At 37.8% G+C, this 274,140-nt stretch overlaps 2 protein-coding genes across 5 annotated transcripts; both read left to right on the forward strand.

Annotated features, from left to right (window-relative positions):
* Positions 1-7,945: 7,945 nt before the first annotated feature.
* On the forward strand, positions 7,946-205,418 carry LOC149847908 (vacuolar protein sorting-associated protein, putative (DUF1162)). 3 transcript variants are annotated; one of them, XM_090008160.1, is made up of 36 exons: positions 7,946-8,415; positions 8,545-8,623; positions 9,372-11,746; positions 12,612-12,726; positions 45,776-46,687; positions 67,546-67,885; positions 67,978-68,450; positions 71,423-71,549; positions 71,666-71,790; positions 84,626-85,278; positions 85,391-85,499; positions 85,597-85,713; positions 104,723-104,814; positions 132,991-133,139; positions 140,818-140,873; positions 140,983-141,196; positions 142,018-142,443; positions 142,527-142,804; positions 142,964-143,049; positions 143,125-143,211; positions 143,516-143,780; positions 143,884-144,309; positions 144,407-144,503; positions 144,614-144,951; positions 158,785-158,901; positions 159,247-159,414; positions 159,578-159,706; positions 159,841-159,930; positions 160,292-160,398; positions 160,487-160,635; positions 199,945-200,027; positions 200,118-200,213; positions 200,370-200,492; positions 200,772-200,855; positions 201,551-201,694; positions 205,001-205,418. In XM_090008160.1, the coding sequence occupies exons 1-36, from the start codon at positions 8,135-8,137 to the stop codon at positions 205,322-205,324; spliced, it is 9,834 nt and encodes a 3,277-aa protein (XP_089864286.1). In that variant the 5' UTR covers positions 7,946-8,134; the 3' UTR covers positions 205,325-205,418. The 3 variants fall into 3 exon arrangements, with proteins under 3 accessions (XP_089864286.1, XP_089864322.1, XP_089864370.1); XM_090008196.1 differs by lacking the exon at positions 159,247-159,414; XM_090008244.1 differs by lacking the exon at positions 8,545-8,623 and having other exon boundaries at positions 8,283-8,415.
* Positions 205,419-248,900: 43,482 nt separating this feature from the next.
* Positions 248,901-252,726, forward strand: LOC149847909 (wall-associated receptor kinase-like 14). 2 transcript variants are annotated; one of them, XM_090008311.1, is made up of 4 exons: positions 248,901-249,042; positions 249,336-250,401; positions 250,534-250,611; positions 251,379-252,726. In XM_090008311.1, exons 2-4 carry the CDS (start codon positions 249,672-249,674, stop codon positions 252,611-252,613), a joined length of 2,043 nt encoding a protein of 680 aa, XP_089864437.1. In that variant the 5' UTR covers positions 248,901-249,042; positions 249,336-249,671; the 3' UTR covers positions 252,614-252,726. The 2 variants fall into 2 exon arrangements, with proteins under 2 accessions (XP_089864437.1, XP_089864481.1); XM_090008355.1 differs by having other exon boundaries at positions 248,903-249,042; positions 249,382-250,401.
* The last annotated feature ends 21,414 nt before the right edge of the window (positions 252,727-274,140 follow it).

Below are 274,140 nucleotides of genomic sequence, written 5' to 3' on the forward strand. Positions count from 1 at the left end.
GAATGAGTAAATCCGCATATATTTTATGAAAGGATGAGGAAGTCCACATATATTTTGTCGGAGAATAAGGAAGTTCGCATATGTTTTATGCGAAGATGAGAAAGTTCGCTTATATTTTTGTGAGGGTGAGGAAGTTTACATATATTTTATAAAAAATGATCGTGTTGTACGACAAATATAGCACATTTTTTGAAAACCTCCACTATTTCACTATTCTCCCTATGTCCAAAATCACAAATATTTGGTTTTAGAAATTCCTTTTTACCCTTCGTATATGTGATTTTTGAAATATATGTGAACTTTTTCTCAAAAATGTGATTATTTTTTTTAAAATAGTCCCTATTCTTAGATCTATATCTCTATGATCAGTCGTTGGAAAGCTAAGAACCGGCAACCCCTCTAGGGTTCCCATTTCTGCATTCTAAAGCCAAAATAGAAGCATGCTCTGCAGACTGAAACTAGCGCGGCTACACCTTTTTTGTCTGTTCTATGCAAATTTTCAATTACACATGCTGGAATTTTAGAAAAATAAAAAAAGAACATAAATAGATCATGACGTTAGCTTTCCAACACCACAACGATCACCTTGATCTGACGAGTGGTTGGGGAGAAATGTCATTTGAAAGATAGATTGTTTAGTTGTTTCAGTCTGCAAAGCTTGCTTCTATTCCGGTTTTGGAGCTAAAAAATGATTACTTTAGAGGGGTTTTCAGCTCGAACTCAAAACAAAAAAGTTATAGGCCTATGTCTCAACTTTCCAACGATTATAAAAACACAAGTTTTTGATGTTGGAGTTGAGAGATACATACTTAAGAACAAAGATTATTCTACAAAATATATATATATATATATATATATATTTGCATATATTTTTTATGATTTTCTCTTAAATATATGTGAAGTTCATTCTATATATGTGATTTCCTTCTAAATATATGTGAATTTTCTCTTAACATGTGATTTCTTTCTAAATATATGTTGTTTTTCTCCTATATATGTGATTTTTTCTCTTTTATATGTTATTTTCTCTCAAATATGTGATTTTTCTCCTAAATATATATGATTTTCATGAATAAAAAATTGCATATATAGGAGAAACTCCGCATATATTTAGGAAGAAATCACATATATTTAGAAGAAAATCTCATATATAAGAGAAAAATAACATATATTTAAAAGAAAATAAAAAAATCACATGTTTAGGAGGAAAATCGCATATATAAGAGGAAAATCTCATATGTGCTTGGTTTCATTAATTTATTATGTTATTAAGGTTTTCCTTTTTCTTAAATGTTTCTTAATTTTTTTCTGATTCGGTTTCTGATTTTTTTTTCTAATCGTTTTCCATTTTCTATTACACATATGCACCTAAAAAAAACTTGTTCCTCAAGACATTTCTTCTCTCTCTCACAAACCTTGATTAGTTTGATTCGGCTAAGCTTTCTTATTCATACAAATTCAGGAAAAAAATATAGTTTGTCTAAATGTAGGTTTAACGGAGTTTTTAACACATGGGTTTTGCTTAGTCAAGGTGGTCAGGGTTAAATTCCCATGAGCATCAGCCCTTTACTCAGTCTAAGCTTGGTGACTATAAGGCTTAGCCAACACGATTAGGTCTCTGATCCAAAAGTGGGTTTTTCTCATTGTTCATTAAAAAAAAAAGTTTTCAAACTATGCATGTGAGGGGAATATCAAGAGATACTTCAGATAATGTGGTCATTGATTAAGAATAGCATATGAGAGTGAACACAGGATCAGTGTAGCGGCCGAAAAAGGGTTTGGATATGGGTTGGCTATCCAAGTGAACCAAGCCCATGACATGGAGCTTCATCATGAGAACCATACAGACAACCAATGCAGATTCCAGCAGCGTAGCCGTGATAGGCGGCAACTCATTGACTAAATTACCTGTGAATCGCGATCAGGAAGAGAGGCGATTTGGCGACACTGTTTTTCAAGTAAAATATTGTTAACATGCCGATAAATCTTGGTGAAGATTCGCTGTTCTATTGGGAGGGATGATGTCTTGTGTGTCACAAATTAAAATCTTGGAAAAGATAATGTGAAAGCTAAAAATGAATATAAAAATAAAATTAATAGTATTTTATGTGCACTTTAAATATGTAAACAAACTTTAATAATATAAGTTTATAATTCATGGTATTTACACTAAAAAATATTAAATCTAATAAATTTAACAATACATTTAAAGCTAACTCTTGTTAGAATTAAGTATATTATATATTTGCTTTAAATTTTGTTATTTCATCATTTTTCTATCATAGTTTATACATATTGGTTTTTTGTTTTCAATTGGCATATATTTAAAAATAGGATAGTTTTGACACAATATTGTTATATAATTAAAATACCAACATGCCAGCTTAAAAAAAAAATGTTCATATTTTAAATATAACTGTTTATAACTTTTAATGTGATATTCTGATTAATCATTATTTTTTTATTTTGTCGATTAATCACGATTTGATGAGGAATTTGCATGCTGAGGTGAACTGATTTTTCTCCCGATTAATCACGATTTTCCGGGAGGGTTTCCGGGAGGGTAAGGTCGGAGGAATTGCCAAGGACGAGCTTGACTACTATAGATTCTGGAATGGATGTCATAATGTAGCATCCTACTACCCGTTACAAAAAGACCAAGCTTGACTTTGCCATATAATTTGTAATCGGACTTGGGTTCAGGTTTGTTGGATCAAGAAAATAAAATTCCAAACCTAGGTCCATATAATTAATCTGCTTACTTCACTAAAATACATATAAAATGCTCCAACCAAGTTGGGTTGGTCGTATATCTCACAAAAATCATAACCCAAACCCGACTTGCATATTACTAAAGTTGGGTTCAGGTCAGGTTGGCCCAAGTAATTCTTGGGTTGGCAGTTTATGTCCAAGTATTTGGGATCGAATCAGGTCAGGTACCCGATACAAACATGACCCATTGAGTGTCCTGCCTAGGATTGTTCTTCCCAATAGGTGTCTTTGGACTGGTGCATGTCTATGTGGCAGGACCAGGTCAAGGCCTCTCCAAGTGGTTAAAACTGGGCCCAGATTAATGGGGTCAAATTCCTGTCTATTTTCTTCTTCTTTAATAAGAATGCATGTGTGGTTTTGCTGGATCTTAATCAGAACTCGAATCAGACACAGGTCTGGTCTCTGAACGCCGAGTCTTTTCCAGCTTGTTCAACTAAGGAGACGTTTTTGGCCTCACCTACCAGAACAACAGCAAGCCTATGTGGCAGAGGGATTCGATCCTGGGCCTTCAGCTTGACACAGGACCCGGCTTACCACATGGGATACCACCTCGTTGAATAAAACGATGATAAGTGACCGTTAGTTTCTTACGAGAAATTGAGTTTTTTTTTTATATTTCTTGCATTTGATCGGATAATATGGAAAATTTAATATATTTAAAATTGATGAAATGTGTAACATAAATCAGAATGAAATATGTCTAAGAAATAATAAATGTTGTTTTTATCCTGAAATATTGCCAATAAAAATTTGAACATAACAATAAAAATTGCAAAATTTCCAAAAAAAAAAATCACAATCTTTTGAAAGTTTTGTGATTGTTTGGTCGTTTAAAATAGCCGACATAAGGAGGTTATTGAGGTGTTGGTGGAATGAATTGACTATGTGCAGCTTTGTGATGCACGGTGATTGAAGCTAGAAAAACTCTTAAAATAAGGGGAAACATGAGAAAAGTAAGTGAGAGAGTTAAATAGGGAGAGTGAGAGAGAAGGTGATTGGCCATGCATGGTTTGTCACTCACAAGTACTTAATAAAATCAAGTATTATATCACAATTTTTTTTCAGCATAAACACACTCATGCATAGTTTCTAACACAAATTCATCTACATACTAACATGCCTCTAGGGGTTCATGGAGTAAAGGGATTGATTAGCATAAGAAAACTAAAGAATCCACCCAAGTACGAGCTATGAGCACCCAGCAACAACTCCCAGATGGTTGATGAATCTCCCCAAAACTTGCCGGCTAGGACCACCAAACCCGATTACGAAGGATGCAACCTCTCCTCCTTAGCTAGAGCATGTAAGATGCCAGGGGAATGAGGTGAAATTAGAGAGAGAGAGAGAGAGAGTGTGTGTGTGTATAGGGTAGTGGGTGAACAGGGAAAGTGACGGTGGGTGGTTAAGGGAAGGGGAGATCATACGATAGTGAGAGGGGTTAAAAAAGGCAAACTAGAGAGAGAGAGAGAGCACGAATGTAGGTTTAAGTAAACCCATTTAACCCAATTAATCACAGGTTAATACATGTCAAAACCAAACATATGGGTGGCGGTTGAGTTGTGCATTTAATGACAACTGCCCCAGCCTAAATTACTTAAAAGCCCTTACAACTTGGTTTATTTCCAAATATGTTCTTACTCTATCAATTTTACTCTTAGTTCTTAAGCTATTTACCAAGCTGCCATTCTTCATCAAAACCAAGAGCTTTTAACAAATTCTTAATCTATCCTTTGAAAAGGTTGCCCTTTACCTTTTTTAGAATTTTTTGGCTCATCCCTTACCCAAAATTATAATTTGGTCCCTAGATCAAATCCCGTTCAATCCAAACTCGATTTCAACGATTTCAGAGCTCACCCTGTCAGATAATCTAATATTATTTAATATTAACTAACAATTGCACATAAAAGCTCATATGATTATATTAAAATATAAAAACTACGGGTTTTAGAAAGTCAAGGTGTTACACAGTTACTCAGCACACCTTGACTTGTATAAGATCATTAGAAATTAAAAGAGTATACTTTAGGTGTTTACACGTATTTTTTTTGTAATCTTGTTTCTTTCAGCTCCAAAACAATGTATTTTTTCTATAAACAAATCAGCTCGAACTTGGCTTGTTTAACTTGGACTCATTACTAGCACGAACTCAGTTTGGCTCACCACAAGAACGCGCCAGGAAAACATCAAAGCTCTGTTCATTCAGCTCGTTTACCGTCCTTAGATAGGATGATGCATATTGCCTAAGCGTCAAGCTCTTATTGATCTGCTGCCCACGTCAACGAAAAAAAACATTTTGGATAATACAAAAATGAAAAGATGAGTAGTGATCGAACACAAAGTTGTCAGTATCGCCCGATACATATCGTATTGCCAAAAAATCGATATGATAATGACCTGAATCAGGTGTTTTTAACAAATGCAAAAACAGTGTAAAATTATTTTTTTAGTATTATTTTAATACATATTACGTTCCGATTGACTTAGAATATTTTTTAGTTATTTTTTGGCCGATTCAGAATGATACACTTGAGTATACGGGTTCGATTATGATACTGACAACATTGGTCGAATCGAAATAGCTGGATGGTGAGATATACCACTATTGTAATCAATGATTTTGGTTTTGAATCACATTAAGGTTATCCTCCAGACTGCATATATGAAAAAAGAAGAGGGAGATTGAGAGTTTTGCCCTTCATCATTGCCTTGATCCCCATATAGTTTTTGATTTTAACCTCCATCTTTGGCCCATCCCTGTTTCATGTCCTTCATCCCTGGTTCAAACGGGGTGATTTCTCTGATCCTTTTGCAAGGAGAGGAGAAAAAATGGGAGCTCACACGACTTGTTAGAGAAAGGAGAAGAAGAAAATATGAGAGAGATTCGAGGAAAAGAGTTTACGTTAGGGTTAGAAATATACGCGTATATATATATATATGTGATTTTATAATATGTATAAGGGTATACAAGTAATTTCTTTAACGAGGATCGGGGATGGAGGTGGAGGCAAGAGTAAGTCCATCCCCGAATGGGTTTTGATTTTAACATTCACTCTCGTTTCATGTCCTCCATCCTCGGTCCAAACGGGGCGAGCCGGGATGGGGACCCGTTTTCCCCGGGTCCATCCCAACTATCAAGCGTAGGGAGTGTCAGCGGGTCAGGTTTTGTTTGGATTTAGGTAAAGCCAGATGTAGATCAGATTTTTGGGTATGATATCGGGTCTGTACCTGGGTCTAATCAGATTCACCATAAGAAAAAACTAATAAGAACTACATGAACCAAACTTGGTAAAACCATATTTTTATCATTTTTACATTGAAATTTTGTGGGTCTTAATCGGAACTTGGGTCAGTCCGGGTCTGGTATAAAATTTCACAAACTATACCCGGGTCCATGTATTAATAGGACCTCCGGGTTCAGACCCGAGTCTTCCTATTTATCACCATACCTGGACCCTATAGGGTTTTGTACGTTTGGGTAAACTAGGCCCGTTGACACCCCTAATCAAGTGTCAGACTGGTAGGCTGAATTGCCTTTATAAAGGTTGCTTCGTAAAGCAAAGACTAATATGCTTAAAGAGGCTGGAAGGCCACTTCATCTTGGTGCATGGTTCTGTTCATGAAGGGTGGTGTTGGTTCAGAGTAGGGGTGGACAACTGGCCTGGCTGCCCGATGGGCCAAGCTGGCCCGACCAGCCATGGGCTGGGTTGGGGCCATGATTTTAGGCCCGGACCCGTTAGGTACCATTCTGAAACCCGACCCGTTATATACGTGGCTGGCTCGCGGGCTACCGGGCTAGTTCGATGGGCCTGAGTTATTTATTAATTTTTTAATAATATAAAAAATTCTATTACATAGTAACTTGGATAACTATTATTATTTACCTAATTAGTAGCATGGATACTTGCTATTTATTAGTTATTACTATTTAGCTAATTAGTTGCATGAAAACTTATTATTCTCTTATTAACCCATAATTTCAGTTAAGCATTTATGCATTTTAAGATTGCACCTGGCCGGGGCAGAACCCGGTCAACATCCAGGTCAGCTCGATCCATTAGTGGGCCAGGCCAACTTGATGCCCACCCCTAGTTCAGAGTGTCGTCCGTGCTGAGAGAGGCTGGCCATGAGGTGAGCCCATTGGATTGGAACATGTTCGGTATTGATCCGGCAACACAGGACCCGGTGCTCAACTTTGGGGACTATAGCCAGCCCTACTAGAGTCCATCCCGGCAGACGGAAGGGCCGTGCTGGTAGGCCATAGCTTAGGTGGCCTCAGCATCGCCCTTGCTGCAGACAAGGTTTTAGACACGGTCTCTGCTGCCGTCTTTGTTGCTGCTTTGATGCCCAGCCCGTCTATTCCACCTTGCCAACCCCTGCACAACGTGATACTCTCTCTCACACACATATTTCATTTAGTTTTTTTTGCAAATTGGTGTCCGCCTTTTTAGCAAATTAGCTCTTGCCTTAAGCTATTTTGCAAATCAATCCTTGTTTTCAAACTGTTATTACAAACTGCCGTTCATCGAATAATTGATAATGCATTTGATTTTTTGCAAATTAGTCCTTACGTTATTAAGATTTTTTAAATTGGTCCGCTTTGAAGGAGGCAGAACAGGGATGGCAGTGGACCAAGGCGGAGACCCGGGACAAGGTCTTAACCCCTGTTTCATTTCAAAATTTTGCACTTTATTCCTGCCTCTTTTTCTGCAAGGGTTTTGATTTTGACTTCTATCATCGGTTTATTTTTAGTTTCATGTCCTCCATCTTCAATCCAAATGGAGTGAGGTGAGGCGGAAACTCAAATTTTCGGTCCTTCTTCTCTTAGAGGAAGAAGTAAAAAAAGAAAAAAAAATGAGAGCGCGAAGAAAGATTAGAAAAAAGGTTTTATGGTAGGATTAAATATATATATATATATATAAAAGATTTTGTAACATGTATAAGTGTATAATAATATTTTTTTTAATGTGGTTCAAGGTCGAGGCTAAGCGAGGGCAAAAGTAAGCCCATTTCCTTCTTCATCCTAACACTGATTTGGATTTTAGCCTCCGGTCCGATTCCATTTCCGTTACAAAACTCGTACCCGAAATCCACTTGGCAGCACAGTTTTCTGCAGAACTCGGAGAGATATAAAGACCCGGCCAAGCCACGTCCTCCTCCGTCTCGACTGACTTGATCTGAGTCCTCTCGAACCGACCTTCTCGCTCCTCTTGAAACGCGTGGGTGGCTTCCATCGCAAGCAAAGAAATGGCGCCATCTCTCCATTCGCTTCGCCTTCGAAGTTCCTCCCCTCTCCCTGCGACTCCGTGAACCGATCGCCGCGCGATTCTAACCCTGAATCTCTCCCTCTCCTTGCGTTCCAGGCATGTTCTTGCATGCTGCCATCCTAGCCAGGGTAGCTTCGTCCCTGCGTCCATGGCTGGAAGAAGAAGCAAGCCTCGACCTCAAATTAGGGCTTCTGCGTTCCCGCTTAACCGCTCGCGGCGTCCTTCTGAAGGCGTCGTTGCTGAATTCTCTTCTTCAAGAATCTTCTCCATTGCGCTTTGAGTCCGCGAGAATCGATCGAATTATCGTCGATTTCTCGCTGTTTGCGTTTCAGATTCTCAAGATTGAGGCTCACGGAGCTCATTTTGACCTAAAATTCAGGTTTCTTGGCTCATTCTTTACTGTTTTTTTTTTTCGCTTTTTCTTTATTTTCGCGCTTTCTTGTTTGGAAGAGGTGTTTGTAGTTTTAGTGGCTTTGCCTGTTAATTTCGGAGTTTGGTGGAATTCAAGGGAAAATGATCGGTTACAGAGATCTGGTTACTCGTCCGCGGAGAGGAAGAAGGAAAGGATTGCGTTGCTTGATCCGGAGGTGTGTTGAAATTTGATTTTGTTAGATTTTTGGGGTGTCTGTGTGGTGTTGTCGATTGTAGATCGTTATGCGTTGTTTCTTTAGCTAATCACCGATTCGATTGCTTTCTCTTTCTTTAGTAATAGGGCTGGATGTGGTCCGGTGTGCACGTACCGTTCGTAATTGTTTTCGCTGCAGTAGTTCTCTCTGTTTAAAGAAACGAAACAACGCTCGACAATCTTCACGTGTTACTGTGGGATTCAGAGAATTTGTGTTTTGGAGAGATGCAAGACCCTTGGTGGTTTTCTTTTTCCTATGTTTTCTTCCTTTTTTTGTTGGGATATTGGGGTGGGTCAGTTGGGAATTCCCTGCACCCGTTGTTTTCCTGGGAAGCTCCGTCGCTTGGTGGAATACCGTTCACTGTTTTTCTTTTTGACGATATTATAGGAAACATGATTGCTTTGTTCTTTTTTCTTCCGTTTCTTCTTCTCTCTTTCTTTTCCTTGCCAATTGTTCGTCATGTTATTATTGGGATTGCTTTTTTCCCTCGAGCTGTTTGGGGTCAAACAGTTCATGCTTCAAGCTTGTAGTCTTATTCCTTTTTTTTAAATATTATTTTTGATAAGCCTTACTGTTTTTGTTTTTGTTGATTTTGAATAAACTATGACATGGTGGGAATCTCTTTCGTTGTTTATCATGCCTTTCTTTCAATAATTCAATAAAGTGAAGCCGGAAAACTCATAAGAAGGTTTCTCTGTGTAAATTACAGGGATTTTCATTGCATAATGCTCTTGAAAATATATTGGGAGCAAGGCAACCTGGAAGGAGGGTGATGGATTCATTCATTAACGTAATTCTTGGTCATTGCCAAGTGTGCATTAGCGATATAGTTTTCCAGATACAGATTCCCGTCAATTATGGACAACCTATGGGAAGTAATGCTTGGAACGAACTTCATTCTCTTTGCATAAGCATTAGCGACTTCAGTGTAAAGGGTCAGCTTAGTGGGTACTGCAAACTGCTTAAGAGCATTGTTGAGTTGCTTATCATGGGTAGAGATGTGACCCATTTGGTTTTCAGTTTCAAAGATTTGTATGTTAAGTTGAAAGCAAGAGACCAGAGTCACCATGCCAACTGTATTTTTTCAATCGAAGGTCTATCACTATCTGTTGGAATGAAAAAACTTCAGCCTTTACACTTTGAGGTTGATATCCCAGAAGTTGATATCGGGCTTTCACATGTAGGCCTTTCTGTCATTATTCTTGTGCATGCAATGCTAAATACAGAGAGCAGCATAATGCTGCCGTTAGATTATGGTGGACTTCTATCTGAAGATGTTAAAGCTGCTAGAAGTGGTAAGGTGTTGTGGAAGAGGGCTGCACACCAGATGTGTAATCTACTTCCAAGGTTCTCCCTTCGCAGATTAGTCAATTTAGTTATACTATGGCACCGGTATGTACAAGCTTATGAATCATTGCTTCAGCAAGTAAGATATCCTGCTCCAGATCTTTTCTCTACAACTAGATTGAGATTATCCAAGGATACCAGATTTTCTAATCACATCAAACATTTGTGGAAGGAAGCATCTGAAATGGAAAATGAGTTGCCTCCAGAAGCTGTCGCACTTGCAAGACGTGTAGCCCGCCATAGATCAACTGTTTCTTCTCGTGTTAATTCAGAGTCATCAGATGTTTGGATTACATGCTTCCTGCTTGTCCTTGCATTTATCCCTGCCTTGTTGAAAGGAATTGTCTCCGTACTTCGTTTGGTTGTCTTTGCCATGCATAAATTGATTTCTACCTTTTACTGCCTATATAGATTCATACAAAATAGTGTTTTAGGGTGGAATTTGGAAAATGAAGTGCACCACATGTTCTCAGAAGGTTCAGTCCATGCCATTAAGAAGCATGAATTGGTTGAGGGTAACCGGCGGATTTTGCTCAATCTTTTGAAACTGCTTATTAACATATCACCAGGAAATTTGGCACATGCCAATATTGGAGAAAGTTCGTCAAAGACTTTTCCAATGGATTTATTAACATTCTGCATTGTACTTGATGAACTGAGGTTGGATTTTGCAGCAGATGATAATATGCAAAACTTGACATTTGCTTGTGGAGAACTTGTAGCTCATTCCTCTTCTTCTTTGTTGAGAGCCCAGCAGGTGGGAGATTTGAAAATTGAAAAAGCTAACTCTATCAAGCGATATGGAGTGGAGAAAGTGCCGGGCCATGATTGTTCCTCCACACTTTTGTCCAGTTCCCCTGCTGTGCAAATTCCTCTGGCAGAACTGGACTTTGGTCCTGTGTGCAAGGGATTTTTAAAAAATCATATTGATGAAATGTGGTTAGATTGGAAGAATAGCCATTCTTTCTTAAAATCAAAACATATTTATCCTCTGGAAAGGCCATTCATCCTTTGTGAGTTAAAAAACTTTGTCATCAATCCATACCTTAGTGCTCAAAACTTTGGGCTTTTGAAGTTTGGAATATCAATGGGAAAGTTAACTTGCAACTTGGAATTTTCACTGCTTACGATGATTTATTCGCAATTCGTACAGCTATTTGATCATGCTTCTTGTATTGGAACTGATGTGAGCTATGATGCTGTCTCTCCTTTCTCTCACAAGCTGCAAACTGGACTTGATTTTAAGCATAATGATTTTTATGCTAATGAAGTGAAGATGAAAGTGTCTAGGATAGTTCCCTATAAACACATACAAATTGGGGTATTTGTAGTTGGTCCTAAGATCCAAATATCATTTCCAGCTGAAGACTCCATCATCTCTGAAAAACAGGAGATTGATCATGTCACTGCTCCAGGCCATAGATGTGTAACTGTTGCAGTTGATTTGAAAGGCATCCATGCTGCAGTTTGGCCAGCGTCAAGTTCTGTTTCAATAGCACCTCAAAAACAACATGTAATTAAGAGTGCAACAAATGAATACGCTTGGTTGAATGAGCCTCCAGTAGTGGATATTCCTAGAGCAGCTGCTAATGAAAGTTTTATCATCCAAGGGAAGATTGGACATAATCTTTCTCTGAGATTTGATGGCCTATGCTTTTTCGTGGAGTCTACTACAGAAAATCAGCAGCAATACATTTTGATGCCTGTGTCAGTAACTATCCATTCATCAAGCTGCAGGTGGGTGTTTGATACATAATTTACTTGACAAAAAAAGTCAGGATGGTGTGGAAGCGTGAAATATATTTCATATCTTGGTCTAGAATGAAAAATCTAATTTATTTCAAGCACTCACTAAATCACACATTAAATAACAAACATGATTTCAGATATGGCATACGCTTCCTTTTCCCTTTACCATTTTCATCACCGTTGTCCCTGGGGAAAATTGGGATACTTTTACGTCTCTCTAATACTGATAAACATGTGAATGTGCATGTCTGCGTATTACTGTCCATTGTTTCAGAAGATGTTTCCAGAAATTCAGATCTTGTTTCCAAAGTAACTGACGAAATGTTTACGCTCGAGTTTTATTTATATTATAAAATGTTCTCTTTATCTTCAAAACATCCCTTCTTTGAATGTTTAAATTAGCTTCATATGACATTTAATAATGTTAACCCCTACTTTATGATTCAGGTCCTGGCCCTCGGCCTGTTTTTCCGTGTTTGACAAACTCTTCTTTTTCACTATATTTTTGTACTGAACTCCCCTTGAAATGCCATTTCCAAATATCAACCTTCCTTCAGAAGCATGGAAATTTCTTTGCCATCAGGAGGGAAGTGCTGATGCAAACTTCTGAGTGAGAGATTTGGAATGAGTGATATCTAAATGGACTGTGTCATCATTGTGCATTAATGGGAAGGATCATAAACAGAAAAGCATTCATGGGAAGAATTGCTATAAATGAATTGAAGCAGACAGTGCAGTATTTTGGCTTTAAGATTATATTGTTTGCAGGAAAATACCTTTGGAAAGAATGGAGAAGGTATCTCCACTTTCTTCTTTTTTCTTGCACTCATAGAAATTAATGATTGCATTGCAGGGAATATATTCATTCTCTAACTACAGCTGCAACTGTCTTATCAATGACTCTGAGTTGTATGGCAACTCATCTAACAATTTCAGCTTGCATGGATGAATTAGAAGAAGTATTCCAGGTAAATTAGTGGCACTCTCTGTGTTTCATGATTGGTTGATTGGCTGCATTGCATATATGGTGCTAAAATCAAGTGAAACTTTTCATATTCTTGAGATAAGGAGATTGATGACTCTGGATATACAACTATATTGGGTTTATTGTTAATGGAAATATCAATGTTGTAGATATTGGAGCTGTGGAATAATCATGATTTGCTAATAATATTTTAATTAGGAAATGAGTTCTGTTTTGTAAGTAAAATAACCTGATGTGAGAAAGAGAATCCTCATTAATGAATTAGAGATTTTCCCTAATTTTGTATAATAACAATTAAAAAGTAAATGTACTTTTATCCCTATATATCTAGATAGCAAAAATAAAAAAAACACAGCTAAGTTTTAAATTGTTAAAATCAGACCTAAATTTATGTTTAGATAATTAAACCCTCATTTCCATCCATTTAACTTGAGTTATCAATGACCTAAGTTGAATTTTGAGGGAAAATTTACTAACTTGCCCTCAAATTTTTATTTTTTACTTTGTTAGACTTTGCCATATCCATTCTTCCCCACATCCACAACTCTATTCAGGATGAATCAGAAACCTTTGTTCTTCACCAAGGATCTCTCTCTCTCTCTCTCTCTCTCACTCCCTTGCATTGTGTAACGACGCCAAATTATTCTCGTGAAAAGTGATTTTTTTTAACAATTGTGGAAACCAAATCCAAGGATACGCCGTCTTACATATTTAATAATCACCAAACCACAAGAGATAGTGCATTGAATCAACAAAGAAAATAACCAACTTTATTAACCAATAAAATTAATGTTATAAAAACAAGAATAAATAGATAGTCTTTAGCATAGAGTCACTCTGTGAAGAACATCAGAATCATGTCCTGTAAACTCGCAGGCTTCATGTAGCAAGACACCCCATTACTGAGCTCCCGGTCCTGAATTTTTTTTTTAAAATACAGGGTAAGAACTAGAGTTTTGGGTATGAATTCTTCTAAAAACCCAAACAGAAAGGAAAGCGCACAAACCAAATTCATGCATAAATTCAGAAAAATATAACAACAATTTCATATTCAATTTACCATTCAGGCATTTAAACAAGTACCATGCAATAACAATTTTCATACGACACAGAATAAGTATGAATGCATGAACTAATGAAGAACAGTAAAGATGCATGATTAAATACACATGTATGAATAACTTAAGTTATTATCAGAGTTTCTTTTGTATGCATGTCCCTATTAAATTCATATAATTTTAGTTTTATTTTTCATTAAACCCACAGATACTCAAAACAAGCATATCAATTTTCGAAGTCCAAATTAGGTTCTTAGTTGTAACTTAACATATAATTTATAATTTATTATTGGGTTCCACACTTGTTTCTCGACCGGTATCAGGAATCAGTACCATCTATCGGAATATTAGAAATCAACATTTAATGTCGGGACATCAGGGCAATTAGAATCCACTGACGCCACTTTCTTGGTATACCAATAAAAACAGTTGTGTCAACACTACCCTCAGGCAAAGTGGCTTAAATCTTCTTAAAATCGTGGCCATGGGGTGAACCACCACATCGGGTTTAGGGGCACAATCACACACAAAGTTTTATTATTCTCACGGTTTTCCCAAAACAGCTATACAAGATTCCCACACCAAGGAAGGGACACGTAGGAAGAAAATTAATTACATTGTTTGTCTCTTTTAACTTTTTATCAAATTCAAGTTTTTACACAAGAACCATTTTGCAAATCAACATGCAAATCCCAACTCAGGCCCTGAGCCACTACCATTTTTAACAATCCAATTAAATTAGAAAGCCACTAATTCAAAAACAAATTTTGCAATGCATAAAAACAAATTTTGGAGCAACACATGCACTGGGCCTATATAGCCTGCAATGGTTCACACCTGACCACATAAGCATTTCAAGAGACATATGCATCTTGTGCAAATTTCTAAGTGAATATGCACACATTTGTTTAAAACATGTTTACATTGCTCATTCAATCACATAACCAGAATGCACATATAAAACGGTTTGCATACGCATGCGAACGAATGCTTGCAACATTCATTAACATGATCCAATTCATGCATAAGCTTTCAAACATGCAAATGATCATATTCATGAAAACATCAAAATGAATTTCAGAATTTTCAATGCATATGACATGAACAATAGCAAGTCAAACAAATTCAAATCATGTTTATGTATCATTTCAGAAAATGCATATATCAATTTCAAACATGATCATATTCGTGCATGAATTCAATTGTGCAGGAATTACTAATCGAGCCAACCACAAGCGAAATTGAATTCACAATTCAAACAATCACCTCCTTAATAGTTTTGGACCAGATTTGCGTATACAAGAGACTTGGCAAGTCAAACAAATCCAAATCATGTTTATCAGTTTATGTATCATTTCAGAAAATGCATACTTTAATTTCAAACGTGATCATATTCGTGCATGGATTCAATTGTGCAGGAATTACTAATCGAGCCAACCACAAGGCTGATTGAATTCACAATTCAAATAATCATCTTTTTAATAGATATGGACCAGATTTGCGTATACAAGAGACTTGGCAAGTCTGACCAGATTTACAAATACCAAAACAATGTGAATCTCATAAGGTTTGCACTCATTGGGAGTCGGCAAAACTGATCGGGTTTGCATTCAAGCAAAGCACCGCAATCTGATCAGGTTTGCACTCAAGCAATGCATTGCAAATATGATTAGATTTGCAATCACTGGGAATCGGCAAACTGATCAGGTTTGCACACAAAAATCAATTTGATATCGGTCCCTTAAATGTCCAATTTGAAATATGATAACGGTAGTCCAATGACGGTATATTTAAATCTAATGACAACTATCAAATAAAGGATATTGTTAGATCTAATGTCATACATCAAATTAACATGTTAAATCTGAAAACAATCATCAAATTAACATAAGGTAGAACTAATAAGCATCAAGAATAACATATATCGACAAGTCTAAAGCAACATAACAAAAAGAAAATTTTCTGAAGCAGGTCTGGTTAGACTAAAATCAATTTAATAACAGTCCATCGTATGGTTTCACCCTGCTGATTTTCGGTCATAAAAATAACTATAATAACAGTCCACATATAAGTGTCAAAATTGATTTTTATGACATGAAATCGAGCTAACGACAATCGACCAACAATCAGCCACTAACATGACCAGAAATATGCTCTACACAATCATCAAGATCAACTTAAAAAGAGGTTGATATCTACTTAAAAAAAAAACAGAATTTCAGCAGGCTTAATTCGGCCGACACTAACGCTGCATGTGGGTTGGCAGATCTGGACCAAATCTGTCGACACAAACAGTCGGTAGACCTGTCCAGATTTGTCAACACATGTTGTTGACAGATCTGACCAGATCTAGCCACATACACAACTCGACATGCACAAGGCTGCTAACACAGCTGGGTACATATTTTTTTTCAACATGAAGAATAGAAACAGGCCTATGCCAAAATCGGCAAGGCCAAAGCTTTTATATATATATATATATACATATTCAACAAAAACACACTCGGTAACAATAGATTACAAGCATATTATCATGAATAAAAATATCAAAACATATCTACATGCTTCCTTTATTATTTTTTTCATGTAAAAATTAAGACTCATAGGTATTGACAAGTCTGAAAATATATTTACATATATTTTCAGATTTGCGCACATAGGGAAATCGATACATATATGAAAAATGATACGACTACATTAATCTATTAAAATAAACAATACATATACCTAAATATATATTGTTTCGAAACCAGATTCCTTCTTTTTCCTCAAACCCATATATGAATCAAGTTTTTACCTATTCCTTCTCGTGAAAACTTAGAGAGAAACCCGTACCTTAGATTAGAAAAGAAAATCAGCCAGAAAATCGTCGGATGTCGGGCGAAAGGGATGGATCTGCCACCTTTCCTCTCCTCCTTCTTCCTTCCTCTCTTTCTTTCTTTTTTCTCTCTCTTCTTTCTTGTCCCTTTTTCCTTCTCTCCCCCCCCCTCTCTCTCTCTAGAAAATGAAATCTAGACAGAGAGACGAGTTAGACCCTTATATAATTTTTTTTTGGTCTTCTAGAGAGAGGGTGACGTCCCCTCTAGAGTGCTCTATCCTTTAGAGTTCTACCAAATGTAGAACTCTATCTCTTTCTAACTTCTCCTGTTTATCCTCTAATTATCTTATATATATATTTTTAATTAATTAGAGATCTATCTAGATCATCTATCTAGGTAGAGTTATACTCCATGTAGAACTCTACCTTATCCAATAAATACAATTTTAAAATTAAATTAATTAATATTTTTATTAATTAATTAATATTTAATTATTAAATAATTATTTTTAGAATATTTTAGAGGGTGTCGCACCCCTCTGGAAGTCCTCTCATAGCATAATTCTTTCTTAATTTAACCTTTAAATTGATTTTAAAACTTTAATTTGGTTATTCTTGGATTTCAGATTCAGATCCAAGATCCAAATCCATATCCAAAATTCATATGGATCCCAAACTGGACCAGATTTTAGTTAATATAGATCTTGGACTAGGTTCGATCTATATCCACTCGAATCAAATGAATCAGATCCGATCCGATTCGATCCAAAAAATGGTAAAAATAGATGCGGGTTATTTTTGAAAAACGCGATTTTTGGGCCAACCGTAACCCGATTTCAGAAAAATGAAATATCAATGTTCTCAGAATTATGAGATGCATCTAACGGTATACTTACCCGTTTTTTGTCTCCAAAATTTGTCTGAGTTTAACTTGAATTTTGCTTGATTTTTGGTTGATTTTAAAGGTTACAAACAAAAAGTTTTTCAAATATTATTTGCCTTGTTTTGGTCTTGTCAGTGGGCCACGCCCAAACCCAGCTGATGTCACCTATAATTGAGGATATTTTCTATGATTTTTATCAACTTTATAAAACACTTAGCCAAAATTTCAAAAATTCAGAATTTAAAACTATGAAAACACACACGATGTTACACATTGTGCTGTAAATAACCATATCACAAAATGGCACAAAACTCGACACACAAGAAACTAAACATAACAACATAGATAAAATACAAATGCATTATAAAGATGCATTTGGCTTGATACAATAAGCCATGCAAATACAAGAGAAGAAACAATATATAAAAAGTTAAATATTTTATTGATCTGAAATAAACACAAAACATATACAAGAAAAACCTCACTACAACACTCATGCACGCACACTCAATATACATCAATCCTCTCTCACTTAAACACACACATGCACACCTTTTATATAAGGGAGTGAGAGATAGAAAAGGAGAGGACTAGCCTAACGACTAGTTGGATAGTCCTAACGGCTAACTTGGTCAAAACAATATGGCAAAAAATAAAAATTATAAAAATATTAATCATTAAATAATGACTAAAAAATAAACATACAAAAACAAATTAAAAATACATATTCTAACCTTACAAGTATACATTTAAGAATATTTAACCTAGATACTAAATACCTAATAGGTATACCAAAGGTATACCCAGAAAACAAAAAGTATACAAAGAATAACAAATACAAAGGAAGCACTGATAAATATACCTAAGTATACCTTAGTAACTAAACCACGGTCCCCACTATTACATTTATCTTAACACCCTCCCTCAAACTTATGGTGGAAAACTGAAAGTTTGCAAAAACAATATAAGAAAAGCTCTTCAAATACCTACATAAATAATCTTCAAGATGAGATCTTCAAGTTTCAGGGCTTCTTTAAACTTTAATAATCATTAGAATTCCAAGCACTTTAATCTTCAAATCTCCATGGTACTTTGGCTCAATCTGCGACTTCCCTTAGTTCCTACAATGAGAAAGCAACACAAAAAAACTACAACAAAGAGATTATAACACAATGTGTGTATATATATATATTAAAATAAAATAAATAATTATAATATTATATATATATATATATATTTATACAAATGGATAGCGGATAGTTAAACATGTCAAAACACAAGAAAATTCAATAATCATTTAAATCACGTAGAGCAAAACTCTACAAGCTGATACTATGAAGTAACATATGGTAGTTGAATGATGCCCCTCGAAGACTTGTCCCGAACATAATGGTAGTCCATTTAAATGTGCCTTGTTCGTTCATGAAAAGTATGGTTGCTGGCAATGTAGATTGCACTTTTGTTGTCGCAACACAACTTAAAAAAAATAGAGATAAAGGCTATCATATCTTTGGGCTGACTTCTTAATGAGACAATTTCAGTTATAGTTGTGGCCATTGCCTTATACTCGGCTTTCGTGGAAGGTAGTGATACCTTTTGTTGTTTCCTAAGTTTCCAAGAAATCAATGATTCTCCAAGAAAAACATAATAACCTGTGCTAGAAATACGATCATTGGGGTTACCACCCCAATCAGATTAAGTATAAACAATTAAATTTGGAAATGGAGAAGATAAAAATAGTCCTTTTGTTATTGTTTCCTTCAGATATCTGATAATTCACATGACAAAAGGAGTTCCATCATTGACTATCATCTTAGCATTTATTACTTCTGGAGTACCTATCTTCTTTTCGTCAGTTAATTCAGACATGACAATATTAAATGCAAACTGTTAAGATTAATATAATATAAGTATATATATATATATATACATATATATTGTTTAATATATATATATATATGTATATATAAGGATTAGACATAGGATAGATCCTAGAATTAAGTGGTGGGCACTGAAAGGAGCTAAACAAGATATGTTTATAGAGCAAGTAGTTAAGGAAGCTGATTGGTGTCTCTAGGAGGATTCAGAATCAATGTGGAATAAGATAGCGGGTGGCATGAGAAAGGTGGTTAAGGAGGTATTGGGTGAGTCTAAAGGCAGTGCACTGCTAGGTAAGGATACATCATGGTGGAACAAGGATGTCAAATTAGCTATTAAGGTTAAAAGAGAGTGTTATAGAAATCTAAGTAAGAGTCGTGATAATGAGAATTTGAAGAAGTATATGATAGCTGTTGAAGGTAAGGTGAGAAGCGCAGATACCGAGGTAGAGAGAGAGAGAGAGAGAGAGAGAGAGAGAGAGAGAGAGAGATGGCTGCACAATAAGAGAACTCATTAATTTGAATTAGGGCTAATCTCTAAATTAAATAGAGATAGTCCAAGGAACAAACTTACACCCAGGTCCCTCATTAAATAATAAGATACAAATAACCTCTAGTTTAGAAAAACTTATTTACTAAACACCTCTTAGTCTCAACACTTCCCCTCAAGCTGGAGCATAGATATCAATCATGCTCAGCTTGTCACAACACTTTGAGAAATTTGGTCTCGCCAGAGCTTTGGTAAAAACATCAGCTACTTGATCTTCGGAAGTTACATGATCGGTGCAGATATACCCAGCCTGAACCAAGTCGCGAACATAGTGACAGTCAACTTCAATATGTTTAGTCCTTTCATGAAACACTGGGTTGCTGACAATATATGTAGCAGCCCTATTGTCACACATCATCAACATAGGTAGAGATACTTTCTCCTGAAGCTCGGTCAAGACTGATTTTACCCACATAATCTCAGCTGCAGTCTGGGCCATTGCTCGGTATTCAGATTCAGCACTCGACCTGGCTACAACGGTTTGTTTCTTACTCCTCCAGGTAACCATATTTCCTCCCATAAACACACAAAATCCAAATATTGACTTCCTATCTTCAACAAATCCTGCATAATCTGCGTCAGTGTAGGCAACAACGTCCAAAGATGGATTTCGTTTAAACAACAGACCTTTACCAGGAGATGCCTTTAAGTACCGAAGAACCATCATAGCTGCATCCCAGTGGACTTTTGTAGGTTTGTCCATGAACTGACTGATTTTACTCACAGCTAATGAAATGTCAGGTCTAGTAACAGTCACATATAGCAACTTACCCACCAAGGATCTAAAGCTGACATTGTCCACATACTCAGACTTCTCATCGAACATGTGAGTTTTGGGATCCATTGGAATATTAGCTGGCTTAGCTCCTAGCATTCCTGTCTTTTTTAATAAGTCCAACACATACTTTCTTTGAGACAACACTAAGCCCTCTTTGTTTCTTGCAACTTCGATACCCAGAAAATATCGAAGGTGACCAAGATCTTTAGTAACAAAGTGTTTCTAAAGATGATCTTTTGTGGCAGAAATATCTTGGGCACTGCTCCCTGTTAATATGATGTCATCGACATATACCACCATAACAACAATTCCAACGCTGGTTTTCTTGATAAACAAGGAGTGATCTGAAGCTGACCTGACAAAGCCAAAACTTGACATTACCTCAAATAATTTGTGAAACCATGCCCTTGGACTCTGCTTCAGGCCATAAATAGCCTTCTTCAACTTGCACACCTTCTTACACTCCCCCTGAACCTCGAAGCCTGGGGGTTGTTGCATGTAGACAGTTTCATGCAAATCCCCATACAAAAAGGCATTCTTGACATCCAACTGACATAGAGGCCATCCATGGTGCACAACAACAGAAAGAACAAGACGAATAGTGCCAAGGCGAGCAACTGGGGAGAAAGTTTCAAAAAAGTCAACACCATAAGTCTGAGTATACTCTTTTGCAACCAACCGGGCTTTGTACCGTTCAATTGACCCATCCGAGTTATATTTAATGGTATATACCCATTTGCAACCAACAATATCTGCATCAGTTGGAGGATCAACCAAGTCCCAAGTGCCCCTAGAACATAGGGCATCCATCTCATCCTGCATAGCTTGCATCCATTTGGGGTCGAATAGAGCCTGACTGTGATGAAGCGGAACAGAGGAGGCGGACAAAGCCGAGATAAAATTCTTCATAGAAGCCCCAAGATTAACTTCAGAAACAAACTGAGAAATGGGATGAAGGGTGCACTGTCTTTTCCCTTTTCGCAGAGCAATAGGAAGATCCTCATCAAGAGCAGAAACTTCAGTATGCTTAGAAATACTTGCCTCAGGAGAAGGAGATAATTGGGGCATGGAGGTAGGTGGTAACCTGTGAGTATACACTATAGGAGAGTTTCTGTATCGAGACTCCCCAGAGGATGGAGCCATAGGCTTTGGAGTGAACGACTCTAAAGGAAAAGGGGGAATTGGTAGAGGAAAGACATCACCCTGACTCTCCTGTAACCTTGGAGTAGTACTCGAAAAATAAGAAATAGACTCAAAGAAGGTAACGTCCGCACTGATATACTCTTTATGAGATATAGGGTCATAGCAACGATATCCTTTTTGGTTCTTAGGACACCTAAGGAAAACACATTTAATAGACTACGCAACAAGTTTATCTCGATCAGGACCCAACTTATGCACAAAACACACACACATCCAAAAACTTTAGGGGGGATAGGAAAGAGAGGAGCCTCTGGATGGAGAATTTGAATTGGGATCTGGTCTTCTACAGAGCTTGATGGCATGCGATTTATAAGAAACCCGACTGTCAAAACCGCATCGCCCCAGTATGTAGCAGGCATATTGGATTGAATCATAAGGCACCGAGCAACATTAAATATTTGTCTATGTTTCCTCTCAGACACCCCATTTTGCTGGGAGGTATGGGGACATGTAAATTGAGGGTGAATCCCATTAACAGAGTAGAATTGAAGTAAGTCTTTGGATTTGAACTCAAGAGCATTATCAATGCGAACTATTTTAACACATATGTCAAATTGAGTTTTTATCTCTGCAATTAAAGATTTAAGAATGACTGGACCTTGAGACCGATCTTTTAACAGGAACACCCACGATAGCCTCAAGAAGTCATCAACAATAACTAGATAATAACGACACTGAGACCTATTCGGAATCCTACTCGGACCTCACACATCTACATGAAGAAGATCAAACAATCCTTGACTTGACGGACTTTGACTGGAGGGAAAAGAGCTTCGACAATGTTTTCCCAATTGACATGTTTCACACTGAAAAGAAACTAAGGGAGGTATATGAGGAATGACACGATGAAGTTTTGTCACTGGAAGGTGACCCAAACGATGATGCCACAATAGAGGACTTGAGGATGATGTAACAGCAGAATAGGCCGAAACCTCTGGTTGGTGTAGGTAATACTGACCACCTTCCTCATAGCCGCCACCAATCCTTCTCCCCGTCAGCAAGTCTTGAAAGGTGCATCCCATAAGATAAAAAATCACTCTACAATTCAAATCTTTTGTCATTCGACTGACGGATAATAAATTCTGTGGAAACGAAGGAGCATGAAGAACATGCGACAATTGAAGAGTAGGGGTAATAGACATGTTTCCCTGCCCTACAATTGGGGAAGAGCTACCATCAGTAAGACATGCCCCTTTTTGACCTGTCACAGGTTTTAAACTCAAAAAATGGCTCGAATTTTCGCACAAGTGACCCGAGGCTCCAGAATCAATGATCCACCTACCACCTTGACCAGATAGGCCATCACCTGCCGAGCACACAACCTCCGCAACAGAAGACTTTTAATTGGATGATCGTAAAGCAAGAAGTTCGTCATATTCAGCCCTGCTAAGAGTTACATAATCATTGGAGGAATCTGATTTAACCACTTGAGCCATAATATAAACTAATGAGCTTGATTCACAATATGCAGGAGCACCCACACGCGCATACCCACAATCAACTACGAGCCCGACTATATCTAGTTTTGACTTCACCAATGAAATCTGAGAAACACAAGCTTCGACTCTTCAGATCCAAACTTCAAATATAATTTTAAAGAAACTTGACCAAAACCTTCCTCCTCAACCAAGGATGGCTATGGGTTGCAAATCAAGATCACACATCCAACACGACTTAGCGTGTGTTGCCATCACCCATCAGCCACTACGACAGCCAGTAGCAGTTCTCAACACAGGATCCCACGACAAAAGACAAGATTCCCACAAACAGAATATTTTTTTCAACACAGCAGGGAATCACACCTGCTGATTAAAAAAAAACTATATTAACATGCTGCTTTCGAGCTAGCTGAGTCAAAAAGATCACGACACAACACCCAGCAGCTTGCTGAGTCAAAAAGATCACGACACCGCAACCAGATGCTCGACCAACAATACTATGAGCGTGCAGAGACTGCTTTCAAGCTTGCTGAGTTAAAAAGATCACGACACAACACCCAACTGCAAAAAAAAATCACGACACAACACCCAGATGCACGACCAACAATACTATGAGCACGCCGAGACTAGAAATCACGACAGCAGCTCACCAAATAAAATCTGAGCACAACCAGCGATAACATGAGCACAAAAAAAATCACGACATCCACTTCCAGCCATATACATCATGACAACCATTACAAAATTAATTTCACGACTTCTGCACAACACTTGTACTTATCAACATGGGTAAAGGAATCCACGACAGCTGCTCCCAGCAATATAAATCACGACAGCCAAAATAACATCAGTTTCACGACTTTTGCACAACACTCGTACTTATCAACATGGATATAGATATTCACCATGACCATTAGATCTAATTACAGATCCGAGTCATGACATTTGTCAGATCTCAGATCTGTTATCAGATCTGTATCACTTATTTCGAAACAAAGATCGATCACACCTTTTCGTAATCACTCGAACTTGGCGCAGGGCCTGAGATCACGCTCCCATGGTCGACTGCTCTGATACCATGTTGAAGGTAAGGTGAGAAGCGTAGATACCGAGAGAGAGAGAGAGAGAGAGAGAGAGAGAGAGATGTCTGCACAATAAGAGAACTCGTTAATTTGAATTAGGGCTAATCTCTAAATTAAATAGAGATAGTCCAAGGAACAAACTTACACCCAGGTCCCTCATTAAATAATAAGATTCAAATAACCTCTAGTTTAGAAAAACTTATTTACTAAACACCTCTTAGTCTCAACAATAGCAAAGAAGGAAGCTAAAAAAGTAGTTCAAAACGCGAGGGATAAGGTATATAAGGAGGTTTATGACAAGTTGGATACCAAAGAGGGCGGGAAGGATATTTATAGGCTTGCAAAGATGACAGATAGAAAATCGGGGGATCTGGGTATGGTTAGATGTATCAAAGATTAAACACAAAGGGTTTTAATCAAAGATGAGGAGATTAAGGAGAGATGGAAAGATTATTTTGATAAGCTATTTAATGAAAGTCATGCTCAGGATCTGGGAGACTTCTCCATTCCTTTTCATGAGATGAATCATGACTTCATGCGCAAGATTCAAAAGAAAGAAATTGCAGAGGCTTTAAAGAAAATGAAATCAAGAAGGGCAGTTGGCTCATATGGTATACCTATCGAGACTTGGAAATGCTTGGGAGAGAAAGGTTTAGAATGGTTGACAAATCTTTTTAACAAGATTTGGCGGACAAATAAGATGCCTAATGAGTGAAGGAAGAGTACTTTGGTGCCTCTATATAAGAATAAGGGTGATATACAAGATTGCACAAACTTGAAATGAAATGGGGATCTTCGAAACACGAGCTTTGATTAACAAGAGCAAGTGTCAAGAATGACACTAAAGCATAACCCTTAAAAAGGGTATAACTGGAAACAAAATAAAAATAAAAAATGTATTCTTTATTGATATGAAAAACCAATTGCTTAAGAAGCATTGGAGTAAAATACAAGAGGGGCTGCACCCCTTTATATACACAGCTGAAAGAGGACTCAATAGAGCTGTTGGGCACAGTCCAACAGCTCTATTGCTAGTCAAGTCTGGACAGGACTTGACTAGCAACAGTCATTCTAGTTCAAACTGAACTAGATGACATAAAAACAAAAAATAAAAATAAAGGAAAAAAAATACAGAAAAGAAAGAAATTAAAAATGTATTTATATATATATATATAATAATATAATATTATTATATATACATATATGTACAGTTTTACATTTTAACACTCCCCCTCAAACTTACGGTACAATGAGCGAAAGTTTGTCTAAGAGAAAGTGAAATCGGGGAGCAGCGAGAGGCTTTGTAAAGAAGTCTGCTAACTGATATTCTGAAGTGACATATGGCAGATCAATTATCCCGTGTAGATATTCCTCTCTGACGTAGTGACAATCCATTTCGATGTGTTTGGTGCGTTCGTGGAATGTTCTGTTACTGGCAATGTAGATCGCACTTTTGTTGTCACAACACATTTGTGAAGCCTTTGTTGCTTCAACTCCCATGTCAGCAAGCAGTCGTCGGAGCCAAACTACTTCCATGGTCGTGGTTGCCATGGCTCTGTATTCAGCTTCGGTGGATGAGAGAGATACCTTCTGCTGCTTTTTACACCTCCACGAGATTAATGATTCCCCTAAAAAGACACAAAAGCCAGTGGTTGAGTGTCTGTTATTGGGATCACCTCCCCAATCAGCATCAGTATATGCAATTAAATCAAGAGAAGAGGAGGAAGATAAGAAAAGTCCTCGTGAAAGAGAGGACTTGATGTATCTGATAATACGCATGACTGCTCCCATATGAACAGAAGTAGGAGCATGTTGAAATTGACTTGCTGTATGAACAGCATGTGCTATATCTGGTCTGGTAATGGATAGATAGGAAAGTGCCCCGACAAGCTGTCTGTAAGGAGTAGGGTCTGCAAGAAGTTCTCCATCATCAATCTTCATTTTAACATTAACAACTTCTGGAGTGTCAACTTTCTTATCATCAGTAATACCAGACCTGAAAACAATATCAAAAGCAAATTTAGTCTGAGATAATAAATATCCTCTAGGAGAATAAGCAACTTCAATGCCTAAAAAATATCTCAACAAGCCCAAATCAGTCATTTCAAAATGAGATTTAAGAAGTGTTTTGATTGTTGCAACTCCCTGTTTATCGCTTCCGGTGATGATCATATCATCCACATAGAGAAGAAGCACAATGATCCCTGCATCAGAATTCTTAATAAACAAAGCAGTGTCAGTTAAACAGAATTGAAAACCAATATCAATCATAACACGACTAAACCTATCATACCAAGCTTTTGGTGCTTGTTTAAGTCCATAAAGAGCTTTTTCTAAGCGAAGGACTTTACCCTTAGGAATACTTAGACCAGGAGGGGGTTCCATATATACTTCTTCAACTAGCTTTCCATTTAAAAAAGCATTTTTGACATCCATTTGAAAAATAGACCATTTTTTGATAGAAGCTAAGGCAATTAAGGTTCGGACAGTAGTCATACGAGCCACCGGAGCAAAGGTTTCTTCATAATCAATCCCATATTCTTGGGCATAACCTTTGGCTACTAAACGGACTTTATATCTTTCAAGAGTACCATCACTCTTGGTTTTAATTTTATAAACCCATCGACATCCTATAGTTTTCTTCCCTGGAGGAAGATCTTGAATATTCCATGTAGAAGCCTTTTCAAGTGCATCTAATTCAGCTTTCATGGCTTCTATCCATTTGATATCATTTTTTGCTTGAAAATATGTGGATGGTTCTTCATATGAGTGAATTAATGCAATAACTGCCCTATATGTGGGTGAGAAAGACTCGTATGATACAAACTTTTCTGGAGGCCTCGAGATTCGGGATGATTGTCTAGTTGGAATGTTAGAATATTTCTCAAGTGCACATGGAGTATTAGACTCTTGTCGCCTGGAATATTGAATACTAGTATCTCTATGAACTTCTTCATTTTCAACATTAAGATCAATAATTCTGTGATCATCATCAAAGTTACAATCAAGGTCATATTCATCAGATGTTGATGTTAGATCTAGCAAAAAGGAGTACTCAGTGACGTCTTTTAATTTTCTAAAATCAAAGAAGCTCTCCTTTTCAAGAAAGGAAACATTTCTAGACACATATAGTTTATTATTTTTGAAGTCAAAACATCTATAACCTTTCTGGTTTTCAGCATATCCTAAAAAGGCACAGGGAATCGCACGAGGGGAAAGTTTATCATTTTTGTCAGTAAATATGAAACATTTGCACCCAAATATTCTTAATCTAGAGTAGTCTGGAGAAATGTTCATAAGTTTTTCAATGGGAGTGATATTTTGTAACGAAGAAGATGGCATCCTATTAATGAGATAGGTGGCAGTTAAGGCAGCTTCTGCCCAAAAGTCTTTAGGGACTTGATTTGCTATTAATAAAGTTCTAGTGGTTTCTATAATATGGCGATGTTTTCGTTCTGCCAGTCCATTTTGTTGAGGTGTATAAGGACAAGATCTTTGATGTGTGATGCCATGCAATTTAAGATAATTTTGAAAATCTGTGGATAAAAACTCTCCCCCTGAATCTGTGCGAAAAATAGTAATATCATTTTGAAACTTGTTTTTAACCATATTATGAAAAGTTTGAAAGTATGAAAATACTTCAGACTTATGTTTGAGAAAGTACATCCACGTATGTCGGGAGAAATCATCGACAAAAATAACATAGTAAACAAATCCTCCTTTAGAAATTACTGGTGCAGGACCCCAAACATCCGAGTGTATTAATTCAAGTGGTCTTGAAGAGAAAAAGGTTCTGTTCTGAAATGGTAATTTTTTCATTTTGCCGAGAATACAATCTTTACAATCAAATGATTCAGAGTTACAAAATTTCCCTAGATTTGGAAAATGTTGGATTTTGGCTATATGTGGGTGACCAAGTCTCTTATGCCACAGTTCCAACTCTATTTTTTGAATATTATAACAAAAAGCTTTCTTCGGCATTTCCAAAAAATCCATGTAATAGAGCCCTCCTTCTCTATGGCCTTCCCCAATCAGCTTGCCTGACTGGCGATCCTGTACCCAACAACCATGAGAAGAAAAAGAAATATTACACCCATAATCAGAAATTTGAGATACAGATAAAAGATTTAAATTTAATTTGGGAACATGTCTAATTTCTGGAATAAAAAAATTTTTTGTTTTATAAATTTTTTCAAAATTTCCTATTCCTTCTATTTCAAGAGAAGTCCCATCAGCAGTAAAGACCTTTGACACACTTGTTTTATTTTTAACACATTTGGATAGACTTTGATTATTTGGGGTCATATGAAAAGATGCACCAGAGTCAAGAAGCCAAGAAATTTTACCTAAATCAGAAAAAGATGAGGCTGCTGCGCCGGTTGAAGCTTCAGATGAGGAAGAGGCACCTTTGATGAGAGGCTGAAGAATCTCCATTAGTTGGGCCAGGGAAACTGGTGCATCCTGATCTTTAGGCTCCGATCCAGCAATTGCAGCTCTTTTTTCTCTCAGTTCCTTAAGTTTGGGACATTGTGGCCTGTAGTGTCCCGGTTCATGACAGTGATGACAAATAACTTTCTTCTTATCATAGTCACCATTTTGTCGGTTAAAGTGAGGAGGCCTATATGATCGAACATGATTCCCTGGTCTAGACACGGCTAAAACAGAATCATCTTCAATTTTTAAAGAACCTTTCCGGAGACGATTTTCTTCCATTGTTAACTCTTCAATAGTTTCAACAATAGAAGGAATTTTTCCCCTGTGAAGTAGGGCCGATTTAGTGGTTTCAAATTCCGGCCTTAATCCAGTGATAAACTGGTAAAAATGTTCAGCATCGAGTTGTTTCTGACGAAGCTCGATGTCTTCGGCACAATGCCACTTTGGTTCTAAAAGGGAAAGTTCTTCCCAAAGTTCGAACAACCCATTGTAATATTCACGAATAGTTTTGTCTCCTTGTGTCATCATTCGAACTTTTTCTTGGAGGTTGCACACGTGTGCAATATCTTTAAGGGAATACATATTCTTAAGGTATTCCCATGCCTTATCGGCATGATCAAATTTGGCAAGACTTGAGCATTTTTTAATGTCAACGCTATTGATAAGCCATGACATTATCTTCGCATGAGATATTCTCCATTCTTTCCATTTCTTCTCGTATGAGGCAATAGCCTTGATTTTCTCTTCTTCCGATAGAGGGACCTCTTTATCTCCCTCCTTTTTAGTAAGAGATAGCTTAGGTTCCGAATCGGAACCATCCACAATCCCCCATAAGCCTTTTCCCCATATATGGTGCTTCATGATTGAAGCCCATGTTACATAGTTCGTATCGCTTAGTTTCATAGGCATGATGGTGACTTTATCATTGTCATCCATCGATTACAAGGAGAGAAAGAATAGGGATAGAAGAGAAACAAGAAGAAAAATGAGAAAGAAAGAAAAAAAAAAAAACAATACAACAAGATGTGAAATCTTCTCCAATGAAGTGATAAAACACTTCTCTTCAAGTGGCGAACACTTTTGCAAACGGGCACGGAAACCGAGGCAGCTTTTCCTCAAGATTTAGTACTTCCGCGGCTCTGATACCATGAAATGAAATGGGGATCTTCGAAACACGAGCTTTGATTAACAAGAGCAAGTGTCAAGAATGACACTAAAGCATAACCCTTAAAAAGGGTATAACTGGAAACAAAATAAAAATAAAAAATGTATTCTTTATTGATATGAAAAACCAATTGCTTAAGAAGCATTGGAGTAAAATACAAGAGGGGCTGCACCCCTTTATATACACAGCTGAAAGAGGACTCAATAGAGCTGTTGGGCACAGTCCAACAGCTCTATTGCTAGTCAAGTCTGGACAGGACTTGACTAGCAACAGTCATTCTAGTTCAAACTGAACTAGATGACATAAAAACAAAAAATAAAAATAAAGGAAAAAAAATACAGAAAAGAAAGAAATTAAAAATGTATTTATATATATATATAATAATATAATATTATTATATATACATATATGTACAGTTTTACATTTTAACAAAACTATCGTGGTATAAAACTCATGAGTCATACTATGAAACTTTGGGAGAGGGTGATTGAGTCTAGGTTGAGGAAGGTTGTCATGATATCAGAGAATCAATTTGGTTTTATGCCTGGAAGATCAACTATGGAAGCTATACATCTTCTTAGACAACTTATTGAGAGAAATATAGAGAGGAACAAAGATTTGCTTATGGTTTTTATTGATTTGGAGAAGGCATACGATGGAGTACCTAGGGACATTCTCTGGTGGACAATGATGAAAAAAGGTGTTTCTCTCAAGTACATTAGTATAATTAAAGATATGTATGAAGGAGTAGTAACCAATGTCCACACTTGTGGAGGGGTGACAACCAATTTTCCTATAATGGTTGGGTTACATCAAGGATTTGCTTTAAGCCCTTTCCTATTTGCTATAGCGATGGATGGGCTTACGAGATCAATTCAAGAAAATGTGCCGTGGTGTATGTTGTTTGCTGACGATATTATTTTGATTGATGAGTCTAGAGCTGGGGTTAATGCTAAGTTAAAATTATGGAGACAAACATTGGAAGCAAGAGGTTTTAAGTTGAGTAAGAGTAAGACAAAATATATGGAATGTCGGTTTAGTAAGCAACGAAGTAGTGATGGGAGTGTAGTGAAGCTTGGTGAGCAAGAAATACCAGTGGATGATTGTTTCAAATATTTGAGATCTATCATTCAAAAGTATGGAGAAATTGATGGAGATGTAAATCATAGGATAAAGGTTGGGCGAATGAAATGGAAAAGTGCAACTGGAGTGTTGTGCGATCGTAGAATGCCATTGCGGTTGAAGGGAAAGTTTTATAGGACGACTATTAGACCCGCTTTATTATATGGTACGGAATGTTGGGCTGTCAAGAGACATCATATTCAAAAAATGAGTGTAGCTGAGATGCGTATCCTTAGATGGATGTGTGGAAATACAATAAAAGATAAGATTCAGAACGAGGAGATGCGTAAGAAGGTAGGCATTGCACCCATTGAAAATAAGATGAGAGAGAATCGTTTACGGTGGTTTGGACATATTCGGCGTAGGCCTAATGTTGCTCCAGTTAGAAGGATGGAGAAATGGGAAAATATATTAGTTAAAAGAGGTCGGGGTAGGCTTAGGAAGACATGGATGGAGATGATAGGAAAGGATATGAATGCTTTGAATCTCACCGAGGACATGGCATTAGATAGAAATGATTGGAGAAGAAGGATTCATGTGGAAGACCCAGAATGATTTTCTTTTTTGGTTCATATCGCCGACCCCAATTGTTTTGGGATGAAGGCGTAGTTGTTGTTATAATGTATATATTGTAATAATATATATTATATAATTATAAATATATATAATATATATAAGAGTCAAGTCAAAGCTAGTTTGACTAGCTCCCAACGGCTAGAATTCTAGCCCTTGGAAACTCTCTCTCATTCTTTAATGAGAGAGGACTTCCCCTCTCGATTCCACTTCTTCTCTTCTTCTCTCCTTTACTTTTCTCTACAAATATGGGTGGGTGGGTGCCTTTGTAAGATGAGAGGGTGATGGATAGTTTTAGATATTTTTGACAATTCTTGAGTGCATTTTGTAGTGAGACTCTTATGTATTTTATTGCTCATTATAAATGAAATCATTTATTTACAAAACTTGTATTAGTTTGTCTTGTTAGTATTCAAATGTATTTCGATTTGGCATTTGTATTATGATTTGGAATGCCTTGGATTCTGCCCCATTTCATGACATGGTATCAGAGTAAGGTGTCTTGGTCTTGGTATCTTGTTCCTGTTTGTGCTTCGAAAGAAAGATTTGAATTGATTAACGGCTTGGATTCAAGTCTCTTATATTCCGGTATGTATTTTCTTTTGATTCTCTACTTTAAATATTTATGGTATATATTAAAAAAAATGTGTTTGAAATATAGTAGATATTTATTAATATGTTAAAAATGAATATGTTTTCAAGTTAATTAAAATTAGAACTTGTGAAAAATTATTGACTTTTGATATATGTTTTTGTGTATGTTTACTTGAAATATATGTTTTGATTATGAATATGTATATTTTTTGAAAAATGTCATCATGAAAACTATATTTTACAAGAGTGGTTTTCTTTAAAATACTAAATACTATGCTTATATATTTTTTATGTTGTTTGCAAAATACTAGTTTTTTTGTTGTATGTATTTTGTTTTATCGTAATGATCATTGGTGCCCTTAAGCATGTGTCAAAGCATGATTATTAGGTATATTATGTAAATTTTATATTAAAAATGTGTTCCTTAAGAAATTTAGATTTTTGTATAATGTATATCTTGAGTCATCATAATTTTAATTCTTTGGTAATACCATGAATATTTTGTATGCTCTCATATAGACATGCTCATGTCCCATATTTTTATGTGGCTTCAATGATTGACTTTAAGATATTGCTCTCATTATGCTAAATTAATTCTTTGAAAAACATTTTCGATGGATTATGCTTGAGAATGATCTTGGATATTTTTATATATGACTTGTGTTCATTTGTCTTAGTCATTCGTATTACGCATTGGATGCTTTGTTCACATATACTTGAATGCATTTTGTATGTCATAATGTTAACTTGTTTTCTCATTATAGAGTGTATTTTGCCCCTTAGTAGGTTCTTGTGCTTGTGCCCCTTAGAAGGTTTATGTTTGATGCATTGTGAATGATATTTAGTATGGAGTATTAGAATTCATAGCTTTTGTATAACCTATGTGGCTATAAGTTATTAGATTATCTTATTGCTTTGAGTATTCATGATTAGTCATAATTATATATGCTTTTAGGTTTATAAATGGTTCCTTGAGAATCTGTATGTGTTATTTCCTTAATATTACATGACATTGTTGTCTCATAGTAGACTTATGATTTAAATCTAAAGGCTTCTTTTTAAGATCATATGTATTGATCTTGTCTTCTCTTTGAGAGTTATTGGATCCTTTGTATCTGATGTGCCTTAGTGCACTTATTTTTTAATTAGTGAATTTATGAATTCATTTATGAAGAATTGCTTATATTAAGCATGATTTTTGTTTGTTTATCAAAGATTGTAAAAATTGACATGAGACATATTGTTGGGCATATGATTGCACTACATTCATTCTAAGATTTCATCTTCTTTATTGTATTTTTAATTTGAAACTGTCTTTTCAAATCAGTTCCTTTTATGAACTCACCTATTTGAAAAAGGATTTTCGTGAGTATTTACTGCTTTCTTATGGCATTGATTTTGTCCATTACAAAATTTTATATATGATGCATCATCTCTCTTGGCCTTGTTGTTGGGATAGAGTTAGCCGTTGAGGTGACTTATGTGTTCACCTCCTGTCATCCTATCAATCTAGATTCTCAAGGGTTATGAGTGACTTGTTGCCATTTGTCTTGGGTTTGATTGATGGTTGATTGACCTCTTAACTCATTATTGTTGTTATTCAGAGTTAGCCGTTGAGGTGAGTTATGTGTGCACCTTAAATCATTTAATCAATCTGCAATTATCAAAGTTTATGAGTGTCGTGTTGACACTAGTCTTGGGTCTGATTGATAGTTGATTGGCCTCTGGATCCATATATGTTTTCGTTGATTCAGAGATGTTTTGTAATATCATGTATTTTTTCATGATTTTTAAATTTAAAAAATATGAATTTTAAATTATATTTAATGTAGTTGATAAAAATTGAAGAAAATATCTTATTTTATAGGTGACGTCAGCTGGGTTTGGGCGTGGCCCAGAGCCCACTGATAGGACCTAGTTGAGCCAATTGTTATTTGAGAGAATTTTCGTTTTTAACCTTTAAATTTGAGCAAAATTTAAGCGAAGTGCAAGCGAAATTTAGAGGCAAAAATCAGGTATGTATACCGTTAGATACGCTTAATTTTGAGCACGTTGGTGACCTATTTTTTGAAATCGGGTTACTGTTAGACTGAAAATCACGTTTTTCAAAAATGATCCACCTTTATTTTTGCCTTTTTCTGGATTGGATCGGACTGGATCCGCTCCATTTGATCCAAGCTAATAGGGATTTGGACCCGGTCCATAACTCATATTAACTAGAATTTGGTCCAAGTAGGATCCATATGGATTTTGGATATGAATTTGGATCTTGAATCTAGATTTGAAATCCATATATGACCAATTTAAAACTTTAAAATCAATTTAAAATTTAAATTGGATAGGTAGAGTTCTACCTGGAGTAGAACTCTATTCTAGGAAGAATTCCACAGGGGGGGACACCTTCTGAAATTTTCCCAGAATATTAAATTAATAAATTAAATAATTAAATAATAAAATAATAAATAATTAAATAAAATTTGAATTTATCTAATAGATAATGTAGAATTTTACGTGAACTAGAACTCTACCTAATTGAGTATTCTAGAGGGGATGCCACCCTCTAGATAAATCTAAGTTAAAGTAAATAATATAATAATATAAATAAGCGGATAATAATATATAAAAAAGGGTTTGACTCCTCTCTCTCTAGAAATCGTGATTCTAGAGAGAGGGAGAGAGTGAGAGTCCCAAAATCATGAGAGGGAGAGAGAAAGAAAGAAATGAGAGAAAAGAAAGAAAAGAGAAAAAAAGGGAAGAGGGAAGAGAAGAGAGAAAGGAAGAAAAGAAGATAGAGTAGAAAAAAAATCTGTTTTCTATACATCCATCATCTTCCTCCAATCTCTTTCTACGTTTTGAATAAGGTACGAGTTTTTCTCTAAGTCTTTATAGGAAGGAATAGGTAAAAATTTGATTCATGTATAGGTTTGAAGAAAGAATGGAAATATGGTTAAAAAATATGCGTATATACTTTTATAAAGTGACGTTTTTCATGCATATATACATATATGAGATTATTTCTTGAGGTTTTGATTTTCCTAGAATATTACGTTATGAATATCATTTTGTGTTCATAAATATCAATATTTTTTCTTGATTTGATATGAGCTTGCCATCGATTTTTCCCTGTTTAAGCATGTGTTCAACTTTTGTTGACTTTGGATATACATACAGTGTGTGATACATGCTGTCAATTTCTTTTTATAGTCAAGTATGATGAATATATATATATATATATATATATATATTCCCCTGGTCGACCTTGATATTTGATGATTCCTTTTATGTTTTGAAAAAAAAATATTGATTGGATCAGATTTGATCTGATCAAATTTTGCCGATTTTAGCATATTAGCAGACCTGATCAAATCTGCCAATATGCTATCTGCCGATATGTGTTGGATGCAGCCTGATCAGATCTACCGATATGTTATTTTTTGTTGCTGTTAGCAAATCTGCAAATATGTTGTTAGTAGATCTACAAATATGTTATTTTTGATGTTGTTAGCAGATCTGCAAATATGTTGTTTTGATGCTGTTAGCAGATTTGCAAATATGTTGTTTTGATGTTATGAGATCTACAAAATATGATATCTTTGATGTTGTAATTTGATTTGTAAATATATTATTTTTTCGATCTTGTGATCAGACCTGCACTATATTGTATGTGTGCAGTCTGATCAGATTTGCACTATGTTGTTTGAGTGCAATCTTATTAGATCTGAACTATGTTGCGTGTGTGCAATCAGATCAGATCTGCCACCATGTTGACTGTGTACAATCTAATCAGATCTTCATTATGTTGCGTGTGTGCAATCTGATCATATTTGCACTGTGTTGTATGTGCGCGAGCTGATCAGATCTACCACCGTATTTTGCATGTGCATTCTGATTAGACTGCCGATGTGTGTGTATGTGCATTCTGACCAGATTTGCCAATGTTTTGTATTTATGTGCAATCTGATCAGAGTTGCCAATGTGAGTTGTGTTTGCAATCTGATCAGATTTGCTAGTGTGTTGGGTTTGCAATCTGATCAAATTTGGCAGATGTGTTGTATGTTGCATTCTGATCAGAATTTTCGATGGACTTAGTGTTTGCAATCTGATTAGATTTGCTAATGTGCTATGTATGTGCGAATCTGATCGGATCTGCTAAGTCCAAGATACATGTAAAGTTGACTAGAATTGCTAAGTTTCATGCTATGTAAATCTGAACAGCTTTGCTGTGTTCAAGTTCACATTTATGATGGCTGCAGTATTATGTATCCGATTATATGTTTTGATTGATTATACTTATGCATTCAAATACCATGTTGCAAACATGCATATTATACACATGAATCTGAAGTTTATTTTGATATTTGCATAAATATGATCATATGCATGTTTGGGTGTTTATGCATAGAATTGATCGTGATAATGTGTATTGCAAGCATCTGTTCGCATGCGTATAAGTTTGACTTTATGTGCATTCATGTTGTATGTTTGAATGTGCATTGGGAACATGTTTTGAAACAAGGTGTGTGTTGCATGTTCATTAAAATTTTGCAAAAGATGCATAAATGACTTTTGAGATGTTGTGGTGGTCAGATGTGAACCACTGCGGGCCGTGTAGGCCAGAAGCATGTGTTGCTCTACTTTTTGATTTTGGTTATGCATTGCAAAATTTATTTCTGAATTTTTTTGGTTTTTTCAAAAATTAATTGCTATGTTAAAATGTGGTGGGCAAGGGCCCGAAAGTGGTTTTGCATGTTGATTTGCAAACCGGTTCTTGTGTAAAGAACTTAAGATTGTTTAAAAAGGTAAAAGAGACCAAACAATATAATTAATCTCTTCCTAGATGTCTCTTCCACAATATGAGAATCTTGGATAGCGGTTTTTGGGGAACCGTGAACCCGATATGGTGGTTCACCTCCCGGCCACAGTTTAGAGAGATTTCAACCATTTTCTTGGGGGTGTTGTTGTTGACTCAAATGTAGGTTATTGGTATACAAAGAAATTGGCGTCAGTGGATGTTGATTTCCCTGATGTCCCAACATTAGATGCTGATTTCTAATGTTCCGATTATCGATCGAGGAACAAGTCTGAAACCCAATATTAAAATACAAATTGTGTGTTAAGCTACTACTAGAAACCTAACTTGGACTTCGAGAATTAGTGTCCGTTTTGATTATCTGCTGGTTTAAGGAAAAGTGAAAATTAAATTTGTGTGTATTTAATATCGACATGCATACAAAAACAACTTTGATAAATAACTTAATAAGTTATTCATGCATGTGCATTGAATTATGCATATTTATTGTTCTGCATTAGTTCATGCATTCATGCTTATTTTGTTTCGCATGATGTTTATTATTGCATGATATTTTGTTAAATGCTTGAATGATAAGTTGATTATGGTGAATTGATATTGTGATATTTTACTGTTTCGATTTTTGGAGGAGTTCGTACAAATGACCTTGGTTTTTACCCGTTTTTATAAAATTGTTTTACAGGTCCGAATGCTCATTGATGGTTTGACTTGCTAGCTGAAGACTACGAGCCTTGCATGACTAGTTCTGGGTTCTCCGACAGAGTGACTCCTATGTGATAAACGATTTTTGTTCTGAGTCTATTTGACATTTTCATTGATTAATAAAGTTTGGTTCATTCTTCATTAATTCAATGCATAGTCTGATTGTGATTTGGTATATTAAATATGTGAGACCCCGGATCCTTGGGTTTGTTTTTGTCATTGTTTAATTTTTTTTTCACTATTTTTACGAGGATTAGTTGGGGTGAGTTGTGTGCACCTCATGTCAGTTTAGATTGTCAACTTATGGTTTGGCTCTAACTGACAGTTGTTTGATCTTTGGATCAGAGTGTGTTGTATCACTCATTTGTTGTATGACCATTGTTGTTATGGATGATTGTAACTCTGTTTATCTGTGATGACTATCTATTTTTCAAACCATGGTGTTTTGAAAGATGGTTAAAATTGATAATTTTATTGACAACATTAATGTGTTTTCATTACAAACTTTCTGACCTTTTTGCGTTTCCTCTTATTGTGCCTCTTATCTAAGTGTCATTACATGTAGACAGAGATATTTATTCACACCTTCGTATATGATTTTAGCCCATTGTTGGTTTTATACTCTGAGTATAGTTGTTGATACACTTGATTTTTGAGTGTCATTATACATTGACAAGAGATGTTTTTTCACACCTTCGTGTGTGATTTTAGCACATTGTTGGCATTATACTTTTGATCTAGTCGTTGATACACTTGATTTTTGAGTGTCATTATATGTAGACAAGAGATATTTATTCACACCTTCGTGTGCGTCTTTGGCCCTTTAGTGACATAATGTTTATGCTCTTGTTCTAGCCGCTGATACACTTGATGTTTGAGGTTTAGAGGCCTAGAAGGTGATTGCTTGTGGTGGTCAAACTGGTGTTCTAATTTGCAAAATTCATTCGTTATGGTGTATTAGACTTTTTAATCTCTTCAAAACTTTTTCTAAACTCATTTGCTCTTTTATGAGAAATGGTTGTTGAAATATTTTCATGCATTTTGCATTATGCTTTAGTTGCATAAGTTATTCCATGATTGATTGTCTTGCATAATTTGTATAAGTTTATGTTTTTTCAAGCATATATTTATTAAAAAATATAATTTTTACTTGTTTGTGTTGCCCTTCGTTGGCTCTTTGTGTTGTCCTTTCGTGGACTTGTGCTTTTGCACTTTTGTGCTTATATTATGCATTCATGCCTTTGTATTGTTTACTCTTGGACTTATATGTGCTTTTGCACTTTGTTTTTGTAATTTTGCATACTCCGTTACATGCTTTTCTAAGTATTTCATTAGTATATTCATAGTGACTATTATGTGCATCTGATTGCTCCGGAGATTAATCTCACTTTGTATTACTTTTTGATAAAACTTGTACTTGGGCACTCCTATTGTATTTGTGTGGATACTCATTGAGATACTTCTTTTTTACTTATTTTGATGCCTGTTTTCTTGAAAGATTGTTTATTGTTATTGGTCCATATGAGACTTCTTCATTGGTTCTAAATTATTGCATGGTGCATTCATATATGCATTAGTTGTTGGTTTAAATATTGCTTTTAATTTGTTATTGAGTTATTTCTTCATAGTATTAATAATGATGAAAATATATGATTGTTATACATTAATATGTATTTTGTGATAAATATATGTGTGCATGATTATCATAAATAACTTTATTATTGTTTGTGTCTCTCTTAATATTATTCTATTATTGTCGAGTTTGTCAATGACTATCATGTATGTAGTTAATGATTGTTCAAAATCAATTCTTACTTTAAATGATTTTGAAAAATGTTAAATTGACTTATTAAATATTTTGTACTTATCTTATGTTCTTGTGCTTGACCATCCTCTCTGTATAATATATATATATATATATATATATATATATATATATATATATATATATATATGCTATATATATAGCATAGTTATTTCTTGTTAGATTGCTCTTGTTTTGCTCTCTTTACAGGTTTTCAAAATAATGGCGGTATGGATGATTCTAAAGACATTTCGAGAATATCAAAAATTGATGATATTGACGATCCTTTATGTAATTGAGCATATGATTTAGCACTCCGTGAAGAGTCACCAAATGGAAGAAGACATTTTGTGTAATGAGTTTCTTCTTTTGTAATTTCAAACTTACAATGAGACACTGTAAGTTTGAGGGAGGTGTTAAAATTAATGTAATATAAGTGTATATATACATATATATATATATTGTTTAACATATATTATGTTTATATTGTAATAATATATATATATATATATATATAATATTTATTATAATATATATTATATATATTATAAATGTATATAATATATATGGGAGTCAAGTCAAAGCTAGTTTGACTTGCTCCCAACGGGTAGAACTCTAGCCATTGGGAGTTCTCTCTCATTCTTGAGAGAGGACTTCCCCTCTCCATTCCTCTTCTTCTCTTCTTTTCTCCTCTACTTTTCTCTATAAATATGGGTGGATGTGCCTTTGTAAGATGAGAGAGTGGTGGGTAGTTCTAGATATTTTAGAGTGTTCTTGAGTGCATTTTGTAGTGAGGTTTTTATGTATTTTATTGTTCATTAGGAATGTCATTATTTACTCACAAAACTTGTATTAGTTTGTGTCTTGTTGGTATTCAAATGCATTTCGATTTGGCATTTAGATTACGATTTGGAATGTTTGAGTTTCCCGCAATTTCGTGACACACTTTATTTGAGAAAGAACATATCCTCTAGGAGAATATGCAACTTCAATTAAAATCCAAGTTCATGCATATCAAAATTATTTTTAAGAACATTTTTAATAAATTCAATATCTCTTATTATTCTTAGTGATGATCATATAAGAACAAAATAGGTATGTTGACCCATGCATTATTAACAAAAAGAGCAATATTAGTATAAAAAAAGCAAATCCATTATCAAGAAAAACTTTTCTAAAGCGGTCATACCAAGCTTTTAGGTCTTGTTTAAGACCATAAAGAGCTTTATTAAGTTTAAGGGTTTTCCTTTTTTCTATCTCAAGACCTGACAGGAAATCTATATAGACTTTTTCACAAAGATCTCTATTTAAAAAGGCATTTTTGACATCCAATTGGTAGATAGGCCATTGTTTAATGGTTGCTAAGGTTATTAAAGTTCTTACATTTGTTGTCTCCATCTCTTTTTGGTTTTTCATTTGTATTGCTTGGGTTATCTCCGGCGGAAGCCACTTTTATTTTAAGCTTAGGACAATCGGGTTTGATATGTCTCGATTCATTACAAAAATGACACAAATTTTCTCCCTCAACAATTGTTGTGATAGTTATTTTTCTACAAATGAGGCGGTTTATATGTCCTCATATTGTTGCTCAGTTTAGATATCGCATGAACTTCATCAACTTCCTTTTTTATGGTCAAGCGAGTTTCTTCTTGGCATAGATCGACAAGAACTTCACTAAGAAGAGTTGAGGTCCTATGAAGCAGGGATTCTCTTAGTTGCTCAAATTTGGGTCTAAGCCGATGAATGAATTGAAAAAATCTCTCTCTTTTTCCATTTTCTCTTACCTCATGGCGATAGCACTTCCTTTCCATTGAGGTTCAAGAAGAGTAAGTTCATCCCATAGACGAGATAAAGTAATAGAGTAATCTCTAATACTTGTATCCCGTTTTTTGGTGCCTCTTTCTTTTTCTTGCAAAAAGAAATGCCTAGCAAGGTCTCTTTGAGTATACATATCTTTCGTGAAGAACCTTTCATGAAGAACCATGTTTCATTTGCCCTTTTAAATTTGACTAGATTAGAAAAAATTTTGAGATCCACATTATTCATGAACCATGTCAATATTTTAGCATATTCACTTTTCCAATCTTCAACTTTGAATTGGTTTTCTTTAATGATCTTAGCTTTTTTTTCGTCTCCTTCTTGGTGAACTTTAATTGAGGTTTGGGAACCGTGCCACATACGTATCCCCAAAGTTTCTTGCTTTTGAGGTTGTTTTTTTATAGCGGCTGCTCACATTCTATATTTGGTCCCATTCAATTTGAATGAGAGATCAATCTTTGTATCTTTATCGGCCATTACGTAAGAGAGGACAAAGATAAGAAAAGAACAAGTATGCAAAACTCAAGCACCCTAAAAAAACAATACAAAAGTGAGTTTCAAGAGTGTCAAACACCTAGGGGCTTTGATACCATGCTATGTCACATGGGTACAAGTACGAGTACAGAGAGTCGACATGACAATTTCAAAAAATGCAGGTACGGGGACATAACTATATATATAATTATATATATTATGGGTCCAATGTAAGATCCATATAATAGTTTATAGATCCAATGCAATTTTTAGTAAAAAAAGAAGAATTTTTAGTAAACAATTAATTTTATTGATGTTTTTAATAAATGTGAGGCGCGTACTGATATTTTTTGACAAAGAAAAGGGTTAACTGATATTTTCAATAAAAAAGTAAAAAGGTATAATATTGAAAAATTAAAATGAAACGTGGGTATAAAAAAAAAGAGGGAGAGGGGCATTTGTCCCACTGCCTCTCTCTTTGGAGGTCTGAAACCATAGAACAAGGGAGAATTGAGTTCGAAGGAGGAGAAAAAGAAAAATGCGGAAGAGGTATGCATCTCTCTCACTTTCTTCTTTCTCTCCTCCTCTTCTTCTTCTCTCACCTTCTTCCTTATTTCTTTCTCTTTCCTCCTCTTCTCTCTCTCAACGAGATAGAGAGAGAGAAAGGGGGAAACAAGATGGGGAGAGACGAGATAGAGAGAGAGAAAGGGGGTAAACGAGAGGGGGTTAGGGCACAGGGAGAGAGTTGAGGGAGAGGGTTTTCATTGGGCCAGGTAAAAAAAGACTTGAACGGGTCGGGTCCTCGACCCAACACAGTGTGGGACCCGGCGTACCCGCACTGCGCTCTGTGGCGGTACCTATGTCGACATGGGTACGACACCCTTTTAGGCGTGTCTATGTTACATAGATTGATAGATACCATGTAATGAAACACTAGTGCCAAGAACAATGTCACAAAGGATTACAAAGAAGGCATAAACACATAAACAAGATACCACTAATGGACACAATACAATAAGCTACAAAGGGCAAATAACCAAACACCTACAATATGAGAAGAGTGAGAACTAAAAATATAACAAATAATGTATTAAAATGCTTAAAGAATCATTGAGAAATGGGGAGGCTAAAGACCCCTATTTATACAACTATGGGGACCAAGTGGGGCTCCCATAGAGTCGTTGGGAGCATCCGATGACTCTAAAGGGGTTGACCCTTTTGCCCTTGGTCAATAAGGAAAAATAAAAGAAAGAAAAAATTAAATAAAACCCAAAAATGTCCCTAGTGGATATGACTATTTACACAAGTACAAAAGGCTAAATTGCCCCTATTGGGCATTACAAAAGACAGAAATAAAAGTATATATCAATATACATATATATATATATATATGTGTGTGTGAAATATATATGTACTATAGATATATATTACAAAAACATTTTATATATATATATATATATATATATATATATATTAACAATGGCTTCATTGGACCTGCCATCTTCATGTATAGTGGAGCCCCAAGTACATTGTTTATTATCATGTGGAATGCTAGGTCTTTTATTATGAATGTTGTCCTCATTTGTGTTTTGGATAGACTTCTGCATCTTGTATTCCTTTTTTTGACATTCCAAGTCTTTTTCTCCTAGGTTTTCTTCCACAGTTATAACTTGTTTCATCCTTCTTATTTGATGAACTAATAATAATTATCTGCAACCAACATACATCATGATAGCTCCTCCTCTATGTTTAGTATCAGCTTGCTTAGAAACATGGATGGTAGGATTTAACCTTATTTAATCCAACGATTCCAACCCTAGTTCTGGATGCATACATCTTTTTGCTCATTTTTCTAGCACTAGTTTCCACCACAACATACATGATTTGCATGATCTCGATTTTTAATTTGAATATTTTAGTTATTAGGTCCAAAAGAGAGGTCAAACAATTCTTAGTAGTAGGATGGATGACTGAGATTGTTTGCTTACCAAGGAGCTATGTCGACGTGATGCAACGCGGGCGCAGTAAAAAACCCCTCGGTGCGGTCAACCTGCACCCAGGGTCATTTCTGTTCAATTTAAAAAAATATCAGCCCTTTTTTTACTTTCTTTTTTATGTCGGTGAAAGGTAGGGAGGAGAAGAAAAAGAAGAGATAAACAAAGAGAAAGAGAAGAAAAAGAGGAACGAAGAGAGAAAGATATACCTTCTTCTTCTTCTCTTACTCGCCGAGCGGGCGACGATGGTGGGGCTGAGGGTTACGAAGAGAGAGAATAAGAGAGGGAGAGAGGGCCGGTGGGTAAGGGTTACGAAGAGAGAGAGAGAGAGAGAGAGAGAGAGAGAGAGAGAGAGAGAGAGAGAGAGAGAGAGAGAGAGAGAGAGAGAGACGTGGGGGTTACAAAGAGGAGGAGAGAGAGGCGGTGGGGTGAGGTTAGAGAGAGAGAGAGAGAGAGAGAGAGAGAGAGAGAGAGAGAGAGAGAGAGGTGGGGGTTACAAAGAGAGGGAGGGAGAGAGTTGGTGGGGTGATAAATAGGGGTGTCAACGGGTCAGGTTTACCTCGGACCCGACCTAGACCAAATCCTATAGTGTCTGGGTATGGTGACAAATAAGATCTGATTAAGACCCTGGTCTGGACCCAAAGGTCCGATTAATACATGGACTCACGTATAGTTTGTGAAATTTTATACCAGACTCGATCCGAGTTTCGATTAAGACCCACAATTTTTCAATGTAAAAATGATAAAAATTATTATTTTACCGGGTATGGTTCATGTAGTTTTTATCGGGTCTGGGTATGGTTTATCTTATAGTAGACCCAATTAGACTTGGATCCGGATTCGATGTCATACTCGAAAATTTGGTCCAAGTTTGGTTCCACCTGGCTGAGTCCGAACCAAACCCGACCCGTTGACACCCCTAGGTGGAGTTAATAAGAGAGAGAAAAGAGGGGTTTGGGTATGAATCTAGATCCATATTTGATCTAGACCCAAACTATCTTTCTCTTTCTATATATATATATATATATAACCCTCCCGCACCCCCACACCCAAGTGTTTTTAACGTGCCGCATCGTCTCACCCGCCCCCGCCCCTATGCAACATAGCCAAGGAGAGTGTATAACAGGAATGCTTCTTTTCTATGTTAATCGGGTGTATGGGCTTGTTAGTCTAGAGAAGGGAAATAGTTTTATCATGCTACTTACAAAAAAAGTGACTAGTTCTATCATGCCGCTTACTGTTGGTGGACTTTTTTGTCTCCAGATTTGTTTAGGTGTATTGTCATCTATCTTCAATTAATGAAATCATTGCTCCAAACTTGCCATCCTTTTTTAACCCTTAGGGGGCTGTCTGTTTCATTCCCATGGAACTGACGGGTCTTTCATGGGAAAGGGCACAGAAATTTTAAAAGTCCTGCCAGCTCAGCTTTCCCATAAAAGTTCTTTCATATGGGCCGAGGTATGAACAAATTTACACATGAAAAGAGGAAGGTGGTGGGAAAAGCTGGGGCCCATTTGTGCCAGCATGGCACTTTTCCTCCATGATGCTTGGCTGTTTGTCTCACCCATGGTGAGAAAGGGATGCCAGCTCAGCATTTTCCTGTGAAAGTTACATAAAACAAAAGAGCCCTTAGTGGTTTATGCACTAGAATCCTGATATAATTATTTTAATCTAGTACTTTTTGATATCTTACCAAGTTGCCTCAGGTGAGAGCTCTAGCCTGCAAAGAATACCCACTGGGAAAGTTGAACACTTCTTAGCTCTAAGTAAATGCCTCCGGTTACATGCTGGAATTCTGTTGCTACATGCAGCTTTGCAGGATCTTCTACTCAATTGATCATTTTCCGATTTCAGGTACTTGGTAGCAGCCTTAGTGCAGTACCACATTTTTCTTCTCCAGGCCTTCTATCTAATAGAGATGATCCTTCTCATGGAATTTTGCCGCTCAGGAACCTGTTGACCAAGCCAAGCAAAAGTGCTGCAGGGGAATCTGATTTTTTTTTTGATTCCTTTACTATTAATGGTACAAAATTCGTGATTGACATAAACCTTGACTTTCAGACACTGGATATCACTCTAAACAACTGTAAGAACTTTATCAGGCATAATGCTGCACTCAATGCCTCAGTTTCTGCACCAGTCACAAAACCAAGGGAGCAGATGCTATTTTTTCCAGATACATGTGCCAAATTCTGTGTTAAAAAATCTAGCTTAAGCTTGTTCTGGGATGAACAGGGTGCATTCAGCTTGCTTTTTGATCTAGCTGGAACTCAATCTCTCATTTTCAGATTCCAAAGTCAAATTGCAAAATCAAGTGAAATGATCAAAATGAAAGACGACTATTCTAATGATGTTTTATGTGAACTAAGTCTCTCTAGCGGCAGATTTTGTTTGCAATCAGGCGGAAATGGTTATGCTTCATTTTCTGGAGTGGCGACTGAAGGAAACATTGCTTCTGCATCGAGCTTGAGTTGTAAAAATTTACGTGCAGGCCAGAGTCCTCATTTTACAGCTTCAGCTAACAATCGCTCGATGGATGAATCTTATGCATCTGACTTGAATCTGGATTCCTCTCTGATACTTAGTGGGTTGCCATCTTCAACTACTTGGTTTTATATATATATTAAACTTAGTGAGATTTTCATGGTAGAGAATTCTACAAAGATTATAGATCTGATTCCAACAGGCAGTTCATCGAACTTCAATAAGCTCGAAGCCTTATTTGCTGTTAGTAAAGAAAATCATACAGTTAGTTCTGAAGTCCAGGTCTCCATTCAAACTCTTTTTATATATGTTCTGATTTGGTGTGTATTTATGAAAAGCTTGAGGTGTCTGGTTGGTCTCACTTGGTCAGAGCGGATAGTGTGTGTACAGTTCTGACATTTTCTGCTTCTTGCTAGCTGCTTCTGTTTTTCCCCGTTCTGCATTTTTTATATTGTATTTATTTCAAATTGTGATTGCTATAGTATATATGTATGATGGTTCTCATTATTTACTAGTATAAACAAGGTAATAATGTACCTGTCAGTCTGTTGACTCAATTTGTCAAAGCTGATAGTATATGTATAACTCTGACAGTTTCTTCTTCTTGCTAGCTACTGTGTTCTTCCCTATTTTTGCATTTTTCTATTTACTTATTTCGAATTTTGATTGCTATTAATGATGGTTGCTCTCATTTTTTAGTACTGCAAATAAGGTAGTAATACGTCTGCCAGGCAATTGATGAAGACTCCTTTCATTAATGATCTGTTTTCTTCATTCAAGATTTTGATGATTGGCTGTTTTGTCAATTCCAGCAATAATTGAAATGATTCTTTCATTTGCAGAGGCTAGACCTACATTTCTTCCAACTCTGATGTGCATCTTACTTTAGCTCTAGCCTGCTGTGCTTCCCTTATTGCCTCTATTTAGCATGATATGGATCCTGGAATTATGTATGACATATCCATATGATTTTAGGAGGAACATCGGAGCATGGGTGCACATGTGTGTATATGTCCTTATATTAGTTGCCAAGTATCACAAATATTTCAATATGTTTTGTTACTGAATCCCTTTTCCTTCAAAATCCAAAAAAGACAAGTGCCACAAGAAATAAGGATCACGAATTGCAATGTGGGGAACATATTATATTTTGCACTCATTTTAAAAAAAATTCAAAATTCTCAGAGTTGTTTTTTATTTTTTCCTTGCTTGTGTGTTGGTATATTCTTGTTAACAATTGTGAGAGTGATACTCTTGGTGAGTAGTGTGTTTCTTGGGGAGAAGTATGGGTGGACATCTGGCTGGCCAAATCTGACCAGTCCTGACCTAGTGTGCCCCAACAGATTGGGACCTATCTCCTACTTGTCAAGTACCTGAACCTTATGGGGCTTAGGTAGGAATTTGTGCTTGTTACCAGCCTTATTAACCCAAGCTGGGTGGTCTGATCGGCTGATTTTCCTAATTAGGTTCAGGAAAAAGGAATGGAGGCAAGAGGGGTGTTTTTGTGTGTGTGTGAGAGAGAGAGGCTAGGGTTTTTTGTTTGGTGACTTTTGTTCATCTTCCCTTTCCCCTTTTCTCCCACATAAAGCCTATGTGGCTATATTGACCATTCTGTGCGACCGCCTTGTCAACTAATCTTGGTTGGGTTTGGCTTGAAACTAACCAGTCTTGGGGCTAAAGTATGTGCACAAGCCATTCAACCCTTTTGGGATACATTTTATAGTGATTCCCAACTGAAACCAAGGAAAAAATGAGAGATTTTATAAGTGCAACGGAGAATCAGATAGAAGAGAAAAGTGGAAGAGGGAAAAGAGAGAGAGAGTATTGGCGCATGATAGTTATTTATTCTCATTTCATTCTTCATCTGCCATATTACAAGTATAATCATTTTGAATAAAAATACCCTCATAAAAACTAACCAATGACAAAAAAGTATAGTGAGACAAAAGAATATAAAGAGGAAAATCACTAGAATGCCTTTTATGTCACCTCTAACACTTCCCCTCAAGTTGGGGAAAAGATATCGATCATTCTCAACTTGCCCATAATTTTTTGAAGTCTGGATCTATTCACAACTTCAGTGAAGATGTCTGCAAGCTGGAGGGATGATATCACATGAGTTACTCGAAATAATTTAGCTTCTCTTTAATGAAGTGACAACCCTATGGTCTATACCCACACGGTTTGTCCTCTCATGATAAATTAATCACATGCAATCTGAATTGCTACCTGTTATCATTGAGCAATGTAATGGGTGATTTTGTCTATATCCCAACTTTGTAAGTATAAACAATAATCATAGGCCTTCACAGATTCCATTTGCCATTGCTCGATATTTAGCCTACGTAGTAGATCTACAGACAACTGTCTGGTTTTTACTTTTCCATGATACAAAGTTTCCTCTTACTAGAACACAATAGCTTGAGGTGGATCTTCGATCTTCTAAAGAGCCTGTCCAATCAACATCTGTAAATGATGGTCTGTACATAATATCCCATTCTCTAGATCTTGCTTCAAGTACCTCAATGCCCGAGTCATTGCCATCATATGAGCAACTTATTGACTAATCACACTGACTGCATAAGATATATTAGGTCTGGTGATAGTTAAGTAAATTAGCTTACCCACTAGCCTCTAGTACCTTCCTACATCTTCTGACTTTTCACCCTTACAGTATCTCAACTTATGATTTTGCTTAATTGGGCTATTGATGTTCTTACACCCCATAATAAGTGTTTCCTTCAACGAGTCTAGCACGTACTTCCTCTGTGATAGAAGAGTTCCTTTCTTTGATTTAAGAACTTCTATAGTGAAGATGACCTAGATCTATTATATCAAAGACTTCATAAAGATACTTCTTTAACATTGTAATCTTATTAGCATTTGATACACATTCACCTTTAGGACAAGGTGAAATTGAAGCTGGGGAGAATGATATGCACCACAAAGAGGCTAGGTGAGTGGGATGGTGAGCATTAGCCTTGGCTTTTGGAGGACTTCTCCTCCTCGAAAGAAAACTTCATCTTTATGCCTGTCCCTCTCGCTCATCACCCCCACCGCACACACTGTAACGCCCCAAAATTTCAAGCTTGTAAACCTTTCAGAAAAAACAGACAAGAGACTAAAAAGAAATCTCTTTATCTCAGAGATGGTTTATGAAATCAGCGGAAGACTATTCTTTTGTTAATTTCAGAAAGGCAAGTTGACAACTTTGGGCGCGTTAGCTAAAAGAACCAAAGCGCACAATCCATGCTACTTGCAAACACTTGGAAAAGCCACTTTCATTTAAGAAGTTCTCCAAATAGTACAAAATTCGGATATCCCAAGAAAATCCGTTACAAAACCCCAAACGTCCAGGCCGTGAGCTAAGAGCAGGAAGAAGAAAGTCTTGGAGCCATCTTGCCGTCACGCCATCGCCCATGGTGTACCTACTCATCACCTGTATCCATAAAATGCGTTAGCTTCACAAAAAACTAGTAGATGCACAAGAGAGACTACATGAAACTGAATTATGTATAGGTTACACACTTTAAAGCAGATATGCAGTTAAATAGGTAAGCAATGTAAGCGGATGAATAGTGCAAACACGTAAGTAGTACAAGCGAGTAAGTAGTGCAAGCGGATAAGTAGTGCAAGTGAATCAGTAGTGCAAGGGAGTCAGTAGTGCAAACGAGTCTCACGACCCAACAACCAGTGTGAACAAACTTTATGTTTCGATATTACTGGCCTGCGGGTACGCGCAGGCAAAACGTAGAAACAACTGAGACTAGTTTGGACGTCTGTTATTCTATGTATTTTGAATAACCCGAATAGCTAGTTGAGTCCGCTTCTAAAGGGACAGATTTAGCCGAGAAAGGATTCCCCAAAGGCTGAAAAACAGTGTCACGGATGCATGTAACTTCTGCAGAAGTGTTGAGCTAACTATTGTAGCCCCTTTCCCCTAACTCCAATGACTGAGAAGGCCGATCATTGCCCGTAGGATGATTGTTAACAACCTGTCCATTGGAGTTTTGTACCGCTCTGTCCTCTCCCTTGACAGACAACAAAAAGCGAATGGGTGCGTTAGGGGTTGTTTAACTAACGACCCATTCTATGCTGTGGTCTTTAAGCCACTCGAGCATCTTGCCTGTGAAGGCGAATGTGAGGTCATTTTATGTGATTACAACATTGTGCATTTAGCACTGTTCGAGGTCGCACGACCGTCTCATCCGATCATCGCAGTACTAGATGTGTCGTGCACGACTACAAGTACTCTAGGATGAAGGGGGTATAGCTCCTCAATAGAAGCCTCAACAGGAGTGTTTCACAAAGATGTAATGTTTATCAACTTTACTTTTGACATTCTTTATCTTTTGAAACAGCAGTACCGTGTGCCAACATTATGCATGCAATTTTCTACAATCTCATCCGTTATCGGGGTATCTACATGCCTCGCATGACTCGATACCGGCCTCGATAGACGGGATACAGGTTTCTCAACAGAACCTCTGCTAAGTAGTTCGCTCGAACCCAAACTCGTCTGCAGGACTGCATACTCGAAGAGTCAGGATCCTTGCAAGGTATCCCTCTCCTTAGACGAGGATGTAATGCTGACTCCCAACTCAACTCTCGTCGCAAGAGAGAGAGTGGTAAATGACCCTTGCATCCTCCACGAGGATGCCTTTAAGGCATACATAAAGAGCAAGAACCTGCACGTCATCTGCAATAGCAAGGCAATACCAACACATACAAAAGCAAGAGCTTAGGCGCAAAACGCGACGGCAAGGTAAAGACAGTAAGCAGAAGTGCAACGCAAAACCTCGGCACAATGCACAACGACAAGTAAAAACTGTAAGCAGGAGTGCAACGCAAAACCTCGACGCGATGCGCGACGGCAAGTAAAGACTGATAAAAGGTAAAGGGAAAGGATCACGAAACCGTGTCCTTGAGTTAAGTGCATACTCGTATAAATATATATATATTTGTATATATATATATTTATTTATTTAATAATCGTTTTTAGTTTAATTGAACTTAATTCAATTCTCCAAGTCTTCTGTGTAAACTTTCCCTACCTCAGAGAGTTGCAATCTTGCTGGCGTCTGCGGGTGTACACGATTGACGGCTCGGGTCGCGAAGCGCGAGCGGGATCCGTCGTAGCTACAAATATGCGATATTAACATGCAACCAAGACAAAAGCAAAAATAAGGAGAAGACTTAACTTCTCCAATACATAGGGCTGGGGCAGGGCCGAACGACTCTTGCCGCCAAAGAACAGGTGCAGCGGCCATCGGCCCCCGCTGGTTATTTTAAAAAAGACAGAGGCCTTCGAGCCCTGTTGGAAATCTTAAAAGAAAAAAGAAAAGCAGGGGGCCATCGGCCTTTGCTGGAAAAGTACAAAGGGCAGGGGCGGATGGCACCTGTTGGAAAAGTACAAAGGGCAGGGGGCCGATGGCCTCTGCTAGAACAACAAAAAGGGCAGGGGCCGATGGCCCCTATTGGAACAGTAAAAGGGGCAAGGGCCTTCGGCCTCTGCTGGAATAGCAATAAAAAAAGGGCAGGGGCCGATGGCCCCTACCAGGAAAATGAGCAACGAGAGAGAGACATAGGGGCCAATAGCCCCCCTGCGACTTTTGGGAGAGGAGGCAGGGGCCAAAGGCTTCTTGTCGATTTGCTTAACAGGAAACGAGACAGGGACCAAAGGTCCCTGTCGGTTCCTTAGAGGAACATGAGGCAGGGAAGGGTCTCGACCTATGTCACAGGGATTCGGCTAGCAGGGTGCCGCACCCGCGTCGATGCGACTCGACGCGGGTGCGGTCAACCCGATCCTGGGTGCGTTGACCGCACCCAGGATCATTTAGGTCCTTTTTTTTGGATTTTTTTTTTAAAAAAATTTTGCCCTATGAAATAGGTTGCGGAATTTAAAAAGAAAAATCTGCTGACAGTTGCTGCTGCTCCTACCTTTTCAATCCTGATCCTTCTTTTTCGTAAAGGATTTTCTCTCTCCATAATAAATGATAATGATGGTGGTAGCCTTGCTGATCTTCTTTTTCGTAAAGGCTTTTCTCTCTCCATAATAAATGATAATGATGGTGGTAGCCTTGCTGGCTATTAGTATTCATTGTTCTCCTGATGAGATGGGTGCGCTATGCAGTTGTATATAAAATGAAATTTGAAAAAACCCGCGTCGGGTTAGTAATCACTGTTCTCTTGACGAGATGGGTGCGCTATGCAGCTGTATATAAAATGAAATTTGAAAAAACCCGTGTCGGGTTAGTATTCACTGTTCTCCTGACGAGATGGGTGCGCTATGCAGTTGTATATAAAATGAAATTTGAAAAACCCCGGGGGAACCCCGGACCCCCTTATATATATATTTATTTATTTTTTTTACATTTTTGCCCCTGCCTCACCCCCGCACCCAGTTTTTTTGGAAGTGCCGAATCCCCGCACCCGCACCCATGTGACATAGGTCTCGACCCTCCCTGGTAGAGTCAAAAGGGCAGGCAGGGGCCCCAAAACCCCCTACCAGAACCCTCCTCGCAGTCGGCAACAGGTGGGGCTAAAACCCCTGTCGCACGACCCTCCTCCGTCGTAAACAATCGACGGGAAAGTGCTTTTGCCCCCGTCTGTCGATGACAGGGAGAAGAAGAGAAAAGAGGGAGAAGAGGCGGCGAAAGGGAAGAGAAAAGGGGGAGAAAGGCGTACCTGGTGGTCGCCGGAGGGAAGCTCGCTGGAAGGAAGGGGGGTCGCCGATGTCGGTGGCGGCGGGCTGTCGGGGGTCGTCGACGTCAGTGACAGTGGACAAGCGAGAGGGTAAGGGAGAGAGACGAGAGAGCAGAGGGGAAAGGCGGTGAGGGGGGTTTCGTAACCCTCCTCCTGCTTGCCTCGTTGTCTTTAATGACAGCGAGAGGAGGTGGTTCGGGTCGGGTCCGGATCCGGCCCGAATCAAAACAATTTTTTTTTGTGTTGTTACATCCTACCCTCCTTAAAATAATTTCGTCTGCGAAATTTCTATTGCATATATTGGTCAAAATACAAGTCAGGGTATTTTTCCCTGATATCAGACTCTGGCTCTTTATTCCATGGTGTTGCCAATGTATTTTTATAAGAGAAATCGTCTTCGATCTAAGCACTTGGTCTCGACGATCAACGATTGCCACTGGCCTTTCCTCGAACGTCAAGTCTTTTTTGGATATCCACATCATCATAATGAATGATGTGTGATGGGTCGTGAACGTATCTTCTCAACATAGATACGTGGAAGACGTCGTGGATCTGAGCGTACTAAGGAGGCAACGCAACACGGTAAGCCGCCTCACCGATCCGATCCAGGATCTCAAAAGGTCCGACGAATCGGGGACTCCGCTTTCCTTTCTTCCCGAAACGAAAAACGCTCTTGGTAAGAGATACCTTAACAAAAACCATATCTCCTGTTGAGAACACGAGCTCTCTACGTTGACGATCGGCGTAACACTTCTGCCGACTCTGCGCGGTACGCAGACGTTCCCTGATCATCTGCACTAGCTAAGTATAGTGCTGTCGCACTATAGGTGAATCTAGCATCCGTTCACCAACCTCATCCCAGTAAACAGGTGATCGACAAGGCTTCCCGTACAAGGGTTCGTACGGGACCATACCGATACTTGCATGATAACTATTATTGTATGCGAGTTCTGCCAACCCGGTATGAGAGTCCCACTCTCCCTTCCAGTCTATCATGCACGCTCGCTGCATGTCCTCCAAAGTCTGAATCGTGCGTTCAGATTGTCCGTCGGTCTGAGGGTGGAAGGCGGTGCTGAATTTCAGTTTCGTGCCCAAGGCCAACTGCAACTGCCCCCAGAACTTGGAGGTGAATCTCGGGTCACGATCAAAGATGATTGACACAGGAATGCCGTGCAATCTCACAATCTCCCTGACATAGAGGTCTGTCAAGCTGTCCAGTGGATGACTGAGCCATATAGGGAGGAAATGCACCGATTTAGTGAGTCAATCCATGATCACCCAAATCGCATCGTGTTTCCTCTGCGTCCTCGGCAAACTGACGATGAAGTCCATCGGGATGTCCTCCCACTTCCATTGCGGAATCTCCACCTGCTGCAACACCGCACCTGGTCGCTGGTGCTCGATCTTAACCTGTTGACAAGTCAAGCACTTTGAAACGTACTCGGCTACGTCTCGCTTCATTCCACTCCACCAATACCTGCGCTGCAAATCTTTGAACATCTTCGTGCCGCCCGGGTGAATCGTGTACTTGGACTTGCGGGCTTCAGCGAGAATCTCATCTCTCAAAATAGGATCTTATGGCACCTAGAGACGATCCTTATGCCATACACCTCCTTCCTCACTCAGACGGAAGTGGGTATCGGGCCGCTGCGCTAGAGCCTTCAGCTTTTTGTACTGCGCATCGATCTTCTGACTGACAAAGATCTTTGACTATAGCTCAGGTTGAGCTACCATGCTGGAAAGACTGATCGAATCTTGAGTGATCGCAAATGGTTCCCACCATATCAGATCCTCGATCAGTTTCCACCCCGCGAATAACAAATTAACGGAAACGTTGGGAGACTTGCGGCTCAGAGCGTCGGCCACGGCGTTCACTTTTTCTGGGTGGTAGGACAAGGTAAAGTTGTAATCCTTGAGTTATTCCAGCCAACGCCGCTGCCTCATATTCAGCTCCTTCTACGAGAACAAGTATTTTAGGCTCTTATGATCTGTAAAAGCCTCGAACCGCTCCCCGTACAAATAGTGCCGCCATATCTTCAATGCAAAGACCACCACTGCTAACTCCAAATCATGAGTCGGATAATTCTTCTCATGTATTTTAAGTTGGCGCAATGCATAGACGATCACTCTATCATTCTGCATTAAGACGCAACCCAAGCCTGACCCGAAAGCGTCGGTGTAAATCACAAAACCTCCTTGACCCGAAGGTAGGGCCAAAATAGGAGCAGTCGTAGGACGTTCCTTCAACATCTGAAAACTGTTCTCGCACATGTTGTCCCACACGAATTTAGCTTCTTTCTTCAGGAGCTTCGTCAAGGGTAGAGAGATCTTAGAAAAGTCCTGGATAAATCTTCGGTAATACCTAACTAATTCAAGAAAACTTTGAATGTCACGAACATTCCTCGGTTGCTGCCAACTGAGTACTACCTTGACCTTCGCGGGATCCACGGACACACCTTCCTTGGAGATGACATGTCATAGAAACATGATCTTCTCAAGCCAAAACTCGCACTTAGAGTACTTAGCGAACAAACGCTCCTTTCGCAATGTTTCGAGAATAACTCTCAAGTGCTCACGATGTTGCTCCCAGCTATTGGAATACACCAGGATGTCGTTGATGAACACGATCACGAACGTGTCCAAGAAAGGTTTGAACACCCTGTTCATGAGATCCATAAACGCTGCAGGAGCGTTAGTGAGTCCGAAGGGCATGACCATAAATTCGTAATGCCCATATCTGGTCCGAAAGGCTGTCTTGGAGATATCATCTCTCTTAATTCTGAGTTGATGGTACTCAGATTTAAGGTCAATCTTTGAGAAGATCTTGGCCCTCTGCAACTGGTCGAACAGATCCTTGATGCGTGGCAATGAGTACTTATTCTTTATTGTCGCCTGGTTAAGCATCCGATAATCGATGCACAACCGCAATGATCCGTCATTCTTTTTCACGAACAAGACAGGAGCTCCTCAGGGCGAGACACTGGGGCGGATGAATCCCTGATCCATCAACTCCTGCAACTGCTTTATGAGCTCTTTGAGCTCAGTTGGTGCCATCCGATATGGAGCCTTAGAAATTGATGCAGTACCCAGCAACAACTCGATGCTGAACTGCACCTCGCGAGGTGGAGGAAGGCCTGACAATTCCTCTGGGAAGACGTCTGGAAAATCTCGAACAACCTCTAAGTCTCCCATCGGGACTCACGTCGGCTCGGATTGAAGTCACAGTTTGCGTTGAGTAGTGAGATAACTAATGCTCATATCATCCACTTATAGCTTCCTGTAGTTTATTTGGCATTAAATTCCTTGGCTTGTCACATCTATGAAAATTAGTCATTTGTCTTTGCTTCCTTGTGTTTGCTTAACTGAAGATCAATATGTCACATTCGTAGGAGTTATTTTATTTCGTATGCATGTTAAACTCCAGAACATGGTTATGTACTTGTGTTTAACTTCTAATGCATGTCATAAATGAAAGGCTTTGGAGTATTGAATTGATGTAATGTGCTTAATCAAGGGAATATATAGTTGACCCCTATACATGTGCCAAATTTAATGAATGTGTTATGCATGAATGTAACTACATGAAAATTTTGTGAGCTTGTGTATGATTTGAAATTCTAGATTGCATATGCATTAGTTGCCCAAGGGGTCACATGTTTAAAGAGATCCCTGAATGTGAGCTTGACATGCTGTTTTGCGAGCTTATGGTTGCATGTTGATTTGCAAATGTAAAAGAGATACACAATTCTTTGTTGCCACGGGTGGTAGACCGTGAATAGCTGCTCATGCTGATTTGCGAGCTTATGTTTGCATGTCGATTTGCCAGCCTATGTTATTCATTCTGCATGCTGATTTGCAAATGAAAATAAATGAATTAATAACAAGATAAAAGAAAATGAAGAACAATGTAATTTATGTTTCCTTGATGTCCCTTCTTTAGTGTGGGAATCTTGGAGGTTGCGGTTTGAGGGAAACTATGAGGATACAAAAACTCCGTGTGCGTTGTTGTTACTCCTCAACCCGATATTGAGGTTATTCTCCTGACCATGATTTTAGGGAGAGTCCGCCACTTTGCCTGGGGGTGGTGTGTTTTGACACAACTGTTGTTGTTTTGGTATACCAAGAAAGTGACGCCAGTGGATGCTGTTTTCTCTGGTGTCCCCGACATTGGATGCTGTTTTCCAATGTTCCGATGGATGGTGCTGTTTCCTGATATCGGTCGAGGGCTAAGTTTGGAACCCGGTAATCAAATACAATTTGTGTGCTAAGTTATCCCGAGAACCCTACTTGACCTCGGAGACTGTACCCGTTTGGTGTATCCGCGGGCAATGATAATTAAAAGGAGGAACTTAAAGTTGTGTGCATTTAATAGGACATACATATGGAAAAAGGGAAGTTTAAATGAAAGATAATAAAGGGTTCATGCATTGCACATAAATGATGCATATTCCTGCTATGCATTAGATCATGCATGTTTACTTATTCTCTTGGTTGTTATATGTTGATCAATGCATGATGTTGTTCTCTCTTGCATTTAAATGCTCTTATTGAATAAATTATGATCCATGTTACTTACTATGTGTTCCCTCATGCTTAATATTTATTTTTGCATGAATGGTTAATTATCTTATGAATTGGTTATAATTATATCTCTCTAAAATATTACCTGGATCTTATTTATGTTTTTTATTCTTATTTGATTCACTAGAGGGACCTGTACGCAGGATTCTTTGGATTCTGATACCCTACTTTATTGGTTTTTTGCATGGTCGGGTGATCAGTGAAGTAGACTCGCTTCTGAGAGGTTACGAGAGCCACATTTGTTTCAGACTGCTTTATTTACGGGCAGAGTGACTCTACTTTTGTTTTTTTAGTTCTTATTTCCTGCAGTTGTTATTTCACTTTTGACTTGAGTATGAGACTCTTATTGATTCATTAATAAAAGAGTTTAGTTGGTTGGTTATGGATGATAAATGTAAGTTTGTTTGTGGTGTGTGGTTATCCAACTGAAATTGAAAATGTAAGGACCCCGGGTCTCTGAGAAGTTTTCTGCAACTCTTAGAATTTTTTTTTTTCGCATTTTTCAAAGGTATGAGTTGGGGTCGTTACAGTCAGAATCCAAAAAATCTTGCGTACAGGTCCCTCTAATGAATCAAATAAGAACAAAGAACATAAATAAGATTCACGCAATATTTTAGAGGGACATAAATATAACACATTCATAATTCAACTAATCATTCATGCAATAAAAAACAATTATTAAGCATGAGGGAATAATGCAATAACAACAAAGATCACAGTTTAAGCATTAAAGACGTTTAACATGCATTTAGGAACAACATTATGCATTCTCCAATATATCACAGTTAAGGGAATAAGTAAATATGCATGATTTAATGCATACCAAGAATATGCATGATTCAGTGCAATGCATGAATAAATTATTATATTTTATCAGAGTTTTTTTATATGCATGTCCCTATTAAATGCACACAGTTTAAGTTCTTTTTTTTAATTACCATTGTCCGTGGATACTCAAAACAGGTAAGAATTTTCGAGGTTAAGTAGGGTTACAAGGGTAACGTAACCCACAAGTATTTTATTATTGAGTTTCAAACTTAGCCCTCGATCGATATCATGAAACATCACCATCCATCGGAACATTAGAAATCAGCATCTAATGTCGGGACACTAGGGATATCAACATCCACAAGTAGAATTTTTCTTGGTATACCAAACAACAACTATGTCTACACACTACCCCCAGGAAAAGTGACAGACTCTCCCTAAAACCGTGGTCAGGAGAATAACCTCGATATCGGGTTCAGGAGCAACAACAACACACACGAAGTTTAGTATCCTCATTGTTTTCCCAAAATCGCAATATCCAAGATTCTCACACTAAAGAAGGGACATCAAGGAAACACAGATTACACTGTTCTTCAATTTCTTTTATCTTGTTATTAATTCATCTTCTTTTAAATTTTGCAATTCAACATGCAGAATCAATAACATAAGCTTGCAAATCAACATGCGAAGCTCTTCACGAGACTACAACCTATGGCAACATAGAACAATACAATAAAAACAATAATATCACATTTGATTTTTGCAATGCATAAATCAATTAAACAAAGAGCAACACATGCCCAAGGCTCACACAACCTACGATGATTCATTTTGATCATCGATGCATTATGCAAAAATCTTAAGGAACATGCCATTGCATTCTTTTCATATCACATGCCTTTCGATGCACAATCATGAATGCCAATTTAGAGTTATGCATGAAATAATAATATCCATATGCATGAGCTCACATGTTCATGCAAAATGCATGCTTTCATTCATGAATAATTTAGAATTAATACATGTGAACACTCATGCAATCGCATATCGACAAAATATATGATGCTTCCGGGATGCACATTCACACATATTACACAAGGATGCGTGTAGATAACACTTTCATATGCATGTGTTTACACGATCATGCAAACTACATGTTTCTTTTCATGAATCATCTCATACTTATCATGCGAACATTCATGCAAATATGCATATATGAAACAATATCAATTTCAGGATTTGCACATGCTCACTACATGCCTATGTAGGTAACATAGCATTAAAATATCATGATTATGCTTCAACAGTAATTCTTCTAGCCATTTCAGCAAGCCCGGGGTACCACGCACGTACCCACCGTGTTCAATCTATGCTGCCCGCACGCGAGACAACATTGGTAAGCATGAGAATATGTTCGAATGTTCCCATGATAACACATAACAGTCCGAAAATGATCATGCAAAAACCTGCATAAGTACCGTCATGTAAAACTGCATATAATGCATGCATGAGTTCATATTTTTGCATGCATAAAACCCAAACTTTTAACATGTGCAAGTCTGAAAATAACATGGCATTTATGTGTTAAAAAGTCTAGACATAACTATGTATATTTGGCATGCTAAATCTGAACCTCCTATAATCTTTCAACATATGTGAATTTAGACAAAAATTATGAGCATCTCACATGCAGTTTTCTTGAAAACGTAGATCTGAACATTCATTGCATAAAAAACTGGACATACTTAGCATTTCTTTTGTATCTTCCTTTTTTTTTATATACTTATTCAGGAATATATATATATATATATATATATATATATATATATATATATATATATATATATATATATATATATAAAGCTTACTCAGCCGAAAAGGTTGCACATCCGCCCAGTGTTGTTCCAGGGTAGGTGGGAATTATTAAATCCCCATTTCCAGCTCCCAAACATATCTTAAAGTTTGACTAAAAACTGAAAAAAAACAATACAGCAAACTTTCAATTGTATACATATTAAAGGGGTGCCCTTTTTTTTTGTTAGCAATACTTGCCAAGCCAAGGTGGCACAGGAGGGCTCTATGTATGCATTACTGCACCCTTGTTTCAGGGTGCATGAACATGACAATTTTAATGTTAATCACACAGTCCAGTACGAGTGTGAAATGATGGAACATCCTCTCCTGCACGATACCACTGTATGCATGTCTGAGTTCATTTGGTTGGGGACAAGACAATCAACCGAAATGGATTGATGGAAAACAGTCTGATAGCAAAACACATTGCAAAACATGGAACCTATGAATGACAATCTCTAACCCTTGCATTATATATATATATATATATATATATATATATATATATATATTCTAACTGCATTGCCGAGCCGATCTGACAGGCTGTTGGCTGCCCAGCCGACAGTCGGTGGGGCCTGCCAGCCTTTGGGCTGCCCAGCCGACCAAACATAAAAAAAAACTTTTTATATTGTTTTTTTTCGTTATGACAGCGTGCCAGCCCCAGCCGACCTGTGGGCTGGGACTGGACTGTTCCAGATTCAGTCTAGCCGACTTAATCGGCTCGAGCCATATATATATATATATATATATATATATATATGTGTGTGTGTGTGTGTGTGTTATAATATTTTCTACATCAACAGTGGTCCAGCACGAATTTGGACAGTTCTTTGGGACTGGACAACATATTCTCCTGTCCCAGCCAACTGTCCGGGCTGGGACTGGACAACTGTCCGTCTTGTCCCGAACCAAAACCTCCATAAATTCAAAATTTTCACATTAACTTAATATACACATTTTTTTTATAGATCTGGTTTCGTTTTAAGAACCACATCCCATGTCCTCCTGTCCATAAATATACACATGTTTAGGGGACAGATCTGTCCAGAACGGACAGCATGAACAAGGTTTCAAATTTGGCCAGATCTGCCCATCTTCATGATGGTCAGATCTGTCCAGATCAACCCACTAAAAACATGGGACAAATCTGTCCAGACCTTACCAAAGTGTCCATGCAAGGTAAAAACATATATATATATATATATATATATATATATATTGGGGAAAACATAAAAACATGCAGAAAAAATCGTAGGAATATAAATCTCACATAATCTAACATTCCTACATCGATTCCCATGGATTAAACCATGAAAGATCAAGATAGAATCCATGGTTCCTCATAAAAAATATTGCCTAAAGCTTATTTAGGTTTTTTTTCTCATACGAGACAAGAGAAAAACCCGTACTGTAACGACCCCCACTCATACCTCTTGGAAAATGCGGATTTTTTTTTTGAGAGTTGTGAAAAACTTTCTAGAGACCCGGGGTCCTTACAGTTCCAATTTCAGCTGGATAACTACACACTAGAAACGAACTTACATTTATCATCCATAACCAACCAATAAAACTCTTTTGTTAATGAATTCATAATAGTCTCATACTCAAGTCAAAAGTAAAGTAACAACTGCAGGAAATAAAAAGAACTAAAAGAAACAAAGGTAGAGCCACTCTGTCCGTAAGTGAAGCAGTCTGAAGTAAATGTGACCCTCGTATACTCTCAGAAACTAGTCGACTTCACTGATCACATGCGGCTGCGAAAAACCATAGAAGTAGGGTGTCAGAACCGAAATCCTGAGCACAAGTATCTCTAATGAAACAAGTGAGCTAAAAAATACAGATAAGATTTCATGCAATAATTTAAAAGAATGCAATTACGACAATTTCATAATACAACTAAACATTCATGCAACATGAAACATTTATTAAGCATGAAAGAACATTAATCAACAACAAAGATTACCATTTAAGTAAGCAAGGCATTTAACATGCATCAGAAGTTAAACATCATGCACCCACCAACATGTAACAATTAAAGGAAACAAGTGAAATATGCATGTTCTAATGCATAACAGGAATATGCATGATTTATGCACAATGCATTAACACTTTATTATCTTTCCTTAATGTTTTCGATTTTCATATGCTTGCCCTAGTAAATGCATATAATTTAAGTTTCTCTTTTTAATTAATTACCTTTGCCCGCAGATACACCAAACGAGTACAAGCCCTGATGTCAAGTTAGGTTCCCAGGGTAGCTTAACACGCAATTTGTATTTTATTACTAGGTTCCAAACTTAGCCATCGACTGATATCAGTATAAACACCATCAATCAGAACATTAGACCTCCACATCAAATGTCAGAGACACCAGGGACACCCCACGCTCAAGTGCTACTTTCTTGGTACCAAAACAACAGTTGTGTCAAAACACACCACCCCCAGGTAAAGTGGCGGGCTCTCCCTAAAATCGTAGCCAGGAGAAAGAACCTCAATATCGGGATCGAGGAACAAATAAAGCACACAGAGTTTTTTGTATCCTCACAGTCTTCTCAAGACCGGATCTCTAAGATCCCCATTCTCTAGATGGGAGATCCCAAAAGTCTATTATACTGTTTTTAATTATAATCTTTTTATTTAAAAGCCAATTATTGAGTTTTGCAATTCAGCATACAAAAACAAGGCAAAAGCTCGCATCTACCTCTGCGAGAACCATCACGGGACTCCCGCCTGTGGAAACACATAAAACAGTGCAATATAGAGCAATAAAAATAAATGTGATCTTTGCGATGCATTTAAACAATTAAAGTAAAAGCAACCAAAGCTAAAGGCTCTTCAGGCCTGTGATGATTTATTTAGACCATTCATGAACCACAATGCATTACCTTTGAATGCTTCACAATGCATATTCTTGTACGCCAATTAAAGATGCACATATAACAATGATGAGCATATGCATGTGCATGAGTTCACAATTTCACATTCATAGCATGCTTCCAATTCATTCTCATTCATGTCAAGTGCATGACTTCAATTCAGTGTATTTATTCATGGCAAATGCATGCTTTGATTCACATACTTATGTCACACGCCATCTTATATTCAGGGATCTCTTTAAACATGTGACCCCTTGGACAACTAATACATATGCAATATATATCTAACATTTCAGATCTTACACATGCTCACAAAATTTCCATGTAGCTATACTCGTGCACAACACATTTATTAAATTAGGCACATGTATATGGGTCAACTATACATTACTTTGATTAAGCACATTACATCAATTGAATACCCCAAAGCCTTTCATTTATAACATGTATTAGAAGCAACACACAAGTACATAACCATGATCTGGAGTTTAACATGTGTATCCAATTGTAAAATTAACTCCTACGGATGTAACATATTGATCTTCAGTTAAGCAAACACAGGGAACCAAAGACATGATTAATTCTCGTAGATGTGACAAGCCAGGGAATTTAATGCCAAATAAACTACAAGAAGCTATAAGTGGATGATATGAGAATGAGTCATCTCACTACTCAAAGCAAACTATGACTTCAGTACATGTTTAATCCACCTCAGAAGTCAAAGATATTGCTGGTTGTCCATTCCAGGTTAATATGTATTGCACATGTTAATTCTTTGAAAGTATTTTATAATTCAATGAAACTTCTAGGGATGTAGTGATAGTGCATTAATTAAATGGTTCAAATCAGTTGAATCAGAGAGGCAGTAACAAAAGGTTGCAACTCAGTTCCTCTGGTGGCCAGGTAGCTGATCAAGTAGTTTCCTTGAAGTAAATCAAGACAACGCACTTATGAAAAAAAAATGAACAGACAAAATCCTAACATATTATATACACTAAAGAAATATATAAATATTGCCAGTGAGGTTAACATGACAGGCTAAAAATCATGATGGGTTCACGTTAAAGCTGAACCCCAAGACAATGTTACATGATCAACACAAGAGAAAAACTTGTCTTGCTAGCCGAATCCCTGTGACATAGGTAATTAATGAAAAAAATTGAGGTTATTACACGTACCATGAATCTAAGATGAAGAAAATGAATGTGGAAGGTGGATTTGATGGTTGGAGAAGGTTGAATTCCCCCCCTTCTTCTTCTTCTCTTTTTCTTTCTTTCTCTTTCTTCTTTCCCCTTTTCTTTAAATTTTTTTTTATAAAGTGAGGGAGAGGCCCCTTCTCCAGCCCTCTTTAGATGGGCTGGAGAGGGAGGGTTTCCCCCTTGGGACCCTCTCTCACCTTCCTTCTTTTCAAAATTTTCAAACTTAATTTTTTTTTTATTTTTCTAAAACTTTCCAAATATTTTTTTTGATAGTCCTTCTTAAACCCTCTTAGCTCTTTATAGGTAAGTATGAGGACCCATCTTAGGAAACCCTAATCAGCCATAATTTCAAACTCGAAATTAATAAAAATTAAATAATTAAATAATTATTTTTTGTATTTATTAATTATTAATTGTTTAAAAGCTTCCAAAAATAGTCAATTTGACTAGGAAGACTTTTTAAACTTAATTAACCCCAATTTAAAGCCCCTAACTGAATTTAAAGCTTGTAAAAACGTTGGGCATTGGATTTTGATCTGGATCTGGATAAAAAATCCAAGCCCATACCCAAAACAAAAAATGGATCAAGATCTAGATTAAATCCAGATTAAAGTAGGTCTTAAATAAGATCCAAATCCATAATAATTCGGATCATATGCATCAGATCCAACCCGATCCAACTCCGAATCCATTTCGACAAACTGCTCAATTTTTTGAAAAAATGCGATTTCTGAGCCAACCGTATTCCGAATTTAGAAAAGTAAAAGATCGTTGCGCTCAGAATTTCAAGACGCATCCAACGACATATTACACGAATATCAAATTTCGAATTTTGCTCGAAAATAACCTGAATTTCGCTTGAATTTAAAGGTAAAAAACAAAACTTTTTCTCACGCTTCGATTGGCTCGCTTCGACCTTGTCGATGAGACCTGGGTCAAGCCCAGACTCAAAGGCATCAATTTAAAAATTGAGCATCCAACAATTTTTCTACCAGACTTAGCCAAATTTTCAAAAAAATCTCAAAATGCCTAAGTGTGAAAATACGTGATATTACAATAAATCTTACTGCAACTGGAGGTCTCATATTAGGTCAATGGAAACCCCACAAAAAATAATGAAGTTTTTGGCTTTTGTGCTTTAACTATTTTCTTTTCTTTGGATGGCAAAACGGTCTTTTGTAGACTTCCCTGATGGTTTCTGTCTAGAATAGTGAGAGGATATAACAACATAGGTGTCTTTTTACCATTTTCACATCATTATAGTAAAACGACTTTTTTGTAAAGGTAGTTTTGGAATCTATAGGTAAAAAACTTAGTGCTAAATGGAAATTCCTGAGAGATTATGGAACATTTCCTTTGCTTGTTGCAAGATAAATTCGAGAATATATTACTTGTGCAAATTTATCATTGTATAACTTGCTTCTTTTCGTTCATAATTTTACAGTTTCTGGCCCAATGTTCATTGCTGCCTGATTAGGCTTATTAAAAGAGATTATTGTTTGGATTTGTGTTTCTGTTTTGCTTTAATCTATTGTAAATTAATCTAATCCTTGTTTTTTACATTAATTTTCTTTCTTTTTAACATTTAAATATTTCTCTAGGTTTGTAACTAGAAACTGAAAATTTTTAAATGTCTAGTATGAGATGCCCTTGTGACCAATTGATAACATTGGGTAAGCATTACTCTTGTGCTTCTTCCTGATCAAAGTATTATGTTAATGCCATCACGTCACTGGCTTATCATCAATATCACTGTCTTTTTTGTTATACAACTTTATCATCTCTATTTATGTTACTTCCAACATCGCAGTAGTTATCACTTTATGCCTATACAAACACCGTCATCCTCATCCTCATTGCCATCGGGAAGCTTCACCCTGTGTCATCATCATGATCGATCCTATCTATATAGATAAAATGGGTTCATTACATATGTGCACAGCATTTAACATATTTGGAATTTTATATAACTTTTTTGACTGGTTAGTATAGTTTTATACCTTTATACTGTTTTTAAAGGCTTGGAAACCTAAGTTTCTTGTGTAGGATGCAGTGCTGCATACATGCCATATTAATCATCATGTTGATGCACAAACTATAACCATTCATGGCTTTTTTATTTCCTACTTTATCATCATATTGCTTACTATAAAAGATAGAATGATTAGTTTAACTAGACCCATGTTGGAATTAGAAAAAAACCACTAAATTTCATTTGAACGTTGAAAAACTTCTGTTAGGGTTGGATAAGAATCTGAGCCACTTTCTGAGTAGCTGGGCTTTGACTGCACGTGAGTAATTTTTAGGTTCACCTTGTAAGGGTAGTAAAGTACTTGCTTGTTTAATAAAAGATTCAAGCTTGAGCATAGCATTACAGTTAGTTTACCATGATTGGAGACACTCAGATTTGTTTAGCTCATTAAAGGACTGAACTAGATATGCATAGAGTTTCAACTTTCAATATAACATTTTTAACATGAAGAGGTGATGGTGTGTTTTCATATGGAAGGTCACACGTCCTTTTGCATTTGAAAAGAATGTTATTTTTCAAAGTACGACTTGGCTTGAGTTGCTCAAGCATGAGATGCTGGAATTCAATTCAACCAAGTTCAAGCTTGAGTCTGGTGCTCGGAGTTCTAACCAAAGCTTGAACAGACCAGGCTTTGGTGTAGGTTAGGTTGTCTACACCTCTAATTTTTGTTGAAATTTAAATGCGACCAACATCTGCACTTGGAAAAGGTCTTGCCTTATTGACTTGGCTGATCTGTGAGAGCCTGAAAGCTATTAAAAGGTTGAATTAAGAACACTGGGAATTAATAAAAACAATGGTGATAACCCATTTTTCATGAATCAATTCAGTCAACCGGTATATTGTTGATTTGGTCATGTTTCCTACTAACATGCTAGCTTTTGGTCCCCGAATTCTCAAGCTACTAGCCTGTTTTTTGCTTTGTTATGGATAGATCTTGCATTTCTTTAGTTTCATATATGCAAGTCTAGGTATTATCAGGTTTCATGGAATAAATTTCAAACTATTAATTTTTTCCATGCTAAGGTTGTATTGGATTTGCATATATTATAAGCCTGCATGAACTTCATTTTTTTTATCTTCACTTGAGGTTTGTGTGAGGATCTAATTTTGATGATGTTCTACCAGGGTGGCCTTCTTTTCCTTGAAACCAAGTCTTTGGTTGTTTATATTTCATGTTTGCGGGAGTATGAATTGTTCTTCTCAAGATTATTCTCTTATATGCCATTCTGGGCAGAAGTCTCACCTGCAAAGCCATCGGTAACAATACAAAATTCCAAGTATCTGAGCCAAAGTGTAAGCATTCCAGTACAGCTTAACAGGGAGAATGTCCCAGGAGATACTACTCCCTTTGCATCATCATCACATACATTTACTGCCTTGGTTGAAGGTAGATGGCGATCCCTTGAGGCTTTGACCATAAGGCTATCACAAATTTCCATAAAGTTTGTCATAGTGGATGCATCTGGTATGCTGAATTCATTTTTCAGTTGGAATAGTTTTTGAGATGAATTCTTTTTTTTTTAACTCATTTGAAGCATTGTTTTACCTCTCCTGCAGTTGGAGCTCATGAGCTTGATGTAGAAATTGACCTCCTATTAAAATATGAAATTAAAAACTCCAGAAGGAACTTCTTCTTTGATCTTGCTGGGGTTTCCATTCTTGGCCTACATTGGCATAGAAGCAGTGATTATGTGGAAATGGGAGCTCAAGTTCCTCGTTTTCACTCCAGCATCTTGAATAATACTGAAACTATTGTTGGTTCAGGACAGCCTAGTCAGAGTTTTCAAGTTTCAGAAACCAACTTTTCTGATCGCCCACTTTCTGACAGAAAAGTCTTGGATACTGGTGAAGGTTTACATTTTTATACTTTAAACGGTCAAAATTTTATCTTGAAACACATGGCTGCTTCAATCATGGTTGACAAAGCACTACCGGGGATTGTGCTTGGTTCTATGGGACCAAAGGATGGCTGGGGTGGCAATGCTTCAGTTTCTGGTCTTGATTTGAAGATTACTATATCTGAAATTCAGGTGATGGATTTTGGCTTATCTTTAATATTTGTGAAGTTAGTATCTTGAATAATTTGAGTAACTTTATGCATTCTAATTTCTCACGGGAACCTTCTCCCTTAATCCCCAGTGGGTTGATGCATGTGTCTTGAACCTTCTCTTATTTGTCTGATCGATGTTTGGTAATTTCAGTGTATGTTTGCCAAGAGTTTGTTCTTGTCATCATCATCATCAAGCCATATCTCACCTATACGTCATTTTCTCCATTTCTTCCTATTTGAAGCTGTAATGTGGTCACACAACAATCTTTAACACATCTGCCTATTGTTTTTACCAAGTGTTTATTGGTCTGCCCTTTTTCCTAGTTACTTCATTGTGCCTTTTTTGTAATCAAATACAAGAGTGTGCACAATATAAATGCCACTATGGGTTACACACTTGTAAGAGAGCACACAAACACAAAGCCACTATGGCAATACAAAAGAGCCGCTATGGGTTACATACTTGTAAGCTATGTCACAGGGATTCGGCCAACCAGGTGCCGCACCCGCGTCGATGCGGTGCGGCACCCTGTGCAGGTGTGTCTTGGGATTTTTTTATCAGAGCAGGGAATCAGAAGAGAGATAGGCATCAAAGCCGTTATCGGCGTCATCTTTGCCGCCTCTGGTAGGTCGAAGGCGGTCAAACCCCTCGACCACAACTACCTAAAACCCAAGACAGTGCCCGACAAACCCCTGGCACCAGACCACAGTAGGATCGATGGTAGATTTAAAAAAAAAATAGAGGGGGTAAGGGTCAGAGGATAAACGAAAAAATAGAGGGGGTAAGGGTCAGAGGATAAAGGAAAAAATAGAGGGTTTTAGTCATCTTTTGCGCACCTCACACTAGCAGGAATCCGATCGGTGGTGGTTGGGCTGGATCGAGAGGAGAGAGGACGTCATCGGCGTTGGGTGGCGCTGCTCAGTGGTGGTAGAGGACATCATCGGCGGTGGGTGGTGCTCCTCGGTGGCGAAAACGAAGGCGGTCGCTGGCGGAAACCCTGAGGTTTAGGGTTTCAGTAAAGAGAAGGAAGAAGGGTCGAGACTCTTCTTTCGTTTTCTTAAAACAAGTTTTTTTAATATTTTTTTAAGTTGCTTTTTTCTATTAGAGTCCATTGTATTATCAATTATTACTTTTAGGACCCTATGCTATTTGTTCTTTTGAGGTTTGGTTTCTAAAATTTCATAAAAAACTGTTGTACTTTTATAAAATTACATAAAGGTGGTTATACTTTATGTTTAACTCAAAAAATTATAAAAACAAGTTTTTGTGTTTTTATTTTATTAGTGTTATTGTTGTTAAATGTTAAAACTTAAAAATTATATATATATATATTATGTATATATATTTAATTTTTTATATTTTTGCCTTCCTGCACCCCCGCACCCAAGTTTTTTTAAAGTACCGCATCCCCGCACCCGCACCCGCACCCGCACCCATGTGACTTAGCTTGTAAGAGAGCACACAAACGCAAAGCCACTTAAAGGCAATACAAAAGAGCCACTATGGGCTGATACAAGATCACAATATGCAGCATAGTCACAGCCCACTAAAAGGGCAAGAAAACACAAGTAAAAAAATATTTTATTGATTTGAATGCTTAAGAGAAGCATGTCCAAAAGATGGGCCAAAGGCCCATACATATACAAAATCAATTGAGAGAGAGAGAGAGAGAGAGAGAGAGAGAGAGAGAGAGAGAGAGAGAGAGAGAGAGAGAGAGAGAGCTGGCCGTTAGGCATTCCTAACGGCTAGCTCTCAAAAGCTAGTTCAAAATATATATATATATATATATATATATATAATATATTATATAATATATTATATAATCTACAATATATGTATATTACATAATATACAAATAAAATACAAAAAAGAACAATAAAAAGAAAATACATGTGTCCTAGAATACATTCTAAAGAATAAAAGAAAACAATATATATACACATAAGAGATGGATTTGTGATGAAATAAGCGGAAAGCAAAAATGCAATGTGCACAAGCACAAATATAAATCCACTAATGGATAATACGAAGACACTAAGGCACTACACAAGCACAAAGTGCATACAATGAGCCTAAATGTGCACAAGCACAAGTCCTCAAAGGGGCAACACACAATCCAATCAATGGCAAATACACAAGTTTACAAGAAACATTAATGAACACATGCAAAAGAACACAAAAGACATAAAATAATAATCATTTATTAATGTAGAATGCTTAGGAAAAACATTAAAAGAATTGGGGACAAGTAGCCCCTATTTATACACAAGGGGAACAAAGGCAAGAAGCCTTGAGAGCTCCCAACAGCTATAATTATAGCCGTTGGGAGCACTCCCAATGACTTTAAGGTTAAAGACCATAAAGGCCCTCAAAACCAATGCAATTACAAAAAAGTATAAAACAAAAAACAATTACAAAACTGTCCCTTTAGGACAGACCTATATACAAAAAGTAAAAAGAATAAAATGCCCCTGATGGGCATTACTTATTACAATAAAAATTATATCTATATAGATATTCATTGTATTATATATATATATATATATATATATATATATATATATATATTAACACCCCTCCTCAAACTTACGGTGTAAACACCGAAAGTTTGAAAATACAAAAAGAAACAAAGCGAAGGATCCAAGTCTTCAATGACATTGGCTTCAAAGTACAGGTGCAAATGTCTAGAAGTGTATCACTTGCATGTGTGTGTGTGTGTATATAAGCTCTATCAATCTTTTTCTTTGGATTATAGTTGCTCAGATTCTGCTCTTGCATGCATGTGGTGTGAACTATGAAAAATATACTCAGTTCTGTCGACTCATGCATGTTTATAAAAATATATGGAATAACATGAATGTTGGACTAAGCACTTCCCATTCCGTATGAGTGAATTCTTAAGGTTGTATGTTGTAGCGCATGTCTTACTTTTACTTTTTTCGTCATTGCAGTTTCTTTTATCTCTGATTGAGGATATGCACAATATTTCCTCCCAAAACTCAAATCAGGTCTCCAAAGAAGAGGCCAATAAGACAATTCAGAGAGGGGATGATATTCTAGAAGATATGACTTCCAGTGGTAATTGGATTTCTAAGTAGTCATTTTTCTAAGATATTCATTGTAACGGTTAATTACCTGTCATGTTTTGTTATTTCTGTGCGAGAAAGTAGAAAGCTGAAGTTTGATTTTGGCAGGACTAATTGTTGCCATCAAAGATCTTGATCAGCATATGTACTTGACAGTTGAGTCAATAGAAAATAAACATCACTTAGTTGGAGCAGTCCATTATTCTCTTGTTGGAGAAAGGGCTCTTTTTAGGGTATGTCTACCTCTCCTCATATGCTTTTGATGTTTTGTCTAATAAGTAGTTGTACATGTATCTTACAATATTCAAGTGAGCGTCTCTCTCTCTCTCTCTACATATATATATATATATATATATATATATATATATATATATATATATATATATGTATATGTGTGTGTGTGTGTGTGTGTGTGAGAGAGAGAGAGAGAGAGAGAGAGAGAGAGAGAGACCTGGAGCCTCCATGATTTGTGTAATCTTGCTACTTGCAGCCTTGCCTGAGGCTTAAAAATCATCAACCACGCATGCATGCACACACCCACATTTACATATGAGACATTTGTGCTGGAGAAGGACAAAATCAATCAAGGGATGATTCTAAAATATGGCTTGAGAAGTTCTGATGGATCATTTACTGGTACCAACATCTATGCTTTGGTTATCATCTTTATTTTGATAAGGATAATTTTTTATTATAGATTGGTCAAGATCTTATTGGAAAAAGTATGGTAAGCATTCTTTTTCTTGCTAGTTGGTTTGGTCTTATATGTGAAGATTTATTGTATATGTTGCTAATTAGCAAAATAAATGGAACCCGTTAAACTATGGTGCCTTTGTGGCAACTAACTACCTATGTGATGGCATCCTCTAGAGGAAGATGAGTAGATCTATGAAGAAAGGAATATCTCACTTGCTCATATTCGGGTCGAAGACTATACAAGAATTGAAAGAATTGCTCTCTTTCAATTTGTTGGCACCTAAGCTGTACATTTCAATGACAGCCTATTTTGGCTCCAATAGTGCCAACTCATCCCATAGAGGAGATAGAAAACTAAAAAGTCATGGACACTCATGTCTCCTTCCTTGGTAGTTCTTATATTTTTTTGCAAAAAATATTGCTTTGCAAGATCTTTTTGGGTATATATACCCTTCATAAATGACCATACTTCATTGGCGTTTCTAAACTTAACAATGCTGACACATTTTTATGTCAACATTGTTCATAAACCATGCAAGAATTTTTGCATGGTTGCTCCTAATCTTTCACTTTGGATTGATACTCACTAATGACTTTGGCACGATCATTTCCTTCAAGAATTTTAATTTGTTATTCTTTCTTTCTTGGTTAGCAAAAGTTAAGGTTTGGGAATAGGGCCCATCATATATCCACAAAGCTTCTTTCCTTTAAGATTATTCTACATGGCGGAGGCCTATTGTCACGAAATGGTATGCATCCCAATGCATTTCAGAATGTGTCTCATGAGCCAACAATACAATGTAGTTAAATACACATTCATAATGAAAATACCCATTGAACACAAGACTTAAAAATAAACAATTTTATTAAGTATGAAATTCAAATAATACAAAAGAAATGAAAAATTACAAAAGAGCAGGAAGAGAGATTCCCTTCTAGCCGTTGGAGCTAGTCCAATGCCTAAAGGATTAATTACATTTTTTGGAAGCAGTATCAAACATGCAACAAGGAAAGTCATTCATGGATCAATTTTAAGAGATAATAATAAACAATGTTTCAAGAACACATGCTTAGAAACAGGTGAAAATTCAAACCAGGATTCTAACAAGGATCTACTCAAATACAATAGGAGTGCACAAACACCAGTTTTACCAAAAAGTAATACAAGGTGAAGACAATTTCAAGAGCAATTAGATGCACATAATAGCCACTATGGGCATACACATAAGAGATTTCACTAGTGAAATACTTAGAAAAGCATGTAATGAAGTATGCAGAATTAAAACAAAGTGCAAAAACACATACAAGTCCAAGCGTGGGGCAACACAAACAAGTAAAAAAATATATTATTTATTGAATATATGCTTAAAAAAGCATAAACTTATATAAATTATGCAAGACAATCAATTATGAAATAACTCATCCAACTAAAGCATAATTCAAAATGCATGAAAATATTTCAACCATTTCTGATAAAAGAGCAAATAAGTGTAGGAAAAATTATGTAGAAATTAAAAAATCTCATACATCATAATGAATGAATGTCGAAAATTAAAACACTAGTTTTGACCACCACAAGCAATCACCTCACTAGACCTCCAATCCTAAAAAATCAAGTGTATCAACGACTAAAACAAGAGCATAATCTGAATACCACTTATGGGCTAAAAACAGACACAAAAGTGAATAAAATATCTTGTGTCTACATATAATGACACTTAAAAGGAGTATCAGCTACTAGAACGAGCGTATTATCTTAATGCCACTTATGAGCTAAACAAACACATAAAAGTGTGAATAAATATTTATTGTCTACATATAATGACACTCAACATGAGTATCAACTACTAAAACAAGAGTATAATTACAATGTCACTTATGGGCTAAACAAACACACGAAAGTGTTATTATCTATCTCTTGTCTACATATGACACTCAACATGAGTATATCAACTACTAGAACAAGAGTATAATCACAATGCTACCAATGGGCTAAAAACACACACGAAGGTGTGAACAAACATCTCTTGTCTACATATAATGACACTTAGATACGAGGCATAACAAGGAGAAGACACTCGAGGTAAGAAATCTTGTAATGAAAAACACATTAATGTTATCAATAAGAATATCAATTTTAACCATCTTTCGAAACACCATGATTTCAAAAGATAGATAGCCATAACAGATAAACAGAGTTACAAGCATTCATAATAACAATGTTCATATAACAAAATACACTCGGATTCAGAGATCAAAAACTATCAGTTAGAGCTAAACCATAGACAATGTAAACTATCATAAAACGAGGTGCACACAACTCACCCCAACAAACATCTCTGAATCAACGAAAGCATATATGGATCCAGAGGCCAATCAACTATCAATCAGATCCAAGACTGGTGTCAACACGACACTCATAAACTTTGATAATTGCATATTGATTAGATAATTTGAGGTGCACACATAACTCACTTCAACGGCTAACTCAGAATACCGATAATAATGAGTTTAGAGGCCAATCGACCATCAACGAGACCCAAGACAAGTGACAACACTTCTTGAGAATCTAGATTGATAGGATGACATGAGGTACATACATAACTCACCTCAATGACAAACCCTGACCCAACAACAAGGCCAAGAGAAATGGTATCATATAAAATTCTGTGATAGACAAAATCAATGCCATTTGAAGTCAATAAATTCTCACGGAAATCAATTTCTAAATAGGTGGGTTCATATCAAATAACCGATTTGAAAAAACAAGTTGCAAATCAAGTCCAATAAGTTAGATGAAAACCTTATCATAAGAATTAGTGCAATTAGATGCACAATCATTATGTCAATCAATGCAATCAAATGCAATGCAACATAGATGTCTTATGACAATTTTTACAAATTTGAATAAGTAAATAAGCATGCAACTTACGATGCTTGAGAATCTTTAAAAAGATCACAAGTCCATTACTTAAGAAACAAGTGCACTAAGGCACATCTCATACAATAGATCTAATAAATCTCACTAAATAAACAAGAATAACATATATAATCTTTTAGATCTAAATCTAACATGAGGCAATTGAAGACAACATATAGAGATTCCAAAAGAGTTAAGTGCACAATCACACAAATACAAAACCACTAGTGGGCGAGATACCAAGAGCCAACTATGAGCTATGCATAAACATAAAAATGTTGACATTATTGATAAAATGTTCTAAAAAACTCATAGAGATTTTAATAACATACATAACCATGAACCCACATATGATCTCACATTAAACATGAGATTTTTCTCATAATGCAATGAAAATACAATATCCAAGATGCATGATATAAGATATCAATACATAAGAAAGAAACCACTAAGATAAGCACAAAAAAGCAGATTTAAGTATATGATAACTAGTCATGCTTATGCTCTTCGATAAAGACTATTTGAGGTATATACCTAAAGATGCCTTAATCCAACACAAGTCATTTGAAAATAGTCTTACTTAATAGAACAATATCACTCAAAATTCCATGAAACAACACATTCACATGATAATAAAAAGACCTTATAAGAACATAGAAAACACATCTATATTAAAAAAAGGACCACACAATACATCTTTTTAATCTTTATGCTTGATCACATCACAAAAAAGAAGCCCAAAGGATAGTCCACATATACGTTAAGAGACATTCAAACATGAAATTTAGTATTTTGCAAAAACATGAAACAAATAAGATTTTAAGAAACCACATATTTTGCAAAATATAATTTTTTACTGCACCACATATTTCAAAAACATTTAATTTTAGCATAACCCTTTTTACAAACACTTACCATACATATTGTAATATCGTGTGTTTTTCCATGGCTTTTTAAATTCGAAGATTGAAATTTTGGCTAAGTATTTTATGAAATTAATAAAAATCATGGAAAATAACCTTAAATATAGGTGAGTTCAGCTGGGTCTGGGCGTGACTCAGAGCCCCCTGATAAGTCCAAGATGAGACGATTAATATTTGTATTTTTTTTTGTTTTAACCTTTAAAATCAAGCAAAATTCAGAGGCAAAAATCAGGTAAGTATACCGTTAGATGCGTCTCTTAATTTTGAGAACATTGGTGCTTCGTCTTTCCAAAATCGGGTTATGGTTAGGGGTAACCTGACACGACCCGCCAACCCGCCTCTTATGCGAGTTCGGGTTTGGCAAAAACGAACCCGTTTAATAAACGGGTCGATCCGCCTAACCCGTTTATTAAACGGGTCGGGTTCGTGTTAGGGGTATGCCAACCCGCCAACCCGGCTGACCCGTTTAATAAACGGGTTAGACGGGCTGGTCAACTCGCCAACCCGCTCGCCAACCCGTTTACTCGACCCAACCCGTTTATTAAACAGGTTGGCAGGTCGTTTCGGGTTACCCGTTTAATAAACGGGTCGGGTTCGTGTTTGCCACAGCCGACCTGTTTAATAAACAGGTTGGGTTCAGGTTGAGGTATGCTGACCCGCCAACCCACCGGGTCGACCCGCCAACCCGACCCGATTGCCACCTCTAGTTACGGCTGGCCCGAAATCGCGTTTTTAAAAAAATGACTCGCCTCTATTTTTTCCTTTTTTGGATTGGATTAGACTGGATCCGATTCGTTTGATCCAAGTTGATATGGATATGGACCCAGTTCATGACCCATATTAACTAGGATCTGGTCTAGGTTGGATCCATATGAATTTTGGACAGATTTGGATCTTGGATCTAGATATGAATATGAAATCCAAATATAACCAATTTAAAACTTTAAAATGAAATTAAAGGTTAAATTGAGTAGAACTCTGATATGGGAGGACTTCCAGAGGGGGGGCGACACCCTCTGGAATATTCTTAGAATAAATTATTTAATAATTAAATATTAAATAATTAATAAAATAAAATAATTAAATAAATTTCAAATTTATTTAATAGATAAGTTGGATTTTTACATGAAGTAAAACTCTACCTAAATGGGTTCTCTAAAGGGGACGTCCCCCTCTAGATAAACCTTTAATAAAAGAAAATTAAATAATATAAAAATAATAAAAAGATAATAAAGGAGAGTGGTTAGAGAGGTAGAGTTCTACCTTTGCTAGAACTCTACCCTCTATGACAGAGTCCTCTAGAAAAGAGGGTAGTTAGAGATAAAAAAAATAAGAAAAATGAAATTTTTAGAAACTATATAAAAGGGGATGGATTCCCCCCCCTCTCTAGAATCGTGATTCTAGAGAGAGAAGGAGCCCAACTCGTGGGAGAGCGAGAAAAGAGGGAAAAAAGAAAGGAAAAAGAAGAAGAAGAAGAAGAAGAGAGGAAGAAATTCAGATTTCTCCTCGAACGTCCATCGTTTTTCCGATTCTTTTCTACGTTTGACCAAGGTACGAGTTTCTCTCTAGATTCGAACTGGGAGAAATGGGTTTAGGTGAAAATAAAATCTGATTTCTAAAGTCATGTTTAAACCTATGTTTTGAATCACGATTTTTGTATATCCCTAGATGATGTAAGCATGCCAACGATTTTTATGTTTAAACATGGGCTTAATATCATGTATTCTCCGGTTTACATACATCTTGTCGATTCTTTCATCTAATCCTTTTTTTATGCTGTATATATATATATAATATACATAAATATAAATATAAATATAAATTTTGTCCCTGCCGATTTTGGCATAGACCTGTTCTAATCACTCATGTTCAAGAGAATATAGACATATGTAAACATGCTGGCTATTTTTGCATGTAGTTGTTCCTTGCTATATATATATATATGTTGCCCTGTCGATTTCTGGTTCAAGACTGTTTTGGTTGGTTGTGATCAAACATATGATGAGATCACTTATCTCAATTTTGGTGTATGTTGGTTGACATCATGACTATCTTGATGCTGTCATTTGGATTAACATCAAAACAGTTTTTGATGTCAACATGTTGACTGCTGTAAATATTTTTTTTTTGAGAAGTTATCAAACTGCTTATGGATTGATCTTGTTGACTGATAATCTGATTTGATAAACTACACTTGTGGATTGTTATTGAACTCATGTTTTTTTTTGTCATATCATTGGCGGACATCAGATTTGATCAGATTATGTCAAAATTGATTTCTGGCCGACTGTCATTAATATGTGTTTGTCATCAGATTTGATTTTTGGAAATCAAATCTGATTTGACCACATGAACTCTCCCTGTGTGAGGACTGTTCAGAATTTTGTATATAGGTGAATCAGTTGTCTGTTGATAAAGAAGAAAAAAAAATCTGTTTATGCTTGTCGTTAATGCTGATTTCCTAAATTTATTGTTGCTATTGCCTGAGTTCATAAATCTGACTTCTGTGAGGGTTATTAGCAGGCTGTTTATGCCCTCTTTTATCAATGTTATGTTGGATATCATAACTGTTTGATGCTGTCATATGGATTGGCATCAAATCAGTTTTGATGTGATGATTGACTGCCGTCAGCACTATGTTGGAACTTTGTTTATGCTGTCATGTTAAATGACGCTGCCATTTTGGATTGAAATAAACATTGAAAAATATGTTGTACTTATGTGTTAATGTGGACTCTTGTAGGGCATGGTAGTGCTGCACATTTTTGTGCAACACTGTCCGCTGTCCACATGTTGCTGCAACAACATGTTGCCAACAACATGTCTCTGCCCAATGGCAACATGCTGTCAACAGCATGCTGCTGCTCATGTAATGCAGCATAAGTATGGCTTGTCGGTTGGTGCTCGGTCTGGTTAAATCTGGACCAGATTTGCCCTTTCTAGACTCTTGTGCAATTTGATCAGATTTTAATTGTTTGTGGCACATAGAGTTTGATCAGATTGACAGTGTTTGGTATGCTATTTTTTCTGAACAGTGTAGCTATGTTCAAACCTGCATTCATGTAGACTGCAGGGTGCTTTAGATGTGTTGGATTTAATTGTGCATGTTTATGCATTCAAATATTATGTTGTAAATGTGCATATCATACACATCAAAATTCTGAATTTATTTTGATGTTTACATAAATATGATCATGTGCATGATTGAGAGTTTATGCATGAATTTGATCATGATAATGTGTGTTGCAAGCATCTGTTCGCATGCGTATGCAAATTGGTTTCATGTGCATTCTTGTTGTGTGATTGAATGTGCATTGCAGACATGTTTTGAAACAAGTGTTGTATATTCACTGAGATTTTGCAAGAAGATGCATAAATCACCCTGAGACTCTTTTGTGGTCAGATGTGAACCACTCTAGGCCATGTGGGCCAGGAGCATGTGTTGCTTTAATGTTGTTGATTTAAATTTATGTATTGCAAAATTTGTTTATGGAATTATTGGCTTTCCAAAATTAATTGCACTGTTATATTGTGCAGGCTGGGGCCCAAATTTGGTTTTGCATGTTGATTTGCAAAACGGTTCTTATGTAAAGAACCTGAATTTGTTTAAAAAGATAAAAGTGACCAAACAATGTAAATATTCTCTTCCTTGATGTCCTTTTCACAGTGTGAGAATCTTGGATGGCGGTTTTGAGAAAACTGTGAGGATACTAAAACTCCGTGTGCGATTGTGCCCCTGAACCCGATATTATGCTTCACCTCCCAGCCACAGTTTTAGGGAGATTCAGCCACTTTGCCTGAGGGTGTTGTTGTTGACTCAACTGAAGTTATTGGTATACCAAAAAATTGGCGTAAGTGGATGTTGATTTCTCGACATTAGATGTTGATTTTTAATGTTCTGATGTATGGTGATGATTCCTGATATCGGTCGAGGAACAAATATGGTGTCCAGTAATAAAATACAAATTGTGTTAAACTACAACTGAGAACTTAAATTGGACTTGGGGAACTTGTGCCCATTTTGAGTATCCGTGGGTTTAAGGAAAAGTGAAAACTAAAATTGTGTGCATTTAATAAGAACATGTATACAAAAGCAATTCTGATAAATAACTTAATAAGTTATTCATGCATGTGCATTGAATCATGCATCTTTACTGTTCTACATTAGTTCATGCATGTGCATTGAATCATTCATTCATACTTATTTTGTCTCATATGATATTGGTTATTGCATGATACTTGTTTTAAATGCTTGAATGATAAGTTGATTACGAAAATTGTTGTTATGTTCCTCTGAAATTATGCAAGAATTTTGTTTATGTTATTTCATTGCTGTTTGGATTTTTAGAGGAATTTGTACAAGGAACTTTGGTTCTTACCCCATTTTTAAAAACTGTTTTACAGGATTAGGAGCTTAGTGATGGGGTGACTTGCTAGCTCGAGCTTGCGAGATTAGCGTGGCATGTTCTGGGTTCTTCACATAGTGGCTCCTTATGACAAACTATTTGATTATTTTAGCTGATATGACATTTATTCTATTGATTAATAAAGTTGATCATTTCTTCATTGATTCAGTGCACTATCTCTTATTAAATCTGTGAGACCCCTAATCCTTGGGTTTTGTTTTCGCAATTGTTTAAAAAAAATGTCACTTTTCACGAGGATAAGTTGGGGTCATTACACATATGAAAATAGAAAAGCCAGATACATATCAGAATACAAAATTCTTAAATTCATACCATCCATTAATACGAATCTTTCTCAAGACCTCAATGCCTCGCTTTGATACCATGTCACGAAATGGTACAGATCCTAATGCACTCCGGAACACGTCTCATGAGCCAAGAATACAATGTAGTTAAACACACATTTATAATGAAAATACCCATAGAATACTAGACTTAAAAATGAACAATTTCATTAAGTATGAAATTCAAATAATACAAAAGAAATAAAAAATTACAAAAGAACCTCACTACAACACTCAAAACACTCAGACCTAGAAAACTAATCATCACTCTCTCACTTACAAAGTCACCCACCCACCCATATATATAGGCAAAAAAGGAGAGAAGTGAGAAGAGTTAGAAGGGAAGAGAGATTCCCTTTTATCCGCTAGAGCTAGTCCAACGGCTAGAAATCTAGCCGTTGGACTGGCCTCTAACGACTAGAACATAGTCAACCTAGGTTGTCCAATGGCTTAGTCAACCTAGACTAAGCTAAATATATATTATATATAATATATAATATATAATATATATAAATATATATGTTCATGCTATATATATATTCATGTACATATACGTATATATATACACATACATATACCAAGGATACATTTATCTTAACACCCACATTCTATATCACCAGGGTACGGGTGTTAAAAAGTGTATATATATAGTTATGCATATGATATATATATGTAATATATATATTTATTTATATACACTGTGTACATACTAATGTGTATACACGTATTATATACACATATATAATATATGGATATTTATATATTTTTCCTTTTTCTTTATTTTATTTTTCTCTTTTAGTTTGTCTTGTTCATTCTGAGCTAGACTCAAACTAGTCAACACTTTGTTGTTGACTAGTTTAAGAGCCATTGGAACTAGTCCAACATCTACAAATAGAGCCGTTGGACTAGCTCTTACGACTCTATTTGAGCCTCTTCAAGGCCCATTTCTTCCTCCCTCTCATGTGTATAAATAGGGATGATTCCCATATATTTGTATCAATGCTTTTTAAGCATTTTATGGGAATTAAATAAAGTTTATTATTTTACTCTTCAATATTCTCATTTGTGCCTTTTTGTGGGTTGTGGTTAATGTGTCTTTAATAGACACTTGTAAGTATTTGTGCTTTTGTTGGTCTTTGTTTCATTACATGGTATCAGAGCTAGCAAGCTCTTGGATCTTGGAAAGTTGTAGCCTCGACTTCAGTGCCATTGAAGCAAGAAGTTGTCTCTTCTCCTTTTCGGTGATTCAAGTATTTTTGTGTTTATATAGTTGAAGAAAAGGGTGGTTCGTTGGCTCAAAGAGATCGTTGACTCTACTCAAAGATCGTGAAACTGTGATTGTGCTTTTGTTCTTTCTCATTTTTTTCCTTTTTTTTTTCTTCCCTTTTCTTTCTTTTTCTCTCTAATCTTCTTTCTCTCTCTCACCCTTGTAAGAATGAATGGCAATGGTAAAATCATCATCATGCCCATAAAACTAAATGATACCAATTATGTAATGTGGGCTTCAATTATGAAGCACCACATTTGGGGAATAGGGTTGTGGGGTTTAGTAGATTGTTCCGATTCAAAACCAAAACTAATTCTCACAAAAATAAAAAATGAGAAAGAAGTACATGTCATGGAAGGAGAGAAGACTAAGACATTAGCCACATAGGAGAAAAAAATGGAAAGAATGGAGGATCTAGCATGCCAAGATCATGTCTTGGCTAATTAATAGTGTAGATATAAAAAAATGCTCTAGTCTTGCAAAGTTTGAGCATGCCAATAAGTCTTGGAAGTACCTTAAAAATATGTATTCCTTTAAAGATATTGCACATGTGTACAATGTACAAGACAATGTGCAAACCATAACCCAAGGTGACAAAAGTATTAGATAATACTATAATGAGTTGTCCGAACTTTGAGAAGAGTTGGCTCTTCTTGAACCAAAGTGGCAGTGTCCCGAAGATATCGAGCTTTGCCAAAAGCAACTTGATATGAAAAACTTTTACCAATTTGTGAATGATTTGAGGCCGGAATTTGAAACCACTAAATCGGCCCTTCTACGTAGATGAAAAGTTCTCTCTATTGTTAACACTATTGAGGAATTAACTATAAAAGAGAATAGGCTAAAAAAGCATACTTCAAAGAACGAAGATGATTTCGTTTTAGCTGTATCTAGACCGGGGAATTATATGCATACCTATATGCCGCCTCATTTCGGAAGATAAGACATTGATTGTAAGACCCGTGAATTTTATCCGATAAATAAACTTGAAATTTATGTCCTTGAACTGGTACAAGAATATTTTTATTTATTGTATGTGTTATTTGTATTCGGATATTGGATATGTTGTTTGGATCTTCAACATTGGATTCATAATATCATGTTTGGATTTTTGATATTCCCTTTTGGATTTGGATATCGGATCACGAACCTTAATTTGAATATTTAATAATAAATTTTGGTCAAATGGATTGGATCTCTGGTATTGGATTCTCATTATCATGATCAAATTTGATATTGGACTCAAAATGAATGAAGCGGATCAACGAAGTTTTAATCAGATTCTTAATAAGAAAACTTCTATATCGGACCTATAACACCTTATGGGGATCCGTATTAGCCTATGCGATTTTTGGATCCACACTACTTCGTTTGGATCCTAGACTTTAGAGATTTAATTATGGTAAGGGCCCAATTAAATTTCTAATTGGATCTCGGACTGGATATTTTGAAATTTTAATGGAGATTGCACATTGGAAACCATAATGCCCAAGTAAATATTTACTTTTGGATCCATGGTACTCTATTCGAAATCGTACCGAAAATTTTATAATGTTTTGGATCCTGGGGCGGATCTAGTTTTGCTTAATTGGACCCATAGTAATTCAATTTGGATCTCTATTCAAAATTATAAATATTAACACCCTAAAAATCTAAAAGAAGATCCGGATCCATCCATGGATCCAGATAGGCTGAGAGTGGATCCAAACCAAAATGGATCACGGGTTCGGTCGAACCAAACCCGTACTCGTTGGTACGTTAAAATGAAGTCATGAAGAAAAAACAACAACAAAACCCCTCACACCCGATAAAACGAGCGTAAGGGTTCATTTCTGAACCCTAACGCGATGAGAGAGGAGGTTTGAGGAGGAGGGATGCGCAGCCGCCGGGGGGGGGGTCCTTCCGTTTCGGGGCCACCCTCCCTATTTAGTCCCCTTTCACGCTCTCTTTCTCTCGTTCCACCTCTCTCGGCTCCCTCTCGTCTCTGCCCTCCCTGCGTGCGATTGCACCAGTGCCACATCTCCTCACACGCTCTCTCTGGTACATCCTTCGTCTCCTCCTCTTCGACCTCTCCTCTGTGTGCGGCGGCACTGACGATGCCGGCCTCCTTTCACAGTGACGAAGGGTGCGTGACTGCATCCAATTCATGACAACCACCTTTAGAACACCGGACAGGTAGGATTTTGTGCCTCTTTTTGTAGGTATCGACTGACATCGGTGTGTCAGTCGATGCCTACAAAAATGCCCCTTGAAGGGCATTAAAAATACAAAAATAAAAAGAGATAAATAAAAAAGAAACATTTTATATCCTAATCACACTCTACTATATATATATTATATGTATGCTAAATACATATATGTGTACATATACATATTGTATGTACATACATATATATATATACACACACACACACACACACACACACACACACACACACATATATATATATATATACATTTTAACAGTACTTGTCTAAGTCTCAAGGTTTATTGTTTTCAATTCATTGTTTAGGTACACTATTGCAGTCAGAGGAAGGGGTTCTCATCAATTTCATGTTTTTCCTTGATATCCTTGCATGCAAAGAACGCCATGGGGGAACCATTGCGTGTGAATTTTAAACCAGGATCTATCTTTGTTGATATATCTGGTACTGATGATAAGGGTGGGTCACTTTGGAAAGCTATTCCATATAAGCCTGCAACTTGTGAGGGAAATGATGAACTTGAATCATACTATCATTTTATGAGAAGCACTTTCTACCTTTTGAATTGCAAGAGTGACTTTGCAGTAGCTTTCGTGGATGGGCTTCCAGAGTTTGTCATGAAACCGGGTAACCTTTTCAAAATGAAGATTTTTTCCACTTCTCCTAGGATGCAGAGAGTCACCTTATCTGAGGCTCCCAGTGCCAACTTGAGTGATACTTCTGATAGTGATACTCAAAGGAATTCAGTGCAGGATATCGATGTTCCTCATGTGAATATCTTGATTGATAAAGTTGCTTTGACTATTCTCCATGAAGTTTCAGATGCAAATGACAGTGTTCCGCTTCTTCGTGTTTGCATTGATAATGTTCAATCTGTTGTACAAATTTTATATTCTAAGACCAGATTGATAGCCAATTTCATAACCATGATGGAGAACTATGATTGTTCTAGTAATATCTGGTAAGTAAAGTTGGTCATTATCTTATGTTTTATCTTTGTCTTTTCTATGCTTTATTGCAGTGGTTAGGAGAAAAAACTGCCTGGATTAAGTGTGAACTTAATAAAAATGCAGGAGGGAGGTTATTTCACCTGTTGAAATTTGCACATTCTGTCGATCTAGTACCAGCTTAGAGGTTATAAAGAAGGGTGTTTCGTTTCACTTTTATTGGAGGATCAGAAAGGTAATGACTTGTTACATGAAAATAACTTCAATATTTCTATGTAAACATTTAGTTCTATGAGCTTTACCTTCTGACTGGGTTTCTGATGCACCAACAGATTGAAGTGTCTCTATCTCAGCTTTCATTGGATATACTTCTCTTTTTGGTTGGAAAGTTGGGCTTTGCTGGTCCTTATGCGCTTAGGCATTCAGTAGTTTTGGCTAATTGTTGTAAGGTGGGCTTTTATTATCCCTGGTTCCAGTTTATATGAAGCATATCAGTTTCTCCCCACCCACCCCATTCATGGAGTTAAGCATTTTTTATGAAAGAAACTAGTAAAATTAACTTATTCATGCTTAATGAAGTAATTCGGATCCTGTGAGATGAACCTGTTACAGAAACAAAATGGATAGAAAGAATAAGTCACGACTCCACCTGCCTCCTTAGCCCATACCATACAGAATGGGCAACTCCAATTCACCGAATGAAGAATCCCTTCCTAAGGTCAATCTTCTAAATGAATGCATGTATCTTGGAGCTAGTTATAGAATGTCTGGTCTCATTTGCAAAATGCGTGTGTGTTTTTATTTTTCTTTTTCAAACACATTTTCAAGCATTAAAGAGAAGGAACACTAACGTATAGCATAATATCATTCGAAAATTAAAAATGAATTGTCTGAAGTCTAAACCTGTATCTGCAACATTAAGCTCTCAACTTTTCATGAAAATTATCGACGAATCAACAATACCAACCAATATATAAAGTCAAAAGAAGAAAGATGTGAAAGAAATGCATTATCTTTGCTGAGGGAACTCAGCTCAAATCCCATTGGGTTTATCCCCAACTTGGATCTTAGGATGAGAACTAATTTATTCTTCCAAAAGAGAATTGTGACAAAACTTGGGGTTTTTTGTAAAAGAAAATTGTAGTTAATATCTTTAGAACATGGCTCTTCTCCAAGATCTAAAATAAGGACCTGAGGTGTTTATTTCCATGATTGGGTGGAAAATGGCACTGTAGGCCATGTATAGCAGGTTACCTAATTGGTGGGATGGTCAACCAAAGGGTTTCAGCCATATGGAGATGGCCTATGTGATGTCTGGTGACATTTAATTGCATGGGTTCTTTGTGGAAATTGGCATAAGTTTGTCAAAAAGTCTCTTATACTTGATGGCATAAACATCCTTGTGAATATGCTCTTTTGTTGTTTTGAGGCCTTGTGATTGAGGGGCTTGATTGGTGGATTGGTCAACCAAGGGGTTCTAGACTTTTAGTCAATTAGGATTAGCTCACGTGATGCCTGTTGTCAATATATAGTAGGATTGATTCCTGGTGGAATTGACATTCTCTTACATTTGACTGCAAGCTATTTGTATTGTAACGACCCCAACTCCGACTTGTTAAAAAGTGGCAATTTTTTTTTGAAAAACAATTGCAAAAACAATCCCAGAGTCCTGAGGCTTTACAGTCGTAACCACATCCACAACCACAAGGGATCTTACATTACCATTACTAAAAGCGAGCTAACTTTATTCAATAAAATATGAAATGTGCTAACTTTATTCAATAAAATATGAAATGTTTAGAGAAATGAACATGAGCAATAATAACAATCACAATACTAAAAATAATAGGTCTCAAAAGTGGAGCCCCTCTGTCCAAACTAAACACTGTTTAACAGTCATGTAACTTTCGTAGCTCCTTGGAATAGAAAATCCCAACATTGAGTCTCAACAACTGTGAAAAACACAAGAAGTAAGGTGTTAGAATGTGAGATCCTGCGTACGAATTACTCTATCAATTCAAATAAGTAGAAAGAATATAAATTAGATTTAAGCAATATTTTTAGAGAAAATATACCAACTATCTCATGCTTCAACTAATTATTTATGCATTCTAAGAATAAGAATTATGTAACAGGAGATATTATATTCCAGAAAGCAATAAAGTTTCATGATCTAATGCAAAACAATAAAATGTATGGATTCAATGCATATGCATGAATAATTTATTAAGTTATTATCAAAGTTTTCTTTCTTTGTGCATGTCCCTATTTAATGCACACATTTTTGTTTCTCGTTTTATTACCATAACCCTCAGATACTTATAACAAGTAAAGAATTTTCGAGTTCAAGTTGGATCCTCAGTTGTAGCTTAACACACAAATTAGTATTTTAATACTAGGTTTCCTACTTGATCCTTGACCGGCTTCAGGATTCAGCACCATTTATCGGAACATTAGAATTCAACATCTAATGTTAGGACATTAAGGAAATCAACATCCACTAATGCTACTTTTTCGGTATACCAATGACTACAATTGTGTCTACACACCACTCCCAGACAAAGTGGTGGAATCTCCCTAAAACCGTAGCCGGGAGGTGAACCACCTTGTTGGGTTTAGGGGCACAAACACACACGAAGTTTTAGTATCATCACGATTCTCCAAAACCGTAGTTCAGGATTCCTACACTAAAGAAGGGACATCCAAGAAACATTAATTACACTGTTTTCTCGTTTATCTTTTCATTTAAAATAATGATTTATTTCAATTCTTTGTTTTGCAATTCAACATGCAAAAAGACCAAACAATCGTTTCGCAATTCAACATGCGAAACTTTTCACGGGACCACGACCCGTTATCACATGAAACCGTGCAATTAGTTTAAAAACATTAAGTTGATTTTTGCGATGCATAAACTAAACGTGGAGCAATACCTGCTCAAGGCCCACAAACCTATAATGATCCATTTTGATCATCAATGCATCCATATCCAATGCAAAAATCATAAAGAACATGTCACTTATGCATTTTTTCACATGCTTTTCAATGCACAATCATATATGCTAATTTAGGGATGTGCATGAACACCAATATCCATATGCATGTGTTCACGTAATCATGTCAATTACATGCTTCTATTCATGAACTTTCTCAAAGTAAACATGCCATGATACACGTGTCAAAACACATCGATTCTATGTATGCACATGAAAGCAACCTTGCAACAATACCCTGATCCAACGTAATAAATCAGGTCTAGGCATGTGAGAAATTTCATTCTTTAGCATGCATAAGGCTAGTCTAACACAAAAATTAAATTCTGGAAATTAACATGCATAACTGAATTTTTGTTGTATTTACACAAGTACACAGAATGAGCATAACTGAAATTTTACATATTCAAAGTTGAGCCTTATGCATAAACTGAGCATACAACCACAATGTAATTTGAATATTTTTATCACAGTCAACTCAACATTCTGTTCAAAAGCACATGACAGTGCATATATATATATATATATAATGTTGTTTGACCAACCGAACCCAACCAACCTAGTCAGATGGGCCTGTCAGGCCCATCAACTGCACCCCGCTGAACCTGGTTCAGCTGGGTCGGCAACACCCTGTCAGAAAAATTTTAAACCTTCCTGTTTATTTTTTTTTTCATTTGCATGCTCACATTCTGCCAAGTGGCTGCCCAGCCGACAGTCGGCTAGGCTGGCCCACTGTAAAAAAAGATCTTTTTGTGTTGTTAAATCTGCCCAGCCAACATAGGTTCGGTTGGGCTTGATATACATTAAATCTGCCAGGTACGTTGTTAACCTGATATATGCTGTCCAACCAATATTCACATCACAACAGATTTTTGCTAAGCTGGGCAGAAAAAATAATCTCACATGGATATTATGCACTGCATGAACATCTTGCTGCATGCATAATGATCATTTGCATGCAAGTCTATCAACAAAACATAATAAATACAAGGAGTTATCAGTATCCCTTCTAACGGTTTCTCATGTACCTGGATTAGTTTCACACATTTCAACACCCTTAGTTAATCTTTAGGTGTAAGCTTACAGATTCCAGGTTTACATCTACATATAGGGTTTTTTTTTAAACTAAAGGCTGAATGGAGCAGATCCGGCCTAACGGGCCTGCTAAGCTTGTGATGGATCTGGTTTGGATCAGATCTGATCCAAACCAGTCTCTCATGGGTTAAAGGTCACCTTGACCGAAACCCCCCCATATATATATATATATATATATTCTATTTTATAAAAGAAACTAGAAACGAAATCAATAGCACCTAGTTGCAGACCTGTCCACCATTGCGGTGGACAGATCTGTCCAGATTAGACAGCAGGTGCGCTGGGGCAGATCTGTCCCGTCTGTCTCGGTCTAAGAAGGATCGGACCTGTCCAGATCTGTCCGAATATTTCATAGATAGATCTGTCCAGGTATATATATAGGGGTGGCAATTTCTGACACGACCCGCCAACCCGCATCTTAGGCGGGTTCGGGTTGGGCTTAAGTCAACCCGTTTAATAAACGGGTCGACCCGTGTAACCCGTTTATTAAACAGGTCGGGTTCGGGTTGGGGGTATGCCAACCCGCTGACCCGGCTGACCCGTTTAATAAACGGGTTAGGCGGGTGGGTCAACCCGCCAACCCGACCGCCAACCCGACCCGTCAACCCGACCCGCCAACCCGACCCGCCTACCTGCCAACCCGATCCGTCAACCCGCCAACCTGAAAACCCGTTTACCCGACCCAACCCATTTATTAAATGGGTTGGCGGGTCGTGTCGGGTTACCCGTTTATTAAACGGGTCGGGTTCGTGTTTGCCACAGCCGACCCGTTTAATAAACGGGTCGGGTTCGGGTTGAGGTATGCTGACACGCCAACCCGCCAACCCGACCCGCCAACCCGATTGCCACCCCTATATATATATATATTTATGGGAAATATGTACATGAATATGAAATAAGACACATCATTCTATGGATATTGCATCCCAAATTCGAAATACCACTAGATCATCATGTATATGTTGGTTTTTCCTATTTTTAAATGCGGAAAACCGAACCAGATTCGTGATCTTTTTATAAAATATCGCTTAAATCATATTTAAGTCTTTTTTCCTTATTCGAATCGAAAGAGATGAACCCATACCATTTTTTTTAACGCTTGAAAAAAAGGATCGGAGTGCTTCGAAGAGGACGATGGCTTCTCCCTCCTTCCCTTCTCTCTACCTTCTTTTCCTCTTTTCTCTTCTCTCTCTCTCTCTTTCCTTTCTCTCTCTCTTTTCTTTCTTTCTTTCTCTCTCTCTCTCTCTTTCTTTTTCTCTCTCTAGTTCACGCCCCCCCTTCTTTTTTTGCTTTAAATAAGGCGAGACCTTAGAGGTGATGCCCCTCTAGGGTTTCTCATTTGGGGGCTGGAGAAAAAGTTACTTTTCCTACTTTTTCTCTAGCTCACTCCTTTTTAGTAACTTTATCAAACTTCAATTCTTTCTACTTACCTTCTTTTACTTTTACTTGCCTTTTTCTCTCCTTGTTTTAAGGTTAAAGTAGATTCTTCTAGAGGCTTACCATAAAGCAACTTTTGAAATTCAGAATTAATTTATATTTAATATTAATTTAATTATTTATTAATAAATAATAATCTAGAAGCTTTCGGAGGGTATCTTATCTCTCTGGGGCCCTTTTTAACTTTAATTTGAATATAAAAGTGAATTTAAAGCTATATTATCATTGGGCATGGGTTTGGATCCAGATCCAAGATCCAAATCCATATACAAACCCCAATTGGGTCTTGGGTTGGATCAACTCCATATTAATATGGGTCTTGGATAGAGTCTAGATCCATATTAACTTGGATCAAATACATTGGATCCAACCCGATCCAAATCCGGACCTGGCCCGTCGAGGCAGTTTATTTTAAAAAAATGATTTTCAGGCCAACCGTAGCTCTGATTGTGGAAAGTATAATATCGTTGGACTCAGGATTTCAAGATGTATCCAACGACATATACTTTGAATTTCGCTTATGAAATTTGCCCAAATTTAACATGAATTTCGCTTGAATTTAAAGGTCGAAAATAAAACTTTTTCGTACCTTTTAATTGGCTCGTTTAGACCTTGTCGATGAGACCTGGGTCGATTCTAGACTCAAAGGACATAGGCCTATTATCGAGGTTTACCCAATTTTTCTTCTATACTTTGCCAATTTTTCGAAAAACTCAATTTTAACTAAGTGTGAGAATACATGATATTACATGTATACACTATATTGTGATTACAAGTTTTAATTATGCTCATGTACTCTTAAAGAATTCTAAAAGTTTTTGTGCATTATTGGCAGTAATCCGTGCCATTTGGAAAATGAAACTTGAGTTTTCCAATTTTGCGTTCAAGTATTTCCTAGAATTAGAGGAAAATGTTGGTGAGTATTTTCCATTCCTGGCCAATGAATTATTGTTGGACCCATTTAGCTTTGTCTAGACCAGCATATTATCAACTTTGATGTCACCAAGAGGCTTGTAGCTCAGTGCTCTTTATTGAACTCTCTGGCGCAACCTAGACTCATTGCATATTTAATCTATGAATAATTCATCTCTTCTAATGCGTGCCCCCTTTTATTGTATTTTTTGGTATTAGAGGCCACATTCAATGTCAAGTTGATTGACATGTGGTAGCTGTAATGAGATATGCGAAAATATAAAAGCTCAATAAAGAACCGAATATCACAAGCACTTAATGTGCAAAATACACAACCCCACTATGGGGTGAATGCCAAAAGGCAAAAATGAATATTTTTCAAGAGAGAATGTGAGAGAACTCATACATAACAAGAGGGGGGAAGTCCCCTTTATATACAAAAAGAGAGAGCTAAAAGCGGTGCCATTGTGGCTCCCCCTAATGGACGTTGGGGAGCCCCAACACCTATTTAGGTGGTGCCCCCAATGGTCCCAAAAAGAAGATGATAAAAAAAAAATAAAGAAAAAAAATCAAAAAAGAAAAACCTAAAAAATTACATACAATATATTTTACACAGGAAAAAGACCAAAATATCCCTATCGGGTATTTTGGTATATATATATATATATATATATTTTGTAACACCCCTCACTTTATGGGGAGAAAATTGAAAGTTTGCTTAGGAGAAACAAAAAGTGAGGAGTTGAAAGTGCTTTGGTGAAGAAGTCAGCCGACTGATATTCTGATGTGACATAAGGCAATTTAGGTATTCATCTCGAACATAGTGACAATCCATTTCAATATGCTTGGTGTGCTCATGGAAGATATGATTGCTTGTAATGTAGATCACATTTTTGTTGTCACAACACATCTTTGAAGGAGTTGAGATGATCCCCATATCACAAAGAAGACTTCTAAGCCATACCGTCTCCATGATTGTAGTTGCCATGACACGATATTCAGCTTTTGTTGACGACAATGATACTTTTTGCTGCTTCTTGCACCTCCAAGAAATAAGTGAATCCCTTAAGAAAATACAAAAACCAGCAGATGAGATTCGATCATTGGGATTACCTTCCCAATGTGCATCAGTATAAGCAGTTAAATCAAAAGATGAAGAATATAAGAAAAGCCCTTTTGAGATAGTATTCTTGATGTATCACAAAATTCTCATGACAGCTGCCATATGAACTGTCGTAGGAGCATGCTGAAACTGACTTACTGCATGGACAACATGAGCGATATCCGGTCGGGTGATGGACAAATAAATTAGAGATCCAATTAATTGTCGATAAGGCGTATGATCATAAAGTAGAACACCATATTCAAGTCTTAATTTTGCATTTATAACTTCAGGAGTTTCTACTTTCTTATCATCTGAAATCCCCTACTTAGCATAAATGTCCACAACTAGCTTCATTTGGGATATAATGTATCTTCTATGTGAATAAGCCACCTCAATACCTAAAAAATACCTCAGAAAACCCAAGTCAGACATATCAAAAGTTTTCTTTAGCATAGACTTAATGTCATTTACTCTCTCTTTATCACTTCCTGTGATGATCATATCATCAATATAAAGAAGAAAAATTACAATAAAATCACCTGTTTTCTTTAACAAAGAGAGCAATATCAATATAACAAGAGACAAAACCAAAATTAATTAATACATTACTAAATTTATCGTACCAAGCTTTGGGAGCTTGTTTAAGACCATTCAATGCTTTCTTTAGTTTCAAAACTTTTTTATTTAAATTCATGCCAGGAGGAGGGTCCATACATTTAAAAGGCATTTTTAACATCAAGTTAATAAATAAGTCATTTTTTAATAGAAGCAATTGGAATAAGGGCTCAAGCACTTGTCATTCGAGCAACCGGCGCAAACGTTTCATTATAATCTACCCTATATTCTTGAGCATATCCTTTGGCTACCAATCTAGCCTTATATCTTTCTAAGGAGCCATCACTTTTCGTTTTTACCTTAAAAACCCATCTACATCCTATGAATTTCTTTCCTTGAGGAGGATTAACAATTTTCCAAGTTTGAGCTTTCTTAAGTGCATTAAGTTCATGTTCCATAGCTTCATTCTAATGTGCATATTGTTTGACATCACTATAATGAGATGGTTCACAAAAGGAGTGGAGAGCTAATAAACAAGCTCTAAAATGTGGTGAAAAAGATTCATAAGACACAAATTTATTTGGTGCTTTAAAGATACGACTTGACCTTTGAGAAGATTCTTCCAAAGACATATTTTGAGAAAATTTGTCAAAAGCACATGGATGAGGATTTTCACTTCTTCTAGTATAAACTTTAGTATTATTTGTTACATGTTCTTCTACACTTTCATGTGAGTTGTTTCTTTTATTGTTAAAAGATTGTTCATTTTGATTTTCAACATCATTGAGAGACTCAAGAATCTCAATAGGACTCGATTCATCTTTTCAGGGTAGTAAATCAAATAATAAAGAATAATCAATGTTTTCTTTTGGTTCATCATTTGCAAAACCATTTTCTACTTCAAGAAGAGTAACATCTTTTGAGATACAAAGTTTATTATTTGATAAGTCAAAACATCGGTATCCTTTTTATTTTTCACCATATCCTAAGAAAACACACTCAATAGCTTTTGGAGAAAGCTTTTCATTTTTGTAAGTAAGAACATAACATTTGCAACAAAAAATTCTTAGCCTTTTGAAATCCAGAGACATTATAAAGTTTTTCAAAAGGAGAAACATTTTTTAAAGATGACGAAGGAGTTCTATTGATTAGATATGTTGAAGTTAAAGCGGCTTCGACCCAAAATGATTTTGGAATATTTTTAGAAATTAAGAGTTCTAGTTGTTTCTATTTTATGCCTATGTTTTTTTTTTCCCACAAGACCATTTTGTTGCGGTGTGTTAGGACAAAATCTTTGATGACAAATTCCATTTTGTCGTAAATAAGTTTGAAATTCATTTGACATATATTCTCCTCCCGAATCCGATCTTAGAATAGATATATTACTTAGAAATTGATTCTTAATTATTGCATGAAATTCTTTAAAGACGGAAAACACATTAGATTTTCGATTTAGAAAGTAGATCCAGGTGTATCTAGTGAAATCATCCAAAAAAAATACATAATATGAAAAACCTCCCTTAGATATATAATAGGAGAGGGACCCCAAACATCGGAATGAACAAATTTAAACGGCCGTGTAGAGACAAAACTTCATTCAGGAAATGGAATAACTTTTAATTTACCAAAGATGCAATCGTTACAAGTCATGACTTTTTTAATTTCCCACAAAGGAGAAAAAAGACATCTTTGAAAATTTCGGATGGCTAAGTCTCTTGTGCCAAACTTATATACTTTTGACATTTACAAAATCACAGAATGACTTGGATGGTAGAGTAAAAAAATCCATAAAATATAGATCATCTCTCCTATGACCTTGCCCAATCAGCTTCCCTGACTGGAGATTCTGCACGGTGCAATCTTTAGGTGAAAAAGAGACTTTGCAACCATGATCAGTAATTTGGGAGACCGAGAATAAGTTTAAATTGATTTTTTGAACCACCCTTATTTTTGGAACAAAAAAATCTTGCGAATGATTTAAATCAAGTGTTCCAATGTTTTCAATTTTTATAAAAGTCCCATCGGCCGTTGAAACGTAAGATGTGGGGTTGGAGTAGACGTTAGAAAGAATATTTTTATGTGGTGTCATATGAAAAGAAGCACCTGAGTCCAAAATCTACATACTTGGAGGAGATAAGGAGGTTGCGATTGCAACACCCGAAGTAGAGGAACACTTAAGAAGATGTTGAAGTGCCTCCGAGATTTGATTTAGAGTATCTTTAATGTCTCCTCCATTGTTGTTAACTTCTTCTTTATTTGAAATATTTTCACCAACCGTGGCAACCTTTCCTTTAAGCTTAGGACAAATCGGTTTAATATGTCTCGGTTCATTACAATAGTGACAAATAACACCCTTTCTAAAACTATTATTTTTGGCAAAGAGGGGAGGCCTATAGGGCTTAACATTCGATTTCGGCCTAGTAACGACCAAAATCTCATCACTTTTATGAGTCATACCAAGAAGAGTTTCCTCTTGGCATACTTCGGCAAGTGTATCTTCAATGGATAAGGCCTTGCTTTTATGAAGAAGGGATGCCCTTGTTCAAACTCTGGTCTAAGACTGAAACGACCCCAATTCATAACCGTGAAAAAGTGGCAATTTTTTATTTTTTTAAATGCAAAAACACTCTCAGAGACACGTTGTCCACAACCAGAAGGGATCTTATACTAATATTCAAAACCAAACTTTATTTATTAAAGTGTATAGAGTCTGAGACATAAGCAAATAAAATATAAATAAAGTAGAAAGAAGAGCCACGTTCTCTCAAGAATCTGCCAGACAATCGTGTGGTCCCTTCGTAGATCCTTTCGAAAGCAAGTCACCTCACTGGGCCTTTGAGGCTGTGAAAAGCACAAAAGTAGGGGTGTCAGAATCCAAAGAATTCTGTGTACGAATCACTCTAATGAAACAAATGAGTAAAAAAAACACAAATATGATTCATGCAATATTTTAAAGGAATGCTGTTATGACAAATTCATAATTCAAGTAATCATTTAAGCAATAGGGAACATCAATTAATCATTAAAGACAGTTATCATGCAATAGAAAGCACATATCATGCAATCACCCATATATCACAAGTAAATATGCATGATCTAATGCATAACAGGAATATGTATGATTGCAGTGCACATGCATGATTAGATTATTATCTTTCATCAGAGTTTTCTTTTCATATGCATGTCCCTATTAAATGCATATAATTTAAGTTTTTCTTTTCATTACTGTTGCCCGCGGATACTTCGAATGGGTAAAATTTTTCGAGGTCAAGTTAGGTCCCCAGAGTAACTTAGCACACAAGTTGTATTTTATTACTGAGTTCCAAACTTAGCCCTCGACCGAAACAACCTTCGGAACATTAGAAATTCACATCTAATGTCGGAACACCAGGGATATCATCAACATCCACAAGTGATACTTTCTTGGTATATCAAAACATCAGCTGTGTCTACACACCACCCCCAGGTAAAGTGGTGGATTCTTTCTAAAACCGTGGTCAGAAAAAGAACCTCAATATCGGGTTCAGAGGTATAACGCACACAAAGTTTTAGTATTCTCACGATTCCTCAAAACTGCAATGTTCAAGATTTTCATACTATAGAAGGGACATCAAAGAAACGTATATTACACTGTTCTTTAATTTCTTTTATCTTGTTATTAATTCATTTTCTTTGATTTGCAATTCAATATACAGAATTAATAACACAGGTTCACACATTCACATGCGAAGCTCTTCACGGGATCACAATCCGTGGCAACATAGAACAATGCAAATAAAACAATAATATCACATTTAATTTTTGCAATGCATGAAACTAAAACAAAGAGCAACAATACTCAAGGCTTACTCGACCTACGATGATCCATTTTGACCATCGATGCATTCATACACAAAAATCATGAATCACATGCTATTATGCATTCATTCCACATGCCTTTCAATGCACAATCATGTATGGCAATACAGAGATGTGCATGAAACAACAATATTCATATGCATGTGCATGAGTTCACACATTCATGTTAAGTGCATGCTTTCATTCAATACATATATTCATGTCAAATGCATGCTTTCATTCATGAAGCATTTTAATCAAACATGTAAACACTCATGCAATCATTTACATGCAAAACACATCTATCTCATGTATGCACATGCACATGAAAGCATCTATGCAATAATACTATGATTAAGCATGATATATTAAGTGCAAGCATGTAGAATCTCATTCTTTTGCATGTATTAGTCAAATAAAATTTCGAATAGCAAATCTTCTGTTTTTTGCCCACAAATCGACTATGCCCATTGTTTGAACACTGCATTCACATAATCTGATTAGCATCTCATATTGAAACTTTTAAAACATACCCGTTCATAAGTATGCCAATCACAAAAACATGAGAAAAGTTTCCATATTTCGAATCCATTACAAAAAAAATCAGTTTCAACCATTTGCACCCAGTCGGCTGGGGTTCGGCTCAAACCCATCCGAGCTCAGCCGGCCAGGTATGACCCAAGCAGATCCTGGCGAAGCCTGGCAGGCCAAAACGAACTCAGTTCGGCTGGGTTGCCAGCCAACCCAACTAAAAAATAAGATTTTCTTTTTGTAAAGGGCCGGGTCCTGGCAGGCAATGTACCTGCCAGCTCGGCTGGGCTGCTAGCCCAACCCAGCACCAGGTCGGGTCAGGTCCGGCCCGATCAGACCCCAGCCAAGTTTGGCATGTCAGACCAGGTTCGGCTGGCCTGACAGCCAGCCCACTAGAAAACCAAAATATATATATAATTTTTTTTTTGAAAGACACACCTGCCCAGCCAATCAGCTGGGCCTGGTATAGTCTGTCAGCACCTATCAAGTGCTGCCAGACTTGCCCCTTGCCCAGTCGACTGGCTGGGCATGACAGGGACTGGGCTTTCTCCCTATCCAGCCCAACTCGGCTGGACTGCCACCCAGGCCAACACAAAGATATATAAAATATTTTTTTTAACATGCAAAATCCCACATATTTAGGTTCGATGATGCATACATATGCATATTCAAATTCAGGTTGCATGCATACGAAGTTGCATTGTTCAAATATTCTGTCGAATACATGGTTTGCTCAATTTTGCATTCATGTACAGATTCGTACTTTACATATGCATTCATATGCATATTCACTCTCAAGAATATACACATGTTTTAGATTTGCATTTATTCATAACCCAATGATGATGAGTATGCATATTTTTAATTAGATAATGTGTGTACCAAAAGTGCATGTATATAAAATATTCTATCATATGCTTACATGCATCTAACAATCCATAACATGTGCCATCCATGGAAAACAAATATTTATCAAAGGACAAGCTCTAAATAAGCACTTCTATCATGAATCAAAATTCTGTTTTACCGTAGAAATAAGTATATACAGAAATTTATTTTTGAAAAGATGGATATCATAAAATAAATAAAATACATCTACGAAAGAGGATCCATAAATCCCCACCCATGTATTTAGAGTAAACATCTAGATTTACTCTTTTTTCATAGATTTCCACTAAAATATTGCATGAAAATCCAATCTATATTCAATTTCTCACTTGGATCAAGAGAGGAAACTCGTACCATACGTGTAGATTGAAAAGGAATCAAGAACGGATGGATTGAAGAACCTCTCTTCTTCTTCCTCCTTCCCTCTTTTCCTTTCTTTCTCTCCTTCTTTCTCCCTTTTTCCTTCTCTTTTTTTTTTTTTTTTTTTTTTTGAGGTTTAAATAGACCAAGAGGGGGTGACGCCCCCCCTTCTCCAGCTCCTTTTATATGGGCTGGAGATAGGGAACTCTTCCCAAGATGGACTCTTTTATCTCTCTAGAGTTTCGAAAATTTTTGAACTCTTGGTTTGACTTTTCAAAATTTTAATTCATTTGGACTCTAATTCTCTCAAACCTTCCTAAGTTCTTCTAGATGTATTTAAGGACTCTACTAAGAGTCCTAAACAAATACCAAAATAAAATTTTGGAATTAAATAAAATTAATTAATTAATAAATATTAAATAATAAATAAATATCTAGAAGCTTCCAAAAGTTGCCATATTAACTTGGGAGACTTCTTAACATTAATTAACTTTAATTTAAAGGTATCTAATGAATTTAAAGTTGAAAGTTCATTGGGCATGAATGTGGATCTGGATTCGGATCCAAGATCTAAATTCATCTCAAAAAATCCAAATGGTTCTTGGGCTGGATCAATACCAGATTAATATGGGTCTTGGGTAGAGTCCAAATCCATATTAATTTGGATCATAAGCTTTGGATCCAGTTCAATCTAAATCCGGATCCAAACCAAAAGACTGCTCTTTTTTTTCGAGAAAACGCGATAAAATACTGTTAAACTTAGAATTTTGACATGCATCCAACGATATATAACTCAAATTTTGCTTTTGAAATTCATCCAAAAATAACCTTGAAAATAAAACTTTTTTTTACGTTTCGATTGGCTTGTCTCGACCTTGTCGATGAGACCTCGACCAAGCCCAGACTCAAAAGACGTCAGCCTATCTCAAGTTTTTACCGATTTTTTTTCTATACTTAGCCAAATTTTCGAAAAATCTCAAAATGATAGTGTGAAAATACACAATATTACAAAGACCGTGAAGAAATTAAAAGAAATGTTCTTTTTCAATTTGTTCTCTTCTCAATTCAACTTCTTCCGGAGCCACCCACTTGGTGTAACGCCCCAAAATTTCAACTTTCAAACCTTTCATAAAACAGGCAAGAGACTAAAAGAATCTCTTTATTTCAGAGTTGGTTTAAGAAATAAGCGGAAGCCCATCCTTTTGTTAATTTTAGAAAGGCAAGTTGACCACTTTGGGCACGTTAGCTGAAGAACCAAAACATACAACCCATGCTACTTGAAAAAGGCACTTTCATTAAAAGAAGGTTCCAAAAGTACAAAATTCGGATGTCCCAAGGAAAATCCATTACAAGACCCAAAAACATCAGGACGCGAGCTAAGAGCAGGAAGAAGAGAGTCTTGAAACCATCTTGCCATCGCGCCATCGCCCGTGAAGTGCCTATTCATCACCTGTACCCATAGACTGGGTTAGTTTCGCTAAAGAAACTAGTAGGTGCACAAGATAGACTACAAGGAAACTGAATTATGTACATTTCATTCAGTAGGTTACGCAGTTTAAAGTAGATAAGCAGTTAAACAGGTAAGCAATGCAAGCAGATAAATAGTGCAAACGCGTATGTAGTGCAAGCGAATCAGTAGTGCAAGCGAGTCAATAGTGCAAGCGAGTCCAAGTGAGTCAGTAGTGCAAGCGAGTGCAAGTGAGTCCAAGTGAGTCAGTAGTGCAAGCGAGTGCAAGTGAGTCTCACTACTCAACCACCAGTGTGAACAGACTTTATGTTTCGATATTACTGGCCCGCGGGTACGCGCAGGCAAAACGTAGAAACAACTGAGACTAGTTCGGGCGTCTGTTATTCTATGTATTTGAATAACCCGAAAAGCTAGTTGAGTCCGCTCCAGAGGGACGGCTTTAGCCGAGAGAGGATTCCCCGAAGGAGGCAGTGCCACGGATGCATCCAACTTCTGCAGAAGTTTTGAGCTAACTATTGTAGCCCCTTTCCCCTAACTCCAATGACTGGGGAGGCCGGATCATTGCCCGTAGGGTGGTTGTTAACAACCTGTCCATTGGAGTTTGTACCGTCCTGTCCTCTCCCTTGACAGACCACTTGAAACGAACAGGTACGTTAGGGGTTGCTTAACTAACGACCCACTCTATGCTGTAGTCTTTAAACCACTCAAGCATCTTGCCTGTGAAGGCGAATGTGAGGCCATTTATGTGATTTCAGCATTGTGCATTTCGCACTGTTCGTGGTCGCACGACCGTCTCATCCGATCATCGCAGTACTAGACGTGTCGTGCACGACTACAAGTACTCTAGGATGAAGGGGGTATAGCTCCTCAAAAGAAGCCTCAACAGGAGTGTTTCACAAGGATGTAAAGTTTATCAACTTTACTATATCCTTTGAAACAACAGTACCTTGTGCCAACATTATGCCTGCGATTTTCTAGAACCTCATCCGCTATCGGGGTATCTACATGCCTCGCATGACTCGACACCGGCCTCGATAGACGGGATACATGTTTCTCAACAGAACCTCCAACTCGTCTGCAGGACTGCATACTTAAGGAGTCAGGATCCTTGCAAGGTATCCCCCTCCTTAGACGAGGATGTAACGCTAGCTCCCATCTCAACTCTCGTCGCAAGAGAGAGAGGTGAATGCCTGAGGATGCCTTTAAGGCATATGCAAAGAGCAAAAACCTATGCGGCATCTGCAATAGCAAAGCAGTAATAATACATACAAAAACAAGAGCCTAGGCGCAAAGCGCGGCGACAAGGTAAAGGCGGTAAGCAGAAGTGCGACACTGAACCTCGCCACGATGCGTGACGGCACATACAAACCATAAGCAAGAATGCAACACGAGATCTCGACGTGATACACGATGGTAAGTATAGACTGACATAAGGTAAAGGGCAAGGATCGTGAAACCGCGTCCTTGAGTTAAGTGCATACTCGTATAAATATATATATATATATATATATTTGTATATATATATATATATTCATTTTATTGATCGTTTTTAGTTTAATTGAACTTAATTCAATTATCCAAGTCTTTCGTACAATCTTCCCCTACCTTGGAGGGTTACGAGCTTGCCGACGTCTGCGGACGTACACAATTGACGGCTCGGGTCGCGGAGCGCGAATGAGATCCGTCGTAGCTGCGAATATGCGATATTAACATGCAAGCCCCGACAAAGCAAAAGCAAGGCAAAGACTCAACTTCTCCAATACATAGAGTTGGGGCCAACGGTCCCAAATGACTCAAAACCAAAAAGGATGGGGCAGGGCCAAATGAGCCTTGCCGCCCAAAGAGGGATGTAGTCAATGTGAGCAGATGACTCACGTTCACTAGGAATTCCTCGCTGGAGATCAACAATTGTAATAATCTGTCCCCATTACGATGTAGCTTCCAAAGATTCCCCGGGTCTGTCGACCAAGGGTATAGGCTTGCGCACAAAAGGGGCAGGGGATCGGCCCCTACTGGCAAACAAAAAGGCAGGGGCCGATGGCCCCTGTTAGCAAACAGAAAGGCAGGGGCCAATGGCCCCTGCTGGCACACAGAAAGGCAAAGGCCGATGGCCCCTGCTGGCAAACGAAAGGCAGGGGCCTATGCCCCTGCTGACCAAAGAAAGGCAGGGGCCATAGGCCCCTGCTGGCAAACAAAAGGCAGGGGCCTATGCCCCTGCTGACCAAAGAAAGGCAGGGGCCATAGGCCCCTGCTGGCAAATGAAAGGCAGGGGCCTATGCCCCTGCTGACCAAAGAAAGGCAGGGGCCATAGGCCCCTGCTGGCAAACAAAAGGCAGGGGCCTATGCCCCTGCTGACGAAAGAAAGGCAGGGGCCATAGGCCCCTGCTGGCAAATGAAAGGCAGGGGCCGATGGCCCCCTGCTGGTGCAAAAGAAAGGCAGGGGCCATGGGCCCCTGCTGGCAAATGAAAGGCAGGGGCCGATGGCCCCTGCTGGCGCAACAAAAAGGGGCAGGGAGGAGGGGCTCGACCCCTCCCCTGCCGTAGCAGAGAGCAGGGAAGAGGGGCCCAGCCCCTCCCCTGCCGTACGGAAGTAGGGAGGGGGCTCCGCCCCTCGCCTGCCGTACGAAAGCAGGGAGGAGGCTCAGCCCTCCCCTCCCTGTGCAACGAAGAACCGAGGGGGGGGAGGAATGGGAGAGAGAGAGAGAGAGAGAGAGAGAGAGAGAGAGAGAGAGAGAGAGAGAGAGAGAGACGGAAAAAAAAGGGAGAAGAAGAGGAGGGAGAACGTACCTGGTGGTCGGCGGCGGCGGCGGAGAGAGGTCGCAAATGGCCGCAGCAGACGAGCGAGGGAGAGTCGGGAGGCGGTGAGGGAGAAGAGACAGCGAGGGGGAGGGTTTCGTATTTGAAACCCCCCCTGCCTTATCTTTTTAAAGGCACGAGGGAGGCGGTGCCTCCATTGGGTCCGGGTCGGGTCCGGGTCCGGATCCGACCCGAATCCTAACCATTTTTTTTTTTTTTTTTTTTTTAACGGGTTGTTACACTTGGGCTCAAGAAGAGCAAGTTTATCCCAAAGGGGAGACAAACACCTAAAATAATCTCGGACACTCATGTCCCCTTGTTTAGTGGATCTATTATTTTCTTGACAAAAAAATTGTTTGGCTAGATCCTTTTGGGTATACATACCCTTAAGAAAGAACCAAGCTTCATTGGTTCTTCTAAACTTAGCAATGTTGGCACAAATCTTTATGTCAACATTGTTCATGAACCACGCCAAAATTTTGGCGTAGTTACTTTCCCAATCCTCTACCTTTGTTTGATGTTCATTAATTGCTTTAATGTGATCCTTACCATCAAGAGCTTTTTCAATACCACCTTCGATCTTGGTGAGCTTCAATGTTGGTTCAAGAGTGGTCCCCATCACAAAGCCCCATAGTTTCTTTCCACGAAAATGATTCTCCATAGCCGACACCCACATCAAATAATTCGAACCGTTGAGCTTGAAGGAGAGCTCTACTCTTGAGTCATGCTCCATGACGAAGAAGAAGGTAGAGATGAGAAATAACTTACAAGGATCTTAGAAAAACTTCCAAGATTACAAAGAACCCATGTAATGAGATATGCGAAAATATAAAAGCTCAATAAAGAACCAAATATCACAAGCACTTAATGTGCAAAATACACAATCCCACTATGGGGTAAATGCCAAAAGGCAAAAATGAATATTATTCAATAGAGAATGTGAGAGAACTCATACATAACAAGAGGGGGGAAGTCCCCTTTATATACAAAAAGAGAGAGCTAAAAGAGGTGCCATTGGGGCTCCCCCTAATGGACGTTGGGGAACCCCAACACCTATTTAGGTGGGCCCCCCAATGGTCCCAAAAAGAAGATAATAAAAAAAATAAAAAAAAGAAAAAAAAGAAAAAAAAGAAAAACCTAAAAAATTACATACAATATATTTTACACAGTGAAAAGACCAAAATACCCCTATTAGGTATTTTGGTATATATATATATATATATATATATATATATATATATATATATATATATATATTAACAGTAACCCCATCAATCTTCTTTGCATGATTTTATTTCTTAGCTGTACATCTTATTGCACATTCCGATGTGTATGTTCATAGATTATTTCATTTTCCTAATCGTGCTTTGGATTGTATGAAACATTAATAGCTTTGTATTTTTTACTTTCTGGTTGCATATTCAAGTTCTAATGCTTAACGCTCAACCTGAAAATTGACATGCTTATATTTCATGTGACAGGTAAAAAATTTTACAGGAGTGAATCTCCTTTGTCGTGCTGAAAATCATGATACAATAATTGCAGCTAACCAGTCTACTTCCATTGTCCTGAGGTATTTCTCTGCAACTGTTTTTGATGCATGTCCATGTGCTATTACCATTGTATTCTATTCTGAAGGGGTTGGAATTACATAGAGAACAAGTTGGAATCTTGATTACTAGTTGTGGCATTTTCTGTTTTGTTAAAGGATTAGAGTGCTGGGTGTAGTTGATGCAAGGATAGGATGCTTAGATGGATGTGTGGAAATACAATAAAAGATAAGATTCAGAACGAAGAGATACGTAAGAAGGTAGGTGTTGCACCCATTGAAAATAAGATGCGAGAGAATCGTTTACGGTGGTTTGGACATATTCGGCGAAGGCCTAATGATGCTCCAGTTAGAAGGTTGGAGAAATGGGAAAATATATTAGTTAAAAGAGGTCGGGGTAGGCCTAGGAAGACTTGGATGGAGATGATAGGAAAGGATATGAATGCTTTGAACCTCACCGAGGACATGGCGTTGGATAGAAATGATTGGAGGAAAAGGATTCATGTGGAAGACCCAAAATGAATTTCTTTTTTGGTTCATATCGCTGACCCCAATTGTTTTGGGATGAAGGCGTAGTTGTTGTTGTTGTTGTTGTTATTTATCTGAAAGTATGCTCTTTTCTCTTATTTCACGCAGTGTCTCAGTTGATTCTGGAGACTCTTCTTTTATTCTTTCTCCTTTGTTATAAACTTTTGTGTTTTGGTTGATTTGCCAGCTTGTCTTGGAAGTTTGTTAGAGTTTCCTGTTTATTTTTTCTCCAAGGTGTTATGCTTATTGCATGCCAGCCTAGCAGGCTAGTATTCTAGGATTCACTCTCCTCCATGGGCATACGAGTTTGGTTTTTTATATCTTGTTTCATTTTCTTTCTTCTGCCACTTCCTAGCCATATTACTAGGGCTGCTGCTGCCATTACTGTTTCTGTGGCTGTTAATATTATTACTAACACCAGGTATTACAAAGATGAGTACTGTTGGCAGTACAGAGGAAATATTTTACTAAGCATATCATGCATCCTCCATCCTTGTGTGGCAGCCAGTTGCTTCATTAGGATGGAATGACAAGCAATTTAGTTATCTAATGTGTGATTAATGGTGCAGCATGAGCCATTTAGCAAGAAAAGAAAGCCAATTGATGTATTTAAACCTTGATGCATATGTTGTAAACTTGTGAGACTGGTCTTGCATCCCTCTTTCTCTCTTCCTCTCATTCAAAATGGAGCATGATCATAAAATTGATCTCTCCTTCAAGCTAAATGGATTCAACTACACGATGTGGACCTCCGCTATATAGAATAATCTCAAGGGAAAGAAGTTTTGGGGATATGTGATGGGCACTATCTCCAAGCCTCAACTCAAGCTCACCAAGCTAGAAGGAGGTCAAGAGAAGTCTCTAGAAGGAAATGCTCCAAACAAGGCTATTGAAGATTATTAATTTAAAGTAGAAGATTGGGAGAGCATCCATGCAAAAATAATAATGTTAAGCTTAAAATATGTGCCAACATTACTAAATTTCGTAAATCTAATAAGGCATGACACTTTATGAAGGGTATGTATACCCAAAAAGATCTTGCAAGACAATACTACTTGCAAGAAAAGATTAAGACTACCAAACAAGGAGACTTGAGTGTCTGAGATTTTTCTAGTGTTCTATCCCTTTATGAGATGAATTTGCACTTTTGGAACCTAAGTCTCGGTTGCCATTGAAGATGTAGAATTTAGGCGCCAACAAATGGAAAAAGAACAATTTTTTCAATTGTTGTAGTTTGGACAAGTTAGATCTTCTTTTCTCCAGAGATTTAAACCTCTTCCTTTAAAAGATGCGGTTGCCCAAGTATACCAAGAAAAAACTTGTCTTGGTATTATTAAAGGAGGAGATGAAGTGTTGACGGTATTTAAACCTGGCAACTATGTTAAGTCTTATAGGCCTCCACACTTTGGGAAGAAAAATAACTATAGTGGAGGTAGAAAAGTCATTTTTCACTATTGTAATGATCCGGGACACATAAGACCCAATTGTCCCAAGATCAATGGTGCTCCCAAGTTCAAAGTGGCTTTCGTTGAAAAATCCACACCAAAGAGGGAGGAATCAATTAAAAGAGGAAGAGACTCTAAAGAATCATTCTCTTTCTCAACTATCAAAGGTATTTCAACAATTACTCAAATCTCTATCAACTTCCGGTGTCGCATTAGCTTTATCTTCTCCTCCAGGTATGTGCTCTTGGATTCTTGATTTGGGAGCTTTCGTTCATATGACACTACACGAGAATATTCTATTCGATATATGCAATAACTTAAAATTATCTTGTGTTTTTACCATCGATGGTACATCTTTGCAAATCAAAAGCTATGTCACATGGGTGTGGGTGTGGGTGCGGGGGTGTGGCACTTTCAAAAACCTTGGGTGCGTTGGGTGCGACAGGGGCAAAAATGTAAAATATATATATATATATATATATATATATATATATATATATATATATATATAATTTTGAAGTTTTAACAATTAACATTTAACAGTTAACATTGTCATAATATCATTCATCATGCATGCAATATATCAACCTAAATATCAATCAAATAAGTAAAACAATTACATAAATCAACCTAAATATCAATCAAATAAGTAAAGCAGAAAAGAACTAAATTATATACCAAAGTATATCCTGATGAAGTAATGGATCTTAATAATTTTATTCTTCATCATCAAATGCATCATTAGAAGGAATACTGGGCTCAGCTAAATCCATGTTTGTTATGTTGAAATCATGCTCTCCCTCGAAATCACACTCTTCTGGGTTTACATCCCAAAATTTGGATGCTTCTTGTCTGCGTTACAAACCCAATTTAAAAATGTTAAATACAATACAAGTATATTTAAATGAAAAACTAAGAAATAATCAAATAACTAAGAGAGCAAATTAGTACCTGTATTCATCATTGGTTCGCGAAAGTAATCGAAGATTTGAATGAACATATACTAAATCCTCTGCACGCTTGCTGGTGAGTTTGTTTCTCTTCATGTTGTGGATTTGAGAATATATGCTCCAATTTCTTTCACAACAAGATGAACTAGCAGGCTGCGATAGCAATCTTAATGCAAGACGTTGGAGAAGAGGTGTTTCTGATCCAAATGTTGACCACCATGTGATGGGATCTATATTATCTTCTTCTCTCGCGAATAATGTCGGTCCATATAATCTCGAAGATGAAAATTTTTTAAACTCTTGTGTGACTTGATGTAGAAGATATGCTTCTGGAAAAGTCTTGTCATACACATATTTCTATGTCTTGATAGCTCTGGGTCTAAATTTGGAGGGACACGACCAGTACCACCAGCCCGTCACTTATTTACATAATATTTTGGATTAAGAGAATGTGCCATGCAATGCAAAGGAGTGTTGCTTTTATCCCATCTTCTGACTAAAATTGAATGAATATGATTAAAAAATTCTGAATCATCCAATGCAGGATTTTTTTCTGCATGCTTGAAAACTATAATTTGTATTTTTTCAATCATATTATCCCACATTTCATAAACTCTATGAAGCATGACTCATTCTTATAAACTTCTCTTAACATTTCCCAAATAGGTTGCGTAAATTGAAAGAAGTATACCACTCTGTCCCAAAACTCATCATCAAGAATGAATTTTTTAATTTCTTAAGCCTTGATATCATCATCAGCACGATAGAATGTCCAATTTTCATCAGTCACCATGTTAATCAAAGCATTCTTCACTCTTTTAATCCTCTTCACCATCACAATGATGAACGCAAAACGTGTTTCAACGACCTTCAACAATTTCAAGTCAGAATGCCTATTAAGTATAGCATTAGCACGATGGTGGTTAACAACAAAATTCCTAATGCTTTTGACATTTCTTCCTAATCTTTAATCCATGAATATAAAGCATATGCTTGTGAATTTTCTTTCTTCTTTGGGGTTACAGATGCTCTTTAGGGTCAAATTTAAGCTGTGTGCTACATAGGGAGTTCAAAAAATATGAGGGTACTCACTCTCCAAACTCAACGTTGCACTTTTACAAACTGGAGCATTGTCTGTAACAGAGTTATCTATCGAGGAAGCAGGAGCGAGAAGCGATACGGGAAGCAAGGCACTTTCAAAAATTTAGGAAGCGGGAAGTGTGGGACCACTTAGAAGAAAATTACGAACCGTCTCGGAAGCAAACCGGAAGTGACCTAGGAAGCGAACCGGAAGCGAGGGGAAAGCGAAAAAAAATAAAGATAAAAATAAAAATAAAAATAAAAAAATGGGGTAGTGTGGGGGGAAGCGAGAGGGGGAAGCGTGGGGGAAGCGCGCTTCCAATAAATGGGAAGTGCGTTTCCCATAAAAGGGAAACACACTTCTCTTTTTTGGGAAGCACGCTTCCCAAAAAAAGCGCGCTTCCCTGCACGTTTTGGAAGCGTGACGTTTTGCGCTTTCGAAACGCGCTTCGGGGAAGCGTGCTTCCCCATGCGCCTAGGCACTTCCGGTAACTCTGATCTGTAATGATTTGTACCACTTTCTGATCACCCACTTCTTTTATGACTTCTATAAACAATCTTTTCAAATACTCTGCATTTTTATATTCCCCAGATGCATCAACTGCTTTCAAGAATATTGGGCTACTAAGCGAACAAGCAATGAAATTGATCAGTGGACGCCTTTTAATATCTGTCCATCCATCAGACATAATACAAACTCCATTTTGCTCCCATGAATATTTTTTAATCTCCAGCAACCTCTCCACATTTGCCCTCTCTTCTGCAAAAAGTGTGGTTCGTATGTTTTCTGAACTTTGCAATCTTCAAATAAATGTAATAAGCCTGATTTTTGGCATATGCGTCTTGGTCATTGTGGTCGAGTCTTCGTTGAGCGACTAGTATCTGATGGTCTTATTCCTGAGTCTAGCCCGATTCCTAGACCAGATAATAAAATGTGTTCAAGTTGTCAAATGTGTAAGAGTCATGTTCTTCCTTTTCATTCAATAAATGAGAGAGCTTTAAGGCCATTTGAAATCGTCTGTTCCGATGTATGGGGACCGACTCCTAATCCTTCTAATTATGGCAGCAAATATTATGTTATTTTTATTGATAATTTCTCCCGCTTCACTTGGATATATTTCATGAAAAATAAATCGAAAGTCTTCTCTATTTTTCGTTGTTTTCATGCATTTGTCAAAACTCACTTTTCTTGTAATATTTTACATTTCCAATGTGATGGTGGTGGGGGGAAATACTCCTCCAGGGATTTTATCAATTACCTCCAAGATTGTGATAAATCGTAGAGTGTCTTGCCTGCATACACCCCAACAGAATGGAGTTGCAGAACGGAAACACCGTCACATTGTGGAAAGCGCTATGAGCATGATGCACGGAAGTCATACTCCCATAGGACTCTGGACAGAGGCCTTTAACTCTGCTGTTCACATTATTAATCGTCTGCCCATGAAGCTTTTAGAAAATAAATCACCTTTTTCATCCTATTTGGGAAACATCCTAATTATGATGAACTAAAATTTTTTGGCTGCATGTGTTATGTTCATATTGACTCTTCTCTGCGAAACAAGTTTTAGGTTAAGACATCCAAGTGTAGATTTGTCAGATATGCAGATCACCACAAAGGGTACAAGTGTTATGATCCTGACAGCAGACGAATTAAGATATCTAGAAATGTCGTTTTTGATGAAAATGATTTTGGAGATGGAGAATATGTTTCTGCCCAAACCAATATGAATGCGCTATTTTATGATCCATGGCTCAGTGCAGAGCTCTTTCCTGCAACCAACAATGAGTGTTCTTTCTCTTGTGCTCAAGGAACATCCTGTCAAGATGGATACAGTGGCATACAGGAACTTGAAATAGAACATCCTCCAGAGATTAACAAGTTTGCTGGGCAAGTTTATAGGAGAAGTGAAAGGGACTCACTCTTGACTCCGGATGATATTAAACAAGTCGGACCTATGTTTGATCCATCCAACGACATTACTTCTTCAATCTCTAATACAGTAGCTATTCTGATCAGATAATCTGAAAGTGCTCAGCATCCTATTGAAAGGTGGGTTAGTTATGAGAATTTTACCATGGATTTTCAGTTATTTTTGTCTCAGATTGAGAAAGAGACCGAGCCTAGACATTTTCATCAAGCCATTAATTCCAAAAAATGGATTCAAGCTATGAATGAAGAGATGAAAGCTTTGTACCAGTGTCAAACATGGACAGTTGTCCCTCGACCTTCAGATAGAAATGTTGTTGGCTCACAATGGGTCTACAAGATCAAATACAAACCGAATGAGAGTGTTGAACGATACAAAGCTCGTCTAGTAGCCAAGGGATTCACTCAAGAGTTTGGACAAGACTATGATGAAACCTTTAGTCCAGTTGTGAAAATGAGCACTGTCGCGACTAGGAGGAACACGAGAACCGAGAGAGAGAGAGAGAGAGAGAGAGAGAGAGAGAGAGCTCGTTCATTATTGATTAGGGCTAATCTCTATGTTAAATAGAGAGAGGCCAATATAAAAAATTACATACAAGTCCCTTATTAAACAAGAAATATCAAATAACCTACTTTTAAGAAAACTTAAACTTAAAACCTCTTAATCTCAACCCTCCCCCTCCAGCTGGAGCATAGATATCAATCGCTCAGCTTGTCACAACATTTTGAGAAATTTGATCTAGCAAGAGGCTTTGTAAACATATCTGCAACTTGGTCCTCCGACTTTAGATATTTGGTAGTGATATGACCAGCTTGAACCATATCTCTTACATAGTGGCAATCAACCTCAATATGCTTTGTCCTCTCATGAAAGACAAGATTGTTCGCTATATATGTGGCAGCCTTGTTATCACATATCATGGTTATAGGAGAGAAAACCTTCACCTGAAGATCATTTAGAACAGTACGAACCCACATTAATTCAACTGTTGTTTGAGCCATAGCCCTATATTCTGATTTTGCACTCGACCTAGCAACCACATTTTGCTTCTTATTTCTCTATGAAATTAGGTTATCTCCCAAAAACACACAGAATCCTATGGTAGATTTTCTATCCACTACAGATCCTGCATAGTCAGCATCAGAGTAAGCCACTATCTCCAGAGTTCCACCTTTCTTGAATAATAACCCTTTTCCAGGAGAAGATTTTAAATACCTGAGAATCATTATAGCTGCATTCCAGTGTACCTCAGTTGGTTTGTCCATAAATTGGCTAACTTTGCTTACTGCTAAAGCAATATCAGGCCTGGTCACAGTTACATATAGTAGCTTCCCTACTAGTGAGCGATAGCTTTTGCTATCAACCAGTTTCGACCCTTCTTCAAACAACTGAACTTTATGGTCCATGGGAATATTTGCTGGTTTAGCTCCCAACATTCCAGTTTCCTTTAATAAGTCAAGAACATACTTCCGTTGAGACAAAACCATCCCTTCACGGCTCCTGACAACTTCTATACCTAGAAAATATCTAAGTGAACCAAGGTCTTTTGTAACAAAGTGTTTTTGAAGATGAGCCTTTCTAGCTTCAATATCTTTCATATCATCTCCTGTAAGAATGATGTCATCCACATATACCACCATAACAACTATGCCTGAGTTAGTTTTCTTGATAAATAATGTATGATCTGCTGCTGACCTATTAAAGCCAAAACTTGACATCACTTCAAACAACTTTTGAAACCATGCATGCAAACTTTGTTTCAAGCCATATATCGCCTTTCTCAATCTACACACCTTCTGACACTCCCCCTCAACCTCGAATCCAAGAGGTTGTTGCATGTAAACTGTCTCAGATAGATCCCTATATAGAAATGCATTTTTCACATCTAATTGACACAAACTCCAACCATGATGAACAACTACTGAGAGAACAAGACGAATGGTGCTCATCCGTGCAACAGGAGAAAAAGTTTCAAAGAAATCAATACCATAAGTCTGAGTATACCCTTTTGCTACTAATCTGGCCTTGTACCTTTCAATAGAACCATCCGATTTGTACTTTATTATATATACCCATTTGCATCCAACAATGTTAGCATTCACTGGGGAATCAACTAGATCCCATGTATGCTGAGACAATAAAGCATCCATTTCTTCTTGCATAGCTAGCTTCCACTTGTTATCTAGCTCTGCCTGTTGATAGTTCAGAGGAATAGTTTCAGCAGATAAGGCTGAAATAAAAGTTTTCATCTGATTTCCAATTCTGACATTGGACACAAAATGAGATATAGGATATAAGGTACATTGTCATGTCCTCTTTCGTAGAGCGATTGGCCTGTTATCATCATCATGAAGATCACTGTTGTTAGTAGTACTTACTTCAGGAGAAGAAGAAGATGAAGGCACTGGAGGAGGTTGAGCTCTACGCACATATAACAATGGAGGATTATTAAATCGTGAAGAGGATGGAGTTTGCTTCGGTAATGAGGGCACAAATTCCAAAGGAAAATGAGGTATAGGTAATGGAAAAGACTCGGCTGGATCAACTTGCATCTGGGAACTGGTACTAGAGTAATATGGAATGGATTCCAAGAAAGATACATCCGCACTGACATACTCTCGGCGAGAAATTGGATCATAACATCGATATCCCTTTTGATTTTTTGGATAACCTATAAATATGCATTTTGTAGCTTAAGCAACTAATTTATCACGATCAGGGCCAAGTTTGTGTACAAAACAAACACATCCAAATATTTTAGGTGAGAAAGAGAAGAGTGGGGCATTAGGTTTTAGGATATGTAATGGAATTTTATCTCCCACAGAAGATGAAGGCATGCGGTTGATCAGATAACAAGCAGTGATAACCGCATCACCTCAATATAACGCAGGAACATTGGATTGTATCATAAGGGTCCGTGCGACATCAAGCAGGTGCCTGTGTTTTCCCTCAACCACACCATTTTGCTGAGATGAATAGGCACATGTAGTTTGGGGTTGAATGCCATGATCTTGGTAAAATTGTAACAGGACTTTTGATTTAAACTCGAGCATTATCAGTGCGAACAATCTTGACAACAGATTCAAACTGAATTTTTAATTCAAGAATTAAGGATTTGATAATACTTGGAACTTCAGATCTTTCTTTTATTAAAAACACCCACGACAACTTAGAAAAATCATCAACAATAACAAGATAATATCGACACTGAGTCTTAGTAGGAATCTTACTAGGACCCCATACATCTGCACGAAGAAGTTCAAAAACTTTATGACGAACTTCGATGATGCTTGCCCAACTGACATGCTTCACACTGAAATGATGTAGTAGAAGGAATTTGAGGAAAGACATAACGAAGCTTTGACAATGAAGGATGACCAAGACGACGATGCCACTGAACAAGACTGGATGAGTGTTCCACTGCAGCATAAACATTACCCACTGGATGATGTAGGTAGTAGACTTCATTTTCTTCATAGCCTCCACCAATTTTCTTCCCCGTCAGCAAATCCTAAAAATGACAACCCATCAGATCAAATATCACTCTACAGTTTAGTTCTTTGGTAAGACAACTAACAGAGTAAACTTTGAGGAAAATTGGGAGCATGAAGAACATTTTTCAACTGTAAGGAGGAGGATATAAAAATATTTCCCTGACCAACAACTAGTGAGGAACTCCCATCTGCTAATGAGACTCCTCGATGAACAGTAATATCCTTTATATCTGAAAAGAAAAGCGAATTTCCAAACAAATGTTTGGATGCACCAAAGTCAATAATCCACTTACTATCATTCAGATGAAGATGATTCCCTGTTGAGTAGGCCACACCAGCTACAGGAGAGGAGGAGCTCGAAGGGCGAAGAGCTATCAGCTCATCATATTCTGCTCGATTGAGGGTGATACTGTCACTTGCAGAGGTATTATCATTTGCATTTGTTACCTCTAGTGTAGTAACATTTGCTTTTGGAGCATTTGACTTTGATGAAGAAGAAGTTGGCCGACCATGCTTATCCGAGCAACGATCTTCTAAATGTCCAGATTTTCCACAGAATGTACATTGAAGTTTTCCTCTGCCTCCCATACCTCTGCCACGACCTCGTCCTCTGATATTCTGAATATTTCCACGCCCATAACCAGATGAGACAGCTAGGTACATTGGATCCAGTCAACATTTGTACTTTTGCAACCGAAAATTCTAAAGATAAACCTGTGAGAAATCGAGCTACCATGGTCTGTTCTTGATGATCATTTTTCTGCGAACAGCACAGAGGCCTGTGGGCATTGAGTCTTTCAAACACTGCTTTGACGGAGGCATAATACTGAGCCAAGGTCTGATCTCCTTGCTGCAGATTATATATCTCCTGTTCGACTTGCAAGATACGACTCACATTAGTTTCTTGGGAATACATATCTCGAAGATTATCCCACATCTGTTTTGCTGTATTATAGTAAATTAAACCATCTGCAATATGCGGTTCAACGCTATTCATGATCCATTACATAACTATGTCATTATCTTCGTCCCAAGTACTGTATTTTCCCACCTTTTTATCAGGTTCAGTTTCCAGTAAAATATGTTTTCTACGATGTCCAGATACCGACATCATAAAAGTTCTGGACCATCTGGCATAATTTGTTTCATTCAACCTCAGACGAATCATATGAGAAGGGGTTTGCAAAAGCCTTATACTCCCCAATAGCCTCAATTTTGGAATCAAATTTTGAAGCTTCACCCATACTGAATAGAACTAACAGGATATGAGATATTTGATGCTAATACGGCTGCAAAAAAAATTAATCAGATTCAAACTCTTGGACAACATATTTTATGAGCACACGTCAACCACGATCACGACAACACACAGTTGTTTCACCACATCAGGCATAAATTCAAGATAGCTGACAAAGACAACATGTTTCAAGATCATGCGTCAACAAATTCCACGACCACACACGACTTTTCAACCCAAATCACAATAGCTGATTCAGAAAACAACATGTTTCACGATCATGTCTCAGCAAATTCCACGACCACACACGACTATTTAACCCACATCAGACACAATGGGAAAATCAGATCAGAAACATACATTCGAGTAAACCAGAACACGTCAAACACGACTTCTTGTTCATGATCAGATTTCAGCAACTGCACTCTACACATATTCCCGCAAAGAAAACTGCTTTAACGAAACATAATATTTACAACCGCTCCCACGAAGAATAATTTTTTTTTCTCGCATGACAATAAGAGGAACCACTCTGCCGTAACACCCAACCACGTTGCAGTCGATCCAGTTGCAACACTATCATCGATCTGTAGATCTGATTACAAATCTATGTCATGACTTTAGTCAGACATCAGATCTGTGATCAGATCTATGCACGTAAATAGATAGAACAAAAAAAATGTGACCACACCTGTTTACGCCACCTGTTCACGCTATGAGGCTCTTGTTTACGCCACCTGTTTACGTTATCAGGTTCCAGAGATCCGGCAACTCTGATACCATGTCGCGACTAGAAGGAGGAACACGAGAACCGAGGCAAGAGAGCGAGGGAGAGAGAGAGAGAGAGAGAGAGAGAGAGAGAGAGAGAGAGAGAGAGAGAGAGTGTAAAACCCCATTTAAAAAAAAAATCTGTTTAAACCCGGGCCGGGTCGGGTCCGGACCCGACCCGGGCCCCTTTTTATTTTAGGGTTTTCAAAAACCCGAGCATTCGGGCACCGCAACCCCCCCCCCCTTTCTTTCCCCTTCGCGTGCAGGCAAATTTGGGAAACCCACGAGCGGTTTCCCCTTTCGATTTCCCCTGCGCCTTTATGAGGGAGGTTGGAGGGCGAGGGGAGTCACGCCTCCCTCTCGCAGCCCTCGCTCCCCCCCTCTGCGCCGGTCTCCTCCCTGCTGCGCACGCCGCCGACGCCGGCCACCACTCCCAGGTACGTCGCTCTCTTCTCCTCTCTCTTCTCTTCTCCTCCCTCTTCTCTTCTTCACCCCCCCCCCCCCCCCCTTCTGTCACCTCGCCGGGAGGCCGACTGGCGGCGCACGGCCCCTGCCGCGCCCTCCCACGTCCTCTGATGCCTTTCGGAGGGTCGGCAGGGGTCCAGTCACCCCTGCGGCACCCCCTTTTTTTTTGCCTGTCATCTTTGGGATCGCCGTAGCTCGGTCTGGCAGGGGCTGGGGCCCCTGCCATTCATTGATTCTTCCGGGCAGGGGCCGAGGCCCTGCCACCTCACCGCCATTGGCAGGGGCTGGGCCCCTGCCGTCTCGTGTCTATCGGCAGGGGCTCAGCCCCTGTCGATTCGATGTTTCCGGCAGGGGCTCAGCCCCTGCCACTTGACGTTTCTGGCAGGGGCTCAACCCCTGCCACTCTTCTTTTGACCGGCAGGGGCTAAGCCCCTGCCACTTTCATTTTTGCCGGCAGGGGGCTCAGCCCCTGCCACTTCATCGGTTCTGGCAGGGGCTCAGCCCCTGCCACTTTCCTTTTCGCAGGCAGGGGCTCAGCCCCTGCCACCTAATCAGTTCTGGCAGGGGCTCAGCCCCTGCCACCTAATCGGTTCTGGCAGGGACTCAGCCCTTGCCACCTTCATTTTCGCAGGCAGGGGCCCAGCCCCTGCCACCTAATCGGTTCTGGCAGGGGCTCAGCCCCTGCCACTTTCATTTTCGCAGGCAGGGGCCCAACCCCTGCCACCTAATCGGTTCTGGCAGGGGCTCAGCCCCTGCCACTTTCATTTTCGCAGGCAGGGGCTCAGCCCCTGCCACTTGGCTGTTGCTGGCAGGGGTTCAGCCCCTGCCACTTGATTGTTTCTGGCAGGGGCTCAGCCTTTGCCACATTTATTTTGTCGGCAGAGGCTCAGCCCCTGCCGCTTCTTTGCGTTTGGCAGGGGCTGACCCCCTGCCGCCTCAGTAGTTTTTCGACAGGGGCTCATCCCCTGTCGCCCCGCTGTCGTCTGCAGGCAAAAAGGCTTGTCCTTGACGTTCTTCTGATTTCGGCCAGCAGGGGCACACCCCTGCTGCCTCTCTTTTTTTTCCTATAGGCAGGCTTGTTTTTCTATTTCTCCGCATTATAATTAACATAGCACTGTTGCAGACCTCGCATCGGACCCCCGCTCTGGCTCCGCGGCCCGAGCCTCGTATCATCTACACGCGTAGACGCACGCAGCTGCACGATATCCCAAGGTAGGGGAAAGTCGCACGAATAGTGTGTATGAACAAAATAAAATAAGACTTCTGAGATAAAATAATTATTTTGCATATTTGCGTATCTGAAGAAGTATTGGTTGATCAATGTTTTACTCTTTGTGATTCTTTTGAAATTGCATAATGTAAATTCTTTGGGTAGACTCATTCTAGAAAGAATCAAGTAGTTTACTTGGCATGCCTGTTTACGTGTACGATTACCTAACTCATAATTATCTATTATGCATGCTTATTCCTTTGAAACTGCATACTTAAGATAGACTTTGTGAAGAGACTCAAAACCACTGCAATTGCTATTATAACCGAACCTTAAGGCAGGTACGGTATGAATTTTATGTAAGATCATGGAGGGTATTGAAGTGTGAAATCTATACTTTACTGATTTTGATGTGGTAATATCGGCCTCCACAGGCCAATTGCTCAGAAAAGCAAAACATGTCATGTAGGAACCAAAAGAATCATAAACCATTATATTGCCCTCTCATCGTAGTTGTACCTCTAGGAAGGTACGATCGTACTTTTGGACAAGTACGTCCCATGTGGGTTACGATGGTGGGATGATGAGGTTGTGGCAAACTCGATGAGTGCAATTAGCAAAATGCTGAGATCACATAAAAAGGTGACCATTCGCCTTCACAGGCAAGATGCTCGAGTGGGTCTAATGGACCAGAGCATGTAGGATGGGGCGGCGGTTAAGAAACCCCCGTCGTACCCATCCGATCTTCACGGTTCATCAAGGGAGAGGATGGATGGTACAAAGACTCCGATGGACAGGTTGTTAACAACCACCCCACGGGCAAAAGACTCGGTTTTCCCCAGTCATCGGAGTTAGGGGAATTGAGATTACCATAAATTATCCTAGGTGGTAACTCCCAGGCACTTCTGCAGAAGTTGGATGCATCCATGAGCCACGAATGCCTTTGGGGATTTACTCTCTTGGTCACTGACCGTCCCCTTAGGAGCAGACTCAGTCAGCCATCCGGGTTAATGAAAACACCTGACATAATAAACCCCCGGATCGGTCTCGGCTGTTTCTACGTTTTGCGTCTGTGCGTACCTACATGCCAGCTAATATCAGAACTTAAAGAATATCTTCATGAATAGTTGTAGATGACTGAGACTTACACTGATTCAACTAACAACTCTTTGCACTTATTACATTTGTTAGAATAGACTGAAGTTGCTTTAATTGCTTAAATATCATAACTGTTTATCTCATGAATGTCCTGTTTTATTTTCATTCTGCTTATCTGTTCGTGCACCTACTGGTTTGTTATGAAACTGACCCATTTCATGGGCAGGTGAGGAGTAGGACTTCACTGGCGGCCGATGGCGTGGTGCAACGTGGATCAAGATTCATCTTCTTTCTGCTGGCGGCTTGACTCTGGGATTTTTTGGAGTTTTCTTGGATTTATTAAACTTTGGAATAAAATGCTCATTTTGTAATAAACTGCAGATTTTAATCGATTGCCTTAGTTCTTAAATTCCTTTAAGTTGTTGTACATGTGAATGATGGTTTTTCAGCTAACGTACCCAGAATTGTTGACTGGTGTTCCTTTCTAAATGTCTTCCGCTGTTATTTTTAAAAGTTAAAACTTTAAATCTTTGAAAGGTTTTTCGATAAAGTTTTCGAAATCACAAGTCGAAATTTTGGGGCGTTACAGAGAGAGAGAGAGAGAGAGAGAGAGAGAGAGAGAGAGAGAGAGAGAGAGAACTCGTTCATTATTGATTAGGGCTAATCTCTATGTTAAATAGAGAGAAGCCAACAACAACAACTACGCCTTCATCCCAAAACAATTGGGGTCAGCGATATGAACCAAAAAAGAAATTCATTTTGGGTCTTCCACATGAATCCTTTTCCTCCAATCATTTCTATCCAACGCCATGTCCTCGGTGAGGTTCAAAGCATTCATATCCTTTCCTATCATCTCCATCCAAGTCTTCCTAGGCCTACCCCTACCTCTTTTAACTAATATATTTTCCCATTTCTCCAACCTTCTAACTGGAGCATCATTAGGCCTTCGCCGAATATGTCCAAACCACCGTAAACGATTCTCTCGCATCTTATTCTCAATGGGTGCAACACCTACCTTCTTACGTATCTCTTCGTTCCGAATCTTATCTTTTATTGTATTTCCACACATCCATCTAAGCATCCGCATCTCAGCTACACTCATTTTTTGAATATGATGTCTCTTGGCAGCCCAACATTCCGTACCATATAGTAAAGCGGGTCTAATAGTCGTCCTATAAAACTTTCCCTTCAACCGCAATGGCATTCTACGATCGCACAGCACTCCAGTAGCACTTTTCCATTTCATCCACCCAACCTTTATCCTATGATTTACATCTCCATCAATTTCTCCATACTTTTGAATGATGGATCCCAAATATTTGAAATAATCATTCACCGGTATATCTTGCTCACCAAGCTTCACTACACTCCCATCACTACTTCGTTGCTTACTAAACCGACATTCCATATATTCAGTCTTACTCTTACTCAACTTAAAACCTCTAGCTTCCAATGTTTGTCTCCATAATTCTAACTTAGCATTAACCCCAGCTCTAGACTCATCAATCAAAACAATATCATCAGCAAACAACATACACCACGGTACATTTTCTTGAATTGATCTCGTAAGCTCATCCATCACTATCGCAAATAGGAAAGGGCTTAAAGCAGATCCTTGATGTAACCCAACCGTTATCGGAAAATTGGTTGTCACCCCTCCACAAGTGCGGACATTGGTTACTACTCCTTCATACATATCTTTAATTATACTAATGTACTTGAGAGAAACACCTTTCTTCATCATTGTCCACCAGAGAACGTCCCTAGGTACTCTATCGTATGCCTTCTCTAAATCAATAAAAACCATATGCAAATCTTTGTTCCTCTCTCTATATCTTTCAATAAGTTGTCTAAGAAGATGTATAGCTTCCATAGTTGATCTTCCAGGCATAAAACCAAATTGATTCTCCGATATCATGACAACCTTCCTCAACCTAGACTCAATCACCCTCTCCCAAAGTTTCATAGTATGACTCATGAGTTTTATACCACGATAGTTTGTGCAATCTTGTATATCACCCTTATTCTTATATAAAGGCACCAAAGTACTCTTCCTCTACTCATTAGGCATCTTATTTGTTCGCCAAATCAAGTTAAAAAGATTTGTCAACCATTCTAAACCTTTCTCTCCCAAGCATTTCCAAGCCTCGATAGGTATACCATCTGGGCCAACTGCCCTTCTTGATTTCATTTTCTTCAAAGCCTCTGCAATTTCTTTCTTTTGAATCTTGCGCATGAAGTCACGATTTATCTCATGAAAAAGAATGGAGAAGTCTCCAAGATCTTGAGCATGACTATCATTAAATAGCTTATCAAAATAATCTTTCCATCTCTCCTTAATCTCCTCATCTTTGACTAAAACCCTTTGCGTTTCATCTTTGATACATCTAACCATACCCAAATCCTTCGATTCCCTATCTCTCATCTTTGCAAGCCTATAAATATCCTTCTCGCCTTCTTTGGTATCCAACTTGTCATAAACCTCCTTATATACCTTAGCCCTCGCGTTTCGAACAACTTTTTTAGCTTCCTTCTTTGCTATCATATACTTCTCCAAATTCTCATTATCACGACTCTTACTTAGATTTCTATAACACTCTCTTTTAACCTTAATAGCTAATTTGACATCCTCGTTCCACCATGATGTATCCTTACCTAGTGGTGCACCGCCTTTAGATTCACCCAATACCTCCTTAGCTACTTTTCTCATACCACCCGCTATCTTATTCCACATTGATTCTGAATCCTCCTCGAGACACCAATCAACTTCCTTAACTACCTGCTCTACAAACATTTCTTGTTTAGCTCCTTTCAGTGCCCACCACTTAATTCTAGGATCTATCCTATGTCTATCCCTTTTGCGGCATTGTCTAATTCTAAGATCTAAAATTAAGACTCTATGTTGTGTAGCTACACTTTCTCCTGGTATAACCTTACAATCGATGCAACAACCCCTATCTCTCTTTCTAAGTAGGAAAAAATCTATCTGACTCGTATTAACCCCACTTTTAAATGTTACTAGGTGAGACTCCCTCTTCCTAAACCAAGTGTTTGCTAAGATCATATCATAGGACAAACCAAAATCTAAAATCCTTTCTCCACTTTCATTTCTTTCTCCTATACCATAGCCTCCATGGATATTCTCAAATCCATCCCTACTAATGCCTACATGTCCATTAAGGTCACCGCCGATGAAAAGCTTTTCTCCATAAGATGTCTCTTGTACTACTCCATCTAAATCTTCCCAAAATTGATGCTTAATGGAATCATCTAAACCTACTTGAGGTGCATAAACACTAATAATATTAATAATATCCGTACCTAATACTAATTTAATAAGTAAAATTCTATCACCCTTCCTACGGACCTCAACCACATTATCTATAAACTGACGACTCATAACAATCCCTACTCCATTCCTATTCCTATTTATTCCTGTATACCAAATCTTATATCCCCAAGGTTCTATCACTTTAGCTTTCTCACCTACCCATTTGGTCTCTTGAAGACATAAAATATCAATATTTCTCCTACACATAACATCTACTAACTCTACCAACTTACCAGTTAAAGACCCTATATTCCAAGTGGCTAACCTAATTTTATGGTCTTGGACTAACTTCTTTACCCCCACCCGTCCAACAAAGTGAGGGAACCCTTGCCTATTTGACACCACACCCGGGCGCCGGTGTGACGCGTCGCTTCTGGGCGACGACCTAGCAACCCTTGCACATTTATCACTGCCTCCGGGCCTAGAGAGTACAGCGCGTCGCTCAGTAGGGAACGCCCCAACGAAATTCTCATATTGGTTCATTTTCATAGGATATGACAAAGTTTTTATGCTGGCTGTCACAGGCCTACCGCAACCCTCCTCCTTTATCCGGGCTTGGGACCGGCAGTGTATAACTACACAGGCGGAGTTTTAAATAGAGAGAGGCCAATATAAAAAATTACATACAAGTCCCTTATTAAACAAGAAATATCAAATAACCTACTTTTAAGAAAACTTAAACTTAAAACCTCTCAATCTCAACCGGCACAATTCACATTGTTCTTTCATTGGCTGTAGATCATGGTTGGAGAATAAGTCAGCTGGATGTGAAGAATGCCTTTCTTCATGGGGATTTGAAGGAAGAAGTATACATGGAACAATCGCCAGGATATACAAAAGGAGATTCAAAGGAATATGTATGCAGATTAAATCGAGCACTCTATGGACTGAAACAAGCATCTCGATCCTGGTTTGAGAGTTTCTCTCTAGAAATTCAAAGACATGGTTTCTATCGATCGCAATTGGATCACTCCCTCTTTATTCTTCGAGGTAAGGAGTTTACTACCTTCTTGTTGATATATATTGATGATATAATTATTACAAGAAATAGTGAGAATCATGTTCAAGAAACTAAAGATCTTCTGAGTCAAAGGTTCAAAATGAAGGACCTTGGAAACCTTTGGTACTTTCTTGGATTAGAGGTGGATAGTCAAGGAAATAAACTTACTTTGACCCAACATAAATACACCCTAGATCTGTTAGAAAAAAGGTGGAATGAAAGATTGCAAGCCTCTTGCTACTCCTAGTGTGCTTAACCAGAAACTAAGTGTGCAAGACGAAGACTGTCATGATCCCACCAAATATCGGAGTCTAGTGGGAATGCTTCAATATCTTACTTTTACCAGGCTCGATATTACATATTCAGTCAATCAAGTCTCTCAATTCATGCATGAGCCAAGGACGGGACACATGGATGCAGTAAAAGGATACTGAGGTACTTGAAGAGTACTGTTGGAGATGGACTTTTGTACACCAAAAGCAGATCCATGAATACTGCTCATGACATCGTTGCTTATTCAGATGCAGACTGGGCCGACGATCCTGATGATCAAAAGTCAGTTTCAGGGTATGGCGTTTTCATTGGTGCAAATCTTGTTTCCTGGAGTAGTAGAAAACAGAAAGTAGTGTCTAGATCTAGCATAAAAGCAGAATATAGGGCGATGGCTGCTGCTACAGCAGAAGTAACATGGACTAGACATTTGTTAACATAGCTAAAAGAGCCGATTGCTAGTTTTTCTCTCTTTTGTGACAACCAAAGTGCTATTCAAATATCTCTTAATCCCATTCATCACAGCAAAACCAAGTACATTGAGATTGATCAACATTTTATCAGGCAGAAGATTAAAGAAAAAGAGATTGAGCCCCATTATGTTAGAATAGAAGACCAAGTGACAGATTTGTTCACTAAAGGACTCACAAAGTGCTGTTTTTGGTTTTTAAAGAGCAAGTTGTCCATGATCCAAAATCATGCACAACTTGAGGGAGACTATTAGACAGTATAGTGTACGTGTTTTGTATTTAAAATTTGGATTCAGATCCAGATCCAAACTACTTGTATGTACCATGTCCACAACATAATGGCATACTTGTAAATACCCTCAACTTGTCAGGGTTATTATGAAGGCTATGTATTAGGGATTTTGCCTATATATTAATGAAATAGGTCACAGTTTTTTATTATGAGAAAACTGTAACTCATTGCAGCCTCTCTCTCTTCCTTCTCTTAATTTCTCGTTCGCAGGTTTTGGAGAAAACTCACATGAGGCACATAACCACTCAAATTACAATTTGCCAAGGATGTTACTAAATCCTTCCAATAAGGATTTCTAGCCGCATTAAATGGGAGTGAACTAGAATAAAAATACCTCCCAACTTTTCTTTCCAATTCTTTTCTTTCATATATATTGAATGTTGCTTATATCGTTCCTCTACGTCCTACATTGACTTTTCTTTTTTTTTTCAGCATCTTCTTGGTGGCTTGCAAATGGCACACTAACTGCACAAGAATCGGCCATTGCCTTTCTCTTCTCATATTCTTCTTGTATTTTCTTGTATTGTCTTCGCATTTCCTCATCAACTTTTCTGTATCCTGAAATGCCATGTCCTGGTATCTTCAACGAGCCTTCACTCTTGTGTAAGACCCAACAAAATCTCCTTTGCAGAGCTTGCATCGAAATCTCTTGTTTCCACCACCTCCTTCTCCAGTTTTTGCAAGTTTATCTACATGTACCCATAGTGGCCCCACATCATCAATCCCACTACAACTATCAACAAAACTAGCAGCAAAACTCACATGTTGGGATGAGGATGACTCAGGTCCTTTCCCTTTATCCGTCATTTTTATCCTGAAAACACAAAAAAAAAAATACATTCAAAATTTCAAATCAATTATAAAGACATTATCTTGATATAAATATATATATTATATATATATATAATAAAATCAGGAGCAAGGAGGGGGGATCTGCCCCTCCCTTGCCAAAAACAGGGAGGGACTCAGCCCCTCCCCTGAAATAAGAGGGAGCAGGGACGGGGGCTCGACCCCCTCCCCTGCCGAAAACAGAGGGAGCCGGGGGGGGGGCTCAGCCGCTTCCCTGCCAAAAACAGGGAGGGGCTCAGCCCCTCCCCTGCCGAGAATAGAGGGAGCAGGGGGGGCTCAACCCCTCCCCTGCCGACCCAACAAGAGAGCGAGAGTGGGGCTCGACCCCTCCTCTGCCGAGAATAGAGGGAGCAGGGGGGCTCAACCCCTCCCCTGCCGACCCAACAAGAGAGCGAGAGTGGGGGCTCGGCCCCTCCCCTGCCGAAAACAGAGGGAGCAGGGGAGGCTCAACCCCTCCCATGCCGACCCAACAAGAGAGCGAGAGGGGGGGCTCGACCCCTCCCCTGTCGAAAACAGAGGGAGCAGGGGGGTCTCAGCCCCTCCCATGCCGACCCAACAAGAGAGCGAGAGGGGGGGCTCATCCCCTCCCCTACCAAAAACAGAGGGAGCAGGGGGGGGCTCAGCTCCTCCCCTGCCGACCCAACAAGAGAGCGAGAGAGAAGGGGGGGGGGGGGGGGTTGGGCTCGGCCTCTCCCCTGTCGACCCAACAAGAGAGCGAGAGGGAGCCAGAGGGTACGTACCTGCGATGAGGGAGAGGAGGAGCTTAGGAGGTGGCGTCGGGAGGAGAGGGCTCAAGCTGCGCGAGAGATGAGATGAGAGATCAGGGCAATTTTTTTTTGCCCTAATCCTCCTTTTTATCGTTTTTTTAACATTCGAAACATGGACGAAAATGACCCTGGGTGCGTTGATCGTGCCTAGGGTCGTGTTGACCGCATCCGGTGCTGCACACCCACGCGGGTTCAACACCTACTTTGCCGAGTCCCTGTGACTTAGATCAAAATTATTGGAGCCTTAGACTCTAAAATTCTTAAGATTTTTGTGTTCTAAAAGTTAGGGTGGTTCCAAAATTAAATTTAAATCTTTTTTTAGTTTCTCAAATCTTTGACCATGGATGTGAAATCTCCTTCTCATCTAAGGGTTGCTCTGTGTAGGATCTTCAGTCTGCGAAGCAAATTAGGCAACACCATAGGAGGAGAGATCTCTACTTCATGGACTCTTTGAATCTTCCTTCAAAATCTTTTTGTAATTATGTCCAAGATAAATACATTGAAACTTGACATAAAAGACTTGGACGTTCAAGCTATTCAAAGATGTATTTTTTTTCTTTTGGGAAAAAATTTTGTAATGAAAAAGATGTCATATGCAGAGATTGTATTCTTAGAAAGATGAAATCTACTCTATTTCCCAATAGAAGCTTTGTTTCTACAAAACCTTTTGAGTTGGTGCAGTTAGATGTATATGGACCTTTTTCGGTCATATAAAAAGGGGCTACTCATATTATGTTACATTTATTGATGATTTCACTAGATATGTGTGGGTTTACTTCCTCAATTTCAAGTCTGATGTATTTTCCTTTCTTAAAGAATTTCATATGATTGTCAAAAATCAGTTTCAAAGCAATATTTCTATTCTTAGATCTGACTCGGGTGGTGAATACTTATTCAATGAATTTCAAAATTATTTAAAACAAAATGGAATTTATCAATAATTTTTTTGCCCAAGAAATCCTCAACAAAATGGGCTAGCTGAAAGGAAACATAGGCATATTATGGAAACCGCTAGGACCCTACTCTTTTATAAAGATATTTCAAAGAGTTTTTGGGCTGAGGCCGTTCTAACATCGACTTATTTAATAAATGGATTGCCCTCATTATCTTTACAGTATAATTCTTCATATGAAAAACTATTTGAAAGAACCCCCAATTTTAAGTGTTTACGCATTTTTGTCTATAAGTGCTTTGTTCTCTTACATAAAAAAGATAAGTTATCGCCAAAAGCCATTGAATGTGTCCATTGGTTATGGAGAAAACCAAAAAGACTATAGATGCTTTGATTTTAAGAATAATAAACTTTATGTTTCTAAAGATGTGACCTTTTTAGAAAATAAAAATGGGCTTGATAAAATTGAGAAAGAGGAAGTAAATTATATGTTTTTATTTGATCTCTTACCAAGAGAAGTTAATTCTTGTGATATTTCTTTGAATGATAATGAAAAACCTTAGTTGGTGATGATAATGAGCATTCTAATGATGAGTATGCCCAATCACCATTAAGTAAAGATGATGTTGTTGAAAAACCTATACAAATATATACCTGGCATGAGCAAAGAAATCCTCCAAGTGCATTAGAAAAACACACGTAACTCTACTATAGAAGAAACCTTTCTTATAAGATTCAGTCATGTCTCTATCCCACCAAGCAGGTTTGTATCTTGTGACATTTTGTCACCAAACTATAGGGCATGTTTAATAGCTTTACACTCTTATTATGAACCATCACATTATAACGAAGCTAAAAAGATTCCACGTTAAGTTGAAACCATGAATCTAGAATTAGATGCCCTTAAGAAAGCCATGACTTGGGAAGTAGTTGCATTACACTTAGGAAAGAAAGCCATAGGTTGTAGATGAGTTTTTAAAGTCAAAACCAAGAGTGATGATACCCTGAAAAGATATAAAGCTATGTTAGTGTCCAAGAGATATTTTCAAGAATACAAAATTGACTATAAGGAAACCTTTGCGCCAGTAGTTAGGATGATTACTGTTAGGACTCTCATAACCGTTGCATCTATTAAAAAATGGCTCATATACCAACTTGATGTTTAAAAATGTGTTTCTCAATGGAAAATTAAATGAGGTTTATATGGATCCTCCACTAAGATTTGGTGTTGAAAAAGGTAAAACTCTTAGACTTAAGAAGGCCTTGTATGATCTTAAACAAGCTCCTAAGGCCTGATATGATAGATTTAGTAATGTTACGTCTTATCTAGGTTTTCATTCTTGGTATACTAATACTGCTCTTTTTGTCAAAAGTACACGTTCTAGGGTGGTTATACTTCTATTGTATGTAGATGGCATGATAATAACTGGAAGTGACAAACAAGGATTTTCATGAAATTAAAAATGTTTTTAATTTTTTTTTGATATGTTTAATTTGAGTTTTTAAGATATTTTTTAGGTATTAATGTTGCTTACTCTCCTAGAGGGTATATTCTTTTTCAAATGAAGCTTGCTGCTGATATTTGTGCTAAATTTGATATTTCAGATGATAAGAAAGTAAAAACCTTTGAATTGATCAATGCAAAATTAAGGCTTGAAGACGAGACTTCTCGAAGATCCTATACCTCATCGACAACTAATCGGGTCACTCACTTGTCTATCATCAGACCAGATATAGCATACGTAGTTCACTCAATCAATCAATTTTAGCATGCTCCAAGCATTGTGTACATGAGTGTTGTAGTAAGAATTATTAGATGTATAAAGAACTCCATAACCAAGGGTCCTTTCTTATCTTCATCCTCTTATTTAGATTTACTTGCTTATATTGATGCTGATTGGAGAGAAAATTTGAATTATTGAGTCTCAACTATCAGATTTTGTGTTTTTCTAGGAGATTATTTAATTTCGTGGAGATCCAAGAAGCAAAAAAGAATATCTTTGTTCTCAACTGAATTTGATATCGTGCGATGACTAAGAAATCTTCTAAGAGACATGGGAATAATCATCTCAAGACCTTCAAAAAAGTCCATATAATGCCTTTTTTAATTTTAATTTTTTTTCATTTAAATTCATACCCGGAGGTGGTTTCATATAAACTTCTTCACTTAAATTTCTATTTAAAAAAACATTTTTAACGTAAAGTTGAAAAATTGGCCATTTTTTAATAGAGACTATTGCAATAAGAGCACGAACACTAGTCATTCGAGCAACTGAGGCAAAAGTTTCATCATAATCCACCCCATATTCTTGGGCATATCCTTTGGCTACTAACCTAGCCGTATATCTTTCTAAAGAGCCATCACTCTTAGTTTTTACTTTGAAAACCCATCTACATCAAATGGGTTTCTTGCCATTAGTAGGATCAATAATTTCCCAAGTTTGTGCCTTTTTAAGTGCATTAAGTTCAAGTTCCATTGCTTCATTCCAATGAGCATATTGTTTAGCATCATTATAATGAGATGGTTCATGGAATGAGTGAAGGGCTAGCAAACATGCTCTAAAATTTGGAGAAAAAGAATCATAAGATACAAATCTATTTGGTATTTTAGAAATACGATTTGATCTTCTTTGAGAGGATTCTTCAATCGACTCGTTTTGAGAGAATTTTCAAGGGCACAAGGAGGATTACTTTCATTCCTTCTAGAGTAAACTTGTGTTTGACTTGGTATATTTTCTTCTAAAGTTTCATGTTGGTCATGTTGCCCATCATTTGGAGGTTTAAAATGATCCTCAACGAGAGTTTCACTAGTTTCAACATGATCATCTATAACCTTTTCTTGAGGTAACAAGTCAAATAAAAAAGGAGTAATCAATATTTTCATTTAGTTTATGCGAAAAACCATCTTCTTCTTCTAAGAACATGATATCTTTTGAGATATAAAGTTTGTTTTTGAATAAGTCAAAACATCGATGGCCTTTTTGTTTTTCGCCATATCCTAAGAAAATACGTTCAATTGCCCTTGAAGAAAGTTTATCATTTTTGTGAGTTAGAACAAAGCATTTACACTAAAAAATTCTTAGTCTTTTATAATCTGGAGACATTGTAAAGTTTTTCAAATGGAGAAAGATTTTTCAAAGAAGATGAAGGGGTTCTATTGATAAGATATGTTGAGGTTAGAACCGCTTCGGCCCAAAAGGATTTTGGAATGTTCTTTGAAATTAATAAAGTTCTTGTGGTTTCTATTATGTGTCTATACTTTCTTTCCGCAAGACCATTTTGTTGCGGAGTGTTTGGACAAGAACGTTGATGACAAATACCATTTTCTTTCAAATAGATTTGAAATTCTTTGGACATATATTCGCCTCCCGAATCGGATCTAAGAATGGATAGGTTTCCTAAAAATTGATTTTTAACCATTGCATGAAATTCTTTAAAAAAGGAGAAAACTTCGGATTTGCGACTTAAGAAGTAAATCCATGTAAATCGAATGAAATCATCAATAAAGACCACATAGTACGAAAAACCTCCTTTGGATAAAATAAGGGAAGGTCCCCATACATCGGAATGAACAAGTTCAAAAGGCCGAGTGGTGACATAATTTCTTTGAGGAAATGGAATAGCTTTAGATTTCCCAAAAATGCAATCTTTACAAGTCATGTGTTTGACTTTACAAGTATTGTTCAAAAAAGGAAAAAGAGACATCTTTACAAAATTTGGATGACCAAGTCTCTCATTCCAAAATCCAATACTTTTGTCCTTTATAAGATTACAAAATGACTTCGATGGAAGGGTCAAAAAGTCCATAAAATAAAGATCACCCTTTCTATGGCCTTGCCCAATCAGCTTCCATGACTGGAGATCCTGCACGATGCAATCTTTAGGTGAGAAAGAGACTTGGCATCCATGATCGGTGATTTGGGAAATGAAAAAAAGATTTAGATTAATTTTTGGAACAACTCTTACTTTAGGAACAAAAAAGTTTTGAGAAGTTTTAACATCAAGTGTTCCAATACTTTCAATTTTTAAAGATGTCCCATCGGCCGTTGAAAAAATGCTCTTTTTCAATTTGTTCTCTTCTTAACTCAATATCTTCCAGAGCCACCCATTTGGGTTCAAGAAGAACAAGCTCATCCCAAAGAGGGGTTAAAGAACTAAAATAACCACGGAAACTCATATCTGCTTGTCTAGTAGAACGAATTTTTTCTTGACAAAAAAATTGTCGAGCTAGATCCTTTTGGGTATACATACCCTTAAGAAAAAACCATGCCTCATTGACTCTTCTAAACTTAGCAATGTTGGCACAATTTTTGAGGTTCACATTGTTCATAAACTATGCCAAGATTTTGGCATGGTTACTTTCCCAATCCTCAACTTTGGATTGATGGTCATTGATAGCTTTGATGCGCTCATCGCCATCTAAAGCTTTTTCAATCCCACTTTCAATTTTAGTGAGAACAAGAGAGGGTTCGGGAGTAGTTACCATAACAAAACCCCAAAGTTTCTTACCTCTTAGATGATTTTCTATAGCAGAGGCCCGCATAAGGTAATTGGATCCATTGAGCTTAAAAGAGAGCTCAACTTTAGATTCGTGCTCCATAGGTCCCGAATAGTCTTTCTTTCTTCAAAAGCTTGAGAGGCACACGTCCCAAGACACCAAAAAGAAGAGAAGCCCGATCACCAACCTTGCTTTGATACCATGTAATGAAGAGGACAGAAGCACCAATAAAACAAACCACTCTTTTAGAAGAGTGATGCCAAGAGCCTAGAACACAAACACTAAAAGTGTATACAAAACCCACTAAAGGGGAAAATGACTTAAACTCATAAGTTGAATATTATTGAAGAAAGAAAGAAGAGGGTGAAAAACCCATGCCTATACAAGAGAGAGCCTCCTCTATTTATAGAGGAGGAAACTCCCCAACGACTAGATGGGTGGGGCCCCTTGTAGTCTTACAATATGTAAAACAAAAAAGAAAAAAAGAAAAGGTAAAAAAAGAGGGAAAAGGAAAAATACAAAAGAAAAAAGATTACATGGGGATTTACCAAAATACCACTATCGGGTTTTTGGGGTACAAGAAAACAAAAAGAGAAATATGTATATATATACATATATGTATATATATACTTATATATATGTGTGTATATATATATATATAAGTATATGTATAAATATATATTTATATATACATAATTTAACAGGTACATGGGGTACCAATCTTGAGGCAGTTTTTTACATAGTATCACAGTGGGTTAGAGGTGAGATTCATCAGATGTGGCTGCTTATTCTTTTCTTTTCTGTTCTCTTCCTCCTTGTCTTCTGTTTCTTCATGTTTCCCACTTTCTCTGGATCTATGTTTTCATGTCATCTCCTGGGATTCTTTTTCAAAATTGTGTCATGTCCTCACGAGATATTTCTGTTCATATCTGATTTCCTTGAGGTTTCATCAAATGCCAAGTTTCTTATTTTGAAGAGAAAAGAACCTACATAGTTATTTCTTTCTTGCATGAAGGTTTTCCAACAGGTTCCTGTGTCTATCCACAGCATCCCTGATGTCATTAGTTGACATCAATGTGTGATGTCAACTGCTATTGTACTTTATTATTGAGGTATCTTTTTTTTTTTTTTCCTTCAATCATTGACCCCTCCTTTCATCTCTCTTCCAGCCAAAAAATAAAAAGATGCTGAAAAAAATGGGAAAAGAGTGGTCATTCCTTGTGATGTGCTATGATATTTGTTGTGATGATCTATTGCTTATTCTTTGCTCTAGCCGCTCAATCTTCCTGTCTCCTGCATCACCTCTTAATTCGTCCTTTCTATCTCAGTTGGTTATTGGTTATTGGTAAGTTGGATTATTCCAACTTAATTACCTAGAAAAAACATATCATACTGTTCATTAGCAGCCATCTTTTGTATTTCTTTACAATGATATTTCATTCTTTAGTTTTGTCCTTAATGATCATTTGTGTTTTATAGATTAGTTTCTCTGCATACATTGATCTAGTTGACCCCATGTAGTTCGGATAAGGCTTTATGACAATGATGCTCTGTATATATATTGTCCATTTTTTTGCCCTCTTGTCAAGGATATTTCACTTATCTTGATTTTTTTATGTGTTGAGGCATGTTGCGCCAACAAAAAGGAATTCAGATAATGAAGCATCTATTTCTCTTCAGCTCATACTTGGAGCATTTTTCACATCTCCAATTCGTATTTCATATTTAAATGCTGATATATGTGCATGGAGGACACGGCTAGCATCTCTTGATGGTATGGTGAAGCAATTATTTTATTCTAATTGAGATTCCCCAAGATATTTGCAGATATCTGTAAGCTTTCCCGATGGCCAGTCTTTCATAAATTTTAAATGATCTCCACTAAGCGAGTTGTGGCCTCTGTTTTAATGGATAAAATGCCAGTTTGTTGGAAGTGTACTATACTTTTAATGGTTATGCCTTTGGATATGGTTTCAGTTGCGGTGAAATTCTAGAATCAGTCAAACAAATATGATAAGAGATTGGTTACACATTTATATTCAAGAATATTATGCTCATATATGGACCTCCAAAGCTGATGCCGCAAGAGCTCTACTTGCTGCAAAAACATGTGAAATGAACAAAAATTATTATCTTCAGAACATATATTGTAAATTAAATTCATATTGGGATCATTTTTGGACCTGAATATTAGTGAGGTCAGGCAATAGTCACATAAGATAATTGACTAAGGTGAATTCAAACTAAAACTGAACATAAAACTATGTCAGAATATTGTATTCAAATCAAGGTTGCCAGGAAGGGAAATGGAAAGGGGAAATATCTTGGAAAATGGAAATGGGATTCGTGTAAAATGGAAACACACACACACACACACACACAGATATATATATATATATATATATATATATATATATAGGGAACGGGGACTGTCCAACCAAAGGAAGGTCCAAAATCTACAACCAACGATGATAGGACAGCTTCCCCTCTCCAATGCTTGAGCATCTCATCAATCGGACCTCATATATTTGTTCTTTATAATTTATTTAATGAGAAATATGCTTTACACAAAGACTTTACGACATATAGGCATGTTTTTTGAAACGTGAAAAATCGACTGTTCAGAATGCATTTAAAACTTTACAATACAAAGTATTGTGGCCTGTTGATTTTTAGCGCTTTAGAAAACACATTTAAACATCAAAAATTCATAATAAAAAACATGTCGCTCACTAAATGAATGATAAAAATCCAATATGTAAAGTCCGATCGATGAAAAACTCGATCGTTAGAGAAGGAATGCCATCGATTATCATTGGTTGTAGATTTTGGACCTTTCTTTGGTTGGACGGTCCCCCTTCCATATATATATATAAGTATATATATATATATATAAGTATATATATATATATATAATTCCAATACTTATATATACAAAAGTTACTTCCATATATACTTGTATATACAAAAGTTACTTGTTTACCAGCATCATGATAACTAGTAGGAATTAATAAATTATTTTTTTCATAAAATATGTGAATTCATTTATTGTAACATCATGCAAGTTTATATTTCATACAATTGGGTGATTTTTTGTAAAATAATATCATAAATAAAGTATTTGAATGCAGCGTAGGGAAGGTGTAGATTCAAGAAACAAGATAAAAATAGTGTGGTTATGTTGTATTATGAGACTTCTCCAAATATTCTAGTATGTTATCTCCTTCTTAACATTAAAAATATGTAAAAGTTATAATATTTTTGCAAAAACAAGTAACTACAAATTTTTAGTAGCACGTCTAAAGTCCTTTTCAAAGAAAAGAGGTTTCTTATCTATGTAAAGCTTGTGGGAGACGGTTTTACAAATAAGGGAAACATGTTTCCCATATAAACTAAACAAGTTTCCCATGTGGTGTGAAACAGATTTCTCACTTTATGGGAAACATGTTTTGTATGTTTTTCTACAAGTTTCCCACAAGTTTTGGAAATGTTAGGTTTTATGTTTCGGGAAAGGTTTTCCACATTCAATTAGAGTTTCTGGTAACCCTGATTCAAATTATATATAGGATATTGATAATATGGTATTATTATATTTGAAGTTGATTTATCTGACTGAGTATGAAAACTTGAATGTATTAGCTGATTGAAGAGAATGACACAAGTATGACAAAATTCAATCCAAAATAAACACTAGGTTTGTTGTGGTGATGATGTTTAGTGTTAAATACTATTAAACTTATTGTGAGTTTTATGTGGATAAAAACAGATGGCTAGAACAATATTATGAAAATAACATAAGAACTAGAAAAGTAAGTATGGTACACATTAATGAAAGTTAATCAGGGCAGAAGTGTAACGACCCCAACTCATACCCTTTGAAAATGCGGAATATTTTTTTTATAACAGTGAGGAAAACTACCCAGAGACTCTGGGTCCTTACGGTTCCAATTCTAACTGGATAGCCCAAACACCACAAACAAACTTGCAACCATCATCCATAAGAACTAAAACAATTTCTTTATTTATGAATAAGAGTAAATTGTAGAGACAATGTTTTTATTTGACTGAAAATAAAGTAACAACTGAAAAAGCAAGAAGGATTGAAGAAAGAGCCATTCTGTCCCTTGCTGAAGCTGTCAAGCCCAAGTATGACTCATCCTTTCCCAGTAGCCAGACCTACTCCTACCTCACTGTTCACCATTTCCTGTGAAAAACCAACAAAGTAGGGTGTCAGAACTGAAATTCTGAGCACAGCTACTTCTAAAGAAACCAAGTGAGACAAAGAACATGGATAAGATTTCATGTAATGATTTGAGTGAGTGCAGATATAACAATTTGCAAAATTTAAATAACCATATATGTAACCAGTTACATATGCTAAGCAGGAAGAAACAGTAACGCATGAGCATATACAAGAACTAAGTAACAAGATCTTTCAGCATGTTTTTTAGGAAGTAAATAACATGCCACCCACCATTCTATCATGATTTAAAGAACATTTCAAATATGCATGATCTAATGCATAACAGGAAGATGCATGACTTCTTTTCAATGCATGAGTCCTTTTATTATCTTACCTTTAAGTTTCCTTTTTCCTTTGCATATGCATGCCCTATTAAATGCACGCAACTTTAAGTTCCTCTTTTTTTTATTTACTTTTGCCCGTGGATACACCAAACTGGTACGATTCCCGAGGTTAAGTAGGTTCCCAGGGTAGCTTAGCACACAATTTGTATTTTATTACTGGGTTCCAACTTAGCCCTGGACCGAATCACCTTCGGAACATTAGACATCCACATCTAATGTCGGGGACACAAGGGACACCCCACGCCCACAAGTGTCACTTTCTTGGTACCATCAACAACATCTGTGTCAAAACACACCACTTCCGAGTAAAGTGACAGACTCTCCCTAAAACCGTGGCTAGGAGAAAGAACCTCAATATCGGGTTCAGGGGACAAAATTATAACACACGGAGTTTTTGTATCCTCACAGTCCCCCCAATACCGGATCTCTAAGATTCTCATACTTCAGATGAGATATCCCAGAACGTATATTACACTGTTCTTATCCATTATATTTTTATTTAAGTCAATTCTTTAGGTTTGCAACACCATATGCAAAAGTAAAGTGAAAACCCGCATCCTCCCTTGCGGGGACCTTTACGGGACTCCAGCCCGCTAAAACAGTGTAGTAGTGTGTCATACCAACTTATGTGGTTTAAGTGATGCAGTTAAAAACATATGTGAAAAGAAACCAAACCCACAACTCTTCAAGCCAGTGACGGTCCATTTAAGCCATCGTTGCATCACATAACAAAACAAAAGTAGTGTTTTATTTATAACACTAAGCCAAAATGCCAAAAGCATGTGCACTCATGCCATCATAAACCCAAACATATGCATGTCATTACTCATTCATATGCATTTTTCCTATGTGTGGTACCTACATCATATACGTGTATTAACCAATGCACATTTCTTTTGAATGTGAGTGTACATGTAAAACTTCACATATTCATTAAGCATACATGCTCAAGAAGAAAATCAGTAACCGAGTCATGCTCGCATTCATGATTGCTCAACCAATATCATGAAATGCAAAAATAACATTTACCAATTACCGGGCAGAAGTGTAAGCTTTGCCATATGCTAGGGAAGTTAGTCGGGCTTACCAATCCCAGACCCGCCAACCTCCTAGCTAGAAATATAGTCAATTCAGTCCAACCAACACATATCAACCAATCATATTGAAAGGACATAGATTTTCAGGAAAGAAAATACAGTTTGCACAATTATCTTAATGCGCACAAGGATCGACCAACATGATCAGATCATTATCCAAAGCTCAGGGTTTCAAGAAACATTTACATGGTGCTTATACACAAACCCCATGATAAATCTGTCCATCAAACCCAATTATGTATGCAATACAGAAACATACCTGATAACTTTCATGCATGAGCATCACTATCAACCTATCATGAATGAACATGATTAACATTATGAATAAAATCAACCATTACAAACACAATTTAGCTTAATGCACGTGTCCCCACACGAATTCAAGCTGCGTATCTCACGATTTCAGCGTGAGTACAACCCACTGAAGATGGGTACCCAACAAGTATTTTCCCAGTAAAAATTCCAGTTGGAAACTATTCAGATTTCCCTTTTCTTAATTCTGGACAGAAAGGTCGATTCCCTTTTTCTTTGTTCATTTGTACTATAGGCCAACAAAAGCAAGTCATTCTTCAATTGTATGCATCCTTTAGGAAGTGAAGTGCATCATGTGATATTGATCTTTTATAACTAATTATGAAAGCAAAACAAGGCATTGTTCTGCATATAAACTAAACACCCAAAATACAACAAACTGTAAATTATATACCCACAAAATGTCTGGCATCTATATATATCCTCTGTGAGTTCGATCACTTCCCAACAATGGTGGGTGAGGTCAGTTATTACAATGACATATGACTAGAGGAACTATACTACTGGTGGTATCTGTTAAAGTGTTCACTGAATAAAATTTCCTGACGTGTTTAAGAACTCGTTAAAAAGGGTTGGCCATTTTGGGCAACAGAAATGTGTGGTAACCCCCACACTTACCCACTCTCTTTCTATAGACCGTTGGTTTATATATATGGATAACCCACGCATGTAGGCACAACTGATATCTGGAAGCAAAAAAATTAGCTTTATTCTATGTCTGGGAAACTCTTGATCTGCTAACCAGCAGCTCACATCTTATAAGTCTAGTAAGACCACATCTGCCTAAGATAAAAATTCCAATGCCTGATACAGACCATTAACAACTTAAGAGCAAACTTTGAGTCATAACCTAAGAAATGCTCAAACTCCAAAGACGGAGAATGCAACAACCAATAAGTTGACAATAACCCAGTCAACTATCCAATTTAAGTGTAAAAATTGTCCATCACTCTTTGAAAGTTGGCTCAGAGAAACAACCTACTACTTTAATAAATATTTGCTTAGAGCTTGCCTCAACACGTTGGAGTTTGCTAAACAGAATCAACCTAATGAGTCAAGGAAGAGAATTAATGCACATACTTTAGTTACAACGACTCAATCCACCAGATTCCTTACACATCCATCATATCTATAGTTAACAAAAACATCATTCATAACAAAATTTATAAATCAAACGGGTCATTATCAGCAATAGAAGTCAAAAGAGTTGCACAAACAAGAAACCCCCTTTATATAAGAAAAATCGAAATTGCACACCCCCTTCATAATGGAAATCCGAAATCCCCAAATCATAAATTTGGGTTTTCGGGTTAGGGTTGATGGAAACCCCCAAAAGGAAATTGAAACTAAATAGCAACCAAGATTTCAACGAGAGAGACAGTCAGTTCTCTTTTTGTAAATTAGTTTACGTACCCTGAAATTTCCTTTTCCAACCAAATGGGAGAAAAATAGGTTAGCAAGAAGAGGAGTAAATCGGGTCATGGGAAACGATCCATGGTTCGCCCCCATGGTGCTTGCAGAAATCAACCATCCAGAGGGTTCCCATGGACCCTCATCTCAAAAGATTACACGGGATCGAACCCATGTTCGATCTCTCACCTAGATTCGAGAGGAGCACCGCACCTGTATTTCAGGGGTTTTTTTTCGGCGATCGGAGGCTGGAGACATGAGTACGGAGCCGACTGAAGTCGCCCCTCACTGCTGCAGTGACAGGGATGCTCGCCGTGGCCTTTAATGGCTGTTGGTTGCCGCAGTTTTCCGGCGACCACCTCTTCTCCGGTGCACACCCAATCGAGAGAGAGAAAGAGAGAGAAAGAGAGAGAGAGAGAGAGAGAGAGAGAGAGAGAGAGAGAGGGCGAGACCCCCTCTCCACTCCCCCTTTATCGCCCAAACCCCCCTCCCCTCTTGCCGAGAGGCGTGGGGTCGGTTACGCTATGCGTAACCCCCCTGCCCCTTTCTTTTTCTGGTTCTTGAAAGCAAGAATCGTGCCCTAGGCACGATTCTTGTTTAACGCCCCTTTAAAAACCGAACTCGGGTCCGGGTCCGAGCCTGTGACCCGCGGCTCCAAATCCAGTTTACAACTGTATCCAGGTCGCCAAGAGCTAGCGGATCCTCAGTTGGATCCTTGTGGGTCCAACTGTGGGTCCGACCCCTTTGTACCTGATTTATATATATATATATATATTATAAATACTATTAATTATTTATTTAATTAAAAATTAATATTATAAGTATAATTTAACACCCCATTGTGGGTTATTTACGGATTCTTTTATGGATCCGATAACGGTAACGGACCCGAGGCCCAAATCCCCTAAAATTCATTGATTCTCTTTTCCGGATATCGGGTCCAAACTTTGCTACTCGGGATCCAAATCCCAATTTGGATCCGGGCTGGTTATAAGAGTGGATCCAGCTAAAACTATTTACTGCTTTATTTATTTTATTATGATTATATATATATATATATATATATATATGGGTATATGGATCCTGGAAGGTGGATCTCGGACCCATCTACGCACTATCTTAATTAGTTATCACGTGAATAATTCAATTAATTTAAATTATTTCACTTATATACATACATATAAGTTTATACAAGATAAGTGTATGTAAAGATCCCTTTATGGGTTCTGGATCCAAAATTTGGATCCCAGGCCCAAATTTAGAAAAATACCCATTATTTTTGAATAAATTTAAACAAATAATTGTCAAAAATTGAGGTTATTACAAGAAGATTCTGATCTATGTTTTAGTTTCGATTAGTGTGGTAAATTAGCAATTATACTTGATTATATTATAAGGAAGTGGATATAACTCAAATGGACCTTGATTGATTTTCTATTTGTGCCAGCAGTGCTCTAAAATTTTGTGTTTAAACCACCCAACTTTCCTTATGTAGCTGAGGTGGTTATCCTCCCTCTCCTAGGAAAACATACACCCTTATCTAGGGTTTCTTTGGTTCTTAATGTGAGTTCCCTAGTGAGCAGCTAAAGGGATGGGACATAATGAAGTTAGTTTTATATGAGACTCTGAGGTCTGACCACAGCTTAAGATTTAAAAATGAAAAACCTTAACTAACTCTTATAAGACCAGCATGCCAACTTCTCTTGTTTTTCCTGTTGGATTCTTTAAATGTTCATCTTGATTCTTAACTTACCTGTATGTTATTCAATAGCCAAAATCACCATTTATAAAACTATTATAACTAGGGAAATAAATTTATAGATTCTGTTCATGATGCAATGTATAATGATTCCATGTAAGCATCTAATCTTCTAAAAAACAAAGAATGTGGTTTGGGTTTTCGCTCATGAATGAAAATGTATCTACCGAGTTCTTCTTTTCAATCCCACAAACTAATCTTTTATTTGAATTCATGTTTTCCTTGTTGAGACTTTGTTAATATGTTTGATTTCTTGGCAATTTAGTTTTCCTGTCATTTGTCTGCAGCTTCAAGAACTTCTCCAGGGCCTTTTCTTGTAGTTGAGATTTCAAAAAGGTCTGAGGTATTATCATGACATCAGAACTTATACATACTATCCCTCATGTCAAGGTTCTTAGTCATGGTTTTTATTGTAATTAGTTCACCAAGGCATTTTGTTGGAACTTGTGTAGGATGGATTGTCTATCTCTGTTTATCCAATGTTAAAGATACAGAACGAAAGCGGGTTGACTTTGGAGGTACGATGTCGCCGGCCACAGGAAAGTGAAGATGAATTTGCTGGTGTTTTGCTAAGGAGTGGGGATACAATTGATGATTCTGTGGCAGCATTTGAATCTTTAAATATGTCTGGGCTTACAAAAAGGGTCTTGACTTCCTTAAGTCTGGGTAAGTGTTAGTATTGGGGTCATTTCTATCATATTTTCTCATCCATTTACATATTATGATGCTGCATTTGATCTTGTAACTTAAATTTGTCTTAGTTCTTTAATATAAGTAGTTCACTGGAACTAATTGTTGCACATTCTTTGCCAAATATTCATAACTCTTGGATTTTCATAAGCCTAAAGTCATATTCCTGTCAACTGTCAAGCAAGATTTCCATCTGGAAAATAATTTAAAGCGTTTTAATGCCTGCTGAAACTTATTGATTGTATGAACTCTTTTGTGCATACTGATTTTCTTTCAACTATTTAACTGGGAAGTGATTTACTGCTTTTGCAAATGAGTAAAAAAAAATTCTCAAGTTAAATACAAAAAAGGTGCAACAATGGCATGCTAGAGAAATGAATAAAGGAATGGTGACTGCTGTTATGATTTCAACAAGAGCCAAGGTAGTTTGAAACCAGAGATTTGAATGAGATGGATAAATGACAGTGTGCTCACCAACACTTATGTACTTGGATAAAACCAAAGAGCAGCATAAAATTATTTTATGATGCCTAATTTTTGTCCCTTTTTTGGAAGTGCTTGACATCCAAAATCATTTTTGAGGAATCATTTTATAATTCTGGCACATGGAGTGGATTTTGTCGCAACCCTCAGTCTATGAAATCTGAAAAAGCATCTGCCACAAAAGAAACTGAAATTGTCATGTTTCTGCTGTAGAAAATGATCTGTTGCGAGCTATTAATTTTTTATCTGTTATCTTTAAATATTTCTGTGTCCGTAAATTCTCAAGTCCATTTATCTGTAGAAATAACCTGCAGGAAATTTTCTTCTATCTATTCGACCTAAAGCAGCCGAGGTCTCTGAAGATCCCATCCATCCAGTTTCTGTAGAGTGGTCAGAAGATCTGAAAGGAGGAAAGTCTGTGTGTCTCTCCGGACTATTTGACAAGTTGAATTACCAGCTGAAGAAAGGATTTGGTGGTAAATCAGTGAAGACCACCTTCAGTACCATTAATTGTTGTATACAATCACAAGGGAGAACTGTTAGTAACTTTCATTTTCTTGTTCAAACCATTGGGAGAAATGTTCCTGTTTTTCGTCCTCATAAAGTGGGAGGTGTATCAGAGTTGAGGACATCTTCTATTGTGATTCAAGAGCAAAAGGAGATTTTTATTTTACCAACTGTTCAGGTTTACAATGTTCTTCAGTCAGAAATCCTCGTAACACTATCAGAAAATTTTGAAGGTGGTGATTGCTAAAGACTTTTTACTAGTGGCTTTAAAATTTGTGCAATATGGTCATAATAATAATGATCCCATTTTCTGCAGATGCACGCATAAATAAATCTTTTTCACATACCGGCAAACAGGCGACCATTGGATCTGGTTCAAGTGCTTGCTTTTTTGTAAATCCTTCCATTATATATTTTACATTTATTTTAACTGAATTTAATTTTAAGTGCAAGCCTGTAAACAGTGGTGATTTGGTCAAGAAGCTAAACAAGAATAAATCTGACCTTCACTATCTGGACATAGAATTAGATTTTGGTGGTGGAAAGTATGTTGCACATTTAAGATTGTCACGTGGAGATAGAGGCATATTAGAGGTAATTTTCTGACTACGTTGCCCTAATTAGAATATGATGATCTTTTCCCCTTTTTCTGTGGATTGAAATTGTGCTTGTTGACAAAAACATTCCCTCTGTTTCTATATTTTCTGTTTCCATGCAGGTTTTTGCAAATTTTACCTACTGTACATTTTGCAGGCTACCATTTTCACATCATATATTCTGAAGAACGGCACTGATCTTTCATTCTTCTGTTCTGATGCTAATAACAAGTCTATTTCAAGGTAGACACATTCTTTTTTGATACTTGAATGTTTTGTTTGTGTTATATATATGATGGCATGTATGATCCTTTGCAGGGGAGACACTACAAGATATTGGTCAACCTGCCCTTCTGAGCTTGGTTTTGTTTTGCCTCCTGGGTCTACGATATCATGGTTCTTTAAGTAAGAGCTGGGCAAAGTGTATCTTAAATTCAAGCCCCTGTGATTATAGTGGTCTAAAGTTTTCTTTTACCATCATATTTCTAGCAGTTTTTTATAATTTCGTTTATAATATCTTTTTTATAACTTTCTCTCACTTGCACTGATGTAAGTTATGTCCGTATCCATGTGTCTAGCAAATTATTATGATTGTGTTTGTAATGGATCAATTCTTATATCTTGCTTTCACTTGAATTAATTTAAGTTAATTATGTTGTGTCTGTGTCTGAGAAAGGTTAGGGCCTATGACTTGCATTTTCCATTGCAGATCCAATAAGGTCCGGCTCATGTGGTTGAAAGATAAAGTTAATGAAGCACCGCTTGATCTGGACTCACTGTCGGGCTTTGCAGAGACAGGTTCGGAAGCACTTTCAGAAACTGGAGTCAAGCATATTATGAAGTTTGGCATATCTTTGCAGCCAATCTTGTCTAAAGTAATTGTGCCATCACAATTAGTGCATATAGTACCAAGATATGTTGTTTTCAACGAATCAGAAGAGGATATCTTTGTGCGGCAATCTTGTGTTGACTCTGTAAGCATCTATTATGTATTAGATCCTTTACTTTATGTTCCTTCATTTTTGGACACTTCTTTTTTACCCTTTGGTTCAATTTTGTGCATGCTTTGTTTAAAAGGATGATGCAGATGGGGTTAAAGCTATCAGCGGTAACCAAAAAGCAGCATTGCAAATGCAGAGTTCAGGGAGAAGGGAAATTAGCATCATTGATACCATGTTTAGAATTCACAGGAAGGAAGATGATGATTCTTTGTTCTTCATCCAATTCCGTTTGAAACAGGATGAGTGGAGTTGGTCTGGACCAATCTGTGTAACGTCATTGGGGCATTTCTTCTTGAAGTTTAGAAGAACACCTGCTGCTTTTGGATATGATCAGCCAGATCATAGAACTCCCACTGAAAAGAACTTGACACGGGTTGGAACTGTTGATATTGCAGAAGAAGAGTCTACGCTAGTGATGCATTTCCGAATTCCTTCAAATATTACATTGCCTTATCGAATTGAGAATCATTTACATGGCGCAGCTATTATGTATCATCAAAAGGTTGCTGCTTTTTTCAATTCTTATTTTACTTTACATGAAGAAAATGAAAAATCTTCTTTCCATTTTCTGTACCGGTAACCATTTGGACCTTTTCCAGGGTGTGATGGATCCAGAAACTTTAGGAAGTGGTAGAATAGTTGATTATGTTTGGGATAACTTCAGTTTGCCACATATATTGATTGTACACATAGCTGGTATGTGTTATTGGCCTCTTAAATTTCTTTATTGTCGCTTCTGTTAGTTTTCTTCAAACAAATCTCTCTGATGCAAAGCCACATCCATGTGTTGAATGTTTTTATGTCAGATATGCATCTTGAGCGTGAAATCAACATAGATAAGCTGTCTACCTGGAAGCCTTTTTATAAAATAAGGCAAACAAAAGGTTTGATATTGCATTCCCTACATGATAGAGGTGTTAAAGATGCAAAAAGGGCTGGACATGAAGCATCCTCACCAGGAACAGAAATATTTAAACTTGGATATAAAGTGTATGCAGATGGTTCACAGAGAGTATTACAAATTCGTGAGCTGGTTGATAATTCCAACAGAACAAATTCATTTCTCCATTATTCCACTCCACATAAGAAATTTCAGCTCAGAATGTCATTCTTTGGAATTCGCTTGCTTGAGGACCATAATCAGGCAAGATTTATCTAAACTATAATCCCTTGGAGTCTCGTCATATTTATAGAGTACATGCCACAATTTCTTTGATCTTGATATCTTAATACATGCATGTTGTAAGTTGTAACTATTTTTTAATGACAGGAAATCCTATTAACTCCATGCTTATTATTATTATTTGCATTTCATGTTTGTTTATTAAAATAAAATAATGCCTCTAATTATCCTGATCCTAAATGCCTTGCACCTTTGCATTATAATCGGCTCTCAAAATTCTATCTATAATTTGTCACTTTTAAACATTACTCTTTGATGCTTGCATGATGGCTTTTTTACAGCTGTGCTGATCTTCTTGTAAGAAAAAGCTCCAAATATATGTTAGCATGACCCGAGGGGGATCTTCTCTTGACCAAGTAACCTGCCCATTGTCACAGGGATTCGGCTAGCAGGGTGCCGCACCCGCGTCGACGCGACTCGACGCGGGAGCGGGTGCGGGTGCGGCACCGGGTGCGGTCAACCCGATCTTGGGTGCGTTGACCGCACCCAGGATCATTTAGGTCCATTTTTTTTTTGGATTTTTTTTTTAAAAAAAATTTCCCTATGAAATGGGCTGCGGAATTTTTTTTTTAAAAAAAATCTGCTGACAACTACTGACAACTGCTGCTCCTGCCTTTTGAAAATCCTTCTTTTTCGTAAAGGATTTTCTTTCTCCATAATAAATGATATTGATGGTGGTAGCCTTGCTCTCTCTCCATAATAAATGATAATGATGGTGGTAGCCTTGCTAATCCTTCTTTTTCGTAAAGGATTTTCTCTCTCCATAATAAATGATAATATGATGGTGGTAGCCTTGCTGGCTATTAGCATTCACTGTTCTCCTGACGAACTATTCTCCTGACGAGATGGGTGCGCTATCGTGTAGTTGTATATAAAATGAAATTTGAAAAAACCCGCGTCGGGGGAACTCCCTGACGAGATGGGTGCGCTATCTTCAACGTCGACGCGGATGTGGGTGCTAGTTGGTTATGTTTTTATGGGGACAGAGTGTATAACGTAATCAAAGGTCCAAAATCTGGTGTACAAAATGCACCAGTAAGAGCCCTCAAAAGGGTCCCAACTAATCGTGGCCATTTACTAAAGGCCCTGAACATGCCCAAAGCAAGATGATAGAAGTCAGAACCAGTGAACTGATGGGCCGGTAGTTGGGATACTCCATTTGGTTGTGCCACTGTTTTAGAGTCTAATCCCTCCAAACAAACGCTTACATATTTTTACATTTCCTACGTCTTCAACGATATATATATATATATATATATATATATATATATATATATATATATATATATATATATATATATATATATATTTACATTTTTGCCCCTGCCGCACCCCGCACCCGGGTTTTTTGGAAGTGCCGAATCCCCGCACCCGCACCCATGTGACATAGCCTGCCCATAGTGTTTTTTGCAGTTGAAGCCTTTGCCCCTTTCTAATAAATCTGGTACTCGTAGATGTCCAGAACTGCCTCAAGAAGGAATAGGAAGAGAAAGAAGGTGTTGCTGATGAACTGTTTTCCAATGGGGATATTGTGTGATGGGCTTTTTTTTTTTATAAAACATGACATACAGTCCATATACAATAAGGAAACTGATAAAAAGAGATACAGAAATAGGAAGGTACATAAATAGGAGAGTTGCCTGTAAAGTCAGGCTCTCTGAATATTGGATCTGGGTCCCATATCCAGATCCTACTGGTGTTATCTCTTAATAGCCTCCCTCAAGTTGTACGTTGTAATCACCATAGACAACTTGGACTTTAAATACCAAAATCTTTGCTTTGTCAAGCCTTTTGTAAAAAGATCTGCTATTTGATTTTCTGAACCAATGAATCTTCAACTTCACCATCTCCAATTTTACTTCAGATGAAGTGCTGATCAATCTCTATATGTTTGTTTTTTCCATGATGCATAAGGTTTAATGAAATCATTATGGTACTTTGATTGTCACAAAATAAAACTGATCTAGGGACTGTCTCATCCATTTCGTGTAGCAAATTTCGTATCCACGTCAACTTTGAAGCTGCTACTGTCATGCCGGTGTTTTTCCTCTGCTAATCCATTTTGTTGAGGAGTATTTGCACAATATCTTTAATGTGAAATCTCGTTTTCTTTCAAATAATTTTTTAAATCATTAGACAAGTATTCATATTCAAAAAATGAGTGTAGCTGAGCTGCGTATGCTTAGATGGATATGTGAAAATACAATAAAAGATAAGTTTCAGAACGAGGAGATACGTAAGAAGGTAGGCATTGCATCCATTGAAAATAAGATGAGAGAGAATCGTTTACGGTGGTTTGGACATATTCGGCGAAGGCCTAATGATGCTCCAGTTAGAAGGATGGAGAAATGGGAAAATATATTAGTTAAAAAAGGTCGGGGTAGGCTTAGGAAGACTTGGATGGAGATGATAGGAAAGAATATGAATGCTTTGAACCTCACCGAGGACATGTCATTGGATAGAAATGATTGGAGGAGAAGGATTCATGTGGAGGACCCAGATAGATTTTCTTTTTTGGTTCATATCGCCGATCCCAATTGTTTTGGGATGAAGGCGTAGTTGTTGTTATTGTTGTATTAGACAAGTATTCGTCCCTTAAATTTGATCGAAAAATGATAATGTTGGTTTGAAATTGGTTTTGCACAATCTTGTGAAATTCTTTAAAACATGAACAAACTTTAGATTTTTGCCTAAGGAAATAGATCCAAGTATACCTAGTATAATCATATGAATACAACATAATAAGAGAGCCCTCCCTTTGATTTGATTGGAGTTGATCCCTATACATCCGAATGCACAAGTTCAAAGGGTTCGATAGAGATAAAAGTTCTAGAACCAAAAGGAATTTTCTTCATTTTTCTAAGAATACAATCATTACATTTGAACTCTTTCATACAAGTCTTTGAAAAAAGGAAAAAGAGCCAATTTAGATACATTTGGATGGCCTAATCTTTGATGCCATAAGGATATATCTTTGTCCTTAACAAAATTGCAAAAACAATCTTTAGGTAAATGAAGAAAATCTATGTAGTAGAGATTCCCTCTCATATGACCTCCCCCAATCAGCTTCCTTGACTGGTGATCCTGCACCCAACATTTTTTTGATGAGAAGAAAACCTCATACCTATAATTTGAGATTTGTGAAACTGAAAACAAGTTTAGATCGAGTTTTGGAACAACTCTAACTTTAGGAACTTGAATTTTTTTCGAAATATTGGTGAATATTCCAATACTTTTTATTTCTAAATTGATTCTATCGGTAGTAAAAACACAAGAATTATGAAAGAATTTTGTGCATTCAGATAAAAGAGATTCTAACATGGTCATGTGAAAGAAGGCACAAGAGTCAAGAATTCAAGAGAGCGTACCTGGATGAGAAGAGGTAGATACAATGGCACTAGAAGTAGATGCGGAGGTGGATGATGTCTTAAGGAATAATTGTAATGCTTCCATTAGATGAAGAATCCTTAAGATTTTCTCCGTTTATGCTAGCAGTTTCACTCTTTTTAGGAGTCTCTTCAACAATGACCACCTTCCTTTTGAGCTTAGGGCGATTCGGTTTTATGTACCCCGTCTCTTGACTAAAGTGGCAAATTATCTTCCTTCTTCTTCCTCCATTGTTATTTCTCCAAAATTTAGGGTGTTTATTTTAAGGAAATGAGCTCCTTTAAAAGTATTCATCAAATCACCAACAATGGGCACTCAAAAGAGTTTTACCAAAATACCAAAATGAATACGCAAAAAACTACAAAAGGGTTCACTCACAAACACCTACTAAATGGGTTCAAGAACAAGCGATAAAAAAGTGATTTTATTGATCGTCACACACACAAAAAGTAATGCATGGAGTGGGGGCTATGCCCCATATTTATATACAAAAGAGAAGACTCATAGAGAGTCGTTAGAGTCCCAATTAGAGTTACCGGAATCACCATAGGCAGTGGGGAAGTGCGTTTCGGAAGCGTGAAATGTCGCACTTTCGAAACGTGCTGGGTAGCACACAAAAAAATTGGGAAGCGTGCTTTCCTTTTATTTTTATTTTTATTTTTATTTTTATTTTTTTTCTCTTTTTTCGCTTCCCCCTTGCTTCCTAGGTCACTTTCGGTTCGCTTCTTAGGTCGCTTCCGAAACGATTCCTAGTTTACTTCTAAGTCGTCCCATGCTTCCCGTTTCCTAAAATTTTGAAAGTGCCTCGCTTTTCAATTTCACTTCCCGTTCTCGCTTCCTTGACTGGCAACTCTGATCCCAATGGCTCTAAATAGTGTTGTTGGGATCCCAACGTATTGACTAGTCAACATGTTGACTACTTTAATACTAACTGGAAAAAAAAATACAATCCTAGTTACTTCCTATTTTGTAATATCTCATAAATTTTCCTATATTTCTAAGCTCAAAAATATAATTTTTATTACATAATTCTATTTAAAATATCGAAATTATGGGAAAATTATTAAATATGGCTGACGTCAATGGGGGACTAGACCAGATCCAGGGCCCATTGAAGATATCTAATATGATAAGTAAAACATGTAAAATTTATTTATTTTTAACTTTTAAATTTGAGCAAAATTCAGGTTAAATTCATGAGTTAAATTGATTCAAGACTATAGTTAAATCCATTTTGAATCATAGATCTCGTAGGAGATCTGGTTTGTCGAATTTGGATATGGGTTGGTTCAAAAAATGCATTTTTCAAATTTGACAGGCCTCTATTTTGGGTCTTTTTCAATTTGGATCAGGGTCGACCCGTTCTATTTACTTTTGGGTTGACGTTAATATGGATCTGGACCTAGTCCAGGATCCATATTGACTAGTGCCTTGTATGGTCTGAGATCCAAATGGATATGGATTTAGATCATGGGTTCAATCTAGACCCATAATCTATCTATACCTTTTTAAAACAAATGAATTTAAACTTTAAGAAACATATATATATATATATATAAGTAAAATATATATTTGTATATTAAAGAGGTTATGATAAGGTAGAGGGTAGAACTCTACCCCTAATCAACTAGAAGGGGGCATCACCCCCCTAATGAGGGAAACCTCCCTCATTATAAAAAGAGGGATTAATCCCCACTCAAAAATAGTGAACTGAAAAAAAAAAGAGAAAAGAGAGAGAGAGAGAGGTAAAAAAAAAGAAAAGAGAGAAGGAGGAAACAAGAGAGGGAGAAAGAGAAGGTGCAACGTGTACCTCCTCAACGTCAACACCATCAACTTCTTCTTCGCCTTCTAACTTCTTTTTCGCGAGTCTTCAAGACAAGGTACGAGATTCTCTCTATTCCGATGAGTGGGAAGATTAGTGTGAATTGAATCAAGTATGGGTTTGAAGAGAAATCAAATCTGTATATTTTCATACAGATTTATCAATGTTATTAAATCTGGAATTACGTTGATGGAGTCGATTTTCTTTTCAGCGTATATATATGCTGTTAGTCTAGGTGTCAATTTTTTTAGCAAAGACAATTTTTTTTTCAAAAGTCTGAACCTGCGTTTTTATTTTTGGTTGAGGTTTTAACTAGTTATGATTTTTAAACATAACTTAGTATGAAATTAATATGCGTGTGGGAGTTGACTGAAGCTGTCCAGATTTATTTCACTGTGCTGTATTAATTAAACCTGTGAAATTTCTGCTTGATTTGCGTGTTCAGGCATCAAGGTTTGATCCTTGGAAGTATGTGTGCTGTGTGCACATGCACAAAAAAAAATGTATATAGAAACTGGTACGTGGTGTGTGCCATGCATACCCACATGAATCTGGTTTGTGAATTGTGCTGTGTTTTGTAAGTATTTTGCAGCATGTTTTTAAATCTGATTTTGTTTTGCAATCTGCAGAAATAGAAATAAGCATTTAACCATGTTAGTTGCAAACAGTTTCAATGCAAACTGGTTCAGATCACTCTTAGACGGAAAAAGTATTTTCTGCTGTTAGTTCTTTACTGTTTTTTTTTACTGTGTAAAATTTTTAATGATCATGTAAAACTGTTTGCTACTGCATGTGCTTAGAACCCATCAGGTTCGAGTTCTTGAATTCTCTTGAATTTTCAGATCTGGATGGGATCTCTGAATCTGAAATATATATACATATATATCAGTCGACATATATATATATATATATATATATATATATATATATATATATATATATATATATATATAATGTGCAAAACAGCTAGAGTATGTCTATCGATCAGATATGCATGTCGACACATCTAGATCTGATTTTCAGAAATACACGTTGACACATATAGATCTGATTTTCAGAAATGCACATTTGCGCACATAGATCTGAATTTCAGAGGTGTGTACGTCACTCTCTTATAAACTGATTTACAGTTTGCTCAAGCACACTTAAAACTGATTTTTTTAGCATTGAACAAGCACAATACTGATCATGTTATTCGTGCTGTTCCGAATGTTCAATTCCTTTTTTGGAACCACAAAATTAGTTGGCCTTGGATAATCAGTTATATATGAACCGAATGAGTGCTGCAATTTGGTTTGTGTGGATATTTAACTAAACCTGATTCTAAGTGAAAGTTGGGCATGCTATAAAAAATTAGATTTCCTGGCATGTCACAAAAATCTGATTTCATGCATATAAAAGGAATTTGGTTGGAATTCAAGTTAGAATCTGAATATTTTTAGTTACTTGAAACTCTGATATGCTTGTTTCAATGTGCATTTGCTTAATGTGTTATGAATAAGCATTGATGTGGTATTGTGAACTCCAACTTGAATATATTTGTGTGAACCTTGTTCACTGAAATTTGCAATGTCATTCAATTGAATAGTGGTTATGTGTGAGGCACTTATGGGCCTTTAGAGGCCAAGAGCATGTGTTGCTCTTAAGGTAGTGAAACTGTAAATGCATTGCAAAATGATTTCTGAAAATTGTTTCTAAATTAATTACATTGTTGAATTGATGGGGCAAGAGCCAAAATTTGTTATTGTATGTGGATTTGCATAACTGTTCTTGTGTAAAGACCTTTGATAAATTATAATGGTAAAAGAGACGAAACAGTGTAATAATTTTCTTCCCTAATGTCCCTCTGAAAGTGTGAGAACCTTGGATGACTGTCGTGGGGGACCGTAAGGATACTAAACACCGTGTGCATTTGTTGTCTTTAAGAACTCGATGTGTGGTTCGTATTCCCAGCTACGGTTGTAGGGAACTTTCAACCACTTTGCCTGACGGTGGTGTTATTGACTCAACTGTAGTAATTAGTATATCAAGAAAGTGACGTCAATGGTTGTGGATTTTCATTGATGTCTCGGCATTATGTGAGGATTCCTAATGTTCCGATGAATGATGAGGATTCTTGATATCGATCGGGGAATAAATGTGGAACCTAGTAAGTAAAATACAAATTATGTTATGATTGAGAACTTCCTTGAACTTCGAGAACTTTACCCATTTTGAGTATCTGCAGGTTGGTAAGAAAGTGAAAATTAAATTTGTGTGCATTTAAATAGGGACATGCATGAAAAAACAATTCTGATAATTAACTTAAAGGGTTATTCATGCATGTTGCATTGATCCATGCATCCTTGATTGTTTAACATTAATTTCATGCAATCTCTAAATGCTTAATTTAGCATGAAATTATTGAATGCTTGCTTAGATGATAAGTTGTTGCCTGTTATTTCTCTTGAACTTGTGCTTGATTTATTTTATGCTATTTTTCTCAGTGTTGGAAAGTTAGAGGATTTCGTATGAGGACTTCGGTTCTTACTCATTTTCTGAAAATGTTTTTCAGGCATTGAGGCTCCGTGATGAGAGAGACTGACTGGATGGAGGACTAGAGGCTTGTGATCTAGTGGCCCGGGTTCTGCTGTGCACAAGATGGAATAAAGTTGATTTTGAATTTATGAACTCTCTTGACTTATTTAATTAAATAAGTGAAGTTTAATTCATAGTTTAAATTGACTTTATGTTTGAAATAGTTGATGGATTGGGAATATTAAATTTGTAATGTGCCCCGGTCCTTGAGAGGTTTTTCGCAATGGTTTAAAAAAAATTGCATTTTTCGAGGGTCAGTTTGGGGTCATTATATAGCTAACATTATATATATATATATATACATTTATTTTTAACACTACCCTCAAAGTTACAGTTGGATAACCAAAAGTTTGTCCAAGAGAAAGTAAAATCTAGAGCCAGCGAGAGGTTTAGTGAAGAAGTCTGCCTATTGATATTCAGAAGTAACGTAGGGAAGGTTGAATTTGTCGTGTATGAATTCTTCTTGTACATTAATGACAATCCATCTGAATGTGTTTGGTTCGTTCATGGAAGGTTTGATTGCTAACAATGTAGATGAAACTTTTGTTGTAACAACAAAGTTGTGGTGCTCCCTCACTTTGAACTCCCATGTCAGCCAACAACCTCCTTAGCCAGATCATATTCATAGTGGTTGTTGTCATGACTCGATATCCTGCTTCAGTTGAAGAGAGAAAAACTTTTTGTTGCTTCTTGTACCTTTATGAAATCAACGAGTCACCTAAAAATATACAAAAACCTGTGGTTGAGTGTCAGTTATTTGGATCACCTCGCATCAGTATAAGCAAGTAAATCTAAGATGGAAGAAGCAAATAAAAAAAGTCCTCGAAAAATAAAAGTTTTGATATATCTAATAATACACAAAACTGCTCCCATATGAATAATGGTAGGAGTATGTTGAAACTGACTCGTTGTGTAAACTACATGCGCAATGTTAGGCCTCGTAATTAAGAAATATGACAGTGCCCCGATAAGTTGTTTGTAAGGTATTGGGTTTTCGAGTGGTTTCTCATAATCAATCTTCATTTTGACATTGACAACTTCAGAAGTGTCAACCTTATCAATTGAGATACTTGACCTAGCAACAATATCTGAAGCAAATTTAGATTGAGTTAGTAAATATCCTCTAGAAGAATAAACAACTTCTACATCAAGAAAAAGTTTCAGAAATCCCATACCAGTCATTTCAAAATGAGTTTTAAGAAGCCTTTTAATATGTTCAACTCCATGTTTATCACTTCTAGTGATGATCATGTCATCCACTTAGAGTTGAAGAATAATAATACCTTTATTAGAAGTCTTAACAAACAAAGATGTATCAGTTAGATAAGATTGAAATCCAATATTAAGTATAACTTGACTAAACCTTGTAGTATAAGCCTCTTTCTCTGTGGCCTTCCCCAACAACTTTCCTGACTAGCGTTCTTGCACTCAATAACCATACGAGTTGAAGGAAACATTACACCCATAGTCAAATATTTGAGAAACTGATAAAAGATTTAAATTCAGTTTATAAATATATCTAATTTTTGAAATAAAAAATCTTTTGAAATGTTTTCAAAGTTCCCTATTTCTTTATCTCAAGAGATGTTCCATCAACAGTAAAAATATTTGATCCACTTGAGTTATGGCATTCGAATAATATATCACCATTTTGTGTCATGAAAAGATGTACTTGAGTCAAAAAGCCAAAGAGATTTACTAGGATCGAAGAAACCGAATTTAGAGACCGTGGCTTCAGTTGATGAGGATGCTCCCTTGAGTAGAGGTTAAAGAGCCTCCACTAACTGTGTCAAGGACATGTTTCCAATAGACGAATCTTGTATAATTTTTCCATTACTTGACTCTTGTGGAGGTCCAACAATGACAATCTTCTTCTCATAAGGTTTCTTCAATTTAGGACAATATGTTTTTATGTCCCGGTTCATGACAATAATAGCAAATAAGTTTCTTTCTTTCAAACTCATTGCCTAAGGGCCTTTCTTCACTTGGCCTTCCATAGTGTGGTAATTTGTAGGTACGAACATAACTTTCCGGTCTACATACGGCTAGGACCGAGTCATCATTACTCTTAGAGATTTACTTTTTAAGCCTATTCTCTTTCATACTTAATTCTTCAATAGTGTCTTCTATTGAAGGAACTTTCCCTCGATGGAGAAGAGCGGATTTGGAGGATTCAAAATCCGATCTTAAACCATTAATGAATTGATAAAAATGCTACACGTTTATTTGATTTTGACGGAGTTCAATGTCTTTCGGACAATGCCACTTTGGCTCAAGAAGAACACATTCTTTCCATAGTTCGGATAAGGCATTAAAGTATTCTCTAATGCTTTTCTCTCCTTGAGTCATATTTCGTATCTTGTCTTGCAAGTTGCACACATGTGCAATATCTTTAAGAGAATACATTCTCTTAAGATAATCTCATGCGTTATTTGCATGTTCAAGTTTAGCAAGACTTGAACATTTTTTAATGTTAACGTTACTAATGAGCCAAAACATAATCTTGGCATGCCCCATTCTCCACTCCCACTTTTTTTCGTAAGCGAGCCTTATTTTTCTTAACCTTTGTAAGAGGTACCTCTTTCTCACCTTCAACTTTAGTGAGAATTAGTTTGGGTTCTGAACCGGTCTCATCCACTAATCCCCACAACCTTTTTCTCCACATGAGATGCTTTATAATCGAAGCCCATGTTACATAGTTATAATCATTGAGCTTGATGGGCTTTATGGTAACATTTTTGTTATCCATTTTTAGAAAGGTAAAAGCAAAGAGAAGACAAGAGAGGAGAGAAAGAAGAGAGGAAAGAAAAAAGAAGGTAGAGACTACAGATACTCCACCACCAAGTAAGCGTCACCAATCAAGAGCGTGGACACTCCTTCACCAAGCAAGCACCACCAATCAATATCTTGAAATACGATCACAACCTTACTAGCACTCAAATAAGAGCTTTAACACTTTCAAATTTGGAGTGGCACACCTCCCATTGTATCAAAAAAGTTTCAGCTTGATCACCAAGCTCTGATACCATATGTAAGGAAATGAGTTCCTTCAAAAGTATTCACCAAATCACCAACAATGGACACTCAAAAGAGTTCCACAAAAATACCAAAATGAACACTCAAAGAACCACAAAAGGGTTCACTCACCAACACCCACTAAATGGGTTCAAGAACAAGAGATAAAAAATAGTGATTTTATTGATTGTCACACTCACAAAACGTAATACATGGAGTGGGGGCTATGCCCCATATTTATACACAAAGGAGAAGACTCATAGAGAGTCGTTGGAGTCCCAACGGTTCTATATAGAGCCGTTGGGATCCCAATAGAGCCGTTGGGATCCCAATGACTCTATTGTATTGACTAGTCAACATGTTGACTAGTTCAATACTAACTGAAAAAATAAAAATCTAATCCTACTTACTACCTAGTTACATTCTATATATATACATATAAATATATATATGTACATTTATTTTTAACATTTATATACTCTAACATTGTTGTCGGGTCTTGATACGGCGAGAACCTCCTCACTTGCTTTAGACATGCCGAATCGAGTCTCGACTTGACACACCTCTCCAAGTGCATCATCAAGAGAGGTGGCATTGGTCTTATTCAAAATGTTAGACCTAACTTTCTCAAACTCGGGTCTTAACTCGAAAAGAAAGGTAAACAATCTTAAGGTCCATGCTATTTAGGAACCAATAGAGAATTTGAGCAATTTCGGCTTTCCAATCTTCCACCTTAATGTTGAAATCTTTGAGTGCTTTCTCTTTTTCCTCATCACTATGGGCTTTGATTTGATCACCATCCCTTTTGGTGAGTATGAGCTATGGTTCACATATGGTACCACTCACATACCCCTATAGCTTTTTGCCTTTGATATGATGCTCCATGGCGGTGGCCCACATTAAGCAGTTGGAATCATTTAGCTTGAACGTGATCATCGTCATGGATTTTTATTTTTGCCCATCTTGATTGAGAGAAACAAAGGACCAAGTATTTTGAAGGATCTTTCTTGTTGCAACCACTATCTTTGAGGAAGCTTTACTCAATCCCAATACCATGTAATGAAAAGTGCGGAAGTACAATACACAACCCAATAAGGGTAAATAACAAACAAAAGAGTGCACACACACTTAGTCCGCCAAGGGACAATACAATCAAGTGAACACAACAAAAGCCACTAAGGGCAAGAACAAAACATAAAAAATATGTTCTTCTCACTTGGAGAATGCTTTAGAAAAGCATTGAAGAATTACATGGAGAGTGCCTTTAAATAAGCACTTGAAGACACAAAGGGGCTGGTCCATCTAGTCGTTGGACCAGCCCAACAACTATAAAAAAAAAGAAAAATACAAAAACAAGGAAAAATATAAGAAAGAAAAAGACAGGTCAGTCCCTAATGGACTGACACCTATTACAAGAGAAAGGATTGAAATACCCCTGATCGGTATTTCAGTTTACAAAACAGAAATATATATATATATATATATATATATATATATATATATATATATATATATATATATATTTCACTGTCACCAATATAGCCAATATTTTAAAAATATCGCGATATTATCGGCTAGTTCAAGGTAGCCGATAATATCAGGAATATATCGCGATATTTTCAAAATATCGCCAGAAACAAAATATCACGATATTATCGTGACAATATCGCGATATTTTTTGAGAAAAATTCTTTTTATTTTATTTTAAGTTTGCATTACCTATTTTTTTGTTTGTTTTATATTTTAAAATGTTTAAAACATGTTTATTTATATTTTTGAAAGAAAAAATAATGCAAAATTTATTATTTTCTTAGCTTTTTTGTTGTTATTTATATTTTTTTTCAATTTTTTAAACTCCCAAGATATTCCCGAGATTTATCAACTTCTGAAAATCTCTTCGAGAAATACCCTCACCGAGAAAGTACCTTTAACGATACAAGTGACATAATTTAACAGCTCCAAGATGTCAAGTAATATTCTATGTAGTCAAAACTGCACCTAGTTGTTTTAGGAACAAGCCTGGTGCCTAGGCCTAGGCATCTAGTCGGTGGACTAGGTTTGGACAGACTAGTGGGTGCCTAGGCTAACTAGTCGAAGACTAGTCTGTCCCTGCCTAGTTGGGGACAGACTTGTCGCCATTATTATTTTTTTCTTGTATATAAAGGAAAAGGGGAAAAGAGAAGGGTTCCTTTCTCTCTCTCTCTCTTTGATCACGCTGAGAAAGAGGAGGAGAGAAATAGTATGCCTCCTTTCTCTTCTTCCTCTCAGCCCCCACCCCACCTCCCACTCCCCTTTTTTTCTTCTTTTTTTTCTCTGTTTTCTTATTCTTCCTCCTCTCGGTCCCTTTCCTGTTTCTTCTTCTTTTTATCCTATGGATTTAAACAGTCTATGTTTCTGTTTGGAGGCTTCAAAAATCTGATTTTCTATAATAAAAAAACGTGCATGCTTGGTTTGAGATGACCAATTTTGGATACACTACATACTTTTTTGGGTATTAGACAACTCTATTACATTTTAGAAAAGTCATGAATACCCTCATGGAATAGGCCATGGCCCATGCTACAGAAAAAGTTCTGTGTGAAACAAAAGCATTATGTATAGTATAACAAAGTTAGCCAAACTGGCTTCAGTAGCATTCAGTGCAATCTAGAATAGATTTTTGTTAATATGAATTGTGGTTTTATTCCTAATATCGCACGTAGTGCAATGGGATACAAGCGACCAGACTATTTCTCAGGAACTAACATAATAACATGCATATTTAAATCTAATTGAAGGACTAGAATGTTTGTGCCAGGCAAAGAATGATAGTATATCTATGTAACTTAATATGTTCAAAACACCAAATATTGTTTGTATGTCATTAGGAATTTTTGCTTCAGTTATAATTTGTAGGTTCATGCTTTTTGCTGTGCTGTGTTACACAGACCAGAATAATGGAAACCTTTTGGTGTTTCTTTTATAGCTACTAACATGTTTTAAAATTTTTAAAGGATGTAGAAGAAAATGAGGCATCAGGTTATGTGGCATTTCTTCAAGCAAGAATCGAAAATGTATATGTGGATTCTATATTTGCAGAGCAACGTAGTTTCAATCAGATCAGAGTTCAGGTACTGATGTAAACGCCAATTACTCAACCCAACTGGGACTTGTGTGGCTTTGCCCCAAACTTAGGAGATACAAAACCCACTGCAAACAGGCAGGATGAAGCAACCTGTCAAGTATGCATGGATCAGAGTTCCAATAAACTGCTATCAGGATATGGCTACACTTGTCCTAGTCGCTACCTGGTGGTTGATGGTTCTCTACTTTAGACATTTCCACCCCAATCATTGCCCATAATTGTATGTAAATGGCATTATATTGGAGCTGTGGGCAAATGATATTTGGTATTCTTTTCATATTTCTCCATTCTATGACGCTTCCTGTAAACTTTCAATTGTCTGTGTGATCAGTCACTGAACGTGGATGAAAAATGGCAAGGAGCTCCTTTTGCAGCAATGCTTCGGAGAAACCAGCTAGACAGCAACGACATGAATGATTACATCCTTAACATTCTCATCATTTTTCATTCTGGAAATTCGAGCATTACCGAAGTGAAATATTGTTCAATTGTTGTGTTGGTATGCTTGTATTCTAGAGATGTTGCTTTGAAGTGTTGCATCTTGCATCACCTTTTCTGGCATTTGGCATTAATGTTTAGGATGTTAATTCAGATAAATACTTTTGGTGAAAAAGAATTCAAAATATGCTAATTTACTTATGTAGATTGCATTCTATTTGCAGCCTTTGGATTTGAACCTTGATGAGGAGACATTGATGAAGCTTGTGCCATTTTGGCGAACATCTCTTAGTGATCCAAATAGTAGAAGGCAGCAGATTTACTTTAAATACTTTGAGATTCACCCTATTAAGGCATGTCCAGTGTTTTGTAGGTTTCTTAGGTCTTACACATTGTGTTGTTTCTTATTATTTATATTGTAGCCATTGTATCGTAGTGTTATTTTTTGCTAATGCAATCTTGGCATTGTGTGTGACATACCATGAAGATTATAGCCAGCTTTCTTCCTGGGAATACAAATCTGAGTTATAGCTCGTCACAAGAAGCCTTGAGGTCCTTACTGCATAGCGTTATAAAGGTGTGGTATAAATTTGTGTATGAACCTTGCATCTTTATGGAAATTTAGCCTTGATATTTTGGGACATAAATGGGTCAGAATTATTACCCAGGATGGAGACTCCCAACTGGATCTGGCTTATATTAATTTTACTTTCAGATTCATAATCAGATTCAATAATGAGAACCTGCACCTGATCCAACTAGTTGGAGGATTGGATCTGGGTTTCCAGATCTGGCTAATTGGGTTTGTCAGTCAGTCAGATACCTGACCCTGTGGCATCCCTATGGATAAAATGTTAGCTTTTGTTTATGAATATGTACTCTCCATGTTATGCTAAGACGTTCAGGCTTTTTGTCCTTTTTTCCCTCTCCTTTTTTAGATCCCAACTGTAAAGGCTGCAGTAGTGGAACTGAATGGTGTCCTGCTGACCCACGCTTTATTGACAACTCGTGAATTGTTTATCAAATGCATGCAGCATTATTCATGGCAAGTTTTTGCTTTAGTTTTCCATATTTTTTATTTTTCTTTTAATTAAACATATTGCTGTATTTTGTGATTTATGTGCTTTTGACAGGTATGCAATGAGGGCTGTCTATATTGCTAAGGGCAGTTCTTTGCTGCCTCCTTCATTTGCTGCAATCTTTGATGACTCAGCATCATCATCTCTCGATGTATTTTTTGATCCATCAAGCAGCTTGCACAATCTACCTGGACTCACTATAGGTGCATACTAGTCATGTTTGTCTTCCTAAATTTAATGAAATTAACTGCTAGTGTCATTTTCTTTGCTGTCATCTCTTTGATTGTCTTTTATATGCTTCTCAGTGCTGTTATTTGATATGATGTCTGTTATATATATATATATATATATATATATATATATATATATATATATATATATATATATAGGTGGTAGCTGCCTACCACTTTTCTACTCTACTGCCAGCCTAACGGGGTTTGGAAGGTTTTTTCTATTTTTCTAAAATCTGACCTTACAGATGTGATCTACATGCTTGATTTTATAGGAATCAACTCTTGGATCATAGGATTTTATAAGATTTAAAAATCGACAGTCTACAATTTTTGAAAATATTTAATGCTTAAAAAAGCATGTTTTTTATCGAAAAAACATGATCCAAGTGTCATTTCCTATCAAATTGACCATGCCAAACACATCTGCAGGGTCAGATTTGCGAAAAACAACCTGAAAACACCTATTCACTGGTGGTAGGTGTTAAAATGTACCTATTATATATATATATATATATATATATATATATATATATATATATATATATATATATATATTCTGTTTATTACATCAATACCCGATAGGGGTATTTTTGTAATTTCACAGTTGTTTTAGAAAACAACTATTTTTTCCTTTTTTGATCAAATGTAATTTTTATTATTTATTTTTTTATTTTTCTTTTTATTATTTTTGAGGACCAAAAGGGGCTCCAACATAGAAGTCGTTGGAGCCCCCTTTTGGCTCTCCTTTTGAGGCCCTTTGGCCCTCCTTTTTCCTCCTCCTTCTCTTGTATAAATAGGGGTGATCCCATTGTGTATTTTCATCTTGGAGAGCTCCTCTCTCTTTTCAATAAGAGGCTTTGTATATTGTTGCCTTCTTAAAGGCTTGTGCTTGTATTGTCCCTTCGTGGACTTGTGATATTTTCTCTTTTATTCATTGTTGTATGTGCTTGTATGTACTCTTTATATTTCCGCAATATCTCATTACATGGTATCAGAGCCACTCGATTCTTGAAGGAAAGGTGTGGTTCGTGTATCTCTTATTTTGGTGGACATCTTCTCACTTCTTGGCAACATCATGGAGACAAAGATTGATCTTTCTTTCAAACTCAATGGAAAGAACTATATGATGTGGGCATCGGCAATGGAGAATAATCTCAAAGGGAAGAAGCTTTGGGGTTATGTCATGGGGACCGTTCCGGAACCGAAGCTTATGCTCACAAAAATGGAAGAAGATCAAGAAAAAGCTCTTGAGGGAGATGCTCGTCTCAAGGCCATTGAAAATCATCAAAAGGAAGTAGAAGATTGGGAAAGCAATCACGCAAAAATCCTTGCGTGGTTTATGAACAATGTGGAGCTTAAGGTATGTGCTAATATAGCTAAATTTCGTCGAGCCAATGAGGCTTGGTCCTTTATGAGGGGTATGTATACCCAAAAGGATCTTGCAAGAGCATACTTCTTGCAAGAAAAAGTTAGAACCACCAAGCAAGGTGATTCTAGCATTCAAGACTACTATAGTGCCCTTAACCCACTATGGGATGAATTGGCTCTTTTAGAGCCAAAGTGGGTTTCTATGGAAGATGTTGATTTAAGACAAAAACAAATGGAACAAGAGCGATTGTTTCAATTTCTTTTTGGGCTACGCCCCGAATTTGAGCAAGTGAGATCCTCACTTCTCCATAGATCTATTTTTCCTCCTATTGAGGATGCTATTGCCGAAATCACTCAAGAGGAGACAAGGCTTGGCATGAGTAAGCATGTTGATGAAGTCCTTGCCGTATCCAAACCGGGTAACAATGTTAGAACCTATAAGCCTCCTCATTTTGGGAAACAAGGGAACTACAATGGAGGAAGAAAAATGATTGTTTGTCATTATTGCAATGAGCCGGGTCACATTAGACCCGTTTGTCCAAAGCTTATGGGAGCCTTCAAGCCTAAAGTAGCCTCTCTTGAAGAAACCACCTCCAAAGAAGATGAAGGCAAAAACAATGACATTAAAGAAACTCTTGGACAAATATCTATGGCTCTCCAACAAATGCTTAAAGTTTCTTCCTCCACATCGGGTGCGGCCATTGCTTCGACATCATCACCCGGTACGTATTCTTGGATCCTTGATTCCGGAGCTTCTTTTCATATGACCCCTCATGAGAATGCACTTAGTGATGTTTGCATCAATTCAAAGGACTCTTGTGTCTCAACGGCCGATGGAACTTTTTTGAAAATTTCAAGTATTGGCTCTTTTAAAGATTCTCAAAATTTTTGTGTTCCAAAAGTAAGAGTTGTTCCCAAATTAAATTTAAACCTTTTTTCGGTTTCTCAAATTGCCGACCATGGATGTGAAATATCTTTCTCATCTAATGGTTGCTTTGTGCAGGATCTCCGGTCCGGGAAGCGGATTGGGCAAGGCCATACAAAGGGAGACCTCTATTATATGGACCATCTTGATCTCCCTACAAACTTTTTTTGTTCTTATGTCCAAGAAAAAAATATGGAAACTTGGCATAAAAGACTTGGTCATCCAAGTTATTCCAAAATGTATCTCTTTCCTTTTGGAAACAAATTTTGTAAGGAAAAAGAAATTAATTGCAAAGATTGCATTTTTGGAAAAATGAAGTCTATTCCTTTTCCAACTAGATCTTTTTTCTCATCAAGGCCTTTTGAATTGGTGCATTCGGATGTTTGGGGTCCTTCTCCGGTTATGTCTAAAGGGGGTTATTCATATTATGTTACGTTTGTTGATGACTTTACTCGGTATGTTTGGATTTATTTCCTTAGTCATAAGTCGGAAGTATTTACTTTCTTTAAAGATTTTCATAAAAAGGTTCAAAATCAATTTCAAAGTAACATATCTATTTTAAGATCCGATTCCGGTGGTGAATACTTATCTCACGAATTCCAAAACTATTTAAGCCAAAATGGCATTTGTCATCAAAAGTCATGTCCTAGGACTCCTCAACAAAATGGCCTAGCGGAAAGGAAACATAGGCACATTATAGAAACCGCTAGAACATTGCTTGTGTCTAGAAATATTCCAAAAAAATTTTGGGCGGAAGCCGTTCTTACCTCAACCTATCTAATCAATAGAATGCCCTCTTCTAAGTTAAAAAATGCTTCTCCCTATGAGAAACTCTTTAAGTTTTCACCCGATTTTAATCGACTTCGTATTTTTGGTTGCAAATGTTTTGTCCTACTATATAAAAGGGATAAGTTATCTCCCAAAGCAATTGAATGTGTATTTTTTGGATATGGTGAAAATCAAAAAGGGTATAGATGTTATGATTTTAAGAATGATAAACTATATGTTTCAAAAGATGTAACATTTCTCGAAGACGAAAACGGTTTTGATAAAATAGAAGAGACAAATGAAATTGATTATGTATTCTTATATGATCTTATTGATGACATACAAGAAGATTCTCTTGAAAACATAGATGACACTCACGAGGTATCCCCTCTTGACATAACACTCTCAAATGATAATAATGCCAATACAAATGTTCATGATAGCAATGCCAATATAAATGTTTACTCAAGAAGAAATCAAGAAAAACCTATTAGTGCCCTCGAAAAATACTCTCAAATTTCCGAATCCATTGAGGAACCACAAGTTAGGCATTCTTCTAGAATATCAATACCCCCAAATAGGTTTGTCTCCTATGACTCTTTAACTCCCAACTATCGGGCATGTTTGATAACTCTACACTCTTATTTTGAACCAACCCACTATAATCAAGCTAAATCTATACCTCATTGGGTTGAAGCAATGCAAGTTGAACTAAATGCTTTAAAAAAGGCCAATACTTGGGAAGTAGTTGATCTACCCTCACACAAAAAACCTATTGGTTGTCGCTGGGTCTTCAAAGTTAAAACTAAAAGCGATGGCTCGTTGAAACGATATAAAGCAAGATTGGTTGCTAAGGGATACTCCCAAGAATATGGTATTGATTACGAAGAAACATTCGCCCCCGTAGCTCGTATGACAAGTGTCAGAACCTTAATAGTTGTCGCATCAACAAAAAAATGGCCTATTTATCAACTTGACGTAAAAAATGCTTTTTTAAATGGAAGTTTAAGTGAAGAAGTTTATATGGATCCACCACCCGGAATAAATATTAAGCAAGGTCAAACACTTCGGCTTTTAAAGGCATTATATGGTCTTAAACAAGCTCCTAAGGCTTGGTATGATCGTTTTAGTGATATCATGATAAAATTAGGATTTCATTCTTGTTATACTGACACTGCTCTTTTTGTTAAAAATGCAGGTTCTAGTATCGTAATTTTGTTGCTTTATGTTGATGATATGATTATCACTGGAAATGATCAAAGTAGTATTATTAATGTTAAAAATATGTTAAAAGATAATTTTGATATGTCTGATTTAGGTTTTCTCAGATATTTTCTTGGAATTGAGGTTGCATATTCTCCTAGAGGATATATTTTGTCACAGATGAAGCTTGCTGCAGATATATGTTCTAAGTCTGGGATTTCTGATGATAAGAAGGTAGAGACTCCCGAGGTTATTAATGCCAAGTTACGGTTAGAAGATGGGGTTCTTCTGGAAGATCCTACACCGTACCGACAACTCATTGGGTCTCTTACATATTTAACCATCACCAGACCAGATATCACTCATGCGGTTCACTCAGTCAGTCAATTTCAGCATGCTCCTACAACCGTGCATATGAGTGCGGTTCTCCGAATCATTCGCTACATTCGGAATACCATCAATAAAGGGCTATTTCTATCCTCCTCTTCACCTTTGAATCTTCTTGCTTATACTGATGCAGATTGGGGAGGTAATCACAATGATCGAGTCTCAACTACTGGTTTTTGTGTCTTTTTAGGGGACTCATTGATTGCCTGGCGATGCAAGAAGCAGCAGAAAGTTTCACTCTCATCCACTGAAGCTGAGTACCGGGCAATGGCAACCACAACAATGGAACTTGTATGGCTTCGCAGTTTGCTTAAAGATATGGGAGTTGATATTACTGAAGCCTCCAAGCTGTGTTGCGACAATAAGAGTGCCATCTATATCGCAAGCAATCATACTTTTCATGAACGTACGAAGCATATCGAAATGGATTGCCACTATGTTCGTGATGAATTTTTACGAGGAACTATTGCTCTGCCATATGTCACTTCAGAATATCAGTTGGCAGACTTCTTCACCAAAGCTCTTCCAGCTCCTCGGTTCATGTTTCTTCTCGGCAAACTTTCCGTCCTTCCCCCGTAAAGTTTGAGGGGGGGTGTTAAAATGTACCTATTATATATATATATATATACATATATATATATATTCTGTTTATTACATCAATACCCGATAGGGGTATTTTTGTAATTTCACAGTTGTTTTAGAAAACAACTATTTTTTCCTTTTTTGATCAAATGTAATTTTTATTATTTATTTTTTTATTTTTATTTTTATTATTTTTGAGGACCAAAAGGGGCTCCAACATAGAAGTCGTTGGAGCCCCCAACGGTCACAAATGTGACCGTTGGGGGCTCCCAACGACTCTATGGGAGCCCCCTTTTGGCTCTCCTTTTGAGGCCCTTTGGCCCTCCTTTTTCCTCCTCCTTCTCTTGTATAAATAGGGGTGATCCCCTTGTGTATTTTCATCTTGGAGAGCTCCTCTCTCTTTTCAATAAGAGGCTTTGTATATTGTTGCCTTCTTAAAGGCTTGTGCTTGTATTGTCCCTTCGTGGACTTGTGATATTTTCTCTTTTATTCATTGTTGTATGTGCTTGTATGCACTCTTTATATTTCCGCAATATCTCATTACAGTAGGTTGGCGGTAGGTGTAAGAAAATGCCACAGTTGCATTCTCCTAAAGGAGGAGAGGAAGAAACATAGAGAGATGCTAAAAAACGGCAGCCACTTCTTGAGATGGTATACCCTAATCCTTTATTATGAAACAAGTAATACAATAGGTTTAAAATACATGGAAATAACTGAAATTCCATTACATAAAGAAACCTGTTTAATAAGGATAAGATTCACGGATCTGGATTCGATCCAGATCCGATAACGTCAAAACATATTTTATCACCCTCCTTCAAGTTGTGCATGGTCATGGACCATGGACAACTTGTTCTTTAAGAACCAAAATTGATGCTTTGTTAGGCCTTTGGTGAACAAATCTGCAACTTGACTTTTTGTACTAATGTGACGAGGCTCAATATCTTTGTCTTCAACCAACTGTCTGATTAAATGTTGATCTATCTCAATATACTTCGTGCGACCATCCTGTATAGGATTATAAGCAATGTTAATAGCACTTTGATTATTACACAAAAAAAAATGATTGTGCGATTTCATTCTCCAAGATCTACAAGATGTCTGACCCATGTAGCTTCAGCTATCCCAGCTGCCATAGACCTATATTCAGCTTCAGTACTGGACCTAGTAATGGCTCTTTGTTTTCTGCTACTCTATGACACCAATTTTTTTTTAATAAATATACAATATCTAGAAACAAATCGCCTTTCATCCGGATCCCTAGCCCAATCCGCATCAGTATAAGTGATAATCTCGTCCCTTATTGTCAATCAAATTTCTTTGATAAAGAAGACCATCCCCAGTAGTTCCTTTCAAAAATCTTAAAACTCTTTTCACGACTTCAACATGGCCAGTTCTTGGTTCATGCACGAATTGAGAAACTTGATTAACAGAATATACGATGTCTGGCTTGGTAAAAGTGAGATACTGAAGCATTCCAACGATACTCCGATATTTGGTCGGATCATTATGTAAGTCTTTATCATTAGAACTCAGTTTTTATGTAAAATACAAGGTGTGCTTAGGGGCTTACAATCTGACATCCCTGCCTTGCTCAAAAGATCAAGAGTATTTATGTTGAGTAAGAGTTAAAACATCATCCCTTCTATCCACCTCAACCCCGAGAAAATACCTTAAGTCACCAAAATGATCAAGAGAGCATCTGCGAAAACCATAGCTTTGAATTTTGAGAGAAAAACTCTCAAACCAAGAACGAGAGGCTTGCTTCAATCCATAAAGTGCTCTTTTCAGTTTACAGACATAATCCTTAGGTTCTCCTTCAGCATATCCGGGAGGTTGTTCCATGAAAACTTCCTCCAAATCTCCATGTAAGAAGGCATTTTTAACATCAAGCTGGCTTAATTGCCAACCATAATCAACAAGCAAAGATATAACAACCCGTATTGTTCCCATCTTAACATAAGGACTGAAAGTTTCATCATAGTCTTGCCCACATTCTTGTGTGAAACCGCATGCCACAAGTCTTGTTTTATATCTTACAATACATCCATCAGGTTTATACTTAATCTTATAAACCCATTTCCACCCAACAATATTTTTCTTCTTAGGTCTAGGAACAATTTCCCAGGTTTGACATTCATGAAGCGCTTCCATCTCCTCATTCATAGCCTCTATCCATTTATGTGATTTAATGACTTGATGAAAGTTAACAGGTTCATCATGCTTCTCTAATTGAGACTTGAATAACTGAAAATCCATGGAAAATTTATCATAGCTGACCCATCTTTGAATAGGATGATGTATCCTTTCCGATCTTCTCAAAGAAGGTTGACTCATCTCCTGTTCAACATTGCCCATGACATTATCTCTTGCCCTTCTGACATAAACTTGACCAGAAAATCTCTGAAATTCTCTAGGCATTTCATTTTTAGAAGGATGTGAAGGTTCGAGATATTGTTCATTTGAATTCAACTCTTCACAAAATGGTTGAGAAGATCTCTTTTCACTCTCAAACAATTCAGCACTTAACCAGGGATCATAGACTTCAACATTTTGAGATTAGTTCTGCTCTTGAACTAATGACATGCTCTCAAAATTCTGTTTATCAAAGACAACATTTCTGAAAATCTTGATACGCTTGGTTATCGGATCATAACATTTGTATCCCTTGTAATCATCCGCATATCCAACAAATTTGCACTTCATAGCTTTATCCTGAAATTTATTTCTCAGAGATTTGTCAATATGAACATAACAAACATAACCAAAAGTGCGCAAGTTATTATAATCAAGATGCTTTCCAAGAAGAGTAAAATATGGGGACTTGTCTTCTACAATTCCCACGGGCAGACGGTTAATCACATGTACTGCAGTATGAAAGGCTTTTGTCCAAAGATTAATAGAAATGTTACTATCATGAAGTATACTCATGGCACGTTCAACGATATGTCGATGTTTCCTTTCAGCCACTCCATTCTGTTGAGGAGTGTGTGGACAGGACACACACCTACTTATCCCATTATTTCAAAGAAAATCAAAAAAGTCATTTGAAGAATATTCATCTCCACCATCACATTGAAAATGCACAACATTGGAAGAGAAACGATTCTTAACAAGTGCACAAAAGTCTTGAAACAATCTAAAAACTTTGGATTTGTGTTTCATGAAGTATATCTAGGTGAAACGAGAATAATTGTCAATGAATAAAACATAATATCGACTTCCACATGAAGAATATATAGGAGCTGGCCCCCATACATTAGAATGCCTAATATCAAAAGCTTTTGAGGCTCTTTCTTGAACATTTTTTAACATCTAAGATAGAATGTAGACAGGACTCTGGAATCAAATTTTCAGACACAAGTTTCTTAATGAAACCATGACTACAATAACCCAACCCGACTGGACCACAAATTTGGCTTATTACATTGAGAAAGACTAAAAACATCTATATGACGAGACTTAAGACTCTGAGATGTCTGCCCCAAAAAGGGTGAATTCAAGGTAGAAAGAAGAATGAGAAGTTGGATCCTCCTTGAAGATGTACATGTTTCCTCGTCGCTTTCCCTCAGCGAACGTCTTCTTCGTTTGAAGATCCTTAACATACACAGAAGATGGAGTAAATTCGATAGAAGAATTTGTATCATTAAGTTTAGATACAGAAACGATATTCTTTTTAATATTGGAAGCAAAAAGAACATTGGATAAGTTAAGAGAAGTACTAAACAAAGGAATTTATGCACTTCAAGCATGAGAAATGTGATGATGTGTTCCATCTCCAGTCACTATACTACCTTTTTCGAAATAAAGAGATAAATTTGAGAGCTTACCAGTATTACCAGTGACATGGGTGGCCACTCCAGAATCCACGTACCATTCTCCTTGATCATTTTGCTTAAAATTCATTTGTGATAAAGCTGCAAGCAAAAGTTGTTGCATATCTCCAGAAGATCTCTGTCCATCAGATTCCCTTTTGTTTCCTGGTTTATTATTCTTTCCTTTGTTTTGAGGATTAAACCAACAGTTAGCTTTCACATGTCCTTTCTTATTACACTGAAAACATGTAGGCACTTTTTTTTTATTCTCTGCATTGAAAAATCTTGGCATGCTCGGAGTAGGAAGAATACCACAACCTCCTTGACCAAAATGACCTCTACCTCTACCACTTTGAAGATTGTTACTTCCTCTGTAAAACCCATGGTTATGAAAAAAAACAAAAAAGTTGGATCTGGGTCGGATCCGGATTCGACTCGGACCCGAGCCGAGTACTCGGTACCCCTTTTTTTTCCCATGCATATTTGAGGCCACGTAGGGGGCGAGGATTTCACATTCGAAACCCTCTCCTACCCCTGCTCACTCTCTCCCCTCTTCCGCGGATCGCCCCCGTGCCGCTCGCCTTCTCTGCCCTCGCTCTTCGGCGACCCACCATTCGACAACTCCCTCTCCCTCTTTGTTGTGAGCTCCGGCAGGCCACCGACGACCACAGCCGTCGGCGACCCTCTACCACCGTCCCTTGACCCTCTCTTTCCTCCCCCGTTTCCCGGCCACCCGGTGCTGGCAGTCCCCGTCCGACTCTCTTTTCCCTTGTCCGCCCTCCCTACCACGTTCTCTGACGAGCACCTTCTGCTCTCATCTCACCTTCGTTCCGGCCTCCTTTTCAGGTAATCTCTCACCCTCTCTCTCTTTCTCTTGTGTCTTCTTCTTCTCCTTTTTCTTTTCTGTCGACAGGCAAGGGCTCCCTTGCCTGTCTTTCTTTTTCGGCAAACCATGGTTCGATAGGTCGGCAGGGGGCGACACCCCTGCTGCCTGTGATGAAGTATTTTGGCAGGGGCTTTGGGCCCCTGCCTCTTGTTCCTTCTGGCCCCCTGCCGCCTAGGTGCTTTCAGCAAGTGGGGGCAAATCCCCTGTTCCTTCTTTTTCGTTAGGGAGGGGCCGAGCCCCCTTCCTGTCTCTTTTGTTTTCTCTTGGGTTGCGAGGGAGGGGCTCGCCCCCCTCCCGTTTCTCCTTTTTCGTAAGGAAGGGGTTGAGCCCCCCTCCCTGTCTCTTTTGTTTTCTCTTGGGTTGCGAGGGAGGGGCTCGGCCCCCTCCCGTTTCTCCTTTTTCGTAAGGGAGGGGCTAAGCCCCCCTCCCTAATGCTTGTGTCACAAGGGAGGGGTTCAACCCCGATCCTTATTTCATCAAGGAAGGGTCGAGCCCCCTCCCTGTCTCCCTCTTTGCTGCGGGTACGAGGAAGGGAAGGGGCTCGGCCCCCTCCCTGTCTCCCTGTTGCGGCAGGGGAGGGCGATGCCCTCCCTGCCCTTTCTTTTTGACAGTTGAGGCCCTCCTTGCTCCTCCTTTCGATAGGGGAGGGGCACAACCCCTCTCTGTCTCCCTGTTTTGGCAGGGGAGGGCGAGGTCCTCCCTGCTTCCCTTTTTTTTCTGCAGGGGAGGGGCTCGGCCCCTCCCTGCTCCTTCTTTCGACAGGGGAGGGGCACAACCCCTCTCTGTCTCCCTGTTTTGGCAGGGGAGGGCGAGGTCCTCCTCGCGTCCCTTTTTTCGCAGGGGAGGGGCTCGGCCCCTCCCTGCTTCCTCTTTTCCTTTCCTTTTGGCAGGAAGGCAGACAGGGGCAACACCCCTACTTCTGCCCTCTTCTTCTTTTCTCTGTCAGGTTGGTGGGGCAGGGCTCAACCATTGCCCCTCCCTCTGTTATCAGAATCACGAGCAGGGACTGCGCCCCTGCCCCCTTCTCTCTTTATGGATCGGCAGGCAGGGGCAACGCCCCCTGCCCCTTGTTTTCGCTATTGGTCGCCGGGCAGGGACACAACCCTTGCTCCTTTTATTTTATTTTACTTTTTGTGCACTACCATATTGTACCTTCGCAGATTTGCGCAGCGGAGCCCTCTCGTGCCTTGCGGCCCGAGACTGTCATCTCTTTCACTCATAGGCGTGCGTAGAACCGCAACCCCTAAAGGTAGGGAAAAGTTACGCAAAGGATAATGAACGAACTTAAATTAAGCAATTAAAACTTAAAATGAGAAAAAGAAAAGACTAAGGACAATATATATATATATATATATGTACGCATTTAACTCAAGGATGCGGTTTCACGGTCCTTGTCCTTTTACTTTCCTATCTTTATTGCTTTTTGTTGCCGCCACGCTTTATGTGCCCAGGCTGTTAAAATGTAAAATTGTACATATATATATATATAATAATAATAATATTATTATTATATTATTATATATATAAATATTTTTTATTTCTTTCTTTTCTGTAATTTTTTTTTTATTTTTATTTTTTGTCTTTATGTCATCTAGTTCAGTTTGAACTAGAATGACGGTTGCTACTCAAGTCCTGTCCAGACTTGACTAGCAATAGAGTTGTTGGTCCAACAGCTCTATTTAAAGCCGTTGGAATGTGTCCAACAACTCTATTGAGTCCTCTTTCAGTTGTGTATATCAAGGGGTGCAATCCCTCTTGTATTCTATTCCAATGCTTCTTAAGCAATTGGTTTTTCATATCAATAAAGAATATCTTTTTTATTTTTATTTTGTTTCCAGTTATACCCTTTTTAAGGGTTATGCTTTAGTGTCATTCTTGACACTTTCCCTTGTGAATCTAAGCTCGTGTTTCGAAGATCCCTATTTCATTTCATGGTATCAGAGTCGCGGAAGTACTAGATCTTGAGGAAAAGTTGCCTCGGTTTCCGTGCCCGTTTGCAAAAGTGTTTGCCACTTGAAGAGAAGTGTTTTATCACTTCATTGGGAAAGATTTCACATCTTGTTGTATTGTTTTTTCTTCTTTCTTTTTCATTTCTCTTCTCATTTCTCTTCTATCCCTATTCCTTCTCTCCTTGTAATCAATGGATGACAATGATAAAGTCACCATCATGCTTATGAAACTAAGCAATACGAACTATGTAACATGGGCTTCAATCATGAAGCACCATATATGGGAAAAAGGCCTATGGGGGATTGTGGATGGTTTCGATTCGAAACCTAAGCTATCTCTTACTAAAAAGGAGGGAGATAAAGAGGTCCCTCTATCGGAAGAAGAGAAAATCAAGACTCTTGCCTCATACGAGAAGAAATGAAAGAATGGAGAATATCTCATGCGAAGATAATGTCATGGCTTATCAATAGCGTTGACATTAAAAAAATGCTCAAGTCTTGCCAAATTTGATCGGCATGGGAATACCTTAAGAATATGTATTCCCTTAAAGATATTGCACACGTGTGCAACCTTTAAGAATAAGTTTGAATGATGACACAAGGAGACAAAACTATTCGTGAATATTACAATGGGTTGTCCGAACTTTGGGAAGAACTTTTCCTTTTAGAATCAAAGTGGCATTGTGTCGAAGACATCGAGCTTCATCAAAAACAACTCGATGCTGAACATTTTTACCAGTTTATCACTGGATTAAGGTCGGAATTTGAAACCACTAAATCGGCCCTCCTTCACCGGGGGAAAATTCCTTCTATTGTTGAATTGAAGAGTTAACAATGGAAGAAAATCGTCTCCGGAAAAGTTCTTCAAAAATTGAAGATGATTCTGTTTTAGTCGTGTCTAGACCAGAGAATCATGTTCGATCATATAGGCCTCCTCACTTTAACCGACAAAATGGTGACTATGATAAGAAGAAAGTTATTTGTCATCACTGTCATGAACCAGGATACTACAGGCCACAATGTCCCAAACTTAAGGAGCTGAGAGAAAAAAAAGTTGCCTCTTCCTCATCTGAAGCTTCAACCGGCACAACAGCCTCATCTTTTTCTGATCCAAGTAAAATTTCTTGGCTCCTTGACTCTGGTGCATCTTTTCATATGACCCAAAATAATCAAAGTCTATCCAAATGTGTTAAAAATAAAACAAGTGTGTCAAGGGTCTTTACTGCTGATGAGACTTCTCTTGAAATAGAAGGAATAAGAAATTTTGAAAAAATTTATAAAACAAAGAAATTTTCTATTCCAGAAATTAGACATGTTCCCAAATTAAATTTAAATCTTTTATTTGTATCTCAAATTTCTGATTATGGGTGTAATATTTCTTTCTCTTCTCATGGTTGTTGGGTACAGGATCGTCAGTCAGGCAAGCTGATTGGGGAAGGCCATAGAGAAGGAGGACTCTATTACATGGATTTTTTGGAAATGCCGAAGAAAGCTTTTTGTTATAATATTCTGAAAATAGAGTTGAAACTGTGGCATAAGAGACTTGGTCACCCACATATAACCAAAATCCAACATTTTCCAAATCTAGGGAAATTTTGTAACTCTGAATCATTTGATTGTAAAGATTGTATTCTCGACAAAATGAAAAGATTATCATTTCAGAACAAAACCTTTTTTCTCTTCAAGACCACTTGAATTAATACACTCGGATGTTTGGGGTCCTGCACCAGTAATTTCTAAAGGCAGATTTGTTTACTATGTTATTTTTGTCGATGATTTCTCCCGACATACGTGGATTTACTTTCTCAAACATAAGTCTGAAGTATTTTCATACTTTCAAACTTTTCATAATATGGTTAAAAACAAGTTTCAAAATGATATTGCTATTTTTCGTACAGATTCAGGGAAAGAGTTTTTATCCACAGATTTTCAAAATTATCTTAAATTGCATGGCATCACACATCAAAGATCTTGTCCTTATACACCTCAACAAAATGGACTGGCGGAACGAAAACATTGCCATATTATAGAAACCACTAGGACCTTATTAATAGCAAATCAAGTCCCGAAAGACTTTTGGGCAGAAACTGCCACCTATCTCATTAATAGGATGCCATCTTCTTCGTTACAAAATATAACTCCCATTGAAAAACTTATAAACATTTCTCCATACTACTCTAGACTAAGAATATTTGGGTGTAAATGTTTCATATTTACTGACAAAAATGATAAACTTTCCCCTCGTGCGATTCCCTGTGCCTTTTTAGGATATGCTGAAAATCAGAAAGGTTATAGATGTTTTGACTTCAAAAATAATAGACTATATGTGTCTAGAAATGTTTCCTTTCTTGAAAAGGAGAGCTTCTTTGTTGTTAGAAAATTGAAAGACGTCACTGAATACTCCTTTTTGCTAGATCTAACATCAACATCTGATGAATATGACCTTGATGTAATGAAACAAGGTACAATGGAACAATAGTGAAACAAACACAATGCCAACAAAGGGCTTTAATAAACTCACTTGGTCACTAATGGACCAAATACAATCTAAAGAGAGATAAAAATACCAAAACAACACAAGAGGCATACAAGCCTATAAGATGGGAAAAAACTCTAGAAAAAACCCTCAAATGCTTTTTAAAGCATTGAGGAATAACAAGAGAGTGAGGCTCTATTTATAGAGCCTCACTCCAACACATGGGAGGCAGTCCAGCTCTTTGGACTGCCTTCCAACAGTCATATTTTGACTGTTGTGCACAACAGTCAAAATATGACTGTTGTGCTTGAACTGTATGGCAGTTTATTTATTACAATGCTAAATTACATTTCAGTCCTTAGTGGATTGTACTATATGATAAAAAGACAAAAATACCCTTATCGGGTATTTGAATACAATTTTATTTTTAACACTCCTCCTCAAACTTATGGGGAAATCACCGAAAGTTTGCTAAGAAGATACAAAAATTGAGGTAGTGGAAGAGCTTTGGTGAAGAAGTCTGCAATATGAAATTCGGACTAGACATATGGCAACGTAATGGTCCCCTTCAAATATTCTTCGCGAACATAGTGACAATTCATCTCAATGTGTTTTGTTCGTTCGTGAAATGTGTAATTGTTGGTTATATATATGGCACTTTTATTATCACAGCATAGCTTTGAAGGTTCTGAGACATCAACACCCATATCGGAAAGTAGTGCTCTCATCCACCCAACTTCAGTGGTTGTGGTAGCCATTGCCCTGTACTCAGCTTCCGTAGAGGATAAAGACACTTTCTGTTGTTTTTTGCATCGCCAAGAAATGAGAGAATCACCTAAAAACACACAAAAGCCAGTAGTTGAGTGACGGTTATTGGGATCTCCTCCCCAGTCAGAATCAGTGTAAGAAATAAGACTTAAAGATGAGGAAGAGGATAAGAATAGTCCTTTAGATATAGTTTTCTTGATATATCGAACTATTCTTAATACTGCACTCATGTGGACGGTTGTGGGCGCATGTTGAAATTGACTTGCAGAATGTACAGCATGCGCAATATTTGGCCTTGTAATGGACAGGTACATCAACGATCCAATAAGTTGTCGATAAGGGGTTGGATCATCTAATAATACTCCATCTTCTGCTCGCATTTTTGCATTTATTACTTCAAGAGTATCAGCATATTTTGTGCCTGTGATTCCTGAACGCTCAACAATATCAGCTGCAAACTTGATTTTAGATAAAATATATCCTCTTGGTGAGTAGGCTACTTCAATTCCTAAAAAGTATCTCAAAAAACCAAGATCAGTCATATCAAGACTTTTTAAGTAAAATTTTAATATCTTTAATTTCCTTTTGATCATTCCCTGTGATGATCATATCATCAACATACAAAAGAAGAATGGTCAATGAGGTACCTGTAGATCTCACAAAAAGAGCAGTGTCAGTGTAACAAGATTTAAATCCAAGTTTTAATACCGTACCACTGAACCAATCATACCATGCTTTAGGGGCTTGTTTAAGCCCGTATAGGGCTTTTTGAAGATGAAGGACCATGCCTTTTTCAATAGACAGACCAGGGGGAGGATCCATATATACTTCTTCATTTAAGTTTTCGTTCAAGAATGCATTTTTAACATCTAATTGGTATATCGGCCATTTTCGAATGGATGCTATAGCAACTAGAGTTCTAACTGTAGTCATACGAGCTACTGGGGCAAAGGTTTCTTCATAATCTATACCATATTCTTGAGAATATCCTTTTGCAATAAGTCTTACTTTATATCTCTCAAGAGACCCGTCACTTTTTATTTTAATTTTAAACACCCATCTACACCCTATTGTCTTCTTTATGATAGGAAGAGGTTGAATTGTCCAAGTGTGAGCCTTGTGTAATGCATCTAATTCAATTTTCATGGCTTCAACCCATTCGTTTATATTTTTAGCCTCGTTATAGTTGGATGGTTCATGATAGGAATGAATAGCTAGAAGACATGCTCTGTAGTTTGGTAAAAAGGATTCATATGAGACAAACCTACTTGGAGGCCTATGTGTTCGTTCTGACCTTCTAACCCTAGTTTCTTCAGTATTTGTTAATTGATTATATCTGTCAAGGGCACATGGATGCTCCCCAGTATTTCGTCTAGAGTATTGAAGAAGATCTTGAGATGGTTCACTACTTGAGTCATTAATAGACTCGAAGGTTTTAATATCATTACTAATACCTTTATTGGGTAACAAATCAAATAAGAAAGCATACTCGGATTCTTTCTTAGGAACTTCAAAATTAAATCCACTCATTTTCTAGAAAGGTAACATTTCTAGAAACATAGAGTTTATCATTTGTTTTATCATAACATCGATATCCTTTTTTATTATCTGCATAACCAAGAAAGACACATTTTATGGCTTTAGGAGAGAGTTTGCTATATTTTTCAAGAAGCATAAGCATTTACAACCAAATACCCTTAGCCTTTCTAAATCAGGAGAAATTTTAAAGAGTTTTTCAATAGGAGACTTGTTTTCCAAAGTTTGAGAAGGCATTCTATTTATTAGATAGACTGCGGTTAGGGCAGCTTCAGCCCAAAATTGCTTTGAAATTTCTTTTGAAATAAGTAGGGTTCTAGTAGTTTCAATGATATGACGATGTTTTTTTTCAGAAATCTCATTTTGTTGAGGTGTCCTAGGGCATGATTTTTGATGCATAATTTCATGTTTTTTTAGATATAATTGAAATTCATTTGAAAGAAACTCTCCCCCAGAGTCGTAGCGGAAGACTTTAATATTTGTTTTAAATTGATTTTTAACTAGATTGTGAAAGTTTTTAAAACATGAAAAAACTTTGGATTTGAGTTTTAGAAAGTAAATCCAAGTATGTGTACTAAAATCATCTATAAATGTAACATAGTACGAATAGCCACCTTTTGACATAACAGGGGCGGGACCCCACACATCTGAATGCACTAATTCAAAAATTTTATGTGTCAGAGAGGTTCTAGACCCAAAAGGTATCATTTGCATTTTTCCAAGTATACAATCTTCACATACAAAATTTTTATCTTTACAAATTTTTTTCAAAAATGGAAAAAGAGATAATTTGGATATACTTGGGTGTCCTAATCTTTTATGCCAAAGATCTATATTAATGTCTTTGACATGATTACAAAACGAGTATTTTGGTAAACACAGGAAATCCATGTAGTAAATGTCTCCTCGTCTATGGTCTTGCCCAATCAGCTTCCCTGACTGGAGATCCTGCACCCAACACGCCTTAGATGAGAAGAATACTTTACAACCATAGTCAGCAATTTGAGAGACCGAAAAAAGATTTAAATCCAGTTTGGGAATGACTCACTTTTGGAACAAAATTTTTTTTTGAAATATCATCAAGGTTTCCTAAGCTTTTGACTTTTAAAGAAGTACCATCGACAGTTGACACACATGAGAAATATGATTTAGTGCAATCGGATAATGGAGATTCATTATGAGTCATGTGGAAAGAAGCACCTGAGTCTAGAATCCAAGAGGTCTTACCTGGAGGAGACGAGGAAGAGATGACAGCTCCGGATCTAGAAGGTGCAGCCTTAAAAAGTTGTGAGACGGCTTCTGCTATTTGAGCAAGATTTAATTCATTGAAGCTGCCCCTTTTTTTGATTCTTGAGGTTCTTCACTTAAGGCGGCCACCTTTTTAAATTTGGGACATTTTGGTCTTATATGTCCGGGTTCCTTACAATGATGACAAATAATTTTTCCTTTGTATCCTCCCTTGTATCCTCCTCTATTATGTCCTTCCCCATTGAACTTCTTCTCAAAGTGAGGTGGTTTATATGTTTTCACAAAATTTCCGTGCCTTGCCATGGCAAGGACCTTATCATTAGACTTGTGCATTCCAAGTCTTGTCTCTTCTTGACAAATTTGAGCAAGAGCCTCACTTATAGAAGGAGAAGTGGTCCTATGAAGTAAGGAAAATCTTACTTGCTCAAATTCCGGTCGAAGGCCATAAAGAAATGAGAAGATTTTCTCTTTCGATTTGAGTCCTTCTCATATCAATAGCCGAACCTTCCCATTTTGGTTCCAACATGGCTAATTCATCCCAAATAAGAGATAAAATACCGTAAAAATCTCTTACACTTTTATCTCCTTGTTTTGAATTACGTACCTTGTCTTGGAGATAATAAAGTCTAGCCATATCCTTTTGGATAAAGGTACTTCTTAGAAAGCTTCATGTGTCACATGCCTTCTTGAATTTGATGATATTGGTGGCGATCTTGAACTCCATGGTATTCATAAACCATGAAAGTATTTGTGCATTGCTTACCTCCCAATCTTCCAATTTATTTTGGAATTCTTCCAAGGCTTTTTCTTTTTCTTCTTCGGACAAGGCTTTGACTTGATCTCCTTCTCTTCTAGTCAATTTGAATTGTGGTTCACTAGTAGAACCACTAACAAAACCCCACAATTTTTTCCCTTGATATGATTCTCCATAGCCGTCGCCCACATCAAGTAGTTGTTTTCATTGAGTTTATAGGTGATGACGGTGGTGAAATGAAATGGGGATCTTCGAAACACGAGCTTTGATTAACAAGAGCAAGTGTCAAGAATGACACTAAAGCATAACCCTTAAAAAGGGTATAACTGGAAACAAAATAAAAATAAAAATGTATTCTTTATTGATATGAAAAACCAATTGCTTAAGAAGCATTGGAGTGAAATACAAGAGGGGCTGCACCCCTTTATATACACAGTTGAAAGAGGACTCAATAGAGTTGTTGGGCACAATCCAACAGCTCTATTTAGAGCTGTTGGAATGTGTCGGTCCAACAGCTCTATTAAGAGTTGTTGGACTGTGTCAGTCCAACAGCTCTATTGCTAGTCAAGTCTGGACAGGACTTGACTAGCAACAGTCATTCTAGTTCAAACTGAACTAGATGACATAAAGACAAAAAATAAAAATAAAGGAAAAAAAATACAGAAAAGAAAGAAATTAAAAATGTATTTATATATATAATAATATAATATTATTATATATACATATATGTACAGTTTTACATTTTAACACTCCCCCTCAAACTTACGGTACAATAAGCGAAAGTTTGTCTAAGAGAAAGTGAAATCGGGGAGCAGCGAGAGGCTTTGTAAAGAGGTCTGCTAACTGATATTCTGAAGTGACATATGGCAGATCAATTATCCCGTGTAGATATTCCTCTCTGACGTAGTGACAATCCATTTCGATGTGTTTGGTGCGTTCGTGGAATGTTCTGTTACTGGCAATGTAGATCGCACTTTTGTTGTCACAACACATTTGTGAAGCCTTTGTTGCTTCAACTCCCATGTCAGCAAGCAGTCGTCGGAGCCAAACTACTTCCATGGTCGTGGTTGTCATGCCTCTGTATTCAGCTTCGGTGGATGAGAGAGATACCTTCTGCTGCTTTTTACACCTCCACGAGATTAATGATTCCCCTAAAAAGACACAAAAGCCAGTGGTTGAGTGTCTGTTATTGGGATCACCTCCCCAATCAGCATCAGTATATGCAATTAAATCAAGAGAAGAGGAGGAAGATAAGAAAAGTCCTCGTGAAAGAGAGGACTTGATGTATCTGATAATACGCATGACTGCTCCCATATGAACAGAAGTAGGAGCATGTTGAAATTGACTTGTTGTATGAACAGCATGTGCTATATCTGGTCTGGTAATGGATAGATAGGAAAGTGCCCCGACAAGCTGTCTGTAAGGAGTAGGGTCTGCAAGAAGTTCTCCATCATCAATCTTCATTTTAACATTAACAACTTCTGGAGTGTCAACTTTCTTATCATCAGTAATACCAGACCTGAAAACAATATCAAAAGCAAATTTAGTCTGAGATAATAAATATCCTCTAGGAGAATAAGCAACTTCAATGCCTAAAAAATATCTCAACAAGCCCAAATCAGTCATTTCAAAATGAGATTTAAGAAGTGTTTTGATTGTTTCAACTCCCTGTTTATCGCTTCCGGTGATGATCATATCATCCACATAAAGAAGAAGCACAATGATTCCTGCATCAGAATTCTTAATAAACAAAGCAGTGTCAGTTAAACAGAATTGAAAACCAATATCAATCATAACACGACTAAACCTATCATACCAAGCTTTTGGTGCTTGTTTAAGTCCATAAAGAGCTTTTTCTAAGCGAAGGACTTTACCCTTAGGAATACTTAGACCAGGAGGGGGTTCCATATATACTTCTTCAACTAGCTTTCCATTTAAAAAAGCATTTTTGACATCCATTTGAAAAATAGACCATTTTTTGATAGAAGCTAAGGCAATTAAGGTTCGGACAGTAGTCATACGAGCCACCGGAGCAAAGGTTTCTTCATAATCAATCCCATATTCTTGGGCATAACCTTTGGCTACTAAACGGGCTTTATATCTTTCAAGAGTACCATCACTCTTGGTTTTAATTTTATAAACCCATCGACATCCTATAGTTTTCTTCCCTGGAGGAAGATCTTGAATATTCCATGTAGAAGCCTTTTCAAGTGCATCTAATTCAACTTTCATGGCTTCTATCCATTTGATATCATTTTTTGCTTGAAAATATGTGGATGGTTCTTCATATGAGTGAATTAATGCAATAACTGCCCTATATGTGGGTGAGAAAGACTCGTATGATACAAACTTTTCTGGAGGCCTCGAGATTCGGGATGATTGTCTAGTTGGAATGTTAGAATATTTCTCAAGTGCACATGGAGTATTAGACTCTTGTCGCCTGGAATATTGAATACTAGTATCTCTATGAACTTCTTCATTTTCAACATTAAGATCAATAATTCTTGGATCATCATCAAAGTTACAATCAAGGTCATATTCATCAGATGTTGATGTTAGATCTAGCAAAAAGGAGTACTCAGTGACGTCTTTTAATTTTCTAAAATCAAAGAAGCTCTCCTTTTCAAGAAAGGAAACATTTCTAGACACATATAGTTTATTATTTTTGAAGTCAAAACATCTATAACCTTTCTGGTTTTCAGCATATCCTAAAAAGGCACAGGGAATCGCACGAGGGGAAAGTTTATCATTTTTGTCAGTAAATATGAAACATTTGCACCCAAATATTCTTAATCTAGAGTAGTCTGGAGAAATGTTCATAAGTTTTTCAATGGGAGTGATATTTTGTAACGAAGAAGATGGCATCCTATTAATGAGATAGGTGGCAGTTAAGGCAGCTTCTGCCCAAAAGTCTTTAGGGACTTTATTTGCTATTAATAAAGTTCTAGTGGTTTCTATAATATGACGATGTTTTCGTTCTGCCAGTCCATTTTGTTGAGGTGTATAAGGACAAGATCTTTGATGTGTGATGCCATGCAATTTAAGATAATTTTGAAAATCTGTTGATAAAAACTCTCCCCCTGAATCTGTGCGAAAAATAGTAATATCATTTTGAAATTTGTTTTTAACCATATTATGAAAAGTTTGAAAGTATGAAAATACTTCAGACTTATGTTTGAGAAAGTACATCCACGTATGTCGGGAGAAATCATCGACAAAAATAACATAGTAAGCAAATCCTCCTTTAGAAATTACTGGTGCAGGACCCCAAACATCCGAGTGTATTAATTCAAGTGGTCTTGAAGAGAAAAAGGTTCTGTTTTGAAATGGTAATCTTTTCATTTTGCCGAGAATACAATCTTTACAATCAAATGATTCAGAGTTACAAAATTTCCCTAGATTTGGAAAATGTTGGATTTTGGCTATATGTGGGTGACCAAGTCTCTTATGCCACAGTTCCAACTCTATTTTTTGAATATTATAACAAAAAGCTTTCTTCGGCATTTCCAAAAAATCCATGTAATAGAGTCCTCCTTCTCTATGGCCTTCCCCAATCAGCTTGCCTGACTGGCGATCCTGTACCCAACAACCATGAGAAGAAAAAGAAATATTACACCCATAATCAGAAATTTGAGATACAGATAAAAGATTTAAATTTAATTTGGGAACATGTCTAATTTCTGGAATAAAAAAAAAATTTGTTTTATAAATTTTTTCAAAATCTCCTATTCCTTCTATTTCAAGAGAAGTCCCATCAGCAGTAAAGACCTTTGACACACTTGTTTTATTTTTAACACATTTGGATAGACTTTGATTATTTGGGGTCATATGAAAAGATGCACCAGAGTCAAGAAGCCAAGAAATTTTACCTAAATCAGAAAAAGATGAGGCTGCTGCGCCGGTTGAAGCTTCAGATGAGGAAGAGACACCTTTGATGAGAGGCTGAAGGATCTCCATTAGTTGGGCCAGGGAAACTGGTGCATCCTGATCTTTAGGCTCCGATCCAGCAATTGCAGCTCTTTTTTCTCTCAGCTCCTTAAGTTTGGGACATTGTGGCCTGTAGTGTCCCGGTTCATGACAGTGATGACAAATAACTTTCTTCTTATCATAGTCACCATTTTGTCGGTTAAAGTGAGGAGGCCTATATGATCGAACATGATTCCCTGGTCTAGACACGGCTAAAACGGAATCATCTTCAATTTTTAAAGAACCTTTCCGGAGACGATTTTCTTCCATTGTTAACTCTTCAATAGTTTCCACAATAGAAGGAATTTTTCCCCGGTGAAGTAGGGCCGATTTAGTGGTTTCAAATTCCGGCCTTAATCCAGTGATAAACTGGTAAAAATGTTCAACATCGAGTTGTTTCTGACGAAGCTCGATGTCTTCGGCACAATGCCACTTTGGTTCTAAAAGGGAAAGTTCTTCCCAAAGTTCGGACAACCCATTGTAATATTCACGAATAGTTTTGTCTCCTTGTGTCATCATTCGAACTTTTTCTTGGAGGTTGCACACGTGTGCAATATCTTTAAGGGAATACATATTCTTAAGGTATTCCCATGCCTTATCGGCATGATCAAATTTGGCAAGACTTGAGCATTTTTTAATGTCAACGCTATTGATAAGCCATGACATTATCTTCGCATGAGATATTCTCCATTCTTTCCATTTCTTCTCGTATGAGGCAATAGCCTTGATTTTCTCTTCTTCCGATAGAGGGACGTCTTTATCTCCCTCCTTTTTAGTAAGAGATAGCTTAGGTTCCGAATCGGAACCATCCACAATCCCCCATAAGCCTTTTCCCCATATATGGTGCTTCATGATTGAAGCCCATGTTACATAGTTCGTATCGCTTAGTTTCATAGGCATGATGGTGACTTTATCATTGTCATCCATCGATTACAAGGAGAGAAAGAATAGGGATAGAAGAGAAACAAGAAGGAAAATGAGAAAGAAAGAAAAAAAAAAAAAACAATACAACAAGATGTGAAATCTTCTCCAATGAAGTGATAAAACACTTCTCTTCAAGTGGCGAACACTTTTGCAAACGGGCACGGAAACCGAGGCAGCTTTTCCTCAAGATTTAGTACTTTCGCGGCTCTGATACCATGAAATGAAATGGGGATCTTCGAAACACGAGCTTTGATTAACAAGAGCAAGTGTCAAGAATGACACTAAAGCATAACCCTTAAAAAGGGTATAACTGGAAACAAAATAAAAATAAAAATGTATTCTTTATTGATATGAAAAACCAATTGCTTAAGAAGCATTGGAGTGAAATACAAGAGGGGCTGCACCCCTTTATATACACAGCTGAAAGAGGACTCAATAGAGCTGTTGGAATGTGTCAGTCCAACAGCTCTATTGCTAGTCAAGTCTGGACAGGACTTGACTAGCAACAGTCATTCTAGTTCAAACTGAACTAGATGACATAAAGACAAAAAATAAAAATAAAGAAAAAAAATACAGAAAAGAAAGAAATTAAAAATGTATTTATATATATAATAATATAATATTATTATATATACATATATGTACAGTTTTACATTTTAACAGGTGGCGGACTCTCTTTCTCCCATAATGAATACTTAGAGTTTAAAATAGATGAGATAGGGAATGATCAATGATCGAAGAACACTTCCTTCACGAGATTCTCCTTCTTTCAAGAGCCTAGCTCTGATACCATGTAATGAAACAAGGTACAATGGAACAATAGTGAAACAAACACAATGCCAACAAAGGGCTTTAATAAACTCACTTGGTCACTAATGGACCAAATACAATCTCAAGAGAGATAAAAATACCAAAACAACACAAGAGGCATACAAGCTTATAAGATGGGAAAAAACTCTAGAAAAAACCCTCAAATGCTACTTAAAGCATTGAGAAATAACAAGGGAGTGTGGCTCTATTTATAGAGCCTCACTCCAACACATGGGAGGCAATCCAGCTCTTTGGACTGCCTTCCAACCGTCATTATTATGACTGTTGGGTGGCAGTCCAACGTCTAGTTGGACTGTTGTACCCAACAGTCATATTTTGACTGTTGTGCACAACAGTCAAAATATGACTGTTGTGCTTGAACTGTATGGCAGTTTATTTATTACAATGCTAAATTACATTTCAGTCCTTAGTGGACTGTACTATATGATAAAAAGACAAAAATACCCTTATCGGGTATTTGAATACAATTTTATTTTTAACACTTGACTGTAGCTTTGATGATGATCAAAGAATTATTGATCTTAATCATAATGTTGAAAATAAAAAAGTTCATAGAGATACTAGTATTCAATATTCCAGGCGACAAGAGTCTAATCGTCCATGTGCACTTGAAAAATATTCTAACATTCCATCTAGACAATCATCCCGAGTCTCAAGGCCTCCAAGAAAGTTTGTATCATGCGAGTCTTTCTCACCCACATATAGGGCAGCTATTGCATTAATTCACTCATATGAAGAACCATTCACATATTTTCAAGCAAAAAATGATATTAAATGGATAGAAGCCATGAAATTTGAATTAGATGCACTTAAAAAGGCTTCTACATGGACTATTCAAAATCTTTCTTAAGGAAAGAAAACTATAGGATGTCGATGGGTTTATAAAATTAAAACCAAGAGTGATGGTACTCTTGAAAGATATAAAGCCCGATTAGTAGCCAAAGGTTATGCCCAAGAATATGAGATTGATTATGAAGAAACCTTTGCTCTGGTGGCTTGTATGACAACTGTCTGAACCTTAATTGCCTTAGCTTCTATAAAAAAATGGTCTATTTTTCAAATGGATTTCAAAAATGCCTTTTTAAATGGAAAGCTAGTTGAAGAAGTATACATGGAACCCTCTCTTGGTCTAAGTATTCCTAAGGGTAAAGTCCTTCGCTTAAAAAAAGCTCTTTATGGACTTAAACAAGCACCGAAAGCTTGTTATGATAGGTTTAGTCGTGTTATGATTGATATTGGTTTTCAATTCTGTTTAACTAACACTGCTTTGTTTATTAAGAATTCTGATGCAGGGATCATTGTGCTTCTTCTCTATGTGGATGATATGATTATCATTGAAAGCGATAAACAGGTAGTTGAAACGATCAAAACAGTTCTTAAAACTCATTTTGAAATGACTGATTTAGGCTTATTGAGATATTTTTTAGGCATTGAAGTTGCTTATTCTCCTAGAGGATATTTATTATCTCAGACTAAATTTGCTTTTGATATTGTTTTCAGGTCTGGTATTACTGATGATAAGAAAGTCGACACTCTAGAAGTTGTTAATGTTAAAATGAAAATCGATGATGAAGAACTTCTTGCAGACCCTACTCCTTACAGACAGCTTGTCGGGGCACTTTCCTATCTATCCATTACCAGACCAGATATAGCACATGCTCTTCACACAACAAGCCAATTTCAACATGCTCCTACTTCTGTTCATATGGGAGCAGTCATGCGTATTATCAGATACATTCAGTCCTCTCTTTCACGAGGACTTTTCTTATCTTCTTCCTCTTCTCTTTATTTAATTGCATATACTGATGTTGATTAGGGAGGTGATCCCAATAACAGACACTCAGCCACTAGTTTTTGTGTTTTTTTAGGGGAATCATTAATCTCGTGGAGGTGTAAAAAGCAGCGGAAGGTATCTCTCTCATCCACCGAAGCTGAATACAGAGGCATGACAACCACGACCATGGAAGTCGTTTGGCTCCGATGATTGTTTGCTGACATGGGAGCTGAAACAACAAAGGCTTCACAAATGTGTTGTGACAACAAAAGTGTGATCTACATTGTCAGTAACAGAACATTCCACGAACGCACCAAACACATCGAAATGGATTGTCACTACGTCAGAGAGGAATATCTACACGGGATAATTGATCTGCCATATGTCACTTCAAAATATCAGTTAGCAGACTTCTTTACAAAGCCTCTCGTTGCTCCCCAATTTAACTTTCTCTTAGACAAACTTTCGCTTATTGTACCGTAAGTTTGAGGGGGAGTGTTAAAATGTAAAACTGTATATATATATATATATATATATATATATATATATATATATTAATATATTATTATATATATAAATATTTCTCATTTCTTTCTTTTCTGTAACTTTTTTCTTTATTTTTATTTTTTGTCTTTATGTCATCTAGTTCAGTTTGAACTAGAATGACTGTTGCTAGTCAAGTCCTGTCTAGACTTGACTAGCAATAGAGATGTTGGACACAGTCCAACAGCTCTATTGAGTCCTCTTTCAGCTGTGTACATAAAGGGGTGCAACCCCGCTTGTATTCTATTCCAATTCTTCTTAAGCAATTGGTTTTTCATATCAATAAAGAATGTCTTTTTTATTTTTATTTTTTTTTTTTTCAGTTATACCCTTTTTAAGGGTTATGCTTTAGTGTCATTCTTGACACTTTTCCTTGTGAATCTAAGCTTGTGTTTCGAAGATCCCTATTTCATTTCACAGGCTTTATTTTTGCATTTACTTTCTGTCTTTACTTTGCCGATGCGCTTTATGTGCTCAGACTTTTACTTTTGCTCTTATTTTTCTGTTTTTTCTTTCCTGTCTTTACTTTGTCGCCGCGCTTAATATGCCTAGACTTTTATTTCTGTCTTTTCTTGTTTTTACTTTGTCGACGCTCTTCAGTGCGATGCCTTACGCATTTACTTGCTTCTATATTTGTTTAGTTGAGTTGCGGTTTCGTATCTCGTACACTGCCTTGTGTATTCACTTGCATGTTTGTTTAGCTGAGGTACGATTTCGTACCTTGTGCACTGCTTACAAGGTTTTGCACTCGACACACAGTTTTGCACTTTGGGGATCTTTTGCATCTTACTGTCGCACTGTATTGGACACGAGCTCGCTTTTTGCTAACTTGCACTTAAGTGCAGCTTTGAGCATATTCCATTTCGTTCCTTTGTTTTTAAAAGATATGACACACACTTATGCACTTTTGGGAGAAGTGTTTTACAACTTTGGTTCGCGTATTCGATGCAACTCAGATAACCTTGTTTAGGGGCATGGGCATGGGTTGGGCGAGGGTTCTATTGAGGAACCTGCACCATGCACCATCGCTAGATCATTGTCACATCACTTCTGTTGCGAGACTTTGTTTGGTCGCCTTGTCACTTCCTTTGCGAGTTATGCTATTGGGTTTTCTTTTGAGAAATCCACGTCCCTATCTTTATAGTCATACTTTTAGACATATACGATATGTTTGGACTACGAGGCATAGGATGAGAGGTCTGTGGTAACCTTGAAACATGTTTTGGCACATTATTGTAATCATGTAATGTTGAGGATCGCCTAGCAGGCATGAGGTTCGTGATTGTCTAAAGGACCATAGCATGTCAAGTTTGAACTTGAATGGTTACACCATGTATTTTTGGCAAAACAATGTTTTGGGGGTTTCCTTTGAGAAATCCTTACTCCTCTCATCGTAGTTGTACTTTTGAACAAGTACTTTGCATACTACGATGAGTAGGATGAGAGGTCTATGTTTACTTCGAACATGTAATGACACGTGTTTGAAATCACATAATGGTAATGTTTTCACTTTCACAATAAGTACCCTTCTCATCGTGGTTGTACTTTTGAATAGGTATATTGCGTATTGCGGTGAGTAGGATGAGAGGTGTGTGATTGCCTCGAACGTGCAATGACGCGTATAAATCACTTAATGGTGATGGTTTCGTCTTCACAGGCAAGATGCTTGAGTAGATCGAAAGACCAGAGCATATAGAATGGGTCTTCAATTAAGTAACACCTGACGTATTCATTCGACCTGCTGTTTTCATCAAGAGAATGGATGGTACAAAAACTCTGTTGGACAGGTCATTAATGGCTATTTCGGGCAAAAGACTCGGCCTCCCCAATCATCAAAGTTAGGGGAAAGAAGCTATAAAAGTAGCTTCAGGCACTTCTGCAGAAGTGGGATGCATCCATAAACCACTTATGCCTTTGGGGATTTACTCTCTTGGTCACTGGTCGTCCCCTTAGCAGCGGACTCAGCTAGCTACCCGAGGTATCTAAAATACATGACATAATAAACCCCTGTATTAGTATCAGTTGTTTCTACGTATCGTGCTTTGTCCATACCTGCAAGGCCAACTAATATTGAAACAATAAATACCCTATTCACAACACTTGTTGGCTCGAGTCTCTTATGACTAATGTAACTGCTTACAACTCGTAATCTACAAACCGTTTACAACTACGACTAATGTAACTGCTCGTCTTATAAGCTGCTTATATTTTGTGATTAATATAACTATTGTCGTGTGATTGCTTACTGCGTGCAACTTATAAACTGCTTGTTGTGCAATTTCTTGCACCTTATGATTAATTTAATTACTTGCCGAGAAATTGCGTATGCCTTGTGATGAATGAACTCTTATCTTGTGATAGTTGATAGCTCACTTGATTTTATAATTAATTGCTCACATTGAAACCCTTTATTTGTTTGCATACTCAATTGTTCATGTTAGAAATACTTATTCATTTGCATAGTATATTGCTCATGATTGATGTAGCTTACTTGTTAGAATAAGTCAACTAATCATACTAAACATAACTCATTACTTGTCATAATTGCTTATTTGAGTTTCATAGTCTCACTTGTGCACCTACCAGTTTTTTGTGAAACTGACCCATTTTATGGGCACACGTGATAATTGGATCTGTACGGACTGCGATGGCACGATGGCGTGATGCGATCAAGATGAGGCTCTTTCACTGACGTTTCACTCCTGAGGATATTTTGATAAATTTGCATAAAGGTTTTTTTGAAAATCTTTTTTTTGTACAAGTCTTAAACTATTAAAAAATGCATTTGTTTTCTTGGAGTTTCAAATCTATTTGTGAAGGAAAGTTTGTGTTGTAATGCGCCCAAGGTCCATTGACTTGCTATTTCAAACACCAATTTCCGCTGAATTACTATTTAAAAATTCTGATAAATGAATAATTACAAAGCTTTCAAACTTTTCATAAAAAGTTACAAGTCCTGTATTTTGGGGCGTTACATCCTCGCCTAAAACCATGAGATATATTTGATGCTAAGACATTATGTGAATCTGCATCATCACTTCCTTCTATCAGGTGTTTTATGCTCATTTCATACTGAAGAAGTTTAGCTTGAAGATCCTCAAAGTTGGGTAACGCAGGTAGAATCGATAAAGAAGTGGAGAGAACCTGATCTTCTGGACCCAGTCCATTGAGAGTTTGTTGCACTTTTTCCTTGTCAGAGACAATACTTCCAACAATAGCAAGTTGATCTGTAACAAATTTCACTTTATTTAAAAATTTCATGATAGACATTGAGACATTTTTAAGAGTCTGAAACTCTTTTTTTAGAAATAAAACCATTGCCTCTGAAATCTGAGAATAGGTTTACGCAAGTCTATTCCATAATTGACTAGTAGTACAATAATCCGGTATAGATATCAAAACGTCTTGAGATAGAGTGGAAGTAATATATACAACTAATGCCTGATCACGCTTATCTATGCAGTAAATTCATGATTTGAAATAAAGTTAACCAAAGTATCTCCTTTATCATCCTTTGATTCATGTGGAATGAACTGTGGTGGGACTGAAATTGATCCATCCCAAACAGATCTTGGCTTCTTATAAAAGGAACAATTTGTCTCTTTCAGGTCAAAAAATTTGAATGATTAAGTTTTTCAGAAACAAGCTAACTCAAAAAGTTTGAAGAGAGGCCAGCATATGCAGAGGAATCCATTTAGAATAGATGAAAGGACAGAGAAGCGAGCAAAGAAAGAAGGAAATAAATTTCAGTCAAGAGCAAATATGCAGCAGCACAATAAAACAGATTTGATAAGGTGCAGGATATAATATAAAATGTGCCAACAGACCAGCAAATCACAATATAATGTTTTTAATATGCATATGCCAACTGAAAGGATGCGAAACAATGGAGAGAAATACTGGGACCAAAAGAAAAATCAGGATTAACAATAATTAATCAAGATTCCAGAAAATAAAATCTGCACAAATAAGGAAAACAGAATTTTTTTTTTTAGATTAGGGAATATCAGAACTAGTTTTTAGATAAGGGTATTCGAAACAAATAACCTTTATTTTGACGTCAAATACATTTTCCTCTTCTTTTTTTTTAGGATTGACGTCAAAATAAAAAGAGCTTGATGTTGGATAAATGAACCAAGGAAACCAGCTGTCAGTAAAGGAAAAACTGACAGTATAGAGAAATAGGAGAAAGAAGAAAGATTAGAAGAGAAAAGGAAGAGAAGAGGGGATTTTGACCGGAAGAAAACAATATTAGATCTAAATGGGCATACCTTTTGGAAGAAAACCGAAGTCCCGCTTTGATACCATGTAAGAAAATGTTACAGTTGCATTCAACTGAAGGAGGAGAGAGAGGAAGAAAGAGAGAGAGAGAGATGCTAAAAAACGGCAGCCACTTCTTGAGATGGAATACCCTAATCCTTTATTATGAAACAAGTAATACAATAGGTTTAAAACACATGAAAATAACTAAAATGCCATTACATAAAGAAACCTGTTTAATAAGGATAAGATGCACGGATTTGGATCCGATCCAGATCCGATGACGTCAAAACATATTTTATCAGTAGGCAGCTGCCACTTTTTCTATATATGTAAGTATATATCATGCCTACACGTATGTATATGTACATATGCATATATTTCTTGGTTTGTAATAGGTTATGCCCTCTAGGGGTATTTTAGTCTTTTTATATAGTTGTAATAGGTCCTTCCCATTAGGGGCAGATTTGATATTTTTATTTTTCCTTTTTTGTCTTTTATTTTTTATATAAGGGCTTTATGGTCTTTTGACCATATAGCCGTTGGGAGCTCCCCAACAACTACATGGGCTCTCTTTTAGCTTTGTATGGTGGCTATATAAGGGATATCTTGTCCCGCTTTTATGTATGCTTTTCTTAAGCATTTTCTTAATTGAATAAATATTAATTTTTTATATTTATACTCGTGATATTTGTGAAGTGAGTTCATTAGTGGCTTTGTACTTGTGCTTGCATTGAGACTTCATTATATGGTATCGAATCCCCTTGGTTGTTACACCCTTAGGCCTTATTGAACGTGGTGCTCGTAGTGATCGTGATCGTTGGCATTCTTCCACATTTCTTCTTCTCTTATCTCTTCTCCTTGTCATGGCCGAAAAAGACTCAAAGATTGGTCTTTTTTTCAAGTTGAACGGATCAAACTATATGACGTGGGTGGCCTCAATGGAGAACCACCTCAAAGGAAGTAAACTTTGGGGTTATGTATTTGGCACGGTTCCTGAGCCACAACATAAGCTCACCATGAAGAAAGGAGATCAAGAGAAGGCCCTTAGTGGAGAAGAAAGAAAAAGATTCATTCAAGAATATCAAATAAAGATGGTAGATTGGAAAAGTGAGCATACTAAGATTTGGCATTGTTCATAAGCAATGTTGAGCTAAAAATTTGCGCCAACCTTGCCTAGTTGAAAAAAGTCAATGAGGCTTAGATTTTTATGAAAGACATACACTCAAAGGGACCTTGTTAGACAATATTTTTTGCAAGAAAAAATAAGATCTACTAAGCAAAGAGACCTGAGTGTACGCGATTATTATAATGCTCTATCACCATTGTGGGATGAACTTGCTCTACTTGAACTTCAATGGGAAGGATGGACCATTGAGTTGAGGCAACGTCAAATAGAGAAAGAACATTTCCTTCAATTTCTTCATGGTTTTTGCTCGAAATTTGAGCATGTTCAGGCTTCTTTACTTCATAGAACTTCTCCTCTCTTAAAAGAAATTTTTATATGTTTGACCTTGGTTTTTTGAGGTATTTTTTTAAGTATCGAGGTTGCCTACTCCTCGAGAGGATATGTGCTTTCTTAGATGAAACTGACATCAGATGTAATTTCTAGATCAGGTCTAACTGATGAAAAGGCAATGAATAATACTCTAAAAGTGCTTAACGCAAAGATGAGGGCCAATGATGGCACTCAATTGGAAGATCCTATCCTACTCCCTACGATCAATTAATTGGATCTCTTACATATATGTCTATAACTTGACCTGATATAGCAAATGTCGTTCTTACCGCCAGTAAGTTTCAGCAAGCTCCTATTTCAATTCATATAGCACTATAACTAAAGGAATTTTAGTTATCAGATATTTGAAGGGCACTATAACTAAAAAAATTCTTATCATTTTTTTCTTATCTTAATTTGATTGTTTATACTGACTTTGACTGGGGAGGCAACTCTAATGATTATATTTCTACTACAGGGTATTGTGTGTTTCTTGTCGATTCACTTATATCGTGGTGTAAGAAACAATAAAAGGTGTCGCTCTCCTCCACCGAAGCTGAGTATAGGGCAATGACAATTACCACCATTGAGATTGTTTGGCTAAGAAGTTTGCTCAAAGATACGAGGATCACCATCTCTACTCCATCGAAGATGTGTTGCGACAAGAAGAGCGCTATCTACATTGCTAGTAATTGCACCATCTATGAACGAACAAAGCACATAGAGATTGATTGCCACTATGTTTGAGAAGAGTTTCTTAAGGTCACTATTGAACTTCCTTATGTCATATCGGATACCAACTTGCGTATTTCTTCACCAAGGCCTTGCCGCCACCTTAGTTTTCTTTTCTCCTTAGCAAAATTTTGGTTATCTCACTGTCAGTTTAAAGGGGGGTGTGGATCCATATTAGGATCCATATCAAAAGTTAAAAAAAGTTTGTAAGGGGTGACTGTAATCTTTTAAAAGATGGGGGAGGGGAAAGTCCATATCAGAAATTAAAAAAAAAATTGTAAAGGGGGGTGGCTGTAATTTTTGGAAAGAAGGGGGAGGGGAATGAAATTTTGTTTTTAATAAAAAGGTAGGTCTCTCTCTTGAGCAGTTTTGAAGAAGAAGAGTTGTGCAAGGTACGTCCTCTCTCTCTCTCTCTCTCTCTCTCTCTCTCTCTCTCTCTCTCTCTTGTCCTCTTCTTCCTTCTCCTCCTCTTCTTGTTCCTCTTATTAGAATATGGATTGGATATGGATCTGATAAAGGATCCATATCCATTCACGAGTTTTGTTTTGGAATTTAGTCCTCATGGATTTGTCAATATGTACATAACATGTGCATCCAAAAACTCGTAACTCACTATAATCGGGATGTGTACCAAAGAGAACATAATAGGGAGATTGATTTTCAAGAATAGGCATAGGAAGACGATTTATCACATGAGTGACAGTGTGAAAAGCTTCAGTCCAAAGACTAATGGGTAAGTTACTCCCATGTATCATACTCATTGCACTTTCCACAATATGTTTGTGTTTACATTCAGCAATTCCATTTTGTTGTGGAGTGTACGGGCAAGAAACTCTACGATGCATCCCATTATTTTGGAGAAAATCTAAAAATTCTTTGGAGGAATACTCACCACCTCCATCACATTGGAGAATTTGAATATTTTGAGAGAATTGATTTTTAACATAGACATTAAAGTGACGAAAAATGAGAAAAAACTCTGATTTGTGTTTCATAAAGAATATTCAAGTAAAACGAGAGAAACTATCAATAAAAGATACATAATATTTACTTCCAGAAGAAGAAGGATTGGGGGTTGGGCCCCAAACTTCTGAACATATTATTTCAAAGGGCATGAAGGCTCTTTTATTTATTTGATGAAACAAAAGTACATGACTTTTGCAAACCTGACAACTGGGACATATTTTATCCTTCAATGAAGGTGAAACAGACTCAGAAAGAAAACCATTTGACACTAACTTTTCAATAAAGACTTGACTATAATGACCAAGACGAGAATGCTAGAGATTTGACTTATTGCATTTGGATGTACTTAGGACGTTTTTAGAGACGAGATCAGACTTGGACTTCATGATACTGGAGGCTGGATCTTCATTAAAGACATACATGTCTTCACGTCGCTCTCCTTTAGCGAACATCTTCTTCGTTTGAAGATCCTTGACAAAGATAGAAGTAGGAGTAAATTCCATAGATGAATTGGTAGAATCAACAAGCTTAGAAACAGAGACAATATTTTTCTTTATATTTGGTACATGAACATCAGATAAAGGAATAGATGACTCAGACAAAGGAATGAGGACGTTGCTTATGTTTGAAATAGGGTGGTGAGTCCCATCTCCAGTTACAATATTAGATTTTCCAAAATAGGGAGTCAAAGTAGAGAACTTACCTGCATTGCCAGTCACATGGGTTGTTGCCCCAGAGTCAACATACCATATTCCATCATCATTTTGCTTCAGATTCAAGTTGGCCATTGCAGATAGTAGAAGATCCACTAACCCGAAACGTACCTGCAGTTCCTGATGTACCAACATTTCTAGCGTTTTGCATTCTATTCTGATTTTGTGGGTTGATCCAATAGTTGACTTTGATGTGACCTTGTTTGTTACACTGATAGCATGTGGGAACATTCTTTGAAAAACTAACAGTGGAATTTGGTGTAGGTAGTAACCCACGTCCACCCTGGATTGGATTTCCCTTGCCTCTGCCACGTCCTCCTCGTGCACGTGGTTGGACCCTTAGTCAGCTTGATGTTAAGAACAAGGTTTTAAAACCCGTGACTCGGAACTCAACTCGTTCTTTATTGACTCGTGACTCGGCGGGTCAACTCGGTGACTCGGACCGGGTTTTGTTAACTTTTGATTTTAAAACAAAGACAATATATAAATTGTCATTTAAACATATAAAGGTTTGTAGAATGACTTAATTACTAGTTTAATTGATTAATAAGTAAAATAACATCAAGTAAAACTGCTCTTAATTCAAATCTCACATTTACTAAAGAAACTACACAAGCAGGAGCAAGTCTTTCAAGACAATATATTAAGAATGACTTAATTACTAGCTTCAAGAACTTTAATAACCATGCTCGATCATGGTTTACATCCTGAATATATGGTCATAGTTGTTGTGTTGCAGGGCCTCAGAAAATCCTTGCAAAATTTTGGGAACATTGAACTTTATCTTGATATTTGTAAGTGTGTTTCTGATGTAGAGTTGATTGGACCATGCCTTATATATCTGCACATAAATGCGTATAAGCTTTGGATAATGAGAATGTTGTGATGTATATATATTATAATGATAAATGTAGGCATTTTATGCTGTTGGTTTTGAACAGGCTGGCTGCCAACTATTGTGTAGGTCTCAGAGATGGTTGCATGAGGGATCAGTTATGTTAGCTGGATTAGTGGATTCACTCTATGTTCATTGAGGGGTACTGGGTTTGATTCCTTACCTGAAGCTACCAAAAAGAATGAATGATTGACAATTGGACATGTGAAATTTGATTGACTTTTACTAATTTTGTGATTTTATATTAAGTTGGTAAGCCTATTGTTATTATGCTATTTGTTCTTTGAAAAATGAACACTTACATATGAAAAAAAATGCCCATAGCCTTTGAAAAATGAAAAAAGAAAAAAGTGCCCAAAACTCGCCCGAGTCAACCCGAGTCAGGCCTAGTCAAGGCCGAGTTTTCGCAGAACGAGTTTAGCTTACCGAGTTGACTCGTTGGAGGGCCGAGCCGAGTCAGCCGAGTCACCGAGTTGACTCAGCGAGTTTTAAAACCATGGTTAAAAATGCATTCCTTCATGGGGACTTGAAGGAAGAGGTTTACATGGAGCAACCTCAAGGTTATGCAAAGGGAGACACAAAAGAATATGTATGCAAATTAACCAGAGCTTTGTATGGTTTGAAGGAAGCTTCTAGGTCATGGTTTGAAAGCTTTTCCTTAGAAATTCAGAAACATGGTTTCTTTCGTTCCCAACTTGACCATTCTCTGTTTATATACAGGAATAGTACCACTGTGGTTTTCCTACTCATATATGTTGATGATATTGCAATCACTGGTAATGCTCCATACCACATTCAACGAATTAAAGCTTTATTGAGTATGCGGTTCAAAATGAAAGACCTTGGGGAACTGAGATTTTTTCTTGGTGTAGAGGTGGACAGACAAGATGAAAAAAATGTCATTAACTCAACACAAATACACTCTTGATCTTCTGGCTAAAGCCAGAATGACAGATTGTAAACATCTACCCACACTCAGTGTTGTCAACCAAAAGCTCAGTATTTGTGATGGTGAGTTATATCCTGATGCAGTCAAATATCGCAGTTTAGTAGGTATGTTGCAATACCTTACTTTTACTCGACCAAACATTGTATATTCTGTTAATCAAGTATCTCAATCCATGCATGAACCAAAGACTGGTCACATGGATGCTGTCAAACGCATCATTCGCTATCTAAAAGGAACGGTGGGTGATGGACTCATATATATTCAATCTTCATGCAAGACACTAAAACATGACATACTGGCCTATACAGATGCAGACTGGGCAGGTGATCCAGATGAGAGGAGGTCTGCTTCAGGATACTGTGTTTTCATTGGGAGAAATCTTGTCTCATGGAGTAGTAGAAAACAGAAGGTTGTGGCAAGATCTAGCACAGAGGCAGAGTATAGATCTATGGCAGTTGTCACAGCAGAAGTGACCTGGATTAGGCATCTACTTACAGAGATGGGAGAGGATATCTCAAATTCGACACTTATGTGTGATAATAGAAGTGTCATATAAATTGCATTCAACCCTATTCATCACAGTCGGACTAAGCATATTGAGATTGATCAACATTTCATAAGACAAAAGATAGCAGACAAAGAGATTGAACCAGTTTATGTGCCTTCGGAAGACCAAGTTGCTGATATATTTACAAAAGGTCTTACAAGTCATTGTTTCTGATATCTGAAGAACAAGTTGCACATGGTTCACTCCCATGCACAACTTGAGGGAGGGTATTAGAATATGGATTGGATATGGATCCGATAAAAGATCCATATTCATTTACGAGTTTTGTTTTGTATTCTAATGTAACATGCGTTACTAATGCAGTGTACTTTTGTCTTTGTAAAATGATTGTAACCCTATTAAGACTAATGTAGCATTACTGCAGCCATTAAGTTAATGGTGGCTGCCGATTTCTGGAAGCTCTCTCCTTTCCCTTCATCCTTTCTCGTACTTGCAGCAGAACACGTCTGTTCATAAGCAAATTTATCACCTCTTTCGTATTTTTCTTCCTTCTCCTCTTCCTCTTTCTTCTTCCCTCTCCTCCTCTTCCTCTTCCTCTTCTTCGTTTTCTTCTTTCTTCTCCTCCTCTTCCTTCTCTTCCACTTTTTTTTTCTTCTTCTTCTTCTTCCTCCTCCTCCTCTTTCTTCTTCTTCTTCCTCCCTCCCCCTTTCACCGACGTCAATTCTTTTTTTTATTTGTGTTAGGATTGGACCCAACTTGATCTGGACCAGCACGTAGCCGTGTTGCGTCCGGTACCCATACCCGTGTCGACATGGGTACAGATGCTCAATAATCGTGTCTATGTGACATAGCTCATAATCTTCATAAATATTCAAGCATTCAAAAATCACATATTTTCATCGAAAATATATGATCCAATGGTTGATTCCTAGCAAATTCACCATGCCAAGCACATCCACATGGTGGATTTGCAAAAAAAGTGTTCAGAATGCCTATATTTCTAGTTCTCATATTCTAGTTATCATATTTCAGTTCTCATATTCTAGCGACTCCATGTATGTATATGCACATATACATATATTTCTTGGTTTCTAATAGGTTATGCCCTCTAGGGGTATTTTAGTCTTTTATATGGTTGTAATAGGTCCTGCCCATTGGGCAGATTTGATATTTTTATTTTTTATTTTGTCTTTTATTTTTTTATGTAAGGGCTTTATGGTCTTTTGACCATATAGCCGTTGGGAGCTCCCCAACAACTATATGGGCTCTCTTTTAGCCCTTGTATGGTGGCTATATAAGGGACATCTTGTCCCCCTTTTATGTATGCTTTTCTTAAGCATTTTTCTCCAGTGAATAAATATTATTTTTTTATACTTGTGCTCTTTTGAGTGACATTTGTGAAGTGAGCTCATTAATGGCTTGTGTTTTGCCCTTAGTGGCTTTGTACTTGTTTTTGCATTGAGGCTTCATTACAATGTCTTGGTGAATGCTCCTACAATTATCTACCCTTCTGTTGTTTGATGGAGAATGTTTTATGCTAATGTCTACACTTCTCTTTATTGATTTTTGTTTTACTGGGTTGGAGGATAAGAATGTGGAACTTAAAATGCTTAATGTATCCGTGAGTTTTAAGTATAGTTTATTTTGAAAGCCTGAGGTATTTTTGTTCCCACCCTTCTTCTTTGGCAGGTAAGTAGCCAGCAGTTGTCGTTATATATTTTGATTGTTCACTGCTCTCTTATGTGTGACATTTTCAGATAGTTCATTATATGAGCTTCTAGTGTCAACTCTCTCAGCGTCTTGGCTATTTTTAGATTTGATGGTTATGAATCAGTTATTATCTCATACACACATACACTGTTATTTGCACACAAATTTTGTTTGTTAACGTGTTTAGCTTTTAGTTGGTGTTCCTCTCTTGAAATTTGTCAAGTGATTTTAGCCATGAAATTCCGAGGGGACAAATAGAACTCTGTCCTTTCTATTTGCAGTAATGCAAATGATGTTCTTGTTGCCTATAATTAGGGATCTTGAAATAATTAATGTTGATGATAGGTATGTTTAAGTTTATCAGTAAGTGTATCGACAGTAAAGGATTTTCTGGGACGAGGCGGTATCTTGGAGATTTAGGGAAAACGGTATGTCTTTGTTATTTATCAGAATGTGTTTGCCTTTATTGATGTGTCCAGATGAAATTTCCATTCAGATAAATATATTTTGTGGTGTAGTTGAAAAGAGCAGGATCAAACGTACTCTTTGCTGCTATCACAGAAATCTCAGACAATGTTCTGAAAGGAGCAGAAACAAGTGGTTTCAGTGGCATGGTAAACCCATTCATGCAATTCATAAATCCGTAACTTTAGTTTTGTGCAACAATTTCCTATACATTTTCTTCAACTAACTTGGATAACAGTGTTATGTTTCTCACTTTCATGGTGCAAAATGTTGACTTCTTTGGTGTATTATGATTTTTTTTGAAGGCCAAGGGTTTTCACCAAGGCATATTGAACTTAGCTATGGAGCCAGCATTCATAGGGAGTGCTTTTATGGAGGGAGGCCCCAATAGAAGGATTAAGCTGGACCGTAGTCCTGGAATCAATGAGGTAACTCTTAGTTTCTTACTAATGGTGTTCAAACTTCCTGCTTCAAATGTGCTGCTGTTTTTTGACCAACAAATGACAACATGATGAGATTTTGTCAATGATATTTCACCTTTATGTGCTAAACTGCTAATTTTCAATTTCTCTATTACTCTAGTAGCATTCCCTTTTAACTTTAGTCAAGGGTAAAATTATAGTGGCATGAAAAGCATTAATTCATTGGCACAAAATAGGTTTGTTGCATTTTGTGTTATACATCTGTATTTTGAAATTTAAATGCAGGCATATGTTGAAGGTTATCTACAGGCCATGTTAGATGTGATGTACAAGCAAGAGTACCTCAAAGTGAAAGTAATCGATGACCAGGTAAGTGTGGCATATGATAGCATTTTAATAGATTTCATGTTTTTCTCTCAACTCTAGCTTTTAATGGATGCTTAGGTTGCACTATCTAACATAGGGGTCTCAGTTCAAATCCCACAGATGTTATTCCCCAGCTTGACTGTCAAAGCAAAAAAATTGGAATATTGTTCTTCCAGTTGAATGGAAGATTGAAGGAAAAGCCATCTAGATCTAGTAAATTTCTTAGTTACAACTGGAAAATCTGTGGTTTACTTGTCAAAGGTAGAGGTGAAATCAATGTATATAACATTGTGTTTATTTTGGATGGTTGCCTGAAGCTATGACTAACAAGGATATAACTTGGAAATCATAAGACTTCTGTAGTATTGCAACATAGTTGATGAGATTTAACTGTTTGTGGTATTGAGTTCTTTGGGAGTAGTGATGAAATGCCTACAGATCAAGCCAGTGGTTTTTTTTTTCGATTGACCAACAATAATGGACGTTTTGGGCAAAAACTGCCATAGCATTACATGTGGCAGTAGACTGCTCTTTGTATTTATTTTTCCAGATTTCAGAGTTTAGTCACAAAATCTTTCCCAATTGTTTATTCATAGTCTTTCATGCAAAACTAACTTCAGGTGCCTAAATTGTAGGCTCAATAATCTTTTGGTCACTTTTGGCTATGATGTTTATCTCATGTGCATAACTTAATGCAGGTTCTCTTGAAAAACCTTCCACCAAATAGTTCACTTATCAATGACATAGTGGAGCATGTAAAGGGATTCCTCACAAGACTGGGACTGTTGAATGGAGAATCAAATGTGTATTCTTTGTCCACACACCGTCTCTCTGGAGGGCATGTAAGTGGTCATGGCAATTGCAGTTGGTACCCTTTCATCTAATTGTTTGGTTCGAGAATGTTATTCCACAAAAAATGATTATCTATCAATTTCTTGTTGTTGAAGAAAAGAGGAAGAAGAATAAAAGGAGCTGTGATTTTGATAGACTTAGCCGCTGATGGTCTTGTGTGGAGGAGTAGCATGCAAGAACTTTCTTTATAACAGAACCCTAATTAAGGTTAATGTAAATATAGCATCTTTATATTAATAATTGTAGAACTGCCACTCCTAAGTGACTTGAAAAATAAAGAATAAATGATTACATCAGTATTACACATCTGTAAGTAACGATGATTAAATTGCATTAATATGCATACTAAACAAGCCTATCAACAACCACACGCTGCTAATACTCGGCACAAGTTGTATATCATTTTTTTGTTGAGAAGCATGTGTAATGGGTGTTTGTCATTTTGTTATGTGTAATCACTTGGTGGCATTTATTGTACTCATATATTTTGTGTTCTATTCTGTACTGTGTTTGCTGTGACATGATATAATATGGTTCTAATGTCTGTACGCTTTTTGTAGTTTTCCCTTTTTAGTGCTTTCATAACAAAAAAAAAAATACTAATGGATCAGGCCCCTCTCCATAGGTGAAGATCAGGGGATGTCTTTTTCTCCTTCATTGATATTAGTGCAGCTTACATGGATACAAGCTTTGATTTAGCAGTTTCAAAGCCAATTTGATCATGGCTTCAGATTTGGGCCTTATCTTTCTCCCATTAACAATCTTTCTTCTCTCTTTCTCTCGTACAATATTTTTTATCATTGTGTTCTTCCCAGAGTTACCAGTCGAGGAAGCGATACGGGAAGCTGGAGCGGGAAGCGAGGCACTTTAAAAAAATTAGGAAGCGGGAAGCATGGGATGACTTAGAAGAAAATTATGAACCGTCTCGGAAGCGACCTAGGAAGCGAACCGGAAGTGAGGGGGAAGCGAAAAAAATAAAAAAAATGGGGAAGCGAGGGGGAAGCGCGCTTCCCTGCACGTTTCGGAAGCGCGACGTTTCGCGCTTCCGGTAACTCTGGTTCTTCAGTCTTTCTTTCATATCCACCTATTGTAATTTATTCTCTTTCCTCTTTCTCTTATTTTCTTTCCTATTTCTTTTATTTTTCTTCTTCCTCTTCTCTTCTTTTGATAGTCTTTCTTCTCTCCTTTTCTTTTCTTGTTTCTTCATTCTCTCTTCTTTTCTTTCCTTTGCTTCTATCTTCTTTGCACCAAGTCATTGACAACTGGTATTGACTGACATCAACAATCAAAATCTACTAACATCAGCAAATCTTGTTTAAGCAAGATCTGCAATGGTGTCAGCATGACTGCAGTTCCTTGTCATGCCTTCTTATTAGCCATGTTGTGACCCTATTTCAATAGATATTTAGTAAAAAGAGTCCTGTTTTATTTATTTCCTGATGGACCCAAATACCTTGTAAAATGTGTCTTTTTCTAAGGTGGGGATTAAATAGACCCCATTACTTACTTTTTGTGGAAACGGATCAATGTCCCTTACATATGGTCTGCGAAGCTTTATGATCATATGGATGGTGCAAACCCTCCATGCAGGTGATACCAAAGGAGAATATTGTTTAATGTGAACAGAAATCCAGGACATTGCATATTCCAATTCTAGCCTATGAAGATTGATAGCGAAAGATCAAGGTTTAATTGGTTGGTTTTAACTCGACATTATCAGAAGAAGTGCTTAATCAGGTGATTGATCTTACAGTTGCTACAGATCTTTGAAATGAATTGAAGACGTTGTATGCAAAGGTCTCCCAGACAATTCTAATGGATTTGGATATGAATTAATTCATTATAAAAAGGAAGAAAATCTTTCATCTGGGAAAGATTCAAAAATCTGTGGCTGAGTACCTTTTTAACACTACTTGAAATCCCAAAAAAGGTGGAGAAAAGGTTAACCAAGATTTTCACTAAATTCTTGCAGAATGGTAGAACTGAAAGGAATAAACTGCATTTGGTGGATATGCGACTGTCTCACTCCCTACAGATCAAGGACTCAGTATTAGGACACTCATTTTTCATTGGACCCTTGGCCATGGATACTGACTTAGGTGGGATACCAAATGCTGCAGAAATCTTGAGGGAGACTGAAGAGTGGCTAGACCTTTACAAGGTCCTTCCCAACATTGAGTTGAACAACCCAGATAATTCTACGGGCTGGAGATGTACCAAGAAAGGAGAGTTCACAGTTAAGTCATGCTATTTATCACTTTCAAACACTTCCAATGCTATTTTCTCACAGAAACAATATGGGACCCCATCCTAATCTCTGAGCAGTTTCCTTCGCATGGTTAATTATGTTGGAAGCATTGCCGGAGAACCTCAGAACAAGAGGTCTTAGCCTAGCTAGCTGCTGCATGTGTCATTACTCGTAATAATGAGGTAACAACTTTGCATATGTTTTGGAGTTGTAGGTTTTTCAAAGTCTTTTCAATTGGATTTGGTCAGACTGGTCACCTCGAAACTGAGAAATAAACTCATTCAGACAGATTTTGCTGGCACCATGGGCTAGGGATAAAGAGAAAGTTTGGAAAACTTTTTGGATGGTTGCTGATGCCCGGTGGGTGATACGTTTGGTATGAGCAGAATTAAAAGGGCATTCAAAGAGGAAAGCAAGAAGGCAAGATCTATACATGGTAGAATTCCAGGTCAAATTTTACTTTATGCCAAACAATAGTGGGCAGGCAAGGATATCTCTTGGATCGGCCTGCATAGATTAGGGTCTGATTCCTTATTATTATCTCTATTTGTTATTTTTGCTCCTTTATATATTACTGTACTTTTTGTTTTATATGGCGACTTCTCATCATTGTCTACTTCTAACAAAACCTCACATTTTCCTTCGAAAAAAACCATCCTCCATTCTCTGATCTGATTATCATAGTCAGCAACTCCTGCTAGGGCTTAACCTTGGAACCGTCTGAGTAGCCTCCAGTCAGATGATACAGACTGGTTTGGCTTGAATGTCTCTTGATGACCAGGTCCTAATCTGAATATGGATCTTGTGAGGCGAGGTCTGATTAAATCAGGTTCACCACACCTACACAATGTTTCCGTACTCGCAGACACACTCAGCACAGGATATACAGCACGCACACGCGCACACACCCACATGCATGCGTACCATGTTTTTTTTTTCAGTTTGTAATTGGTCAAATTACTGGCCACTTACTACCTGGTGTTTGCAGTGGTACCGTACACATGAATCGAGATGCATTTTCCTGACCCTGCTGCTTGATATTTTACAGGAATGGAAGTTTGGTCCTATGTTGCTGACATTATCTGAGCACCTCTTTGTGAGTTTTGCAATCCGCTTTCTCCGAAAGCAAGCAACCAAAGTCTTAGATCACGTGAGATGGATGCGTAGGTCCAATGACAAGGCAATAGTTCCTGCCCCTTTGAATGAAGACCGGAAAGAAGCTAGCAGGAAACAGGCACTGGGTCATTTTGTTTTGTCAAGCATTCTTGCATATATAGATGGGCGGCTCTGCCGTTGCATCCCGAATGCAATCGCCAGGCGAATTGTCAGTGGGTTTTTGTTAAGTTTCCTAGATCAAAATGACAAAAAATGACTCCCCTTTTTAACTGATCTGCCTGTACAGTGTCTTGTGCTCTTCCACTTGATTGTAAATGGCTCGTTTCATGATATTATCACAGTTTTCTTCATTTCATTGTGTGATAGATGCCGCATCGTGAGCATGAACAACTCTGAATTTTTTGTGGCGCCCATAAGGGAAATGAGCAGCGCTTTCTGGTGGTTGGTTGCCGTTTATTGCCATGGATGAACGTCAGTTTACCTATGGGGGTGCCTTTGCCAGATACCGCACTCAGATGTGAACACGGTGATATTCTGTTTTGCCCAGTGGGGAAGCAAATTGTGTGGCTGATATGGTCCAACCGCAGCCTCAGCGGGCCTATGCCTATGATCAAGTAGGATGTGAGCCAGATTTCCACGTTGTAATAAGGGCTAAACGGGGGAACATGATGTTTAATAATAATGATTTGTGAACTGCTTAGAGTTTCAGTTACTCCCACTGGGTGTGTGGGTGCCTTTAACTGGGCTCCTTAAAGGCTTGGGTGTTGGTGACCCCACCTGAGGTTTACCTCGTAGGGGAACGGGCTCATTAAGTGACCCAGTTCTTAGTGAGGGTTCCTCGTTATAAAAAAAAGTCAATATGCATCTAGGCAAGAGGTTAGAAAATAATTTCCTTACACGAAATTTACCTTAAAGAGAAAGTTGCTTCGATTTTGTCGAGTCCCATGTAAATGTCGGAAACGTTGTGCCGTCTCATGTAAACACCTTGTTGAAAAAAAATGTTGAAACTAATTGAAAGATTTTTTTTTTCAAATGATTAGAAAATCGATTTAGAATCAACTTGTAAGAAGTGATAATTCTATCGAAATGATGAAAATGCGAAGTTTTGGAATGAAATTTTTAAAATAGGCATTGATAGATGTGCCTTCTTTAGGAAGCTAGAACAGTAAAGATTGATTGTTGTTAGTGTTACTTTGCCTCATGAGGTCCTCGTGGCACAGCATACGCTTGATTACCTTCATCGTCACTAAAATGAACAAATGATTAAGAATTATCCCATTGAGGGTACAATGAACCAAGTGCAGTCTAACAAAGAAACCTCATTCACAAAGTTTTTGCATTATATTATTGCAAAATGACGGTATAAAAAGAAATATAACCTACCACACAGCAGCTTACCCTGTAACCTAACCAAGCCAAATTTACTGTTTTTATAAAGTGATCCGTGACCCTTCGTATGGGTCATCCTAATTCAATTCAATCCTTGTCATTCTAAGGCAAAGCAGAAGAAAGAGTTCCCTTTTGTTCTAGTGGGGCCTGTGAATGGGAACCTAAGCCTTGCAGAAAGTCCTGCTCCTCCTAAGTTGGTTGCTGGCCTGTCCTAGGTTCAGTTGCCAGGTCTGGGGCTAGGCTATGGTTATGCAGAATTCAAATTGAACTGGACTTGGTGAACTTTACCCAAACTGGGTCCACGTCAGTACTGGTATGCATTTTTGTTTGTTGAATAGAGCTGGTAAACTAAGCTTGAGATGTTGATGCTCGGTTCATTTAGTCTGAACCTTAGCTCAAGCTTATGTCCAGCTGAGGTGAGCTCCAGCTTGTGACAACCTCATTAAATGAAAATATTCTTTAACATGACAACAAATTGGAATTAAAGCCACATCTTATCAATTGCAAGTCAAAAACCTCAACCAACCATAGCCCCAAGGGTGGTTGGCGTAGTGGGGTGGGGCCTTGGTTGCTAGATGGGTAGTCAAGGTTCGATTTCCATGGATGTTACCTCTCTGTGCAAGCCAACGCGTAGTATAGGCCCCGGGAGCAGGGGTCCTAGCTTCGGAGTTTTACGTTGTTGGTATGATGACTGTAAGTATGGCAGGCTGAGCTAGCGTGACCAGGTCTTCGGGTGTGGTTTCTTCGGGTTATAAATCCAAAAAAAATGCACACTAACTCACCTTAAAGTTTGCGTCTGTGTTTTTAAATCTTGGTCTCTCTGAATCATGTTTAGAATGTTCTATTACTATTTTCATGTATTAAAGTTGATAATGACAGGGTCGTTTTTAAGCCAATCTTATCTTCACAAATTGTGAGCCATTGATTTTTCACCATCTTAGAACTTGAAACCATACAATACAATGTAGGGTTCTAACTGGAAATAAATAGAAAAAATAAAAAAATAGAACCACAATGACTTTATATAAGAATCAACAAGAATCAACAAGCATGCGAATGTACAGACATCTGCAACAAAAATTTTACGCAAACATCGCACATCATTTGCGAATGTAGTACCGTATTTACTACATTTGTATCATAGTGTGAACATCACAGACGTTCGCAACACTTATATGCGAATGTTGCCACACATTTGCGGACCTCCTTGAGGATCAATCACTTAAAGGAGCTTCACATGAAAGGTTACGAATGTCATACTATATATATATATATGAATGCACCACACATTTGTGAATCTCCTTGAAGATCAGTCACTTAAAGAAGCTTTGCATGGAAGGTTGCAAATGTCATACTATTTATATATATATATATATATATATATATATATATATATATATATATATAATGTGAATGTTGTTACACATTTGAGCATCAATCACTTAAAGGAGCTTTATATGAGAGGTCATGAATGTCGTATTATATTATATGCAAATGTCACCACACATTTGTGAATCTTCTTGAGGATTAGTTATTTAATGGTGCTTCCCATGGTAGCTCACGAATGTCTTACTATATATGTGAATGTCATACGGTATTTGTGGTTCTCCAATTGAAGACTATCCAGATTTAAAATTTTGTTTATGCAAAATTCATGAAGTCGGCACAATTATCGATATATCATGCAAACCTTATGAGGTTCATTAGTGCAAAGGGTAAAAAGGTTTCAAAAAAGAAAATTTTTGCAAATTATGGGGCATTTGGGTAAACATTTCATATTTGTCGTATAGTACAATAAAAAAATTTTAACAATATAATATATGTATAATATATAATATAAAATTACTGAAAATTGTCTTGTTCTGTTCGTGCTTTTGGAAATTTCAAAAAATTGCAATATTTTCAAAATATTGCTGAGTTTGGACATGGACTGAGACTTAGATCCGAAGGTTCCTTATCATATCCAAATCTAATTAATTTTTTACCCTTACTGGGCCTAAATTACATTTGAAATTACCTAATTATGTTTAGTGGTGTACATCAGGCCGCCATCCCAGGTATTATCAGGCTGAGATCCAGTCAGGTCGGAATTGGGCCCTTGAAGCCTGATTAGTATATGGGCTGAGCCAGTCCCAGCTCCACTGAGATGTCAGTCTATTCCTACCAGGATCGGACCTGTTTACTTGTCAGGCTGGGTCGATCGGGCCCGACACTTACCGGGCTGGGCTGCGAATGGCATCCATACTTGGCTCATCTCAGGTCGAGTACCCAACCAAATGTCCACCCCCAATCATGTTTTCTGACATTTTTAACTCCAGTTGGGACTGGATTTGGGAAGCCACACTGCCACTGTCTGCGTTTGGATTGAGATTCGAGTGGGATTTGAAAATCTCAACTTACTGGAACTTGTCATGGTAACATAAACATGATAACGATGGTTCTGGAGACTTTGCTGCTACATTAATAATGCCTTGATACAATTCAAACGTATCGACCAAGGCTCAAATCCAGATTCATACGAACCAACCAGATAAGCCCTTGCAAAAGCTGCATCTGCACCTTATACAGCAAGTGGTCCATATTACCTGTTCTCACCCTATCTTTGTGTGTGTGTTATGGGTTATAACAGGAAGAAACCATCGATATGGTTCGGATGCCCCGTTATGGGTTGAAAGGTGGCACGTTGACTCTGGACCTGTTTCGGTTTTTCGCAGTATAAAACTGCGAGTACTCTCTAGGGGAGTCAATGGGCCTGGTTTACCCGGACCTGAACCAAACCTTATAGGGTCCGGGTATGGTGATAAATAATAAGACCCAATTAAGACGTGAGTCCAGACTCGACGATTAATACATGGACCTGAGTATAGTTTGTGAAATTTTATATCAAACCCGGACCTGACCCGAGTTCCGATTAAGATCCACAAATTTTCAATGTAAAAAGCATATAATTTTACCGGGTATGGTCTGGGTCTGGTTTATGTAGTTCTTATCGGGTCCAGGTATGGTTTTTTATAGTATGGTTGGTTGATCAATGATGATCGGTCACCTTGGCGCTCTGTGTCTGAGCGCACAAGTGAACCTATTTGAGTTCCAGGGATCGCTTAAGTGCCTGCTTATGTGACACAACCCAATCACATGGCCGCATTCTATGGGCCCCTCTTCTTGGTTGCCACCTTGTCCACTTGGTTGTAGTGATTCTGGTGATGGAGACAAGGGCGGCCAGCAGCACAATACAGGACCCACTCGAAATGCTGATATGTGATTGAGTTGTCGCATAAGCAGGCACTTTGCGATCCCGCATCCCAACTCCAGCTAAAATTCAAAATCAACGGCTAGAATGTCAAGTAGCTGAACTGGTGAAGCCGTAACATCCTGGCCATTGGATCAAATGAAATCAGATCAGGTGCAATCACATTGCACAAAACTGAAATCGAATCGGCCCAGGGGTGCACGTTCTTTGCTATGAGGCTTCTGGTGGGCAAGGGGACCTAGGGTTCTTAGTCAATAAACCGGATTAACATGAAAAAGAAAAAGGAAAAAAAATAACTAGCTATAGATTCATAATTTATAGTGCCCTACAATGTCAAGTCCTGCATGCATGGACCAACGTGAAAAGAAAATAAAACAAATGCATTAATGCAAGCACCAAAAAAAAAAGAGGGATAAATCAAACTAAGCATAAAACGCATCATAATCCATTACCAAAAGTGCAATTAATTTAATAAACCATCATAAAAAAAGATACCCTCATTCTTCGGGGCCACCATTTAGGCGTTGCAAACGAGTCGGATTCAGGAAGCGAAATTTGCAAAATTTGGCTGTCCCTAATCCGAACCCATCGGACATTCTAATGTATTTTAGGATCCGAAATCCGATCCGTTTGCAACCTTACCTCCGTTCCTCTCATCTTGAACACAGCAAACAAACCCCAAAACAAAACCATGGGCACCGGCACTACCCCAAAAGCAAGCCCCGGTCCTACACCCTCCCACATTTACATGACGGGAAAAAAAAACAGGAAACCCACTGTAAAAACAAGAAAAACCATCAGCAAAACCACCAAGAAAGGGCGGTTTTCACCCAGAAAACACAAGGGGCAAGCCTCCCCATAAAGAGAGCTAATGGTTTTGGCCTCATGGTTTTTCACATCTTTCCAAGGACTCCTCAAAACCAGCAGCAGCAGCAGAAGAAGCGTTCCCCTCTCTCTCCCTCTATAAATGTTGGTTTCCTTTCATGATTTTTCGTTTCATATCACACCAAAAGACGATAAAGATGGCTTCTGTGATGACCAACTACAAGGAGGAAGATGAAGGCCTGCAGAAGGGCAAAACCGTCACAAGCTGCGTATTTCTGAGGTCGTCTTCCGATGAGAAGAGCCAGCCTCTTGATAAGCACGTCGTCCTCAAGCGTATCCGGCACCAGAAGCGAGTGAACAAGGTCCAAAATGTCCTCAGCTCCTTGCTTCCACAGGAGCCCGAGAACAAAGGCTGCTGGATGGACGACCCTTTCTCTCCTTGAGGAGGGTAAGCACGCCCACACGTGTGATGCACCGGCGCGTGCAGCCGACAATGGGGAGCTTATGTGGCACGTGCTAAGCGTACGGAACCTCGAATGTTCAGAGTGGGGTTTGGAGTTTGGTGTGTATAATAGTGTAGTGTAGAGGGATGGGTGTATGTAGTACTAGAAGTAGTAGGGATTTTTTTGTACGAGTATTCATATTCTGTGCTTAAATAATAATTTTTTTTCTCATTTTTGGTCTTCGTTTTGCACTCTGGTAATCTTTGTTTGAGAAACTCTCAAAGAGGACAACGTTGCATATATATATATATATATATATATATATATATATATATATATATATATATAGAGAGAGAGAGAGAGAGAGAGAGAGAGGAACTAAAGAGTAGAAATCACAAGTGCAAGTTGTATCGATCCGATGTTTTCAATAGTTCTTTGGAGAAAAGAGAATATTCTGTTAAGGTGATTTGGTGTTACCCAAGTAGGCTCGGTCTAATTCAAGTGGTTTGATCTTATTCTAGTGGGTTCGTTGCAGGTCAATTGGGTTTGATTTAAATAGGCTAATTAAGAAATAAAGAATAAAAAGAAAAGAGAGAGGACAACTCTTGAAAAACAAAATCTGATTTTCAAACAGGGCTAGTTATTTGCTAAGGAACAAGCTTTGAATCGTAAAAATATGATCTTTTGAGTTATGACATTTTAGTACATTGAAAACATAATTATTTATCATAAGTTTTCTGCTAAAAAAATCATGTAAATCTCCTCGTAACATTTGATTTACAAAACATTAGAAATTTTTAAAGAAAAGATTGATTTCTGTTTGTGAGTTCCTTACCTTTATTAGTAGTCAATATATATATATATATTGTAAAGCAAGTTGGGTGCTGACACTCACCACTGACAGCTCTTATCCATCACACTAAGTCAATATTTACTCTCTAATATATTTCACTGGAATGTGAGAACTAAAAATATGAGAATTTTCAAGGCTTTTTTTTTTGCAAATCTTACCATATACATGTTTGGGCGTGATAAATTTGCTACGAATCAACTGTAATTTTGAATGCTTGAATATTTATGAAGATCATGAGCCATTGATTTTACAACTTTAAAAAATCTCATCTATGCATCATAATCGATCCTTATAAAACCAAGCATATATATCGGTTGATATGTTGGAGATGTAGCCATGTTTCACAGAGGAGAGGTGGGCCCACTATCTCCTTAATGGGTGAAATCATCCCTTTGATGACCAAGTCATGAATTGGTTCCTATTTTAACGGTGGGCCCACTATCTCCTTAATGGGTGAAATCATCCCTTTGATGAGCAAGTCATGAATTGGTTCCTATTTTAACGATAGGTTATCGGATACCCAGGAGGGCATAAGACTAAAGACTTTAGCGTAATCTCTCTATTTAAGCAAGAGAGGATTACTCACCGAAACACAAAGAAATTGAGTGAGTGCGCCAACCCCTCCTGAATCAAGCCGTATATAATCCTCATGCACATCTGCACGATACTTCAGTGGTATTAGAGCCAGGGTGCAGAGACTCCTCCACAAGTCACCTACATAGAGGCCATCGACCCTCGTTAACAGTTCAGGCAAACACCGAAAATCAACAAAAAAAAGTCTGTTGTTTTTGTTTATAAAGCTCATTAGAAGAGATCGTCGGATTCCGACGATCCTTGCTTCTCTTTGAAAATAACAAGCGAACTAGACCCAGCTTTTCGGTCTGCTAGAGATAATAAAAAAAAGCGGGTTTCTTTTTTTGACCTTTTGGGAGATCGCTTGCTGCAGGCGACCGCGAAAGGGGAGGAGCACATATTTTTTTTAGAGGGTCGCCAGTAACAAGTGACCCCTCTTCACCAAGACATCTATTACAGGAGGTAGAGATCAGAGGGTCACCAGTTTATTAATTTTTTTTTCAGTAAGGTCTTTCTCGTTACGAACCTTCTGAAATCTCTCAATCTTCTTCTTCTCAACAGTCTCAGGTTGGGTGCAAAAGGTGATGCAGAGCATAATAAAGATCCGAGCTTTGAAGACTAATTGGATCCAAATCCAATTTTCAAGATCTAATCCAGGATGCAATCCAAGGCAAATCTAATCGTGTAAGACTATCAGGGTCTAATTGGATTTATGTTGACCTAGACCCATTTTGATTATTGTGCTATAATATCTGAGATATTTTGCATCTTTCTTAGATATTGTATTTTTATTATTCGATTTCATTTTGGCATGTAAGGTATCGCGTTAAATATGTTTTTATTTATAAAAAATTTTTAGGAGTCAGATTCTACGGATCCGGATAGTTCTGGTGCTCTATAGAATTCTTTTGTGGTACTAGAGGGTGTATGGAAAACACAGGTAGTTTTTATTTTTTTGCATTTGCATCAAAAGGTCTACAGCTTCTCCATCTTACTTAGATGACTATTATGTCTACCTATTAGAGAAATTATGTTATGCTTTAGACATGGATTACATAGAAGATAACATGTCATATGGTGAGATAATAAACTCACGTGAGTCAACAAACTTGGTAAAAGCTATGGACAACAAAATTGGGTTCATTGAGAAAACTCAGATCTGAGAATTGACTGATTTACCTAAGAAAAGAAAAGCCATTGAATGTAAATGGATTTTAAAGAAGAAATTCAAGTTCGATGGTAGTATTGATAAATTCAAAGCAAGATTAGTTGCTAAGGGTTTTTCTCATAAAGAAAGATTAAATTATGTTGACACATCACCTATTGCAAAATTTGCCTTGATAAGGATAATTCTTGTGATAGTAGCTCATTATGGCTTAGATCTACATCAAATGGATGTTAAAATCGCTTTTCTTAATGGTGAGCTTAGGAAAATCATTTTTATGGAGTAACCTGAAGGCTATATAATAAAAAGCAAAGAAGATAAAGTATATAGGTTGAAAAAAATCTTATACAGACTTAAGCAATCACCATGCCAGTTATACTTAAAGTTTCATAAGGCTATTACATCATTATGCGTTGTGCCAAATAAATTTGACCACTGTGTTTATGTCTAAAAAAGTGGAAGTAAATTTACAATTCTCTCACTGTATGTAGATGACATTCTTCTGACTAAAAATGATAATGATATGATTGTCAAAACCAAGTCATGATTAAATTCTCAGTTCGAAATGAAAGACATGGGAGAAACATCCTATGTTCTTGAAATTAAAATCACTCGAGATGAAAGCTCAAAACTTTTAAGCTTGAGTCAAGAAGGGTATTTAAATCATATACTTAAGAAATTTAAAATGAGTGATTGTAAGCTAGTCAGAACACCTGTGGTTAAAGGTGTCAAGTTGAGTAAAAATGATAATCCAGGTGATGTACAAGAAATATTAAATGTCCCTTATGCTTAAGCTGTCAGAAGCTTGAATGTATGTTATGCTATATACTAGGCCTGATATCAACTTTGTTGTTGGCCTTGTTAATCGCTACTAGAGTAATCCTGGTTGGCCACATTGGCAAGTAGTAAAAAGAATATTTCGATATTTAAGGACTATAAACTTGAAACTATGTTTTCAAGCTATTTTTTTAGAATTAACTGAATATTTTAATGCTGACTTTGCAGGCAACAAAGATGATAGTAAATTTATCTCTGGATATGTTTTTCTCTTGGGAGGAGGAGCAATTTTCTAGTCTTGTAAGAAACAAGGTTGTGTAGCTCAGCATACTCAGGAAGCTGAAAATATTGCATGCAATGCAGCTGCAACGTTTGTCGTTTGGATAAACCGCTTCATCAATGATTTGAAGCAGGAAATAACCAACGGGCCAGTCCAAATTTATTGTGATAATCAGGCTGCCATATCTCTTATGAAGAGTGAAACTGATAATTCAAAAAGTAAATATATAATGGTAAAGTACAATTGCATTCATGATATGATTGAAAGAAATGAAATCAAAGTCAGTTATTTACCTACTTCTGATATGATTGATGATCCTTTAACAAAGGGCAAATCAAAGGAAGTATTCTCAAAATTTGTATCATGCATGAGATTAAGATATGTCTAACAAAGACATATGTCTGGATGATAAACTCATTCTAGGAATGTTGATACAAGAGAAATACGTCAATAATGGGAGGCTAAATCCTACATCTAGTTTTTGTTTTACATGGCCAAGTGAGAGATGTTGATCCGTTAGAGATCATCGTGGCCATGTTTTATGGAGGATCTCATCCGTTAAGGAGAGAGTGAGCCTCATCCGTTAAAGAGAAATGTGGGCTCACTCTCTCCTTAATGGGTGATATCGTCTCATTGAGGACCTTATTCAGAGATGAAGCATGCTTCATCCTGGATAAGCTCAGATTGTGAAACGGTCCTTATTTTAACGCTAGGTTATCGGCTATCTAGGAGGGTGTAAGACTTTGGCGTAATCTCTCTATTTAAGCAAGAGAGGGTTACTCACCGAAACACAGTGAAATTGAATGAGTGTGTCAACCCCTTCTGAAGCAGGCCGGTCCTTCAAATAACAAAAAAACCATAATCGATTGTACTTACAATCAAGTTTGGATCTCACGATATGAGTTGTTTTGACACAATCTAACATCATAGTTGTATTCAACATGCTTGATTTAGTAGGAATCGACTCTTGAATCATGAAAAAACATGTTTTTATGAGTGTGAAAAAATCAATGTCTTTATAGTTATTGATTTTTTAATCATCGAAAAAACCTGTAAGCAATTCAAAAACCGGTTGCCACTAAATAAAACATGCAGATCACAACTATGGTGTTAGATATGAGAAAAAAACAAACCACCCATTTGCTAGGTCAATTGTACCTACAATCGACTGTAGCAAAATCATCATGTATATGGATTTATATTTGCTACAAACTAGTTTGAAAATGGCGATATCAGTTTTGACACAATCTAACCTCTCCTCTGACGGTAACTCTAGCATGATCCGCACTCTTCTTAGTGCCTTAAAATCTCCCTTTCCTCTTTTACGGGAGAAGTCTTGATCCATGTGTTTGAACAATTATTTGGATAATATTTAAATATCATCTGCTCAAATTATATATAGTTTGATCATAAATTAATGAAACATGCTAAATAGTTTGATCTACTAGTGATTTTATAGGAATCGGCTTTTGGAGCATTCTATTCCAACACATGGACTGCTCAAAATCTTAAACAAAATTCAAGATCTAAATATTGTTTTTTTTCATTAAAAAAAAGCTTGATCATTGTCTATGCCAAACACGTATAAAGTCAGAATAGCGAAAAAAAAACATGGCAAACCCGAAAAAACGGTTTTGTATTTCTTTTTGTGTGTGTGCGCGCGTGCGCACGCACGCATGAGAGAGAAAAAGGAAGTCACTCAAATCTCCATTACTTATTGAAAGGTAAAAGGAAGAATAATTGAAATTAATTTAAAGGACTTGCTTTACTTTGGGTCATCCTTGGAGGAAACAATAGATGAGAAAGTATTCTAGAATTGATGGTAAAAGATAGTTCTAATCAATTAATGGTGGGCCCAATCTTTGTTTGCTAATCCCAAGGGCTTCATTTGTCTTAAAAGATAAACTAATTGCCACCTTTTTTCTCCTTTTAATAGAGATTCGTCTCTCTCTCTCTCTCTCTCTCTCTCAAGTTTTCTATTCCTTGTTGCCATCCAGGATGGATTGGTTTTCCATTGATTGTATATGGGGTAAGGGGCCCGCTCCAAGGGCAAAGGCATTGGCGTGGTTAGTGGCTCTGGATCGTGTTCAAACCCAGATTAATGTTAGGAAATGGGGGCTTCAGTTTCCAAGCATGTGTGTTCTTTGCGAGAAGGCGGTAGAGGACACGACTCACCTATTTTGGTTTTGCCCGGTAGTATTAGACCTATTCTTTCAAACTTGGGGTGCACCGCCGGTTCAAACGCGTTCGAGTTCTGTTATTCGGGACCTCTTGTTTGGTCCCATGAGTTTACGAAACAAAAAAAAGGGAGATTATTGTGGCGGGTATGGTTGTTTTCAGCATGGTGGGTGATATGGACCGAAAGAAACGATATCTTTTTCAGGGGCATCAAATTCAATTTTGGAAGGCTACGTCAGCGGGTTATGTTTGATGTGTATCTGACTCTTAAATTACATAGTAGAGACGGGGGTTTGGATCTACTTGTACTCTGTGCACAGTCACCATCTAGATGGTGGCTGTCTTACTCTTATGTTCCTCTCTCATCCAATATTCGGTTGGATGTATTTTGGTAATGTTGAATGATATATGTTCTTCTCTCTCTCTCTCTCTCTATATATATATATATATATATATATATATATATATATATATATATATATATATATATATAAAAGCACATCCAGCTATGCTAAAGCATATATGATCCACAACTAAATGTGCTTTTGTAGGTCGCAGCTCATGAGGAATCCAATTATTTCTGATGATAGCGTCAAATGTTTAGAAGAAAATAAATTCTTATGAAAAATTGAAATTTTTTTATATGTCTTGTGTTTTTATGACAAATATCAGCAAAAATAAATAAACTAAAAATTTGAAATTCATTCACTTTTTTTTTCTAAAATTGCTGATAAAATTGCAATACCATGATCAAATCAGAATATTTACATTTTAATAGAAATATTGCAATATTTTTGAAAATATCACAAGATTTTGTCATTTGAAATGGAGACCTAAAATATCATATTTTTGGGCAACATTTTCAAAATATTGCCAGTATTTGTCACGTTGGTTCTAACCTGCTCTAGCCGCCCTGGATTGGATCAGACTGTACTGTCCGACCCATTATAGAAATGGGCCCTCATTCGATTCTTCACTATCCGGTGGCAGTCCTTGGCTATCTAAACTTTACAATAAAATGAAAAAAAAAGGAGAAAAATAACAGAAAAGAAAAAAGAGTCCCAGTCTCTTTTTTCATAGTAAATTTTGCCTATAACTAACGTAGCCTATAACTAAATTTGGATTGGAAGTAGCCAATACTATATATATTGGACTATAGTTAGATGTTGGCTAAACGGATTTGAATTGGGATGGTGAAAAGTTCATACCATATCATATCCACTTTTTTGCATGTAAATGGATTCAGTTATAGGTAAAATTTGGATATTTGTTGGATTGGGTAACAACAAAACAAAACCATATCTCCATCCCATCATATGGTTTTGGCTTACTGAATGCAACTAAACCCAATCGAATCCAGTCCATATCGGATAAAATCCTATTCACTGGCATCCCTAAAGTAATGGGGTTGAATTGTCGTCCAATGTACCTACATCTTTTTTTAATACCATCCACAGATTCATATGTAAAGTGGCACTAATTTGAAGCATTTTGTAACTAATGTGGTTCATGTGCACCGACGTCCTGTCTCCATTATTGTCCCTTTTACCAGCACAAGATTCCTCAATCGAGCCAATGGTTATGCCCACCGATTTGTAAGATCCGTACGACCTTTGATCAAAGAAAGCTTATTAAATTCTTTGGATAACTTCTAAAATGCTGAGTTTAAAGCCTTTTCAAGAATGGCAATAATTGTTTTGGCAAGTAGTATACGTTGTAAACGTGGCATTTTTTTTAAATTTTTTACTCGAGAAACCGCCGAGACCTAGCCATGTTGGCTCAGCCTGCCGAACTTATGGTCTCTGTCCTGTCAGAGGGCTTACCCCTCGACCCCAGTGAGTTGCTAAGCTGAAGCTTAGCTCATGAGATTTGAACCTGGGCTGCCCGTCAAACGGTCTAGGCCCCATCTCACTACCCCCAAACCCCTTGAGATTTGCAATAATGATATCATGATTCATAAGCGTCGCTAACAGCACATATCCTCTCTTCCAAAGTGGAAATCTTATTCCCACTCGATGCATAGTTTTCTAACAAAAAAATCTCTATTCTTCTTAAGTAATCTTATCAATTTAAGCTCTTACTTATCAATTTGATAATGATGATTTCCACAAAAATCTTGTTCATTACCTCATATAAGTTTTCTAAAGCTTATACACTTTTAAACTTGCTTTGATCACGGCTTGTGCGCTTCCCTATCGCTTCTCATGTGCTTTCTGAATTTGCACTAATAAAGAATATATCTTCAAAATGATGAAAGGACGAAGTTGCTTCTCTATACCATCAAGGTTTGAAAATGACATTGGTAGTTGATAATTGTTGAGATATTTACCTGCAGAAACATAAGAGCACCTAGTTTTTCAAAGCACACATGCAGCCAAGTTTGGTAGTTGGGAAGTCTGATCCGGCCAGATGCGGAGCAGCCACAAATTGCAAAACCTTCATCCTGGATCCGACCCATTTGCACCCCTAGTAGGAATAGCATACTTGGTTGCTGAATCTTAGGCCATTTACTTTGAAACCGATTTTTATTCTCAGACCCAGTTTCAAGTCTCCAACCCCCTTTTGAACCATGTTTTGGAGCTAGTATCACCCCCCAAAATCTTTCGAATCCCACACATGGTGATCCAAACTCTTACCTAAAGCCCACCTCCTCTTATCCTAACCTTATTTCATACCTGTATCCGTTTCAAAACCTGTCGGCCCTAGCCCATCCAAATCCATCCCCCACTACACCTAGATCCAACCCAAAAAACTATAAACCTAAACCCAATCCTTAATCCAAATTTAACCCACCTAAAATCGACTCCACTGAAACCAAATATCACTCCAAACCCACAGGGTTAAAACCAAACTTAGATCTTAACCAAGCACCCAAAACTGTTATAGTCACTACAAATATAGGGAGATAGCGATGATGAAAGGTATCACTATTGCTCTCTTTGTGAGCCGTTATAGACCTCTAATGACGACAAAAAAGTGGTCGTCTAATCTTTGACCTCTGATGAGTAATAACGACAACAATTATAGGCTACCGTTAAGGGATACATCCCACTAGCAGGTACTTAGCCTAATGATGATGACCCTATAAAGCAACTAACCTTTAATGACGATTTCATAGTCGTCGTTATAGGAGATAATGGCGAGAATTAAATTTCGTTATAACCTATAACTGCAAGCATGAAGTCATTGTTATATGATATAACGATGACCTCATAATCATCGTTACAGGCTATGACATGTTTAAGACCTATAACGACGACACATGAATGTTGTCATTATAGCTCATAACGATGACTCATAGGCTATGACAGGTTTAAGACCTATAATAGTGACATCATCGTTATAGGCCTTAAACCTGTAAAAATAAATTTTTATATTAGTTTTAAATTTTTTTTAGAGAATTTGCATATGAAACAATAACAATGCAACAAAATTCAATAATAACAATGCAAATAGAATCACTCGAACAATAATAATTCAAACATTATATTCAACAAAATTTAAACAATAATAATGCAAATGAAATCACTCAAACAATAACAATTCAAATATTGCATTCAACAAAATTCAAACAATAACAATGCAAATGAAATCACTCAAACAATAACAATTCAAATAATTATAATTACACAGTCAAATGAAAATATATGATAGCTTTTAATATTCATTAACAGAAACATAAGTTCAATTTGCCCAATCATTAACATAATTGGCTGAAATATCTCTCATCACTGACACAATGGAATCACTCAATAGTGAATTAATCAACCAATCATCTTTATATGCCAACGAACTAATCCTACTTCTCTCTGCTTTCCTACCGTAAAAAGATAAAACAACATATTAGTACCTATGACAACTATTAAAAATATAAGGCTCAAAATCACAAACACTCAATTAAACGTGAAAACACACCAAAATATTATCCACTTGCCATACATTAATAAGAATTTAAGATATATCAAAAAAGCACTTGATATGGGCTTACCTTGTAGTCAAAGTTGAACATGCCCTGAGAGAAATATGGCTCATTTACCTACACAACAATGCCACAAAAAATAAATAAGTAAATGAGAGTATTTCAAAAACCCAATTTTATTATCAAATTAGGTATAATTATTTCACACTTAATTATTTTCTGAGAAGACAAGCAGCTTAACACTATGATAAATATAAATATGAAGGCACATTTGATTCATTATATTTCATTTAGTACAGACCAGTTACTCTATATATATAGTTGTAGATTTTGAATCTTCTTTTGCTTGAATGGTCCTCCTTCCTTTATATATATATATATATATATATATATATATATATATATATATATATATATATATATATATAGAGAGAGAGAGAGAGAGAGAGGTGATGAGGTACATTCTCACCATCATCAAAGAGGGTCATCTCTTTTAACAAACAAGCAACAGGAGATGGGTTCATGTATTTTTCGATAAGACAAACAGCTTAACATGATGGTAAATATAAATATGAAAGCATATTTGATTTAGCATGTTTAATTTAGAATAGACCATTACTCTATATATATAGTTGTAGATTTTTGGATCTTCCTTTTCTTGAAAGGTCCCCCTTCTCTCTCTATATATATAAAGAGAGAGAAATGATGAGAAAATGGGGCATACCAAAATCATGGAGAGATCTAGGTCCTCCTTCGCTTGCACACTTGGTCTTGTGCCACCTCATATATGATGTTGTTTCTATTGTTATGAATAAGCATTGTAACCTCGATTTTATGAGAAAATATCGTAATATCTTTTGAAAAACTTTCATTCATTTTCCTTTGTGTGGTTTTCATCTTTAAGCATTGCACTTTGGGCACGTTTCGTTCTTGTCATACTTCTCCCCAAAAAATACTCAACCATTCACGCATGCATATATCTTCATGTAATCAAAGCCACTGCGATTTACAAATTTATTTGCCTCGCAGTGAGAGTTTGACAATCTTTTCCATTCGGGTCATCCCTCTTTCAACAAATTAATCAACATGTTGAACGATTTGTTACCCAATTGTTCAATGTTTTGATATATAATAGCTTGATAATAAATGCTACTTTTGTTAACTTTGTATAACTTGGATATAGATCGCTTCAGTCATCACCCATTAAGTCTTGAAGGGGCATGTATCCGCCATCATCATCTGGAGTTGCATCTAATGTTGTTCCTATAATAACATCTTCCAACAATTCATAGACCCAATCATGACCCCTGTCGTATCCTCGCTCTCATCATTATGTACATGTACATGCATTGCATCAACGCGGGTTTGGACCATACTCACATAGAATTGAATATATATATATATATATATATATATATATATATATATATATATATATATATATATATATATATTCTATGGTAGAACCACATGAAATCACGTGGCTTTTGATATGATCTACATGTCTATAATTTGTATTTTTACAGTCCTGACATGGGCATCACATCCTACCAACTCTATAAACATGAGCATGTGCCCCTTCTAGAAATCGATCAATTATAGATGTATAAGGTTTAGAACTTCTGTCGTAAACTTGTATCCACGATTGATCCATATTCATAGACGATGACCCCACTATATTCAACAAGAGAATCTTTCAACAATGGTGGAACCAGAAATCTAAACTAGGGTGGGCACAAATGCACTGTTTTAAAAGAAAAAAATACCTTTAATTAGTAATTTAGGAAAGATATAAAATAAAAAATAATATTTTACTACATATTAAAAATAACATAAAAATTTGCAACCACTACAAAAATAACATGTAAAATTGCAGTCACCAAGTCATCTCCTTCAAATTCCCAATTCCTAATTCATATTCCACAAAAAACTTACTTATTACATCTCCAATGCCACCTCACAAACCCCTAATAAACAATTTATAACTAAATCATTACACGCCTTTGAGATGATTTTATGTCTAACTTTATTACCCATTTGCATAAGCATAAACTAATAATTACACTATAAACTACACATTGAAAATATATGATCACAACAAAGAACCCAATCTAAGGGTACCTACAATACGCACACTTCTTATCTTCATTCCTACCTCCCATAGGCTCAGCTTGGCTATATATATATATATATAGTTTATATTCCCAAATAATCTATCCTGCACTCGCAGAATCTTCCTACTCTTTTTAAAATTTGGTACTTAGGGTCTTTTGCCCATTTTCATTAGCATTTCATTTTTTTAATGTGCTTATATTTTTTGCCTCATTATTTGGATACTTAGCATTAAGTATCGTATTTGCTTAACCTTTATAGTAAATCACATATAAACTCATAGGCAAAAGCCAAGCATGGAGGAGAGAGAGAGAAGGGTCTATAAGACCCTAATTATAGCAGCAGAAATTTGTGATGTAATTTTTTCATTGCAAATTTGCGACGGATTAGCAAGAGAAAACCAATCGTCACTAAAATTGAAATTAAAGCTAGGATTAACGACGAAAAAATTGCGTCGCAAAATCTATCGCTAATTAGTGATGGATTGACTACAGATAAATATTGTCGCAAACTACATCGCAACGTATCAACGGATTAGCGAGAGAACTTTTCAATCGCTACTCCGACGCTAAGTAATAGTGACGGATTTTGCAATGGAAAAATTCCATCGCAAATTCGTCGCTCATTTTTGATAAAAACTGCCCATCCGGAGTGTTAAATTCTCCCTCCCTTTTTCTCTCTCTCTCTCTCTGATTACCCCGCCGTGACACCTCCTCCCCTTCCCCATCCGCAACCGGCCGGAGTCGAGTGCTATCGCCGTAACCACCACCGCCTCCGCCTCTTTCCCTTCTTCTCCTCTCTCTTCTCTTTTTTCTTTCCCCGTCTGTGGCCTCGTCGGAGCAGCGCCAGAAGATACAGAGGGGAAAAGGCGGCGAGCTCCGAGACCGTCCGATGGAGCTGGACGTGAGCATCGAGGGCGGGTGCATGATCCGAGTGGCGGTGCTACCGATTGGCCTCGTCCCACGGGCGCGGCTTTGGGACTACGCGGCGATGCTGGCGCGCCACTAGTTTCTCTCGTTTCCCTTGGACGTAAGTGGGATTCTGAGGTATCTGGGTGGTTTTCTGGGTTCTGGAGTGAGATTTTCTGCTTTATCATGATTTTTGTGAGCTTATGGAGTTTATTTTCTAAGTTTTTGTGGAAATTTTTGCATCCTGATTGTTGCATTATGGTTTCGAAGAGGGATTTCGGGTTATCCGAGTGATTTTCGGGATTTGGGGGTGAGTTTTTCTGCTTTATTGTGATTTTCATCGCTGATTATGTACATTCTGATTATCATTATCATCATCGTTATTGTTATTATGATTATTATTATTGATTTGATGTAGCTTTTCTTTTCTTTCCCCATTAATTTGTCAAACAACCAGATGGTTGCAAAGGTTGAGCAGTCTTCTTCTTTGGAACCTCAACGTGAGCAAGCGCCAGGGTCCACTTCTGCGTCTTCTTCTGTAGCAGCTAGTAGTCCAAAGATCTCTATGTTTGGTAAAAAAACAGGATTTGTTATACCAAAGAACAAATTGGCAGGTTCCCTTGTTCCTATCATTAAAGGCAGCAGTAAGTCAAAAGTAACTGATGGATCCAAGGAAGAAAGTGCTAAACAGGTGCCAAGGAAAACAAAATGGGGGATTGATCTGACACAAGATTCTGCTGTTAGAAGAGGCAGGGCTTTAGCTCATCAGGTAATGAATGTTGCAACTACATAGACTCATGCAAACCTCTATCTCGATTTTTCATTTCAACAATTAATCTAGCTACTAAGCTCCTATACTTGAACCTTTCCTCTTTGTAGTAGATGAGTGTCACATTTGCACATTCCGATCCTTAGTTTTTGTTCCTTTCTTTTTGACCAATATTGGTCTGTTATACATTTTTTTTTTCTCTTCATTTGAGATAGCTTTTCAAATATTCAGAAATGGGTCCATATTATTTTTATCTCCTGTTTGTGGAAATGAAATCAATTGCACCTTAGCAATTGAAGCCCTCCTTTTTCCATTGGGCTCTGAAATGCATCTTCCTTGTGATTATTTCACATGGAGGCTTCCCATTCCAGGTGGCATTAAATGATATTACTGCCTTTGTGGTGGTGCAAATTTTGAGCAGACTTGAGTTGAGCAAATCACAAAGCAACTGGAGTCGGGAGCTCTGGAGTTTGAAGATGATCACAGTGCACAGTCATTGTGACCAATTCCAAGCCACAATTCTGGTCATCAAGTTGATAAAGAGGTACTAATGGATGGGAGGCAGCAATCTCCTGCATGTTTAAGAATATTTTTTAGTATTGATTTATGATGTAATATAGCTTCTAATGCAAAATGACTTCCAGCTAAATAAACTCTTGGAATTGGAAAGGCAAGAAGCAATAGGTATATTTCACTAGCATCTACATGTTCTTGCTTTTCAAGTTTGTAACATGATGGCTAGTAACCCCTGGTAACTGTGCAAAATTTTAGGTGAGTGCATAAGGTTGAATCCTAGCTACAAGGCCCCACCAGGCTACAAGCCAGTGTTGAGAGAGGCCAAGGTTCCAGTCCCTGTAAGTCTTTACTGTGCTGCATTCTTAATTCACTTACTGAGTAGTAGGCTTGCTTGTCTCTGCTTTACTTTGAGCAAAATCTCATAAAGTTCTCATCCCACACCATTTCATGTTTTGGTCTGGGGTGGAACAAAATGACAGTTCTCATACCAATGCTTATGATTGATATGTGATAGTTTTAATCTGAACTAATCTGTTGTGATGTGTGCTCTTGTTGCTCCAGACTTTAAGTTGTTGTTCTAGAGTTTAAGCTTTTGCATATCATCTAACGTGATAGTCAAGTTAAATGAACTATCAATCGGTTGATTATAGTTCATCAATCATACTTAACAATATCTCTCGTAAGTCTATCAATGATTGATCAATTGATCTATAGATCACTCCTTTCATTTTATGCATTTTTTCTTTGTAATGGCAAAAACGTGATAGTCAAGTTAAATGAGATAGGTTGCTGCTTTAACGGTTGTTTCCTCTGTGAATCTAGGTGTTGCATTGTGTCCAATTAGATCAAGTGTCTTCTCTTCTATACAAATTTGTGGGCTATAGAAAGACCAGCTTGATTCTGCTTGTTTTCAATGCCATGTCACGAATTTTCAGCTCAAGAAGGATCTTTTATGACTTAAATATGGGATTTGCAACTTAGATAAAAAAAATTAGATTTTAATCCCCAATTTGCCTTAGGTAAAATCTGGCTGATTGTCGCCAATGGTGGGACAATTTGCAGCCAAAGAAATTTCTTCTTTGCTGACATTAGAGGGAATGCTGCTATTGTTTATTGGTTGGATGCACTGGAAGGACTATGTTCATATTGGTATGCACCATTATGCGGTAGAACGTGATAATTTCTTTGGGGTTATTATGCAGTTGTGAAACCTGAAATCTTTTCTTTTCTTGTTTTTTTCTTCAGTGGTTCAAGCATTGAATTCTCGTAATGACCTTTTTGATCTCCAACTCACACTTAGAGTTGAAGACGTGGTGCAATTGAAGCCTCCAAGTCTTTGGTTGAATGTGGAGGTAATGCTTTGTTCACTCTACCGGTGTTTCACTTCCTGCATCATATTCATGCTTAGTGTCCATATTTTGTTTCCATTTTTTTTATCTTCTTGATTCTCATAATTGATGCATTCTCCACCAAAGCTGCTTTGTAGCTTTTTAGGAGAGTCTCGTGTAAAGTAGCTGCTTAAGTGTACATTTTGAGGGAACAAGTGTAGGAATCTGGTTCTATTGGTCCTTACCATTTATGCTTTTCTTTCTTTCCATTTCATGTTTGATATTTCTGATTCTGTCTAATACTGTTTCTTTTCTTTCGCTTTCACCACGATGTCTTTTATACACAGCATGAACTGAGCATGAGGACATACATTCTTTCTATATTAAAGGGGGTGGCGGTTAATTATATTTCATCTCCAGAAGTTGGTTTCTTGAGGAGCATTGTGTCCAGTTTTAATGACACCAAGACGAAGCTAATTTTACGCTTTCCAGATTCAGGAACTATTGATCCTTCAACTAATCTAAACTATGGTTCACTCTTGAATAACTTCACATTTATTAAGACATTTGCTTCTGGAATTCTAGTGCCAAAGAGTTATATATGACCCATAGGTACAAATCAGTATCTATTGCCTCATACATCTCGTCTTGGATGCTCATACTGCAGTACTGGAAGTTTATGTGTCGCTACTGCCTCATACATCTCGTCTTGGGTTTATCAGTTGCTACTGGTGCATACTTGTATACTTCCATTTTTTTGTTTTCTGTCTAATGTTTATATGGTCATTGATATTCATTGGTTCAACCTTATTCTTTGTTAGATGTCAAAGTGCAAAAGAGAACTTCAACATCTAGCTTTTGTATGCTTTCATATTTTACATATATATCCTGTATAATTGCATCTACTTTGAATATGATATTTTTTCCAGTTTTCTATATTAATCAGACTTAGAATACTGAATGCTAATCCACATGCTCACTCGAAGGCATGCATGATGTACTATGTATAAGTAGCCCACTAGGGGACACGTGATGAGTTGTGGAACCTGATTCAGAGTTTTTTTCCTTACAGGAGGGGGTTCAGGGGGTCCTCCGGTGCGGGTTCTGCTGCGCGGTCAGCGGGCGGGGGTATAGGGGGGGGCGCCCCTGGTGGGGGACTCGGGGGCAGCGCCCCTCGAACCATTTTTTTTGGGCTTATGTTTGAGACCCGGTTTCTTATGGATCATACTCGTTTTTTTACTAGCAGCTTAGTTAAAACTGTGTAAAAAAAGCCTATTTTTTGGTCAAATGAGGACTTTGACCCTCATTTGATTAAAAAAATCAAGGTGTGTATGCCTCGGTTTGAGGCGAGCCTCGCCTTGAGGCGTGTGCATCAAGGCGTATGAGGCGCACGCCTCGGGGCTCTTTTTTTAGTTTTTTTTTTAAATTTTGCGACGGATATTATCTGTCGCTAATATTTAGCAATGAATTTTTATGGTTTGCGACAAATTATATTTCATCGCTAATTTCGTCATTATGTTAGCAATGAAATTAGCGACCGAATATAATCTATCGCAAACCCAAATCAGTGCTTATTTAGCGACGAACTCGCGATGGATCATGTCCATTGCTAATCCATCACAAATTAGCGATGGAAGTAGCGACAGATAAGTTCTGTCGCTAATTAGCGACTAGGATTATGCGACAAACGATTTTCCTCGCTAATCCTTCGCCAATCCATCGCTAAACTATTTAGCGACGGATTAGCAACGGATAATGTCTGTCGCTAATCCATGTTTTTCTTGTAGTGTAGACTCAATAACGGTGACATTTATGTCATTGTTAAAGCATCACCGCTATTGACCCTAATCCTTGTATATATTTAGCAGCCGCACATGTCACCGTTAATGACACATCGATAATAGTGATGTACAAGGTCATCATTATAGAGTAAAACCCTATAACAATGATGTCGTAATGTCATCATTATTGATCAATAATAATGATATTTAATGGCCATTAAATATTGTCGTCAAAAGTATTTTAATGACAAGATTTAACGACTACATATGTCTCCATTAAAGAAATCTATAACGATGATATTTATCAATCACCGTTAGAGACATATCTTTAACGACGATATATAAAGTCACCGTTATAGATAAATCTATAACGACAATATATAAAGGCATCGTTATTGCGGCAATTCAACTCCAACAATACCAGTGACTTTTTGTTTTGCTGTTAATGAGTCGACGTTGTTGACCCTCGTCCTTGTAGTGAGGACTCTGGATCCAAACATCCACTAAGAACTTTTGAGTAATGGGTCATGTATTGGTTTCATGCTCAGTATGGTGATGAGTTGAATGCTCATAAATTCACAGGTTAAGACGGTTCAAGTTTATTCTTGAATTGGATTTATACAATGGAGAACATTATCGTATCCGAGAACACCAGAAAGTCCTCTTAACAACTATCACATTTCGGGATGCAGCCAGGCTATGGTGGATCGGTGTGGAACTCGGTCATAAATGCAAATGACTAAAAGGAATGCCAACCTAGATCAAATTGAAGAAGTTATTGCATGTTGTGTTTGTAGAACATCCAATTTATGTAGTTAACTCATAAAACATCAAAACCCACTTAGATAAGACCCTATTAGAACATATCCCAAGTGAACCTCCATTAATATCTATCCAAAAGCCTACATTAGAACCACTTTCAGAACCTACTCAAACCCCATATCCAATTAAAAATGATTTGAATCTAAAACCACTTAACAGACCTAAACCTATTTTATTAGATCTACCTGAGCCCAACTTAGACCCCCAAGACACACACCAAAATAGACCTAATTTGGACTTCAATCCAAACCCAATTGAACCCATCCAAATTGAACATCTCCAAAACCCATCTATTTTCAAAACTAGTCAGGATCCAAACTCCAATAACCAAATCCAAAATCATCTTATAGTCATCTTGTCTAACCCAAGCTTGCTCCGAACTTTCATATTGCTTGGATCATATTAGTTTGGGTTTCTACAAATATCTATGGATGAGGTTCCTTTAGAGTGGACTCAAATTTTGTCTTAGTCATCTGCTCCAGATCTGTTTGGCCCATTTTACCTTGAAAGCATTTCACGTGACTTTGGTTGGTTTAGAAAGAATGTTCCTGGTTTCAGTATGCATATTGGGTTAGATCCAACTTGGTTCGTTTAGTTTATAAAGTAATATCGAGAATCGGTTCCATATTGCGGGCCTATAACCCACAAGGTGAAACCAAATAAAAAAAATACAAGTGAGATCTAGACTTGAGGACAAGTCTTCTCCAACTCAAGGAGAATTACGAAGGAGTAGAAACACTGGGTCCAAGGTTTAATTTCGATCCATTTTTTTATTTTAGATTTTCTTTAGATTGTATTTTGAGATATTAGATCTATATGAGATCCATATCTAATTAGCAGGTTACTTTAGATAGAAACTTATCTTAATTAGAGTTTATCAGTTAGGTAATTTGTTTTTATTGTGATTAGAGATTCTTATTTATAAAAAAATGAGGAATCTTAGATTTTAAGAGAGTTGAAGATGAAATAAATTTCAGTTATTTCTCATATTTAATTTTGAGTTATTTTAATTTCTCATTATTTTTTGCTTTTCTTCTTCAGTTTCCTTAAATAATTATTTGAGATAATCATAGTTTATTAGATCTTTGCAAATAGAACAGATTTGCAGCACATTGGCTGGCCTCCGGCTGGTAAAACCCTTGAGATCCTCCCTGCCGATCGAGGAGTATGCCCAGCTTCGACCTTGTGGCAAGGGATGCTACCCGTGGTTTTTGAACTTGCAACGTTCCATCAACTTGGTGACATTCACAAGCCGCTCCTATCAGATGAGCGGAGCCCTTATGGGCTTTCCATCTAGAATTACAACTACGGTCCCCTTATAAATTTTTGTTCACTCTCACTGCGTTCTTCCAAGTGTTCAGTGGTCCTTGTCTTTGTTAATTTCTTGTACTTGCATTGTATCAAACTCTTTTGTTTGATTTTGTTCCTTTGGTACCTATGATCCTGAGGTTGTAGGTTTCTTCAAATATACTGGTTCTTGAATGGCCTGTTGTGGACCAGAATTTGCAAACAGCCCTCTAGTATCATGATTTTCGAAACCCTCTTTTAAAGGTCATAAAGAAAGTTTCCTTCCGAGGGGGTATGCATTTTCATCATCTCCAATATTCAGAAAATGCACTGATTGCATAATGTGAAGTGCGGGAGTTAGCTATAGACTCACGCTACCAGGCTTGTAGTAATCTAGGATCTATTTGGATGAAGCTCTCTCTGAACGAGAAAAGTAACCCTTCTCTCTTTCCATCTTTTCTCTCATTTGATGATGAATTAGCGGATGACAACTACTACCCAAGTGTTCCTTTTGCTGCACTATTCTCCTGTTGCAAGATATGAGATTATGTGCATTATCTTCACTATGCTTCCCTTGTTTTTATCAACAATTTTACACTAAAAAAAAAAAATCTGTATCTAGCAACAAATTTTAATAGGACGATTGTTGGGTCAGGTCCAATTTAGTTGCTTTTCTCCAATCTCTGTTAGTTCTGACCCAGATTCTTGCTGAATTTTGGGTCGCATCAGTCCAAACTCCAGCTGTGACCATTCTATTGTTTCTCCTTGTGTATTTGCTGTGCTGATGGTGTGTCAGGCAAAAGGCTTAAAGGTCACGTGTGTATACATGATTCTTTGATCTTAGCAGAGGTAGCATTGAAACCTTTGGGAGGTAGCATTGAAACCTTTGGGACTGAACATGAACATCTCTGATGCTAAGCATGCATTTATCTGGAAACACCATGGTCATAGGTCCTGCTGGTTCAATTTAACCATACTCCATAAGCCAAAAGTTCTGCATGATTCCATTGATTCGCTAGTTAAACATTCAACAATTACTCTGCACATTGGAAGTTCCTTATATGTAGCATTACATGAGATTTTTTATATCGAACGGGACTTAATTTGGGCCTTGGGCCTTGTTTGTTTCATGCAACTTTCATGGGAAAGCGCTGAGCTACCTCCTTCCTGTGAAAGCTTTCTTATGAGAAAGCTGAGCTGGCAGGACTTTTTTAGAAATTTGTGCCCATTCTCACGAAAGGCCTTTCCTTTACATGGGAATGTAACAAACCAAGCCTTATTTATTCTGACAATCCACAGACACGATGTATTTGTGTGTTGATCAGTTTTCTTTTTTTGATGAATTTTTAAAGTTTTCAATGAATGTGTGATCAGTTTTTGTAATGATCTTTTCTCTCGGGTGGAATCTAAGCAAGGGTTGATGGGTTTTTGTTCACTAGGCAAGGGAAGCAGGAGTGGAATCTAAGCAAGGGCTACGTGTTTTTTTGTTCACCAGTCAATGGTAGTATTCGTGGATGGATTATGGGGTAGTAGTAGGGGATGGATTAAGGCAGTTTATGGTTCACCTCTAGGGATGGCAGTGGACCGGGGGACAATGGGCCCGGCCCGCCTCGGTTGGACCAGGGATGAAGGGCATGAAACGGGGATGAAGGTTAAAATCTATCCCCGTGCGGGGATGGACTTATGCTTCCCCCCGTCCTCGCCCCGCCCTGTCTCCAATCCTTTAAGAGATGACTATAGACTAAGGGGAAACGGGCCCCTGTCCCACCCCCGTTTGCACTGGGGATGGAGGACATGAAACGGGGATGGAGGCGGGGGTAGAGGTTAAAATCCATCCCCGTGCGGGGATGGAGGTTCGGATTTTGAAATGGGGCAGGGGTGGAGACCTTGTCCCCCACTCCGACCACTGCCATCCCTATTCATCTCCTGACATGCCTAGATGGTTCTGCTAGATGGCTAAGATTGAATGTATGATGAAACCCATCCTGTTTCAAATGATGGGATTAGTTTCGGCCAGCATGGGTCTAGGTTAATGATAGTTGTGTGTCTATATGCGGGTGGCCATTCCATAGCCATTAGCTTCTCACCAAGGGTAAACCTTACCATACCGCATGTTGGCTGACCTCTGGTTGTTTAAAAAACCCCTCCTTGTCAGGTCATGAACTACGGTGAACCCTAGCCAGAAAGGTAGAGCCCATGTAGACTTGCCTCTTAGCTTTACTTCATGGGGTGTGTTGGTAGGGATGTAAATGGGTCAGACTCAAGTCGGATTTAGGCATTACGGAGTCCGACCTAATCAGATTCGGAGTTTAATAGAATTATTTAAAACTGAATTCAGATCCCACTAGTTTTTACACTTAACTGGATTCAGGTTTTAGTAGTCGGGTTCCGGTTCCAGTTCGAAGATGAATGCAAAATTTGATGCCAAACCTGAATCTGGTTATTAATTGGATCTGAATTTAGCTATGGAATCCTACTACCCAGATTCGGATGTCTGGTTACATCCTACCCATTGACATCCCTAGGTGTGTCATTAGAGGTCCACATGAACAAGTTTAAGTGATGCATGCAATCTTTACCAAAATCACTTTTATGCCTGTGTTTTCTTTCCTATCCCAAGCCCTTTATGATCAGAGGACAGCTTTCTCACTTATAGTTTTCAACGTCTCATTGAGGGTGTCACGGGCTTAGAAGCGAAGGCTCCCTCGACATAGCTTCAGAAATTTGCAAACACTGAAAGCAGACCTTTTAAGTATACAAGCAATGCACAACACATGCGCATGAGCGAAAGCAAGAGTACGCGCATGCACAAGCACAAAGATAGCAAAGAGACAAGGATGCAAAAAGCTTCTTTATAGATACGTGAAAGCAAAGTACATCAAGAGGGGAAGAGAGGGTTCGAATACACAGGGTTCTTAAGCCGTAAGGCCTTGTGGAGCACTCAAGAGTGCCAAAGAGGTATATACATGAGAGCAAAAAAGGTGAAAAATATGGTGGTCTGAAACACACTCATCCGCTTAAGTTAGCGTCGTTCTCGACGCCAATTGTTCATGACAGTCTTCTACAAGCTGTCGATGCTAAAACATGTTGCTGACCTTCTCTCAGGTGGCTTCACATTCTAGCAATCCCTTCTACTGCACTAAGTACTTCTTGATTTCCCCTAGATAGTTGTTGGAATGGTTGAGGATGACCTCTGGCTCTCTGCCTGGTACACTGACTGTTGAGGGAGCCCGTTGCGGGATCGGAGCACGTTGAGGCATGCTCCATTGAGGATCTCCTTCATCTTCGTGGAACAACTTCAGGTTACATATGTGGAATACCGAATGCACTTGAAAGTTTGCTGGTAAGTCCAGCCAGTACGCCAAGTTTCTCACACGTTTGATAATGGTGAAGGGTCCATCATACTTGTGGATAAGACCTCGGTGGTGGCCCTGAAGGACAACTGTACGGTCGGGAAAGAGCTTGGACAATACTTTGTCTCCAACACAAAATTTTGCTGGACGACGCTTCTCATCTACCCATTTCTTCATGCGCTTGGTCGCCTTGTTTAGGTATGCCTTTGCCAACTCCGTCTGATCTTGCCAGTTCCTGACGAACTGGTATGCATAAAGTGCTTTGCCACGTCCTCGTGCAACAAGGGAGTGTGGAGTCTGCGGCTGTTGTTCGGTTGTGACTTCAAATGGAATGTGGCTGGAGGACTCGCTCTTTTGGAGGTTGTAGCAGAATTGAGCCGCATCAAGTAAATCAACCCAATCCCTTTGGTTGGCACTGACAAAGTACCGCAGGTATTCCTCTAACATACCATTTATTCTTTCTGTTTGTCCAGCAGTTTGGGGGTAAAAACTTGTGCTGAAATCTAAGTTGGTCCCCATTAAGCAAAACACTTCTCGCCAAAACTTACCAGTGAAACGTGCATCACGATCGTTGACGATGCTCTCAAGAATTTCCCAATATTTGATTATGTTTCGCACGAACAACTTCGCAGTATCTGCAGATGAGCAGGTGACAGGGGCATGCACGAAGACAATATACTTCGAGAATCTATCCACAACCACGTAGATCGAACTACAGCCTTGTGCTTGCGGCAAGCTTACAATGAAATCCATGGTTATGCACTTCCACGGACGACTTGGCACAGATAAGGGCTCCAGTAGTCCACCGGGTCTCTGATTGATGGGCTTGTCTTGTTGGTAAATCAAGCAAGTCTGCACATAAGCATCTACATCATCGCGCATCTATGGCCAGTAGAACACGCGTTCTAACAACGTTAAAGTCCTTTGTTGCCCTGGGTGACCCACCTAGGTAGTATCGTGACACTCGTGCATCAAGTGCCTCCTCAAGGTATCCTGTCGCGGAATATATAGACGGTCGCCCGTTGCGCGGAGTAAATCATCCTCTAGCCAAAATCTTTGCGTTTTTCCTTCCTTCACCAATGCGATCAATTGTTGAGCTATCGGGTCACTTTTTGAAGCTTCTAGCACCTGTTCGAGAAGATCGCTCGTTGGTTGGCTTACACTGCCATCCCAAGCGAGCAAAGCTGTGAGTTCCGCCTTCCGACTCATGGCGTCAACCACAACATTGGTCTTGCCTGACTTGTATTCGAGGGCCATATCGAATTCTGTCAAGAAATCCTGCCAGCACGCTTGCCTTGGACTCAGCTTCTTCTGAGTCTGAAAGTATCTTGTCGCAATGTTTTCAGTGCGCACAACGAACTGCGACCCTAAAAGATAGTGTCTCCATGTGTGAAGACAGTGCATGACCACCAACATCTTGCGCTTGTGCATAGTGTATCGGCGCTCCGCGTCGTTCAACTTCCTGCTTTCAAATGCAATAGGATGTCCTTCCTGGAGCAACACCCCATCAATAGTGAAGTCAGACGCATCGATCTGCACTTCAAACAATTGCCGACAGTCGGGCAACTTTAGCACTGGTTCCTCCGCCAGGGCATGCTTCAACCCATCAAAAGCCTTCTGGCAGACATCAGACTATAGCCATGGTATGTCTTTCTTCAACAGATCTGTGAGCGCAGTAGCAATCTGCGAATATCCCTTGATGAAGCGTCGGTAATAATTTGCAAGCCCCAAGAAGGAGCGTAACTCTGGAACCTTAGAGGGTGGCTCCCATGCTTGAATAGCCTCAATCTTCCTTTGGTCTATTTTGAGAGTGTCTCCTCCCATAATATGCCCAAGAAAATGGACTTCTTTTTGGCCGAATAAGCACTTTTCCCGCTTGACATGCAACTCGTGGTCCTTCAGAGTCTGAAACACAATCTGAAGGTATTGAACATGCTGCTTCATCGAGTCATTGTACACCACTATGTCATCCAGGTACACGACGACAAACTTGTCAAGGTGCGGGTAGATCTTATTCATTAAGGTTGAAAAGGTAACGGGCGCGTTCGTCAAGCCAAAGGGCATGACAAGGAATTCGAATGCCCCATATCGGGTTACACAGGTAGTCTTTGGCTCATCCCCTTCTGCAACTTTTACTTGCCAGTAGCCAGATCTCAAATCCAACTTAGAGAAGACCTTCGCCTTTCCAAGCTGATCAAACAAGTTCGCGATCAAAGGAAGCAGGTACTTGTTCTTCACCGTCATTTTGTTCAGTGCCCTATAGTCGATGCACAACCGCTTTTACCCATCATGCTTCGCTTGAAACAACACGGGTACTCCAAAGGGAGCTTTGGATGGTTGGATAATCCCCGCTTCGAGCATATCATTCAGTTGTTTGCGTAATTTCTGCAGCTCAAGAATTGCCATGCGATAAGGAGTCATTGCCGGTGGTCGTGCACCCGGTACTAGTTCAATCTGATGGTCTACCTCACGTCTTGAAGGTAGCTTCTTCGGCATCTCGGCGGGCATAACATCGCCAAACTCCTTTAATACTGGCACTAAGGCCTCTGGGACATCCGCGACTTCTTCTGCCTCATCCGTAACGCAGATTGTGACAAGAAAAGTCTCGTCACCGCATTTTATGTCTCTCTTCAACTGGAGCGCAAACACTAAGCGCTCACAGGGCTTTCCTGCTATCGCAGTAACCATGCAAAGCTGATTCTCACTCTCAAAACTGATAACGTTGAGGTGGGGCATCGACACTGCCTTGTTGTTTCTCAAGAATTTCATCTTAGGGATGACTTTAAAATTATCCATAGGTGCGACTGATAAAGTGATCCTTCCCAACCAGTTATGGATCTGCACTGGTGTATCACAAGCGATGTCGTAGATGGCCTTAGCCTCCAAATTAACCGCTTTCATGCGGGTCTCTTTTCATTCCCACTGTAATCCCAATTGTTCTGCTTCTTCACGCGAGATGAAGTTATGCGTGACACCAGTGTCTATCAATGCCTTGGTAAGTCTTCCGTTGAGCAGAAGTTTCAAGTACATCAACTCTTTACATATTGTCAGTTTCGCAACAATTGTGACCTTTACTGCGTTCATCATGTGCATTGCGTTAATTGTTGGCGCATCTGCAGGTTGATCATCTTCCTCACCCTGAATGGCATTCGCAGCTCAGGGTGAGCAGTTATCTTCATTCCCTTGACCGCGATTTCTGTTGGGACATGTATCCTGCTAATGATTCCCATGGCAGATACGGCAGTCATGACGACGATAATTGCCACCCTGAAAGTTATTCCAATTTTGATTATTGTTTTGGCCATCCTGTCGGCCATGATTTTGCTGGTTCCCCTGACCAGCATTTTGTCCTTGGTCATTCCTTCGGTTGTCCCTTCGATTGTTGCGATCATTTCTCGGTTGTCTGCCTTGAAATGTGGGGTCATTCTTATCAAGCTCGGCAAGTTTTTCTGCAACCACAAGCGCCTCAGCTAGCGTTGCAGGGTCGTGCTGAATGAGTTCTTGGTTTGCCCATCCTTTTAACCCGTTGCCAAAATAGAACAACCGATCCTGATCATCCATCCTCTCAACTTCTAGTATTATCGAAGAGAATGCCTTGATATAGTCATGCACTGACCCTATCTGTTTCAACGCCAACAACCTTTTGTGGGTCATTTTCTCTTGATTTTTAGGTAGAAAGTAGTCTCGCAATTCCTTTTGGACATCCTCCCACGAGACTATAGCAACCAATCCCCGTCGAATATCACCCAAGCGACGTCTCCACCAGAGAGTCGCTTTATCCGCAAAGTACATTGTTGCGGTCCGCAGCCTATCTGCATCCTCCTCTATCCTCGCAACTTCTAAAAACGGATCCATCTCATAGATAAAATTCTCAAGATTCTTTGAGTCCCACGTGCCTTTATACTTTGCTGACTCAGGTAGCTTGTAACGTGGTCTATCCATGTATGTCGCAACGCCACAAGCCGGGGCAATCCTCAATTGCCGCTCTAATTATTCATTCTTTCGTCGAACAACATCCAATTCAGCAGCCATGATGTTGAACCGACTTAACAGATTATCAAATCTAGTGGAAAAGTCCTCCACCGAGTAGTTAAGTTTAGTGACAAAACTTTCCACCGAGTCTTCCACTCACTCTACCGTTGTCTTGATCTCTGCATTAAGATCATTAAAAGTGACACAAGTTTCATTAACCAACTTCTCCATGTTGGTCATTGTCTCAGTCAGCTCTGCAACATCGCGCGAGATGGTTGACACCCGATCATCGATCATGAAATCTTCTTCAGCAGGAACCACACTGCCTGAGGGGGTCATGACATTCTTTTTTGGTGCCATTGTCAATCCCAATGTCGACAAGGCTCTGGTACCAACTTGTCACGGGCTTAGAAGCGAAAGCCCCTGCGACGTAGCTTCGGGAATTTGCAAACACCGAAAGCAGGCCTTTTAAGCGCACAAGTAATACACAACACACACGTACGAGCGAAAGCAAGAGTACGCGCATGCACAAGCACAAAGATAGCAGAGATAAGGATGCAAAAAGCTTCTTTATAGATACTTGAAAGCAAAGTACAACAAGAGGGGAAGAGAGGGTTCGAATACACGGGGGCCTTAAGTCGTAAGGCCTTATGGGGCACTCAAGAGTGCCAAAGAGGTATATACATCAGGTCAAAAAGGTAGAAAACGTGGCAGTTTGGAACAGAGGGTTTCCACGAAAACGCACAAAAACCCATTTTCACAAGCCCCACTGTTACAATGCAAACACTGCACCCTCTTTCTTTGTACCTTTGACTCGGGAGTCCTCCTTTGCCACACATAGTTCAAACTGCCTTGGGTCTTTGAGAAGTGAGTTTTCTTTTTAAAGCAAGCTAGGGTTAGGCTGACCCCTACCACTTATACAACAATACTATTGGGATTTGAACTTGCAATGTCCCAACACAAGGTGACGTGCATTAGCTGCTTCTACCAGACAATTAGCCTTTGAGAAGTGAAAGTTTTTTTTTTTAAAGGCAAGTTGAGTTAGGTGAACCCATACTAAAACAAAGGGATTCCATCCTGGGCCTTCAGCTTGACACAGGACCCCGCTTACCGCATGGGATACCACCTCGGTGGTTTTGAGAAGTCGAAGTCACTTTGAGAGGGTATCCGTAGTTTGGTCAAGGAGGTAAATCATATGCTGTGTTGGCTCTGAATTACTTGAGTCAAGAAACATGTTTGTGAGGTGGTATTGCTAAGGAATTGACAGCAATGACTTGACGCACTCCATCATAAAAAGGTTAGGGAAGTCATTTGGTCGGGTTTGGATCTGATATCTGACTGATCTTAAATCTGTAAAGCTGATAAAATCTGACTAATAATTAGATTTTGGATTTGGTATGCGGATTCTCATTTGAATCTGAACAGACAGATTATCTGGCTCGATTATTTATAAAATACATCATATTAGCTAATCAGATCTGGTCTTGATGTGGCATTTTTGTCATTGGACTCCAAATTATATTAGGTTAGATCCAATTAACTTGGATTCAGTAATTGCCTAGATCTCAAAAGCTTAGGTTTATTTACATCTCTAAAAAGGGCATGAAAGGAATTGGGAAGAATCTTTTTGTTTGATAGCTTTTTTTTTTTTAAAGGCAAGCTGGGGTTAGACAGACCCTTACCAGTTATACAACTATATCATTGAGTTTTGAACCTGTAACTTCCCAACACAAGGTGACCTCCATTAATTGCTCCTACCAGACAAGGGGAGCGCCCTTTGGTAGAACTGGTAGGGGTCTCCCTAACCCCAGCTTGCCTTTCAACAAAAAAAGAAGTCTGGACATAGGTTTTTGAAAGGAATGGAAGCCTTTTCAATAAATGATTTAGGGGGCTCATAGTGATGTTTGTTTCTTCCTTCTTAAGAAAGAGGCTCTCTTTCATATGAAAGAGAAAGAGAGACTCTTTCACAGTATCCGAAAGAGGACTTCTTTTGTATAGGAAACCGGGGTTTAGGCAGGCCCCCGGTTTCCTACAAAAGAAGTCTTTCAAAGGAAACGGCACTTTAGCACTTATCAACCAAGAATTTTTATTTTTATTTTTTTTTGGGGGGGGGGGGGGGGGGTGGGGGGAATTGGCAGACGTGAGCGCCCTTGGTATTCTCACGATTTTGTGAATTCCTGCGTCCCAAACAACCAAATGAACGGTAAAATTTAGTAGACGTCTTTACATTTTCGAAGACCAACACTAGATTCGCTTTACATACTTTTTGGAGCATTTTTTTCATTTTTAGTTTTATTTTTGTACGCATTTATTTTATTAAATTTTTGGCATCATGTGGGGGTTCTATGGGCGGCAATAAAGTAAAAACTTGTATTATTTTATTTGTTGACAAAATGCATTCCTTGCTTGGCGGGGAGAATGATACAGAGTTGTGAATTTGTGATTGATTGTAGTTAGGGGTGGCAATTTCTGACACGACCCGCCAACCCGCCTCTTAGGCGGGTTCGGGTTGGGCTTAAGCCAACCCGTTTAATAAACGGGTCGACCCGCGTAACCCGTTTATTAAACAGGTCGGGTTCAGGTTGGGGGTATGCCAACCCGCCAACCCGGCTGACCCGTTTAATAAACGGGTTAGGCGGGTGGGTCAACCCGCCAACCTGCCAACCCGTCTGCCCAACCCGTCAACCCGACCTGCCTACCTGCCAACCCGATCCGTCAACCCGCCAACCTGACCCGCCAACCTGAAAATCCGTTTACCCGACCCAACCCATTTATTAAATGGGTTGGCGGGTCGTGTCGGGTTACCCGTTTATTAAACGGGTCGGGTTCATGTTTGCCACAGCCGACCCGTTTAATAAACGGGTCGGGTTCGGGTTGAGGTATGCTGACACGCCAACCCGACCCAATTGCCACCCCTAATTGTAGTGTTCAAGGGGAGTGGGAAGAGGAAAACATTCGTAAATAATGTAATTCTTGATTTTGGATCGAGCCAGAAATTTCAAGTAACAAAATCTGGAGCTGAGCCAGCACGACTAGGTTTTCATGCCGAGTGCGGTTTCTTCACACCGGGAATTTGATACCCGAACGGTATATCTTATTTGCGGAAAGACTGAAGCCCACACAAGAGACCCCCCCCCGCGCACACACACACACTGGCTAAGCGAGTTGGCAAAAGGTCTTCTAGTTGAAGAACATCAAGAATTTGATAATCGGTTCCTTGCCGTAAGGTTGATGCCAGCTGAAAAAATATATCTTTGGGTGGGCAAGGAAGAGTACTCGTGGAGTTTTATATTGGGGACACCAAAAGAGGGCCATATGCCACTCCCTCTTTTGGCATGTAAAAGAGCAAGAATTTTCAGGAGCATTTGGAACGTAACTAAAGTGGTGATTTGTTCCTGTAATAAAAACTAGATCACGGACCCAATCCATATGATTGGCTGGATCTCATAAGATTACTGATATGGTTAAAAAAAAAGTTTATATGAAATACTTATCCCAAGAGCGAAAGTATAATTTAAAACATTTCAGGCATACTTTGTGTATTTTTGCGAAGTATAAAGACATTAATAAAAAAATTGTTGGTAAAGAATAACAAAAAACTTGATGACAAAACATTTGTGTTGAGTTAAGAAGGAAATCTATTGTTACTTAATTTACATGGAAATTATTTAAAGTGAAAATGAAATTTGATTAGATGACAATGAGGGAGAGAGATGCCTAATTATATGGTAAGCTATGCTACAAAGGCCATTTTGGTAGTGTGTCTGGTGAGACAAGCGCACAAACTCGAACACATGGACATGGACACTGACATGTATGGTGAATATTTTAATATTTTTTAGTTTCATTTCAATAAAAATATATTTTTAATATTAAAATATAAAAAATATAAATTTTTTATTACAACAACAACTACGCCTTCATCCCAAAACAATTGGGGTCGGCGATATGAACCAAAAAATAAAATCATTCTGTGTCTTCCACATGAATCCTTCTCCTCCAATCATTTCTATCCAATGCCATGTCCTCGGTGAGGTTCAAAGCATTCATATCATTTCCTATCACCTTCATCCATGTCTTCCTAGGCCTACCCCGACCTCTTTTAACTAATATATTTTCTCATTTCTCCATCCTTCTAACTAGAGCATCATTAGGCCTTCGCCGAATATATCCAAACCACCGTAAACGATTCTCTCTCATCTTATTTTCAATAGGTGCAACCCCTACCTTCTTAAGTATCTCCTCGTTCTGAATATTATCTTTTATAGTATTTTCACACATCCATCTCAGCATACGCATCTCAGTTACACTCATTTTTTGAATATGATGTCTCTTGGCAGCCCAACATTTCGTACCATATAGTAAAGCAGGCCTAATAGTCGTCCTATAAAACTTCCCCTTCAACCGCAATGGCATTATCCGATCACACAACACTTCAGTTGCACTTTTCCATTTCAGCCACCCAACTTTTATCCTATGATTTACATCTCCTTAACAAATTTAAACAAATTGTGTCTTATTTCTCATAAAATTTCTGCACTTATGAGTTGAACCCGCATCACACGTTTTAGTGTCGAAGGTCTTTGTGACACAGCTGGTAAGCATTTAAGGTGAATGTGATGTCCCAAATTTACAGTGGCGATTGGTTGTCATTATTTGTTATATTATAAAAAGTTTTGCCTTGATTATCATGCTTCTGCTTTTATAATAGTAGATATAGAGGAGAGTAAAAACTATTTGTCCAAGATGAGTAGTAAATTCACTGCCAAATACTGTTTGATGATGTAACTTATGCACGCCTTGGTTTTGCATAAGTTCATTCTACCAAAAGCGAGGCCTAGTCACAGAGACGAAATAGGTTCTCAGGAAAACCTCATGACATTTTCAATTTTTTGTTTTTTCAGAAATTCTCAGAAAATATTGTTATATAAAAATATAAAATATAAATAATATAAGACTTTTTGCAAGATTTTTTTTAATGTGCATTAAAAATGCAACATTTTCAATTCAAGTGATATTTTGAAATATTGTGCTTTTAGTGTCAAATTGATGTTGCAAATTGTGAACAAGATGATCGCTCCCGAACCCCACAGATTGATACCCTAACTCAAATCCTTATTTATATACACGAAAGCAAGAATTAATGAAAAATAACCGAAATTACTGAAAAATAACTGAAATTTATGAATAATCAATCATCAAGCTCCCTTTCTCCTCTCTAAAAAGAATATTTATAACAATCAAAGTAAAACCTTTGAAACCCTAATCCCGCTATGAATCTGAGATATATTCAATATTCAATAAGATTCAAAACATGATCCTAAACCTGGATCCAAACTAGATAATTACAAAAGATCATGAATAATCAAAATATATTCAAATGGTTCCTATGAACCCAGTGCAAGAAGACCTTTCAATTTCTTTGGAAGGAAGGTGAAATCCTTATAAGATATATGAAACAGAGAAAATCCGGCTGAATGGAAAGGAAAAAGAATCATGCTCCGGCTCCTGCATCACAAATGGTTCTTAAAATGATTGTGAACTAATGGCTGTGCCAAAAAGTAGTTCACATAGATTGTAAAAAAAAAAAAAATCTCAAACCAGCACATAAAGATGGCAAACATTGAAAAGAAGGATCTTAATTTAAGGGTACTCTATTATGTTGAGGGTGAGGCATTCATGGTTAGAACAACAGTTATCGGAAGTGCCTTTCAGAAGGAGAAAAGTGCACTATCGAAATAAGAAGCACTATGCTTCTACCAAAAGCAAAAAATTGTAGGAGAAACTCGCTTCTTATTTGTGGAAAACGTGTTTAGCTCTTGCTTCTCAAATCGCTTCTCTCCTGTTTTTTACTCGTTTTCTCTCTTGATTCCCACACGCTTCTCTTGCTTTCTTGTTTATTTCATTTTCTGCTCCTTGCTGTCCATTCATTTCTCACGTTTCTTTTTTTTTTTTTTTGACTTCTCACACGCTTTCATAATCGTTTCCAAAATGAATTCCGCTTCACGCTTTGATACTGCTTTTTAAACACTCGCTTCCTTCATCGAGAAAAAATGCATTGATTCAGGTATCGCTTCTCTATTCATTTTTGCTTTCTCGTAACTATGGTTAGAAGTTAGAACCAAGCATACCAAAAGGTGTGCCACGTAGCCTTTGCAAACGGGTTAGGTATACGATACTAGAGTTAATCGGTATTGGATTTTTTTTTTCTCGATGAAGTCAACAATGACGTTCTTACTTTAATGCAGTCAGCAAAGGCACGTGTAATGTGCCCACGGTCGTCATCTTTGGTACAACCCGAACAATTCAAAGCCAACTTGAACAGGTTAGGAAACAACAGGGACACTTATAGCTGTCCATGTCAACAGGTCGGTTATGACCTAGTCCTCGGGATGACAGTGGACTCGGGGCAGGCGCGGAGGACAAGCTTTTCACTCCTGCCCCGTCTCAAAATTTTGCCATGCATTCATTTTTGGTCCATCCTCCGGTGGGTTTTGATGTTCATTTCTCATTTCATGTCCTTCGTCCCTGCCCCAAAATGAAACAAGTTAGGATGGATCCTCGTTTTTCTCGTATACATGATTTAAATAGTCATTCTTTAAAACCGAAACTATACTTGTTTAGAGTTAGGAGGTAAGAACTTAGGGTTAAAAATATATATAGAATTTAAATATTATTTTATAATATAATAAAAAGTATATTTGTAATTTCATTAATGGAGATCAGAGATGGGGGGAGAGGGCAAGAGTAAGTTCATCCCCGCCTCCATTCCTTGCATGGGTTTTGATTTTCACCTTCATCCCTGGTTCATTCTCAGTTTCAATGTCCTCCATTCTTGCCCCAAAGGGGGCGGGTTTGGACGGATCCCCCTTTCCTCGGGTCATCCCTACCTAATCCCATCTCGTACCAAATCTCACAAGATTGGTTTGGTAAAAAATGAAGAGATCCAATTAAGAATTCTGATCGGATCTATAGGATCCACTTCCCGTTAGTACAATGAGTCGGTGAGGGTTTATGGAATTTTATAGCAGACTTGGGTCCGACTAGAATCCCAATTAAGATCAGCAATCTTTTAATAAAAAATATCATTCTGCCAGTATGGGCTGAGTCTAGATTATGTGATCCTTACAAGGCCAGGCTAAAGTTTTTTTTTTATATATAGTGATAGATCCAGTTGGACTTGGGTTTGGATTGGGTAACAGCATCTTAAATTTGGATCTGAATCTAGACCCACCTGAGTCCAAGGAAGATCCAACCTGTTGACAACACTACTGTCCATAATGCATAATGCTTTCACCATTTTGAACATCCTTTGGGGTAAGGTAGTCTTGACTTGATACAAGTCTTGTTTCATATCTAGACTCATTTTGGGTCTCAGAACAAGTTTTTGATCTGGATCTAAGTTGAACCATAGTTAGCAATGTCTAAAATGACAATAAATTTTTTTTAAAAATATTACATAAAATAAAAATGCTTTGCATTGAAAGAAACGGTGAAAAAATGCATAAAAATTTGGGGGAAAAATCGGTAAAAAAATGTACCGCTTGCTGGCATGGAGAACTTTAGGGTTTATGCCAATGAACTCGATGAGCCAAGTTGTTTTTCCTCGATTATCCAAAAAAAAAGATTTTTTTTTTCAAAAAACAAGCTTGGGGATTAAGCCGCTGACGTTTGTATGAAGGAATCCAAGTAAGGTATTAGGAACTATGAATTTGAATCCAAGAACCAATATGATTTACAAAAGATTGAGATCCCATAAATTGGATCCATTATTAGAGGTTCTTTAAAAAAAAATTATATAATGTTTTGTTCTAAACTCATCTTTCAAATGAAGGAGCTTTTTGCCAGGATTGTTATAGAAAAAAGGAGTTTCATGGTTTTTTTTTTTTTAATTTCAAAATTTTACTGAAAAACCATGTGTTCACGCGGTTTTGCTAATTATGATCCGAACTAGTATGATATTCTGATGGGTACGGGTGAAACGGGTAATTAATGTCTTTTTCATATCAGAAATAGTAAAATGTGAACAACAGGGGGGCTCCACTTGTTTATAGGAGCTGTCAGTGCACGTCACTTTGTATTGGGACGTTGCAAGTACAAAACCCAATGGTATGATTGTATGGATGTTGGGGCCAGCCTAACCCCAGATTGCTTATCAAAAAAAAAAAACAGTAAAATGGGGGGCAACATCGACCTGATTCTGACCCAAAATTCGTTTTCTATGTAACCAGATCCAGGCTTTACAAGACCCAATTACATACTTTCTAGATCTGATCCGGAATTGGAGACAGAACACTGTAAGGAGGGTTGATCCCAAGCTTGGATAAAAGAGGAAGGTTGGCATCAGTGGTAAACAGTCGTGAAACTCTAACTACATCCCATGAATTACAAAATTGGAAACCGAACTCTGCAATTAGGGGGTTTCAATACTAGTATCAATCTCAACCCCAGATAAACGAGGAGGGTTGGCATAAGCAGTGTGACAAATATCGTGAGATTTATGAAAAAATCTTGCGATAATATCGCGAGAAATTGCCTGAAAGTTTAAAATGGCAATATCTTACGAGATTTACAAAATATTGCAAGATTTATGAAAAAGCATAAATACCACGATTTAAACACGATATTTACGTTTTAAATGGCTATTTATTGTGAAAAAAATCATGTATTTTTATTTTAACTAATTTTTAATAATATTTTCTTATAAAAAATATTTTTATATTTTTTAATTAAATTTTTTATTGCCAAGATTTTGCTGAAAAAATGCAAGATTTATAGATTTTTTCAATTTCTTGCGAGTTTTTGAAAAATGAGAAATTGCCGATAAAAACTTTGGTCACTATGGGCATAAGTGGCAAACGACAGTGAAACCATAGTGACAAATATCGCAAGATTTATGAAAAAAACTTGCTATAATATCTTGCGAGATTGCCTGAAAGTTTAAAACTGTAATTTATTTTGAGATTTTCAAAATATCATGAGATTTATGAAAAAAACAAAAATATCATGATTTTAAACAAAATATTTATGTTCTAAACGGCTATTTGTAGTAAAAACTGTGTATTTTTATTTTTAAATAATTTATATTAATATTTTTCTATAAATATTTTTTAATTTATTTTTTATTGCCTATATTTTGCCAAAAATTGTGAGATTTAAGATTTCTTTTTCAAATTCTAACGAGTTTTTGAAAAACGAATTTTTGTCGTTTTTAACGTTTGCCACTATGCGTAAAACTCTAACCACATCCCATGAATTGTGGGATTGGAGACAAACCACTGGTGTGGTGTCCGATAACATGGTTTGGATCCGGGTCGGACCAGGATGAGGACCCTGTCTATCCACTTGCCTCCCTATATCATTTTCTTATTTTTATAGGGCATTTGTGTCCTTCGGATAGAGGAATTTTGGCGTGGTAGAACTGTCTTAGTTGAATCTGAAAACCTCTGCCATTCCTCCATTTCTTTTTTTTCTTTTTTTAATTAATTAAACAAAAGCACAAAAAGAAAGAAATGGTCTTCTCGCATAAGAAAAGGAAAACTTTCACTTAAAGGGCAAATGTTTACCCTAAATCTCAAAAACGAGCTTCATGTTTCATATTTTTTTATAAGCACCTAGGTTTCCTTAGAGACCAGTTTAACCTCCTTAAGTTTAAAAAATATGATTTTTTTAGCTTTTCATATTATCTTTTATTGAAAAATACTTATTTTCCTTAATAAAAAGATAAGGGTATCAAAATCTAATTTAGCCAGACCGAATTAGCTGAGGTTGTCGTAGTTAGGGGTGGCAATCGGGTCAGGTTGGCGGGTCAGCATACGCCAACATGAACCCGACCCGTTTCTTAAACGGGTCAGCTGTGGCAAACGAAAACCCGACCCATTTATTAAACGGGTAACCTGACACGACATGGTTAACCCGTTTAATAAATGGCTCAGGTCGGGTCGGGTAAACGGGTTGGTGGGTCGGGTTCGGGTAAATGGGTTGGCGGGCGGGTTGGCGGGTCGGGTTCGGGTTAACAGACAAATGGGTTGGCGGGTCGGGTCAGAGTCGGGTAAACAGGTTGGTGGTCGGGTTCGGGTAAACGGGTTGACCCATCCGCCTAACCCATTTATCAAACGGGTCAGGCGGGTTGGCATACCCCTAACACAAACCCAGCCCATTTAATAAACGGGTTAGGCGGGTCGACCCATTTACAACATGAACCTGTTTAAGCCAAACCCGAACCCGGCTAAGAAGCGGGTTGGCGGGTCGTGTCAGATTTGCCACCCCTAGGCATAGGGGGGTGGGGCCTTGGCTGCTTGAGGGACAGTCAAGGCTCGATTCTCATAGGCATTGCCCTTCTGCGCAAGTCAATGCATAGCATAAGCTGCTGTGGTATGAGTCTTAGTCTTGGAGTTTTATGCTGCTGGCACGACGTTCATAAGTTTGGGCACAACCAGGTTTTCTTGCTGGGTGCGGTTTTATTTAGGTTATAAATTCAAAAAAAAAAAATCTGCTCTTCTCTTATGATTGGCTAATTTAATATATATATATATATATATATATATATATATATAGAGAGAGAGAGAGAGAGAGAGAGAGAGAGAGAGAGAGAGAGAGTGCATCAGATCATATGCATTATTGTTTCTTTTTGTTTCAGGCATTCATTTTTTGCACTGTAAATGCCGTTTAACTAAGTCTTGAATGGCTCTTGAAAAAGTTTGTGAAACCCATTCAAGAGACAACCTATCTGTCCATGGCATTCTGCCTGCCGTCCATCACATGGATGAACATCATCGGATGAAGCTGTGACGGTAAATTGTCAGATGATCTGCATCGACCTGATGCACCCTTTATATATAAACTTTTAATTTTTTTAATAACTTGGTTTTTAATCAACCAAATTCGATTCAGATGCTTGTATTTTTCTTTTCTGAAAATTGATTCGATTTAAAAACTGATTCTACAACATTGGTATACATAGGTGCCCGTTTAGTAGTTTCCAGAAAATAAATGGCAGATATCAGAAAATTAAAAAAATGAAGGGTATATTTTGGAGATTAGGAACAAATGCTGGTCCCGAAATGAAAAGAGTTCCACCACGCTCTCATTGATGAAGGGGACGAGAAAGGGAGAAACGAGGAATTTGTATTTTTTAATTTAAAAAAAAAAAAGGAAAAATGAGAAGAGATGACTGAAATCTCTCGTCCTCTTCCTTAAAAACCCAGCGAGATTTCTGCTTTGTTTTTTCTAGTCAGAATAATTGAAGTGTTCAGACTCATTCATGGCGTTTAGGTGCGCTCAATGAAGAGAGGAGGCGTGATTCACGCTTTCTCTCTTTCTTTTCTGTTCCTTTCTGTCCTTTTGTTTGGTTTACTGTTAAAGAGGGGAAATATCTTCAATGCTGCGAGTTCCGAAATGAGGTCTCTTTCGTCCTGATTCGTGGAGGACTTACTTGTCTGAGACTTCTGAAGGAATTCAGAGAAGAAGAGGAGGTGGTGGAATTCTTGTTCTCAAGTTTTTTTTTTTTTTCTTTTTGTTTTTTTCGGTGTTTTGTGGGTTTATTTGTTCGAAAGTTTGAGTTTTTTCGTTTGGTTTTAGTCGGGAAGGGGAGTGAGTCGCGTCGTTTGCTGATAGTCTTTCGGTTTCTGTGTTTCTGGCGGAGATTTACTTGAAAATCGGAGTTTTTTTGGTGTTCTGAGCGATTTTAGGCCAGATGGCGGGAAAAAATCGGGTTTTTATGATCATTTATGTCTAAAATTTGCGTTTTTTCCTTTCCTTTTTGAAGCGTGTTTGGTTCGATTGATACGAAACCGTGCTTCTTCGGTCAGCAGTGTGAATTTGAAGGCTAGCCTTCGTTTCTGGAGATTTTCTGCACCTGTTCTGTCTTGGTTTCTCAATGGAAACACTGCGATTGTTAAGAGTGCGGCTGGTATTTTTCTGTGAAGTTTCGGAAAACTTCTCCAGGAAGGCGATCTTTGCACTGCCTGCGGTTCAAAACCAGAAGATTTTGCCTTTCTCTGTTTGATCTTGATCTTGAACGGAAGTTTTTTGCTTTCTCCGGTCGATCTTCAGCCGAAAAAGGAAACGCCTCTTCCGTTTCAGCCCAATCTTCGGCCTAAAAATGAAGTTTTTCGACGAGTCCTCGCCGTTGAAGATGAAATTGTCAAGCTCAGAATCGATCGTTCTTCTCCTCGTATCTGCCGCTCTGCTTCTGCCGTCGATCGCCGCCGAGAAATGCAATCGCCGGTGCGGCTCCGGAAAAATCGTCCCTTACCCGTTCGGATTCTCAGACGGGTGCAAGATTGGATTGGATTGCGACGAAAGGAGCAGCATCACCTTCCACAGCTTCCCCGTTCTGAATTTCACGGCGGACAGTTTCATACTCGGTTTTCCGGTGAATTGCAGCCGTCCGTTCGGAGAATGGAAGCGCTTCTTCGGAAGATCGCATGCGTTGACGGCCCGAAACGGCCTTCTGCTGAACAATTGCAGCTCGCAGAACGCGAGCTGGGTCTTCTCTGGTCCTCTGGTGGCCAATCGCCTCGGAATCAACTGCAATTTCATGAACATCAGCTTCTTCTCCGATGATTCTGGTGATTTCATGAACCAAACGCTTCTATCGGAATTGAAATGCGAGAAATTGTTGACGTCTCTTGCGATGGAGGGGAAGAGTGTGGCGTTGTCTCTGGACTTTCAGACGTTGGAATTAGGTTGGTGGTTGGAGGGCAACGATTGTTCGGCCTGCTCCCCGAATGCGACTTGCTCTCCGTTCAATGGACGGAAAGCTTTTAGATGCAGCTGTAATAATGGATTCGTGGGGGACGGATTCAGGGACGGAGATGGCTGCCGGAAAAGTAAGTCGTCCGCCGGAAACTGTGCATTCTTTTGCTCAGCAATTCCTAAGATTTTTTTCGTGTTTGTGGGGTCAAGGAGGACTTCCTATAATTCATTGATTAGTTTTGTTTTTTATTGGTTGTTATTTGTAGTTTCTTCCAAGTGCAACGCTTCAAAATACATGTCTGGCCTATGTGGGGGTACCACCAGAGTTGGTGTTCTAATTGGAGGTATTGCTCAAGATGCCTGTCAATCTCTTTTGAGTTTTATTCTTCTATTTTCCAAATTTCGTTTAGCTAGGCGTGATAATGTTTTTTGTTCTTCTTTTTCTTCAGTCTCTACTGAATAAGCGACTGTTTTTTCTTGGCCTTTGATTAGGCTTTCGGCGTAAGGGAAACCTGTCATGTTTTTTTTTTCCCAGTTAATTTGGGTGTTCTGCTACTGCAAAGGTTTTGCTTTAAGAGATTCAACTTAAATTTTCGCATCTTAAATTTTCGCATCTTTATGCTAAGCATATGTCTGTGAATATCAGAGATTGATAATTATCCAAGTGTTGCAGCTTCATCTTTTTTACTTAATTTGGTCCTTCTAGCTCTAGCCTTTTTTGAGCTTGGAGTGTAATTTCATTGTCAATATATTCCTTTTGGCTTGTGGGGTTTGAATCGGCTACCTTCTTCTAATCAGAGAAGGTAGGTGGTTTCAAGTATTTAGAGACATGCATGGTTATGTTAAAGCTGCTAGAGTTGTTTTTTCTTTTTTCTTTTATTGGGGTTTGTCAGGAACCATTTTGACCTGCTTTATCTTGATATTTCTTTGTACCAAAAAGAGGTGAAAGATTTTGCATTGGGGACATAGTTGGTCCTGATTCTTTTAGAGAAGGAAGGTGTTTAGATTATTGTTAGTGTATAGGCTCTAAAATTTTGCTTTGGTTGAAAATAATTTCTCTGCAAAGTACAACAAATGACTGCCTCCTTGCTATTGTTTCACTGTTCCAAAGGCCTTGTTGCTGGAGCTTCGGTGATGGTTTTGGTTGGGTTGCTGTTCTTCTTCCTTCAACGACGACGCTCATCTTTGAAGTCCCGAACGAGTGCTAAACGAATGTTGTCGGCCGGTTCTTTCAAAGTGCCATTTTACCCCTACAGAGAGATAGAAAAAGCCACAACTGGCTTCTCAGAAAAACAGAGGCTAGGGACTGGGGCCTATGGCACAGTTTATGCAGGAAAATTGCATAACGGTGAATGGGTAGCAATTAAGAAAATCAGACACAGAGACACTGATGGAATTGAACAGGTCATGAATGAAATCAAGCTTCTTTCATCAGTCAGCCACCCCAACCTGGTCCGGCTATTAGGTTGTTGCATTGAAAGAGACGAGCAGATCCTGGTCTACGAGTTTATGCCGAATGGAACTCTTGCACAGCATTTGCAGCGGGAGAGGGGCAAAGGTCTCCCTTGGTCTGTCAGAGTGGAGATTGCAGCTGAAATAGCGCATGCCATTGCTCATCTCCACTCTGCTATAGACCCACCAATCTATCACAGAGACATCAAATCCAGCAACATTCTCTTGGATTACAATTTCAAATCAAAAGTTGCTGATTTTGGGCTGTCAAGAATGGTATCAACAGAAACATCTCATATTTCCACAGCCCCACAAGGGACCCCTGGCTATCTAGACCCTCAGTACCATCAAAACTTTCATCTTTCAGATAAGAGTGATGTTTATAGTTTTGGTGTGGTACTCGTGGAGATCATAACTGCTATGAAGGTGGTGGATTTCTCTCGAAATCACAGTGAGGTCAATTTAGCTGCGCTTGCTATTGATAAGATTGGGAAGGGGTGTGTGGATGAGATAATTGATCCTTTTCTTGAACCACACAAGGATGCATGGACTCTTTCATCTGTTCATAAGGTGGCAGAGCTCGCTTTCAGGTGCCTTGCTTTCCACAGGGATATGAGACCATCAATGCTTGAGGTCTCCGTCGAGCTTGATCAGATCAGATTCAGCATCAATGATAACAATTACGCAATGTCCCCGTGCTCTTCAATGTCATCGGTGAGGTCTCAACTACCAGTAAAGAAGAAACTTGCGGGAAGCGTAAATGCAGTTCCTCACATGGTGATCGGAATCCCCACAGAAGTGAACGGGAGGTCGCCAATGTCTGTGCAGGAACCTTGGTTTAGTGAACAGAGCTCTTCTTCAACAAACAGCTTGTTGGATAATGTAGTTAAGTGACCTAAATCTCTGAATCAGGTGTGCATTCTGTGAATACCAATATAGATGACCACACTAGATTTCTTGCTCTTTTCATTTCTGTTATAATTTGAAAAAATTCCCCGTTTCTCTAATGGCTCCTATACTAGGTCCCTTGACCATGCGTTGCTTTGAACTCTCTTCTAATTCAAAACAGACTGCATCTTTATTTATCCTACTTCTTCACCCTCTGTGAACCAAACAATCGGGTTTCTCTTCATAGGAAAACAATTTTCATATAATCTCATGTAAAGATATTTTTACATGAAAATACTTATTTTCATAAAACAAAAAGACCTCCAGTCACTTGGGTATCTAAATTCTAAACCATAGTTTAAAGGCCTTAACGCCCAAGAGCCTTGGCCAGTCCTCACAATGTCAAGAGTCAATGTGTGAGTCCCACACTCGGCATGGTCCAAGCATCATTTATAGAGGAAGGTCACCTCGGTCTAATCTTAGATGATGATTGCCAGTGAACCGCAGTGCCTCCTTTTCAAAACTGTGGATAGCAAACCCACCTCCTGCCTAGCCATTACGGCAGCTCGTGGTTATGTTAGCCCCCTGAATTGCAGAAGACTTATCTTGACCTTTTGTTTCATTAATTAACATCACCATCGTCATTCATTGTCATAAGCCGTGCATTTAAAGGATTGGATTTCTAAGCATTTTTCGCGGGATCTGTCAAGGTTCTACGTCCGGCCCCCTGTCTGTCCCTTTCCCACCAAGGTTGCTGACATGAGGCTAACCACATTCTAATTTAAAGCCTGATTTGATGACCATGTGACCCCCAATTATTTTTAAGACTACGTCCAAGCTAATTGAATCCAGGCTTGGGAAAAGCTTTTTCTATGGCTATCCACATCCAATGATGAATGCTGTTAAAATCAGTTCGCTAAGTTAATCGGTTTCTTTAAAAAGGCCTAAGAATCAAATGGAATCGAATTGTTTGTGAATCGACAGCTTTTTAGCATCAGGTGACACTTGTCATTAAACAATAAAAAATATAACAAAATATTAAACAATTTTTTAACCCCTCAAAAATATTTTTAAAAAATGGAAATCACACGTGAATCAACCCCTTTTGAATAGGCTAAGGGCTTATTCGAGATCTTAATCGGCAGATTCAGGCCGATTTTAACAACGTTGTCCTAATCCCATTAATCTGCATCCAGATATGTAGAATTAATTAACTCTTAGAACTAAGCCAAACTCGATTTGTGCTTCATATGTATTTCTAAGTAAGATTATAAATATATTAAGCGAACAAGCTGAACTTGAGCTGGCTCGTCAATGAGAAATTATATTTTAAAAATTAAAAATTACAAAAATAATTACATTGTTTCAAAGCTGTAAGCTATATGACTTATTGCTTGCAAGCCAAACAATTTAACCATCTATACTCTTATGACATAAAATTTATGTAAAATATATTTATTACTGGTTAACGAACCTGTACAAGCCGAGCCAAACAGACTGTTCATGTATGGCTTGTTGAGCCTATTTCATGAGTACTTTACAAGCTGAAGCCGAGCCATAAGCTTTCATGTATGGCCTGTTGAGCCTATTTCATGAGTACTTTGCAAGCCGAAGCCGAGCCACGAGCTTTCATGTATGGCTTGTTGAGCTTATTCCACGAGTACTATACAAGCTGAAGCCAAGCCATGAGCGGTTTGTATCAGGAAGCAAGTGTTAAAAAGTGATATGAAGCGATATACGATTGTCAAGTGATTATGCAAGCACATGAAAAATGAAAAGAAAACATACTGAAAGCAATATGAATCACCGATATAAGCAAATAAACACAAGCATAAAATGATATAAAACCAACATGCAAGCTTATTATAAAAAATTTATTTTTAATATAAAAATTGTAAGAAGTGAAGGGCAAAAGACGGTTGATTTGGAAAACAAAGAAAAAGCGGTCTTCCCACTGTAGGGAATCGAGTTTCCCAAAGCTTCCCCTCCTTTGAGGGAAGCGAAGTGAACTTCTCCGTGTAGCAAGAAACTTACCGTAACTATAGCCCTACTTGTTATTTGGATAAGTTTAAGTGCAACCCTAATACCTAAGCATATCATTTCATCTATCTTAGTGACATCTTTATTGTTTTAAAAAGTTAGGCTTGCTGCGCCACGCCTACTTCCACTTTGTTAATGAGGTCAGGCATAGGAAATGCCTCCATTGCCAAAAAGTTGATGTGTAATAAGGATATAATAACAGGCCCAATTGGGTTTCCATGTAGGCATTACTGAATCCGACTTAGTCGGATATTGTCCAATCAGATCAAAGTACTGAATCCAAATCTGACTATTGCTTATACTTTTTACGTGTAATATGATTCGGATATTTGTTGGACTTAAGATTTGATTTAAAAGAAACTTTATATGAAATCTAAATTCAATTATTAATTGGGTGTCGTATGTTGTATTGACTCCGATTAACCGTATTCAGATTTATATGTAGACACGTTCGCTAACAAATATGGTTTCAATTTTTAAATAATTCTTAATATTTTTAATAATATTTCAATGAAAATATATTCTTAAATATTAAATTGTCAAAAAATATATTGAATAAAAGAAAAACCATGATCTCGTGTCCAACATTTAAAAGAAAATTCAAAGTTGCGTGTCGAACCCGCATTGCGTGTCCATCAAGAACTGACATCTTCCATCAGGAGAGAGAACGTTGTGGGTTTGTATGGCCATTGACCAAGGATAAGGCAAGTCATTTTCATGGTTGACAGCAATACATTGAAATTAGTGAGTGAAATGTAGGAACTGTTTTTCCCATTGAATTTTACGGATGCTTTGGGCTTTCCTTATGATTTTACTGCAAAAAACTCATACTTGCTAATGGAAACTTTGCCTTTTTTTTCTGTCTATTTCTAGACTTTACCTGTCTAAATAAAACTTAAATGGACACCATCGTTTGGCCATTTATTGACTTTGATTTTCAGATACAAAAGAAAGCTTGTGACGGAATAAATGAAGCAATAAAGTGCAATTGTTGAAAATACAGACAGATATCAGAGTCTCGAGTAAAACGACTTGTTTAGGACGTGTCAGGCACGTGAAGAGAGAGATGTGAGTAATACCAAAGACTTAGATAAAGGTCGGATGACAGTGGACCGGGGTGAGGGCGGGGGACAAGGTCTTCACCTTTGCTCTATCTCAAATAAATCCTAATCTCAATTCTCGTCTTCATCCTTTTACGGATTTGGATTTTAACCTTCATTCCCATTTCATATCTTCAATCCCCAGTTCAAACGGGGTGAGGTGGGGTGAGACCCAGTTTCCCCTTGATCTATTGTCATCCTTAAAAGAATTGGGTACGGGCCGGGCAAGGCCGGGATCGGGATGGTGAAAGGGCAGGGGAAAGTGTAAGTCCATCTCCGCCTCCATTCTGACATGGGTTTTGATTTTAACCTAGCTTCATCCCCGCCTATATCGCCATTTCATGTCCTCCATCCCTGGTCCAAATGGGGCAAGGTGGGGGCAGGGCCCCATTTCCCCCCTGTCCACTATAAAAGATGGATACCCACTTGAGAGAGACAAGAAATAAAGTGCAGTGTCTTTTGGGGTTGACAGTAGAAAATGATCAACTAGGAATATGAATTATAAGACCATGGAGATGTAACAAGACTGATGATCCTGATAATGAGTTTTTTTTTTATAGGCAAGCTGAGGTTAGGCGGACCCCTACGAGTTCATTAATCGTGTTGTAAGGTAATGTGTGCCAATTTGAATTTGGGGGTGATCATTCTATGTGTTGGTCGTCCTCTAGGTATTTCATCTCCCCCCCCTTCCGCCCTCGCTGATCTTGCGCGGGCGTGTTAAGGATCATAGCGATAATATCAGTCAAATAGAGAGTAGCGATAGTGATTGAGATACCGGTCAAACCGAGAGATTATTATCTCTTGGTTCCGTGGACTCTTTCAGCAATATGGACTCTTCAAGATAAGCCTCAATGATAAGAGTTATCGTTGGATTAAATAACTCAATATATTGTAACTGTTGTATTTCTATCTATTGTAAAAACCGTGTACATCCAAACTATACTCAGCTAAATAGTGAGATCGTGTTATTCAAGTGTTATCATTTTTCTATTGTGTTCATAGTTCTTTCATGGTATCAAAGCCATCCTCTCCAACGTGCAATCTAATGGCGTCCACCGCATCTAACTCGAGTAGCTTGATGACAGCCACTGTATCATCAACCCAATGGAACGTTGTGGCTAGGGATGGCAGTGGACCGGGGGAAAGCGGGGCCCCACCCCGCCTCGCCCCGTTTGGACCGGGGATGAAGGGTATGAAACGGGGATGGAGGCGGGGACGAAGGTTAAAATCCATCCCCATCCGGGGATGGAGGCGGGGATGGACATGCACTTTTCCCCGCCCCACCTCATTCCCTCCCCGCCCCGCCCCGCCTCATCCCCGTTTGAACCGGGGATGAAGGACATGAAACGTGGATGAAGGTGGGGGTGGAGGATAAAATCCATCCCTGCCGGGGATGGAGGCGGGGGGTGGAGGATAAAATCTTGAGGTGGGGCATGGGTGGAGACATTGTCTCCCGCCCCGCCCCGCCCCACCCCACTGCCATCCCTAGTTGTGGCAAGTCTTGTCTCCATCAAGTTGAATCGTGAAAATTATCTTCTGTGGTGGTCTTAACTGGAATCCGCTATGCTAAGTCAAGACTTATTGAGCTTTGTTGATGGGTCATCTTTTAAACCCATCGAGTTTATATCTGACAAAGAAGGTCGCCAAATAGTCAACCTTGACTATTATGCATGGTGTAAAGCAGACCAACTTGCCTTTAGTTGGATTAAGGCTACGGTCTCTGAAGCAATCCTTGGTCAAATAATAAAAACTAAGTCTGCCCGTGAAGCTCGGATAATGTTGGGAAAAGCCTATAGTTTGCAATCACCTTTGTGTATCATGATGTTGAAGAAGGAACTAACCTTCATTAAGAAGGAATCGATGGACATGTTAGCCTATCTCGACAAAATTAGATTTTTCTCTGACTCATTGGCGACCTCAAGTCATCTTGTCAATGATCCGGATCTTATTCAGATAACGCTAAATGGCCTCCCCATTGAATACGAAAGCTTCATCAAGTCAGTCACAACAGGCTCCACTATTAACGAGTTTGCCAATTTATATGATTTACTAATCAACCAAGAAAAGAGAGTGCTCATGCTGCACTCTAAACCGATTGAAGTCCAAGAAACCAACCAAATTGTGTTCTCTACCTCTCAAGACTGAGGTCGCGGTCACAACTCCTATAAAAGACGGTAAAATCAAGGTAGGGGAAATGGACGTGGTTCCTCTTTGAACACCAACCAAGGCTACTCCAACTCTCGAGCACCTGTAACCTGTCAATACTATGGCAGACGAGGGCACATTGCTAAAGACTGCTGGGATATCCCCAAAGCTTTCTCAGCGATGTCTATGCAACAGGGAGGAGATGATTATTGGTATCCCGACACAGGCGCCACCAATCGCTATTGTAACACTCCAACAATTTGGACGTGAAATTTTGGATAAATTTTTTTTTTTTTGAAATAGTGGAAGTGACAAGTCCAAGTGGCGAGCGAATTACAGGTAAGACAGAAAGGTACTGAAATCGTTCTATTTATTAATTTAAAATATTAACTACATCTCATAAATGAAAATATTAATCCAACTAATCAAAGTATAAACAGGAAACACTGAAAAACTGAGATCTCTTGACTACTTCCAAATGTGACGCCACAATGCGATGTTTACTCACTACTTTAAAAAGATTTAAAGCAGAAGGGTCAGACTCCCCTGTCTGCGTAAGAAGTATTATATTCATATGTTGTGCTCAGTGGTCGGTGTACAAATATGTGCAACATTTTAAATTCTGAAATATCATGTAATTAAGGAAATTTTACTAAAATAGGCATGCTTTCTATAATGTTATGAAATAAGGAAACAGTGCTATATCTAAGTTCATTCACACATGTATGATCGTGTTTTTATCATTGCTATAGTTTCATACTACTATTTACAATATTTACTCAGAGACTATTACTAGAAACAATTCAACACTTTTTATGTTTATCTTTCACTTATCATATGGGTACGCACATGCATTCGACATCATATCGGACCGAGACCATACGGGGGTCTGTTATTTAGTAACCCGTATGACTAGCCCTACGGATATCCAAAGGGAATGGTCCATGACCGAGAAAGAACTCTTCAGTGACTAGAACTAGAGTTAGGATGCACACTGGACACTTCTGCAGAAGACTTGGATCTACAACCTAGGACGCATTGGTAGTCCTGACCCCCCTTAACTCCGTGGAATGGGGACCGGGTGAGACACCTAGCTCTCACAAAAATGTAATTGTCCCATAGATCTTGTATCATCTACCCTCTCTAAGGTAGACCATGGGTCAGATAACATACATCGTCTTTCAAGTGTACCCAGAGCCTTGGGAAACCAGTAACATATATCGTTATCAGATATACCCAGCATCCTGAGAAACTGGTAACATATATCATCTTTCAAGTATACCCAGATTCCCGCAAATCTTATGATTTTGCTTACATTTTTATGTTTCATTTATTGTCTTGTGCGAGCCATCGCACCACGGGGATTTCCAAAATCCCGAACCCGCCACTGTGTTCAAACACATTGTATGCATCTTATCACTTAAGTGTCATAAGCACCACTAAGATATGCAAATTTCTCATAATTCGGCTCGTCCCAAAGCCCACATTCAAACATTTATCTTTTGAGCTATGGTGTACGCTTTCGTACCCATGAACAATGCCATACTCGCGGTAAGCTTTATTTATCTTGAATGTGCACACATTTTTTTCTTTATGTGCACTCTTATTGAGGTCACATGGACTTTAAACACCGCGTGGGGCTTCCCTAGGCACGCCCACATCATGACCGTGTGGCAAGCACCACCAAGTGACGCCATCAACGAGACATGCTAACCGATGCTAGTGTTCATTGGAGTCCACTTGCCACTTATATTAACAGGCCCTACAAGTATTTGCAAAAAGGGTTCTTTCTTTCCCGACCTTGTTGCAAACAAGAGACCATACGGAGAAAAAGTACTCCATTGGCAATGTCCATGAAGTACTATTTATTTATATAAAAAAAAACACCTCATTCCTAACATTCTAAAGTTATATCACATGGATATGGTGAAAGGATACAAAACACTAAGCAAAAAGATGAATACTCAACAGAGAAAATGAGCAGGACACTCTAGAGAAGCTTCTGTTTTTTTTTATATAGGCCTCGAGAGAAGCTTCATTGCACACTAATTGAGAGATTACAAGATTATAAGGGGGTCGACCCCTCTAAGTCACTACAAGACAAGCTGACTCTACAACAACCTAAGGCAAAAATACTAGAATACCCTTATAAATAATTATATGTACAAGATAGTAAAGAGGTACCACAAAAAGAGTAAAACACATATATTATACTACACTTCTCAATACAAAAAGGATACAAGCACATGGAAATTTAAAAAAAAAATAAGGCATCAAGATGCAATCATTAAACAACTAGGATACATAATATGCATTTCCAAATATGAGCATGTAAGATTCCATGACTCTAAATTGCAATCTAGACCGCCAAGTTAAGGCATGATGACTAAGAAAAAAAAGATGAAACCATAGGCATCATACTTATATTTGACCCTGTCCATTAAGCATTATGGCACACCTGATGTGTGAATCAGCAAGGACCACCTCGCAAGGCTAAATACTCATGGGTGGCCAGTAGGTAACTGGTACTATGAGGGAAAGATGAAAAGAACGACCATGACAGAGCAGGTGACAAGTTCATGTTGATAATCAATGGACACAAGTCTGTGTTTGCAGAACATAAATCATAACAGTTAAAGAAGAAAAGGGAAAGAAAAGAAGAAGAAAACGTGCTATGTGCTTGGTATTTCCATCCTTACCCACTATATCCTGTACAACAAACTAAGGTCCTTTTTTCCATCTCCAGTTTCCAAAAAAATGAATTTCAGCCATTGCAGTTCCACTAAACAATTTATCATTTCATAACATAATTTTTTTTCTAGCAGCTTCAGTGTACATAGAAACCAAATTTAATTTTTTTTTTGTGGCAATTATCCTTTGAATTTACATTCAATGTAAGTGCTGAAGAAGTAGAGGATAAGGTGCACTCCCAAACTATATGAAAGTCCACCGCGAGTAATTTTATTAGATCTTTTACAAATTGTCAAGAATTATTGAATTGGATGGAAGCTCATAGAAGTCATTCCCCAACCAGAAAGGTGTAATTAAACCCTAGTCATCATTTTGATCTCACAATGATGGTAAAAAAAACATCATGTATCTAACTTTACTTAAGATAAAAATGCAGCTGCTAGCAACAATATTCCTTTAATTTGATTTTTTTTCTTTTTAGATGTTCCTATTGTGATAAAATGGAGGCCATTAATGGATTGAAAATTAGAATGAATTCCAATAGAAAGACAAACTGCACAAATGACATTCTAATGGCATGGATTTCAAGATGAATGAAACTAAATCCTATAAATGAATAGAACCATCCCGCCTTGATTAGCAGCCATAAAGGGGGGAAAGGAAAAGTGAAACTGTAATGCAAGAAAAGAGAGCCAAAAACTAAGTTTAAAAAAAAGTAATAGAAAAAATAGAAAGGGAAACTAGAAAAACATTCAGCAACTACATCACCCACACAGATACACACATGCATGCACCATACTAGTACCGCAGGGCACTAATCACACACACACAAATAAAATACCCCTTACTTTTTCGAAGCTTTAACTGGTGATAATGGCCTTTCTTTTGTTTTCATGTTAGAGCACACTTCGTCACGAAGGAGAAGACCCTCACGGTCCAACCATGGAGGTAGAGAGAGAGAGAGAGAGAAGGTCTAGAGTGGGGTTTAGAAAATCGTGTTTCACGATTTCTAAGATCCCCTTCCTAATTTGTCTCCACTTTCTCAGGTAGAGTTTCAAAACTCAAACCTCATGAATATCCTCCAAATCCCACAATTTTTGCTGGAATAGCATCTATTCTGATATTGCCCTTTACTCCATGTGTTAATTTTTTCAACTTTCACCTTTTTTTTTTCTAATGTGGTACCCCTCATCCCATGATGCATGGGATTCTCCTCTTTTTTTGGTAAAGTGAGAAGAGTACATTTTTGGTGGAGAGAGGCCAAAAAGGCAGGGTTTAATTTGAGCCCGCGTTTTTACCTTTTCCAACAAGGTTAAAACTATAATTTTTTGTGTAAAAAGAACTCCACGCAGACGAGGTATTGAACTAGGGTCGTCCACCAGAGAGGCAACAAACCCCAACACTTGTGCTAACTTTAATTTTGTTGCAAAGTGTGTGGACTTTATTATATTTAACCCTTTTGGTTCAGTTCTGGTTTTCATGTAAAAAGGAAACGTTTTTTCTTTCTACATGGGCGCACAATGGGTTTTGAACTAGGGTTGCAGCTCTACACAACTGTGCGACCTACCACAACACCACTTCCCCATTTGTTGTTTGATTTAGCAAAATAATTTCCTATATGCTTACTTGAGACGTTTTCCTAGTTGGTGAATTTTCGCATTTTCACATGAGCTTTCTCGATTCTTCTTGTCTCATTTCTAACTTACATTTAATATGCTTCGGATCTCCCGCTATAGTCCTAACGTATTTGAATTCTTTGAATTAACCTCGCGAATTGGGTCGGATCTTCGGATCTTACTGAAGTTTGAATCCGAGTATTCTTTATCGGGTTCGCAAGAACCAACCATATGCATTGGAATCACATTGAATTTTGACAAAAACCATATTATTTCATACTAATTCATATTTTTATTTCATTGGAAATTTCTTAAAATTTATGGGTTTTACAGCTACTCGATTTAGCGATTTACGAAAATCGCATATCGATTTGCCATTTATTTTCGATACGCGGTTTTCATAAATTGCTACTCGATATAGAGATTTATGAAAATCGCATAGTGATTTGCCATTGATTTGGCAGAGAGGTCGGTCCTGTCGGAGAGCACGATGCCGGAGGTCGGGATGAGGACCTCGTGGTGCCAGAACTCGATGAATGCCCGCCAAGACTTGAGGGTGTGAACATCCGTGTTGAGCAGCGTCAGGGTGCCCTGAAGGGCATAGCTCTACTTGGAAGTATTGCCGACGTAAGGGTAGACGGATTGTACTTTGAAAGACTACGGTGTAGGTGTACTAAAAGAAGATTCCGTTGTAGGTGTCCATCGAAGGCGATAGAGGGACAGCCGCAGTCGGTTGCCTGCTGAACGAGGGCAACATTCCGGCCACTGCTAGCAGAAAGAGGATGGCGATCACCATTGGATCGCCGACTCTTTGCCTCCCTTAATACAATGTTTCACGAAGAAGGAAGAAGAAGAAGATGACGACGGAAAGTTCAAACGAAAAAGAAAGAGAGAGTTTCAAGTTTGTTTCGTTGTTTGGACTTTGAAGAGTTAACATCATCCCCGACTTTCTGGATGGAGGATATTTTTGTTCTTTTTTCAAATTGTCGTTTCCGTTTTTCGAATGAAGAACATTTTTGTCATTTTCTTGAATTGTCGTTTCATGGCGAGAATAGCAAAAAAAAGTACTTAAGTCTTTGCAACCGCACCGAACTCCGATGCTAATTGATGCTGACAAACATGGGGATACGAGCCCCATGTGCTTACATATGTGGCACTCATTGAGACCCCTCGAACACGCTATGTAGCTAATGGCCGTCTTCGGGGGAGAACACACACCACCCTCCCGAGAGAGGGAAGGCGCTCGAGGCATGGTGGGGTTCAAGGTGAGGTGGGGCAAGGTGGAGCAATGTTTTTTAATTAATATATATTATATATTTTATATTAAATATAATACGAGTGCAACCTTATCGATTTTGGTAGGCCAATCAAGCTCGACTTGTTTACTTGGCTGAGCCTTAGAGCTTAGTTCAAGCTCAGCTCATTTACAGGATGAGCCAAGCCCGATCCTAGCTTTATCTAGCTGAGCCTGAGCTGGCACGGTTCGTTGTGCATCCCTGTGGGCAAGTGAACATTGAGAGTTTTCTATTTTCTGATTATTTCCTCTTAAATCCAACCTTTGCAAATTTAAGACTGTGGGTTTGAGTTTCACTATAATCATTTTAAAATGTATTATTGCACTCTTTAGGGTAGCGTATGCAAAAGCAATTAGGGAAGTTTGAGAGCGTTGTGCATTTTCAAAGGCCTTGGAAGACTACACAGTCATCAAGGGAACTCAAAGTAGAAGGCGGTTCAATTAACTTCTAGCCTTTAGAGAGAGAAGTTATGATTTAGGAACTAGATTGGTTTTGGATTAAGAAAGGCAACTTTTGCGGTCTTGTAACTGCAGGATATATGGACACGAGATTTAGTTTGACATTAAAGCCTACAGGAGAGAGCTTTTAAATCACATGAAAGGCTAGATGAAAAATGGTGGCTACGAAATCGACGAAAAGGTCGAGGGCAACGCTGGATCAAACGCATGGAGGATAGATGCTTTCGTGACGATCGAACCAGACTTCGTCAGGTCAATCGCAGGTGGCCCTCCTCATTAGGTCGTGCTCCTCCTGGGCTCATCCTGCCATTATCGGATTCCAGTTCGTGGGGAGGTAATCCATAGAAGTTAATCAGGCTTTTCTTTCAAACATGGTCGAGTGTGTAGATTGTTTGCCCACCAATCTAAGCTGCATGGATAATTCAGAGTTCAACCAGGATTTTTTCCTGAAGCTATGTCGTACGATCAAAGACTGTATGAATGCTGGATCTTTAGACTGGTTATCAATTCAATCTTTCATCCGCCGTGTTCCGTTACATGTGCTAAGGCAGGCAAACTTAAGGGCCTCACTATCCTTCCCGTTCTTCCTTGAGTGACCATCTATGGATGATATGCCTCATGGACGTGGGTTATATCTAAAAAGAATAGACACATGCAAGGTCTGCTGGAAAAAATGGCCACCTTCCCGGCCTGGCCTGGTGATTGGTGGTGCGAGAGATGCAGTTTTCACAACTTTCGTCGATGCAAGATTTGCCGCCAATGCAATTTCGTGGTTGGTAAAAACAATCCAAACCTCCTTGTCATTTGAAGTCGATTTTCCAAATCCTCTAAGGTCGCATCTGCAAGCCCATCTGATTCGAACCAGACCAAACCTAATGCGCCTAACAAACCTTGTCCCCATTCTCCCAAAGCACCGTCGATCGTCCACATTCGAAGCTTGTAGGATTCCGACTGTTGGGAGACTGCGTCCATCACCCACCACCATTTGAAGCTGATCAGGCTTTGCCCAAGGTGGGATCAGTGTCTGCGGACATGCTGGACAAAAATGAACAGTCATCTATTCCTCAGAGGGCACCTGGATCAGTCGACGTCGTTGGGGCGGACCCTGAGCTGACACTGAGACATGTCAATTCAGTGCCTTCGGACATGCAAGACAAAAATGATGGGTCACTGTGTCTTATTGGCACACCTGGGACGAGGATGGGATGTCTTATGTGGAAGCTCATATTTCGAACAACATTCAAGACATGGCTTTAATTGACGTGGATTTTGGGTAGGTCTCTCTATTCCCAACAGATGCATTTATTCATTCAATATCCGATGCTTCCTTCCCCTCCCTCCCTCCCTCTCTTTTATTTTCTCGTTGTCCCCCAAGGCCTCCCTTCGAATTCCTAGGCTGCCTTCAATACCTCTCTTGAGGTTCCAGCCCTTCACGCCAATTTCTTCCTGTTATTCAATTTCTTTGGCCTCCACCTTGGTACCCAGCGTTACCCTCTCCTCTATCGACATTTGGTCTCCCTCTTCCCCTAGCCTTTGTTTGACTGACCTTCACCCTGCTCTGACCCTGGACCAACCTCGGGTTGTGTCCGACCTGGCCCAATCGCCTATTTTGGATCATGCTGAATCTAGATTCTCCCCTGCTTGCCTCCTCTTCTCCCTTTTTCGAACCTTCTTCTGGCTCTCAACTATGTTTCCTTGGAATCGGTTTTCCCTGTTGAGCATGCCTCTTCTTTTCCTTTTCCGACATGTCTTGGTCCAGAGGGTTCGCTGCACTCGGCCCTGGCCCCAACCGAACCAGCACCTCTACTTTAACCTTCCTCCTTGCCATCCTATTCTTTCACGGACCCTCTGATTGACCTCTTCGCTAGCGCCCCAACTGAACCAGCTCCGCCGCTAAAATGTTTCCCCACTGCTTGGATTCTCAGTCTCACAAGCCTTTGATTCAATGGATTTTTCAATTACTCAAGACTGTGCAAATAAGATCCATGAGGAACTGCAACTCAAAATCCAATCCTGGGAATCGACATCTGCAGTCACTACAAAAGGCCTTCGCCTTTCAAAGCTTATAAGAGAAATTAGAAGGCTCGGACCATCTGCTGCCAACATCTTAGCAAGCTCAATTGATGGACGTGTTACTGGCCAGGCTAGGAATGAAAGTAGCAGTTTGGAATGCAAGGGGACTCAATTCCAGGGAGAGGCAGCTTTACCTTGCCAATTGGAGGACAGACTTATGTTCGAATTTTCTTGCGGTAGTTGAATCAAAACTAGAACATGTTGATTCTAGCTTAGCAAACTCAATTTGGCGAAATTGCAACTTTGATTTTAAACCTTCTATTGGTGCACTTTTGGCGCTATGCCTGGTTGGGTACTCTGCAAATCTGGGCACTTTCTCTGTATCAATCACCCTTTCGGGACTGTATCTTAAGGCTCCCTTTAATCCTCACAATTGTGTACCCAACTACTACGGGGTCTAAAAAAATAGCATTTTGGAAGGAATTGCATCAAGTAGTTGCTCAAGCCCTTTCTCATTGGTGTATTATTGGTGATTTAAACTGCTTGCGTTCCTCTGATGAATACAATCTACGTATCAAATCATCTACATCGACGCGGGATTTCAATAACTTTCTAGATAGCTGCAGTCTTTATGATATCCCACTTTTGGAGGGCAAACTTACTCTTGGTCCAATAAGCGTTCCATGCCATGTCTAAGGAAGCTCGACAAGGCCATTGCCTCTATGGGTTTCGTTGATTCGTACCACGACCTTACGGTAACCATTTGCCCTCGAATAGTTTTCGATCATAGAGCAATTCTGATGGAATTTGATCGAGATTTAAAGCCACGAAAGAAATTTCGTTTTGTTTTTTCAATGGTGAGCTTCCTAGGTTGATGGAAGATGGGCTGCATTCTGCCTTGTGAAAAAATTAAAGGTGATGCAATCTTCTATGAAGTTGTGGGTGCACGATCATGGGGGATTCCGATTTGACGAAATTCGTAGATGGGAGCTTGAGCACTCCAATGTGCTGAAACAGGTTGATTCGAGTGTCATTCTTGACCCCAATTTGGAGCACCTCAAGGGTAGTCTTTATGACCTTGAAAAAAGCATCCAAACTTGGCGCACTAGGGATGAGATCAAATGAAAGCAAAGGTAAAAAAGTGGAGAACAAAACAATTTAATGTTTTCATCTTGGAGCATCGCATGGAAGGCGCCTTAATTAGATTCCTTTCATCTGTCTTGACTCTCAAGTTTTGGAGGGTCCCGATTTGATTATTGGCATCACTGATTATTTCAGGAACCTATTTGCTGATCCGGGGTGCTCTGTTGGACGGTTGGTCAACCCGCCTTTTGCAACAGTTTCTTTGGATTTTCCCAATGAGTTGGTGCGATCCATCATCACCTTAGAGGAAATCAAATAGGCGGTTTGGTCCCTCCCATGGGGTAAGGCACCTCGTCCTGATGGCTTCCCCACTCGTTTTTTCAGGAGTTTTTAGGACAATTGCAAGGAGGATCTCTTCTATTTCATTACAGGATTTTTTATTCATGGATCCTTGCATAGAGAGATCAATCGCTCAGAGTTCATTTTGATCCCCAAGGAGACGCAAGCTGAAGACATTTCGAGATTCAGGCTGAATAGTACTTATAAAAGCTTGGCGAAAGAATTTACAGAAAGGCTCAAGTGCATGCTTCCATTGATTATTTCTCCTTGCCAGACTGCATTCCTAAAAGGCCAGCTTTTACATGATGGAGTCTTCCTGGTAAATGAAATGGTGTACTCACTCACAAAATCAGTTAAGCCTTTTTTTATACTTAAAACTTGATATCTTCAAAGCCTTTGATTCGGTAAGGTGGGACTTCCTGCAACAATGTATGCATGACATGGGTTTTCCCACCACTTTCGTCTCTTAGATTATGGAATTTGTTTCTTCGGCCCAAATTTCGGTCTCCATTAATGGCGAACAAGGCTCTTATTTTGAGATGAAAACGTGGTCTTCGCCAAGGCTGCCCTCTTTCTCTCCTCTTTAATATTGTGGGCGAGACACTAAATGTCATGTTCAAGAAGGCTATGGCTTCTGACTCTATGCAACCACTTCCCCTTGACGGTCTCAGGAACTTCCACTTGCTTCAATATGCGGATGATATCTTGCTGGCATGCCCTTCCTAATTGACTCATTTTTGGATATTGATAAGGGGCTTTAAAGCAGTCTCTGGTTTAAAGATCAGTGAGAACAAGTGCAAACTTGTCCTCCTCAATGCAAACCCAAGTCTTGTTCATCTTGCTGAAATTCTTTTTGGTTGTCAGTTGCCTCTTGTTATCTAGCAAGCTTAGAGCCAGACATTGATTGGTTGCTTAAGGGATCAATTTGGGGTGTTGGTCCCTTTCCTCGGGCGCAATTCTTTACATGGACTTTGTTAGCTGGTCATGTCAACACTCTTGATCATATCCAAAAGTGGGGGCTGCAGTTTTCAAATCGATGTTGCATGTGTGAACAAAACATCGAGACTGCAGTGAGATTGCAGTGCATTTGTTTTGCTCTTGCCCATTCTTACAACTGATTTTTAAATCAGCTTGGAATGATTCAAACTTATTGGCTTCTCTATGCTCAACCATCAGGAATCTGGTTTTGGGTCCTCAATTTGTAAAGTTCTCTGAGAAGTGGTGATGGGTCTGGAAATGTTGGATCTCCTCAGTTTGGTGGCAGATTTGGAAAGAGAGAAATGACAGGATGTTCAATGGCAGGAAGCATGATGTGGGCTGCATTATCCTGGCCATCCAATCTGATTTGTTCTACTAGGCCCTTGTGACTTGGCCGAATCAGGATATCTAGTGGATGGGTGCTCGTCTTCTATGACCTTTTCTTGGATGAGGTCTTCCAGGAGTCTGTCTCAACTGTAAATTCTTCCTTTGTTTTTTCTGTTTTCTTTGTATTTGTATTTTTCCTTGTTATTTGCTTCTAATAATATTTTCTTTTCTCCTGAAAAAAAGTAACTGCAGGATATATAAATACATTTTCTGTTTCCATAAAAAAAGAAAACCACTCCTGCAGGATGATTGATGGATTTATGAGCATGTCCTCAAGGACCTCAATCGTCTCTTCCCCAACTACTACTTGTAGATGTAAAACCTCTGAGTATGACACCCTGCTTACCAAGAATGTCTTCCCCTTGCTTCGGCTTTGCATGAGAGATGCACACTTTGTCTATCGCACTTGTGACCATTATTCAACTTGAAGCACCTTCAACCAACCCACCCAGCCAAGCGTGCTGAGCCCTTGAGGGGCAGGGTATATCATAAGTTTTTTTTTTTTGGATTTAAAACCACATCCAGCACGAAGATCTGGTTGCGCTGACTCAGCCTGCCATACCTATAGTCTGCAAAAACTCCAAGGCTAGAACCCCTAACCCTAGGGCTTATGTTGGGTGACACTCATGGGAATCATAAGTTGATTGTGCAATTATTGTATATTATATCGGGCATGTCAAGATGTCTATCGGTCAGTAACATTCTTGGTTAAGGCTGTTTGTTTCTTGTAACTTTCATGGGAAAGTGCTGAGCTGACAATCCTGATTTTATCCAATCACACTCTGAGTAAAACCAGCATCATCATCATGGTGGGTTTCAACCCCCGTCTAGCGGTTTGTAATCTACTTCTGTCCCATGGAAAGGTGACCCTATTCTCTGGCAACAACGACTAGTTAACTTAACCTTTCTGTGTAAAAGGAGGGCCTTAATTCCCCCAGCTCTATTATGGAAAATAAAATAATCATGGCGGGAAAGTGCCATGTTGGCACAGGCTGGCTTCAGTTTTTTTTTTCATCACTTTTTATGTGTAAATCATTTCATATCTTTCTCCAATGAAAGCTTTCACATGGAAAGGTTAAGTTGGCAAGATTTTTAGAAATTTGTGTCAATTCCAATGAAAAGTCTTTCCCTTGCATGACAATAAAACAAACCATATGGTAGGCTGAGCGAGAAAGATGTAGAAAAAGTGATGCAAAATAATTAACAAAAAAAAAAACTTATGGATTTTCCTACCCTTCCAAATGAGAGACTTTTTTGCTGAGAGAGTTTTTATAAAAAGTACACTTTTTTTATAGTAAATATTTCTCGACCACCCCCACTAAAGAATGTTTTCTACCAAGAGAAAATTTATTTTTACGCTTCCTACCACCCATCTCACAACCACCACCACTCACCATCTCACCATCACTATCATCATCCAATCTCACCACCACCCACCTCCTCTCATTTTTTACATTTTTTCACTATATTTTTCTCATGTTACACAAACAAGCAAAAAAATATTCTTTTGGAAAACTTCTCATATCAAAAACTCTCATAGGCAAAACTTTTTTTTCCTATGAGAGTTTTTTCCTCTTCTAAAAGTGTCCCAACTGTTTTAGTGAAACCCAAGAAAGGTCTACAATTATGAAGTTTTAAAATTTTCACAATGGCATTTTGATGAGCATCGTTGCGAAGGCTATGATTATGAAGAGCGTCTCCACCATTTTCTAATTAAGTTCAATTTGGAATGTAGCATGGGTAGGAATGAAAACATGTTGGATACGGGTCAGGTCACGCTTCATACCCATAATCAACAATGAGTTATTTATGTTTAGATCCACTTGGAACTCCGACGTGTTTTCATACCATTTCTCGAAAATAGTATCATGCCCATGAGGACTCCCATTATCTAATTGAGGCAACTCATGAACGTCACACAACTGAAGCGACGTCAAGAGTTCAAAACCTACAATGAACTCTGAGTGAGATGGTTTTTCCTGGGTTATCGCTCACCATCATCTAAGACCAAATCAGGTGATATGGTATATAACCCATGGCTCAGTTATATTCAATCCCCATAGCAGATGTCACTTGACAGACCTACACACAACTTGATATAGCATTTACTGTAGGAATGCTTGGTAGATATCAATCAAATTCAGATATTGTATATTGGAAGACATCGAAAAAAGGTCATGTGCTACTTGTAAGAAACGAAAGACTACATGTTGACCACCTAGAGGTCATTGGATATTCTGATGCAGATTTAGGAGGATATCTCGACAGTAGAAAATCTACTACTGGATACATTTTTCTACTAGTAAGTAGTGTCGTCTCATGGAGAAATGAAAAGCAGTCTACAACTACTGCTCATACCATAGAGGCAAAATTTATTGCTCTACACAAGACTTCGTCTCAGGCCATTTAGATAAAAAACTTCATTATGGGTCTTGAGATTGTAGACTTCATTTAGAGACTACTAAAGATCTTTTGTGATAACGAAGCAGTCATGTCATTTTTAAATAACAACAAAAGCTCAACATCGTGTCGACATATGAAGTTAAAGTACTTTATTATTAAAGAAAGAACTGAGAATCATCTGATATGTATTGATACAATTGGTACGAAAAAAATGACAGTTTTACTAAAGGGCTAACACCAGAATTATATTCCTAATATGTAAAGGGGATGGGTCTATTTGATTCCTTCTGATATATGATAATACATTATGTGATCACATTTATGAAAATGAATTGATTTTCTATAGCTTTGTTTATTGTTAATTTTGGATAAAAGATCTTTCGTATGGTTAGAGAGAATAGCATAATAACAATATTAAAAAGTCCAATACAATAATTTAAAGACCAACCTATTCATAAATGTAATCTTAACATGCTAAAGCACTGAAAATAAATTATATTGTAGTACATAGAAATGTGATCATCTCTATGACTCATATGATTCATTCTTGTGATACATGTTAGCATATGAACTCACATGAAGAATTAAGTCAAGATAACTATATAAACCTTGATTTAGTACTCTTTTAGTGTCAATGGGTCAAGTGAAAGAATGTTGGACATTTGGGTTTGGGTTTAACCTATAGTGTAATCTAGTTTAACTCTAATGAGGGGTTAGTGGGCAATTAGTGGGATTTAGTAGAGTAGGAGTTACAAGAATGTGAAAGGGTTCACATTCTAAACCCCCCTTTCCCCTTTATCTTCCACTATAAATATAAAGCTTGGCTACATGATGAGAGTGGCCTACAGTTGAAAGCTTGTAATTCCCATTTGAGTTCAAGGTCATGCTCACCATCAACTTGAAGGCATGGCTTATCGTGGGCATCAATAGGCTGAGGAGAACGCCAAGCACCCGCACGTCTCATCGATCATGGTGTCTACCGGTATGTATTCATTTCGGTTCTAATTTTGAAGTATACGCCAACATGGACCACCATAGTTTGTTCGCAAATATCTAAAATTCATAATCCAAAACATATCACTTACTAAATAGATGATAAAAATTCAATATGTACAGTTCAATCGATAAATACTTGATCGTTAGAGAAAGAACGCCATCGATCCTCATCGATTGTAGATTTTGGACATTCCTTTGATTGGATGGTATATATATATATATATATATATATATATATATATATATATATATATATATATATATATATATATATCTTAGATAGATTTAATCTTATAAAAATAACTAAAATACCATTCAAAAAATAGTATTTTTTTAAATGCATAGTTACTTTTTTTGGTATTATTCATCTTTTGAACTTGAGGAAATTGAAAAATCAAACACCTTTTTTTTTTAAAAGAAACTTTATCAAGCTATCGAGGTTACCTTTTGACCTCAAAAAATAACCTTGTATTTTAAAAAAAATATCATTATTTTAAGAGTGTTTTTAGTCATTTTTATAAGGTTCAATCTATCTAATGTTACACAACTCGTTTAATGTTAGATTAACCCATATATATATATATATATATATATATATATATATATATATATATATATATATATATATATATATATATAACTTTGAATCTAATCTCATGCATATACAATTAAGACTTAGAAAACTACCTTTATGTTATGGAAAATATGAGCAGGGTTTCATCTCATATTCATTGTTAAAAAAATGGCCAATCTGGTTCGGCTGGGTATTACCAACGTCACCAATCATAAAATCTCTCTCTCTCTCTCTCTCTCTCTCTCTCTCTCTCTCTCTCTCTCTCTCGTATTATAAACTTTTTTCAAGAAATAACAAAATATACTTTAATAATTATTTTAAAAATTAGTACAAGTATTTTATTTTGATAAAAAAAGTCAAAAAATTTAAAAGTAACAAAATCATTTTAGAATTTAAAGTTGACAGGTGAGAGCAACATTTTTTACCTTATAAATTATCATATATTTTCATGCCACTAATGGTCCAAAAACTAGTCCAACATATGACCAAGCTTTCTCGTTCTTCTCTCATCCATAAACTTTTTTTTATATTTACAAGAAGAAACTGCCCTTAGGAACAGAGACCTAGCAGCACTGGCTCTGCCGGTAGTACTTACGGTCAGTGTCTTTGCCCCCAAGGATTCTCATCCATAAACTTTGGGCGCAGATCAGGTCATGCTGAACATGAGCGTTTTTGCTCATGCGGACATCGTGGCCGTCTGTTTGCATTTTGGATGAATGCCACGTGGTTTTGTTGACTTTTTAGCTTTTTAAAATGCAAATCGGACGGCCATGATGTCAGCATGAGCAAAAACGCTCATGTTCAGCATGACCTGATCCGCTTCCTTTACTCCTTGAATTGGCCGGGCCCGTTTTATTTTTTTTTTTGTTCCATCATGTCACAAATTGCATCAAGATTTCTTGATGAGAGTAAACATCAAAATATAAAAATTCCGAAATATAAAAATTTAAATTAAATTTATAAGAAAATATACAATTCTAAAAGTGATCATTATCATGATATTAACATATGAACAATATTTTGCAAATATCATTTTTTAGAGTTTTATAGAACTTTAAAATAACTTAATAATATTCTGATATTTCCACAATGTCACCCATATTTATGACTATGGTTGAAACTTGAAAGATGAAACTGCCCCTTCCACCAAACCCATAAGAGCCATTGCACTTAAGGCCAATTCCTTCCATAGTGTAGCTAGTGTGATAAATATCAGTATTCAATTCATTTAATTTTATATTTTTCATTTTAAATTTAAAATTTAAATTTAAAATTTAAAATTTTATTTAATTTTTATTTTTATTTATAAAATTTGCTTTATTTTTAAATAAAGGTTTTGCTGATATTTTTTCATTTAAAATGCAAGAAATATGAAACTCTTCAACTTCTCACGACAATTTGGCAAACAAGATTTG

The sequence above is a fragment of the Nuphar pumila genome, chromosome 1 (genome assembly GCF_984573655.1).
Source record: "Nuphar pumila chromosome 1, dmNupPumi1.hap1.1, whole genome shotgun sequence".
In the NCBI taxonomy this organism is placed as follows: domain Eukaryota; kingdom Viridiplantae; phylum Streptophyta; class Magnoliopsida; order Nymphaeales; family Nymphaeaceae; genus Nuphar; species Nuphar pumila.

Bases quoted from the DNA above. Each gene is read 5' to 3' on its own strand.
- LOC149847908 (XM_090008160.1), top strand. From the start codon at position 8,135: ATGTTCTTGCATGCTGCCATCCTAGCCAGGGTAGCTTCGTCCCTGCGT. The intron at 144,504-144,613 runs GTATGTGTTATT...TTTTTATGTCAG, and splicing joins ATTGATTGTACACATAGCTG to ATATGCATCTTGAGCGTGAA. The intron at 200,493-200,771 runs GTAACTCTTAGT...ATTTAAATGCAG, and splicing joins GTAGTCCTGGAATCAATGAG to GCATATGTTGAAGGTTATCT.
- LOC149847909 (XM_090008311.1), top strand. From the start codon at position 249,672: ATGAAGTTTTTCGACGAGTCCTCGCCGTTGAAGATGAAATTGTCAAGC. The intron at 250,402-250,533 runs GTAAGTCGTCCG...TGTTATTTGTAG, and splicing joins CGGAGATGGCTGCCGGAAAA to TTTCTTCCAAGTGCAACGCT. The intron at 250,612-251,378 runs GTATTGCTCAAG...ACTGTTCCAAAG, and splicing joins AGTTGGTGTTCTAATTGGAG to GCCTTGTTGCTGGAGCTTCG.